Below are 288,358 nucleotides of genomic sequence, written 5' to 3' on the forward strand. Positions count from 1 at the left end.
TTTAACTGAAGTATGTATGAAAGCAACTTTGATGCAAGGGCAAAGTGTGCCAGAACCGTTCCATAATATTGAAATTAAAATCAGGCATAAACAATAATTTTATACAAGATTACAATTAATTTGTCTTGAGATCAGGACTAGTTATCCTAAAAAGAGAGGGCTATGTTTATGGCCAAGTCACACAGTGCAGCAAGTCAAGGCCAAGAATGCACCTTATTTAAAAGAGCTATGCATGGCTTCAAAAATCTGGAGTAACTCTACGCAGCACAAAGTGCTGCATTGCATTGTATTAATCTGCCCTGGGAAGGTGTTCCATGGGCGTTGCATGGGTATTCCAATATGTTGTCAGTGAGGACATGAATTGTTTGTTTAGTATTTTCATAATAGATGTATATATAGATATATATATACATATATATATATATATAAATAAAGCCCCAAAAGTCCTATGCAAATCGATCTGGAAAATAATGACAAACACTCATATAAGTCCCTCCATCATAAATACATCTATTATGAAAATGCTAAACAAACAATTCATGTCCTCACAGACAACATATTGGTCACAAACAAACTGTTATAAGGCCTGTACTGTATATCTGCCACAAAATTTCAAAGTCCTTAAATTATTGGGCGTGTCACAATCATTCATGGAACCAAACTGCAGTGCACTATGTAAATGCCTATCATAAATGGCATGCAATTATCAAATATTAAAAGAGCGACATCCCAAAGGATGTTACTGCCTACCTAATCTTATCATATCTGCATATTAATAAGTATATCACAAACGTGGTAGAACAATTCATATTGTTCTGAATCTAATATATATATATATATATATATATATATACATATTATACCATTTGTCCTCAACAAGATAAGTGAGCACTAAATAATTAATCATATATCTTGGGAGTACCCTAAGATACAGACTGAGATTTCTAGTGTTCCTTTATTTGTTATAGATGAGGAACACCTAGATACTAATGCCTGAAAGGGCAAGATATATAATATTTTGGTGTAGGTGAACTATGGATGGTTACCTTGATCTTGTGTTCTCTCCTTTGTGTATGGGGAAACATTGGCCACTTATCTTTACTTTTGGCTGTTACATGCATGAGTTACTTACAAATATAATTTTCTCTATCTAGTCACTGGTCTTCTCAAAGTGGTTTTTCTTTTCTCACTGAGTTTCGGTTATCTTGAGTTGGAATACTATATTTGGACTCAATTTCACATGCAATGGTTTTCTTGCAGATGGTTTGAATTCTTCATATTTTTTGATTGCATCCTAATATATAATTTTTTACTTTATAGTCCTGATGAAGTCTGAAGTTTTAATGTCCATGCAGTCGAAACATGTGTTGGCTATGGATGCAGTTTTATGATTCTTCTACAGTGCAAGGATGTGGAAGTTGGCGTACAGCAGCTAAAACTGTAGCAGCACTGGGGAGAGAAAAACAGCACAAAATCTTTGTAGATGGGCCACTGTTTTGTCTTCCCCATTGACTCAATGCAGTGCAGCAAACTTGATTGCTGGGCTGCATTGCACTGTATTTAGTAGACCTGCCCCTATGTCCCAAAACACTGGCTAAAAAATTAACCTTAATTTATAACTATGGATTGTTCTAACTCTTTCTATCAAATGAGCCCCTCCTTACCCTCCTATCTCTGCTTGCCTTTTCTGAGTACAGCCCACTTTAAGTTGCGCACCTCTCTGACATAATCTCTTTTTTTGTATTTCTGCGAAGTTGCCCACACCTCATTTCATAGATAACATCCTGTTCTTCTTTGAAGGTATATCCCTGTAACCTAACAATACCTGATCCCCTCTATCTATTCACTCCACCACCCATAGGCATGAGCTCACTGAATTTCCACTAAGGATCACACCTAACTCTTATTAATTTAATGTACAACACAGGAACTTGTTTAGAGGCATAGATTGGATCACTGGACTAAGCACTAATCTGTTCCATAGTAGTGTACCATCCAATATAGGGCTCTTCTATGCCTCATCAGGGTTAGTGAACACTATATAAATACAACGCAGTACAATCCTAGCATTTGATGAGTCAGGAGGATGGGCTGAACAGTTCACTTTAACTAATTTAGAGCTTCAAATATGTACTGAGTGAAGCGAGTACACAAACATACATACATGTATGCAATACATGAGAAAGAGTATTGCTCAGCCAAACTATTTTTGCTGGTAATATTAAAAACATGGATAATCACATTTCAATGGTCAGACTAAGGGCCTGATTAAGAGTATGGTGATCCATAGGACCAGCGTACATACTGTGGCGGTGCGAGCGCCGCATCCTTGGCGGTCTGACCAACAGATTAGGATTCTGGTAGTTGGACCGCCACAACACCGCCACAACACCGCCAATGCACCAGGACCATAGATCCTGTGGTGCCGGTGCTGCAGAAAGATGTGTTCAAGCGCCGAGGTGCTGCTGTCAGCACGGCTGTGCTGATCTCAACTTTGCTTTAGCCAGCCTTTTCATGGCGATGACGGCTGGCGGAAAGGTAGAGTTGGGGTCCCAGGGAGGCACCTGCACTGCCCATGGCTATGTCATATGCAGTGCAGGGCCCCCCTATCAGAACAATCGCATGCACATTGTCTACCATGGCAGGCAGTGTGCATTCCACATGTGCTCTGTGCGGCGGCATTGGCCTCGGCTCTCTCTGAGAGCTGAAGCCAATGTTGTTGCACTGATTCCACTGGCCAGCCTGGCGGAAACATCATATATGGTGGTGGGGAGGTCTTCCGCTTGGCAGCGGCCTCCCGACCGCCATATTGGAGGACTTGCGGTCCGACCACTAGACTCCTAATCAGGCCCTTATAATTTTCTTACTCAAGTTAAATACTTAAAGAGTCCAGAAGGCATATCATGCTGAAGGTAGCGGCACATCACTTCTGAATTACATTAGACTGTCTCTGTGCACATGATATAAGTTGATAATGATAAATTTGTTTATAAGCTGAAGATTGCACAGCTTGGAAACATGGGGCTGTGATGGCGACTCTTGGACCTTAATAAACCAAACTTGAGGCTGTACTTTATACACATTTGTAGCATTTCATTGCACTTCATTGGGTAAACAGTAAAAATCATTCAGATCAATATTTTTTAGGAGTCTAATGCCAATTACGCCATTAGATGTAGTGTTTCTAGGCAGCTCTAAGCACTGCACAATAAAAGTAAGGCAAGCTGATGGTGTCTTGTGTGAGATTAATATTTGATTAATTTCTCCAGTTCATATTTCAACACAAGGTAAGCTGTGTAAAAGGCATATAGCAAGGTGGTATGATGTTACAATTAATGCCTTCAGCATGCATCCTTTTACCACGCATGGAATTTCCAGAGATATGAATTCCTTAGATTTTTGCTCACTCATAACTTTGTGCCTGTTTCAAAAATCACCACAACAACTTTCCAGGCCTATTGGTTTTTCTACATTGCCAGGAGATGCAAAGTTTCATGGAGATTCATAAAAGGGCTGAAAAGAAAAAAGGGTTGGGGGAGCCCAATAACGTGTTCTGGCGCCAATGCATTTTCCAGAGACTATGTATTGCAACCACATGCCCAGTCAGATTTGCATTACATTTGGCTGGGTTGTAGATTATGGTGTGCAGATGAAACTTTTTGGTATTACGGCTAAGGAGGCTAAGTATTTGTACCATTATTAGGCATTTAAACATAGTGTAAAGACAGGATTTTTGGCAATTCACAAATTAATTATACAAGTAGTAGAACTCCTCCCCGGTCTAACAGACTCTATCACTCTATGCCACGCCACTGTACAACACTGTTTTTCAGTCTCTTTCACTGTACAACAATTTAGTACAGTTTATGACACTATAGCACTCACCAACACCCCACCCCCTATGCCACACTTCTCCACTCAATACCACTCCTCTTACCACACTGTACCACACTCTTGTATACTCTGTCACTCTACTCTACAACAGTGTACTCCAGTGTATGCCACTCCACTTTAAAACAGTTTCTGACACGCTATGACATGCCACATTATTCAATTTTACAAAAAGCCACTCCACTCTGTGACACTTTACTACACTCTAAGCTACTACACTCCACTCTATGACTCTTTACTCCAATACAGTTTTAATAAGAATAACATCTCCCTAACCATTTGGCGTTATCATTATACATATATATCTAATCTAATCTATCTATCTATCTATCTATCTATCTATCTATCTATCTATCTATCTATCTAATCTATCTATCTCTCTATCTAATCTATATATCTAACATATCGAATCTAATCTAATCTAATCTAATCTAATCTAATCTAATCTAATCTAATCTAATCTATCTATTTTATCTATCTATGTATCTATCTATCTATCTATCTATCTATCTATCTATCTATCTAATTTATCTAATCTATCTAGTCTATCTATCTATCTATCTATCTATCTATCTATCTATCTATCTATCTATCTATCTACCTAACCTATCTAATCTAATCTAATCTATCTAATCTGTCTATTTTATCTATCTATCTATCTATCTATCTATCTATCTATCTATCTATCTATCTATCTATCTATCTATCTATCTATCTATCTATCTATCTATCTATCTAACTGTCTAATCTATCTATCTATCTATCTATCTATCTATCTATCTATCTATCTATCTATCTATCTATCTATCTATCTATCTATCTATATATCTATCTATCTGTCTGTCTATCTATCTAATCTAATCAATCTAATCTAATCTATCTATCTATCTATCTATCTATTTATCTATCTAATCTATCTAGCTAATCTAGCTAATCTATCTATCTAGCTAGCTAATCTATCTAGCTAATCTAGCTAATCTAGCTAATCTATCTATCAATCTAGCTAATCTACTATCTAATTTTGTCTCAACCTTCCTATACCACTACTGACCCCTAAACCCTAAAATTACCCTTACTACCCTTTATCACTACCCATTAACTGTAGAATGACCCTTACCACACCCCTACACATTACTATTATCCTTACCATCTTTTATCACTACCTACCCCAATACCTAAAAGTACCCTTAGCAGCTTTTAGCACTACCCATCCCAAACCCCAAAATGTACCCTTACCAACCTTTACCACTGTATATCTAGATAGATAGATAGATAGATAGATAGATAGATAGATAGATAGATAGATAGATAGATAGATAATGCGTGCTGAAGGCATGTGTGGTAAAGGCACACAATTTTACCTGCATGGTAAAGGCATGCACAGTGAAGGCTTTTCAGTAACAGTGTAAAGGCATATTCCAATCTAGCCATTATCTAAAAGAACATATTATATAATGCATTTTAATATGTAAACAAAAGCAAAGCAAAATAAAGACTCTGATTTCCTAGTACAAGCATTAAAATCTAATAATAAACATTGATGCCTCCAAGTTATTTGACAAAAATGATGAAACCAGTTCAATTAGCGTTATGTAAATAAAGTTTTATTTTAATAACTTTTATAAAAAGAGAAAAAGTTAATTTGCATAAAAATATATGTCTACAAGCGCCAGGTTATGCAGTTTTTTTCTTTGAAATGTCTGTCCTTTCTGCTGCCAGTGTGGGTTTCTGGTGAGCAAAGTGTGTTTAAATGCAAAGTGTGTTTAGGACCGCAGTACCGTCTCCTTCCTACAGGGGCAGAGCTGAGTAAAAATATAAACACACTTGATGAAACACAGGGCCCCACAAGGCAATTTTTTAAAAAATTGTGAAAATTAACAAAGATGTTTCTGAAGTCTTTTATTATTATTTAGAAGACATTACCTTGTGGGGACCTGAGTTCAGGTCCCACAGTGTAATCAAGTCCCCACAGCATGAGTGTGTTATCGCACCCAAGTCCCCACAAGAATAGTAACACAAACCCACACATACACACGCACACACCCACCCACACACACACTCACACACATACACACACACACTACATTTAAAGGGTTTTGCAAGTCCCTCAGGAGTTCCATGACCATATAGAGGAATGAGACTGAAGGCTGAGTCCTTTATAAGGTTATGGAACACCAAGGTGACTTCCAGTTTCGTTATCATGTATGGCAGGAGCTACTTTATTTTTTGGAATACATGGTCACATCATCAACTTTCCCACAAACCTCTTTAATCCTTGCAACATAGCTCTTTCTTATGAAAGAGTGAGCATGTTTACAGACATGGAAAATGAAAACAGAATCTTGTGTTTCAAATTAAACATATCTAAAATTCTGTTTTTTATTTGTTGCAAAAGGATTTTAGAATCAGCTCAATTTGAGCATTTAAAAAAAAGACACAGTAGCTTGTAATGTGTAGAAAAATGCAGAAAGATTCTAACCTTTCTATAACTACCTTAGGAGTGCAAAAAACAAACATGTCAATTAAATATCCTGTTTCCCCTTGTCACTGTGCAGCTAGAAAAACAGAGCAGATGAAAGAAAAGCCATGTTTTGTTGTGTTTTTTTCTACAGCTGCTTTAAGTATGCTTCAGGACCTGGTCTGTTGTTCCCCTCAGTTGCTGGTTATGGCAGCAAATGCAAAAACAACAGATGATGAACGGAATGCAGAGCAAATCAAATAATCACCCCCAGTCACAGATCTGGGTTTAATCCATCAGCTTTTGTGTGTGCCATGCCATTCCAGTTTGGACACAGCCATATGTAAATCAGTCTTAACCCTGTTCCACATGGGAACAGTCCAGTCCGAACTGCCAGACCAGGTCTTCCCATGAACAGAAGTAAGCACCCTCGGACCGGTTTCAGGATATCACCCTTCATCAGCCAGGCCATCTTGAATCTGAGGGCATAGCAAGCACAGGACTCACGTCAGGGCAAACCCTTCCCACTTAGGGCAACAAATGCAAAAACAACAGATGATGGACAGAATGCAGAGCAAATCACACATTCACCCCCAGTCACAGATCTGGGTTTAATCCATCAGTTTTTTTTGCTTGGCATGCCATTTCAGTTTGGACCTAGCCAAATGCAAATCAGGCTTGACCCTGTTCCTAGTGGGAACAGTACAGCCCAAATTGCCAGGCCAGGTCTTCCCTGGACCTGAGCAAGCATCTTGGGCCCAGTTTCAGGGTATCACCCTTCATCAGCCAGGCTTGCTTGAATCTGGTGGCATACCAAGCGCGGGACCCACATGTGGGCATACCCTTCCCTCTTGGGGTGACAAATGCAAAAACAACAGATGATGGACAGAATGCAGAGCAAATCAAACAATCACCCCCAGTCACAGATCTGGGTTTAATCCATCAGTTTTTTTGCTTGCCATGCCATTCTATTTTGGACCCAGCCATATGCAAATCAGTTTTGACCCTGTTCCCCATGGTACTCCTCCTGGTGGACTTCCACAAGGCTTTTGACACCCTGGCTTGGAACTTCCTTAAGGAGTTCTGGTGCGTAAGGGCTTCGGTCCAACATTTAGGAGGATGATCCACCTTCATTACCATGACCCTTTGGCACAGGTGCAAGTCAATGGTATTATGTCAGATCCTTTCCTGATTAGATGTGGAAAACGTCAGGGTTGGCACCTCTCCCCCCTGCTTTTTGCCCAGGCCATTGAGCCACCGGCATGCCTCCTACACTGTGACCCGCTCATCAGTGGCTGGAGATGGGGGGCTCGGGCACGAGGACTGAGTGTTTCTATATGCAGATGAAATCCTGGTGTTTCTGGGGAGGCCCCAGAGCTCCTGACCCCATTGTCTTGAGCTCTTGACGTTTTATGGTAAGGCCTCGGAGCTGCACTTGAACCCTTGGAAGTCACTACTGGTGGAAGTGCATGGAGGTGCAGAGGGAAATGTGTGGTGCCAAGATATCATGGTGAAGCAAAACGCCTTTAAATAGTTGTGAGTCCATCTCTCCCTGCTTCCAGACCTGGCTTGGCAATTACATTTTCAGCCCCTGTCCCACACCCTCGTTGAAAACCTGACCCACTGACGTTGATTGCCGCTGAATCCATTCGGCCACAACGCCCTCTTCAAAATGATCTGTCTCCCTCGCTATGTGTATGTCTTGAAAAACTTTCCCTACTTAGTACCCCGCGCCTGGTTCTGATCCCTTACTTCCACACTCACCTCATTTTTATGGGCGGGTGGATGGTATAGAGTGGCCTTCAGCTCCGCATGGAAATCTCCTTACGAGGGTGGGCAGGAGATACCAGACATTTACATATATTACCTGGCGGCCCAGTTGGTACTGGTCAACAAGAGGTTCACTGGGGGTGGGATGACCCAGCCTATCGCCTGGAGCTCTGCCACCTGGGAATTGATGGCCTGTTGGGTTTGCTATACAGTGATCCGGTTCCTCGTGCGACCCCTGAATGCACGTGGGTAGTGGTGCAGTGTTGGAGGGCGGCCCTGAGGCTGACAGGCTTGTATCGGCTCTCCACTAAGCTGAATTCCTGTGGCAAGGCACATGGTTGCAGCAGGTGTCCCGGAAGAGGGCTTCAGGCAATGGGACAACATTGAGATTACCCACCTAGGGGGCGTGTGCATTGGCGACTGTCTGATGTCCTTCCAGCAGCTGAGGGAACGCTATGCCCTGGCCAAAACCCAATTCTTTCACTTCCTCCAGCTGCGCTACACCCTGAAGGCCCATCTGCTGCCTGATCTGCCCCTCCTGGATCATAGTCCTCTAAAGTCAAAACTTCTCATGGGACACCTGGGGAAGAGAGCCGTTACCCAAATGTATTGCTCGCTGCTTATTTGTACGCCGGAAGGCTTCGCCAGGCTGCAGGACAAGTGGACATCCTGGGTGAGAGGGCTGGAAGTGGATGATTGAAGGGAGGCATACCTCGCTTCTAGAGAATTGGCTATATTCGCAAGTTTGAGAATGGTGCAGTTTAAATTACTTCCACATGACATGTCTATCTCCATTAAGCCTACGAGGCATATGTCCGATGACCCATCCTAGTTGCTTGAGATGTGGTCATCTAGAGGCACATCTACTGCATGTGGCCTGGGAGTGCTCATGGGTGTGTCCCTTCTGGGAGAATGTGGGGAGGGAGATTTCTGAGGTTCTGGGGAGTTCAATTGAATTGACTGTCAGGGTGGCGCTGTTGGGTCTTCTGGAGGAGTTGGAGGAGCGAAGCTCTGATCAAACATTTGTGGAGGTTGCATGCCTGGTGGCCAAAAGAGACGTTGTACAATTATGGAGAAGCCTGGAGGCGCCATTGATATTGAAGTGGCGAGCAGGGGTCAACTGGTGCTCTTAGCTAGAAAAGCCGATCTATGAGGCACGTGGCTCCCCTCAGAAATATGAGAAAATCTGGTGGAAATGACGGGGCCACCGTGGGTTGAATTTTTGAGGAAAGTGATTATGTTTTGGTTTGGGAAGAGGGGAGTAATGACCTGCTTCAACTGATACTGCTGTCATACATTTACTGTCATGTTCTACTTTTAAACACAATAACATTGTATATAAAACAAAATGTTTAAATGAAAATTGGAAAATAACATATATATATATATATATATATATATATATATATATATATATATATATATATATATATATATATTTTAGAAATGTATGTTTAATAAAAAACAAGCATATATATAACAGAAAATATCAAAATGAGTTAAAAAAATAACATGGGTACAAAATCAACACAATTAAAATCGAAATAGACTAATACAAAGTAGTTGATTTTATAGTTAATCAAAACATATTTAATAAATTATAGGAAGTAAAATGCATACAATCCTAACTAAACCATTGGACCTTGGGAAAGGGAAAGTAGTGGACTACTGTACTTTGATGGAGTCGCATTTACCATTCACACTCCAGTGTAATCAACAGTAGGGAAGGTTTTGCACTTAGGAGTGGGAGGATTTACTATTGTCACTCCAACATAAGCAAAAGCAAGGAAAGTGTTGGATATTGGACCTATTAGATTCACTATTCCCACTCCAACATAGCAAAAGAAGGAAAAGTGTTGCACTGTAGAGAGATTAGACTTACTATTCCTACTTCAATCAAAGCAACAATAGGGAAGGTGTACGTTGGAGATGTCAAATTTACGACTCCCACTGCAATGTAATCAAAAGCAGTGAAAGTGCTGAACTTTGAAGAGGTTGCATTACTATTCCCACTACAATGTAGGGAAAAGTTTGGGCTTTGGAAGGGTTAGATTTACTGTTCCCACTCAAAACTGAGACACAGAAAGTTGGACTTTGGAGGGGTGGGATTTACTAATGCCACTCCAACGTAAGCAAATCCAGGGAAAGTGTTGGGCTTTGGACTAGTTAGATTTACTATTTCCACTCCAATCTGAATAACAGTAATAAAATATTGGACTTTGGAGGGGTCAAATGTATAATTCTAACTTCAACGTAGCAAAAGCAGGGAAAATATTGCAGTTTTTTTTAGATTGAGGCCCATATATATAATTTTTGACGCAAACTAGCACCAGCGCTGGTTTGCGTAAAACAATTTCCTGCCGGCTAACGCCATTGCTACGTGGCAGGCGGGTGCCTTATTTAAGGATTGACGTTAGCCAGCACTGCGGGCTGGTCAGAGTAAAAAAAAATGACTCAAACCAGTCAGCGCCGGCGTAGGGAAAAATGGGGGTTGTGCGTCAAACAATGGTGCAATTCAGGTTTGTGTCAAAAATCATGGCTCTAACCGGACTTGCGCCATTTTTTGAAGCACAACTCCAATTGAAATGACTCTTGTCTTAGCAAAGACAGGAGTTATGCCCCCTTGCCCAATGGCCATGCCCAGGGAACTTCTGTCCCCTGGGCATGGCCATTGGTCACAGTGGCATGTAGGGGGGCCCAAGTTAGGGCCCCCTATTCCACTTTAAAAAAATAAAAAAATTATACTACTTACCTGTACCTACCTGGGATGGGTCCCCCATCCATGGGTGTCCTCCAGGGGTGGGCGAGGGTGGCATGGGGTGTCCCTTGGGGCAGGGGAAGGCACCATGGAAGTGAGCCCACATGTCCCTTAACACCTGCCCTCACACAGGCATTAAAAAACGGCACACATCAGGCTGTGCGCCATTTTTTAAGGCCCGCCCCTTCCTGTGCGTCAAAATGACGGGGGAGTATAAATAAGGCGCACATGCCTTAAAGTCATTTTTTTGGAACGGGAACGCCTACCTTGCATGTCATTAGCGCAAGGCAGTTTCCCGCATCCACGGAGGGATTTTGATGTTCATGGGGTCAGGTGTCATTGTATAAATATGGGGCAAGGTTTGCGCTGAATGTGCGTCAAAATTTTTGACGCACATTCGGTGCAGACAGAGTATAAATATGCCCCTAAGGCCCATATTTCTACTTTTTTAGCGCAGCATTTGCGTCATTTTTTATGTGAAAGCAGCGCAAACTTACAAAATACAATTGTATTTTGTAAGTTTGCACTGCTCTTGTGTCAAAAAGCGATGCAAATGCGGCGCTAAAAAAGTATAAATATGGGCCCAAATGTACTGTTCCCGCTCTAATCTAAGCAACAGTGGGGAAGGTGTTGTACTCTGGAGAGTTTACTTTTTTTGCTCCAGGGTAAGCAAAATTTGTGAAAGTGTTGAACTTTTAAGAGGTTACAATACTATTTCCATGTCAATGTACACTACAGTAGGGAAAGTGTTGGACTTTGAAAGGGTTAGATTTACTGTTCCCACTCAAAACTGAGCACAGAATGGAAAGTGTTGAACTTTGGAGGGGTCACATTTACTATTCCACTCCAATCTAAGCAACTGTAGAGAAACTGTAGGACTTTTTATAGGTAAGATTTACTATTCCCACTCCAAATAAAAAACAGTAGATAAAGTGTTGGACTTAGGAGGGGAGGTTAACTATTGCCACTCCAGTCTGAACAGCAGTAGGGAAAGTGTTGGACTTTGGAGTGGATAGATTTACTATTCACAATCCAATCTGAGCACCGAAGGGAGAAATGTTGTACTCTGGAGGGGTTAGTTTTACTATTCCTATTACAAATTGAGCAACAGTAGGGAGAGTGTTGGACTTTGGAGGGGTTAAACTTACTATTCTCACCTCAATGTGAGCAAGAGAAGGAAAAGTGTTGGCATTTAGAGAGTTTAGATTTATTATTTGCACTCCAACATATGCAAAGGTGGGGAAAGGGGTGAGCTTTGAAGGGGCCATATTTACTGTTACAATTGCTACCTCTCTTTTAAGAATACACATTAAAGTATAGAGCAGAGTAGAAAAACATATACATATGTAATATAAAAAATATATCCATTGAATATAAATTCAAATACAGTAAAAGAGAATAGAGGAAACTGTATTAATATTTTAAATAAATATACTTACCTCCCTACTACCCAAAACAGACAATGTTAATTAATACCAACATATAAAAAAATGAAAGATTATTTGTTTAGATTAATTAGGCAAACCAGTTAAAACTGAAAGAAGTAATACTGTAAAATGCATTGACAAAATTGCATAATTTAGTTAACACATCCACCAGTTAATAATCAACAAAAACAGCAAATAATGAAAGCAACAATTAATTAATTAATTTACCTATTTATCAAACAATATATTAAAGTACATACAAAGTAATTATAAACCAAGAAAAATAGTGTACATTTCAAATAACTTCATACACTTATACTCTGCAAACCCAACGACCTGCTACTAGAATAAAAAATCTAATTACATTTGTAAAAGTTACATTTCACATTGAAAAATTGCAAATTATACTACAAATATAATACAAAAATTATAATATTAATACTGACACAATAACTAATATTAATCATACTTTTTGATAAAACAATATTTTATACAACTATATTACATTAGACAATATTTTACATATCGAATATTAAAACGATTTCTTATACCTGCATAAATGATATTTTTACATTTTATATCCTTCCCATTATATTTTTGGGTTGGCAATAGATATTTGTGTATCACAATATTTTTCCATGATATTTTGGTAATTCACAGCATGAGCACTAGCAGAGTGCTCTTATTGTTACAGGGAATAAATAGTGTTACATTTACTTGCAGTCTATAGCGAACGGTAGTACTAATGCAAGTCATTCTTATACTAAAATGATGATGCCTGGTTGGTAGAGGGCAGGCTTATAGTGTGATTTCTAGGGGAGAATTGATGTGTTTCACTTAATGACCAATCCTATTGTCTTGTTGTGTTGCAGCAACTTTGTGGCTGCACTTAAGCATGGATTGGGAGGAAGAGAAGTGAGAGGTAAGGGTCCCTTACACTCGTAAATAACACCCTTGTGTTTTGTTCATAGAGTGTGAGTTTATGGTGCTGCCTATCTGGGAGTCACTTGGGATGCTGTGTGTGATGACTAGAAGTGTTTTCTTATTGGTGTCACCAAATGTATTGCCTGGAATTCAGAAGAGTGAAATAAAACTTCACATATCATCAAATCTACTGGGTGAGTGATTCAGCCACGACTGGTGGTTAAGGTCTGACACTGCTATGCAGTTAGGGAAAAAGACAAAGGCCCGTATTTATACTTTTTGACGCTAAACTGCGCTAACGCAGTTTAGCGTCAAAAAATTTTGCGCCGGCTAACGTCATTCTGAAGCGCCATGCGGGCGCCGTATTTATTGAATGGCGTTAGCCGGCGCAAGCAGACCGGCGCTGCCTGGTGTGCGTGGAAAAAAACCACGTACACCAGGCAGCGCCGGCGTTGGGAAAAGTGGCGCTAGGGCGTCTTAAAAATGGTGCAAGTCAGGTTGACGCAAAAAATCGCCTCCACCCGATTTGCGCCATTTTTAACGACGCCCAGACGCCATTTACATGACTCCTGTCTTAGTAAAGACAGGAGTCATGCCCCCTTGCCCAATGGCCATGCCCAGGGGACTTATGTCCCCTGGGCATGGTCATTGGGCATAGTGGCATGTAGGGGGGCACAAATAAGGCCCCCCTATGCCACCCAAAAAAAAAAAAAACAATTATACTTACCTGAACTTACCTGAATGTCCCTGGGATGGGTCCCTCCATCCTTGGGTGTCCTCCTGGGGTGGGCAAGGGTGGCAGGGGGGGTCCCTGGGGGCAGGGGAGGGCACCTGTGGGCTCATTTTGAGCCCACAGGCCCCTTAACGCCTACCCTGACCCAGGCGTTAAAAAGTGGCGCAAATGCAGGGTTTTTTGACCCGACCACTCCCGGGCGTGATTTTTGCCCGGGAGTATAAATACGACGCATTTGCGTCGCCGTCATTTTTTTAGACGGGAACGCCTTCCTTGCATCTCATTAACGCAAGGAAGGCGTTCACGCAAAAAAATTACGCTATTTGCCCATACTTTGGCGCTAGACGCGTCTAACGCCAAAGTATAAATATGGCGTTAGTTTTGCGCCGAATTTGCGTCGAAAAAAACGACGCTAATTCGGCGCAAACGGAGTATAAATATGCCCCAAAGTGTCTGTGAATGCATTTCTTCTACAGGACTGTAATTGGATGCTTTTTGTTACTTGTGGCCCTCCCCAGCACAAAATGTGCACTCTGTGGCAATTTCAGGCGTGACAATATTATACTTTCCACGTTCCTTACTCCCAAAAGGGGTGAAGTGCGATGTCCAATTAGCATGCAGCTAACTACCTTGAGCAACTCCAGCTTGGCATAGGAAAATACTTAATACTGAAATGACACAGCGATGCCCACTGTAATTAGTCCCAACCTCTTCACTGCCGAACACACATGAATTGTGTAATTAAGGGTAATGTCAATTTTGTTTCTTCTAAGGGTGACGATGCAGTCGTGGAAGAATGGTGACACCAGCCTGCTATCACTATCTCCACTAGGACTCATAGGACCACATGAATATCATGGCCTCATGTAGATGCCTGCTGCCTTAATTTGTACAAAAGGCTAGCTTGAATAGATGAGCATATCACATGGTGTCACATCTTATCACTTCCTACCCAAGTGGTCTAGTTGTGAATGGGGACCATGGGATCAGAAAGTGCGCTGGGAATTTGCAAAATTATGCAGGACAATCTGTCGCTATTGCATAGCAACAACCCAAAATACGTATGGTCTCATTTATAGGTGGTTGATAACAATATATTCAGTCCTATTGTTGATTAGGCCCATCTGGCTCACCTTTCCATTCTGCTGCCTCATTTATGGCCTGATTAAGGAAAAGTGGTGCTGCAAACGCTGCAGTGCCACTTTTATTGTGCCCCTTAGTGACCCCCTAACGCTTCCAAGAGTGCACTATATTTAATATATGGCACACCATGTGGGTAGTTAGGGAACCAGCATCAAAGATTTTGCTGCTAGTATGGTGCTTTGCAGGATTAGCATCAACAATTGTGACTCTAATCCTGCAAAGCACATTGAGGCCTATTCTAAATAATGGTTTTCCCTACTTTTAATGTCTGCTCTGTGCAGGCATAAAAATTGCCACAAAAATGGTGCAGAGAAATCTCTTAGACTTCTGTGCGCCATTTTTTCGAACACCCCCTTGCATACATTATGCGTGGCGCAGGATGGCACAAAGTGGTGCAATGCATGCATCATGCCACTTTGAAAATCTGGTGCAGCAATTTTGGCCTTGTTGGGCCACATCAGCGTAAAACAAAATTATGCTAATCTGGCACAAGGAGTCACTAGGCCCTCTTAAATCTGGGCCTTAGTATGCAGTGAACCACAGGGTTTCTGGCAGGGGAGTTTCAGCAAGTCCCAATGTTAGAAAGCCCTCCTTCAGAGCAGATGGGATTTCATTTCAATTCTAGTCCCTTCTCTCTTTCATTCAACTGTTATTTTTGAATATGAGGTGTTCCTTAACCACTCTGGTAGTGCTATATAGAAACCATAAACAAAAATAAAATGTACGTTTAGCTTGTATCAAGCACTGTTAGAACTCCATTAGCCCGGACAAGCATTCATTTCGTTGTCTCTGTCACGGATTCCTTGCTGAGAATATAGTTAGGATAAAAAGATGATTTCCCTCCTATCTTAACCTGTGTTCTTTTTTATAATTGTGGCATCAGCTTCATCGACTCCAATCCTTTGTTTCTAAGCCCTCTTTTCCCCTTTTGTATTTTGTCAGCTTCTTTGGTGAATCTGGAAATTACACATTTGTATTCTAATTTTTGAAAAGAAGGCTTCTGTCTGAATTAGTTTACAAGAGAACGCTATAAATGTTCTGGTATAAACATTTCGAGTTGGGATTTGGAAAAATATACGGTTTCCATATCTCTGACGCGTTTCTATTGTTATTCCTTGCACAAATGTAATACTTTCACAAGGATGAAGGTAAAGGAGCTGTTTTGCTGTTGTATCTTGGAGCCATTGCAGACATCAGAAAAGGAAGGACAGGCTCCTAGATAGGAACTATTGGTGTACATTAGATCAGGTATGACAAGTGTGATTGTGGCCTGCAGGTTTGTGAGAACCTGCAAGAGACCAGATACATTAAAGAGTTTGCATTTGGTAGAAATTACTTCTTACCCCTTGGTTCAATTGAAGGAAGAAGGAAGGCTGGAGTAAATAATTACTGTGATATTTCATAGTGAAATAGGTTATATTATATACATATGATGAACGTAAAATTACATTTCTTCATCTTGAGGTATATCAACATGTTGAAGCCTTCCGAGAGTAGTAGAGCTCTTCAGTTCTTCCACTTCTGTTCTTTGGCTAGGGTTCAAATTATGGTAAAAAGAGAGTTAAGGTCTGAGATATGGAAATTGATCCACTATATGTAGGTTTGTTGGTCACTGTTGCTGTAGTTATTGATTCCAAGAGGAAGCTTGCAATAAAGCAGATAAAGTGGAATCCACTCTGGGTTTTGCATGTTTCAGTTTTGGAATGAGTAACAGCAGAGCGTGTCCAAAATATTTCCAGATAATTGTGCTGGTCAAGAGACAAGTTATGACTGAAATGAAGCAGCAAGAGATAGGCAGAGGAAAGGCAAAAAGTAAGGAAGATTAAGATAGTCACTTCCATTTGTCAGTTTGTGGAAGGAGGTGTGATGTGTGTGTTACAGTGGAGGAATGTGAGAGTTTGATATGATCTGTGATGATCTGTGAGCACAAATTGAAGCAATAGTTTTCAAGAGCCAGAAGTGTGCTGAGAGATCACAGCACACTTCTAGCTCCAGCTGTTTACGAGGGATACAGAGAAATTTGGTGGAAGTTGGAGGTTATGGGACAATGCTGTTTGAGGTGTGAACAAGGAAGGAGTAGCTGATGAAATGGGAGAAGTCACAGTATGGTAGGTTAGAATAAGGTGATGGAGTATGATGAGAGGCATTGGTAGATGGGATTGGTAGGCATGGGACAGGTTAGAGGAGTGAGAAAGCTTACTTAAGAGGTAGGTGTTGATGGGAGGCATAGAAGCTGGGGTGGTCAGGGTAAGACATTTGGCTTAGGGCTTACAAAATGTTAGAAAATATGGAACTGTTTAGAGAGGCATATGGACTAGACAAGATTGAAGTAAGTGGGAACATTAAAGAGATCAGGGCTGTTGGCGGATAAAGTTACTATTGACATGAAGCATGTAGTTTACATATATATTTTGTTCTTGCAATGTGCCCAAGAGCCATTGTCGACCCAAATGTACCCTACCATTGGATGCACCACACCCTAGCACACTGCATCCTAGCTCATCACTCATTTAATTTATAACCTATTGAATGCTTGGTTTATTATGGAGTAAAGTGATAACAGTGAAAATGTTGTTTTGATATGATTATATGTTATGCCTGTTAGTTTCTTAGCATCAAATGATAACTTTAAATAAGTTAGTATTCAATTGATTCCCCTATATTTTAAAAATTTAGCACTTTATGTTTTTGTGTCCCTTCTTCATGTAATTGTGGATGATGTTGAAACATGCAGTCAAACAATTTTTTGGTTTAAATCATTGTTTTCAAATTAGAACACATTTTGGTTAACTCAGTTATATATGCAAAGATTTAGGTACAAATAATGCTTAAAAGCACAAAGCGCCAAGTGTAGTTATCTGTTTGTGCCAGATCAGGACAAAGTTCAGGATGACCGTTATGGCAGGATACTGGTATCAAGGTCAGCCTGCTGGACAAAGAACCTTAAACATTGATGTGAAGCATTGCAAGGTTCTCTGTTGACGATGCACATGCAGTAGCAGTTCCAATGAGCTGTTGAAGCGATGCAAAGTCTTGCATCAATAATGAATCATTCAGCATTTGTTCAGATGAGTTGCAGGGCTGCGATGTGAGGTCCTATAACAAGGAATGGCAGTTCCTAGGACGCGTGGGGTTGTGATGTCAGGTCCTACTTTGAGAATGCATCATGCAGCAGCGGTTCTGTGTCGGGATGTGTCACACAGCATTGGTTGTGATGCAGAGCTGAGGCAATGCATTGAGTTGCATTGGTTCTGCTAGGACCACAGCTGGCATTGCAGAGCACATTCACTCCACTTCCAAGAGTTGAAGACTGGGGTTGCACCACTTTGGGGGCAGGACTCACAGCAGGCAGAGTCCAAGCTACTTCAAGCCATTTCTGTCCTTGAGGCTCTGACCAGGAGGCCAGCAAACCAGCCCTTTGAATAATTCTGGTGGCCCTGGGTTGAAGGTGAAGGCCCTGTCCTTCTCATTCAGACACCAGGGTGCTGGAGGGCCCACCAAGGTTTTCTTCCCACCTCAGGTTCAGAGACCGCATGCGCTCTGGCGCAACATGACAACTTATCCCACCTACTAGAAATCGACTAGATCTTTGGACTCAGTGAAGAGTGTGATAATTGGATTCATTTAACACAAATCAATAACAAGAGAAACATAAACAAATGTAAACAGCATACATAATTTGACCACTGAATCAAAACTCCAAACTAAATAAAGTTTCAAAGCTTTATTACAACCACAGAGTTAGTCTAACATGAATGGTGCACACAACTAAGTAATGAACATACATGAAAACCATAGGCCGACCAAAACGTCTAAAGAGATTGATCCTACTAGACACCAATGCCATTAAGCACTCCAAGAGGATAACACAAATTAACAAAATTATAATATGCACATTATAGTCAGATTTCAAAGCAGATGATGGTGACAGCAGTAAATCATCAAACTTCAGTTAATAGTAATCAGTGTTAAGAGCTGGGCCATCCTTATCTCTAGTACGAATATGGACTAGGGTAACTAACGATAAACATAAACTGGTTTAATCATCTAAGCTAAAAAGGAAAAAGAAACCACATTTAGATTATACCTCTCCTCATGGAACAGCAGACAGGAAAGTTTTCGTCAAGACAGAGCATTCAGCGTCTCTCAGCATCCGTAGACAACAGCATCAGGACAGTGCAGAACACAAGCTGCACATAGGGCAGGTCAGCAGTTCAGAATTTATGGGCATTTTAGTACTGAACAACATAAATAACGGGACATATAAGACTAAAGGGAAACTCATAACATAAGGACTTAGGGACATATTTATACTCTGTTTGCGCCGGAATTGCGTTGTTTTTTTTTACCCAAATCCGACGCAAAACTAACTCCATATTTATACTTTGGCGTTAGACCCGTCTAGCGCCAAAGATCTTGGAGTTTGCGTCATTTTTTAGCGTGGACACCTACCTTGCGTTAATGATATGCAAGGTAGGCGTTCCCGTCTAAAAAATGACCTTGAGGCATGTGCGCCGTATTTACACTCCCGGGCAAAAATGACACCCGGGAGTGGGTGGGTAAAAAAAAATGACGTCCAGCCGTTTTTGGACATAAGTCCCCTGGGCATGGCCATTGGGCAAGGGGGCATGACTCCTGTCTTTGCTAAGAGAGGAGTCATTTCAATGGGGGTTGGGAGTAAAAAAAAATGGCGCTAATCGGGTTGAGGCGAAAATTTTGCCTCAGCCTGACTTGCCCCATTTTTGGGCGCCCAAGCTCCATTTTCCCCTACGCCGGCGCTGCCTGGTGTAAGTCATTTTTTTTGACGCACACCAGGCAGCTCCGCCGGCTAACGTCATTCCATAAATACGGCGCCCGCATGGTGCTTTGGAATGGCGTTAGCCGGCGTAAAATTTTTGGACGCACAACTGCGTTGGCGCAGTTGTGCGCCAAAAAGTATAAATACGGCCCTAAATATGGCAGAAGACTTGGAGAGGAACAGGAGGTGACAGCACAAGTACCACAGGAGGACTCTGACAGACTAACTAAGGGGCAGATTTATGGAAAGTGGTGCAGCACTGAGTGAGCCACTTTCCCTGTGACCCTTAGCACCCATCTACCGCCACCATGTGTGCGCTTTGTTTAAAATACGGCACACCATAGCGCAGTTTAGGGGGCAAAAGCATCATTTTTCATGACGCTATTGATGTACTCTGTCGGAGTAGCGCCAAAATATTGGCGCTACTCCAGCAGATTACACGGGGCCAATTTAAGATAATGAAAATCCCCTTTTAACTCCTGCTCTGAGCAGGCATTAACAGATTTCCTTGCACCATTTTTTCGGGCCCTCTAATGAGGGAACGCCCCCTTTGCATACATTATGCATGGCGCAGGCATAATATAGCGCAAAAGGTTACAGAGTGGCATAATGCATGTATTGCACTACTTTGTAAATACGTTGCAGGAATTTCGGCCTTGTTGGGCCACCTGAACATAAAAAATAGATGCTAATGTGGCACTAGGTGGTGCTAGGAAATTATAAATATGCCCCTAATTGTTTCAAAAGTCTACCCTTAACTAGAAATGTCCATCAAGTTCTGATTGGTTAACTGTGTGGGCCCATCTTGTGCAAATTAATTGATGTCCAATGGTAACCGCTGACACCATAAAGTTTGCAACTATTCCGGATTTTCTCAGGGAAGATGCAAAGTCTTCTCAGTGAACTCATATCATTCTGCCAAAATATAACACTTATTTGTCGATTGCAACTTATTAAGTCTTTCCCACAGCTCACAGGATGGTTCTAACGGTTCTCAAGTGAAATGATTAAAGCTTCCTGTCTTGTTCAACAGGTAGAATAAATACAGTTACATTTGTTATTTATCAAGACGTTCCCTGTCTTTAATGCAATAGGACATTCACCAACACATCAGCAACCTAGAAATTAATTCAGGTTAAAGGAAACAGAATGAATCAATACTTTTCCTCTACTGCTGCAAAACGAATCTTCAGGCCTGGTCTATTTAAGGAAACCTAAATACATATTAGCCGTTAACGCAAATAAAACCTACTGTGCACCTTACAAATTGAATCATATATGCTAAGCAAATTATTAATTGCAAACATTATTCATGACATATAAGTACTTTAAACATGCATTTATTTCTCTGCATACATGTAACTCAATAATAAATTCATTTAAATCAATATAAGTATGTTTAATTCATGTTCGTTTAATACTCATAATATACTTTCATCTTTACTGTTTCTCTAAAAGTAATACGTTTGATATTAATTCATGTCATTATTTCACTTGAATATAAGTGCACAACATCTTTCATGATAAAACACGATGTCGAATATGAATGGAGGTCACATTGTCCAACACAATTCAACCATGTTAGTTTTTACACTTTTCATGTTAATTTCTCTGTTACACTTTTAAATAAAGGTTTGTAGGTTGACATTTGCTAACTTTCTATGCCACTAATGTATTAGTAAAATGTGATCCCTATCAAGGGCAGTAGAGTAGCAGGGCAGCAGAGTAGCAGTCCTTCTTGCAGCAGAGTAGCACAGCAATCCTTCTGAGTCCTCCACAGGTCCAGCCAGGTACTGAAGAGTTGGGTCTGAGGGTCCACTATTTATCTTTCGTGTCAGCTTTGAAGTAGGACAGGTTTCTATAGGGCTCGACCCCCAGAGGTGTTTCAAATGCCCTTCCTTCCTTCCTTGGCTCTAGCTTATCAGGGAGGCACAAAAGACTAGTGTGAATTATCTTTTAATGTGCTGAGACAGAGCCTTTGTGATGGGCAAGTGTGGTAGGTGACAGCTCCTAGCCCCATCACATCAGAGGTCACCCATCCTACCAACAACTATTCCGTCTTTTTCTTACTGTGTGGGAGTAATATACAAATACCAGCTGACAGCTGCACCTAGTAATCTGACCCAGGAAACAGACTGCAGGTACCAAATGATTGGAAGAAGAAAATGCCAACGTTCTAAAAGTGGCATTTTCAGAAACGGTACCATTTTAGGGGGTTTTAAATTACAATTCTTTACAGACCAAACTCAACATTCCTAACTACTCCCGATTAAAATGTATCACTTATTAAGTGTAATAAGGTAACCCAATGTTATCCTATGGGAGAGGCAGACTTTGCAGTAGTGAAAACAAATTTAAGAGTCCTTCACTACCAGGACATGTAAACGGTAAAAGTACATGTCCAAACTTTTAAATATATATCCCATATTGCCCTATGGGCTGTTTAGAGTCCACCCAAGGTGTGACTTGTAGTAAGGTTTAGACCTGCTAAAAGGTTTATTTTGCTAGATTAAGCCTGGTAAAAGGTTTGTTTTGCTAGGTCAAATGGCAGTTAAAAACTGCATGAACAGACTGCAGTGGCACATGAAGTGCCAAATGTCTCAGGCCTGAGACATGTTAAAAGGTTTCATAAGTGGTTGGCATAATTAGTGCTGCAGGTCCACTAGTAGCATTTAATTTACAGACCTTGGGTCCTGGCAGAACAACTTTATTAGGGACATGGAAGTAAATTAAACATGCCAATTGGGTGGAACCCAATGTTCTCATGTTTAAAGGAGAGAGCACAAGCACTTTAGCACTGGTTAGCAGTGATAATGTACAAAGAGTCCTAAGGCCAGCAAAAATGAAGTCCACAGCGAAGTCACAATATGCGCTTCCACTATTTTTTTATAACATTACATTTCACAATTCCATAAGAGTGGGACCTCACCTTTATGTATTTCCAATATTTCCTTGATAATTCCTTTATTTTATGTACACAAACCTCAAAACATAGAAGACTCTCAAGAAGCATCTAAAATAAGGAAAAAAAAAAAAAGGAAATTGGAAAGTGTACTTCTTTTGTTTCTATAAATTGTTATCACATTATTCAAGGTACCATGGAAATGTGTGATTACATAGAAAACGCAATATGAGCTATGATCATTCTGTCTGGTTTTCTTATAAAACACCACTTGTTTGGAACCACCACAACGTTTTGGAAGCTATCTTTATATGCAAAATTGGGCAACCTTAAAAGATAAATCAGGAAACACTTTTCTTTTGTCCTTAAAATGTATATGTAATTTACAATGATCTGACCCCATATTGATGTCTTGTCATGCGATTTGATATTATAGATAGATACACAAATCCAACGGAATTTGGCCCATATTTATACTTTTTTACTGCCGCATGTGTGTCATTTTCTGATGCAAAAGCTGAGCAAACTTACAAAATACAATTATGTTTTGAAAGTTTGCGCCTCTTTTGCATCAAAACATTACGCAACTGCGACGCTAAAAAAGTATGAATATGGGCCTTTGAACCTCTAAGCTTAAGGTTAAGTCAGCCCTTGTAAAAAGATCCTTATTTATCAAACTGTAGTAGAGACAGCTATAATGCACTTGACATATAATTACAATGGGTTAAATGAATGTATGATGCTATTGTAAGAGAACTCTTCACATATTTTTTTTTTTTAGTTTAAGTTATGTGATCAGCAAATTATGGTATAGCCAATTTTCACATCAAATGACTGGAACTATTCTTGTGACAAATCATGTTTTTTTTTTCAAATATGAATAGCAAAGGCAGAATTATAAGGCCTAGAAAGTTACAATTAACCTCAGTGACATATAACACATGGCACTCAATAGTAGTCATATGTTTTGGAAACACATATAGTTCCCTCACTGTATTACAAACGTGGTTAACACTATTTATTGTTTCATTTTTTGACTTTCACAGGCACTCAAATTGTAATCCAATCTCCCCCTCGTCAATGTTATGATGTTATAGAGTATCTACAGTAGACATTGACATCTAAAGTGGTTCACCATTAATCAGTGATACTTATTATGTGGGAATTACAATTTGTTTTTAAATGAATAATAATGAAACAATGAGAATCCCATACAAACATCTTTAAAACAGGACTAATGTGTATATTTTATGCATTTTCTGCTAAATTGTTTTTTTTTAACATGCATTAAGTCCTTTGGCTTACCAAACTTCTTAAAATAAAACTGGCATTACAAGAGTAACATTTTCTGATTTGTTTTGGAAGACAGAATTACCCTAATAAATATTCTATATGCAATTAGAAAAGATCTGCAAACCCTCAGGAAGGTGATTGCCATTTTAAAGTTCAAGAGAGAGCAAGCAGCAGTTTGGAGTACAAGAGGAAACAGGCTGAGGTGACAGAACCTTCCAGTTAGTGCTCAATTTGTAAATAAAAACATGCTGGTGGCTCTTCTTTGAAACATGCGGGTGCCGCAATTAAATGTGCAAGCACAGAATACCAAGGTAGTGTAATCCTAAAGCCATCTCGGCTTCTTCCATCCATTTCAGCCACTCCCTGCCCCATCAGCTCACTCTTGCAGCTTTCTGATTTCTCCCTTTGTGACACTTTTCTGTCTTTCTCTTCCTCATCCTTACCACATATGTCTTTTGCTCTGCAGTAGATGCCTGATGCAGATAAATAACTTCAGATGCAGAAAAATAAGTGCTGGTGCCCCCCACTGGCAACCACTGGTTCAAATAAAGCACTGTTTCAAGCCCACAGCTGCAGGCTTCGTACAGCATTTTCTGACCCCCAGGAACTGCAGCATCCTGCAAAGTTCTTGGGCACCTAGGTGGTCAGCAAGTCGCAGATGCAACACACTGTGTGCCTGAATCCTGACTGTGATGGAAGGCAGATCCAGAGTGCTGATACTTTGATATGTAGGGACCTGTCACTGTACTTTCCATATCACCTACAGTGGGTAGTCAGTAGGCAGAGGTTGGCTGATCATAAAGCACCAAAGTGGCTGGACCAGCTTTGATAGGATGCCACTCGTGGCCCATACAATGCCTTAAAAATGATGTTAAGCCATTTTTAATAAAAATAATTAATGCAATTAAATAACATGTATACCTCACATAAAAAGCTGTATTTTAAATGCAAGTGAGAGAAGTATGCTCTCATAGCTATCAGTGTGAAGTTTAAAAGGCTAATAAATGTATTTACCTACTCTTTTTATAAAACCTTGACCTAGGTCAAGAATGTGAGATGTTAAACATTTAATGAGGTAAATATGAGAACTTCCAATAAGCACAGTTTTCATAAAATACAAAAATGTATTATAATATTTATTTAATTTCTGTTGAATATTTTGGAGGAACAATACATTTGTTATTTTAGAAGCGTGAGAATCCCATTATCTCATATTGTAATGTAGAGGCTTAACAGGGAACTGTTTTTGTTTTGTAGTAAGTGTATGATGGGAATTTCATCTCGATTTGCTAAATGTTTCATAAAATGTTTCTTTCTAAAAGTTTAATATATATATATATATACTACTTTCCTTAGACTGCTTGGATGATGGAAGCTTTCCTGGTCCCATGATAACACTGAGCACTGACTAGATGAGCTGATAGAAGATGGAATCAACTTGTTGTTGTGAAATAATATATCTGTGTGTTCCTAGATGTAGTGTCATGCAAGTTTTAGGATGGAACCCTTTTAGTTCTGAACAGACTCCATAGCAGTCTGACATAATCACTAGAATACAATGTAATGAAAGCTTGGTTTAGAATGTTGGAGTTCACAGGTACGCACAGAGAAATAATGATGTGATTTACAGCTCCGTGTGTGGTGTAATCACTGACAGGTACCGAGGCTGGGGAGGACGTTACAACTGGTGACAAAGTACGGGATAAGTAACCCAAAGAAGGACAGTGCTCTCCCACAGAATTTGCCCTGGTCCAAGCAAATTGCTTGTGCATGCCACGTGTGCCTTTGTTGTATTGCTGAGTCGACGGTTGTTATATGTGGAGTCAAAGAGCAACTCCAGTCAATGGGAAACATTTGAAGATGAAGAAAGCTTCACTGAGAAGTCTACACATCGTTGGTCAAGAAATTACAACCAAGGCCATACTAAAAGTTACCACCATGCTATGCAAAGTAAAGTCATACATAGTACAGAGTGTTAGTGTAACCAGGTTTAAAAAGCCAATTAAAGATAACTGTAGCTTTTCGGTGAATATGGGGCTTGCACAACGGCAGGTCGCTACAGCACAAGGTGCCTGGGGAACCCGACTGAGGAAATATGTCAATTAACCGTGTGCAGCCCGGTGAGGTGTAGGGATTGGACGTACGGGGCTATAGTGTGATTTCGTGCTGCCCTAGTGCTTCGGAAGAGCCGCAGAGCAGTTACATGCATCCCCCTTCAGAGGAGTGGGGGCAGCGTCAGCACAGTTGGCACTATGGCAGTGGCTGCTTCTGAGGCAGAAGGGGAAGGCAGGCTGGAGGTGAAAGGAGGATCAGCCAGCAAGCAAGTGGAGACACAGCAGTATACATGGGAAGCAGGAAAGACTCTGCAGGTACTGCAGGCACCGCCTGGAAAAGGAAGGGGTTGGCAAAGAAAGGTAGGCCCTTTGCAGAATTGTAAAGAGAAATGTTCTTCCACGGAGGTCTGTGTGGCAAAGGGTGAGAGCCGGGCATTGTCAGGACTGGTGGGAGTAATGGAAAAAAAATTGACATCAAACACTACGGAGGGACTTTCCACAGCAAAGAATCAATCAAAAGGGCAATTGGTGCAGTCAAACCCAAGGATGAGCGAAGGTAATCATCCATTGTTCAAAAATACATTTGGTAATATAAATAGAAAGTTTTCTCCTACTGGTAAGCCAAGAATAACTCCTTTGCTAAGGTCTTATTTTAGGTTCCTTCCATCTGTAGGACCCCAAAATATAGCTCAGGAAGAAGTGAATAAGGAGGTTTCCCCCTCATTTATGATGGAATACAGCAATGAGATGGCAGAGAATGGAGGCATAAGGAGTAAGGTTGAGGCTGAGAAAAATGTGAAGACTGATTTTGATTTTGAGAACATGGTAACTATTGGTAGAAAGCCCAATTGCCCCAATGTAATTACCCCCATAGGGGCTACTCTTAGCCATGTTGTGCGGCAGGAGACCACACAGGATTTTCTGGTGCCTATAGCCGGTCTTGCTCACCCCAACCCCTCCCTAAAGTCTATGATCCTAGCATTGTCGGACGAAATAAGAAAAGGCTTTACACTATCCGAAGCAAATCAAGGGGATATTACGGAGGCTTGTGAAGTGCTTGAAAAAAGTTTAATCTGTTGGCTACAAGAACTACGGCCCTTGAAGAAACTGTGGGAGTCATAAGAGAGGATCTAAGGTAGTACAAGGAGGAAATACTGCTGTTGAAGGACAGTGAACAGGAGACTCAGGATGTTGGAGCAGTTGGAAAATTTCTCAAGAAGGAGCAATTTGAGAATTTTAAAAATAACCGAGGAGGTAAAGGGAGCTGATTTAAAGACTTATGTGGTCTCTCTTATTCCAAAATCCAGAAGATTCATAGAAATCCTTTCAGGAGAGATCTAAGTAAAAAGAAGCCACAAAAATATATTGCTGAATTTCCAGACTTATGCCTTAAAAGAGAAAATTCTCTTAAAGGCACAAAAAATAAAATCTCTGAAAGGGAAGGAATTCTCTTTTGAGATTAGGTCAGATCCGTCCAGAACAACCATAAATATGCAGTGGGAGTTGGGGAGGCATCTGAGGAGTTAACAGATCTGGGGCCAGATGTAGCAACCCTTTTGCGAGTCGCAAACGGCGAAAATCGCCGTTTGCGACTCGCAAACGTGGGTTTGCAATGCACAAATGCATATTGCGAGTCGTTACCGACTCGCAATATGCATTTGCGACTCGCAAATAGGAAGGGGTGTTCCCTTCCTATTTGCGAGTCGGAGTGGTATGCAACTCCATTTGCGACCGCGTACGCGGTTGCAAATGGAGTCGCAGTTACCATCCACTTGAAGTGGATGGTAACCCACTCGCAAACGGGAAGGGGTCCCCATGGGACCCCTTCCCCTTTGTGACTGGACCCCATATTAATTTTTCAGGGCAGGGAGTGGTCCAGGGGACCACTCCCTGCCCTGAAAAATCCGAAACTAAAGGTTTCGGATTGTTTTGAAATGCAGCTCGTTTTCCTGTGAGGAAAACGGGCTGCACATAAAAAAAAAAAAAATGCTTTATTTAAAAGGCAGGTCGCTAACATGGAGGCCTGCTGACGTCAGCAGGCCTCCATGTTAGCAAGTGCCTATACGCGCAATGGGGCCGTAATTTGCGACCCACCTCATGAATATTCATGAGGTGGGTCATTGCGACCCCATTGCGAGTTGCAGTCGGTGTCTCAGACACCGTACTGCATAGCAATTTGCGACTTGCAAATTGTGAGTCGCAGGGACTCGCAATTTGCAAGTCGCAAATTGCTTTTTTTGTACATCTGGCCCCTAGTCGTTTCAGCTCATCTCAAATTTCCAGCCTCCCTCTGAGTGATGTATAATAATAACATTAACAATTTGAGAGATCAAAAGGCAGCAAATGAGTTGTTAGGAGTTATCAGGGGTAGGAATCTTGAAGGCTGAAGGTCTGCTCTCTTTTATCAGGCTGGGTTCCCTAGTGGTGCTCTAAAATTGGGCTAACATCTAGTCCATGCAGATGTAGGAATGGGTTCTCCAAAGGTGGTGGGGGGTGGTTCACGAGAGGCAGGGGGTGGGGAGCACAGGGTGGGGAGCATATGGGAGAAAAATATAAAAATCCTCATTCACCTCATATATCATAGTTGGTCTAATTGTGGGTGGGTAAATGGATAGAGCTGACAAAGAACAGGTGGGATAATAGTTTGATCCAGATTATGTAATGGAATGTCAGTGGGTTGCACACTAGTGGAAGAAGAGGGAGGATCTTGCAGTATTTAAAGGATGTTCCAGCTCATTTAATAATCTTGCAAAAACTCATCTGTTTAGAACAGAATTTATGGAATTATTTAAGTCTCACAAATGGGACCAATTTTGTGTATGTACGGATCACAATTTTTATATTAAGGGGGTTGCTATCTTGGTTAAACAGCAGATCAGAGTGGTATTGTTGGGGGCAATGTTTGATAAATTAGGGAGGTGGGCTATAGCTAAACTCCAAATGTTCAACACTGTGTTAACACCGGTTGGTTTTTATCACCCAAACTGTGATGATATTGATCCTTGGAGTACCTTTTTTTCTCGCTTACTTGATTTTCCAGATCCAGTAATAATGGTGGGGGAGTTCAATGTGATTTTGGGTAATAAATGGGACAGATCAGTGAGATGTAGTTCAGTAGGTATGACAAAATCACAGGCCTATCTCAAAAAGATGATGAAAGAATTGGGTTTGTGTGATATTTGGAGACAGAGAACGGGGGGCAGCAGGTTTAATAATACATTTAATAATAAATACATTTAATAATAACAAGTATGGCCATGCTTCTTGGATACAATATTTTCTCATAGATCAGGTATTGTTAGAGGCAATTGATGATATAGTCAATTCTGCAACTAATCTATCAGATCATGTGGCGGTGCTATTAACAATTAAGCTGCCCTCAAAAGATGAAGTGAGGAGGTGGACTTTAGATCGTTCACTGCTGCTGGATAGCGATGTGGTATCACAACTTCATATGGAGACAGAAGAATTCTTTAGAGCAAATCTAGGATGAGCCTCCATAAATGTTGTTTAGGATTCTTTCAAAGCGTTTATAAGAGGTAAAATAATCAGCCTTAAAAGATTTAAGAATAAGAGATACAGGGCAAATGTATGTTCTTTATAGGCAGAAATGCTTGAATGTGAGAACCAATTAAAAGGTGGGGTAGAGATGGCAGGCAAGCTTGAGGAAAGATTGAGCCAACTGAGGTTTCAGCTTGAGGAAGTACTGCAAGCTAGACTGAGAAGGAGATGGGAAACAAGTAAGCTGGCTTATTTTGATATGGGGAAAGCACAGGGAAATTGTTGGCATGGAAATCCAAGACACTTACTTGTGGGCAATCTGGAGAGAAGTATACAAATAGTGGCGATTTAAAAATGGCATTCCAAAGGTTTTTTTTTTCAGAGCTCTATATGTAAGAGAAGATAATAGCTAAGGGAGAGGTGAGGGATTGGTTGGGTGTAGACACTTTACATAGTTTATTGCCAATAGAGCAGGCCCATTTGAACAAAAAAATCTCACAGGGACAAATAAGGTCAGTATTGAAAGCAAGTAAGGGGGGGCAAAGTTGCAGGCCCGGATGGCATCCTGGTAGAATTGTATAAAATATTGGGTGAGTCTATAGTACCAGAGATTTTGATGATGGGGTCCCACTGCCAGCATCTTGGAATGATGCAATTATTACTCTGATCTTGAAGCCAGAAAAGAATCAATCATGTTGTGAGTCATATAGACCGATGTCTCTCTTGAATAGTGATTGTAAAATCTTTGCAAAGGTACTGGCAGACAGGTTAAGTGGGGTGGTGACATGTCTCTTGCATCAGGACCAGAAGGGGTTTATTAAGAATAGATATCTTCATGAATTAACTTTTAATTTAGTTGGGGCTATTGATCTGTCAACAAAGTATGACTCACCTCTAGTGGTTATTACGTTGGATGTTATGAAGGCTTTTGATAGAGTCAATAGTGCTTATTTGGGCAAAATCCTAAAAAATTATAATCCTTGTGAAAATTGTTGTAGGATGATTGGGCAGATTTATCAGGCTCAATTAGCAAGGGTATTGGTCAATGGGAGCCTAACCTTTCCCTTTAAAATACCCAGAGGTTCAAGGCAAGGATGTCTTCTGTCAACAATATTGTTCAATCTTTATATTGAACCTTTTGCTAGGAGAATTAGGCAGAACCATTGACTTCCCCCTTCAGTTATTGTGGGTGGGAGAAAAAAGTTTCCCTCTATGCTGATGACCTCATGGTTTATTCATCGGATTTACAAACAGCCCTCCTAGCAGTGTTGGACATTGCAAAAGCTTTTAGTAAAGTGTTGTGATATCATGTTCATGCTGGGAAAATGGATGTCACGGTTATAAACCAGAGGAGAGATAGTCCGCAAATTAAAAGCGAAATGAGATATTTGAGTCTCAAGATTGTACAGGATATAGAGAAGATCCCTGTGGTGAATCTGAAAAAAGTTTTGGCAGATTGTAAAAAACAGATGCGTGATGGGTACACCTCCCATTGATGATACTGGGGGGAGTAAATTTGGTAAAGATGGTGATCTTGCTCAAAGTTAGCTTTCTGTTAAATTTGATTCAATCAATCAATCAATCAATCATTTATAGAGCGTGCTACTCACCTGCGAGGGTCTCATGGTGCTGAGGGGGGGGGGAGTTCCTACTGCTCGAACAGCCAGGTCTTGAGGCTTCTCCTGAAGGTCAGCAGGTCTGCCGTAGGTGGATGAGGAGGGTGTTCTAGGTCTTCGTTTGAGGAGGGAGAATGATCTGCCGCTGGCTGTAGTCCTGTGGATGCTTGGAAAGGTGGCGAGGGCGTGGTTGGCAGAGCGGAGTTGTCGGTTAGGGGTGTAGAAGGTGAGTCGTTCGTTGAGGTAAGCTGGACTGGCATTGTGGAGTGCTTTGTGGGCATGGGTGAGGAGCTTGAAGGTGATTCTCTTGTTGATAGGGAGCCAGTGTAGGTCTCGCAGGTAGGCTGAGATGTGGCTATGGTGTGGGATGTCGGGGATGAGGCGTGAAGAGGCGTTCTGTATACGTTGCAGTCTTTTCTGGAGTTTGGCCGTGGTTCCCGTGTAGAGAGCCTGCTGCTGATGAGGACCTGGGTGACCATCCTTCTGGTTTCGGTGGGGATCCACCTGAAGATCTTACGAAGGGTGTTGAAGCAGGATGATGAGACGGCGTTGACTTGCTGGGTCATGGAGAGTGATGAGTCCAGGATAAATCCCAGGTTGCGTGCATGGTTGGTGGGCATCGGTGCAGTTCCTAGAGTGGCCGGCCACCAGCAGTCGTCCAAGGCGGAGGGGGGGAGCTCAGGATGAGGATCTCTTTCTTGTCCGAGTTCAATTTCAGGCGGCTGCTTTCCATCCAGTCGGCGATGGCCTTCGTTCAGTCATGGAGGTCAGTTTTGGCAGTGGCGGGGTCCATGGTAAGTGAGGTGATCAGCTGGGTGTCATCAGCGTATGAGACGATGTTGACGATTTCACTACAAATAACTAAAATGTATGTAGGGAAGATTCAACAAGCTATCAACTCTTTTATAAAGGGCCCAGAATTTCATGGAAGAACTTGCGTGGAAGGAGAGAGAAGGGGGGCCTCGCCGGACTTACAATACTATGGATGGGCCTTAGAATGCAAGGATGCTTTTTATCTGCCCTGACTCTTCAGAGGTTGGGCTTATGTTCAAGGCTATGGTAGGAGGTGTAAAGGGGGCAGCAAATCACTTTTTACTTAAATTTGGAGACCCAAAATTCTTCAAACAAGTGAAGCTGAAAGTGTTGCAAAACATGGCAAAGGTCTGGTATAACATAAGGTGGAAAATTAAGGCAGAATATTACAGTCATTGTGCCCCTATGTGGGACTCTCCAGGCACTCCATGGTGTTTCAATGACAAGCTGGCTATTCTAATCAGGAAGGCAGGTATGGAATACTGGGGGGATCTCTTTAGAGATGGTAGTTTAGTTTCTCTGGATTAATTATATGAAGCGACTGGGGGGAAGCTGTCAAGACTAAATTATATCCAGTTGAGAGGTTGGTCACAGAGAAGTCGAGCAAACCCAGGGCTGATGAATCATCTGGAACAGAAGGTTATGTGGGGACCCCCGGCCACAAAGGAAGTGACTACTTGGTATTGGGAAATCGTGGATTCAGTGGATGGGGATTTTGAGCTGGCAGAAGATATCTGGGAAGGTTGTCTGCTTAGGGAGATCCTTCAGGATTTGTGGCAAGCCTCAATGCATACTTTGGTTGCTGTGGTTAAACCTGCCCCCTTAAGAAGAAACCACTTATTTTCTATTCACAGAGCGTACATACCTGGCCCCACATAAACTTTCAAAAATGAGGAAAGGGGGAGTTGTTAAATGTAGTAAGTGTGGCCTAGAAAACACAACAGATATCCACATGTTCATGGAGTGTCCAGCAATATACCCATTCTGGGAAAAAGTGGGAAAGACTCTTTCGAGTGTTGTGGGGGCTCAAATCAAGATAAGTCTCACTCTAATTATTTATTCTCTAATTATTTTTATTTTGTAATACTTATTATGTTGGAATTGGATATGAGAAACACCCCCTACATATGCAGAATGGTTAAGAGTGCTTTGCTATCTTTTGAAGATGGACACGTCTGAAAACGTTTCTAGAGCAAAAAGAATTTGGTTACCTTTGGTGGAGTGGATGAGAAAATACTCTAGTAATTAAGGAATAGAGATAAGAGGATGTTTTTCCTGTCCAATTATTACAACTTTTCCCTGCTCTCTTAGCTGGAATGGTATTGCGGCTCCCCCTTCGGGGTTTGGTGAGAGAGGTTTGGTCTCCCTGATTAGAGTGTATCTCTGCAAGGGAGTAGCTGTAAACCAAGATGGCTCAAAGAAGACCTGAAGCCGGAGGTGAATGAGGACAAAAAAAAAAAAGATAACCATAGCTTGTCAAAGAACCCTGCAAACAGAATCGCTGCAAGGCAGAGATCAACCAGGTGTGAAAACAGAGACTGAAAATACGATCCCTCAAGTACATGAAAGGCTCATCTGCTTACCTGAACTGATTAAGCAAAATTATGTCACAGCTGCTGTGGTTGGCTTCACGAGAAGTTGTGGCTACAGTGCTGTCCATACGTGAAGAGAAGTCCGTCAGAAAAAAAGTTCTGCCAATGGAGCCCATCAAAGATGACCCAGAGGCTAGCCCATCGCAGAGCCTGGGCAGGGGCATGACAGTAACAGATCCTGATTTCTGGCAAGGAGAGTCAGAGAGAACTCAGCCAATGCTGTGAACAGTTAGAAGGCTGCTGCCTTCTAAAACCACCTTTCAATACTGTCAAAAAACGAAATATTGTCAATAGATGGACTGCTTGAATTGAGACATTTGAGGACTTATTTGATGCACTTGAATAGACTGATAACAGAAATATTATCAAGAATCTTCCTGGTGATGGTGTAAAAGAAGTCAGAAAGAAAATGCGAAGAACTGACAAAAAAGTCATGTACAATCAGATTAAAAATGGATTGAATATCACATTCAATCTAGCACCAAACGTTGATTATAAATTATCAATTTTTAGTAAAAAATGTCAGAGTTGGTGAAGCCATTAAAGAGTTTCTGGAAAGAGTAGATGCACTCATCAAACACTGTAAGTTCAGTGAATTTAATGACGAGGAAGCTATGCATCTTGGAGTTACTGATGGATGCTTACCAGATACATTCAGATGACGAATTCTTAGTCTGGAGTGAGTGTTGATGGCTGCCAGAGCTGAGGAGAATGCTGAAAGACAAGGACATGGAGTTGCCCAGAGAAAATCAGTCATGAGTGTGAAAAGTAAGCCGAAGCAAACTACTGAAGGACACAAAGTGATGTCCACACGTAAAAAGTGTACAGCGAAGGAAAAAGTGAGTGCTTCACAGCACGAAGACTAAATGGCCACCAGAACATTCCAGAAGCAGCGTTTAATGTGTGCCCACAAGGCCAAGCGGCAACATCAGTTGACTACAATTGACAGTAAAGTCGATTGTCATCTACATCATCATCAAACAGTTCTTCCATTTTAATATCAAGTTAAAGCAAAGAAAGTGACTGTGACATGACGATGCTTACCTCAGAGAAGAATGCACATGTGGGACAGGTTGCATGTGAAGAAAAATGTCATTCAAAGAAAAGTCAACCTGACAAAGCAGTAAAATCATACAAACACTGTCCAAAGATTACATTGAAAATAAATGGCTGTTCAATCCCTTTCATTATCAACAGTGGTGTATCTATAAACTTAATGTCTGAAGAGAAATTCAAATGAACTGTCTCCATTACTGCAATTTACTCCATCAAAGACCAAAGTGTATACATGGGCTGCATTAATGTCCATAAAAAGTCAAGATTTATTTATAGCAACAGTGAAACATAAGAAAATGAAGGTACAAGCATGGATCCATGTGGTTCAAGGTACAGTATCAAGTACCTATTTACTCAGCTTTAAAATGGCTGCTGATATAGGATTGATTTCTGTGAATTACAACATGAAAGCTCATCACAAAATAGTTATTCTATTCCCTATGGTTTAGGAAAGCTTACGACTATGAAAAAAGCTGCATATTGATGAAGGTATCCGTCCTGTTGTTCAGAGACATAGATGAGTTGCTTTTCATTTTCAAGAAGCTGTTGAAAATGAACTTGAATCACTACTTAAACAGGACATTATTAACCCCTTCGCTGCCAGACCTTTTCCCCCTCCTGTGCCAGGCCTTTTTTTGGCTATTTGGGGCAGTTCGCGCTTAGGCCCTCATAACTTTTTGTCCACATAAACTAGCCAACCCAAATTTGCGTCCTTTTTTCCCAACATCCTAGGGATTCTAGAGGTACACAGACTTTGTGGCTTCCCCTGGAGGAGGCTAAGAAATTAGCCAAAATACAGTGACAATTTAGTTTTTTTTAAAGAAAAAGGAAAAAGGGGCTGCAGAAGAAGGCTTGTGGTTTTTCCCCTGAAAATGTAATCAACAAAGGGTTTGCAATGCTAAAATCACCAGCTTCCCAGCTTTCAGGAACAGGCAGATTTGAATCAGAACACCTAATTTGTCAACACAATTTTGGCATTTTACTGGGACATACCACATTTTTACAATTGTTTGTGCTTTCAGCCTCCTTCCAGTCAGTGACAGAAATGGGCATGAAACCAATGCTGGATCCCAGAAACCTAACCATTTCTGAAAAGTAGACAAAATTTTGAATTCAGCAAGGGGTAATTTGTGTAGCTCCTACAAGGGTTTCCTGCCGAAAATAACAACTGAAAAAAAATATATTGAAATTGAGGTGAAAAAAACAGCAATTTATCTCTCCGTTTCACTTTGTAACTTTTTCCTGCAATGTCAATTTTTTTAAAGCAAAATACTGTTACGTCTGCTGGACTCTTCTGGTTGCGGAGATATATAGGGCTTGTAGGTTCATCAAGAACCCTAGGTACCCAGAGCCAATAAATGAGCTGCACCCTGCAGTGGGTTTTCATTCTATAACGGGTATAGAGCAATTCATTTGCTGAAATATAAAGAGTGAAAAATAGCTATCAAGAAAACCTTTGTATTTCCAAAATGGGCACAAGATAAGGTGTTGAGGAGCAGTGGTTATTTGCACGTCTCTGAATACCGGGGTGCCCATACGAGCATGTGAATTACAGGGCATTTCTCAAATAGATGTCTTTTTTACACACTCTCTTATATTTGGAAGGAAAAAATGTAGAGAAAGACAAGGGGCAATAACACTTGTTTTGCTATTCTATGTTCCCTCAAGTCTCCCGATAAAAATGATACCTCACTTGTGTGGGTAGGCCTAGCACCCGCAACAGGAAATGCCCCAAAACAAAACGTGGACACATCACATTTTTTGACTGAAAACAGAGGTGTTTTTTGCAAAGTGCCTACCTGTAGATTTTGGCCTCTAGCTCAGCCGGCACCTAGGGAAATCTACCAAACCTGTGCATTTTTGAAAACTAGAGACCTAGGGGAATCCAGGATGGGGTGACTTGTGGGGCTCTGACCAGGTTCTGTTACCCAGAATCCTTTGCAAACCTCAAAATTTGGCTAAATAAAACACATTTTCCTCACATTTCGGTGACAGAAAGTTCTGGAATCTGAGAGGAGCCACAAATTACCTTCCACCCAGCGTTCCCCCAGGTCTCCCGATAAAAATGTTACCTCACTTGTGTGGGTAGGCCTAGCGCCCACGACAGGAAATGCCCCAAAACACAAGGTGGACACATCACATTTTTTGACAGAAAACAAAGGTTTTTTTAGCAAAGTGCCTACTTGTAGATTTTGGCCTCTAGCTCAGCCGGCACCTAGGGAAACCTACCAAACCTGTGCATTTTTGAAAACTAGAGACCTAGGGGGATCCAAGATGGGGTGACTTGTGGGGCTCTGACCAGGGTCTGTTACCCAGATTCCTTTGCAAACCTCACAATTTGGCTACAAAAACACGTTTTCCTCACATCTCGGTGACAGAAAGTTCTGGAATCTGAGAGGAGCCACAAATTTCCTTCCACCCAGCGTTCCCCCACGTCTCCCAATAGAAATGATACCTCACTTGTGTGGGTGGGCCTAGCGCCCGTGACAGGAAATGCCCCAAAACACAACGTGGACACATCACATTTTTTGACAGAAAACAGAGGTGTTTTATGCAAAGTGCCTACCTGTAGATTTTGGTCTCCAGCTCAGCCGGCACCTATGGAAAAACCTACCAAACCTGTGCATTTTTGAAAACTAGAGACCTAGGGGAATCCAAGATGGGGTGACTTGTGGGGCTCTGACCAGGTACTGTCACCCAGAATCCTTTACAAACCTCAGAATTTGGCTAAAACACACATTTTCGTCACATTTCGGTGACAGAAAGTTCTGGAATCTGAGAGGAGCCACAAATTACCTTCCACCAAGCGTTCCCCCAGGTCTCCCGATAAAAATGTTACCTCACTTGTGTGGGTAGGCCTAGCGCCCGCAACAGGAAATGCCCCAAAACACAACGTGGACACATCACATTTTTTGACAGACAACAAAGGTTTTTTTAGCAAAGTGCCTACTTGTAGATTTTGGCCTCTAGCTCAGCCGGCACCTAGGGAAACCTACCAAACCTGTGGATTTTTTAAAACTAGAGACCTAGGGGGATCCAAGATGGGGTGACTTGTGGGGCTCTGACCAGGTTCTGTTACCCAGATTCCTTTGCAAACCTCACAATTTGGCTACAAAAACACGTTTTCCTCACATCTCGGTGACAGAAAGTTCTGGAATCTGAGAGAAGCCACAAATTTCCTTCCACCCAGCGTTCCCCCACGTCTCCCAATAGAAATGATACCTCACTTGTGTGGGTGGGCCTAGCGCCCGTGACAGGAAATGCCCCAAAACACAACGTGGACACTTCACATTTTTTGACAGAAAACAGAGGTGTTTTATGCAAAGTGTCTACCTGTAAATTTTGGTCTCCAGCTCAGCCGGCACCTATGGAAAAACCTACCAAACCTGTGCATTTTTGAAAAATAGAGACATAGGGGAATCCAAGATGGGTTGACTTGTGGGGCTCTGACCAGGTACTGTCACCCAGAATCCTTTACAAACCTCAGAATTTGGCTAAAACACACATTTTCGTCACATTTCGGTGACAGAAAGTTCTGGAATCTGAGAGGAGCCACAAATTACCTTCCACCCAGCGTTCCCCCAGGTCTCCCGATAAAAATGTTACCTCACTTGTGTGGGTAGGCCTAGTGCCCGCGACAGGAAATGCCCCAAAACACAACGTGAACACATCACATTTTTTGACAGAAAACAAAGGTTTTTTTAGCAAAGTGCCTACTTGTAGATTTTGGCCTCTAGCTCAGCCGGCACCTAGGGAAACCTACCAAACCTGTGCATTTTTGAAAACTAGAGACCTAGGGGGATCCAAGATGGGGTGACTTGTGGGGCTCTGACCAGGTTCTGTTACCCAGATACCTTTGCAAACCTCACAATTTGGCTACAAAAACACGTTTTCCTCACATCTCGGTGACAGAAAGTTCTGGAATCTGAGAGGAGCCACAAATTTCCTTCCACCCAGCGTTCCCCCACGTCTCCCAATAGAAATGATACCTCACTTGTGTGGGTGGGCCTAGCGCCCGTGACAGGAAATGCCCCAAAACACAACGTGGACACATCAAATTTTTTGACAGAAAACAGAGGTGTTTTATGCAAAGTGCCTTCCTGTAGATTTTGGTCTCCAGCTCAGCCGGCACCTATGGAAAAACCTACCAAACCTGTGCATTTTTGAAAACTAGAGACCTAGGGGAATGCAAGATGGGGTGACTTGTGGGGCTCTGACCAGGTACTGTCACCCAGAATCCTTTACAAACCTCAGAATTTGGCTAAAACACACATTTTCGTCACATTTCGGTGACAGAAAGTTCTGGAATCTGAGAGGAGCCACAAATTACCTTCCACCCAGCGTTCCCCCAGGTCTCCCGATAAAAATGTTACCTCACTTGTGTGGGTAGGCCTAGCGCCCGCGACAGGAAATGCCCCAAAAACACAACGTGGACACATCACATTTTTTGACAGACAACAAAGGTTTTTTTAGCAAAGTGCCTACTTGTAGATTTTGGCCTCTAGCTCAGCCGGCACCTAGGGAAACCTACCAAACCTGTGGATTTTTGAAAACTAGAGACCTAGGGGGATCCAAGATGGGGTGACTTGTGGGGCTCTGACCAGGTTCTGTTACCCAGATTCCTTTGCAAACCTCACAATTTGGCTACAAAAACACGTTTTCCTCACATCTCGGTGACAGAAAGTTCTGGAATCTGAGAGGAGCCACAAATTTCCTTCCACCCAGCGTTCCCCAACGTCTCCCAATAGAAATGATACCTCACTTGTGTGGGTGGGCCTAGCGCCCGTGACAGGAAATGCCCCAAAACACAACGTGGACACATCACATTTTTTGACAGAAAACAGAGGTGTTTTATGCAAAGTGCCTACCTGTAGATTTTGGTCTCCAGCTCAGCCGGCACCTATGGAAAAACCTACCAAACCTGTGCATTTTTGAAAACTAGAGACCTAGGGGAATTCAAGATGGGGTGACTTGTGGGGCTCTGACCAGGTACTGTCACCCAGAATCCTTTACAAACCTCAGAATTTGGCTAAAACACACATTTTCGTCACATTTCGGTGACAGAAAGTTCTGGAATCTGAGAGGAGCCACAAATTACCTTCCACCCAGCGTACCCCCAGGTCTCCCGATAAAAATGTTACCTCACTTGTGTGGGTAGGCCTAGCGCCCGCAACAGGAAATGCCCCAAAACACAACGTGGACACATCACATTTTTTGACAGAAAACAAAGGTTTTTTTAGCAAAGTGCCTACTTGTAGATTTTGGCCTCTAGCTCAGCCGGCACCTAGGGAAACCTACCAAACCTGTGCATTTTTGAAAACTAGAGACCTAGGGGGATCCAAGATGGGGTGACTTGTGGGGCTCTGACCAGGTTCTGTTACCCAGATACCTTTGCAAACCTCACAATTTGGCTACAAAAACACGTTTTCCTCACATCTCGGTGACAGAAAGTTCTGGAATCTGAGAGGAGCCACAAATTTCCTTCCACCCAGCGTTCCCCCACGTCTCCCAATAGAAATGATACCTCACTTGTGTGGGTGGGCCTAGCGCCCGTGACAGGAAATGCCCCAAAACACAACGTGGACACATCACATTTTTTGACAGAAAACAGAGGTGTTTTATGCAAAGTGCCTACCTGTAGATTTTGGTCTCCAGCTCAGCCGGCACCTATGGAAAAACCTACCAAACCTGTGCATTTTTGAAAACTAGAGACCTAGGGGAATCCAATATGGGGTGACTTGTGGGGCTCTGACCAGGTACTGTCACCCAGAATCCTTTACAAACCTCAGAATTTGGCTAAAACACACATTTTCGTCACATTTCGGTGACAGAAAGTTCTGGAATCTGAGAGGAGCCACAAATTACCTTCCACCCAGCGTTCCCCCAGGTTTCCCGATAAAAATGTTACCTCACTTGTGTGGGTAGGCCTAGCGCCCGCGACAGGAAATGCCCCAAAACACAACATGGACACATCACATTTTTTGACAGAAAACAAAGGTTTTTTTTTGCAAAGTGCCTACTTGTAGATTTTGGCCTCTAGCTCAGCCGGCACCTGAGGAAACCTACCAAACCTGTGCATTTTTGAAAACTAGAGACCTAGGGGGATCCAAGATGGGGTGACTTGTGGGGCTCTGACCAGGTTCTGTTACCCAGAATCCTTTGCAAACCTCACAATTTGGCTACAAAAACACGTTTTCCTTACATCTCGGTGACAGAAAGTTCTGGAATCTGAGAGGAGCCACAAATTTCCTTCCACCCAGCGTTCCCCCACGTCTCCCAATAGAAATGATACCTCACTTGTGTGGGTGGGCCTAGCGCCCGTGACAGGAAATGCCCCAAAACACAACTTGGACACATCACATTTTTTGACAGAAAACAGAGGTGTTTTATGCAAAGTGCCTACCTGTAGATTTTGGTCTCCAGCTCAGCCGGCACCTAGGGAAACCTACCAAACCTGTGCATTTTTTAAAACTATAGACCTAGGGGAATCCAAGATGGGGTGACTTGTGGGGCTCTGACCAGGTACTGTTACCCAGAATCCTTTGCAAACCTCAGAATTTGGCTAAAAACACATTTTCCTCACATTTCGGTGACAGAAAGTTCTGGAATCTGAGAGGAGCCACAAATTTCCATCGATCCAGCGTTCCCCCAAGTCTCCCAATAAAAATTATACCTCACTTGTTTGGGTAGGCCTAGCGCCTGCAACAGGAAATGCCCCAAAACACAACGTGGACACATCCCATTTTTTGACAGAAAACAGAGGTGTTTTTTGCAAAGTGCCTACCTGTAGATTTTGGCCTCTAACTCAGCCGGCACCTAGGGAAACCTACCAAACCTGTGCATTTTTCAAAACTAGAGACCTAGGGGAATCCAAGATGGGGTAACTAGCAGGTTCTGTTACCCAGAATCCTTTGCAAACCTCAAAATTTGGCTAAAAAAACATATTTTCCTCATATTTCGGTGATAGAAAGTTCTGGAATCTGAGAGGAGCCACAAATGTCCTTCCACCCAGCGTTCCCCCAAGTCTCCTGATAAAAATGATACCTCACTTGTGTGGGTACGCCTAGCGCCCACGTAAGGAAATGGCCCAAAACACAACGTGGACACATCACATTTTTTCACAGAAAACAGAGGTGTTTTTTACAAAGTGCCTACATGTGGATTTTGGCCTCTAGCTCTGCCGGCCCCAGGGGGGGCAGAAATGGCCTAAAATAAATATGCCCCCCCAGCCCCCTGGGGAGCGACCCTTGCCTACGGGGTCGCTCCCCCTGCGTGACATTGGCACAAAAAAAAAGATCCCCGGTACCTAGTTGTTTCTGCCCCACTTGGGGGCAGATTGACCTAAAATTGTCCGATTTGCCCGCAAGGGGAGCGACCCTTGTCCAATGGGTCACTCCCCATCTCTAAAAAAACAAACAAAAAAAAAAACACAATTTTTTTTGTAGCCCTGGCGCCTAGAGGGTGATCGGGTGATCGCCTCACAGATGCAGGAAAGAAAATCTGCTGCTCCACATGATGCTTAACCATTCCAAATGGTGTCTACTAAAAGACACATGTTGAATTCCCAGCACCCTGAAAAGTCTGTTACCAGAGACTCTTCTCATTTCAGGCCTGTGCTTCATCGGCCATCAACTAAAAAGGGTGAAAGAAAGACTGACCCTGAAAACTCAGTGACTGCTGCTGCTTCTTCACCATCCTTAGGAATCTTTGACACTGAAGTTGACAGCTTACCCCACCCAGTAACCAGATCATATGATCAAAGGACCAAGAAGGTTGATCAAAGAGATAAAGTTGTACGTTTCTTCATATTACCTAGTGGCGATTGCCGCTAGGCAGTTATAGTTGGGACCTAGTTTCTACAGAAAAAGTGGTTTATGTTTTGTTAATAACTTGTCCACTGTTTGAGGAATCTTTACAAAATTTCCCAAAAGAAAACAGTGGTCACTTCACCTTCTGTATGGACATTTTTGGGATTATTTATGACGCAGGGGCTGAGAAACAGGCAGGGTCCCAAAAAGCTTTTTCACCCATTCATTTTTCCATAGTGATTTTGAACAGCAAAAGCGCCCGAACCACTGGACGGAATGACACTGACTTTGGCATAAAGGTAGCTCTTGGCCCAAAAAGAGGCCTTTTTCTTATTTGGTGTCAATCCATTCGGTAGTTTTAGAGAAATTAAAAAAAATCTAAATTTGCATACAGGGACTTGAAGGCGCCGCGAACACTCACGATCTTGTGCTGAGATCTGATTGGCTGTCAACACTTCAACAAGGAAGTGTTGGCAGTCATGTAGGGACTAAGTTTCAGCCAAGTCCCAGAAAAAAGTGTAAGGAAAAACAAAAGGGGCTAGGGTAGAGTCACCCTGACCCCTTAGCTCTGGTCCTGACCTCCCAAAAGCTAAAAAACAAAATTGTGCCATAATTCACAGCGAATCCACAGATCCAGTGATTTTTTTTTTAAACAAGCGTGAGCTCCATTGCTTGTTTAACTGTAGCCTCTGGGAGTCCCAGAGACATTAATATTGTAATGCAGGGGTGCCCCGTTCCCCTGCTGCCCCCGGCAGGTGTCGGTCCCCAGGGCAATAATGCAATTCAATGCCCCAGGGACTGCCATCTTCCTGGGGCTATATTTAAATAGAGTGCAGGGGGTGTGCCCCCCAGCAGCCCCTAGGACCAACACCTCCCCAGGGCTATGTTTGAATAGATTGTCGGGCCGTGCAGCCCTCCTCCGCAGCCCTGGGGTCAACCACTTCCCCGGGTCTATATTTCATAAGAGTACATGGGGGTGCACAACACCATGGCAGCCCTGGGCACCACCTCCTCCTGGGGTTATAATAAAAGGAATGGTAGGAGGGGTCTGTTTTGGACCCCCACAGCTCCAGGGACCACCACCTCCCCGGGGGCTATGCTTGTTAGAGGGGAGCCACGTGGCCCCCCCTTGTGGAGCCACTGAAAGACCTGGGGACTGCCACTCCACAGGGCCGGCTCCTGCTACGTCCTGGGGTGCCCACCCCAGGGACATAGCTATTTACTTTTGCTTGGTGGGCTCTTTCCCAGCTCTTTCAGAGGGACTGCCTGGATGCCCAAAGGACTCATCTGGACTGTTTTGCTGGAAGGACTGGTGCCCTGCTTGTTGCCCTGCTGCCTGCTTGCCCGTGACTCTGCTGGAAGGACTCTGCCTTCACCACAAGTGCTCTGCAAGAGCTTTGATTGAGCTTGCCTCCGGTTCTGAAGTCTCAGGGCCGCAAAGACTTCACCAAATATTAGAAAATCCCATTGAGTCAGAAAATCGATGCAATGCCTGCAGAAATTGACATAGCGCATGCCTTGTGGCTCTAAAATTCCCACATCACCTTCTGGATCTACGCAGCGCATAGTCCTTCTTACCTGCGCATCAAAGATTTTCAAAGTATCGTCCCGGGGCATCAAAATATCTCTGCATTGCAGTGAGAAACCAAGGCTGCGCTCCTGGAAATCACAGGATCATCTTGCAGCGTGGAAAAAAATGACGTGCTGTCTGTGCCATGCTGGAAAATCCGACGGAGCGCCTTATTTTTCAAAGCATCTCTTCCTCTGCAGCCACTCTGTGTATTTATTTTGGACATATCTTAGGTTCTGTGTTACAAGGATACAACCTCTGATTCATAAGTATTGAAACTCATTTGAACCTGTAAAAATATTATCTTGACTTGTGCATATTGGAACTGACGTTTTGGTCTTATTTTATTCAGATAAATATTATCTATTTCTCTAAACTGGTGTGGGGTTCTTTCTGTGGTGTGTTCACTGTGTTGCTCTATGAGTTACTGCACAAATACTTCACACATTGCCTTCTACGTTAAGCCTGCCTGTTCTGTTCCAAGCTACCAGAGAGTGAGCAAAGCACAATTTAGGTTGTGTAGAACTTACCCTTACTAGGATTATTGTCACACCCACTCAGATCCTCATGCACCCACTCAAAGATCCAATGAAACCCTCATGCATCCATGCACAGACCTACACAAAAACTGACGCACCCACTCTCACAACCAGATCGACACTCTCACAACCACCCTCATGCTCAGAAACACCCTCTCACACCTGTACTCACACCCAGAGAGGCCAGGCTCTGCGGCCACCCACTTGAGGGCGGCCAAATGCAGTGCACAGCACGGTGTTTGGTTGTTATAGGGGTTGGTGGTGCAGCCCGCCATGCCAAAGGTCGTGCACAGTGGTGGTTGGAATAGCGTATAGTAATGAAAATTACTTAACGTTAAAAAAAGCTAAGAAATTCACTGAAAAACACAAAGGTTACAGAGACATTATAGTTAGGAAACAGAATAAAATATCCCATAGAGATTCACTTAAAAAACCAAAGGTTACAGGGGCGTTATAGTTAGGCTTCACATTTTGAACGCACCAAACCATAAAATGTACCTGTTAAAGGTATTTACAGCAACTATCACTCACACCCTTGCCATGCACTGCTAATTATCCCAGATATTACAGCAATCATGACATCTTTTATAACACCATTGATAATATCACTGTAACATTTGTTGTCAAATTAAAAATAAAACTGTGCATGGCATGGGTGCTGGTTATAGTTACTGTAGGGCATGAGTTATAGTCACTTTAGATAACTATAACTATGACTATAACAGGTGATTTTCTATGTCCCTGTAACCTTTGGCTTGTTTGCTCTGCTCTGAGTCTCTACTGAGTTTCTTGAACCTCACTTAATGGGAAGTTCTGCTTTATAATTTGAGAAATAATGTTAAAAGCTTCATGCTGTCACCTCTCAAATTTATAGCTCTTTTTGATGTTCTGACTAATGCTTTTCTTTCATTCTCCATAGCTTAGAATAGGGACTTTTCCTTTATGGAATGTTCTTTCTGCATTTGCTCTGATATTAATGATTTTTGATTACTTTAATGATGATCAATAAAGATTTAGGGCCACATGTACAATTTGCAGAATCGGGCCGTTTGCGATGAGAAAAAAGCATTTTCGATGTACAGACCCTTTTTGCAATTCAGTAATCATTCACCAAATCGCAAAAATGGTCGCAGTTAGGAAGGGGCGTTCCTTTCCTAATTGCGAGTCGCGGTGCGATGTAGGATTGTTTTGTGACCGTGAATTCGGTCACAAAACAATCGCAGTTAGCACCAATTTCAAATTGGTGCTAATCCATTCGCAAATGGGAAGGGGTTCCCTTGGGACCTCTTCCCTTTTGTTAATAGTAGCCAAAGTACTTTTCAGATCAGGCAGTGGTCCCACGGACCACTGCCTGCTCATAAAAAATGAAAAGAAAACTTTTTATTTTTGTTTTTGAAATGCATCCTGTTTTCCTTTAACCCCTTTCCCGCCAAGGACGTAATGGTTACCTCCGTGGCTGCGGCACTCAGGCGGCACGGATGTAACCATTACATCCTGGGACCGGCCCTCTTACCCTTCCACCCCGATCCCACCAGCCCCCCAGTGACATCTGATGACGTCAGCACACCAATGCGCGCTGACCTCATCAGTTGTCAACTCCTGTCGCGTGACCGATGAAAAGCTGATTAGTTTCTCCTCGGTACAAGGGGCAGGGGAGGCAGAGAGGTATGAAAAGGGAAGGAAAGGCTTTTCCTTCCCTTTTCATGTTTCTCTGTGCAAGCCACTAGGCACCAGGGATGTAATTTTTTTTTGTGAAGTTGTCATAAGGGGAGCGGCCACCCGGGCAAGCGCTGTTCCCCAAGTGGGCCATTTCATTTAAGACCAGTTCTTCCCCTCCTGGGGGCAGATCGGCCTATATTAATTAGGCCGATCTGCCCCCATTAGGCACCAGGGATGGGTTTTTTTTTCTTTTTTTTAAAATATTGGTAAGGGGAGCGACCCCTTAGGCAAGCGTCGCTCCCACGGGGCACATTTTTTTATTAAGCCTTTTCTGCCCCTCAGGGCAGATCAGTCTATATTAAATAGGCCGATCTACCCCCTGGGGGTGGGCATAAGCCACTAGACACCAAGGATTTTTTATTTATTTATATTGATGAGGAAATCGATCCCATAGGCAAGGGTTGCTCCACGGGGGCAACATGTTTTAGGCCATTTCTGTCCCCCCTTGGGGTCAGATTGGCCTATTTCTATCCGGCCAATCTGCCCCTGGGGGGAAGAAATCTCTTAGGCACCAGGGATTGGTGTGTGTGTTTGTGTGTGTTTTGTTTGGCGGGGCAGCCCCTTGGGCAAGGGTCGGTCCCCATGGGAGAACATTACTGTTGGCCATATCTGCCCCTCTTGACAGCAAATCAGCCTATTTTGGAAGGCCCATCTAGCCCCGGGGTGGGGGGGGGGGGCAGAAAGCCCAACAGAGACCAGGGAAGATTTTTTTTTCCAAAATAAGAGGGTGGGGGTATGGCCATACCCCCACCCCAAATAAATGGGGCCAAGACTGTTCTGCCCACCAGTAGGCAGATGCGGCAATTATCCCCGATCCACACCCCGTGGGTGCAGAATTTCCACTGGATGCAAGGAAATAAAAATAAAAATTAAATAGTGGGGTGGTGGCTACCAACCAGTATGGGCCTGGTTATGCCCCCACCCCAACTGAAGGGGGTAACCGTCTTTTAACTCTCCCCCCTCACACTAAAACATCTTATCCCATGGCAAGCAAGAGGGCATTTGATTATTTTCGGTTTTGATTTCACATTTGGCTAACTCTCAAAATCGTCCCACTTGGAATGGTGAGGGCTGCACTTTTTGGGCTTTGGGATGCTGCCATCTAGAAAAATCCACAAGACCTAGACACATCTGAAAACTAAACATCTGGGTGATTCCAGGGTGGTGTGCTTCACATGCGCCCCACACCATTTTCTTACCCACAATGCCCTGCAAACCTCTAACTTTGCGGAAATCACACATTTTTCCCCATTTTTGTGATGGAACTTTCCGGAATCTGCAGGAATCCACAAAATTCCAACCACCCAGCATTGTCTCATCTATAGCGATACAATTCTGCCCCACTTGTCAGCCTAAAAATGTTTTTTTTTCCAACTACCCTCTTGGACCCGCTTTGGTTTCCCCTCAATTTCAACATGTTTTTCACTCTTCCCCGTCACAGGCACTTGGCCCACCTACACAAGTGAGATATCATTTCTACCAGGAGACTGAGGGGAACGTTGGTTGGTAAAACCTTTGTCCCGGTGCAGTGATTCCACTCAGAAATGTGGGAAAAAATGGATTTGTTAGTTAACTTTGAGGTTTGTTGAGGATTCTGGGTAAGAAAACACTGGGGGATCCACGCAAGTCTCACCTCCCTGGACTACATCTGGTGTCTAGTTTTCAGAAATAACTGGGTTTGGTAGGTTTCCCTGTATGGATCCTGAGCCCAGGACCATAACCATAGGTGCCCCCCACAAAAACAAGTAGTTTTGTATTTCATAATTTTGATGTGTCCAGATAGTGTTCTGGGGCATTTCCTTTCGTGGGCACTAGGCCTACCCACACAAGCCAGGCACCATTTTTATCTGGACACTTGGGGAAACACTGGGTGGAAGGACATTTGGCTCCTCTCATATTCCAAAACTTTCTGTCAACAAAATGTGAGGAAAAAGTGTGTTTTTGGCCACATTTAGAGGTTTGCAAAGGATTCTGGGTAACCGAACCGGGTGAGAGCCCCGCAAGTCATCCCATCTTGGATTTCCTTAGGTGTCTAGTTTTCAAAATTGCATAGGTTTGGTAGTTTTCCTTAGCTGCCGGCTTAGCTACAGTCCAAAATCCACAGCTAGGCACTTTCCAAAAAACAGCTCTGTTTTCTTTGGGAAAATGTGATGTGTCCATGTTGTGTTTTGGGGCATTTCCGGTCATGGGCGCTAGGCCTACCTACACAAGTGAGGTACCATTTTTATCGGGAGACTTGGGGGAACTCTGGGTAGAAGGAAATTTGTTTTCTTTGGGAAAATGGGATGTGTCCATGTTGTGTTTCCTGTCAGAAGCATTAGGCCTACCCATGCAAGTGAGGTACCATTTTTATTGGGAGACTTGGGGAACACAGAATAGCAAAACAAGTGTTATTGTGCCTTGCCTTTCTCTACATTTTTTCCTTCCAAATGTAAGACAGTGTGTAAAGAAGATGTCTATTTGAGAAATGCACTGTAATTCACATGCTAGTATGGGCACCCCAGAATTCAGGGATGTGCAAATAACCTCTGCTTCTCAACACCTTATCTTGTACCCATTTTGGAAATACAAAGGTTTTCTTGATACCTATTTTTCACTTTTTATATTTCAGCAAATGAATTGCTGTATACCCGGTATAGAATGAAAACCCATTGCAAGGTGCAGCTCATTTATTGGCTCTTGGTACATAGGGTTCTTGATGAACCTACAGCCCGTATATATCCCCGAAACCAGAAGAGTCCAGCAGACGTAATGGTATATTGCTTTCAATAATCTGACATCGCAGGAAAAAGTTACAGAGTAAAACATGGAGAAAAATGGCTGTTTTTAACCTCAATTTCAATATTTTTTTATTTCAGCTGTTATTTTTTGTAGGAAAACCTTGTAGGATCTACTCAAATTACCCCTTTCTGAATTCAGAATTTTGTCTACATTTTCAGAAATGTTTAGCTTTCTGGGATCCAGCATTGGTTTCACACCTATTTCTGTCACTAACTGGAAAGAGGCTGAACGCACAAAAAATACAAAAAATGGGGTATGTCCCAGTAAAATGCCAAAATTGTGTTGAAAAATTGGGTTTTCTGATTCAAGTCTGCTTGTTCCTGAAAGCTGCGACGATGGTGATTTTAACACCACAAACCATTTGTTGATGCCATTTTCAGGGAAAAAAACACAAGCCTTCTTCTGCAGCCCTAAAGGACGCAAATTTGGCGTGGGTAGCTTACGTGGACAAAACGTTATGATGCCTAATTGTGAACTGTCCCAAATAGCCCAAAAAAGGCTTGGCAACTGAGGTGGAAAAGGCCTGGCAGCGAAGGGGTTAAGGAAAACAGGCTGCATATCAAAAGAAAAAAAAAACTGCTTTATTTAAAAGCAGTCATAGACATGGGGGTCTGCTGTCTCCAGCAGGCCACTATCCCTCTAAGTGCAGCAATTCCCAATAGGGTCGCAAATTGCTACCTACCTCATGAATATTAATGAGATAGGTCATTTGCGACCCCGTTGGGAATCGCAAACAGTGTAAAGTACACTGTTGTTCATATGATTTTGTGGCTCGCAATTTGCAACTCCCAAATGAGTCACAAATTGTGAGTCGCAAAACTCGGGGTCGTACATCTGGCCCTTACTTACTAAGAGATTTTAAATAAAGGTTTGAAACCACACCAGCCCCCGTCATTGACTCCCAATATTGAAATTGTGATGGAAAGGTTGATTTGTTATACAGTTCCTGATTAATTACCACATAGGACAATGGTCGACATTGGGCCCAAGAAGAGCAATGACTTTGTCACAACAAGTTGGTAAGATTAACCAAATATTTATGTGAATTCCCTGCTCCACCAATTACATACAAGGACATATCACCTCTGTTTTAACAGATGTCAGCCTCTACTATAGATGATGCTGCCTTGTCATCTATGGCTCAAAATAAGTAGGAAGAATGTTTATGGATTATGCGGAGCTTCTAGATATGGTTTTCGGCAGTGTTTTTAATTTATGCCAATGTAAATCAAACAACTGTGCTAATAACTTTCTGTAAGAAATTGATTGATGCATTGTCCATGTTGTCTTAAGTCGCGTTCTTGAACGCAAAAGGGATTTAAAGTTTAAAGAACTGTGACGGGCAGGGTCGGCACAAGTACAGCAATGGCCCCCGAACCATTTAGTAATCCTGCTATCATTGATTTAGCACTTCAGGTGCCAGGTTCTCTCAAGCACCCCTCTGGTCGCCATACATGATATTGTCAAGCACATTAAAATCAGCTCACAGTGCTCGTTAGTGTTAGTCGTCCGGCACGTGTCGGTTTATTATGTCTTTTCAAGGGTGTACGCCTGTCTCACACAGAACCTGACCTGCTCTTTAAGGTTCATCTTGATAACAACCACCTCGGGGTTTTAGGCATCACTGAACAATCTTGTCCATAGAAGCCACATATCCCTTCCATTCCCACCAGCCGCTGCCAATCAATACAAACAACTGGGACCTGTATATAAATAACAACAGCTGTTCTACTTAACCCACGAATGTCTCTTTAGTAAATAAACGAAGTCCACGAGTCATATAGTGTACAATCTGTACAGCTAACACCAATAATATATTAAATTATTTTAGCCGGCGCTGGTTTGCCTCAAAAAGTATAAATATGGGCCATAGCCTCTTCTGGCCCTGAGTGGGATGAAATAGTTTAGTTTTCTGTGTTCCTTAACTATTGCCAATAGAGTGTTCTGTAGAGTACTGCTGCAAAAGGTGTGGCTGTGTCCTTTACTGTCTGTCTAAAGCAAGATCTGCAGATCCTAGCTGTGGAAATCATTTTCAGCTGAACATATGGCATGAATACATGTCATTCTATAATTGTGTTCCAGGCACGCATTCCTCACTTAAAATAGCTTTGATGTCCTATCACCAATGTGTCAGGTTGGAAGTTGAGATTTAATTCTTCTATTTTTGTACAAGATTCTATTGCGAATAATTACCTCGCATTGGAGGGATACCAACTAATTGCACAAAATGTTCAATTAGACAGTAGGCTGTACAAATAATAGGTTTGCCTATCTACTTACTCAAAGTTTTCCACCTGACTAGATTGAGGACAGATGTAAACATGACTTTATCAGCATTTTCTCACCTTTAGGGCCTGATTTACTAAAACTTGGTGAAGCGCAGTGCTGGCAAAAATTGCAGCGCCGCTCTGTACCACTATAGAAATGAAGGAATGCACTGTTTTTACTGGAATTCGGTGCACCCCTGTGTTTCACCATTCGCTGGTACTCAATGTGGCTGCCAACGCAGGCATCCTTTCACCATAGTGCAAGGGTGTCTGCGTTGTGGAAATTTATTGTTTATGTGCGGGAAGGTGTCCGTTCCTGCACATAAACAATTTACTATGGTGATTTGGCGCTTCTATGAGTGCTGCAGCACCCATAGAAGTACCAAATAGTAATTTTTGAATGATGGTTTATGTGCAGGAAGAGATACCATCCTGCACATAAACCAGCATTCATGGCTTTTTGCTCGCAGCACACATAGCAAACACAATGAGGAATAAAAGTATTCCTCCTCGGTTGTGCCATGCTAACGCCACTCCTGGGGCGCACTTAATAGTGCCACTGGAGCATCACAAGTGACACTCTGGTGGAGCTAGGGCCTTGTAAATCTGGTCCTTAGTGTCTTTGGAAACTGAGGCCATTAGCCATCTGAAAAACATGAGAATGGTATACAACTTTGGCTTTTTAGGCACTTGAAAAATGAAAGAAACCTTCACAAAAATGAATCTGAGATTGGTCAGATCAAGACTGCCTGGATAGCCGGGCTGGATTCAGGCATTTTGTCAACGCAAGCGACATGCATAAATTAGCCACTCTCAAGTCAAATCAACTATTTCACTGTTCAGAAGCTGGCACACTGAAACCATTTTTTGATACCTACCTTTGATTTGATCCCGGGCAGATGCAGGACTTCTGCCAAGGACTCTAGCCTATCCACATCACTAGAGGAGTTTCTAATAACTAAAGAGGTAGTCGTGTGTCGATAAGATGAAGGATGTACAGTGAAGATAGTGATACCACCATGCTTACATCTTCTACAAACTGGCTCTCTGAACCACTAAGAGGAAAGTGGGCAGGCAGCCCACAACAACAAGGCCAACCACACAGCAGGGTTTGAGAAATATCCGGAATCCCCTTCTACAGTGTCATGCGTGCACAGTAGAGTATAAAGAATTATTTGGATTCTTCAGTTATTTGTGGGAGGCCTTTTATGGCAGTTTGGTGGCTGAGAAGGCAGGCATGAGTCTGTAGTTCTCAAGAATGCAAGAATTAAAGAGAAGACAGATGATTAATGGTCAAGTTGACAAATAGGTTGATCATTAGTGAAATCATATTTTTTTAAGGAACATTGGCAAAGCCAAAGGGCATGGACTGTTTTAGGTGAAAGTAATCTTTGCTGAAAGGAATGAACACAGGACAGAACAGATGACGCTGTATCTTCTGGCTGAAGATTAAAGGAGCCACTAAACCCTTGCTGCTGCACGGGAGAACCAGCAAAGAAACGGAAATCCCAAAAAACCTTTTGTTGCGAAGCTATAGGAGATGGGAAAGAGACAGAGAAATATTAAACATGATGTAAGAGTGTTTGGATCCTGCAGAGGGTGGGTACATAGCAAAATATACAGACTTTCTTGTCTACCACGTCAATCTATAAATCTGGACAAAATGGTGACTCATACAGTGCTGACATGTAAACCTTCGTAGGTTGTTGTGGTTGCTTCACTGTTCACAATCACATTCACAATGAAATCACAGATTTAAAGTCCCGCTAATTAAACCATAGCGGATGAAAACAATTTGTTCATATACATCTTCGATGTGTTTGACACATGATGAAGAGGATATAAATGTCCAAAGAGACAGCCTTGATAGAGCAAAATATAGGTCACATGTAGTGCAGTAATAATTCATATAGAGAAGAAACTCTACATCTCTAGACAATGTATATATTCTCCCCCTGAATTAGAAACAGTAGTTGGAAATTTACCCTTTCTGCAGGATCACCAGATTTCTTTTGCCTTCTTTTTGCTGAACTCTACTTTTGCTCACTTTACTGTGCACTTTACCACTGTTAACTGGTGGTGTGCTCCTCATTTCACAAATACTGCATTGGTATACCCATGGATGACATATTTAACATACCTATAAGTCCTTAATATATGGTGCCCAAAGTGTACTCAGGGCCGGTAAATTAAAAGCCAGCAGCACTCATTGCGCCACCCACTGCAGTGACAGTGCAAACATGACTGCAAGCCTCCCACTAGCAGCCTGGTTGTGCAGGTTTTAACTGCTAATTTGACCTAGCAAAATACCTGATTTTGACATGCTTAAACCCTCCTTTAGAACATGAATAACTCAGCCTTAGGTAAGCCTCACTGCCCACTAAGGGTATGGTATTTAAAAGAAGGACATGTACAAGTTTAAAGTTAAACGTCCTTACAGTGAAAAAAAGCCTAAAAACCAAGGCCCAGATTTACCAGCAAATTTTGGAACGTGATTCTGCATCAAATTTGACAACAATACGGCGCACTCCTGTGTTTCCCCCTGCGCCAGTGTTAATTTGCTGCCGAGTGCCAACACAGCAACCCTTGCACCATTGTGCAAGGATGGCTGCACTGCGGGGGTGATTGTTTTTGTGCAGGAAGAGAGACACCTTTCTGCACAAAAACCATCTTCAATGACCTTTTGCTCTTTCTATGTGTGCTACAGAAGGCAGTACATATAGAAAGAGTGAAAAACAAGGAGAAATTAAAGCATTTCTCCTCTTTGTGCCATGCTAATCCCACCCCTGGGTTGGCGTTAGATTTTTTCGCTGCATCAGGTTAACGAAAGCTCGCACATCTGGGCCAACTTTAAAATGCATGGGTGTTGTTGTGACATGCCCATAGCAACACCCATTGCATGCCCCTTCCAGGCAAAGTGCTGTGTGTGAAGGTGTCATATTTACAAGGCGGCGTTAAGCCACAAAAAGTGACATAACGCCACCTTTTAAATACGGCGCAGTGCATACCACCACTGGAGCGTCACTAAAAGTGACGTTCCGGTGGGGATAAGGCCTTGTAAATCTGGCCCCAAGCTCATTATAGCAGAGTTAGCTGTTACATGGAAAAGCACTGAGGTACAATATTGAGTTGAATAAATGTTATCTCCACTTAGGAAACAGCTACAAATATAATTTCCAGACTTTTTATAATATGTATTGTGTTAGAAATGGAGTCTTTGGTTGACAGTCAGGTTACCACCTGTTAAAGCAAGGACCCTCACTCTAGTCAGGGTAAAAGAGAATCACCTTCAGCTAACCCCTGCTTACCCCCTTGGTACCTTGGCAGAGCAGTAGGCTTAACTTCAGAGTGCTAGGTGTAAAGAATTTGTACCACCACACACAGTAACTTAAGGAAAACACTACAAAATGACACAACGTCAGTTTAGAGAAATAGCAAATATTTATCTACACAAAACAAGACCAAAACGCCAAAAATCCGACATTCACAAGTTAAGTTATGATTTTTTTAAGATTAACCTCAAAAATAGCGCTTAGATACACAAAAAGCTTCACTGAGGTGTTAACACGGCATCGTGACAGAGTCGTTCCCAACAAGCCGACACCAGCGGCGCCGGACACGGAGTCGCGTAGACCCCCAAGTACAGTACCTTTGGTGAAGAGTGAAAACAAGCCGATGCGCGAAGTCGGGGATTGCAGTATCTGTGCGAAATGTTGAATCCGCGCACTACGAGCGGCGTCGGTCATGACGTAGTGCTGCGACTTCCAAGGAGTCGCAGAGTTAAGCGGGGCTGTAGCAGCGTCGGGCCTTCGAAGGTCGTCGCGTTCCAGCGAAGATCACGGAGTCGGTTGCAGGCGGCGGCACCGGATTCGGCAGCGGGGTCGGTCCAAAGTCATCCGAAGTTGATTTCCTTGGATTTCCACCAGCGTTCCTTTCAAGGGCCCAGGGACTGGATAGGGCACCATTTGTCAGAGCAGGAGTCTCTCTAGAGACTCCAGGTGCTGGCAGAGAGAAGTCTTTGCTGTCTCTGAGACTTCAAACAACAGGAGGCAAGCTCTAAATCAAGCCCTTGGAGATTTCTTCACAAGATGGAAGGCACACAAAGTCCAGTCTTTGCCCTCTTACTCTGGCAGAAGCAGCAACTGCAGGATAGCTCCACAAAGCACAGTCACAGGCAGGGCAACACTTCTCCTCAGCTCTTCAGCTCTTCTCCAGGATGAGGATCCTCTTGTTTCCAGAAGTGTTCTAAAGTCTGTGGTTATGTGTGCCCTTCTTATACCCAATTTCTCCTTTGAAGTAGGCCTACTTCAAAGTAAAGTCTCTTTTGAATGTGAAATTCTACCCTTGCCCAGGCCAGGCCCCAGACACTCACCAGGGGGTCGGAGACTGCATTGTGTGAGGATAGGCACAGATCTTTCAGGTCTGAGTGACCACTCCTCCGCTCCCTCCTAGCACAGATGGCTCATCAGGAAATGCAGACTACACCCCAGCTCCCTTTGTGTCACTGTCTAGTGTGAGGTGTAACCAGCCCAACTGTCAAACTGACCCAGACAGGGAATCCACAAACAGGCAGAGTCACAGAAACGGTATAAGCAAAAAAATGCTCACTTTCTAAAAGTGCCATTTTTAAACATATAGGGGGTCATTCTGACCCCGGCGGTAATTACCGCCATGGCGGAGGTTGGCGGTAGCACCGCCAACAGGCCGGCGGTGCTCCGCCGGGCATTCTGACCGCGGCGGTACAGCCGCGGCCAGAAGCGGAAAGCCGGCGGTGTACCGCCGACTTTCCGCTGCCCGTCAGAATCCTCCATGGCGGCGGAGCGCGCTCCGCCGCCATGGGGATTCTGACACCCCTTACCGCCATCCTGTTCCTGGCGGTTCTCCCGCCAGGAACAGGATGGCGGTAGGGGGTGCCGCGGGGCCCCTGGGGGCCCCTGCCGTGCCCATGCCACTGGCATGGGCACGGCAGGGGCCCCCGTAAGAGGGCCCCACAACGTATTTCAGTGTCTGCTTAGCAGACACTGAAATACGCGACGGGTGCAACTGCACCCGTCGCACCTTCCCACTCCGCCGGCTCAATTCTGAGCCGGCATCCTAGTGGGAAGGTTGATTTGCCCTGGGCTGGCGGGCGGTCTTTTGGCGGCCGCCCGCCAGCCCTGGGCAAATCTCAGAATCACGGCCGAGGTCTTTTGACCGCGGTGCGGTGTTCTGACGGCGGTACCTTGGCGGACGGCCTCCGCCGTCCGCCAAGGTCAGAATGACCGCCATAATCTTAAAATCAACTTTACTAAAAGATGTATTTTTCAATTGTGAGCTCAGAGACCCCAAACTCCACATGTCCATCCACTCCCAAAGGAAATCTATACTTTACTCAGATTTAAAGGTAGTCCCCATGTTAAGCAATGAGAGGGTCAGGCCTTGCAACAGTGAAAAACGAATTTAGCAATATTTCACTGTCAGGACATATAAAATACATTACTACCCATACACTGCACCCTGCCCTTGGGACTTCCTAGGGCCTACCTTAGGGGTGCCTTACATGTAAGAAAAGGGAAGGTTTAGGCCTAGCATGTGGGTACACTTGCCAGGTCGAATTTACAGTTAAAACTGCACACACAGACACTGTAGTGGCAGGTCTGAGACATGATTACACAGTCACTTATGTGGGTGGCACAACCAGTGCTGCAGGCCCACTTGTAGCATTTGATTTACAGGCCCAAGCTCCTCTAGTGCACTTTACTAGGGACTTACTAGTAAATCAAATATGCCAGTCATGGATAAACAAATCACATATAATTTACACAGAAAGCATATGCATTTTAACACTAGTTAGCAGTGGTAAAGTGCCCAGAGTTCAAAAGCCAACAGCAACAGGTCAGAAAAAATTAGGAGGCAGGAGGCAAAAAGATTGGGGATGACCCTGTATAAGCAAAAAAGTCCAACATATTGCAAGCCCAATTCACTGTTGAAGTTGGATTTTTAATAAATATTTTAGAAAGATTACTTTAAACTTACTAAAAGTAACCTTTGCCCTGCTTGAAGTCCCTGGAAGTAAAATCTGCATTCTTCTCTCTCACTTCTGCAGCCAGTAATTAGCAAGACAGGGTCAAAAGCCCTTAGGTGTGGAAGTGTTGTTGTGCCCTTAACAGTTTGGCCTCTGGGTAGGGCCCAAGGCCTTGATTAACTTCAAAGAGGTCACCTGTGTCACAAGCAGATGCAGTTAACACCCAGGTCTGCACCGTTTTATTGTCCCCCCAGCTTTCAAAGGGGGGGGCTATTGTTGGCATCACACTGTCAAATCCTCGGAGTGTGGAGACCTGCTTGGCAGTTCTTCTGGGGTTTTTCATATGACATTTTGGGTGCATTTCAACGGAGGGAAAGAGAACAACAAAATAATTAGTGTGGTTGCTGAAAACACAGCTTTGTACTATCAGACTTGTTGATGAGGTGATTGTTGGTACAGGAACTGCCTAAAACTGGATTTTATTGTTAGTTATGGGAGGACACTTGGACTACTGAAGTGCACCATCCATGCACACCCCCAACTAAGTAAACCAAAGTTTATTTTGGAAAATAATTAGTCCACCTTTAAAATGCCCAAAGTGGGCAGGGGTGGCCCCAAGAACCTTTACCCCATGGGTTTTGGCGTTTCCACCGAGGGGTCATTCCTACTCACTGGCTTGTGCAAGGCATAAATGTGGCGTTTCAGGAAACCACTTCAGAAGACTCCTGGTCTTGTGTAATATCAGAAGTGGATTGAACCTTATGTCAGCTATCTAAGAAAAGCCTGGAAGACTTGACCTGCTCACCTTCTTGTGCCCAGTGCAAAGCAATGGACTCCAAGGGTCATAATACTGACCTCCTATTAAAGCTGTGGGGACACAACAAGCTACAAGAGATCTTTTTCTGCAACTGCCCAGCTTACCAGTGACAACAGAACCTCGACTAGACACTCTGCCTGCTACCTTGTGGGTCTGTAATCAATATAATCCCCAAATATTAATGCAAGGACGCATCTCCTGCTAAGATATATGCCCTCATTATGAGTCTGGCCATCTTGAGACATGCTGAGTCATGCTACATACAAGCTGTGCCAATTAATGGGGATGCATAAGTCAATTAAATGTGGCAAATAGGTATATACTAATTTTTTCAGGTTTAAGGGAGAGAGCACAAAAACATTGCTTAGCAGAGGTAAAGTGTGTTGAGCCTAATACCAGCAAAATAGGGTTCAGTAAAAATAGGAAAGCAAATTGAAAATGTCTGGTGCACTACCATGCCAAGGATATCAGGTCTTTATTGTGCGGGTCTTGGGGGGCTCCTTAGCTGGTTAAGGCAATCTGTCAGTATTGTGACATCAGATTAAATATACTCAGAAACTTGGCAGCTACCAAACTGTTTGTGAGCTCATCAGCTCAGGGGAAGGAATGAATGTCAGTCTTGGTGACTTGGTTGGGCCATCTGTAATCCACACAGAGCTGAGTTCTGGGGTTTTGCCCAGAGGGACAGCTTTGGGCACCAGAACCACCGAACCAGACCATGGACTGTTTGATTACTCAATGACCCCAACTTTAGCATCCTGGACACCTCCTCTTTGATGCTAACCCTCACTTTATCAGATAGCCTGTAGATTGTGTTCTTGACAGGCACACTCTTCATTGTGTCAATAACATGGGTACACCATGTGCTAAGCCCAGGCTCAAATCAGAACAAGGAGGAGAATTGCTCTAGCAAGTGGCAGCATTCTCTCTTCTGGCTTGGAGTCAGGGAGGATAAGAGGTCCACAACATTTAGTGAACCATCTTGCTCTTTAAAGGAGAGATGATGTCAGAGAGGTTTGGTCTCCTCCTCCTTACTTCCATCTGTCACCAACACCATGGTGATTTTGGGCCTCTTGAGTTGGGGCATGAGGTTGTTGACATACAGGTCTCTCAAAGAGTTCCTGGGGCCTAGAAATCCACCAGGTAGGTGACCTCCCTCTTTGACTCCTTGATCCCATGGGGCCCAGTCCACTAATCCTGTAAGGCCCAGGACTCCACGGCTCCTTCATCCAACATTTTTGGCTTGGTTGAAACTCTATCAGAGTTGTCTTCTGGTCATGCCAGAACTTCATTAGTTCTTGGTTGGCCTTAAGGATCTCAGTGACCTTTTTCCAAAAGCACTTCTTCTGAGTCTAGAGAGCCAATATGTAGCTTATTACATCTTTGGGAGGTATCTTGGGAGCTTGATCCCACCCTCCATTCACAAATCTGTGAGGCCCTCTAACAGGGTAACTGAACAGAAGTTCAAAGCGATTGAACCCTATCTTCTTCTGAGGCACTCCCCTGTAGGCAAACAATAATGGCGTAAAAAAAATGGTGTTAGGCAGGTTATAGTAAAAAACAGTGACTCTAACCAGCCTAGCGTCATTTTCTGATGCAAAACCACCCATACCACATGACACCTGTCTTAGAAAAGACAGGAGTCATGCCCACCACCCCAATGGCCAGCACAGGGGACCAGGGTCCCCTTGGCATGGCCACTGCACCCAATGCCATGTAGGGAGTCCCATTTCAGGGCCCCAATGGCACTTAAAAAAATATATACATTTACATGTACTTACCTGTACTTACTTGAGGTGGGGTCCCCCATCCTCCACAGTCCCTCTGGTGTGTGTCGGGGTGTCCCTGGGGCCTGGGGAGGGCACCTGTGGGCTTATTCCATGGTGTTCCACCATGGAAATAAGCCCACAGGACTCCTAACGCCTGTCCTGACCCAGGCGTTAAATAATGGTGCAAAGCTGACCCCTCCTCCCCTCCCCGTTGCGTGATTTTAGCCCTGGGGGATAAATATGGCATTAAGGCCATAGAGTCAGTTTTTGAACAAGAAGGCCTACAGTGCACCTCATTGACGCAAGGTAGGATTCCACGTCCAAAAAATGACTTTAACTCCATAACTTTGGCGCTAGACAGGTCTGTCACCAAAGTATAAATATGGAGCTAGTTTTGCACAGAATTTGCATCAAAATGTGGAATCTGTTGTGAGGGATGTTTTTTGAATTTTTTTCAACAATTGTATGGAAACAGTGAAAAACAAATCCCTGAACCTGGCTTTCTGGCCTGAGTAAATCTCTTTTTTACTGTGATAATTAATGCTAGTACTAAATCCATTTATTTTCTCAGGGCTTTTGTTTCTAGTTTTTTTGTTACATTCAAAACTGAATTATAAGGAACTGTGGGGGTTATTCTAACTTTGGAGGAGGTGTTAATCCGTCCCAAAAGTGACGGAAAAGTGACGGATTTACCACCAGCCGTATTACGAGTCCATTATATCCTATGGAACTCGTAATACGGCTGGTGGTATATCCGTCACTTTACCGTCACTTTTGGGACGGATTAACACTCCTCCAAAGTTAGAATAACCCACTGTGTGCCTATCCGGTAGCAAAGTATATGTTAAGGCTATTTGCACTTCACAAACCAGTAGCAAACTGGTTTGCAAAATCTGCTAGCATTGATTTGCAAAATTGGCACAGTGTTACAAACATATGATTCCTAAACATGCTAATATAAACAGCAATTTCAAAAATGTGAATATCCATTACAGGATCCCAAAACCTATTTACTAATCAGTTGCAAATTCTAATTAGATGCAAAAGTAGCAAATTACACTTGCAGACTTGCACAATAGCAACACTGTATGCAATGTCAAGCAGTATGTGGATGCTGGAAGCTTAGCAGATGTGGAAGAGAAAGAATAGTATATTCAGGCACTGTGACAATACTAGAACAAACTGAGGTTGAGTTGCATGCTGAGCCCAGGTTGAGAAGGTGACGGTTCCTAGAACTATGAGCTGCAGCCGTTCCTAGGCGAAACAGCTAAGCCATACCTACCCATGTGTCGGTCGTGTGTACTTCACACCTTCTAGTGATAGCAAGCTACTAGAGGACAAACGTCATCACAGGTGGCATCATAAAGAGTGTTTCATTAAGAGTATTGAGAAACGTGATGGGTGCTTGCTGTCATGGATTCACTCACATTTCACATCCTGAGCACCTGTAGTGAATTGCAGGATATGAAGGGATTGATTTACCATTATATTAGGATAGTGTCACATTTTCTTAAATATGGTGCTGCTGCTTTCTTCTCTCATGCTGGTGCACAATCAGACTGCCTAGCGCCATACACACACATGTGCACCATATTGCAATGGTGTCTGCATGAAGTCCAGCACAGGTTTTATACTCAAATGGCACTCTTCTGTTACAAAATACGATGCAAAAATAAATGTTAAAACATTTCTCTTTTTGGTTGTATACTGTACAGTGCAGTGCTCACACAACATCAGAAAGGTTTGGAAAAAAAAGTAGAATTTGTCACTTTTAATGTATACCTTGAACAGGTGATATATTTTGGTGCAAGGCCCTGTCTACCATTTCAGTAGACAGGATTTTGCATCAAAACCCTTAGGTAGTAGCATGGGAATGTCCATATACTGTCCAGGGGATACACCCTTGGGACATAGTAGTGCTAGAGCTAATTTGTGTTACTTTATGGCTAATTCCAGCACAAATCAAATTTTGCACTGGAAAGTAAATCACGATCAACACCACTTTTGTGAAGTAAACCCAGCACAAATTGTTCTTAAATCTGAACTGAAGTTTAATTTCTATAGCACAGTTATGGCACAATGCCATTATATGTAAATTCTACATGCATTATCACTAACCTAGTTGCACATTATGATATGATATGATAATCGTTATTGTTCGATTAATAAAAACCATTGCAATATAAGACATGCTAAAACGCCTGCTCAGGGACGATAAAACCAACCACATAATTCATAAGACAAAAGACTTTGAGATACAATAAAACAGCAAAGTTATATCAAGAGAAATTGGAGACCCAAGAACGATACAGATGATGATATAGTATGAATGGATTACAAGGACAAAAACACCTTCAAAGTCAGACCTAGTGCAAAACAATCATTTACAGTACTAAGAGTGGTTTTAAAAGTCTAATTTTACAATGAATATCTTTAAAAGTCTGATTTCATCAAAGAAGACATTAAATACTTAAAACCTTTACTGGCTCAAACCTGACAAATGTCTCGGCATGTTAATCTCAAGGTGCATAAAGAAGAAGAGACTGAGATCAATGTCCAGCCAAGGCCCTCTACTTCCTGGTTACTTCTACTCAAACAATTGCCCAGAGTCAACCTTGGCCAACTTCTTGTGAAACAGCTGTAAATACTTCACTTCCCTGCAGCAAGATGGAATCTACTCACCCTTTAGCCTACTAATTACAGCCGATTTACAGGAACAAACATTTTGATGTAGAAAATGCTGTCTTAACAGGGTTCTTCTTTCAAGACCCAGGACCAGACAGGTACAAAGGGTATGCAATAGAGTTTCTTGGTTATGGCCACATAATCAGCAACTTTGATCGGGAAACTGTTTTGTTCAGGAAGGGTGTGCGTCTTTGGTGTTGAAGAACCCCATTCGATGTAACAAGAACTGCTGTGTTACATGGGTAAAAAAGTGTTCAGATAGATATCCTTGGGGGGCAGTGTCAAATAAGATACCAGGACAGCCCAGGCATGCGATCTTTTAGCCAAAGAGTCCTTGTCTGTTAAGAGCGATACAGTGCGGACAGAGATGTTTACGGATTTGTTAAATGCAGCCTTCCCCATACTGCACTTCCAGGCTTCTTCTATGCCCAAAACCTGGATGGCCTGATTTAAGTAGTGACCTCAGGTTCCATTTCTGTTGCTATTTTGTTGAGCCTTCACTTCTTGCCAGCAGCAGTGGTTTATGGAGGTATTCTCTGTAGCATATAGCCTCCAAGATGCTTTAAGGAAGTCCCCCTTGTGCTGAAGAACCTGTTTTTTTAGGCCAAACTCCAGCTTGACCTGGGCTGGGGAGGCACTTTTTGGAATGTTGAAAATGGCCTTGCATACTTTAATTTGCCTTTTATTTAATAAAGGGATCGCCCAGCCCCGCAAAACTTCAGTGCCATAAGAGATGGCTGGGAGCAACTGAGCTGACAAGACTTCAAGAAGGTGAGATAAGTCTAGTTTCTTCTTGAGCAGTTTGAAGCTGTATGTTAATGAATGGTCTTTTGCCTGGATTGCAAGCAACTGACGCTTCAATTTCAATCGAGGTTCAAGATGAACTCCTAGATAGTTGTATGACTCGACCACCTCCACTCCGCCCCACAAGAACCAAGCAAAGGATTTATAGTTTCTACTGAGGAGCCACATCCATTTTGTTTTATCCAGATTTATTTTTAGGCCTTGATGATCCAAAAAGATTTATAGGGCTGTCATGCTCTGTTGCAGGCTCAAAGGAGTATGACTCAATAAAAAGATATTGTCGGCATATTGTAAGCACTCAACTTTCCCTAGGGACCCGGTCGAAGACAGACCAAGTCTATAAAGCAAGCATAGAGGCTTGATTCCCTGTAGATGGCCTTTTACACGATAAGGGAAAGGGATATTAGGTTTGTTGATATTCCCATCGCTGCCCTAAACCCTGTTAGATTTTTTTCATCTGCCCAATTTTGGAGGTGCTGTAACAGACAGGATGCGTACAATTTTGCTCCCACGTCGATTAAGGCAACTAGCCTGTAGTTTGACAGCAGCCCTGGGTTTCTAGTCTTATAAATTGTGCACACCATACTGCCTTTCCAAGATTCTGGGATCTGTTTGGCCCAGGAGTGTAGGAGGCTGGCCTGGTGTGTGGTGGATACCTATGGTACTTACACCTTATACCAGGTCCAGATATACCTTATTAGTGTAGTGTAGTCAATGTCTAGAAGCCAGGCTCTCTAGAGGTAGCTGTGTATGAGCAGCCAAGGCTTATCTAGGAGACATGCAAAGCTCATGCAATACCACTGTAGTCACACTTAGGCCTTGATTTATACTTTTTTGTGCTGCATTTGCATCATTTTTTGAGGCAAAAGTGGCACAAACTTACAAAATACAATTGTATTTTATAAGTTTGCACCAATTTTGTGCCAAAAAATGTGAACACAGTCAAACACACTGACATCAGGCAGAAAAAGAGGGTAACCATACCAAGAAAAAGGCTACTTTCCTAAAGATGATGGTATTAAACAGTAGCGTAAAGTAATACGCCCAGTATTCTGGATCACCATTAAAAATTGCATTTAGGAGCCCATTTGGACCAGCAGCCCCTTCAGGCTTCATTTTCTTAATCTGTCTGGCTATTTGTTCCGACGCCCAGACTTGGTCGTCGTCTGCTCTCGCCGCAATTGTCGTAAGCTTCCCCACTACTTCATATCTTGGGGTTGTCTTAATTCCTGGGTGCGGCAGTACCCTGAGCAACTGGGTCATGGATTGATCTATCATTTTTCCACTATCTGCAGGGCCATACAGATTCTGAATGTGGCTCTCCCAGGAGCTTGAGTCAATTCTAATATTTTGGCTTCTACCTTTACCAAGCTCCATCTCATTCACCAGTTCCGAGAAGGTCTTCCTTTTTGGCATTTTGCTTTCCCAGAGTAACTTGGACCATGAATCTTTTTTTTCACTCCAGCAATTATTATTCAGATACTTTTTTTTCATGGCCTTTAAGGTAAGTTTATCCGGGGCCTGCCCCCCGGATAGCTTCTTTTACCAGTTTCCTGGACTGTCCAGCTATTTGTGCTTTCTGAATGCGCTGGGCCTTATTAAACCAGGGCTGTCATTCTCAACCCCTCTTTTTGTTGTGTACATCAGGCTGATTTGTTGAGTTTGTAGTAACAGGGAAAAAAATAGGACTGGTAAAAAAGAGGATTAACTCTGCCCATTCCTCATTCCAATCACTTTTGAAGGGAGGCTCCATTTCTTGCATGGCCACTAAGCTTGTTCTCACCTCCAAGGACCATGCCCTACAATACAGCTCGGTCATCACATCCGCTATGCATTGCTGACGCCATTTTATTCTTTTGTAATTAAACATGGAGGGTGGTGCTATTAGGCACCTGCTCAAATTTACATGTTAATTCCAATGTTTGAAGGAAGTGGTCACTCTCAATTCTGCATTTCATTTGGAAGTTATGCGCTAGAGGTATCGCAGAATTGTCTATCAGCGTATAATCGACGATTGAACAGATTCTACCACTCTCAAATGTTATAGTGGGTGGATTATCATTCTTGCTATTCCCATTTACAATTGTTAGGCCTACATTTTCCAGGTATTTCTTACATTGTATTTCCTCCTCTTGCAGTCATCAGGTTAACTCACAGTTTGTGCAGCGGGTGCCAGTTGTGGCTATACAGTGTCTCATGTGTCTGGTTCTTCAGACGCAGCACCACTATTTCCTCCTGACAAGCTCTCTCCATTACCTAGAAGGTATTCCTCAGTCTCTAGCTGGGTTCTGTGGCTTATTTGATCGATTTGTGGATGATCTATAAGGTAAGTGCTGATAGGTGCTGAGTGTTTATTGTTTTACTTAGCAATTGAATTCTTTCTCCATTTTCATTTTTTCATATTTTTGTGCAGACGTCATCATCACCTAACTTTGACCTTATGTTTACAATAGCATTTCTGGTTTATTGTGTAGAATTCTAAATTGAAAACCATTGTTCCTTGTATGGTGTAATTATAGTGAATAAGGAACAACTACCCAAAGTATTTGTAAGTTATTGTTTGTTGCTAATTACAGCTGGGACTTGTTTGGCCGTATGCCTGAACACTGTTTTATTCATAAAAAACATCTTTTTTACAGATTAGTTTGTACATCATATTCTGATCACTCCAATTCCAGCCTTTGGATGGTTTTTCTACCTTGTACTTAAAAAGGTGATTTGTTATCAACTATTCTGTTTTTCTGATCCCTTACGAATTAAGACCTGTTTTCTTTTTTGTGCATGGGAAAGACTACCTTTAACTGATACTTTTCCTTTGGAGTAGAAGCTGATTCACAAACTTACCATATCTTGAATATATCTGCTGCTATGGCTTTTTACTGGTGTCTCTTGGTTTGGTTATAAGTGACTTTGGATATCTGCTCTTTTTCATTTTATGCACAATGTACTTTCCCTACTTAGGTCATTATGATACCTATGACTTAGGGTGGTGTTGATAATGGGGTGTATTCTCCATTTTTCTTCTCTTTTTGTCTTTTAATCCATTAGAAATTTTTAATACTAATGATTGTTTGCTGGCATTTTTAATTTGTGTTTTTGCAGCCCCGAGAAAGTCCAGTGGATGAAACCCATGTTGGCTGTGCATTCTGCTCGGACGTGAAATAGAAAAAAAAACATGTTTTTTTTGCTCAGCATCTAATGTCTGATCTTTGAATTCATTACATACAGATTGCCAACTTGTATATGTTCTGTTTATTGCTGTTTTTTAGGGTTGGATCTAATAGATCAACAAATTACAATGCCTTTTATTAACTACATTCAAGAAAAAAATCCTCTTTTTGCATTTTAAAATGTGGTTTTGTATGTATAAATAATGATGAATCAATGTATGATACATCGTAATAAAGTGGAATACTTTTTGAAAATTCATTTTTTTTATTTTTTTTATTAAAGTTTTTATTAAGGAAGATCATAAGATGATACAGAATTTACATAAGCATATTTTCAACATTCCACTTCACATCAAATAATTGCACTATGGATATATGGATGCGTACAATCTGCTGAATATACTGATTAATAGGTGAGAGGGTGATGACTAAAAGAGGGGGGAGTGGATGAGGAGGAAGTGTGGGGGAAAAGGGGAAGAAAAACCATGGGGAAGGGGGATAGGGGAGAGTGGGGTAGGGTAGGAAAGAAGGTGGGGGGAAAGGGAGAAGTAGATGGGGGAGCCCAGGAGTCAGTATTTCGAGGTAATTAAGTAAATGTTCTGGTTATTTCCTGTCTGTTATAAGTTATTGGATATTGTTGTATGAAATGGTGTGCATGTTTAGATAATTTTAATATGGGGTATTGATTCATATGTGTGAGGGGAGAAAAGGCAGAAGGAAAATAAGCAGGGGAATGTCTGTGTAGATATAGATTTGGGTGTGTCAGGGGTCGAAATCTTTCTAAGTGCATTAAGTGTTCAAAAACTGACAAGGTAGGATGGAAGGGAGCAAGTCATCTGGTGTGTAGATGAACGGACCGGGGAGGTGGGCATTTCCCAAAACGGGTGATCTGGAGGATAGATGAAAATGATAGGGGATAGGGGGGGCAGAAAGAAGGAGGGGGGTCCTGGAGTGTCGGCTGCTGTCCACCGACCTTCCCCCAGCTGCCTCATGGTCCTGTCAGGAAGGGTCTCCAAACTTCCGTGAATAGAGCCGCTTGGTCCTGTAAATTGTAGATTACACGCTCATGAGTGGTGGTTTGGAACATGGCTGTCATCCATTCTGCTGGCGTTCTGTGATTATACTAACTTGAAGTGCTTCAGACAAATATGAGGTCTTCTCCCACCTTTGACATCCAGGATGTCTTCCACTCTCTTGTCCGAATTCACTGCTTTTTCTCTTTTCTCCCTCTCAGTTAGTTGGAATATTCTCTCATTAATTATCCTTCCTCTATCTGCTTTACAATGTTTTTTTATTATGATAATATTCTCTCTCTCTCTATGTGTGGTCTTGTCTTTACTAAACTACTATTTCTTTCTTTTTTTCTTTTGTAGCTCTCTTACTTCCATTATCTTTAGTATGGGTTTAGCCCAAACTATCTGTTCACCCCCACACACTTTCCCCTATTATTTGCCTTGTGTGGCCCATTCACTGGGCTACCACTGAACTGAATACTTTTGTGATTCTCAGACCATGTTGTAATTTCCTCTTTTCTCCAGTTTTCCATTTCTACCTAACCTCCTGGCCTGCTGGAGCCTTTCTGTTCCTCCACGCTGAATATCTTTTTAGGGCGAGTGTAGCGTTCAACGTGTTGTATACTCTTAAGTATACTTATACTGTGGTAACAGCTATTTCATTTGTTGGTTCCAGTGTCCTTCAAAACTCCTTGCTTGCTATTGGTCAGTTCTGCCTATTTGTCCTGCTTTTTTCACTTTAGAAGCAGCACAAAGTACTGTCTAATTGCGCTATGCCCTGTTTATCTTTACAGTAGGGGACTTTTTTTTACCATTTGCTTGTTCGTCTTACACAGTGGGTGCGTGTTCAGTCATTCTTCCCCACCAGCTCCCTCTCCAAACATGAAATCAACAGCAGTGGGGGGCCTTTCCAGGGCCAGCTCACCCTCGTTATTGATTTCCCTATACGCTGCATATGTGTAGAGAAAATCGCTACCGATAGAAAATTTAAACTATATTTCTCCAATTGAAGGTGGCGGCTCACATCATGCGCGATGACGTGATGACATGGCCGTCTGTTTTCCTTCGCCGTGGCTTGTTTATATTGATGTCACTGGGGGCTTCCTGCTGCTGGTGCCGGGGTCTGGGGTCTGTGGGCAAGGCTGCAACCGGGACAACAAGCTGCAGCCTGGGCCTCTGCCTGCTACTGCTACTAGTCTGGCCCGAAAATAGTAATTGGAACCGGGCTGCTGCCTTCCACAGTAACTGGTAAGTGCACGACACCCTGACCTCTACGGGACCTTGGCAGGCCCAGTTTGCAGCACCCCTTATTGCACTATTGTTTACTTGCTTTTGGTCTGTTTTGGGGCGTTTTCTGCTTGTTAGGTCGAGCACAGCAGCGCATAGCGCTTTGAATCGGCTTGCTTCGGTGAAACTGTAGTGCTTTTCATTTACAATTTATGTGGGAAGAAAAGTCCGGTCAAGTGTTTACAAAGCTAATACCTCTAACTCGTTCATACAGTTAACAATTTAAAGGCTGCACTTAGTTTTTTTTTCTCCATAGTCTGCTTTTAATAAACAATTCTAACTTTTTGTTCTATTCAAATAGCATTGTGCATTCTCGTATTACATTTTCAGACACCGCATCATTTACACAACTTTCTACTATGCTAGTACGGGCATCCAGAAATGCTGGCCAGTTGCTCAGGTAAATTAGTATTCCCTGTGCAGCCTGACCATGCGACCTCACACTGTTGAAGGAATATTTCCGAATATCAGATCGTGACCATTTTAATTAATAATAATTTTTAAAAAATGCAACCAGGTTACATTTTATGTTGTTAAATTAATTGTCCTGATAATTGCTTTCACTGAATGCAAATTCACTGAAATGCTATCATCCTGCAAAATGGACGCCTAGTGTTCGAAGTCTAACCCAATATGTTTTTGTGGTTCTCAATCACATTAGTTCATGGATACTGTTTCATACTGGACTTACTTCGTTGATAATATTGCACTATGACAAAGGATTTCCTCTTTGCACGGTGTCACGTTAAACAATTTACATCTCTTACTGGCAGCTTTTTATTAACAGGGAGAAAGTTCATTATTTGTCAGCACTTTATTAATTTTGTACTTGCTAAGTGTCCCTTTATTCTGTACTTGCCAAGTGCCCCATGTCATGCGTGCTATCTTTGCTTACAATCATTATTACTTTTGTAAATACCCTTCATAACAGAGTTTTGTTCTGTCCAGGAAATGTATGAAACATGTTACAATGTCCAATTCGGTAGCACTCAGTTTGAAAATGTAGGTACGATATAGAGGCAAATCAGTTCTGCCAAGATAAAAAATTATAAACTGCATATCGCACCACTTGTCAGTAGTAAGCACTTAACTCACCTTTAACCAATTCTAGTTCTAGGCAAACATTTGTCATTGTGGAAATTCTTGTTTTACATTTGAACCTAACAGCTTTGCCAGTGACTTTAGAGATACTGTACAATATCTCCAATTCTGTGATGCATGGCTAAAGTGAATAAAAAATGCTCTGTGACATGGCTGCATAATGTTGTGGGCGAACACACCTATCAACTGACACTAGTAGATTTTCTTTTTTATTTACCATTCCAAAATGGATTGTAAAAAAAAGTAGCACAAAGGTGTTTTTGTTAGCAAAAAGGAAGATCGGGGAAAAGCAACATGGAGTGCGTGGGTACGGAGAACTTGATTGTCTGCAGGAGTAAAAGCAGAAAGGCGGTAACTTAAATTTCATTTTCCGTTTCACAAGCGTACCTTGTGATGGCCTCTATGGGCTGTTTGAAGCAATACAGTCAAGATACTACAATTTTCGCAGAACTCGTAAGCAAACCGTTTTGCTTTCTACTCTAGTGGTCCTAGGGTAATAGGACCACCTTGAAATTGAAAATAATAATATAAATATAAATAATGGCAATATTTTCATTTTTTGCAGCAGGTAGAGGAAGAAGATAGTGGAAGTGCTTTAGTTATGTGCAGGGCATTAGGGAATTATGAGGCAGAGGACCAAATGATGTTCCAGGGTTGACCAACTTAAGTGGCGGAAAAAGTTCAGCGATGCATTTACAGTGCCAATAGCTCTAACTTGAGAAAATGCAAGACCTATTGTATTGCAAATGCTTGTTTCTTGTTTCTTTTGACATCCTTTCCCTGCTCCTTTTATGCTAGCTCTTTTTCTTTCAACTTCGACGTTGCACGTCCTATTCTCTCACCTCTTGCTCCATGCAATTCCTTCTCCATGTCTTTTTTCTCTTTCTGTTTCTTGAATGATAGTCTCTATTCTAGGTTGCCCCGGAGTGTTTCTGTGCCAGATGCTGGTAAATATTCCTATGGCTCTCTGTTGAGTCCAACGCTGGGTTTCTTTATTTGATAGCAGCACAGTACAGCAGGACTGCACACAAACAGGTCCTCTGGAAACTGTCTTCCGGAAATATTCTAGAATATTTCTCTAGAGACAGTAGAACAGGAACTGCACATAAAAGTAAACAGTATTACATTCAAAGGCTAAGTAAATGTAACACGCATCTTTCACGTTAAAACAACAAACTTGAACCTGAAAAAAACAACTTAGAATAATCATCATACTTTACTGGCGGACAACTGGTTGTGAATCTTTTTTTACCTGTGATGCCACTGATTTATCCTCAAAAGATTGTCCAACCATTTGTTCCCAACACAGCTTTTCGGTTATCTCTTTCTACAGGAACATTTTCATTCACGCTCCTCAACATGATCCTGACTTTCCCAGTCTAATCACACCAGGATTTCCTTTCTCAGATTCTTTTACACCTCTGCATTTGAACACCCTTCTCATATTCAACACCCTGCCATCTTGAGTGACCAGTCTGTCCTGGTTAACTTTCACTACCTTCAAAGCTGGACCAAATTGGGAACGTTCCTTCATATTAAACTCCAGTCTGAGTATCCTCACCCAGTCTCCCACTACAAAAGCATTCTTTATCACTTTCCATTTGTCATCATACCTCTGTTTCATTTTCTCTTGTTTCTCCTTCACCCTTGAGGCTACTTTACCATGATCCATACTGTTCACTCCTGTAATTTTCTTTTTCCTCCAACATGTACATAACTTCTATACAGGATATTTTCCTTTTGTTAGCACGTTGTCCAAAGCGGCGTAAGAAACACAATCTTATCAAAGCTATAATTACGACACATTCCAAAGTTATAGTGCAAATCAATGGCAGAGTCAGCTGCAACAAAGTTTTAACATACATGAAATTCAAAAAAGTAATTTGTCAAACATTTAGGGGGTCATTCTGACTTTGGCCAAAGTAACCCAGTCGAAAGACCGCTCCGCGGTCAAAAGACCGCAGGGGACATTTCGAATTTCCCGCTGGGCCGGCGGGCGACCGCCAAAAGGGCGCCCGCCGGCCCAGCGGGAAAGACCCTGTAACAATGAAGCCGGCTCTGAATGGAGCCGGCGGAGTTGCAGGGGTGCGACGGGTGCAGTTGCACCCGTCGCGATTTTCACTGTCTGCAAAGCAGACAGTGAAAATCTTTATGGGGCCCTGTTAGTGGCATGGGCAGTGCAGGGGCTCCCAGGGGCCCCACGACACCCGTTCCCGCCATCCTGTTTCTGGTGGTGTAAACCGCCAGAAACAGGCTGGCGGGAAGGGGGTCGGAATCCCCATGGCGGCGCAGGATTCTACGGGCCAGGGGAAATCCGGCGGGAAACCGCCGGATCCCCTTTTCTGACCGCGGCGGAATGGCCCTGGAAGAACCGCCAGCCTGTTGGCGGTGCTTCCGTGTCCCTCCACCCTGGCGGTCCATGACCGCCGGGGTTGGAATGAGGGCCTTAGTCTGTATGATCGTCAGTCATTTATGAGGGCCCTTAACTAACATCAGATTAGCAGCAACATGTTGGGCTTCATGCAAAACATTTTAGTAACACAAATTTGAAAAAAGATCTAACTATGATTCTATCAAAACAGCGCAGTTGGTACCTAGAATGAATAAAGCAAAAATATGCATAGCAACCACATTTCAATTTATACCTATCCTCAATATGGGTCAGCAAGGAAGAATCAGTCTTTGTTCTCAGGTCATCAGTTGATCAGCAAAACATCAGGCTCTCAGTCAGAGAATATGAGCTCAATGTCGGTATGAATGTCTCTCTACTCCAATCTGTCTGTCAATCTGCTAAGGTCTCCCTAAAATCTCTGTGTAAGCCTGTTCTCTGTCACGTTGTTATGTCAAAGTAACCTAAACTATCCCCTAATTCCCTATTGGTCAGTTAATCGTATGTTCATACTTTGTCCAATAATATTTCTATGTCAAATCTATGAATTCTAATCTTTCACCATTCACATACAGTTGATTGGTCTGCTTTACGATTTTCTCATCATCCGGCTCATCAAGTAACAATATTGTTGAAGCTTCCACTCCAGTCAGTATCTTCATTGTTCTTGTCCTGGGAAAGTCCATCTCACACATATTACACCAAAGATTTTACACTAGCAGGAACATCATCTCCTTGCAGTCGGTTCTCACGAAAAGGCTTCCGTTAAGCACATTTAGCAAGACAATGGACATTTCACAGTTTAATTTACTTGGTCAGCATTTTTATCAATCGGTAAGAAATACAGTTTCTGCATGAGGCCTGGCAAAATAGGCCAAGGTGCTCGCTAAGTTAAGGCCTACAATTAATGAAGCTAAAGCATATTTCATAACCCTTAATATGACATATTACTGCATTAGTCTAATACATATTCGAATACTTCATAAATATTAATCATTAATTAGTACATTTGATTAACATTGGTGGCTATTCTTTAAGGTCACATTTTCAAATGAGTGCATTATTTTTCAAAGTTATTTCATTTTCTACGTAAGCTCATTATTCAGAATACATAAACACTCATTAATAATTTCTAATTAAAACACCTGCGTTAGCAATCCCTTTTCTGAAGACTAAATATGTCATCACACTAATTAACTCCCACAAACTTTTACAATTCAATTTCTTCATAATTTTGTCTTCCCATTGCATTTTCCCTGTGAAATGTTTCCCTTTTCTTTTCTTCCCTCCTCTGATTATTCTTTGACTTTTTCAATTAAATTCTGTTACATAATTTGCATAATCCCCATATCCCAATTAGACAAACCACAACAATTAATATTCCCTGTAATATTTTCAATAGGATCCCATTTCAAATGTTGCTGAGCCAAATTCCCACTAAAGCAAACCCTCTGCGAACCTTTTCTCAAACACCTGATATTTTCAATTCTTTCAAATCAGCACTTGCATTAGTCAGATTAATAAGTATGTTTATTATCTCTTTACTATTGTCATGGATATATGAACAACAATGCCTAGAATTAATCACTCTACAGACTATGCCATCCTTCGCTAAAATATTTTCTAAAGCAAGACGATTTTGAAGAGTCATAGCTCTATCAGCAGCTAATTCAGTATCTATCAGGAGTATGGCCCCTGATAAATTTGTCAACATGTTATCCAAAATAGTAGACAACTTTAGAATCATAATTGAATTCAGAATCACACCCACTGAAGGAATCACCGCTCCACTATCGCAGAAGAGGACTCTCTCCTCTGTCTCTTGTGATGTAATTCAGTCACTTTCGGAAACTTTAAAAAAATCCTCCATTTGATAAATCTTTGGGAAAACAATCCCCAAATAACTTGTCCCATACCATCCCCTTGGAAGATGGTAATAAGCATTAAGTCCACAAAAAAAATATATCCCTGGAATTGCAGGGTCCTGCCCATTCAAAATAAAAGTCCATTTACTCTGAAACAAAAACACATAGCTACATGCACTCGTACCCACAAATAAAGTGTCATTGCGCGATTTAGACCTATGTATACAAAGCTTCCCTATGTTTTGCGCATCTAAAGCTAATTTCCCTTGTGTTTTAATTGCACTATAAGCATAATCATTCTTGTAAGTCTTTTTCCCTAAGCCTTTTTCTAATTTCTCCTTTAACGCTTTTCTCTTATCATGTGTGTGATCTAAAAAGCTCTTTTCTAAAGGTGAAAGCAAGCATGTCAGGGTGTTGCAATGTACATAAGCTGTGCCAAACGTTAATGTAGGTTCAAAGAATCCTCTAACTAATACTATGTCATTATCCTTACCTATTTTATTCAAATACCTAATTATAGGAACAAACGAAAACACAAGATCATGATTCGAATAGAAGTATTGGATGTACTCTTGGTTATTAAATCTTGTTTGTAACAGACTACAACTTATCCCCTACGTTAGGGGTAAACTATGATATGTGACTCCTTCCTCAACTGATAAAGGAATCTACGTACACACAAAACAATTCTTTGCATCCACTGTCTCAACATACTCACTCATTAAGCGATAGAAAACGTTAGAAGAAAGCTCTCCTTCAGCATTAGTATCCTCATGCAAATAATTCTCATATAACTTAAACCTTTCTAATACAGTTAGTGTAGTAGTTGTCTCAAAAGCAGAAGTATGACTGGCTCCTCTCATATCAAAAACAGACATACCCACAATCAATACCACAAACGATATCTCACACATAACTGCCAAACCATTGCTCATAAATTTACAGCACCTACCACCTCTGCCTTGTTTATTAAAGTCAGCCAAGAACGCAGAATTTAGAAAAACTTGCAGCAAAAATCAAAAATAGAAATTCTTCTTTCAGCAGTTCAATTTCACTTCCAGGAACCCTTTTCCTTGTCAAAATCGGTTAGCAGCTTTGTCAAAATCAGGTTTCAAAAGTCAAATCAAGTTATCAATGTCTCTTCCGGTTACTTTCAACAGTCTCTTTCTCAAAAATGTTCTCTGAGATTGTTTCAACAGTTCAGTTCTTTAGTTTCCTTCAGGTCACTTCAAAATACTGACCCAGAACTTCTGTATCAATACAAAAAGACAAAAACTCTTGCTGCCATTTGTTTGTAGTTGCATATGCCCATTCAGGACCTGCGTATATTCCACTTGGTATTCTCTTTCTCTTCAGTTTTCGATCACCATTCAGCTCTCCTTCACTTAGATCCTCTTTCCTTGTGGTGTCTACTTCTTCCTCTATTGTTGGTTCGACAACCACCTCTTTCCCTTTTTTCATTTGCAATTCCGGACACTTATCTCCTTTCAGTAGACCCTTTGTCAGTATTCTCTTCAAGATTGAACTTGAACCTTTTCCCTGTTCTGTGGTGTTTTCTCTTGATGGACCTGCAACCGGTTCAGGAGGAGTCAGATCACTTTGACTTTGATCCACCTCAACTTCTTCCCCTTCTGGGTCTGGCAATTACTCTGTTTGTCTCTCAAGATCATCTACTTCTGGGAAAGCCCTCCTCTGACTAGGCTCTCCTACTGCTTCAGTTGAGATAGGTTCTTTGACACTCTCCTGGAGGTCTCTTCCCTCGTCTCTCACAGGAGTGAGTGAACCGTCCTCAACAAGCTCAGATCTGGACTCAGTTCCTCTTTGGCCTTCTTCCGGACGTGGGATTTGTCTCACTGTTGTTGGTACTCTCAACAAAGCTTATTCATGATCCAGTGGACATGCCACTTTCTTAGTATGACTGGCGTGAATCCAGTTCAGGATCCCAGCACACTTCACAGCTGTAGTAGTTATCAGGACCACTTGGTAAGGTCCCTTCCAACGAGGCTCCAAACACGTCTTTCTCTCGTGCTTGCAGACGACAACCCAGTCCCCAGCTCTCAGGTTGTGCCCTGGGTCGTGGATCAGTAGCAGTGTGGTGGCCTCCACCTGCTGAGAAAAAGAGCTGACTACATCAGCAGTAATCCAACACCATATCATCTGTAATGTTGACAAGTGCATTTGCTGGCACCGCTGGTAACCTCATTGCTCTGCCCATAAGGATCTCATGGGGCGACAATCATGTCTTCCTGTCAGTTGTGTTTCTCATTGACATTAACACTAAAGGCAATGCATCGGGCCGTTTCAAATTCGTAGCTGCACACATCTTTGCAACTCTTGACTTCAAGGTACCATTCATCTGTTCCACTAGTCCTGATACTTCAGGGCCGTAACTATAATGCAGCTTCTGCTCAATGTTCAATGCTGCACACAAGAATGTAATTACTTCATTATTGAAGCGACTTCACCTTTCTGATTCTAAAGAGATCGGAAACCTGAAACGCTGTATCAGTTCCTTAAGCAGTAGTTTCACTACTGTGAGACTATCATTTCTTCGTGTAGGGTATGCTTCAATCCAGTGACTAAAGATGCAAACAATCACCACCACATATCTCAAACATCCACATACAGGCATCTCAGTAAAATCCATTTGCATTCTGGTGAATGGACCTCCTGCTCTTCCAATGTGGCTCAAATTAACCACTGTCCCTTTCCCCTCATTTAACTGGTGGCAAATGACACAACAATGGCAAACTGCTTCAACAACTTGTCTAAACTTTGGATTGAACCAATCATGTTTGAACAGACTAACCATGGCATCCCTCCCAATATGTGCTTGACCATGATAGTACTTTGCCATCCCCACAATGGGATCAGTGACTTCCTTATGAGTCAGCTTCTGCAATGATTTGAAATGACTGAAAAATTTGGGATCCATTGGCGACAATAAACCACAATTCCCAGAAACATCCTTACATCTCTCTGGGTGGTTGGGGGACTTATCAGCAATCTCGTTGTAATCCTTTCTCAGGATATCTTCCTCAACCCTTTCTCAATCTGATGACCCAAATACTTCACTACTTTCTGACAGTACTGCAATTTCAGTGGAGACACTTTATGGCCATTCTTTCCCAAATGGTTCAACAGGGCAATCGTATTATACTTGCATCGTCCCTTGTCTTGGACGCAATCAGCAAGTCATCAATGTACTGCACCAAAGACGATCGGAAAGGTAATTCCAACAACTCCAAATTCTTTTTCAAGATCCGATTGAATAGGGAAGGTGACTCTGAATACCCTTGAGGAATCCTGCCCCAGTCATAGACTTGATCCAGGAATTTGAAACAAAAGAGAAATTTGCTATCCTCATGAAGGGGCACAGACAAGAAAGCTTGTGACAAGTCAATGACTGTGAAGCACTCTGCATCACATGGAATCTGAAATAGTATCACAGCTTGATTTGGCACTACGGGACAACAATTGACCACAATCTCATTTATTTTTCTCAAATCCTGAACAATCCGAACCTTCCCACAGGGCTTCTTCAAACTCATTGTCGGTGAGTTACATGGACTGCTCAGCACTTCCTTCAGAACTCCCTGCTTCACAAAATCTGCATTTATCTGAGCCACTTTCATCAGAACATCTTGTGGCATGTGGTACTGTGTAAGTTGGAGAGAAACTGCATTCGGTTTTATGGTAACTTTGGCTCCAATCCTTTAATCAGACCCACTTCTTTTCCTGTCATATCCCACACCTTCTCTTGCACTGTTCCCTGCAAATCAGGATGGAGCTGTTACACAGTGAACATCAAGAAAAACTCAATCAAAGGATACTCCTCATTTGTAGTTTCACACTCTGTTTCTGGGGCTTGGTCTTCTTCATCATCACTATTCCTCTGAATCTCAATTCCATCATTTGCGCAAGTAATCAAACATTTTGTTTTACACAGCAAGTCTCTTCCCAAAAGGGATACCGGACTTGAATCGCAGACTACAAACTTATGCAATCCCTGAAAATTGCCAATCTCGACTTGAACTGGACCTGTAATTGGGTTTGTCAAATACTGATTTGCGCCTTCCACAACCTGAACTGTCCTTCCGGAAATGGGCAAATTCAGAACCTCTGCACTTCTCACTGTAGAGCGTGTATTTCCTGTGTCCACCAAGAATGAAACTCTGTGACCCATAACCTTTCCCCTCACATAGGGTCCTCTCTGATCTACTTCTTAAGAAGTCGCAAGCACACATGGCTCCTCATCTGAACTGTCCATTCACCATTTATTCCATCCTCACTATGTAACAGGAATTGATGCACTGTGTTACTACGTCTGTCTTCCCTTTAACCTGTAACCTGTTGAGAGAGCATCATCTGTTGCTACTCCATCAGGGCTTATGGTATTTGCATTTGCTGTCTAGGTGTCAGAGTCACCAGATCCTCGGGGTCTGCGCACGTTCCCAACACGTCCACCACTGAACAGCTCCAAGACTCTGATAGATAAAATCACAGAGGCTAATAGAGTTCAAGAGGGGCAGAGGGGATTAGGAAGGGAACAGCTGGGAAGGAGACCTGTAGGAAGAAAAAAGGTTAAAACACTCAACATCAAAAATTACATCTCATGAAATCAATACTAGACTATGGGGGTCATTCTGACCCTGGCGGTCATGGACCGCCAGGGCCAACGACCGTGGAAGCACTGCCAACAGGCTGGCGGTGCTTCCATGGGCATTCTGACCGCGGCAGTACAGCCGCGGTCAGAAACGGGAAACCGGCAGTGTCCCGCCGGTTTCACGCTGCCCCAGGGAATCCTCCACGGCGGCGCTGCAAGCAGCACCGCCATGGGGATTCCGACCCCCTTCCCGCCAGCCTGGTTCTGGCGGTTTTCACCGCCAGAACCTGGCTGGCGGGAACGGGTGTCGTGGGGCCCCTGGGGTCCCCTCAGTGCCCATGCCATTGGCATGGGCACTGCAGGGGCCCCCTAACAGGGCCCCACATAGATTTTCAGTGTCTGCGTGGCAGACACTGAAAATCACGACGGGTGCAACTGCACCCGTCGCACCCCTTCCACTCCGCCGGCTCCATTCGGAGCCGGCATCCTTGTGGAAGGGGGTTTCCCGCTGGGCTGGCGGGCGGCCTTCTGGCGGTCGCCCGCCAGCCCAGCGGGAAACTCAGAATGACCGCGGTGCGGTCATTCGGCGGCTCCCGCCGGGCGTGCGGTTACCGCCGCTGGCGGGAGTCAAAATGACCCCCTATGACTCTAAGCATTGTCATTCTGAAAACATGAACAACCTAAGAATTAGACTTAAAATGATAAGGCTTTAAGATGGCCTGATACCTGTAAGGGAATCAAGATAGGTTAAATTAAACTTTCAAATTCAAGTACTTTCCTTTGCATGAGAATCATGAAAACATTCTGAATAAGTTCTAAACCAGTCATAAGAATCCTTTTTGAGAATACATACTAGGACCATACAATATTGCATCTAAAAGCTCTGGCCTTTTGTGTTCTCTTGAAATGTTGGAACATGAATTGCACACATTGCAGATTTTCACATAGATAGTAAACCCCATGGAAGGATTGTGCACCATGAATAACACAATATGGATTCAAGAAATACATCACACAACTTGTCAAATCGAATACTACCAAGTAAATGTCTTAGAAGGGTGGCGTACAATGAACAACATGAATTAAGCATGGGGAAAGAATCGCCCGTCTTGCCGATTCAAATACCACCATGAAAATGCCAAGAAATGGCAGCGTGGAATGAATAACATGAATTAAACACGAGGAGAGAATTGCGCGTCTTGCCAATTCGAGTGCCACCATGTAAATGCCAAGAAATGATAGCGTGCAATGAATACCAGGGTTAAATAACCATTAAATGAATCGAGCGACTTGCCGATTCGTAAGCCACCATGTAAATGTCAAGAAATGATAGCGCGCAATGAATAACATGAATTAAAAATGAGGAGAGAATTGTGTGTCTTGCCGATTCGAGCGCCACCATGTAAATGCCAAGAAATGGTAGAGTGCAATGAATACCAAGCCATTAAACGAATTGCGCGACTTGACGATTCGTAGGCCACCATGTAAATGTCAAGAAATGGTAGCGCGCAATGAATAGCATGAATTAAACACGAGGAGAGAATCGCGCATCTTGCTGATTCTAGTAACAGCATGCAAATGCCACAAACGCTCAAGCACACATTTCACACGCGCAAAGTAATCTGTTAATCATGAAAGAATTAGGCCCATGAATTCAACTGTCCTCGATAACGGAGTCGGGGGCCCAGCCCAACCTCCGTCTTACCGACCCGAACAAGGATCACCAGTGAAGAATGAAGGGCAGAGGCCTGGAAGATCAAAATAGGCCACCGGGACAGGCGCTCAGGAAGTTGCTGCTGCTCTGCACAGGGACCTCTGAATAGTGAGCACGTGGAGCTGGGCTGGCTCCCTTTTATAGAGTCTTGGCCCAGCCCACAACCACACCCAGGAGTGCTGTAGGGGAAGCTTCTAGAAGGTCCTGGAAAGGGACCACACCCTGACACTCTCTGAAAACCTGCAGCAATACATTGCAAATGAACAGTATTTGTAAACACATTAAAAATAAGTCTTCAGGATTGAACTCTGCAATGAAAAAGGTGAAACAAAAACATATCAGCACAATGCATGAATTACGTTGTTTTGAGAGTGCTGGGTTTTTGAATTCTAGTCGCCCATAGAGCGCGCACTGCTCTAGTGTTGACACTAGGTACCATGGGAACCTGCTTCTGCAACTGTGACACCTGTGCACGGGGCATTTGCACCTGTTGCATGGGCTGAAAATCTTTCATTTGATTCACATTATTCTGACAATTTGGATTAGGACCCCTTATTCTTGGTCCTCTCACATTCTGAAATGAATTGATGTCATTATTTTGCTGAACAACACCTTCCTGCACCATCATCGGGCACTCCCGTTTCCAATGTCCCACGGCTCCGCAAATGTGACACAGCAATAGCTTCTTCATTCCCTGCACATCATTCTGAACCATTACAGTATTCAAATCCAGACCACGATTCATATTGCCTCCATGACCTCTACCTCTCATCTGGCGCTGAGACATGACATTCTCCTGCTGGTGTGGCATCTGCTGCACAAAATTTCCTTGCACACCTGTTTCAGCTGCTTTAATCTGCATCACCAAAGCCTTCTCTTTCAACTTCTGCTTCAACTCAATCTTATCACTGCAGTATTTTGCATACTGCAACACCTACTCAATTGGCTTCGATTGCCAGCAAGTCAAATGATTCCTAATCATCTGGCTAATTTCAGGTCTCAATCCTTTCACAAATCTGAACACAAAATGTAGCATGTTTTTCGCCTCAATTGTTTCTGTACCACTGTAATGCTTGAATGACTGCAACGATCTCTCATAGTACGCATATATCGAATCTTTTGCCTCCTGCGCTGTCCTTTCAATTCTCTGCCAATCAATATTCTTGGGTGAAATCCTTGATTTCAGAAACTCAGTCACCTTATAGTAATATTTCATTACCTCAGGAGATGGTACACCTATATTCACATCTCTCTCTGGTTCACTCATTGGCCAGTCTAATCAATCAATCAAACAATCAGGAATTTGTAAAGCTCACTACTCACCTGTGAGGATCTCAAGGCGCTGAGGTGGGGGGGAGAAGACGGGAGGTGCTGCTACTGCTTGAACTTCAAGAAGTTCCCTGAAGGTAAGGTGAGGTGTGAGAATGATCTGCCGCCGGTTGTAGTTCTACGGACACATGGGGCGGTTGCAAGGGTGAGGTCAGCTGATCGGAGATGCAGGTCAGGGTGTAGAAGGAGAGCCGTCTGTTGAGGTATTCTGGTCCGGTCTTGTGCAGTGCTTTGTGAGTGTGTGTGAGGAGTTTGAAGGTGATTCTCTTGTTGACTGGGAGCCAGTGCAGGACTCTCAGATGGCCTGTGATGTGTCAGTGGCGGGGGATGTCCAGGATGAGGCGTGTGGAGGCATTCTGGATGTGTTGCAGCCTCCTCTGGAGTTTGGCCATGGTTCCTGCGTAGAGGGCATTGCTGTAGTCCAGTTTGCTCCTTACAAGGGCTTGAATGACTGTTCTGGTTTCAGTGGGGATCCATTTGTAGATCTTTTGGAGCCTTCAGAGGGTGTTGAAGCAGGAGGAGGCGATGGCGTTGACTTGTTGGTTCATGGATAATGAGCAATCCAAGATGAATCCTAGGCTGCTTTCGTGGTCGGAGTGTCTCCGAGAGTGGCAGGGCACCAGGAGTCATCCCATGCGAAGGGGGTGGAGCCGAAGATGAGGACTTCCATCTTGTCGGGATTGAGTTTGAGGCAGCTGTTCTTCATCCAATTGGCAATAGCCTTCATGCCTTTGTGAAGGTTGGTGTTGGCAGAGTCCTCGGTGATGGAGAGGATCAGCTGGGTGTTGTCGGCGTATGAGATGATACTAAGGTTGTGGGATCGGGCGGTGTTAGCGCGCAGGGCCAGGTAGACGTTGAAGAGGTTCCGGCTGAGGGACGAACCCTGGGGTACACTGCAGAAGACTTTGGTGGCCTCCGAGTGGAATGGGGGAAGGCAGAGTCTCTGGATTCTTTCGGTGAGAAAGGAGGTGACCCAGTCCAGGGCTGTGTCATGGATTCCTGCATGGCTGAGTCGTACTGCGTGGTGAAAGACAGTGTCGATTGCAGCCGAGAGGTCCAGGAGGATTAGGGCAGCGATTTCGCCGTTGTCCAGTATGGTTCTGATGTTGTCAGTGGTGGTGATGAAGGCAGTGTCAGTACTGTGGTTGCTGCGGAATCTGGATTGCGAAGGGACCAGGGTGCAGCTCTCCTTGAGGAAGAGGGTTAGTTGTCTGTTGACAGCCTTCTCGTTGACTTTTGCCGGGAAGGGGAGCAGGGAGATAGGCCTGAAGTTCCTGAGGTCTACTCTCTTCTTACACTCGACCCACAAGTTAGTTGGAACCACTATCTCCAGTAATTTGTTCAAGTTTTCCCACAAAGACTTTGCAAGTTTCACAAACCTGTGTGACTGCTGATTCCACTCTACTGGTTTTTCTCTCAATTTTGGATAACCATTTGTAAATGATAGAATGTCACTTCTGCTCCAAGGGACATGAACAAAATTTCCCCCTGGAATCTCCCTCATTGGTAAAGTCTTTACTGGATCCTTATCCGGCTGCACATTCTCAGTCAGCTCCAAAGAATCCCTTGTTCTCTTGTCTCTTTTCTTTAACCATCTGCCTTCCCATTTGTCTAATGCTCCCCAGGTCTGAGCACTCTGCAGTAATTCTTTAAGGTGTGCCTTCATTCCGGCAGATCTCATGTGTCCTAAATCTTTTGCATCGAAGTCTAGTCTGTAGCTCCTTTTCAAATGTTTGTCTTCTCAATCTCTATGCCGTATTTCTCTGCTAAATCTGCTAATCTCTGATGCACCCTGCTCACTTCTCTTGTAATCTTTGGGCACAAATATCTGAATTCTGCCTCTGTGTAGGATTCTAACCTACTCACCCCCATTGTTCCCTCAATGAGTTCACCCTTCTCCATGCTTAGTCTAGCACAATTCAAATATTCCTCTCCTTTAGGGACATTCTCTGGGGTATTCAGCTTGTCTAACCATTCAGTCAATTGCTGAGCTGTTAGTCCCTGTAACAAAATGTTACTCACTTGGACAGGGGGCACCTGCTGCGCAACTGCGAATTCTGCAATGTAAATAATTCCAGGCTCTGGATTACATTTGATCCTGTCACCGCATCTGGAAGTGCAACAAGTGGACTAAAATCTAACAATGATCTGGATCCACAGGAGAGACTACCTGAGCTTGTTCAGTATGTCCTCCCATCATTAGACTCTGAGCCAATGCTCCCTGTTCTCTCACAGTCAGTTTCTTTTGTGCAAATAATGGTACAGCTGGACCAACAGTAATCGGTAGCGATATTGCATCTGGGGCTGCTCTAGCACCTCCACTCTGTGGGAAAGTAACTCCCATATTCTGATTCATCATCGGAGTCAAGTCTGTGTCCCTGGTGTAAATCTCAGCATTACCTGTGGCTGCACTTGAGGCAACAAAACCGCAGTCAGCGCAGTCTGGACCAGTATTGGTCTCGGAGCCACCTGCTCCGTGGGCATCACTAAATTTGCAGTTGTTTCTAAAATGGGCACATCAGGATATATTCTCTGTACCTGTAGTGGCTGCATCTGAGTCTGCACTACAGGAGTAGTTGGCACATTAGGACCACTTTGCGCTGCATTCTGTGTCTGGTTAGCATTAACCTGCACCAGACTCGCTGTCCCATTAACCTGTGTCGGGGCTGTCGGATCAGCACTAGTACCCGGACCACTCTTGCGTCCTCTACATGGTGGTGGTCAATATCTCAATAACTGAGTAAGGAACTCACCATCGTCCGATTCTTCCTCTACTCTTGAAGACTTTCTAGCTCCCTTACTTTCGGACGGACTTCTATTAGTCTTCCTAGTCGCTTTCTTTCTTTCCTTCTTATCCTCCTGCGTAATTCCTGGAAACAACTAATCCCTTGCAAAGTCTCTGTTCTTCATATCTTCTGATCCCAATCTCATTTAGCCTCCGCTAAAGTCTTTTCTGCATTTCTCATTCTTCTCTCAAATTTCAATTGCTGAAGCATTCAACCTGGCCATTTTCCTGTGGCTCATGTTATGCTGTGGTGACATTCTTGATGCCACGTTTGATCAAAATCTCCCATCCCACGTGTCTTAAGCTGCACTCCATTATCAGTAACCAACACTTCTAGGCAGCCTTCCTGAGCCAAAACTTCTCTAAAGAACTCAGTTACCACCAGAGAGGTGGCATATCCAATTAATTTGACTGTTGGCCACTTTGCGTGATAGTCAAGTAAAAGAAAGGCATATCTGGACTCCTGGGGCAAAATGTTAGATGGACCTGAGATATCAAAAGTCACCTTCTCCCAAGGTGACTTCGGACATGATATGGATTTAAGAATGGCAGGGAACACCTTGAACATTTTTGCACTGTTCACACACACAGTACACTCCTCACCATGCTGTCCACCATTTTATCCATGAGGGGCCACCAAAATTAGCCCTGATGAGCCTTTTCATGTAAGATATCCCCTGGTGCCCGTCCTGTGCCAGTTTCAAATTCTCACTTTTCCATGGTGCCTGGAGGAACACATTTTCCTCCCTTTGAAAATTAAATTCCCCTCCAATTCCCAATTCTCAGACACTTTAAAGAAAGGTCTTACTTCAGGAGACACACATTTCTCCTTAGGCCACCCTTCCATCATTGTAATTTCATTTTGCTCCTCAGTACTTCTGCCACCCGGGCATGGTAATCTGGACAGACAATCTTATGTGAAATTATATTTCCCTGGCACATACTCAACACTAAAGTTATATTACTGTAACCTGGACCTGAGTATAGCTTTGAGTGCAGTGGCATTCCACCCCCCACGAGGTGACAACATCCCCACCAATAGCTTATGGTCAGTCATCAGGATGAACCTACTTCCCCACACATAGTTGTGGAAGTGCTCAACTGCCCACACACATGACAATAGCTCCTTTTCAATTACTTCATATCTCCTCTCTGTCTCACTAAGCATACTGGATGCAAATGCTACACACCATTCATCTCTTCCACAATTTTGACACAATACTCCTCCAGCACCATTCAAACTGTCATCTACAGTTATAAAGCAAACTTTGTTCAAGCAAAATGGTTTGAGTGTAGGTGCTCGTGCAATCTCCTCTTTGATTTGTTGAAATGCTGCTTGTTGTTTCCCAATCCATATGAACTCAGTTTTTTTTCACGTTAGTTCCCTGAGAGGTTCCATTTTGTTATTAAAATCATGTAGAAATTTGCTGTAATATTAGTGTAGACTTGCAAATGATAACAACTTCCTTATTATCAAGAGCAGGAGCCCTAATGATAGCATCCACCAATTACTTTTTTGGTACCACACCATTCCCAGACAATGTGTGCCCTATGTACTCCACTTAGTCACAGAAAAACTTGCACTTCTCCTCCTCACGTGTCAGACCATGAAACTCTAAGCATCTACACACCTCTACAACATGGTCCATGTATTCTTTCTCTTTTCTGGAGAATACAAGGATGTCATCCTGGAAACATTTCACAAATTTGACCAAGTATTTAAAAATATGAAAAACGGTTGCTGCTGAGGCTTAGCCAAAGGGCATCGTTATGAACTAAAATGAACCTTGAGGTGTAAAGAACGTAGTAAAGTGCTTCGATTCCTCAGTTAACTAAATTTAATGGTATGCTGAACAGAGATTCAATGTAGTGAACACCTTGACTCCCTCCAGCATACACACCACTGCATTATTATTTGGCGGTGGATGACAATGTACCACCAAATTAGCAGTAAGGCTCTCAAGTCTACATATAATCCCAGACTTTTGTCAGCATTGTGAGCCAACTCAATGGGGGAAATCCACTCTGATGACTCCACTTCTTCTATTATTCCCTTGTTAACCATACCCTCCAATATCTTCAAACTCCTCTCTCACATTCACCAGCACACCACAGTGCTTATGTTTCACTGGAATGGAACTCTCCTTCACCGTGATTTTATGTCTAAATCCAGTCAATTTTCCTAACCTCTCAGAAAATACTCTGGGGAACTGCTGAATCACACTATCTCTACTCAGAACAGGTTCCTTACATTTATGATTAAGAATAATTCCCAATTTCCATTGATCTCTCTAACCCAGTATGTTGACGCCCTTAGCAGCCACATATGGCTTTATCTGAGACACCACACCTTTGAATTAAATTTCTATTTCTTTGCACCTGTCAATGTCTATCCTGGAACCATCTAAAATTCCTGCAGTAATATGTGACTCTTTCAGGCTGTCCAAAAACACTTTGACCCTCATTATGACATTGGCTGTAAGTTCTGCTTACCGCCATGCTGACTGTGCCAACATACCACCGGTGCGGCGGATTACAGCTACCCATATTATGACACACACGTAGCAATCCGTTACTACACAGCCACACACAAGTCCTCCAGCCCAAAGGTCAGTGATAAACTGGCAGTACCAAAACCCACACGGTTACGCCAACAGAACTACGCCCACAGCATTATGACCCACGAATCACCGCGGCAGACATTCAACCACAGTAAACCATTGGTGGTACATACCGCCGCGCTCGAAATACACACACACATACAAAACAACACTACAGTGGACAATTCAAATTGCACACACCTGACATACATACACACACCACACCCACACCCCTATAAAACACACACACACTACCCACAACCATTTATGATTAAGCAAAATTGCCAACTGAGAGAGATAGACCAAGAGCACCCACAGAACCAGGACCACATAACACCATCACCCATACACCATCTACGCACCTTACAGCACACACCCCAACACATCACCCCACACACCCTCACACACACCATTCACACTACACCCATGGCACAACAAAGACACCCCAGGTTCTCAGAGGAGGAGCTAAGGGCCATGGTGGCGGAAATCATCTAGCCACAGCTATTCGGATCACAGGTGCAGCAGACATCCATCACTAGGAAGATTGAGCTTCCTCGTTGTGGACAGGGTCAACGCCATTGGACAGCACCCCAGAACAAGGGATGATAGCAGGAAAAGGTGAAACGACCTACGGGGGATGGTGTGTTCCGTGGTAGCAAGATACCAAATAGCAGTACAGAGGACCCCCACCTACTCCCCCACAACTAACAACATGGGAGGAGCAAGTCTTGGCAATCATGCATCGTGAGGGCATGGCAGGAGTAGCAGGAGCACTGGACTCTGGTATGTCAAATCGCTACTACTATCACCCCCCCTACCTGCATGCCACCACAAACCCATACCCTCACCCCATCACTCCACCATCTCACATACACCCCACCATCACAACCCACCAATCCCAATACCGAGCCCTGAATGTAACACCAATGCACGGCCCCCCATTACAGACCTGCATGGACACCCATCACTAGAGCATGCACAATAGAGACAATCACCTAGCCCATCAAAAGACTACTCACACAAGTCAAAGCTGCCAGGGCAATCACAACCATGGAGGGCAACACACCCATGCACAAGATGTCACACGCAGAAACAATAACACTGCATTTACATCCTCACAAGTCCCCCACCCAACGTCACCAGAGAGGAGGTGCCAGCAACATCTAGTCCCCCCACAGAAGAAGACCACAGTGATGACAGCAGCTCTGGACACCTGGATCTGGATGATCAACCTGGCCAATCAGGGACCTCCGGACAGTTGGTTACCCAGGCACATTCTCATACCACCACAGGACCTCCCTCTTCAGGAAACACCCGCACAGCACCCACCCAGCGGGCCCATACCTCTGTCCCAAGGGCATGACAATCAGCAGTGTGTCCATCACTACAGGGTCCCCAGGACACCCCACAAACACAGGACAATTAGGGACCTGGGGTCAGTGGCAGTGAGCACACGGTTCAGGGGACAGATCCACAGGACAACAGGGAAGCTGGGAGGACTGCAGTGTGACAGGGGGAGGACAGGCCCAGGGAACCGACTCTCCAGGAGGCACTTGCAGGGATCCTGGGAGCATACCACCGTTCCCAGGAGACAATGGGACAGATAATGGACAAGTTGCAGGAGACCCAGCAGCTGCAGGAGGGACAGTGCCTGGGGATCAGGGAGGACCTGAAGGACATCAAAACCACCCTGGTCACCATTGCAGGGGTGCCTGCAGTCATGGCTAACACCATGAGGGAGGCAGTGGCACACCACTGGGCCTCTGACACCAGCCACACCGATGAACAGCCCTCCAACTCCGCTGCTGCTAGTGGACAGGAGGTCCTGCCACAGGACCAACAGGCCACCAGCACCCCTCCCACTGCAGAAGGAGAACCACCCCACAAACGGTCCCTGTGATCCAGGAAGAAGCCAGAGAATATTGCCAAGACCCCTGCCAGGAAATAAGACTCTCCTGATTGTCACTCTTGTATCCCACACTGTCACCCTGTCCACCTTGAACTCCCTTTGCTCCCCTTCCTAAGCTGCCTTGGACAATGCACCTGTGATACAAATAGACTGCACTCTATCATGGACTTTCCTCCACCATCACCCCAGCCCATTGCACATACCCCTCTACTTATTGGCACTTCAGTCGAATAGCCAAGTCTTGAGGCATTTTCTGAAGGCCAGGAGGTCATGGGTCTGGCATAGTTGGAGCGGTAGGGAGTTCCAGGTCTTGGCGGTGAGGTAAGAGAAGGATCTTCCTCCGTTGGTGGTGCGGTGAATGGAGGGGACGGAGGCGAGGGCGAGGCTGGCTGAGCGGAGCTGGCGGGTGGGGGTGTGGAAGGTGAGTCTGTTGTTGAGGTAGGCCGGATCTGTGTTGTGGAGGACTTTGTGTGCGTGGGTGAGTAGCTTGAAGTTAATCCTCTTCGATACGGGTAGCCAGTGTAGCTCTCTGAGGTGGGCAGAGGCGTGGGACGTCAAGGATGAGTCGGGCTGAGGCGTTTTGGATACATTGCATTTTCTTTTGTAGTTTAGCCATGGTTCCTGCAGAAAGCGCGTTGCTGAAGTCCAGTCGGCTGCTGACTAGGGCGTGGTTGACTGTTTTTCTGGTTTCAACAGGAATCCACTTGAAGATTTCGCGGAGCATGCGAAGGGTGTTGTAGCAGGAAGAGGAGACTGGGTTGACCTGCTGAGTCATGCTGAGTGCTGAGTAAAGGATGATGCCCAGGTTCCGTACTTGGGTGGTGGGGGCTGCTCCGAGGGAGGTAGGCCACCAGGAGTCGTTCCAGACAGAGAGGTTGCTGCCGAGGATGAGGACCTCTGTTTTGTCTGTGTTTAGCTTGAGGCGGCTTGAATCCATCCAGTCGGCAATAGTGTGAAGTCCCTTGTGGAGGTTGTTTCTTGCTGTTGTTTGGCCTTTCGTGAGGGAGATGATCAGCTGGGTGTCATCTGCATAGGATACTATGTTGATGTGGTGGGATCGTGCGATGTTGGTGGGGGGAGCGATGTAAACGTTGAAAAGTGTTGGGCTGGGGGAGGATCCTTGAGGGACGCCGCAGACGGTTTTGGAGGATTCAGACAGGTAGGGCGCAAGGCGGACTCTCTGGGTTCTGCCGGAGAGGAAGGAGGAGATCCAATTGAGGGCCTTGTCGTGGATTCCGGTGTTGTGGAGACGTATTCCAAAGGTGTGGTGGCAGACGGTGTCTAAAGCTGAGGAAAGGTCCAAGAGGATGAGTGCTACGGTTTCACCTTTGTCGAGCATGGTCCTGATGTAATCTGTGGCAGCAATGAGTGTGGTCTCCGTGCTGTGGTTCTTGCGAAATCCAGATTGGGAGGTATTGAGCGCTTTGCTGTCTTCCAGGTAGCGGGAAAGTTGGCTGTTCACAATTTTTTCAATGACCTTCACTGGGAAGGGGAGGAGGGAGATAGGTCGGTAGTTAATGGGGTCATCTGGATATGCTTTGGGTTTCTTCAACAGGGCGTTGATGTCAGTGTGTTTCCATTTCTCCGGGAAGGTGGCTGTCTCAAAGGAGCTGTTGATGATTGCGCAGAGGTGGGGTGCGATGGACTCGCAGCTGCGTCCCCACGTCCCTGCCCCCCTCCCTCCACCTCAACTCTCTGTTTACCTCTTTGCGCCTTAGAGCCTTGTTGCCTCGCCCCCCTGCACTCCCATTGGACGTTCCCTCCCTCCTCCCAGCTGCCACTCCCTCCCACCTCCCCTCTTATGCCAGCCGCAGTGACCGTCCGTGCCAAGACCACGCCCAGCGCCAGACCCCCTGGCCATCACGGCCCCCGTACCACCAATCACCACTACACTGCCGACGACCTCCACGCCATCAATCCAGGACGCTCCTCTATCTGCTTTCAGTCCACACCGACGCGCACCAGGAGCCTTCTCCTGCAAAGCCTACAATTTCACCTGCAACCTAACCTCCAATCTCCAATTCAAAGCCTCAGACAACCGCCTAAGATGCATCCTGCTTAACACTCGCTCCGTCCACAAACACGCAATCAAACTCTGGGACCTACTGACCACATCCTCGCCAGACGTCGCATTCCTCACCGAAACTTGAATGAATTCGGCCTCGGAACCAGACATAGCCATAGCCATACCAGAAAACAACAAGATCACCAGAAGAGACGCAGCAACAAACCAGGAGGAGGAATCACCATAGTCCACAAAAACACCATAAGAGTCTCCACCAGCTACCACGACACCATCAAATCCGCCGAGCATCTCCAATTCAAAATCCACATCAACGCCAACAACACCCTCAGAGAAACTCTGATCTATAGACCCCCAGGCCCAAGACCACAGTTCTGCAACGACATCACGGACACCATCAGCTCCCAAGCCCTCACCACAATGAACTACATCCTCCTCGGCGACCTGAACTTCCCCCTAGAAAACAACAACGATATCAACACCACCAACCTAATCAACAACCTCACCAACCTCGGCCTCAAGCAACTAGTCACGTCACCCACCCACACTGCAGGACACACACTCGACCCCATCTTCTCAGCCAGCAACCACGTCTCCTTCAGCCACACCACCGAACTCCTATGGACCGACCATTGCTGCATCCATTTTTCCTTTCAGAAGCCGGTCACTCACCACCTCACCACTAACTCCTCCCGCCGTTACTGAAAAGAATCTCAACAGAACAGTTGATCTCCACGTAAATAAACACCATTTAAAAAACGTATGGAGTCTGGCAAATGATTGAACTATGTATTTGTTTAACAAGCTTTAAACACTTCAATACAACTGTACAGGAATCTATACATAGTAATGACCTGTAGTAGGCTGCAGTCAACACACCAGGAGCCAGAGTGGGGCAAAGGTATCTGAAAATAGAGATGCCAAAGGGTACAGTAAGTGGCCATAGAATTGGGAGAATCTGCCTGCCATGTACAATGTCAAACACAAAACTGTCAATGTAAAGTGAAGATACAGTGTCTTACCTGTGTGTCACTGGAAGTATTGTCGTATTATTGCTGTTCTGTTGTCCTCATCCTCATCCTCTGCCTCCTCATCTTCCCTGTCCACAGGGTCCACTGCTGCCACACGGCCATCTCCAGCCTCATCCTCCTGCAGAAAAGGCACATGGCATCTCAAGGCAAGGTTATGCAACATGCAGCATGCCACGATGATGTTGTAGACCTTCTTGAGTGTGTAGTACAGGGATCCACCAGTTAGATTGAGGCAACGAAACCTGGCTTTCAGGAGGCCAAAGGTCCTCTCAATAATCCTTCTTGTCTGCCCATGTGCCTCATTGTGACGTTCCTCTGCCCTTGTCTTGGAATTCCTCACTGGGGTCAGTAGTCATGAGAGGTTGGGGTAACCAGCGTCACCTGCAAATATCAAGGGACAACTGTTAGCCACACACTCACCCTTAGGGCCCACACCATACTCATACACCAACATCCACTGGGTGGGAACCAGGGCTCACTTATTAGCCGCACCCTGTGCCTCTGGAGTTGAGCCATCACATATGGGATGCTTCTATTCCGCAGGATAAAGGCATCATGTACAGACCCAGGATACTTTGCATTGACATGGGAGATGTACTGGTCCACCAGGCACACTATCTGCACATTCATCGAGTGAAAGCTCTTTCTATTCCTGAACGCCTGTTCATTTCTGCGGGGGGGGCACAAATGCAATATGTGTACCATCAATAGCCCCAATAATGTTGGGGATATGTCCCATTGCATGGAAGTGAGCTTTCACTGTGGCCAAACCCTCCACCTGGGGGAATACGATGTAGCTGCGCATGTGCTTCATTAGGGCAGACAACACTCTGGTCAGCACTATTGAGAACACTGGCTGTGACATTCCTGCTGCCAAGCCCACTGTCACTTGGAAGGAGCCAGTTGCCAAGAAATGGAGCACAGATAGGACTTTCACAAGAGGGGGGATCCCGGTAGGGTGACAGATGGAAGATATCAAGTCAGGCTCCAATTGGGCACACAGCTCTGTGAATGTGGCCCTGTGAAGTCTATAGGTGAGTATGATGTGCCTGTCCTCCATAGTTGTCAAGTCCACCAGGGGCCCGTACACTGGGGGATGTCTCCATCTGCTACTCATCCGCAGCGGTTGTAATCTAGGGGGCAAAATGGTGAGCAGCTGGTCAGTATTCCACATTTCCAAACACTACACTACATTACATGTTGTGACTCTAACATTATATTGTTGTATCGGCCCAAATGGTGCATATGTGTACTGTGACGCAGTTAGGTGCCATGGGCTGCCCCCCCCTGAAATGGCATCCACCTGTCCTGTGTGGATGAACGTGTGGAAATGAGGTGATTCCACTGACATTGTGCGCCGTTGCTGGAGGCGGTCGAGTACCGCTGTGCAACTCCTCATTGGTTTTCATTGGGCCCTATGGGTTACAGTGGCAAATGATGATGTACGCCGGTGGTGACGGTATGCACCACCACGGACGTGACCACCATTTTCTATCTGTTTACTCACTTGCTACCTGACCTTCAACAGGAGAGGACCTACACTGCAAGTGCTACTGTGATCTGTGTCTGGAACCGACCACAGCTCGTGTCACTGGGGAAAGGGCCCCTGCCTTCACCTCTGCGCAGTTGGAGAGACTGGTGGATGGGGTACTACCTCAATACCGAATGCTGTATGGACCTCCAGACCAACAGGTGAGTACACTGTGAGCACAATGCATGAATGGATGGAGTGCTATGTGTGAGGGCCTCGTGTAGGGGGGGGTTGGTGGAAGGGTCCTGGGCAGCATGCTTCATGTATGGTGGGTAATGTCTGTGTGTAAGAAGATGTGAGGGCTATGGTGGGACATGAGTCTAACAGGCCAGACAGTCTGACTGATACCTTTTTACATGTGTATTTTTGGCCATCGCCAAGGAGGTGCAGACCCTGGGGGTCTGAGGCATGTCAAGTTCCCACTGTTGCAAACGGTTGGAGTACCTGAGACGCTGGGCAAGAAATATGTCAGAGTCCCAGCTGGGGATGGCCTCCCAGCGTGGAAGGGGTGCTCGTCTTACCCTGACCCTCCTGATGGCCTGCATACTGGCTGTGGCCTATCCGGAGCTGGATAGGCGCTTGAGGGCATCACAGCTGCCACAAGGGGGTGAGTACAGTTTCCCAATATACTATTTGCACATGGTGGGGTGGTCTATGCGTGGGGGATATGGGCCTGTGGGTGCTCCAGGCCAGGCTGGACATTGCATGGTAGGTCCCATGTTGGGCAGGGTATGATGTGAACCACTTCCAACCAAGCTAGTAGGCATCCACTACTGGGCAGGGGTCTGTGGGTCTCAGGTATGCTGCTATTGGCGATAGGTATTCCTGTCCATGGTCTGGTGACTAGCATTGTGACTGTTAGTGCATTGCCTACTGCATAGGGCTGTTCCCTGTGTGTGTGTGTGTGTGTGTGTGTGTGCGTGTGTGTGTGTGTGTCATGTACTCCAACGGTGGTGTTGGAGCAGCCATTGACCAAGTGTATCCTTTGTCTCTTCCCCCCCTTTTGTTTTGTCACCCTGCCCTTCTGTGCATTAGCATCTTCTGGCGGAGGAGCAGAGGCACTAGCGACGGAGGGAGCTGCATCCCTCATGGCCATGGAAGCTGAATCCACCGACGGTGAGGGCTCCAGTGTGACGGAGGGCGAGGGAAACTCCACAGCGGAGACAGGAGCGGACAGTTCTGACAGTGATATATCCTCAGATGGAAGCTCCCTGATGGTGGCAGACACCTCTGTGGACACCCCAGCTACAAGTGAAGCCACCACCCCATAGCAGTACCACCCTCCCAGAAGCCCCTCAGCATGTTTCCCATGCCCGCTCACCCAGGAGGGTGGGCATCTCCTTTGCCCCAGGCACCTCAGACCCTGCCCCAGTTAGCCCTGCTGCCCTGAGTGAGGAGGCTGTTGACCTCTTGCGATCCATCTTTGTTGGGAAGTCACCCATTGTGAATGACATCCAGAGGCTGGCAGGCCATTTGCAACAAACAAATGCATTCCTGGAAGACATTCACTCTGGCATAGCGGCCCAACAGAGATCAATTCAGGCTCTGGCCTCCTCTCTGATGGCAGCCATTGTCCCTGTTTCTAGCCTCCCCCTCCAACTTACTCTACCCAGTCCCATTCCCCTCAGCCCCAACCTATCCCAAGCACACAGGCAGACCAGCATGCAGCCATGACAACACACAGGAGTGGCTCAGGCAAACATAATCACCACACATCATCCCACAAGCACTCACACAAAAACCATCCAGATGCAGACACACTAACATCCACTGCCTCCACTGTGGTCCCGTCCTCCTCATCCTCCACCTCCCTCCCAGTAACATATCCACTCACACCTGCATGCACTACATCCTCATCCACTACCTCCATCACCAGCACGCCTATCACTACACACCCCTCACTGGCAGTCACCACCCCCACATCCATGCATATGTCCCCTGTGTCCTCTCCCACTGAGTCTGTGACTCCTCCTCCAAAAGTACACCAACGTAAGCACTCAGGCAACTAACAGCCATCTACCTCACAACAGCATCCAGCCCATGCACCTACACGCAAACACAGCAGACACACACCTCCTACAACCACTTCCTCTTCCTCCACTCCCAAACCTTCACCCTCTTCCTGTCCCAATGTCCCTAAGAAGCTTTTCCTCTCCCCCGTTGACCTCTTCCCTACCCCTCCCCCCTGTCCTTTACGTCGGGCCAGGGTGGTCAGAACGCAGGTGAGCACTTTAGCCACCCAGTCCACAGCCATAGTAGTGCCAACAGCTACTGCAGGTGGGAGAGGATCCCGGATGCTGCGAAAGGGAAGGGCAAGGGGCCTGCACCTGCAGGCAGGAAGGACACAAGGCCTGGTGCTGGGACTCATTCAGAGCCCCCACCACCAACCATGGCGGTTCAGTCATCCGAGGCCGCAGGGGATGGGCTGGAGCCTCCCCCCACCACTGCCAGCACCCCCACCAGCACAACTGCCAGCAGCAGCAGCCCCAGTGAGCAGCAGTCTGAGGTTGCAGGAGAAGGGCTGGAGCCTACCCCCACCACTACCAGCCCCGACACAACACCGCCACCAGCAGCCCCAGTGGGTAGCAGTCTGAGGCTGCAGTAGAAGGGCTGTAGCCTACCCCCACCACTGCCAGCCCCGACACCAGCACTGCCACCAGCACTGCCAACAGCACTGCCACCAGCACCACCACCAGCACCGCTGCCAGCAGCAGCAGCCCCAGTGGGCGGCCGTCTGAGGCTGCAGGGGATGGGTTGGAGCCTCCCCCTACCACTGCCAGCACCACCACCAGTACCACTGCCAGCAGCAGCAGCCCCAGTGGGCAGCCGTCTGAGGCTGCAGGGTATGGGCTGGAGCCTCCCCCACCACTGCCAGTACCGCCACCAGCACCACTGCCAGAAGCAGCAGCCCCAGTGGGCAGCCATCCGAGGCTGCAAGGGAAGGGCTGGAGCCTACCCCCACCACTGCTTGCCTCGACACCAGCCCCGCCACTGCCACCACAGAGCAACCTTCACCACCTGCTGGCAGTTTGTAGTCCTGCCTCCATGGGCTGTAGTGCGACCTGGACCCTGCAAATCCTGTAGGTGTGACACCCAGGTGAGAGACTGTGACCTTGCACTCTCCAAGATCTGCATCGCAGGGCACAATGCCCCCTCCAGAACCAGTGGAACAAGCCATCCACTCACCCCATCCGTCCCAGGATGAAGCACACTAGGCACAAGGCCCACTCCAGAACCAGTGGAAGAAGTCGTCCTCTCACCCCATCCTTCCCAGGATGAAGCACACTGGGCTCGAGGTCCCCTCCAGAACCAATGGAAGAAACCATCCGCCCACCCCATCCTTCCCAGGATGAAGCACACTGGGCACAAGGTCCCCTCCAGAACCAGTGGAGAAGCCATCCACTAGAAAGACTGTGGCGTTGCACTCCCCAGGACCAAGCAGTGGGCAAACCACCCACTTGAGAGACTGTAGCCTTGCACTCTCCAGGACCAAGCAGTGGGCAAACCATCCACTTGAGAGACTGTGGCCTTGCACTCCCAGGACCAAGCAGTGGGCAAACCACCCACTTGAGAGACTGTGGCCTTGCACTCCCCAGGACCAAGCAGTGAGCAAACCACCCACTAGAGAGACTGTGGCCTTACACTCCCCAGGACCAAGCAGTGGGCAAACCACCCACTTGAGAGACTGTGGCCTTGCACTCCCAAGGACCAAGCAGTGGGCAAACCACCCACTTGAGAGACTGTTGCCTTGCACTCCCCAGGACCAAGCACAGGGCATGTAGCCCCCTCCAGGACCAGTGGTGTTGTACCATCTTCTGGCTGAGGTGCCCCCCCATTCCCCGTCCCCCTGAGGTGCCTGTGTATTTTTGACATGATGCCCCCGCAGTGTTCTCTCTCTGTTGTTGCAGGAGTGACGTGGGGCCTTTGCCTATGTGTTGTGGTCCTGTGGCCCACGGACATTGAGGACTGGGCAGTGTCCCTCCATTTGTAAATATGTATATACGTTTGTAAATTGATGCACTTATTCATGTTCTTTAATCGTATTACACTCACTTTCTTCCAATGATTTTGTCCTTGCATTATTCCTGAGGGGAACGGGGTCAATATGTTGTGTTACTTCATCTGCTTGTGTGTATGGCGTTGGGGGTGGGGGTGTTGGGTGTGTGTGTCACTCTCTTTCTCCTCCCACCTCCCTTGTGTGCCAGGCAGCAGTACTCACTGTGGTCGCCTCCACCAGCATTGATGTTCGTAATGCAGGAAAAGGCAGACAAGCATGGGAAAAATGTGCAACTCGGGCTCCATGGCGTCGTGGTTGTTCCCTGAGTCTCCAGAGGTGAGTCCTTTGACTTCTGTGTTCTGTTTCCGCCGTGCTTTTGATGTTGTTCTTACCGCCCCGTAAAAGCTGGCGGACAGGTGTGTCATAATAGTGTGGGCAGTACATTGTCGTCCGGCTGGCTGTTGGCGGTCACCGTCATGGTGCTTGTTGCTACTGCCGTGGCGGTCGGTGTGTTAAAGTGGCTGTCTGTCTGAGTGGTTTCTGCATGGTCATAATTCCATTTTGGTTACCGCCGGCCTGTTAGCAGTATTACTGCCAATTTATCACTGACCGCCGGGCTTGTAATAAGGGCCTTTGTCTCCAAACTGTTGTACAGAATACGATAATAATAATAGTCCATGGTGAACCAGAATTTGCCATTCATTCCATCTCTACATCCAATATCCGAACAACAAATTTGGGTGGCCCCATTGCCCCCTCCTTCTCCAAACATCCTCCAAATCCTTAATAGATAACACTATGCCCATGTTGCCTCTACCTTCCCCATTGTGATCAAACTCATCACTCACGCACAACACCTTTCCCTTAACAGTGGTACTATTACTCCCTTTCTGGAAATCTCTACACACTTGTGCAAAAAATCTAAATGTTCCACATTTGTTGCACTCCTTACACACTGCTGGGTACTGTGACAATGATGCAATATGGTTAGTGCTTCCACACCTAAATCATTGAATATTCTTGCCATTTCTCTTGTGGGACTGACCACCTCAACATGAATTACCACCACTCACACTGCATACATCCTCAGGAGAATTTTTACTCTCCTTGCTCAAAGACTTCATCCACTTCTCTGGCTGCTCTAAGGCTTTGTCATTACTGATAACATCATGTAAATTTGTATCACCCACTACCCACAACTATTCTTGAACTTTTTAGTTTTTAACATGTACAATGGTTTGGTCTGTAATCATTTTGTCAGTAATGGGTCCAAAATTACAGTTTGTGGATAGAGCTCTGTACCAGGGCTCCCAATATCGGGGCACCTCATACACAACAGGGGACGAAGGAGAAGTACCCTGGGGGCACTTCCAAAAGCGTTGCATTATTACGATGTGACGCTCTTCAAACTCAGAAGCAGGAAGTGTGGGGAAGGATTGAGGAGGAAGACGACAGAGGAGATGAGAGGAGAGAGCCGGAGAATGGAAGCGAGAAGATGAGGAGGACCATGTCTATTTCGAAGCGGCCGCCAGAGATAATACACCGGGGACGAAAGTCCAGGACACCGCAGACAGCACCTCGACTGAAAAAAGGAAGGAAAATGGCAACAGACTCTCGACGTGGAACCCGATACCCAGCCAGACTAGATCAGGTACATGCCCGGATACGGGGCTCGTTCACTTTCTGTAGAGGAAAGAACACTAGGAAAAGGGTGACGGTCAGGAAATATAGCAGAAACCTAGGTGAAACATATAAATAAATACTCGTTACTTGCACTCATTCACAGGGAATAAAAGGGTAGAAAAGACATTAGAAAAATAATCCACAATCAGTCACTCAACCTCACTTACCCTAACCCAATAAGAATGAGTAAAGAAATATATTGAAAACTTACCTCCTGTTCCTATATTCTCTTTTTTTGTTGTCTTCTCATGCTCTGGAGCGAGAGTCACTGAATCCTGAGCTGTACCTAAAAAAGGAAAATCCAACAAGAGAACATTATAGGAGGAAAAAGGGGAAGATAAGAGAGACCATTACAGAAAGAAGAATAAACATTGACTGGGAAAAAGAAGAAGAAAAGGAGAGAAAGAAATGGGAAAAGACTACTGAAGAGAAGAGAAAAGAGGTTATCTGGAACAAATTGAAAATATACCTTCAGGAGAGTAAAGAATAAGATGGAATAAAGAAACGTGGCAATAAATATATACAGACTGATAGTCATTTATTATTTCCATACCTTGGAGGGCAGGGAGACATTGAAGGGTTCCTTAGTATAGCCCACCTCAAGCTCATAATCCCATGAGGACCTCATCAGAGATTTCACCATTCTCTTGTTCTCAAGTGTAGAATGTAAACCTGTTGAGCACAACACTAGGTGAGGGCTGAAAACGATTCACCATCCTCACCATAGCTTATTTATAAACATTGCTGTCACCCTGGCCCTCCATTTTTGGTAATGTTCTGAAGACTATCTGTTCTGCTGAACCCAAACAGTGTAAAATAATGTTATTTTTCCTTTCTGCTGCCATACTTTCCCCATCTAAGGCTTTGAGAAAGGTTATAAATTATTTTCCCCACTAATCCATGTACTTAGGGTCTACAACATTGTTTATGTTGCAGTACCGAATTGTGGATGACAACTGTGGGGAGGAGGCTGACGTTCCTGGTGTAAGGAACTTCAGCTGAATGGTAATGAACACTCAAGGGACTACACTTGCCATGAGCCCCCACGAATTGTAGCATCCTGACAATGCAGCCCGTGTGTGCCCATTCTACACGTTGCCAGCATGCATGTGGACACTTATAGAGGAGTACACTCCCCTCCGTACTCTCAGGCAAGTGGCTGGGAGTAGGCCAAAGTAGGTGCAAAAACATGATGTATCCTATGACGAAGTAAGTGCAGAGGGCACAGGGGACAATCACAAGACAGGATCTCCTGTTTATGCAGACTTTATTATTTTTTAACAGTAGGCAGATTGTTACCAGTAACGATATCTATACATAGGTCCCTGGGGCAGTGCGCTTTGCAGTCCTCTGCCGTGCCTGCAGAGTTTATTTGGATTACCTCATTATTGAGTCTACACAAACAGAGCACGAGTTGTGATGATCTTGTTAGATTGTTATTGGTAACAATATCTATACATGGGTTTATGTGAGCAGTATGCATTGTAGTTCTCTGCCCTGCCTGCAGAGATTATTTGGTTTACCTCATTATTGAGTCTACACAAACAGTGCATGAGATGTGATGATCTTCTTCCTGCCTGCAGAGACCATTTGTAATATTCCTGAAAGTTGAGTACATTCCCAGTGGCAAGGTAAGTTGAAGGGGCGGTGGGTGGCAGCGCCTGCATAATTCTCTCTCTCCCTCCCCGAGGTGTTAATCCTTGACATACTGCAGTTAAAATAGCAGACAATATATGCAGGAAAATCTCCCTGAAACATCCTCCAGTCACATACAATGTCCTCTAGGGTGATACAAACATGCAATATGGAGCAAGGCGCACATTCCTTTAAATGATTGGACATGACGTGAATTAGACATAGCATGAACCGAGGCCCATTTTCTGAGCATTTTATTCCTTCTGTAGTGTGTAACTACAAGGGGCATCATTCTTGCCCCAGACCAGAGGCCCAATTCCCTATAGTTTAGGGTAAGAATGGATGTAGTGATTATTAAAGTATGGCACTATATTTATAGTAATAAGGACTTTCATGTTGTGTTCAATTAGCATGTACCTTGGCACCTGTGTTTGCAGTGGTTTGCAGTGTTCTACCACAAGGAATGTTCACCAATTTGGTTTGCATTGCTTACTAGTAACAGAGCATTTTCCTGTGAAGCATTTTTTTTCATTTTTTTGTTCCGTTCCTTAAATAGGTATCCATAATCTATTACTGCCACTCAAGTAGGTCTTGAGTATTTGGATGTAAAGTATTCATTTCTGGTAGTGGGATAGAACAGTAATCAGTTCACTGAAGCATAATTAGGGATCCTTGGCCCTGAAGAAGGCCCCAGACCAGGTTAGGCTTGTTATGAGGCCAGAAACATGTTGGCTTTGTCTTAAGATGAGGTGAGTCATTATACTCACATATACCGTTGATTTATTTCTTAACCTTACCAACGGACACCACTATCAAAGGTGGATTAACAGTGGTTGTCCGCTAGGTATTTTTAACTTAACTGGATCCCAATATTATCCTGAAAACTTTATCTAAGAACTCCCTCTAGGTGTATTTCATCGTGAGGTTGAGCCCATCCTGGAGGCACTGTCCTACAGGGGTAGGTGGTCTATGATGAAGCATGACACTATTAAGTGTGTGAGACCACCTATTCTATAAGTAAGGAATTTCCCACCTAGGTTCAAACACAACAGTCTTAAATAGAACCCTAGTAAATTATTGACAGGATCACAACCAAAGGGGTTGTGACTCAGAGTGATCTCATTTTCTCCATAACTTTTGTGTATACTATAAATTCTTCCTTCCATCCCACCCAAGCAACAGGTGGTTCTCCCTTACCTTACAGAAACTTTGAAGAAGGATCAAACTGCATGTTGGGAAATACATTTATTTTTGCCAAGAAAAACAAATTAAGAACTCCAAAACATAGCTGTTTATGAAATGTCCCACCAAACTTATGTATGTGATGTGGTATCAAAGTTAGCAATATGTTGTACATGTTATACTGTTAAGTGACTGCAATTGACACCGAATGAAGCCCCAAGCATGCCGCTTACCACACACTCTGGGAAAGTCTGCCGTGAAGTCAGTGCACAAAGCAGTGCTAAGTTCCCAGCGAGCGTCTTGGAGGTAAGAGACAACCAGACGCAGTGCGGCCAGAATGCAAAAGTGCGTAACCATGCTTGATGATGTAGGGACTTATGCATGATACACTGTATTAAGACAGGTAGATCACCTTGGAAATGCCCCTCAAGCTTTTCCCAATACAACAGAAGGGCTTTTGCATTTCCATAGTTACATCTGCATGTGCATGTGCCTTTTCGTTCTGAGGAGGCTCGTGCACACTCAGCCGTTCATCCTTGCTATAAATGTTGAAAATCTTAAAAAAATCACAGTAACACCATGCGGGGTCCGAAATCTTTGTTTGAAAAGTGGTAAAAACCCTCTTAAAAAGTCCATCATGCTGAATGCACTTATAGATTGAAATTGTAGAATTCTTCCTTGGGTCCAACAAAGACGGTATCACTCCTGTGCTGCATGAAGTGGACCAGTTACATCTTGGTACCTCACTGCCATTTGCTAAATTCAATGCTCCATTCAATTTTTAGAAAAATACTCCTTTATTTGATAGCAGCACGGGACAATAGGACTGCACACAAACAAGTCCTCTGAAACTGCCTTCCAGCAAGATTCTAGAATATCTCTCTGGAGATGGTAGAACAAAAACTGCACTTAAAACTAAACACTATAACATTCAAAAACCTAGTAAATTTAACACTCTCCATGTCTGTTGACAGAGTCTAGTGGTTCTTAAAAGGGTAGTGGCAGCTCCCAAAGGAATGCTTCTTCATCATTTTCTCGAGCCCCCTCCTCTTAAAATCCATGGTGAGAATAGACACATACAAACATTGTAAAACATAGTGTTGGAAACATATGGGATAACATGGGATTCCCTAATCTTCTTTATACCACAAGCACATTAAGAAAATCACTTATAAATTTGTGCTGGCTGAACGTCTTCTACACTTGGTATCACAGAAGGGTAGGAAAGGGTTGGAAAGTAGTTTTGAATACTCACATACTGGTGTGCCTTTGAGTGTTGACGAAACAACCAAATTATCCACCTCTTGTAATTCCAACTATCCACCCCATGCATGCAAATTAGTCCTGAGTAATTGTATACAGTTATGGCGTACAATTCAGTGGAATTCAATGGATTTACTAGTGCAAGGTATGCTTTTGTGAATACTTAGGTGGTGTAAATCCAGAACTAATTGGCCATAAATGATTTATGACCAAAACCTCTTTGTGGATGGGTCACTCGGTGGCTTGGCAAATTCAAGCACATAGTAATATAGGGGCATTTTATGTGTCTTCAGTTCCCTTCAATCAATTGATATTTCCCACTGGGATGACCACAGTTCTGCTAAATCTGTGGTCTTAAACACAGCAACAAGCAACACTATCCCGTGCATCAGCCCACAATCATTTTGTTGGCAGGATATTTGTCTCTTGCCTTTTTTTGAGGATTGTTAATTGCACGATGTTTTCATGATCCTGGTGGGCTATTGGTGGTGTCATTTAGAACCCTTTTGTGTAGGTGCTCCAAGAAAAACAACGAGTCATAGGAGAGGTAGATGAGTTCTGGGAGCTGACGTGTATAGTTAGTGAATTGTGGTGTAAAAGAGGGTTTTGCAGGGAAAACAGAAAACTAACCCTTGATGAACTAATATTTCAAGTAATCAAGCAACACGTTCTTAAATGATGTTTTGTTCCACTCTGGAGACCAGTAAACTCACTAATATAATTTCAGACAGGTTACTTTACCATACACATGTTTTAAGAGAAAGATGTGAATGGAAATAAAGGAACTCTTTATTAAATGCGCTTTGCCCAATACCGTAAACCACACCCCTGCAAAAATAAATTAACACTTCCTTGGCTAGCTTCTTATAAAACATAGTTATGCACTGACATATTACCCAGGAGCTTGGGATCCCCGGCTGCTGCTGATTGAACCCAGGAATATGTTTGCTGTTTAAGGCTGAAATCCTGAAGAAAAGGCAGTTGACATAATCAAGTTTTAAATACTGCTGAACAGCGGAGGCAAATCCTATTCAGTCTGAAAGCAATCAGATTGCAAACCATGTGGTAGGACGCCTTCCCTCCCCACTGCTTATATGTTTCAGGAGGAGGATTTAGGAGAACGCGATCAGAGATTCTACAATTAATCCAGCAGCTGAAGATTGAATTCAGAGCTTCAATTAACAACCTTGAATTAGAAGATTTGATGAAGTAATGCGATTTGTTTCCTGATTAATTTATTTCAAAGACCAGGCATGGGCTTCGTTTTCTGCCACTTAGATTGCTAAATAATTTAAATCGTTCGCGTGCAGAGAAAATCCACAGCTGATACTTTGTTCTTTGAAAACAATTATGCCCTTCAGCAACAGACATATTAAATAGAATAAGCCTTTTCAATGCTCTGTTGGCTAATACCATCATGGTCTCAGAAATGATCGTCTCAAAAATCAATGCTTCAAAATATGCCAGCACAAAACATTTTAAACAAATGTGAACCAAGAAAGATCTTCTTCTATCCAGCTATTTGCCTGTAGATGCAATGAAATGTGCCAATGACTTACTCGGCCTGATTTAAGAAAAGTGGCGCTGCATTGGATGCAGTGGCACTTTTCTTACGTCCCTTAGCGCCCCCTACCGCCACCATGTGTGCACCGTATTTAATGTAAGCACACCATGGCACAGAGTAGGGGCAATAGCACTGAAATATTTGACGCTATTGATGACCTGTGTAGGATTAGCACACAAATGTTGGTGCTAATCCTGCACAGTACATAGGGTCCCATTGAAACAATGGTGCACCCCCTTTTAACGCCTGCTCTGTGCAGGCATTAACAGTAGCTGCATGAAATGGTGCAGTGGAATCTCTTAGATTCCACTGCACCATTTTTGCGGTTCCCGTAATGGGTGAATGACTCCCTTGCGTAAATTACGCTTGGCTCACACATAATGTGGAGCAAGGGGTTACAAAGTGGCACAATGTATGTATTGCGCCACTTTGTAAATATGGCCAGGCGATTTTGGCCTTGTTGCGCCACATTAACATAAAAACATGACGATGATGTGGCACAAGGAGGCGCTAGGCCCTCTTAAAGCTGGGCCAATGTTTTTCTTCCATTAGTGCCCATTCGTTGAGGGTCACAAATCGAGCTGTCAGATTATTATTAATTAGGAAGGTCACTTTTTGCCATCCCCTCTGGTTATGAATGCAGGGATCGTGGCCTATAAACAACATCACACTACTGTTGCTGTGTTTGCATTCCCAAACTGAAAATAAAAAAAAATAATAAAAAAAAAAACATAGGAACAGCCTGCATCTCTTAAAGGAGCAGTGGTGCTTAAAAAAATTGATTTGGGGAGGCATCAGAGGAGCACGCATTGGTTCACTGCATCAGTGTCTGCTCCCCAGTGGCCACCTAGCAAAATTTAGGCACATTGAGAAAGAAATCATAATAAACAGATTAGCGAAATTAAAATAAGTCAAGAACTTACACTTGATAGGGAAATTTGAGAAGGTGACAGAAAATCTAACAATTTCAAAACTAATTAATTGCCACTCTTTTCAGTTTTACAGGCGATTGGTGTGAATCTTACCACACTGCAAATGGAGAGAAGTATGGTGCACTTATCGGTTTTGGATGCAAGGTTATTATTGCCTTGTGTGATTTGCGGAGATCTAGAGATAGTGGTGGAGGAGGTCTTTGGAAGTCAGCCTATTAGGTTGACTACACTTACACGACCATCTACAAGTACACCAATATCTACACGCTCCACCTACAGCATTACCTATGACCACACCAATCAAACAATACCCTAGAAAAACACACAAGCATCTGCACAACACATTCTAACCTACCGCCTGCAGACCCACATTATCCATAAACCATCTATATTCTTCACCACAGTGTACTCACTGTATCACAAACTGTACTCTAAACCATAAGAATCACTTTATACCCTACAAACCTACAGCTTTCACCATACACCACAACCTGCACTCCGTATCAACGGTGATCAAAGATGTGTTAGTTAATTTATGCCAACTTTCTGAATTATTTTTTCAACTTTGAAAAAAGATTTGCAGTTTATAATCATGCATAGGTTATAGGTTGAAGGAGATTTTTCCGCAACAAAATGTTTTCATGTGTAAATTTCAAAATAAAATTCTGGTTGTGAAGATAAACTTTGCACTCCGGCAAATGTGGATATAGTGCAAATTTGTGAAGTGTAAGTTTTGTGCATTTGGCCTAATTCCAATCATCTTTCTCCACCTCTAACTGCATCATCTACACTCTATACCAGTACCTTCTCACTGCACTCTCTATGCAAACACTCTGTACTACCGTCACAGCATACACTACTAGCTTTAACAAGAAACTAAACAGTACCACATCTGCAGCTGTATCATCTGTACTTACTGTATTATCACCTACACCTCATATTCTATCTACACTGTATACTGTATACAGTTCCTACGGTCTTTGAGTGATAGCCTTGAACCCTGCATGACAGCCTTCAACCCCAAACTGTGCACTATTGCCTTTGGCTAGGTTTGAGCTATTCAAATACCCCATACATACATACCTATATACATACATACATACAGCTTTCAAAGTTTTACCTCTGCATTTTTTTAAATGCATTGTATAAAATGTCTCACAAAATATTACAAAGTGTGTGAAAGTGAAGATCGAGAGCTTAGATGATTTCATTTACTTATTTTAGTGGTAGTATTGTGAAAGAGTAACTGGACAAAAATATATGGCATAGCCAGATAGAATATCTTACTTACAAGACTGTTTTTTTACCAGAAATCGTTGTATTCTCAGAAAAACAGTGTTCATGAGTGCAAAACACCTTTTTAAAATATATCAAATCCCGTTCACTAGTCAAAAGGTTAGGGTTTTGAGACCTATTATGAATCCAAATGGAGGCGGCTTGGAAATGGTGACCCTCCTCCTATTTGATAAACTGTATCAATTTTGCAGCTGCACGCCATCTATCAATTATTGACCAGCAAGCTCAGGTTGTAACTGATCCTCAAAGGAGAACCTGTCTTCATAGAGAGTGGCCTAGAGGACCACAGAGACTCATTTTGAATCCCAATTAAACTGTAGCATAAAATGGGTGTAAAATAGGGGTTCCCTCCCATCGCAGTCACATATATCTGCGGCTTGGTGCTGCTATTGTGGTCACAAACCATTGATCACATACCAACACCGCAGTAAGTTAGTTAGTTTCGGGCATTTATAGAGTCAACCTTACACCCTAATTAGAATACCTTGGATCCAAAAACCTTAAACCTTTTAAGGAGCAGAAAACACAGGATAGAGCAAAGTGCATGAAATGGCTACAGATTTAGGGGGTCATTCTGACCTCGGCGGTAAAAGGCGCTCACCACCGGTCAGAAGACCACCATAACACCGCCGCGGTCACGGTAAACCGCCACGGTCATTCTGACCCGCAACTGGCAAACCGCCAAAAACCCGACATCAACAAAAGTCCGCCATACCAACAGCCAGCGAAAAACTGGCGATGACCAAACCTCCACCGTCACGCCAACAGAAATACGCCCATGCCATTCCGACCCACAAATCCCCGCAGCGGTCTTTCAACCGCGGTATTCCATTGGCGGTACACACCGCCGCGCTCAAAATACACACACCTTTACAAAACACAGCCACATTGGACAATTGAAAATACACACAACTCAGACACATACACACAACACTCCCACACACCCAATACAATATAAAAAACACACCCACATCACCCACAAACCCTTACGACCACAATTGCGACTGAAGGCCAGAGAGAGACAGCACAGAATAGAGTAAACCATCACACAGAGGCAAATCACAACATCACCCACACAATATCCACGCACAAAACACCACACACCACCACACTCACCACACTCTACAACACATACACCACCCCACACCTCATCCACACCACCCCATGGCACCCCAAAGACACCCCAGGTTTTCTGACGCAGAACTCAGGGTCATGGTGGAGGAAATAGTTCGGGTAGAGCCCCAGCTCTTCGGGACACAGGTGCAGCACACCACCATTGCCAGGAAGATGGAGCTATGGCAAAGAATAGTGGACAGGGTCAACGCTGTGGGACAGCATCCACGAAATCGGGACGATATCAGGAAGCGGTGGAACGACCTATGGGGGAAGGTGCGTTCCATGGTATCAAGGCACAACATCGCGGTGCAGAAGACTGGCGGCGGACCCCGACCTACTCCCCCAGAATTTACAGCATGGGAGGAGCAAGTCTTGCACATCCTGCATCTTGAGGGCCTCGCAGGAGTAGCTGGAGGAATGGACTCTGGTAAGTCAAATATTCACTACTTCATTCCCCCCACCCCACCTGCATGCCAAATCATACCCCCACCCTCACCCCCACCCCATCACACCAACTCCTTGCAAATGGCTCACCATCACAACCCACCCATCCCAAAACCTAGCCCTGCATGCGTCCACAAAGCATGGACACCAATCACCAAAGCATGCCCACTGCACATACCCATCTCCCCCACAAGCCACCATCACAACAGCCCCCACAAGGGAATGCCAGCACTGGGGTACACGGCCACCCACCCATTGCACACTATGGCACACACAGAAGCAATAACCAAACTCTTATACCCAAGCAGGACCCGAACGCCACCACACCGCCCAGGAGGGTCCAGAAATGTCCATCCCACCCCTAGAAGAGGCCCCCAGTGATGACAGCAGCTCTGTCTCCCTGGACCCAGATGACCAGCCCGGCCCATCGGGGACCTCGGGACAGTCGGTTCCCCTCACACAGCCACAGGCCACAGCAGACCTACTCCCCTCTGGAAACACCAGCACAGCTCCCACCCAGCGGGCCCATGCCTCTGTCTCCAGGACACGTGAATCAGCGGTGTGGCCACCACTACAGGGCACCCAGGTTGACCCACCACCCCAACAACAACAGGGACCTGGGGGCAGTGGTAGTGGGCACACGGTCCAGGGTACAGAGGCCCAGGGAAACAGGGGAACTGGGAGGGCTGCTGTGCGACGGGGGGGACAGGCCCAGGGAACCCACTCTCCACAAGGCCCTCTCCTCCATCATGGGAGCATACCACCACTCCCAGGAGACGATGGCTACGGTACTGGCCAGGTTCCAGGAGATCCAGGTACTGCAGGAGGAACAGTACATGGGGTTCAGGGAAGAACTCCGAACCATTAGTTCCGCAATGGGGACCATCGTCGTGGCTCTTAACCAGATTGTCACCACATTGCGGGACCATGTGGCACCACAAAGGGCCCCTGTCACTAGCATGGACCAAGAACAGGCTACCACCTCCGCCGGCGCTAGTGGACAGGAGGCCCCCACACAACAACAGGCCACCAGAACCCCACCTCCTGCAGAAGAAGAACCACCCCGCAAGCGGGGCCTGAGATCTCGGAAGAAGACAGAGTAGGATGACAAGACCCCCGCCAGCAAAGGATACCCCCTGATGTCATCCCACTGTCCCACATTGTCACCCTGTCCAACCTTAAACTGCCCCTGCTCCATCCTTCCACAGGCATATGGACAATGCACCTGTGAGACTGAAAATCTGGACTCTGCCATGGACATTACTCCACCATCACCCATCACCGATTTTCAACCATGTCCCTAAATTTAGCACTTAAATAAAATCACTTATTACACTAAAATTATCTGGAGTCTGCTTGTATTTTGAACAAATGTATTAGACATAACGGTGCCAAAATGTTCAGTTATATTGTGATGACAACATACCACTGTCACACAGCTGTAGTCCATGGGCAAACAAAGCAGAGGTCACGCAGTGGGGCCCACATCTCTGAAAACGGAAGGGAAAGTCACAACTCAGTTAACATAAACTGGGGGGAAACTCAGACAGTAGAGAGGCAGGAGACTGTAAGTACATGTAAAATGGCGGTGTTGATTCGTACCTGTGTGTTATTGAAAATACTGTTGTATCACTGTGTCCCTGTTGTCTGTGTCGTCCCCGTCGTCTTCCTCCTCTCCACTCTCCACAGGCTCCACAGCTGCCACAACACCACCCTCTGGACCATCCTCCTGCAGGAAAGGCACCTGGCGTCGCAAAGCCAGGTTGTGAAGCATACAGCAGGCCACGATGATCTGGCACACCTTCTTCGGTGAGTACATTAGGGATCCACCTGTCATATGCATGCACCTAAACCTGGCCTTCAGGAGGCCGAAGGTCCGCTCGATCACCCTCCTAGTCCGCCCATGGGCCTCATTGTACCGTTCCTCTGCCCTGGTCCGGGGATTCCTCACTGGGGTCAGTAGCCACGACAGGTTGGGGTAACCAGAGTCACCAATTAGCCACACACGGTGTCTCTGTAGCTGTTCCATCACATAAGGGATGCTGCTATTTCGCATGATGTATGCGTCATGCACTGACCCAGGGAACTTGGCATTTACATGTGAGATGTACTGGTCAGCCAAACAGACCACCTGGACATTCATCGAATGATAACTTTTTCTGTTCCTGTACACCTGTTCACTTTCACTGGGGGGAACCAAAGCCACATGAGTCCCATCAATGGCACCAATGATGTTGGGAATATGTCCAAGGGCATAGAAATCACCCTTCACTGTAGCCAAATCGCCCACCTCAGGGAAAACAATGTAGCTCCGCATGTATTTCATCAGGGCAGGCAACACTCTGGACAAAACCTTAGAAAACATAGGCTGAGACATCCCTGATGAAATGGCCACTGTTGTTTGGAATGATCCACTTGCCAAAAAATGGAGTACTGACAGAACCTGCACCAGAGGGGGAATCCCTGTGGGTTGGCGAATGGGTGACATCAGGTCTGGCTCCATCTGGGCACACAGTTCCTGTATAGTGGCTCAGTCAAGTCTGTATGTCAGTATGACATGTCTTTCTTCCATTGTCGACAGGTCCACCAGCGGTCTGTACACGGAAACATTCCTCCATCTCCTCGCAAGTCCCAGCGGACGGTGCCTAGGAAGGACAACATGGAGCACAGAGTCAAGCAAACCACAGGTACGTTCCCACAGCTTGCACAGTACACGATTCGCTATGCATTGAATGGCTTGTATGAGTGGCAATGCAAGGCCTAGGCCTGTGTGACGCAGTAGAAATTAAGCCATGTGGGCCCTTGAAATGGCGGCTGCCTGACCTGTGAAGTGTGACAATGGGATGTGAGGTCAATGCGCTGGCGTGGCACACCGTGGCAGTAGGCGGTCGAAGACCGCGGTGCAAATCTGCATTGGTTAACATAGAACCCTATGGGTTTCAGGAGCCAATGATGAAGTGCGCCGGCGGTCGCGGTACGCACCGCCGCGGTACGCACCGCCACGGGCGTGACCGCCATTTTCTATCAGCTTAATCACTCGAGACCTGAGCATCCACAGAAGAGGACCTATACTGCAAGTGCTGCTGTGACCTCGGTCTGGAAGAGACAATGGCTGCTGCGACTGGGGAAAGGGCCCCTGCCTTCACTTCTGAAGAATTGGAGAAACTCGTGGATGGGGTCCTCCCCCAGTATGCGCTACTCTACGGTCCTACAGACCAACAGGTTAGTACACTGGGGCCATGCTTTGTGGGCAATGCCTGGGTTGAGTGGGGTGAATGAACGATGGTGCGAAGGGGAGCGTATGAGGCATGCATCAAACGACAGATGAGAGCATGTGCCACATGGCAAGGGTGGGGATGGGGGGACACTCACATCGGGCATGCAGAAAATGATGATATTTTATTTTCTCTCCCTGTACGTGTCACATAGGTCAGCGCCCATCAGAAAGTCGACATTTGGCATGCCATCGCCAAGGACGTCCGGACCCTGGGGGTCCACAACAGACGGGGCACCCACTGCTGCAAGAGGTGGGAGGACATCCGCCGCGGGAGCAGAAAGACCGCGGAGGCTCTGCTGGGAATGGCCTCCCAACGTAGGAGGGGTGCCACTCGTCAATTGACCCCCCTGATGTCTCGGATCCTGGCGGTGGCCTAACGAGATTTGGATGGGCGCGTGAGGACATCACAGCAGACACAAGGGGGTGAGTACAAGCACATTCTGCTATCTTAGCGCGCAGTGGAGGTGTCTGGGTGGGGGAGGAGGGATGTGGGTATCCCTAGGCCAGGGCGATTTCTGTAGGCTAGTCCCCTACGTAAGGCATGGCCCTGTGCCCCCGCCCTCCACCTCTGTAGGGTGCCAAGTACAGCTATCCATGGCCTTGTGTCACCTATGTGTGCAGATGTCGTCCATTGGCTTGTAGGCCAAGTCTCACTGATTGAGTAGTGTACCCCAAGTGCGCGGCGTAGTGCAGGGGGCTTCTGTGTCTGTCCTCTCCGCCAACTGTGTTGCCAATGCATGCACTCAACATGTCTTTATTTCCCCCCCCCCCTTTTTTTGGTCTGCTCTTCCTGTTCATGTGTGCATTAGCATCATCTGGTGGAGGAGAAGTGGCATTGGAGTACGAGGGAGCTGCATCTCACATGGCCCCGGAGGGCCCTGCAACGGACTCTGATTTCACCAGTGAGACGGAGGGCGAGGGGGGCTCCACAACGGGGACACATGGAGACATCAGCGACACCAACACGTCCTCGGAAGGGAGCTCCCTTGTGGTGGCGGCAACATCCGTGCCCACCGCAACAACAGGTACAGCCGCCACCCAGCGCACCAGCTCCGCCCTCCAAGCAGCCCCTCAGCGTTTGCCCCGTGCCTGCTCCCACACCAAGGCGGGCATCTCCTTCGCCCCAGGCACCTCAGGCCCTGCCCCAGTTACCCCTGCTGCCCTCAGTGAGGAGGTCATTGACCTCCTCCGGACGCTCATTGTTGGGCAGTCTACCCTTTTGAATGCCATCCAGGGGGTGGAAAGGGAGGTGATTCGGAGCAATGCATACCTGGAGGGCATTCATTCGGGTCAGGCTGCCCATCAGCGATCGTTCAACGCTCTGGCCTCAGCACTGACGGCAGCCATTGTCCCTGTCTCCTGCCTCCCTCCTCCAATTCCCTCCACCCAGTCCCACTCCCCTGTTCCTCTGCCTATCCCAGACACACCTACAGACCAGCCTGCACACACCTCAACACCCAAGGTCAGCTCATCCAAACATAAGCACCACACATCCCACAAGCATTCCCACAAGCAACATCCACATGCAGACATGCCAACAGCCACTGCCTCCTCTGTGTCCCCCTCCTCCTCATCTCCCTCCTCCCTCCCTGTGACGTCTCCACTCACACTTGCATGCACCACTTCATCAGCCACTACGTCCATCACCAGCACACCCACCAGAACCCTCCGCACACGTGCAGTCACCACCCCCACTGCCATTTACACGTCCCCTGTGTCCTCTCCCAGTGTGTCTGTCACCTCCTCTTCCAAACCACACAAACGCAGGCAGCCACCCACCCAACAGCCATCCACCTCACGACAGCCTCCGTCACAAGCAACTGCACCCAAAGACAGCACAATTGACTCTCCTACAACCACATCCTCTTCCTCCACTCCCATACCCACTGCACCTACCATTCCCATTGCTCCTAAAAAGTTTTTCCTCTCCAAAATTAGCCTCTTTCCATCACCTGACCCACCCCCTCCATCTCGTAAAAGTCCAATCTGCACCTCAGCCACCACAACCCCTGGACCTACAAGGACCATAGTCCAGGGATATTGGAGTCCACCACCTTCGAGAGCAGCTGCATCGGCCAGCAGCAAAGGGACAGCCAGCCCACCCCCTGGGAAAAAATCCAAAAAAGGCAAGGGCCGGCGCGAGAGGACAGAGACGGCAGCCTCCACAGGCACCACCCTGGCACCGTCAGGAAGTGGGGTGCCACCTGGCACATCTCCAAAGGGAGGCAAGGGCCACAGAGGATCAGGCAAGGATGGCAAGGGCAGCACGGCCGACAAGTCCGGCAGCAGGCGAGCTGCCCAGGAGGGCCCCACCAGCCCCATTCCGGGGTGAAGGAGTACACCCACGGGCACGGGACACCAGCACAGGAGGGCCCCGCAAGCGAGAAGTCGGATGGCGAGTGAACACCATATATTGGCCGGATCTGGTGCCATGGAGACACATGTGAAGAACCGCTGAACAGGGCCCTTCAAGACAAGCACCGCTGAACAGGGCACCGCCGTCTCAAGCACCGCTATACAGGGCCCTTCAAGACAAGCACCGCTGAACAGGGCCCTTCAAGACAAGCATCACTGAACATGGCCCTTCAAAACAAGCACCGCTGAACAGGGCACCGCCGTCTCAAGAACCGCTGAACAGGGCCCGTCAAGACAAGCACCGCTGAACAGGGCACCGCCGTCTCAAGAACAGCTGAACAGGGCCCTTCAAGACAAGCACCGCTGAACAGGGCACGCCGTCTCAAAAACCGCTGAACAGGGCCCTTCAAGACAAGCACCGCTGAACAGGGCCCTTCAAGACAAGCACCGCTCCGCTGGGCCCTTCCTCTCAAAGACCGCTCCGCTGGGCACTTCCTCTCAAGCACTGCTCCGCTGGGCCCTTCAACTCAAGCACCGCTCCGCTGGGCCCTTCCTCTCAAGCACCGCTCCGCTGGGCCCTTCAACTCAAGCACCGCTCCGCTGGGCACCGCCGTCTCTGCACCGCTCCGCTGGGCCCTTCAACTCTTGCACCGCTCCGCTGGGCCCTTCCTCTCAAGCACCGCTCCTCTGGGCCCTTCAACTCAAGCACCGCTCCGCTGGGCCCTTCCTCTCAAGCACCGCTCTGCTGGGCCCTTCAACTCAAGCACCGCTCCGCTGGGCACTTCCTCTCAAGCACTGCTCCGCTGGGCCCTTCCTCTCTAACACCGCTCCGCTGGGCCCTTCCTCTCAAGCACCGCTCCGCTGGGCACTGCCGTCTCTGCACGGCTCCGCTGGGCCCTTCAACTCAAGCACCGCTCCGCTGGGCCCTTCCTCTCAAGCACCGCTCCGCTGGGCCCTTCAACTCAAGCACCGCTCCGCTGGGCCCTTCCTCTCAAGCACCGCTCCGCTGGGCCCTTCAACTCAAGCACCACTCCGCTGGGCACCGCCGTCTCTGCATCGCTCCGCTGTGCCCTTCAACTCTAGCACCACTCCGTTGGGCCCTTACTCTCAAGCACCGCTCCGCTGGGCCCTTCAACTCAAGCACCGCTCCGCTGGGCCCTTCCTCTCAAGCACCGCTCCGCTGGGCCCTTCAACTCAAGCACCGCTCCGCTGGGCACTTCCTCTCAAGCACCGCTCCGCTGGGCCCTTCAACTCAAGCACCGCTCCGCTGGGCACCGCCGTCTCTACACCGCTCCGCTGGGCCCTTCAACTCTAGCACTGCTCCGCTGGGCCCTTCCTCTCAAGCACCGCTCCGCTGGGCCCTTCAACTCAAGCACCGCTCCGCTGGGCCCTTCCTCTCAAGCACCGCTCCGCTGGGCCCTTCATCTCAAGCACCGCTCCGCTGGGCACTTCCTCTCAAGCACCACTCCGCTGGGCCCTTCAACTCTAGCACCGCTCTGCTGGGCCCTTCCTCTCAAGCACCGCTCCACTGGGCACCGCCGTCTCTGCACCGCTCCGCTGGGCCCTTCAACTCTAGCACCGCTTCGCTGGGCCCTTCCTCTCAAGCACCGCTCCGCTGGGCACCACCGTCTCGGCACCGCTCCGCTGGGCCCTTCAACTTTAGCACCGCTCCGCTGGCCCCTTCCTCTCAAGCACCGCTCCACTGGGCCCTTCCTCTCAAGCACCGCTCCGCTGGGCCCTTCAACTCAAGCACCGCTGACACATTGGCAGAAGGGGCAGGCCCGGATCAGTGTCAGAAAGGGCTGCACGATACACTCTGGGCACCAAGACTCCTCCAGTACCGCTGGAGTCTGTCATCCACTTGAGAGACTGTGGCTTTGCACTCCCCAGGATGGCACAGTGGGCAAGCCACCCACTGTAGAGACTTGAGAGACTGTGGCTTTGCACTCCCCAGGATGGCACAGTGGGCAAGCCACCCACTGTAGAGACTTGAGAGACTGTGGCTTTGCACTCCCCAGGATGGCACAGTGGGCAAGCCACCCACTGTAGAGACTTGAGAGACTGTGGCTTTGCACTCCCCAGGATGGCACAGTGGGCAAGCCACCCACTGTAGGTACTTGTGAGACTGTGTCTTTGCACTCCCCAGGATGGCACAGTGGGCAAGCCACCCACTGTAGGGACTTGTGAGACTGTGGCTTTGCACTCCCCAGGATTGCACAGTGGGCAAGCCACCCACTGTAGGGACTTGTGAGACTGTGGCTTTGCACTTCCCAGGATTGAATAGTGGGCAAGCCACCCACTGTCTGGACTTGAGAGACTGTGGCTTTGCACTTCCCAGGATTGAACAGTGGCCATGGAGGCCCCTCGTGGATCTGGCGTCGTGGACTCATGTGGCTGAGGTGCCCCCCCTTCCCTTCCCCCTGAGGTGCCTGTAGTTTTCCTATCTGATGCCCCTGCAGTGTTCTCTCCAATGGATTCGGGTCTCATGTGTGGGCTTTGCCCATGTGTTGAGGACCATTGGCCCACGTACAATGACAGAAAGTCAATTTTGACGGGACAATTTACATATGTGTATATAGTTATGGGATGTTCGACTTACTTATTTACTTAGCCTTGCAATATATTTGAATTCCAATAACATATTATTTTGTCTTTGCATTCTTCCGGGGGGTTTGGGGGGTGTCACTCTGAGTTGTTGCTCTGCATTGGTGTGTAGGTAGTTGGGGGGGGGGGGGTCGCGCATGTGTTTGCCCGTATTCTTTTCTCCTCTCCCCTCCCCTGTGTCGTAGGTGCAGTACTCACCGTTGTCTTCTGCGCCGGCGTTCGTGCTCCTGGTAGAGGAGCAGGTAGACAATTGCTGGTAGGATGTGTAGTTCTGGTTCCATGCTGTCCAGATTCCTCATGGAGTGTGTAGGGTGAGCGTTTTCCCGTTCGTAGTCTGTTTCCGCTGTGTTTTTATCGGCGGGGCTCCCGCCCCGGAAAAGGTGGCGGATTGGTGAGTTGTGATAGGGTGGGCGGTACATTGTCTGCCGCCTGTCTGTTGGCGGTGAACGCCGCGCTGTTTGTTTGTCCCGCCGTGGCGGTCGGAGTGTTAAAGTGGCGGTCTGTGTTGGCGGTTCCCGCCAGGGTCAGAATTCAATTTTTTTGGCCTCCTGCCTATTTGCGGGTTGGCCGCCGCTTTAACACCGACCGCCAGGGTTGGAATGACCCCCTAAGTCTTCATGAGAAGCAACCATGGGGGTCATTCCGACCCTGGCGGTCCAAGACCGCCAGGGCCGGGGACCACAGAAGCACCACCAACAGGCTGGCGGTGCTTCCCAGCCCATTCTGACCGCGGCGGTAAAGCCGCGGTCAGAAAAGGGAATCCGCCAATTTCCCGCCGGATTTCCCCTGCATGGGCTGAATCTCCATGGCGGCGATTCCGACCCCCTTCCCGCCACCCTGTTTCTGGCGGTTTTTACCGCCAGGAACAGGATGGCGGGAACGGGTGTCATGGAGCCCCTGGGGGCCCCTGGGGCCCCTGCACTGCCCATGCCACTGGCATGGGCAGTGCAGGGGCCCCCTAACAGGGCCCCATAAAGATTTTCACTGTCTGCATTGCAGACAGTGAAAATCGTGACGGGTGCAACTGCACCCGTCGCACCCGTGCAACTCCGCCGGCTCCATTCGGAGCCGGCTTCATTGTTGCAGGGCCTTTCCCGCCGGCCCAGCGGGAAAGCCAGAATGGCCGCCGTGGTCTTTCGGCGGCCTGATTTTGGCGGGCAGCGACCGCCGCCCGCCAAAGTCAGAACGAGGGCCCATGTCTTTAGTAACCTCGTAAGTTTGCATTACAACTGGGCATCCTGAAACAGAGCCAAAACCGGCTATAGGGGTGGGGGTGGTACGATTCAAAGAATCCTTATGGGAAAAAAAGGAATATGTGGTCGACCCTCATGGACAGTACCTCCACCATTAGAGAAAGTGACCATCTAAACTCTACATGTACAGGTTAACTTAATGTCTGCATAGCTCAGGTGTCTATGGGACAGAGTTCAAGGATTTTCGAATCAGCTACAAATATTGGGTTTACTTACACGCTTTTGTCATCTCCATTCTGATACTAGTCTTACTCTGCAACAGACGGTCATATGCCCATCCCATTCAATACCCCATTAATATTTCAAAAAATTCTGTCGTCTCTTCTAAAAGAACCGCTTTCGCCCTTAAACCAGATATTAATCAGAATTAGGATTGTGGTGCACTAACTTTCATGAGCCATCTGTAAGGAGTAGCAACAGCATTTACGTCAGTGGATTATGTATTTTTATGACTCATCTGCCCAAAATTTAACTATCTACCATACTGCCTAAATATGGATGACCAATTGACATGGCAATAGATTGAGTGCCGAAAGCTGCACTTCCTTCCACACCTCTGTACTATTTGCTAGTACAGCATCCATTTTAGGACATCCTCATTCCTCACTCCTCATCCCTACTTCTCATCCCTGCCTCTCATCCATCATCCTTACTTCTCATCCATCATCCCTACTACTCATCCATCAAATATCATCCCTACTTGTCATCCATCATCCCTACTTCTTATCCATCATCCCTACTTCTCATCCCTGTGTCTCATCCATGCTTCTCATCCGTCATAAATCATCCCTACGTCTCATCCATCATCCCTGCTTCTTTTCCATGATCCCTACTTCTCATCCATCATCCCTACTTCTCATCCATCATACATCATTCCTACTTCTCATCCATCATCCCTACTTCTTATCCATTATCCCTGCTTCTCTTCCATCATCCCTGCTTCCAAATCCACCATCCCTGCTTCTCATCCATCATACATCATCCCTACTTCTCATCCATCATCCCTACTTCTCTTCCATCATCCCTGCTTCTCATCCATCATCCCTGCTTCTCTTCCATCATCCCTACTCCTCATCCCTGCTTCTCATCCCTACTTCTCTTCCATCATCCCTACATCTCTTCCATCATCCCTACTTCTCATCCATCATCCCTACTTCTCTTCCAGCATCCCTACTTCTCATCCATGCATCTCATCCCTGCTTCTCATCCATCATCCCTACTTCTCATCCATCATACATCATCCCTACTTCTCGTCCATCATCCCTGCTTCTCATCTATCATATATCATCCCTAATTCTCATCCATCATCCCTGCTTCTCTTTCATCATCCCTACTTCTCATCCATCATCCCTACTTCTTATCCATCATCCCTGCTTTTCTTTCATCATCCCTAATTCTCATCCATTGTCCCTACTTCTCATCCATCATCCATCATCCCTGCTTCTCTTCCATCATCCCCTTCTATCATCATCCCTACTTCTCATCCCTGCTTCTCATCCCTACGTCTCATCCATCGTCCATCATTCGTACTTCTCATGCCTCAGCCATCATCCCTACTCCTTATCCATCATCCCTACTTCTTAGTCATACCAACACATTTTCAGTTTTGTGAAATACACCTTCACACTGATTGGTTGGGAGCAGCCAATCAGAGTTATGAGAGAGAGCTGCTTCTATTTCACTGAAAAGCAGCCTGGTGGGCTAAGAGGGAGGAGAGGAAATGCAACTGTGTGTTTGTTTCCAGTGAATTCAAGGCTGCACAATATTTCATTTTATTTAACTAAGTGTTTTTCTGTTTACACAGGCCTCTGCAGAAAGCTCTCCTATTTTGGGAAATACAAGGAGCACACAGCTTGGGCCATCAATCAGCTCTTGGAGAAAGGGTTATAGAGGTATTCTAAAGTTCAACTGAAAACCTTTCTGGTTTCAGTTTCATATGTAGAAAGAATGTTTAAAATCAACTAAGGTGACAGTGCAATCCAATTCATCCAAATCTTTTCTGGTTTCATTTTTATTTGTAACAAACAAAATGTTTACATCTGAATGAAGAGTTGGGATGATGGCTGAGCATGAGAAGTAGGAATTATGAAAGATGGATGAGAATTTGGGATGAGAAGCAGGGATGAGAGATGAGAAGTAGGAATGATGGTAGAGAAGTAGGGATGATGGAAGAGAAGTAGGGATGAGAAGAAGGAATGAGGGATGAGAAGCAGGGATGATGGGTGAGAAGAAGGGATGATTTATGATGGATGAGAAGTAAGGATGATGGAGGAGAAGTAGGGATCATGGAAGAGAAACAGGGATGAAGGATGAGAAGTAGGGATGGTGTATGATGGATTAGAAGCAGGGATGATTTATGAGAAGTAGGGATGATGTATGATGGATGAGAAGTAGGGGTGATGGATGAGAACAGGGATGAGAAGTAGGGATGACGGATGAGAAGGAGGGATGAGATGCAGGGATGAGAAATAGGGATGATGGAAAAGAAGTAGGGGTGATGGATGAGAAGTAGGGATGATGCATGATGGATGAGAAGTAGGGATGATGGAAGAGAAGTAAGGATGATGGATGAGAAGTAGGGATCATGGATTAGAAGCAGGGATGAGAAGTAGGGATGAGGAGTGAGGAATGAGGATGTCCTAAACTGGATGCTGTATGCTAGATTGGTTCTCTTTCTATTCTGCATGACAAAAAAGAAACATTCTCTTGTCTCTTTTTGAAGGGGCAGTAAGCAAAAAGAGCAGGGGGTTGTGGGGGTGCAGAAAACCAAAGCAACTGAATGCACTATGCATACAAATGCCTAATGTTAGCAGTTGTGATAGAAAAAAACATGAACACAGGAAAATATTGGGAAGGGGTTATAAGTAAGTGTCAACCAATTTTGTCTCCATTGTCAAAAAAAGTGAAAAATGAACAGTTTATTTTGATCATGTGCAGCAGGACATAAACGGCAGCACTTTTCTCCTTCAAACCATCAGTGCGAGTCCCCATCCTCCACCATTCAGCACATCTTCATCATACACACAAACAATACTTCGTCCAGTTACTCATCCCCTCCCTCAACTCCTCGTTTTACTCTCTTTCCACAAATCGAATGGTCTCTTACGAACACAGGGAGCCAAATCCGACTATTGATGTCCTTGCTGCTCATTTGTGTATATGTTTGGGACACAATAGCCAGACGTCGTTCACTGCTAATAATAAGACATGGTTGTCTTATGCCATGATGTGGCAATATGGGATGCTGATGCAGTATATTTGTCCTTACACTTCCCCTAAATGAGCCAATTGATTGACTTCATTGTACCTCACACAAGGGCCAGTCATGACGTACATGTACATATTTTCATAGAAAGAACAATGACACTATCCTCTAGCAAAGGTTTATTCACGTTTTTTAAAAGAACTAAAACAATGCACAGCTAGTATCCTCAAATCAATAATACCCCGAGAACTCTTATATGGTACTGTCAACTTCACAAACCTGATCCTAAGAGGGACGGCAAATGAGAAAGGACACCTTTTAGGGAATGTTGCTTCTATTTACTGGGAAGCCTCACAGGCATCCAGTTATAACGAGGGATCTCTGACTCGCCCTGATAGAAACATTGGTCTGCTCAAAAAGTCAAAATGTCAAAATTCACGCAGGTATTTTTCCTGTTTACCTGCAGCCAATGAGTTTATATCTATCAAGGAAAGACAAATGCAGAAAGCCATTATTTCTGCTCGAATTCTGAAGCTGGTCATAGACGCTGTGCAGGTTTTCTGTATGCAGGGATCATAAATCTATGTGTATGCCTCATTCGTCCCTCACCTATAGATAACTTAGATAGCTACAAGTCTGTAAAACGTGATAAAATGTAGTGTTGCTGTGTTCCACATGGTCCAAATGTTGCTGTCTTTAGTGTTAGGAATCGGTTGCTTACATTGGTTTCGTATTAGCATCTGTGGTATAAATACATATACAAGCCCAGTAAGATGAATATGCTTTTCCTAAGGACGCTATGCAGTAAGAGAGAGTTAAGGGCCTGATGTACGTTTTCCATTCTACGTCTATGGGAAAATGCATTAGTATATAATGGGTGTAATGGGAGACAAGCATTGGCAAATCCTATAGGTCTCGCCTATGCAAGAGCTATTGGCTTTGCCAGTAGCTTTTAACCATGTTGAACACTAGAGTGCCTGCTGTTCTGCATGGTTAAAAGTTAGTGAGTTAAAGGAGAGTGGCGTGGAGTACAGTGTCATTAAGTGAAGTAGAGTGGAGCCTTACGGAGTGGTGAAGAGAGTTGTGGAATGGTGTAGAGTTACACAGAGTAGAGCTGAGTGGCTTGGAGTGAAGTGAAGTATCAAAGACTGACATAGAGTGGAGTTGGGTAGAGTGTTGTTGAGTGTTGTGGAAGGAGTAAGATTTCATAGAGTGGAAGGGTGTAGAGTGAAGTAGAGTTGACTGGTGTAGAGTGGAGTAGAGTGCCAGAATGGAGTAGAGTGGAGTGTCATAGAGTGTCCTGGAGTAGTGTACAACATAGTTGAGTGGCGATTGGTGTGTACCTTAGAGTGGAGTAGAGTGCTGAAGAGTAAAGTGGCAAAGAGCAGAGTAGATTTTCGTAGAGTGGAGTGGCATAGAGTGGAGTAGTGTAGGAGAGCAGGATGGCATGGAGTGAAATAGAGTGCTGCAGAGTTGAATGGTGTACAGTGGAGTGGCACTGAGTGTCACAGAGTGGGGTGGCATAGAAAGGAGTAGTGAAGTGGTAGACAGTGGAATAATGTAATAAAAATAGAGTGGAGTAAAATGACAAGGAGTGGCATAGAGGGAGTTGTACAGAGCTTAGTGTTGTAGAGTGGCATTAAGTAGAAAAGAGTGTTGTAGAGTGGAGTGGCATAGAGTGAAGTACAGTGGAGTTGAGTTTAATAGAATAGAGCATCAGAGTGTAGTGTGTTAGAGTGGAGTGTCACAGAGTGGAGTGGAGTGGCCTAGAGTGAAGAAGCATAAACTACAGTGGTGCAGAGTAGATTGGCATAGTGTGCAGAGGCAAGCATAGAGTGAATTGGTTTTGAGTAAAGCGATGTAGACTGCATTGGTGTAGAGTGCAGTGACATAGAGTAGAGTGGCATGGAGGGCAGTGGTATAGAGTAGAGTGATGCAGATTAGATTGCAGTGGTGTAGATTGCAGTGACATTGCAGTGGCAATGCTATAGAGTGGTGCAGATTGGGGTGGTGTCTATCACAGTGGTGTAGAGTGCATTGGTGTAGATTGTTTCAGATTAGAGTGAAGTGGTGTAGAGTGGTGTGGTGCAGGTTGGAGTAGAGTGGTGTAGAGTATTGTACCATAAAGTGCAGTGGAAAAGAGTAGAGTGGTGTAGAGTGCAGTGGCCTGGAGTGCAGTGGTGCAGAATCGATTAGAGTGGCATAGAGTGAAGTGCTGTAAAGTGTAGTGGCATAGAGTGTAGGGATGCAGAGAAAAGAGGTGTTGAGTTCACTGGTGGAGAGTGCAGTCTTGCAGAGTAGAGGTGAGGGCCAGCATTACTGCTCCCTGAGTGCATCCTTCCTTGTGTTCTTGATTTTTCGCCGCTGGATGGCGGTTGCAGCTCTGAAGGAGGCGGGGTCTTCGCCGGTTTGGCTGTTCCTCCAGTTTTTCTCTAAATGTCTGTAGGTGTGCTTTGATTCTTGGAGTTCTGTGGTGAACCAGCTGGCTTTCTTAGGTACGTGTTTGGCTGATGTCAGCCGGAGGTGATCCATGCATTGAGATTGCCCGATGCTGTGTTAGCTTCATCTGAGGGAGAGATTTGGCGAGAGATGAGGTAAGTTGCTCATTGGTGATTTCATTCCATTTCCTATGGGGGGCCTTGGGGATGCCAGTTCTGCTGCTGGGTAAAATGATTGTGAAGTGTATGCAGCAGTGGTCGGTCAAGTCTGGGGTCAAGATGGTCTTGATGGTGACCCGTTTGCTTGAGTTGGAGATGGGGTCCACTGTGTGTCCTGCGATGTGTGTGGGTGCGGAGACCATCTGTCTGAGGCCGAGGGTGGCAAGGTATTCGAGTAGAGCGGTGGTGTTTGGATCGGCGTGGTCTTTGAGGTGGAAATTCAGGTCGCCGAGGAGGAGGTAGTCATCTGATGCCTGGGCCTTGTGGGTAGCGATGTCTACAAAGTTGTCTATGAAAGCTGAGCGGGCCGGGTGGCTTGTACACCAGGGTGCCGTGCATGGAGGAGTTGGAGTGGACCAGGAAGTGAAGATGTTCCATAGAGGTGCATTGTTCTTCTGGGACGAGTTTGGCACATAGTGAGGACTTGTATAGGCTGGCGAGTCCTCTGCCCAGGTGGGAGGGCCGGACTCTCCTTAAGATGCTATCTTCGCTGGGAATGGTGATGGCGATGTCTTGTCCAGAGGTGGGGTTGGTCTAGATCTCAGTAAGGAAGGAGATGTCTGGTTGGGCGGTGTTGATCAAATCCCAGAGTTTTGTGGCATGTTTGTGGAGGAAGAGGACGTTTCAGGAGCATGCCTTTGATGGGGCAGTGGAGGTTGTTGGTATCCTCACCTTCTTGAGGGTGGAGGATGGGAAAGGTGCTTCACAGGGGGCCAGAGAAAAGGAGGGGAGAAGGTAAAGTAAAGGAAAAACAAGTGAAAAAAGGCAGAAAAGCAAGAGTGAAAGAGGGCAGAGGAAAGAAGGAGAGATGGAAAAGAAAAGGAAAAATGAGTGAGAAAAGGCAGAAAAAGCAAAAGTGAAAGAGCGACAGAGAGAAAATACTTACTTGTGATTGCCACTGGACCACCAGGAATGAGACACAGGAACATGCCTGCGGGTGGAGGAGGGCCTCAAACTGAGATTCAGGAGGCTCTCAGTTCATCACAGGGAAAGGCAGAGGCAGGAGCAGCAGCAGCCAGAGGAGCTGGGGAAGGCAGCAAATGCTGACCAGGAAGTCAGTCAGTGCAGTTGAGCCAATTTGCATGTAAGTCCCTGAGTGGTATACCATAAACCCAGGGCCTGTAAATTAAATGCTATCATTCGGCTTGTAGCACATATTGTGCCAGCCACTGAAGTAGCACCTTAAAACCTGTCCCAGGCCTGCCATTTCAGCCTGAAGGCAGTGTACCACTGTTATGTTGACTTGGCATTTAAAATCTCCTGCCAAACCTTAAACTTCCCTTTTGTTACAAATAAGTCACCACTATGGTAGGGCTGAGGTAGCCCATGGGGCAGAGTGCTGTGAAATTAAAAGGTAGGACATGTACCTTTTAGTTTTACATGTCCTAGTAGTAAACAATTCCTAAATTTGTTTTCTCACTACCGAGAGTCCTACCCCTCCCATAGGATAACATTGGGGTTTGCAAATTAAAATGAATAGGTTGTAATTCCTAAACCAGGGGTGGTAGATATATCATGTTTAGTACCTATGAACTTGTAATAATACTTTTTTTAATGGAAATATCAGATTAATATTACAAGTTTGAAATTGCCACTTTTAAAATGTTGGCATTTTCCTGCCCTTTGTGCTGTAACCTGCCATTGGTCACAAGAATGGGTATAACTGACAGTTAGGGAGATGTCAATTCACCCCAAACAGTGACACAATATGGGTTAGAAGAGCCTGAGTGGTCCATTAACTAACGTGATGGGGGTGGAGCTAAGCACAGCCCCACTTTCAAATTAATAGGCTGGGCTCTGACACCACACAATAGGCTTAACAACCCTGTATTGTCAGTGCAGCCAGCTAGGAGCCAGGGAATGGGAGGCAGGGAATTCTTCTGGAAACTTCTGGAAACTTCTCCCAACTTCTAGGAGTAGGACTCCAGGGTATAAAAGAGGGCTCCCAGACCTGCTTCTAAGTCCACTACTGGACCTGCAGAAGGAATCTCAGAGGTCTGCCTGCTGCTGTGACCCACTGTGCACTTTGCCAGACTGCTGCTGTACTTGGAAGGCCAGCTTTGCTGCCTAGAGTTTGCTTGGGACTTTCAGAGACTAGCCCTGCTGTCGAGCCCTGCCGCACCACCTACACCTAGGACTCCAGAAGTGACTCCAAAGGCTAGTTCAGCTGGTCTCCGGTTTTGAGCCACATGGACATAACAGACCTCCACCATCTTAAACCTGTACCTGGACCCACCCTGAGTGAGACTTGCACTGCCCATAGGTCTCCTTCTCCTTCTGGACCCTTGGTTGTGGTGCTAAAGGTGACCAGGTGGCCATTTTCTAAAACTGAGGACTTGCTATTTTGAACCTTAAACTTAAAAAAAAAAACATAACTCTGGTTCTACTAATTGGATTTTGAAGGCATTGGTGTTGAATAATGTATTAAAATGTTGTCTATATTTCTAAATTGGTTTAGTATTTTTATTGTGTTGTGTTTTCCCTGTGTTGCTGTTTGCGCACTGCATAAATGCTTAACACATTACCTTTAAGCTTAGCTTGACTGCTTTTTGTGCCTAGCTACCCAGGGTTAAGCACAGGTCAATTTAGTGAGTTTCTGTGGTTCACCCTGCAAGGGACTGTGGCTGTTACTTGACCAGGGTTCTTATAGAGTGGCATAGAGTAGAGTGGGGCAGAGTAGAGTGCAGTTGCACAGAGTACAGTGGCAGAGAGTGCAGTAGTAGAGAGTGCAGTGTTACAGAGAAGAGTGCTGTAGAGAGCAGTAGTGTATAGTAGAGTGGCATTGAGTGCACTGGTATGGAGAGCAGTGGCATACAGTGGTGCAGAACAGAGTGGGATAGATAGAAGTGGTGTAGAGCACAATGGCATACAGAGCAGTTGGCATAGAGTGGAGTGATGCAGAGTAGAGTGGCCTAAAATGCAGTGCCATAGAATGCATTGGAGTAGAGTGGCTTAGAGAGAGTGGGGCAGAGTATGTGCGGTTGCATAGAGTGCAGTGGAATACAGTTCAGTGCTGCAGATCAGACTGTCGTAGAGTGCAGTGGTGCATAGTAGAGTGGTGCAGAGTGGATAGTCATAGAGTGCGATGTTGTAGAGTAGAGGGGTGCAGAACAGAGTGGCATAGACAGCAGTGACATATAGTACACTGGTGTTGAGTGTAGTTGGCTTAGAACGTAGTGGCATAGAGTGCATTAGTTTTGAGTAGAGTGGTGTAGAGTGCATAAAGTAGAGTGGTGCAGAGTAAAGTTCAATGCAGACAGCACAGTGTTGCAGAGTAGTGTAGAGTGAAAGGGCACAGAGTGGAGTGGTGCAGAGTGGAGTAGAGTGATGCAGGGTAGAGTGAAGTGGCACAGAGTGGAGTGATGCAGAGTAGAGTGGGGGTGCATAGAGTGCATTGGCAAAGAGTAGAGTGGGGCAGAGTAGAGTGCAGTGGCAGAGAGTTCAGGGTTGAAGAGTGCAGTATAGTGGCATAGAGTGCATTGGCATGGGGTGATGGCAAGCAGATCAGTGTAGAGAGTAGTGGGGTAGAGTAAAACGATGTAGAACGAAGTTGTCCTAGAGTGGAGTGGTGCACAGTGTTGTGTAGTGTAGTTGCATAGAGTGCATTGGCATAGAGTGATGTAGAACAGAGTGGTGTAGAATAGAGTGGGATAGAGTACAGTGGCATTCAGTTCAGTGGAAGAAAGTGCAGTACGGCAGAGCAGACTGTTTTAGAGTGCAGTGGTGTATAGTAGAGTGGTGCAGATTGCATATGCATGGGCGTGAGGGCAGTTGACTTAAAGTGCAGTGTCATAGAGTGGTTCAGAGTAGACTATAATGGCATAGAGTGCATTGGTTTTCAGTAAAATGGTGTAGAGCGCATTGGCATAGAGCACAGTGTTTAAAGTAGAGAGCAGTGGCATATAGTATTGTGGCACTGCGTGCAGTGGTGCCAAGTGCAGTGGCAGAGATTAGATTGTTTCACAATAGAGTGGAATGGTGCAGAGCAGATTAGATTACAAAAAAGAGGGGTGCTCACCCAATTAAGTGGAATGAAGGTTGGGGTACTCAATATGCCAACAATAAACAATACCCAAGGGCTATTTGTTTTGAAAAAAAACATTTTGGCTAGGTATTACTTACTCCACAGTAAACTCTGCTGAATCATTGAAAAATATGTTTTAATGACTTTGTTCAATGGTTGAATTTCAATATATTGTGAATTGTATTAATTAGGCACTATTTTGAAAAGTATGGTTGAACAAGTACCTATATCTTTGAAGGTGTGTTTGCATCTAAGTAAATTAAGCATACACATTATGAAAAATGCTTTTCAAAGATGGTGAATGATGATATTGTATATTATTGCCACATTGAGATGATTAGAGTGGCATGTGATGCAGTGGTGCAGAGTAGGTTAGAGTGGCGCAGAGTAGAGTACACTGGCATACAATGGAATGGTACAGAGTAGAGTGCACTGGTGTAGAGTGCAGTGGCACTGAGTGCAATGTTCCAGAGTAGAGTGGCACAGAGTGGAGTGGTGTACATTGCAGTGACGAAGAGGCAGCGGTGCTTAGTAGAGTGGGACAGAGTGCATTGGTATAGGGTAGAGCCGTGTAGAGTAGGGAGGCATACAGTGGAGTGGTGCAGAGTAGAGTGCAGTGATGCAGTGTGAAGTTTCATGAAGTGGTACAGAGTAGAGTACAGTGGTGAGGAGTGGTGCAGATTAGAGTGGAGTAGGATAAAGTGAAGTATGCATGGTGTGGTAGTATACTACAGTTACAGACAACAAATCTGCAATTGAAATGACCATTACATTGGCACAGACATACAGTTTTACTGATAAAAGTTACATTGCCCAAACGATAATATGTAGAAATTCCATCACCTATTGTATTGATTTGTTTTGATCGTATTAAAATATTTGTTTGCATCATAGTTCAGAATTACCAAAAAATTTGTTTAACTTGTCCTGTCCTAATTCAAACATATTCTGAAATATCTACACACTTCATTTACAGACATTCACATTATGTTGTGTGCTAGGAAAAAAATAACATTGTACATTCTTCTCTCCAGCACACCCCCAGTTGCCAGCATGATTGCCACATAAGTAGACTCACTTAAAAGTCAAGGAAAAAAAGTAAAGACCAAGTTTCATGGAAGACAGAGCCTGACATTTGACCTCTGTCTTTGACTGCACAGCAAGTGTGACAACAAGAACACAGTTTAAAGGCCTGTTTACAGAAGTCCGGTACTGGTGGTAGAATACAGAAAAGGGAAGAGACAAACTCAAACTGGACTGCCTAAAACAAATAAAGCAAGCAAATGTGAGTTACAAACCACAAAACCAATGGTAAGAAATGGGAGGAATACATTTCCAGGGAAACTTTCTGAATGTCCCCAAGATGTTGTTAGTAAACCAGACAGCTGTACTGTTTATTAGGCTTCAACCTAACAACACGTTTTTTCATGAAAAATAAGTAAAGGTATCCATTTTCCACAAGTAGCATTGACAATCCAATCAGTGGAAGGATAGTCTGCTTCTGATCATTAAATCACACGTGGTGCTCATAACTAGAATGTACATGTTTTTTTCTACACTTAACTTGGTGACCTTAGCAGACATACAGCACAGAAAAGATTCCTCAATAGTTTACTGTTATGCATAAATATTAACTGCCCAAACCACAACAATGGTAAGGGTAGAGTCATGTTAAGGACAATCAAGTCAACATTTCCCTCTTTAATCATTCATATGTTGTGTGTCTGAAACCGAGTGCTTAAAATGAACCGGTGTTTGCAGGTGGGGCACACCAGCACTCATTTTCAAGAAGCAGCACTCACTTTTACCCACCACACTTTGACCCAGAGGAAGAGAGAGAAAACTTGGAAGGAGAAAAGGGAGTGAAGAGAAAGATGGAAAACAGTTACAAAGGGATAAAAAGGAATCTGAAAGAGTGAAATAAATGGACAGGGAGTGTATGGTGCCAGGGAAAATAAGCATCAGGTGGAATGATGACTAGCAGCCCTGGTATTCAGTAATCTCCTGAAAATGTTAGCACCAGCTCATGGTTTCTGATAAAAACTTTGGGTACAAGAGCTTATTATTTTACAAATTAAGCACAGCTGTGGTTGGAGGGTCTCAGTCACATCAACAATTTTCAGTGGGCACTGTAAAAACACAAACACTCCCCTGAGCCAAGCACTGGTTCCATACTACTTCCCACCATATCATTCCCATTGCAAAACTGACTGTCAAGGACTACGAAGTGGCCAAAACAATCATGTACAGCATTGTTTTGAGAGAGTGCATGGCTCTAAGGGTACTGACGTTCTGCAGTACTGATAAGCAGGGATCTAGTTAGGCATCAATCACTTCCTTGCAGGACCTGCTTATGCACAAATAGAGGAGTAAAGAAAAAAAGAGAACCAATGGCTCTGAGACCACTTTCCTCTACATGGTCAGAAAAGTCTTGGTTACTTGTCACATCCACAAATCAAAGAGAAAGAGTAAGGGGAACTTTACTCAATGTATATAATGCAATATGACACAATGGCCCACTAGATTATTGAATACTTTTATCCACACGAAGCCCATGCTGGCAAACTGGAATGCTTTGTGAAGGTAAAACCCAAATGGCACGGTATTAAGAGGACAGTGCAAGTAAAAAATGGTTTTAAATACCCACCAAATTAAGCGAAGTTGACACTTTAATTTAGAATTCTTAGCAAATCCATCAATAATTAGTAACTACTTTTGCATTTTCAAAACACTAAAAGGTTGAAAATGCCTTTCTCTGAGGGGTCAGCTCCCATTGTTTGAAGGACAACTCCGATTATCTGGGGGATGAAGGTTTCCGTGTCATTCCTAATGACCGTTATCTGTTCCTCTAAAATTTCTATTTTTTAAAGTGTCATTTCATAACACATTAGGCTAGGTCACACCAGGGAACCTTGGAGCATTCATATATTTGCACTGGTGTTAATGTTAGTTCATATAGGTACTGATATTACATATAGTCATCCAATTCTGCTTTTGCTGCTGGTTGTAGGGTTTGCTGAATAAATTTGTGAACCCCTGCATCCACCACTTTTATGTCAGAATATCATGCACAGAATTATAGCGTGTCTTAAGTACTGAGTCCTAAATATTGTGTACAAAATATTTTTCCATTGGGTTAAGAATTTCTCTTATTAACTCTAGTGGGCTGATAGTTTTGTAAACTATATGTAGGATGCAATATTGATGTCAGTCAATATCTTGACTTTTATTACATTCATTTAAGTGTTACAAAATATTCTGGTACCACACACTGTGGGGACTATTCACCAGGGAAAATCTACACACAACTAAATCTACTTGTCTACGTTTATTTTTACACTTTTGAGTAACTTTACAACTTTTGGCTATTTGCTGTTTACGAGAGTAAATTATTCAAAAGTGTAGACATACATATCCCCTTCACCCTGCAACAATGGGTGGAGTCATTAAAAAAAGTCATAAACAACCATAAGGTTACTACTAGTAGTGACTTTATGACCATATCTGATGTTCTGGACACTTGGCAGAGACCTCTGCAGGAGGGGCAGAGATCCCCCTAGGATAAAGTGCAGGTACATTTTCAAAAGTCAAACTTAAAAAAAAGTATTGAAATATTTATGTTAAAAGATAATGTACATTAATTTTATATCAGTATTTTTGATCTAGAATTCATTTTGAAATATGGCACATCACTATTAACTACATTTTAAATTAAAAATGTAATTAAGTCAACATTGCCGTGGTTATCATTCCTGAATTTCTGCTTTATATTTGAGAAGCAGTGCTTAATTTGAGCCAGCGGTTGCAGGTGGAGCCCACCAGCACTCATTTTTGGGGAGCAGCACCTACCTTTCCTCATCAGACTTTGACCTAGAACAAGACAGGGAAAACACACAAAATGATGAAAGAAGGAGATAGACAAATGTGGAAAACAGTGATGTAAAAGACTATTCAAGAGTAAAACAAAGAGACAGCGAGTGTATGATTCCAGAGAAAAGAAGCATCAGGTGGGATGAAGACTAGCAACATTGGTATTCGGCAATCTCTGGACAGTGTTAGGGTTGGCTGAGTTTTTTTTGAGAAAAACTTTGGAGATGATTTATGAAAAGTGGTGCTGCACCCACTTTTCCTGTATCCATAGGACATTACAAAGGACTTAATGATGTTGGTCCTCATATAAAGCCCCAGAAGGAACTGACTGCATTTAGAAGTCGCTACAGTGCAACAGTGTATGAGCCAGAACAACAGCGTCATCAGTGTTTAATACAGCTGGTATAAGATGCTTTCCAATCTGAGCCATGTCCCCACACCTTAACACTAACTCCCTCTCCAGAGGTTATTATAATGGGAGAAGTAGAAAGGTGTAAGGATACACCCTTGCTAGCTACCCCTGCTTACCCGAAACATCTCAGAGCACTCTCCCCTCTGCCCAAATCTCACTACCACTTTTGAATCGCTGTACATTTCTCTAATGGTGTTAACAAGGGGTCTGTCAATGCCCAGTTCTTTAATTATGCCCCACAGTTTGATAAAGGATACAAAGTCAAAGGCACTGCACTCTTTCTCTGTGCCCCTACTCATCCTTTTTCCACTCTTTCACTGTTCCCATTTGACTCTCTTCTACTCATTTTCCATTCTTGTTCTCTGTCCATCTCGCTTTTTTGTTCTCTTTTTCTTTTTCATTATGCTCTTTCTCTTCACTCACCTCTCTCCCTTTTCCACTTTCTCTGTGCCATTTCACTCCTTTTCCACTCATTTTATTTTCTCATTGTGCTATTTTTCCACTTTTTCTCTCCACTCATCTCACTCTCTCTTTTCCACTTTTCTGTGTGCCCATTTTGTTCCTTTTCCACTGGTTTTCTTTGTTTTTTTGCTCTCTTCTCCTTGTGTGCCTTCCGCTGCACTCCTTAGCTTTTCCCACCTTGCCCTGCTCTCCTGCTCTCTTGCCTCTCTGCCCCACCTACTGGCACTTAAAAGGCAAGTCCGTCTGCCCCTTCCAGTGCCCGTTGCCAGGACCTCTGGTCCCCCTCCTTCTATCCCAATGCAGACCTCCACTGCTAAACCCCAGATGTTGCTAACAGCAGTGGAGCCACACCACATCCTGCAAAACTGAAGGAGTGCTCTCATGTACCTTCTTAATAAAACATATGCACCCTCCCTTCCCCATTTCACACTATACTTGCACCAAAGTACTCAGGGCCTTATTTACAAGAACTGACGCATCGCTATATTGGGGAAGTGATGCATCAGAAATGTTTGTCCTCCAGCAAGAAAGTATACAACGTCTAGTATGCATAATTGTTTCAATACGACACACCATGGCATGGTGTCCCAGGATGTGTCAGAAATACTGAAGCATCTGAAGGATGGATGCTGTAATGCATCCAGTCAAAAACTGACACATTGTTGAAGTTGGTGTAAGAAGTGATGCAACTACAACAATGCGTCAAAATTCTGAGGCAATGCGTCAGTACAGATTGAAGCCAGGAGCCTAATGTGTGAAGACAAAAGGAAAAGACGGTAAAGTGGTGAAATATTATGTTCTACATTTTTACATTGGTCCTGGATGGAAGATGTCATGCATGCAGTATGGCTATGTGTCACATTACAGTTGGCATACTCTACGTATCTGTATGGTGTGACCCATGTATGTGTGACATAGTGAGTGACAGTGTAATGTAAGTGACAACAAATATATGTTGGAATGTGATGTGGCAAGGCATGTTTTACCTACCTTATGTGTGTGCTTACCTGTTATCCTTTGGAGTACATAGGCCTGGACTTGGGGACCCCTTCGGCCATGGAGAAGTGACAATCCTGGCCAGTGCCTCACAAAAAAGTGCACAACGTCACATAGCCTTGCTGAATTGGATGATGGAATCATGGGTGCCATTGTCCCAGGTTGGGCAAGAGGTTTTACAACATGATTGGCACCTGTGTAGACCTACTACAACTAATGGGGGCATGTAAAACAGACATATTCCAGGGTGTGAAGTGACTTCAAATGGGCAGTTTACTAATTTTAAAGGCACTGCATCAGTCCATACGCCACAAGTTTTAGAGACTTATGAATTCTGAGTCATTGCAGGCTTTGTGTGGCGCATTGACAGAACTGTCAAATGATGAAAATCTTACAAATACCACTGCGTCAGTTGTAAGTGGCTTTTTCTAATGTAACATCCACTCTGGATACAATAAAATCTGTGTTACCCAGCTGAACCACACACAGGTTTTTTTGACACATACCCCAAAAAACTGATGCAATTGGCCAAATGCATCGCATTTTAAATATGGAGCTATCAGAGTGCCACTGCTGCATCAAATAAAAGACCAATGGCAGTGCAAGCTCCTTGTAAATTTGCCCCTCGGCTCTTATCACACTTTCTACCACACACCTGACACTCACTGCAATGCACGCCGCCCTATCTGGCATTATATTTAACACATGTTCTCTAAAAAACACACAATAAGATTTGAGCCCTGCTTCCCAACTGTATTTCAGACCTGCAGTTTCTGAGCAAGAACTGGATGACTCCTGTGTATGCTTCTGACATTGCCACAGCAATACCCAATGGTTACACAATTGCCAGAGAGGACTGAAGACACAAACCCAAAAGTGGATTTGCCATTATCTTCAAAAAAGCCACCCGCTGCACCATCTCTAAAGTTACTGCCACCAGCAACAAATACCACCCAACCCTCAAACTTCACATCAACATCAACTAGGCCCGGAGTGGCACCCCATCTACTCCCTCATGGACCATGCACCAATTTTGCCAACACCATCTGATGACTCATCACACCCTTGGTCCTTGACTGGAACACCTTCATCCTCCTCAATGTCGTAAATTTGCACTTGGAAGATCTCACCCATCCCTCCACAATTTTCTCCTCGAAAGCCTGTCCAACCATGACCTCACCCAGTGAATAGAACGGGCATCCATGCGCCAAATATCTACTGGACCCCATATTCGCCTTTACATCACAAGCACACACTGGTTACCTGGTCTGAACACCTTTCCTAGCTTCAGCATTCCCCTCCCGCTCAAAAACAAAAATACAACCACCAAATCCCTATGTTGAGATTGGAGCAAGGTCTCAGAAGCATCCAGATTTTCCAAACACATTGAGCATGAGTCACAACACAGGAACAGCTTCCCTGACTTCATTTTCAACTTCAACGCATGGATCACCACATACGCAGATGCCTTTGCCCCCTTCAAATCCAACAAATCAGTGAAACCCAGATCGCAAGTCAGCTGGTACATGGAATAGCTCTAGGTGGCAAAAACCACTGCAAATAACTCAAGCCTGTATGGAGACTAAGCGAGGACGACACAGACAGAGTACCTACAAGTAAGCACTGCATGCTACCTCCACACAGATCCATGCTGTTTTCACACACAGTCCCCGTAGAAGGCAGCACCCACAGCACAACAGAAGTGTTTGTCATTGTGAAAGATTAGACCTCCACAGCTTCTAGTGCCACCAACATCACCCCTCCATGTTCCTCTGCACCAAAGTATCCATTTTCTTCAGCATCAAGATCACCATCAACCATGACAACTTCAAACCGGAAGTGAACCCCACTGCCTTTTTGCCTGTCTCAACTAGCACCCCAGAAACCACCCTGACTGTTTTGCTAGTCATCACCACAGATGTAACAATGCCACCATGCAGTTCATCCATTCTGGAGCTCTCTTGGACGCATGCCCTCACTATATCTTCCTCAAAGGACTGGACCCCATCAGCACAACACTTAACCTGATCCTAAAGACCTCCAACACCACAGCCACCTGCCCAGGCAAAAGTAAACCCTACAATTTTAGGCACCTACAGATGTATATTCTTGTTACCTTACCCAGTGAAAGTCATGGAGAAGGTGATCTACAAACACCCACCTCAATGAAAACTGTCTCCGTGACACCACTCTAACCAGATTTAGGCCCAACCACTGTCAGGTAATAGTCATCCTCACCACAACATGTGACATCTGTATGTTTATGGACAGAGAAAATATCACAGCACTCATCCTACTGGACCAAACCACGACGTTCAACACCATCTCCGACCCCATTCTCATCCAATGACTATGCAAAGGTGGCATCTAAGGACCCACGTTTCACTGGCTGGAAATGCTCCTTCCTGCCAGGCTTCAATCAGTTTGTCCGCTTAGTCCCCTTCTGGTCAGAGGCCCTCAATCTCATCTCTGCAGTCCCTGACAAGCTTCACTCAGCCATTACCTTTTCAACACCTACACTACCTTTCTTACTAGTATACTCTGTGCCTACTAAATTAACATCTTACTATATGCCAACAATATGAAGCTCATTCACTTCCTCTCTGACAAACCCCAGACCATTTATTTGCCAGCATGACCAATGTAACAGAATCATGCTAAACAAGGACAAAGTGGAAGTTGTGACAGAAACACCTAACTGTGGGACTCCACTTGGTGGCTGGCAGAACTTGGCCCAACCCCTCCCTTACACACCACGTACAGAAACGTGGGATAAACATCAATAACCAATTCACCATGACTGGCCAAGTCAAAACAGTCACCGCCTCCTGCTTCCACATACAAAAGGTGCTACAGAAGAAGTTTGAATGGCTCCCCACAAGAACCCGCAGAACCATTCTCTAGCTCAACTTCACCAGCAAACAACAATACAGAAACACCATGTACACTGAAATTAACAATTAAATGACTAGATGACTCCAGGACAAACAGAATTTCCCTAACCTTAACTAACCCCACTGATTCCTTATCCATAAATTAGCACTATTCAAACTCCTCATGCAGAAATTCAAAGCCATCCATAATATGGTCTCTGGATTCCTCAACAACTGCATCAGTTTCCACAGACCTACCAGGTAACTTTGCTCAGCTGAACTCCTTCTCACACACATTCCCTGCATATGCCACACCAAACTGCTCCTAAAGCCTGGAATGACATGCCCGTGCACATTACAAGTGCCTCGTTAGTTCTTGCATTCTGAAAAATCTGAAAAAATAGTTTTTCTGCTAAACCGGGCCACAGTTTGGTCCAGACTGATCCTGCTTTCATAACCAGGTTACACTCCTGGGTGATAGTGTGCTCTACAAACACACATAACATTACACAACATAACATTCTGACATGTCCCTTCTTAAGAAATAACCGTTGTACTAAAAAAATACACAACCCTATAGGGGTTGATTGGCAAGTTTTCCAAATTCTCTGACATAGTTACTGGCCCCATCAATATTCAAAAGGTCTGCAGTAAGTCCACCTAACGGTACATTTAACCCTCGGATGCAGCTTCTGAAGGCAGGTGAATCATCAAGTTAGAAATCTCATGATTGTTTCTTTAAATTAAAAAAGAAAAAGATCTGACTTACGGGTAGATTCCTCCCAGTACATAAAAGTCGTTTGTTTTGTTTCCTGTATGTGTTTGTCTAAATGAGGCTGGTGAACTAAGTTTGGTTAACGACTGAACTCTAGCCAACCTAACTTTAAAGGAAGGATCTAATCTTCTCATGAGACTCTTCAATGTAATGAAGTTGACATGTTTCCTGACTGGAAAACTCAGGAAAGTGATAGATCTCATTAGAAATACATTAATCGTAAAAATAATGCAGTAAACGTTCCCGACACATTTAAATTCGACTTCATTTTACTGTAGTATTTGTTTCCCTTTTTACTAATCATTCTTGTTCCTCTTTGTTAGATTGCCTCTGGGGAACTTTTTAATGCCAGATACAAGTGTTGTGCAGCCCCCAATTGAGATTGTGTGGGACCTTGATGAGAAAATCAATGACTACGAGAAACATGTTCATGTGTCCCCCTAGGTGCAAATCTGCACGTGCATATTTTCACCTAGAGGTCAGGAATACGTAACATGCAGCTTACTTCTTCCTGGCAATTTCTAAATGTACTCAGCATACTGAATTATTAACAATTGTTAGCAATGATTGAGAGCTATTCATCTAAAATGTGCCCTTAAGCAGACACTTCTGATGAGCTACCAGCTGAGGCTCAATCATCAATGTTGTCTTATTTCTTTGCCATAATAAGCACATACCTAAGGATTCCATGCAACATTAATATGATACTATGTGACTGATGGATAGATATTGCATTTACAGCCCGTACAACTGAGCAAAGGTGACTGGTGAGCATCGGAAGAGGTTGGGCAGACAATACCATGGTAAATTTTCACGACTGATCAAAGCATGAGAGTCCACCTTCAATTAGAGGGTCCTGGGTTGCTTTATTTCCAGCTCTCTGAGGACCTGGCTTGGCAGAACGGGCTGGACCAGTAGTATTGAAGCAGGGTCAGGCCTGATTTACATATGTCTGGGTCCACACTGAGGTGGCATGATGGGTGAAAAATGATGGATTGGGAAGCTGCCAGAGCAGTTTCCAGTGGCTGAGATTAATTCAAGCATTCCATTCATCACCTTGTTATTGTGTTAGATACATTTTTTAGGCAATACATATTTGGTTCCCAAACATTAGTATACTATTTTTACCACAAACTCACAAAGAATACTGTAACACATATGCAGAGTCTGCCCTTCATGCCAATTTATCATTACCAAAACATTTGGATGTCCACCACGCAGTAGAGACTTTCACTGCCTTTCTCTCACAGCCAGCAAGAATTATAACAAGAATGGCCACAATTACTCAAAGGTAGTCACTCACCATTATGTGAGGGCTATGTTTATTGAATGGGCCGCAACAAGTCAAACATGGGCCTGTATTATCCCTGATATAGCAGAATTTCACTATTATTGCCCATAGTGTGGCATGGATGGGCTACTGTGATGACTGTATTATTTCTGTGATAGCCAGGAGTTCACCACTATTTAACAAAGAAGGTCATAGAAGGCACTCTATTTTGCCTTTCATAGTCAGATTTTTTTTGCCACAAATGCCGACACTAGGTTGTGGACTTACCTGTATTATTAGGGTTGTATGTCACAATATTGTTGCCTAAATATTGTCTGAAAAAAACACTGAGGTCTAAATATTGTTTACAAAAGTGCACCATTACATGCAGCTTTTCTGTTAATAAATCAAATGGTGCGATGTTTTAAAATGATTAGCACACACTAGTTTTGTCAGATCATCTTTAGATGATGATATTCTAGTGCCATACTACTAGTGATCAAAGTCAGAAACTTACTATTAATAATTGCAATGTGTCCTGGATGGGCATTTTCTTTGATAGTGACAGTGTATCCTGAATACCCTCAGTATGCCATTAATCGGCCCTCAAATATTGCTGTTAGTCAGACAATCATTCATAAGGATATTGCTTCTTCTCCACATTGAACAATGTCATATCGAAAGTGGTCAAGAATGTAGCTGCTGCCTTGATACTTCTGGTGTTCTTGAGAGCCTTTGATAGAGGTTATAAAACAAAAAAGGGCAGCCCAATATTCCCCTGTGTGCTTGGGAAATAATAATAGAGTAGGTAAAGGTGCCAACAAGAAATTCACTTGAAAACAATGTTACTGCAAAACACGTTTTATTGTTACTTTGTGATGGCCATGAATAAAAACTCACAAGGCATTGGACTGGATGTTCTCCTTCCTTATAAACAAATGTAACTCTGTATTTACTCCCTTAGTAGATATTTATATATTTAGCATCAGGACTATAAGAAACATTTTGAATAAAAGCTTTGTACAAATACAACACTGAACTACGCTGCATAGCTATTTGAGCAATGGGTTAGGTTACAACATTAGTGTTGTTTTTCATGTTGATGCTAGGCCAATTGGCATTGAGGACAGATAACCCAATTACATATCTAGAGCTTGACAGGCGGGTGGACAATAATGTCCACAGTTATAATGTTTGTGTGCTGAATGTTGTGAAAATCACTTGAAATTCAAAGAACAGGAAGTGACATTTTAATGGAATTTTGAACTTCTGGTGTGGAAGGCTTCCCTAATGGCAAGTGGTAATAGCTTCCAATGGAGAAGTTCAAGAGTTCGAAGGACCTCGGTGTCACAAAGATGGTTTGGATCATATTAACAGGTTTAGATTTAATGACCTTAGGTTCCAACTTCTCCTGACCTGCTTCACATGCTCTCCCAAAATTTAAACATTGCAGCAAAACGTCTTCTGCTTCTGCAACTAAATAATCGCTGCAGCACTATGCACCTTGCAAGACAAATCTTCACAAAGGCCCTCTGCATCATCCATCATGTTCTCTATATTGGGTAAAGTGTCTTACCTACAAGAAAACATTATACATATTGCTCCAGGTAAAGCTTCCATCCAACATGCACTTTTGAATCAAAATGTCAATGTGTAATACTGAACAAGTTGGAATTGGATGCTCTACCTTTTCATATCTGCTAAACTCTGGAGTTTGTTTACTGTTCAGAAAGGACCAACATCTGGTCTTTTATAAGCACCGAGCCACGTGCATTCAGATGATTGTACACAGTGCTACTGGTGATGCCATATCTCTCGTTATGTATTCCAATCACTGGTCTAACAGATTTTAGAACACATGGCTAAGGACGACTAACAGTCAAAGTGCCCAACTTGCATCTACGCTTCATGCCAATATTATTCAAATAAAGAAATAAACATATTGTGAAAACACTGGTATTCAAGACCTACTTCCTAAGCTGTATCTACCACTCGTTATGCCACATTCACAGCACATCTCTAATCTTAACACACACCATTCAAACTCTTGTATAGCTACCCATCTGTAAAAGATTGGGGGATTATTTGGGGAGTCAGAACCCACCTCAAATGCTAATAGCAATTTTTGTCAGGGTGAACAACTCAGTTCGCTAATTAAACCTGTGCTTAATGTGTAGAGCATTTATACAGCATTTAAAGGGACACAAGAAAAATCCCAAACCAATTTAGAAGAACAGAGTAAATTATACTAAATGAAATTACACAGATCCAAATGAGTAGAACCAAAGTTATGATTTTTTTAAACGTTATGGTTCAAAATAGCACAAAAAAGGCATTAAGTCCCAACCTGGTCGCATTTGACCAGGGCAAAGTCAAAAGTAAAGGCCAACTGCAATGGAGCATATAACAGATACAGGTACCAGTTTTACTTTTTTACTTGGGGCCTGAATTAGAGTTTGGCAGATGGGTTACTCCATCATAAATATGATGGATATCCCATTCCACCCTATTATGATTCCCATAGAATATAGAGGGATTGTAATAGGCGGACCGGATATCCGTCACAATTGTGAAGAAGTAACCCGATTCGCCAAACTCTAAATCGGGCCCTTAGTCTCTGGAATGGAAGTCAAAAATCCTCAACAGGTAAGCCAGCAGGCATTGGCCGAAGAGTCACCACATCTCTGGATACCCACTGAAAGAGATCTTTGTGAAGCTGTTGCCTTTTTGACTTTTGGCGGGTAAGATCAAGTCCCTCACTAGTCAAATGCTTTTCAAGCTTTTGCTGGCTGAAGATTTCTACCTTCAAACTTCGGTCCCGGTTTATAAGGTGACAGAAAGTGTACTTAGTTGCAACAGTGATGGAGTAACCTTTCTGCCAATATATTGGTCTGCCCGCTGGATTTAAATGCAGGCGGACCGTGGTATAAACAAAGCACAGACTACTCTGTCAGGGTGCCGTCAGAGGTTGATCTATATGTCCGCCCACCTAATTTACATGGGCAGACATATAGGTCAGTTTTCACTGTCCATCAGTGCTAGGAAAAAGCCTGGCAGTAAGGGGCAGTGAAAACAGCAAAATGCCCCCCCCCCCACCATAGGAGATAACTTACAAGACAATGAGGATATTGTTTTTTTTTTATTTACAAAAACAAAATTCTACTTTGAGGTTTTGTTGTTAAAAATAAAAAATATTTGTAACTTTGCCGTACGGTTCCATCATGGAGCCATTCGCCAAAGTTACAATACATTTGCAGATACCACACTGGCCGCAGTTCCTGACAATGGTTTGAAATGTCTTCCAGCCCAATGAACATTTCAAAATTTGACAATTGGGGCCTATCACATTTTTGCCACTTGCATTCTTCCAGCAGGGTCAGGCGGCATGATGTAGCGAAAGACGGCTCCACGTGGCCAGTCACCTTCTCCACAAGCTGTTACTGAACTGGATTTACTGCTGCAGAGAAGACCGTGGTGGGAACAACCTGCAACTTGGCTGATTGGATCATTGTTTCCCAGAGCAAAAATTTGCCAAAAAGTTTCGCAGTCCCAGGTTTCAGGAAACTTCAAGAGGAGTGCACTTTAGCATCAAGGGTCCAGGCCCGTTGGGGGCAGTACTTGGGGGGTCAAGACTCATTCAATCACTGCTTCCAACAGAGGCTAGCAGCAGGGCCCTGGAAAAGTCCAGTTGGAACTTGTCATCTGGGAATGATGGAGAAGGCCTTTTGGAGCTTTTTGCATCCCCTTAACCCACACAGGAGGTCAGCCTTATGATGTTCGAGTGCACTTCTTTGTCCGTGGTACACAAGGGAGAGAAGGTTCTGTGATAAATGTTTTTCTCAGATCACATACAGGAGATCCATTCCTCTACTGTTCTTCCAAAAGTCCTAAAGTGATCTGAGGAGAGTACTGGGGGTGCCATATTGATACCTAGTGCAAGCCTGTGGGTGGGGGGAATTCATGGCAGCTCCTCAACCAATGGGGCTAAGGTTCACAGGGGTGACCCTGCCCACTGTTGCAGCACTCCCTGTGTGTTTCGCTGCAAACGATCCCACAGTACCCCCTCCATCTAAATCCAGCAAGACAGAACCTTTCTACCCCTGGGCAGTGCTCCCTGGGCCCAGAAGTGTGGTTATGATAATGGGCAAGCCTTGTCTTGTGGGCACTCCAGCCTATTGCAGGGCTGCTTCCCACCCCTAAACCCTACTGGGCTTAGAACCAAGCTTACTAGGAAGGCAAAGAAAGGCAGACCTATGTGTGAGATAAATTTGCCAGTGACAGGAAAACACTCTTTGGAGCTCTGGAAGGGGATGGCACTATCTCCCAGACCATCCTGCTCCAGGAAGAAAAACTCCTAGCTATACTCACTGTCTGGGAACAATACACATAACACCACAGAAAAGCCATTAAAAGTCAGGTTACCCCCTGATACTAGTAGAAAGGCACATTTGGCTTAGGCATGAAAAAGACAACTTTCTAAAAGTGTCATTTTCAAAACAGTAATATATAATCAGACTTTATCATTAAGTTGGTTTTAAAATGACTATTTTCAATGATTCCTTGAATCATCTAGCTACTCCCAAAAAGAAATGAAGCACTATAATTTAATATAATGTAACCCAGTCTTTCACTATGAAAGACCTAGGTGGTCATTACAACCCTGGCGGTCGGTGTTAAAGCTGCGGTAAGACCGCCAACAGGCCGGCGAACAAAAAAAAGGGAATTATGACCCTGGCGGAAACCGCTAACTAAGACAGCCACTATAACACACCGCCCGCCACGGCGGTACAGACAAGCAGCGCGGCGGTTACCGCCAACAGACAGGCGGGAGACAATGTACCGCCCACAGTATTACAACCCGCCAATCCGCCACCTTTTCCGGGGCAGATTCACCGTGGATAAAAACACGGCGGAAACAGCTTTTGCTATGGGAAAACACTCACCTGAACACATCCCACGAGGAACGAGGACACCATGGAGCCGGAATTGCAAATCCTACCTGCCCTTGTCTTTCTGCTCTTCTACGACCAACAGCTACATAGGCACAGAAGATACCGGTGAGTACTGCACCTACGACACGGGGAGGGAGGAGGCAAAAGTTAGGGGGACACCCACCAAACACCCCCACCCTCGCATATTACAACATACACACCAATGCAGTCACAAAAATCACAGTAACAACCCACAATCCCCCCAGAAGAATGCAAAGACAATGCGAAATTCGGTCAAACATTGTAATGTGCCAATATACATGTCATGCAAAAATATACAGATATATATTTCAAAATCACTCATAATTATATATACAATCCGAGAAGTAGTGCAGATATGTACACAACAATGTCCGTGCACCAACAGTCCAAAAATGCATGGGCGAGGCCCACAAACGATACCTGAGCACAATCGGAGAGAACACTGCCGGGGCATCAGATAGAAATACTACAGGCACCTCAGGGGGAAGCGAAGGGGGGGCACCTCAGCCAGATGAATGCGAAGCCAGATCCACGACGGGGCTCCATGCCCATTGATGTATCCTGGGGAGTGTAAAGCCACAGTCTCTCAAGTCTCTACAGTGGGTGGTTTGCCCACTGTGCCATCCTGGGGAGTGCAAAGCCACAGTCTCTCAAGTCTATACATTGGGTGGTTTGCCCACTGTGCCATCCTGGGGAGTGCAAAGCCACAGTCTCTCAAGTCTATACAGTGGGTGGTTTGCCCACTGTGCCATCCTGGGGAGTGGAAAGCCACAGTCTCTCAAGTAGATGCAGTTCTCTACTGGTACTGGGTGGGACTGGTGCCCAGACTGGATGAGTCTCCCCGTGAAAGTTCATGTCCTGTCACTGTCCCAGCTGCACATGGGCTAAGGATGCCTGATGTGGCGGCCTTTTCATTCCTACACGGTCTTTGCCCTGTTCAGCGGTGCTTTGCCATGGCGGTCTTTGCCCTGTTCAGCGGTGCTTTGTCATGGCGGTCTCTGGACTGTTCAGCGGTGCTTTGCCATGGCGGTCTTTGCCCTGTTCAGCGGTGCTTTGCCATGGCGGTCTTTGCCCTGTTCAGCGGTGCTTTGCCATGGCGGTCTCTGGACTGTTCAGCGGTGCTTTGCCATGGCGGTCTTTGCCCTGTTCAGCGGTGCTTTGCCATGGCGGTCTTTGCCCTGTTCAGCAGTGCTTTGTCATGGCAGTCTCTGGACTGTTCAGCGGTGCTTTGCCATGGCGGTCTATGCCCTGTTCAGCGGTGCTTTGCCATGGCGGTCTTTGCCCTGTTCAGCGGTGCTTTGACATGGCAGTACTGGACTGTTCAGAGGTGCTTTGCCATGGCGGTCTTTGCCCTGTTCAGCGGTGATTTGCCATGGCGGTTCTGATACGGACATTGGTGTGTGGCATGACGATCTCTACACTGGGCATTGGTGTGTGGCATGACATTCTCTACACTGGGCTTTGGTGTGTGGCATGACGTTCCATCATTGCCCAGCAGGGCTGTGGCAGCCGGGGCCCTCCTGGGCTGTGACTCCGGCGGTGATCTCTGGACCAGTGACGATACTTTGGCCCTCCTGGGCTGTGACTCCGGCGGTGGTCTCTGGACCAGTGACAATACTTGTGCCCTCCTGGGCTATGACTCCGGCGGTGGTCTCCGGACCAGTGACGATACTTGTGCCCTCCTGGGCTGTGACTCCGGCGGTGGTCTCCGGACCAGTGACGATACTTGTGCCCTCCTGGGCTGTGACTCCGGCGGTGGTCTCCGGACCAGTGACGATACTTGTGCCCTCCTGGGCTGTGACTCCGGCGGTGGTCTCCAGACCAGTGACGATACTTGTGCCCTCCTGGGCTGTGACTCTGGTGGTGGTCTCCGGACCAGTGACGATACTTGTGCCCTCCTGGGCTATGACTCCGGCGGTGGTCTCTGGACCAGTGACGATACTTGGGCCCTCCTGGGCTATGACTCCAGCGGTGGTCTCTGGACCAGTGACGATACTTGTGCCCACCTGGGCTATGACTCCAGCGGTGGTCTCCTGACCAGTGACGATACTTGGGCCCTCCTGGGCTGTGACTCTGGCGGTGGTCTCCTGACCAGTGACAATACTTGGGCCCTCCTGGGCTGTGACCCTGGCGGTGGTCTCTGGACCAGTGACGACGGTGCTGGTGGTTGTGTCTGGACCGCCGGAAATGATCGCGCACTTCTCCGCCGTGACACTCACAACAGGCTGGGCAGACTTCCTCTGGACCTTCCCCACCTTTGTTGGAGTTACAGCTGACTCACCAATCCCATTCGAACCCATGTCAGTTGTTTTCCCACCAGGAGTCTTAACACGGTCCCGTCGTCCACTCTCCAATTTTAGAGCCTTTACAGGGGGTGGGCTGCCAGTGCCTTGGCTCCGGGTCCTACTGCCTTCCCTAGTGGCCGGTGCACTCCACAACCCTTGAACACGCACCACTGGTATTGGAGGCTTTTTGGCTGAGGCGCTACGACGGGAATGATGAATTGGAGGGGGGGGCAAAAAGGTACATTTTAGAGAAGGACAGTTTCTGACGAACACTGGGATGGGTAGCTGGAGGGGTCTGGGAGTGGAGGAAGAGGAGGTGGTTGTCGGAGGTGTCACTTTAGCTGTTTTGGGTGCAGGTGCAGGTACTGGAGGCTGTTGTGAGGTGGATGGATGTTGGGTGAGTGATTGCAGGCGTTTGTGTACTTTGGGAGGGGGCGTCACAGACACACTGGGAGAGGACACAGGGGACGTGTAAATGGCAGTGGAGGTGGTGAGTGCAGGTGAGCGGCATGGGGTGTTGGGTCTCCTTGTGCGACTCGTGGTGCTCCCCTCGCCCTCCGTCCCACTGGTGCATTCAGAGTCCGTGGTGTGGCCCTCCATGGCCATGTGGGATGCAGCTCCCTCGTGCTCCGGTGCCACTGTACCTCTGCCTGATGATGCTGATGTACAAAAGGACAGGGAGAGCAGGAAGAAGGGGGGAGACAGAAGAAAGAGAGTTTTGGTGCATGGCATTCAGCTACAGTTGGCGGACAAGACAGACACAGCAGCCCCCTACATAACGCTGTGCTCCTGCACTCTGCACATGCAATTTCTGGCTTATGGCCTACATGGCAATGGTGGACATCTGTGCACATGGATGCCACAGGGGGAACTATACCTCGACTTGGCACTCTGCTGAGGTGAAGTTGAGTGCCACATGGCCTACATTACGGAGGGGCCTTGCCTACCTAACTCGCCCTGGCCTAGGCACACCCACAGCCCACCTCCCCCACCCAGACACCTTCACTGCACGCAAAGCCTGCAGAATGAGGTTGTACTCACCCCCTTGTGTCTGCTGTGATGTCCTCAAGCGCCTATCCAACTCCGGGCAGGCCACCGCCAGGATCAGGAACATCAGGGGGGTCATGGTGCAACAGGCACCCCTACCACGTTGGGAAGCCATCCCCAGCTGAGCCTCTGCCGTCTTCTTACTGCAGCGGCGAATGTCCTCCCATCTCTTCCGGCAGTGGGTGCCCCGTCTCTGGTGGGCCCCCAGGGTCCGGACCTCCTTGGCGATGGCACGCCAAATGTCCCTCTTCTGGTGGGCGCTGACCTACATGACATGCACAAGGGAAGAGGAACAGTCAATACCAACTGCACCGTCAATGTGAGTGGCCCCCTCCCTACTCTGTCCATGTGGCCCATTCATTCCCATGCATTAATGTTCTATGAACTCTGCCCCCTTCCATCTTCCAACCAGCCCTCTCCACCCAGTCCTAGCCCATACAACATGCTCCCTGTGTACTAACCTGTTGGTCTGGAGGACTGTAGAGTAGAGTGTACTGGGGGAAGACCCCATCCACAAGTTTCTCTAACTCCTGTGCAGTGAAGGCAGGGGCCCTTTCCCCAGATGCAGCAGCCATCGTCGCTTCCAGACAGAGGTCACAGCAGCACTAGCAGTGAAGGTCCTCTACTGTCGAAGGTCAGGTATCTAGTGATTGAACAGATAGAAAATGACGGTGACGTCCGCGGCAGTGACGTCCGCGGCGGTGCGCATCATCACCACCGGCACACCTGTTCATTGGCTCCTGGGACCCATAGGGTCCAATGTGAACCAATGCAGCATTGCGCCGCGGTCTACGACCGCCTACCGCGACGGTGTGCAACGCCAGCGCAGTTACCCCACAAACCCATTGTCCCAGTTTAGAGGTCAGGCAGCCGCCATTTCAGGGGCCCACATGGCTTCATTTACTACTGCGTCACACATAGCTAGGCCTACACTCAACACACATATAGGAAGGGTTTTGTGTCTAGTGTAGTCTTGTGTGTAACTGTGGGTACATACCTGGAGGAATAGTGACTGATTCTTCGCTGTTATCCTTCGTAGGCACCGTCATCTGGGACATATGAGAAGATGGTGGAATCCTCCGGTGTACCAACCGCTGGTGGACCTGTTGACAATGGAAGAAAGACATGTCATCGTCACTTACCGGATTGACCGTGCCACTATCCAGGAACTATGTACCCAGTAGGAGCCAGACCTGATGTCACCGATCCACCATCCGACTGGAATCCCCAAAGACGTGCAGGTGCTGTCAGTGCTCCATTTCCTTGCAAGTGGGTCATTTCAAACAACAGTGGCCATGGCATCAGGGATGTCCCAGCCTATGTTGTTTTCCAACGTGTTGTCCAGAGTGTTGTCTGCCCTGCTGAAACACGTAAGGAGATACATCATTTTCCCTCAGGTGGAGGAATTGCCTACAGTCAAAGGTGACTTCTACGCGCTGGGACATATCCCCAACGTCATAGGTGCCATTGATGGGACCCATGTAGCTCTGGTCCACCCCACAGGAGTGAACAGGTGTACAGGAACAGGAAGAGTTATCATTCCATGAATGTCCGGATGCTCTGTTTGGCAGACCAGTACATCTCCCAGGTAAATGCTATGTTCCCTGGCTCTGTGCATGACGTCTACATCCTGCGGAATAGCAGCATCCCTGATATGATGGGTCAACTCCAGAGGCACCGTGTATGGCTATTGGGGGACTCTGGTTACCCCATCCTGTCATGGCTACTGACCCCAGTGAGGAATCCCAGGATCGGGGCAGAGGAACGCTACAATGAGGCCCATGGGCGGACTAGGAGGGTGATCGAATGCACCTTCGGCCTCCTGAAGGCCAGGTTCAGGTGCCTCCATATGACAGGTGGATCTCTATTCTATTCACCGAAGAAGGTGTGCAACGTCATCGTCGCTCCAAGCTCCATAATTTGGCATTGCGACGCCAGGTGCCTTTTCTGCAGGAGGATGATCCAGATGACGGTGTTGTAGCAGCTGTGGAGACTGTGGAGCCTATGGACAGTGATGAGGATGAAGCTGAGGAAGAAGGAAACGAGAACAGGGAGTCAGTCATACAGCAATATTTCCAGTGACACACAGGTGAGAACATTTTCTGGTTTAACATTACATTAACTTTCACACGTCTACCTCTATCCTGTTCCTCCATTTCAATCACTATTTGTTAATTGAGTTGTACCCTTCTATTTCAGTTTCACAAGTGTGGTAACCTACGTGTCAACTGCTTGCATCCTTCAAGGGCTTGTGATGTGTGGCATAGGTATGTTAGCCTTATAATGGATAACCCATTATGACACTGTAATAGGTTATACAAAGTACCAAATCATAGACTGACTCCAGATTTGTTTGTGTTTCAAGGGTGTTTATTTAAGTGCTCATAAAATGAAGGGGGGTTGTAAAATGGTGATGGGGGATGGAGGAGGAATGTCCATGGCAGAGTCCAGTCTATTAGTCTCACAGGTACACTGCCCATCTGGGCATGGGAAGTGGAGCTGGGGCAGTTCGAATATGGATAGGGTAACAAAGTGGGACAGTGGAAGGACAATCAGGGTGGTCTTATTTCCTGGCGGGGGTCTTGTCATCTTGCTCTGTCCTGTTCCTGGATCTCAGGGACCGCTTGCATGGTGCTTGTCCGTATGCAGGGGGTGGGGTGCTGGTGTTGTGGTCCTGTGGTGGGGCGTCCTGTCCACTAGCGCCGGCGGAGGTGGTGGGCATTTCATTGTCCTGGCTAGTGTCAGGGGCCCCTTGGAGTGCCATGGTGTCCCTCAAGGTCTGCTGTATGTCCTTCAGCACCCCTATGATGGTGCCCAGGGCGGAGCCGATGGTCCTGAGCTCCTCCCTGAACCCCAAATACTGCTCCTCCTGCAGACGCAGGGTCTCCTGCAACTTGTCCAGGACCATCGCCACCGTCTCCTGGGAGTGGTGGTATGCTCCCATGATGGAGGAGAGGGCCTTGTGGAGAGTTGGTTCCCTTGGCCTGTCCTCCCTCTGTCGCACAGCAGTCCTCCCAGTTCCCCTATGTTCCTGGGCCTCCGTCGCCTGGACCATGTGCCCACTACCACTGCCCCCAGGTCCCTGTTGTTGTTGGGGTGGTGGGTTACCCTGGGTGCCCTGTAGTGGTGGACACACAGCTGATTGACCTGTCCTGGATAGGGAGGTTTGGGCCTGCTGGGTGGGTGCTGTGCTGGTGTTACCAGAAGGTGGAAGGTCGGTGTTGGGCTGTGCCTGTGCAAGGGGAACCGACTGTCCTGAGGCCCACGATGGTCCGGGCTGGTCATCAAGATCCAGCAGGGCAGAGCTGCTCTCGTCACTGTGGGCCTCTTCTGGGGGTGGAGAGGTGTTGTCTGGACCCTCTGGTGTGGCGACGGTCCTTCGGGTTCCTGCAGGGGCATAAGAACATGTTTATTACATGTGTGTGTGTAATGGTGTGCAATGGGTGGGTGTGCGTGAACCCCAGTGCAAGCATTCCTGTGTGGGGGCTTGTGTGATGATGGTTGGGGGGGTGTTCTGGGTATGTGCAGTGAGCATGCTTTAGTGAGGGGTGACCATGCTTAGTTGTGTCATGCAGGGCTTGGTGTTGGGATGGGTGGTTTGTGTTATGGGTACATTAGTGAGGATTTGGAGGACTAGGAGATGGTGTGAGGGTGGGGGTGTGTGATAGCATGCAGGTAGGGTGGGGGATATGATAGTTAAGATTTGACTTACCAGTGTCCCATCCTCCACCGACTCCTCCGAGGCCCTCTGGATGCAAGATGGTCAAGACTTGCTCCTCCCATGTTGTTAGTTGTGGGGGAGGAGGTGGGGGTCCGCCGCCAGTCCGCTGCACCGCGATGTTGTGCCTGGAGACCGTGGAACGCACCTTCCCCCGTGGGTCGTTCCACCACTTCCTGATATCCTCCCTATTTCTTGGGTGCTGTCCCACGGCGTTCACCCTGTCCACTATTCTGCACCATAACTCCATCTTCCTGGCTATTGATGTGTGCTGTACCTGTGAGCCAAATACCTGTGGCTCTACCCGGACGATTTCCTCCACCATGACCCTGAGCTCCTCCTCGGAGAAGTGGGGGTGTCTTTGGCATGACATGGGGTGGTGTGAGTGAGGTGTGGGGTGGTTTATGTGGTGATGAGTGTGGTGAGTGTAGTGGTGTGTGGTGTTTTGTGCGTGGATGTTGTGTGGGTGATGGTGTTGTGTGGCTCTGTGTGATGAGGATGTCAATTGCTGTGCTGTCTCTCTGGCCTTCTCTCAGAATTTCTGGTCTTAGGGGTTTGTGGGTGATGTGGGTGTGTATTTTATATTGTGTTGTGTGTGTGGGAGTGGTGTGTGTATGTGTATCAGGTGTGTGTATTTGGAATTGTCCAATGTGGCAGTGTTTTGTATGTGTGTGTGTATTTTGAGTGCGGCGGTGTGTACCGCCAATGGAATACCGCGGTTGAAAGACCGCCGCATGGATTCGTGGGTCGTAATAGCATGGGCGTGTTTCTGTTGGCGTGGAGGTGGAGGATTTGTTTCCGCATGTTTATCGCTGACCTTTGGTGTGGCGGAGTTGTGTGGGTGTCTGAATTTCGGCAGATTCCGTGATGTGTGTCATAATAGCTGTGGCGGTCTACCGCGGCGGTGTATTGGCGGTCTTCTGCACGGCGGTAAGCGCCTTATACCGCCAATGTTGTAATGACCCCCCTAGTCTTGCCACAGTGAAAAATGGCGGGTTGGAGGGTTTTTATTGCCAGGTCATGCAAAGCATTAAATATACATGTGCTACATTTTAAATTCCATGCACCCTGCCCTATGAGCATTTAGGGCCTATCTTACTGGTGACTTATAAATATTAAAAAAGAAGGCTTAGGCCTGTCAAAATGTTTATTTCAACAGGTCGGAATAGCAATTTAGAACTGCATACACAGGCTGCAGGAGCAAGCCTGGGAACCGGAATTGCAGTGTTACTTTTGTGTGTGACTTAATGAGTGCTGTAGCCCACCTGAAAATAGGTTCTGCAAAAGGAGGCAAATATCTAGAGGAACACCACACAAAATACGGTCATCTCTAACACCTTCTTTCTTGCACCCTTTCATTGTGAACCTCCTGGAGGCTATCCCATAGCATTGCAGTGGCAACTTTCTGCAGGCTCTCCATGTAGCGAGACAATCTATCTCTGTGTTATGTTTATTAAATCATTCAAAATATAAGTGGAACTACTCACAACTTAGCCTGAGCAAAATTCATTCATTATACGCCACACCATACAACACCAATCTTATCCACACATCAATGCTCCTACATGGATTTGAGGACAGTTTAGCAGCACAAGTGGATCCAACTCACTTAAATACAATGGGGACTGATATTTAGAATAACATTTGTCAAAAGGAGTTTCCTAAAGTATATTAAAAGCCTTACATCATACATCTAAATGAGCCTATCATAGAATTCTGATGGAGTATAGGAACAACTTTTTGTTTTTTGACCCCTGGAGGGGTCTTTCTGGGCCTGCTCTCTCCCTACTCATGATTGGCATGATGTCTGTATGTACCTACCTTCCCTCTTACATGTTTCTTTTTTAACTTGTTCAGGGCACATGGGCAGGGTGCCTGTGTCCTAGAATGGCACCTTCAATATTTTTGATCAAGTTGCAGCTAGCTAGTCATATATATCGGTCCCATGGGATCAGTCCAAAAAAGGCCAGAGAGAGAAAAAGCTCTCTCGGCCAATCTGAAACTTTTATTTTTTAAGATTATGGTAAGCAGAAGTTCTTGAGTACTCCTGTGGGATCCACCTTCACAGATATAACAGGTTTTGAGCCCTTTCAAGCCCAGCCTGAGCACCTCTTTCAATGCAAATTTCTTGAAAATGGCTGAATAGATTTTAACTGAATCATGAACAGCACACTTTCTGAGTAAAATTCTAACTTTCTGCCAAATTTGTCCTTCTTTCAAATTACTTTGTCATTTTTCTAGCTCAGCGTGGATGGCATTAAGCTAATCATATGCTTAAAAACTGTCCTTGAAAGGCAGACATTTGAGCTGAGCAATTTGGGAGTGTCTGTGGGGTTGTAGAATGTTTCACATGAAGGAGCTGCTCTCCACCTCAAACATGCAAACTACCCAGAGTTCCCTGCTCTTTCTTGCATAATTTATGAGACACTCTAAGGCCTGATTTAGATCTTGATGGTGTTACCACCACTCCACCGCTGTGATGGTCCAAAGCACTCCGTCACGTTCACAGTGTTTCACCAATCATATTTGGATCCACGGCTGTGCAGCTGTCAACAGCTTCAATGGAGTTCAGTCTGTTGCGCCAGGTGTATTCCACAGTCAACGAGGTGGACTCTTATGATGCTGATTGGCACTCCATCACCATCATGTCCAGGGGATTCCCCTGACCATATTTAGATAACCCAGTCATCCTGGAGGTGTATCAGTGGTGGGCCCATGACGGCAAGAGTAAGTCGCAGAAACCGTTTAGCATTGTATCATGGCTGTGGCTATTGGTTGAATGCTAGTAGTGCACACTTAAGGGCCAGATGCAGCAAAGGGTTTGCGCCTCGCAAACAGCGAAAAATGCCGTTTGCGAGGCGCAAAAGCCTCTTTGCTATGCAGAAATGCATTTTGCGAGTCGGATCCGACTCGCAAAATGCATTTCCGAGTCGCAAATAGGAAAGGGTATTCCCTTCCTATTTGCGAGTCGCAATGCGATGTAATTCGTGGTCGCAAATGGACTTGCAGTTACCATCCACTTGAAGTGGATGGTAACCCAGTCACAAACGGGAAGGGGTCCCCATGAATGTGAATGGAAAAAAATATAATTTTTCAGAGCAGACAGTGGTCCAATGGACCTGCCCTGAAAAATACCGAAACAAAAGGTTTCGGTTTATTTTTCAAAGTGCAGCTCGTTTTCCTTTAAGGAAAACGGGTTGCACTTTAAAAAAAAAAACGGCTTTATTTAAAAGCAGTCACGGACATGGAGGTCTGCTGTTCCCAGCAGGCCTCCATCCCCGTGAGTGCCCTGAATCGCTATGGGGTCGCTAATTGCGACCCACCTCATTAATATTAATGAGGTGGGTCTTTACGACCCCATAGCGACTCGCAGACGGTGTCTGAGACACCGTTCTGCATAGCAAATTGCAACTCGCAATTTGCCTTCTTGCTACATCTGGCCCTTAAAGTATATTGGAAAATTGTGAACACCTGCAAAACACACTATAAAACACATTCCATTTCAGACCATGATCCTATGCCATTCCACTACAGCAGAGCATTTCTATATAGATTCTACCACCCAGAAGCTACATTTTTGTTCTGTTTTCATCTTCCTCTGTGCTTTATGCAACTATTACATTTTTTGATTTTCACAGAGAGAGAATTGTCAGCCATGGACAATGAAATTATTAGAGTAGAGCCACAATTGCTTGAAGCACAGGTACAAAAGACTACTATTTCTTTAAAAAGGCAAATGTGGGACAGAGTGGTCAACAGAGTGAATGCTGTAGTTAACAATTTGCACACACAGGAGAACATTAGGAAGCGGTGGAACAACCTACATGGGAGAGTGCATTCTCTGGCCTCTACGCATCTCCTGTGGTCCAGAGGACTGGTGGTGGTTCTCCAAAACCCCCCACTACAACTCTTTCCCTGGGAGGATGAGGTCTTTCAGATCCTTCATCCTGAAGGCTTGACAGGAATTCCTAGTGGAGTGGAGACTCGTAAGGTATACCTATGTATGTCTCACTAATCACAAATGGAGTCCTTGCCCTTAACTTAGATGTTCAGAATGTGTCAGATTGTGTGTTGTCCTTCCTCCATGGATCACCCCTTGCATAAGCCTTGTCCTTTGCTGTATCTAAATTTACGTTGTTTTACTTTATAAAATAGGTTCCTACCTCCATCTGTATGCACATGAAAGTATAGTACTTTTGAGTGTTATCTTAACCTAATCGTTATATACACATATGTGTGCAAATGTGTGTTTAATTTTAACTGCATTAATTCATATAGGTATGTGTTACCTACTTTTTTCACAAGTATTTGCAATAGTGTTTACAAATGACTACAACCAAGATGCCTTGTTTTTGTCTCTGCAAAACAATAGTGCAATGTGATGTAGCGCAACCTCCCTTTCCTTCCACCTATAGCCAAAAGTCAAAGATTTATCTAGTTGACATTCACCATTTCATGGTATGTATTAAAATATCACCTGCTGTGTCAATCCGGTATGCTGGCACCTTCCTATCACTACACTGAATTTATCTACTTGCTTGCATATTCCATGGTGTGGGGATTAAAGGTTTTCAAACCATGTTCTGTGGCATTCTGATTATAATTAGTATTGATGTTCAAATTACTTTGCAGTGTTCATATGATGAGCAATGCCATTAAATACAATAATTTGTACAGTAGTTTGCTTGTTGAGCCTGCTAGGCCCTGCAGTGACACATCTCTCAATTCGCCTCTCTACCGTGTTGAGTTGCATGTCTGGTACATGGAATGTACACTGTCCTTTTTTACATTTTACATTTCAGGACATCTCTCCATCATTACTGAAGCGTGCCTCTGTGTATATTAACCTGCATGCGTTAAACGTGAAAAATCACACGAAGATCTCAATATCCCATTAATCGGCATTTTTGTTTTCATTAGGTTGCGTCATCCAGAGCTGAGGACAGATTTGAGTAACAATATCGACCTCTAATGTCTTTTTATTTTGTCATTTATATTAGGACTAACACCCAGATCTAGTGGACCACCATATGTAAATGAAGACACCTCTAATCCAGGCCAGGATCAAGCCTTCAGTGAGGACACCACTCCTGCAAGTCCAGATGATGAGGGGATGTCTGGTCCATCTGGTCTGCTGGGCAGACAGCCCTGGTGAGTCTCACTCGGCCCACACCTATACTTCCCACCCCAGCTGCTATATAACCTAGGTATATGGATACCTTTACTTCCCATGTCCAGAGGATCATAACTCCCATCTTAGGTCCCTAGTGCTGGCTACTGTAGAGCAACCACCACCTCCAGTTGTGCCAGGACCCAGTGGGATGGGGCACCCTGTCTCAAGTGCACAGGTTGGTGGGGGTAGTTGTAGAAGTGGGAATCAGTGGGCCTGACAATGAGACCACTGTCATCATTGTAACCTTGACCACTGATGATTGAGTCTTGGGAGCCATGCAACAGTCCAAAGGAATGATGGGCCAGGTCCTAACAAAAATCGGGGACCTTAAGAAAGTGCAGAGGGTGCACATTCAAGAGCTACAAATTCACAACTTAGATTTGTGCTCCCTGACTGGGGTGATGTTTGACATTTTTCATCACATGTGCAGGGCTTTTCCTGTACCATCTACCCCTATCTTTGGTCCTTCGGCATCCGGACACTGTACACCTTCTGCAGACACAGACAGGGAGGCCCTGCCACAGGAGGAAAGCGATCCATCCACCCCAGTCCCGGCACCTGCCCCCCCCAGGCGGGGATGCCCATCCAGACCACCAGGAGAGGATGCCAAGGATGTGGACTATTAGATGGACACATTTACCTTTTCTGAGGAGATATGTCTTTTGGATATTGGACTACAAACACTTTGTGCTCAACAAATATAGTTTCATCCACCATAACGGAATGTTTTACATTCTGGTTGCACATCTATTTCAAACATATTTTTGTTCGAAATAAATGCACATAAAACAAAGTGAAAGACTGGTGTTGTATTTATTGTGGTAATTCCTTGTCTATGGCTTTAGTACACCATCATTTTTTAAATCTGTCAAACAATTTGATACTGAAACAAATAAGAGATATCAACTTGGTAATGTGTTCCATATGTCAATAACAATATGGAAAAAGAAACAATAAAATGTGAATGGTGTCATACGTTTCTAGGCAATAACTTTGTGACACAATTAAATATGCTAATCAAAAATCATACAGAAGCCAAACATTCTGTGCCTTTTAGAAGCTGACATTCTAGAACCGTGACACCATGGGAGAAAGGGAACATTACATGAGATCAAATTAAAAAGGCAAACTATTATTGATGCATTGCCTCAGCTGGAGCCAGCCATCTTGCCCTCACAATAGGAATCCTAAATCAATAACACCAATAGTCTACAGTATGGCAGTAGGAAACTGTGAAGCCACATAACCATTACAGAACAATGTGGCAGTATCTGGTGCAATTACACAACCACCAATCAGTGGTGTGCTAAATAAAAAGCCCTTTCAACTATGAGGAGACACATCAACAGCTTTCTTCACTGAACACAAATTGAAGATTTAGCCAGTGTGAAAGAAGACCAGTATGCTATGGCTTGACATACACATGTGGTTAGAGCAAGTTATACAGCACATATTGCATCGATGACAACATCCCACAGTAACCAGGTCTGATACAATCCAAAGAACTTCCATTCAATCACAGTGCAAGCTGTCTCTTTACAAGATCCGTCCATCCCAGGATCAACTCATGTTCACTTTGTACTTTCCAACAACACCATATCACTGCAAATGTCACAACTGTGAAATGTCCAAATGAAGATGACATGGTGAAGGACCCTGGAACAGAATAACAAGGGAAAATTAATGATTTCACATTTACATTTTGGCTCAAATGATAAGTTAGGACACATATACGTAGCACAAGTACAATTTATCTATGTCAAGAAACACAATAGTCAATGTAGGGAAACTCTGATCCACAATATCTTTGTCTTGGACTTTCCTGATGTGACCAATCCTACCACATTACCATTATTGACTGATATGTTCCTGTGTCACAGGTTGTTCTGACTTTGGATGTTACAATATGTAAGTGTACACTTACACTCAGGTGAAGAAGTGGTCAATGACATCTTGATGTAGGTCAATGCCTTGCACTTCACCACTGTCATCTTCACTGGGAATTTCAACATCCTCACCCAGTGGCTCCTCACGGTCTCCATCCTCTGCAATGATGGTGATGTTCCGTTGCAATGTTGTGCAGCATGCACCAGGAAGACACGATTTGGCACACCTTGTTGGATAAGTAAAGGAGGGCTCCACCGGTCTTGCCCAGACACCTGAATCTGTTCTTTAGGACCCCAAAAGCCTGCTGCACTGGCCTCCGTGTTCTTTCATGGGACTCATTGAAGTGGACTTCCCCTGGTGTTGTTGGATTCCTCAGCGATGCCAACAACCATGGGCGGTTAGGATACACTGAGTCTCTAACATGGAAGCAAATAATTAACAGATTAAAATCATATCAGGCCATTGTACTATTCTAAATTGGGATTAACGCAAATGATCCTCAAATCGTATTGTATTTACCAACAAGCCAGGCCCTCTCAGGTCCAAGTTGTGACATTTGCTGTTCTGTTGTACAAAGGGATCATATGATGATCTAGGAAAGCGGGGACACACACTTGAGATGTATAAATGTATGAATCTGGTAAGCAGACAGTTTACACATTGATAGAATGGAAGTTCTTCTGATTGCAGTAGACCTGTTACCTTGTGTGTGGTGGCACCAAGGCAATAAGCGTATCATCATTTGCTCCAACTACGTTTGGTAGGCAACCCAAGTCATAAAATTCTCTCTTCACATTTTCAAATCCTGAGCTCTTGGAAACTTGATGAAGCTGCTGATGTGTTTCTAATCGTGAGCTGCTTGGATCCTCCTGCATTTTCTGTGACTTCTGGACTTGGTCCCCTTTTTCCACAGGTCTTCCTCTTCAGGAATCCACCGCTGGTTTCTTGCAATCTTGTATAGGTGTTGCATTTTTTTCTTTTCCCTCCTTGTGGGTGGTTTTGGGAAAATCCGGTAATTTACTCCTTTCTTACTTGTCGCTGGGGTCATTGTGGTACTTACCTTTGGGTTTTCCTCGTACCCCGAACTCCCCTCTACACATTCCATTTGCCTAGGTGGGGGACCTGTGTTCGCATTCCATTTTTTTTTGCATATGGTTTGTGCTCCCCCTGAGGTTACTATTGTCTAACTGCATTTGCATTAATTTCTATCACTTTCAATGCCTATTTCTGGTAATAAGTGTACATACTTAGGGCCAATATTGATGAACAATTACCAAAACTGCACTAACTCAGTTTTTGCATCATTTTTTTTAACACCGGCTAACACCATTCCTAAGGGCCATCGTTGTGCCATATTAATTAAATGGTGGAAAATGGCACTAAGGAATGGCTAGCATCTAAAAAAATGGCGCTAGCTGGTCAGGGATGGCGGTAGGGAAAATGGCGCCAGTGGGTCTGAAATATGCCACTAAATAGCCTACTGTCATTTTTTGATGCCCAAGCAGCCAAAAAATGACTCCTGTCTACGTGTAGACAGGAGTCATTACCACCACCCCAATGCCCACCACAGGGGACTAGTGTCCCCTGGACAAGCACAACATACCCAGTGCCAGGCAGGGGAACCCATTTAAAGGTACATACAAAAAATATATACTTACTTAAACTTACCTGGGTTGGGGTCCCCCTACTGTAGTGCCCCTGTGGTGTGGGTGGTGGTGTTCCTGGGGCTTTGGGTAGGCATCTTTGTGCCCATTCCATGGTGTTCCACAGGAGTTAGGTAATGGTGCTAAGCAGGCTTAGCACCAGTAGTAAGGTCGGTCTCCTCCATACGCGTCATTTCTGCACCTGGATATAAATATGGCGCTAGGGGGTTAGCGTTGTGTTTAGGACGGGAACGGCTACCTTGCATCTCATTGACGCAGGGTGGCTTTGCGCATCCTAAACATGGTGCTAACTCCAGTGTTTTGATGCTAGACGACTCTAGCGTCAAAATATAAATATGGAGTTGTTACCGCCGTTTTAGCAAAATTACTGGTGCTAAAGCAACCCTAACCATCAATAAATGTGGGCTTAGTGTGTTACACACCTCCTGTTGGAGGGTTGCCTCTCTAGTACTTTTTTTGTAACACTGAGTGTTTTCTTTCCTGTGTGTAAGTGCTGTGTGGCTACAGTGGTATCGCATGAGCTTTGCATGTCTCCTAGATAAGCCATGACTGCTCATCCACAGCTACCTCCAGAGAGCCTGGCTTGTAGACACTGCCTACACTACACTAATAGGGGATACCTGGACCTGGTATAAGGTGTAAGTACCTTAGGTACCCACCACAAACCAGGCCAGTTTCCTACACTGTTGTGAGGCATCAGATCGGGCTCCAGCTGCTGACAGAAATCCTGTATAGTTTGACTATTTAATCTAAACCATTTGATTATATCCCTTTCCTCCATTGTGGCAAGGTCTGGAAACAGTCTGAAGATTAAGGACCCCTTCTTCTACCCATCCCTGGGGCCTGCATGTAAGGAAAACAAACTATCAATAACAAATTTCACACAACACATTCACAATCAATACACATCTCATGTCTAGGTTAGATTAGTGATCTTATTTAGTCATATAATTACCATACATTTTAAGCAACTTTGATACTGAAAATCAATATTTTGTCACGTCTGACATTTTATACAAATAATGTGTGACTAAAACATTTGAAATTTATTATTTTCACATTATTTTTTTATTGATTTTTTAAAATTACAGTCACCGGGAGTATTACATACTCCGCGGCACTATCAATGTAAAACGTAGTAATGGTTCATTGTTTTTTGTGTCATATCTTGCAAAAAAATGTGCATATCTCAGATATGTATACAAAGTAGCCACACCAGCATTTTGAGTGCTGGGGACACACAAACAATTAAAAAATACACACCTACAGGTCCTAAAATAGAGGCTTCCTGACCTTGTAGTCAGGACACTGGCCGTCTGACGGCCATCTGCGGAAGTTGACTGCATAGTGGTAGAATACTCCCTGAGGGACACTGCAATAGACTAACATGTGTGACAGGTATGCATGAAAGCCAATAGCTGCGTCTGTCTCAGTAGCAGACCATGTAAAAGCTCACTTGCATCCTAACAGTGCAGCCAACAAGGCCTCCTTGTTTATTTGCTGCTGTTACCGACCTCTGGGAACCAAGATGCCGGGCAAAGCAGGTGATAGGGCCTCTGCCTTCTCCCCTGAGGAGTTGGAGCTTCTCACCAGGGAGGTCCTGTCCCTGTACATCCAGCTATATGGGACCCCAGAGGAGGAACAAGTTTGAATGGAAAATGTTTACCAAAGTAACTTGTTCCCTCTTTGTCCACAGGCTATTTGGTCAATTTTTGTTCATGAGTGAATTGTTGTTATTGGAGTATAGGAAACCGAATGATTTAGCTGTGTTCAAGGTGTTGTTTGAGAATGGTAGAATGTTTTGGATTAGGAGTATCATCATATTTTAAACATGTCATAGTGCCATATATATGGAAAGGTATTTCTTGTGCTGTCAGTTTAAATGGCCCAGACTCTCAATCAGTACTACAAATGTGTCCCAGTACAACACACAATTGTTCATACAACACCCAAAACCATACTCTCACTGACCCACGGCAGCCCTCCTATGCTGCCCTTAGTTACTGTATGTGGTGCAAACTATAGTATCTGGCTCTTAGAAGATTAGGCATGAAGAAAATGTAGCTGTGGGTGTGGTTATGTGCAAATAACGTACAAGTTGTTTAGCCCTTAGTAGCTCACAATGAGTTAGACTAATCTGGAGTGGGTCTCACCACATGAAAAGTTTCCTATCCGTGGCTTAGATGATGTTTGTGTCTTGAATTGGTAACATAGGAGAAAGAAAGTGTTGAGGTTACTCCACAGAACACTGCAAATCAGTGTGTTTTATGAACTTTGAAATGTTTGTAAATGATCTGTACTGACTGTTCTGGGAATACAAGTGAGAGATGCAAAAAACTGCATCACTGCACTACAGACAACTGAAGGCACTCAAAACATTATTTGTTCCCATCCATACAGGTCAATGTCCATCAGAAGCAGGTACTGTGGAAGGCCTTCTCGAATAAGGAGCAGACCATGGGGGTCTTTAAGTGGTGTAGCCTGCACTGCAGGAAGGAACTACGATGCTTGACAGGAAGTTAGTTAAGTCCAGCTCGGCCAGGCCTCTGAATGAGGGAAGAGCATGTGCTGCAGCCTAACCCTCACAATGGCCTGCATCCTTGCGGTGATGTACCTGGAGCTTAATGGTCAGTTGAGGGCCCAACAGCAGCATCAAGGGAGTGAGTTATTGTATGTTGCTAATCTTGCTATTTAACCTTTTTTATTTACAGCAATGTTGTTTGTCATCAACATGATGGCTGACACACATCCAACACAGACAAGGATTTCTGGAGGTGTAAGATGTTCAAATATTGTCTGATGCTGTGTTTGGTGTATTGTTTTGTGCTAAAGCGTGTCACTAGATTCCTCACCACAAGCCAAGTACTATTTTGAACAGACACATGGCTGCATGCCAAAAAAGGGGTACCTGTATTTTCTCCATTTTATGAGGTTCATTTGTACTAAGCATGTCCCATTTGAGGATTGGGTAAGGTGTGATGCTCCATCACAAATGTGAGTTGATAATGTAGGCCCTATTCCTGCTGACATGGCATAGTAAGAACTTATGAGACAGTTCATGTTTCAGACGTTACATTGGTAAGTTGATACAATAAAAATATGATCATGAGCAACTGCACCAAAAGAACTGGAAACGTGTAGAATGGCATTATGGTGGTCATTCCAACCTCGGCGGTAAAAGGCGCTTACCACCAGACAGAAGACCGCCATAACACCGCCGCGGTCGGGGTAAACCGCCACGGTCATTCTGACCCACACTAGGCAAACCGCGAAAATACCGCCATCCACAAAGGTCCGCCACACCAAAGGTCAGCGATAAACTGGCGATGACCAAACCTCCACCATCACGCCAACAGAAATACACCCATGCCATTACGACCCACGAATCCACGCGGCGGTCTTTCAACCGCAGTATTCTATTGACGGTACACACCGCCGCGGTCGAAATACACATACACCTACAAAACACTACCACATTGGACAATTCGAAATACACACACCTGATACACATACACACACCACTCCCACACACCCGATACATTATAAAACACACACCCACATCACCCACAAACCCTTACGACCAAAAATTTCGAACGAAGACCAGAGAGAGACACCACAATCTACAAACAAGCATCCACAGGCACACAATACCAATACCCACAGAACTTCCACGCACCTCACACAACACACCACTAAATAGCACCCCACCTATCACTATACACTCCACCCCACACATCATCCACACCACCCCATGGCACCTCAAAGACACCCCAGGTTCTCAGATGCTGAACTCAGGGTCATGGTGGAGGAAATCCTACGAGTAGAGCCCCAGCTGTTCGGGACACAGGTGCAGCACACCACCATTGCCAGGAAGATGGAGCTATGGAGCAGAATAGTGGACAGGGTCAACGCTGTGGGACAGCACCCAAGAAATCGGGATGACATCAGGAAGAGGTGGAACGACCTACGGGGGAAGGTGCGTTCCATGGTATCAAGGCACAACATCGCGGTACAGCAGACTGGCGGCGGACCCCCACCTCCTCCCCCCGAATTTACAACATGGGAGGAGCAAGTCTTGAACATCCTGCATCCTGAGGGCCTCGCTGGAGTAGGCGGAGGAATGGACTCTGGTAAGTCTCATCTTCACTACTTCATCCCCCCCACCCCACCTGCATGCCAACTCATACCCCCACCCTCACCCCTTCACAACTACCCCTTGCAAATGTCTCACCATCACAACCCACCCATCCCAAAACTTAGCCCTGCATGCGGCCCCAAAGCATGGACACCCATCACCAAAGCATGCCCAATGCACGTACCCATCACCCCCCCCCCCAAAACACCGTCACAACAGCCCCCATAAAGGAATGCCAGCACTGGGGTACACGGGCACCCACCCATTGCACGCCATTGGCACACACAGAAGCAATAACCATACTTTTATACCCCTGCAGGACCCGAACGCCAGGTCACTGCGCAGGAGGGTCCACAAATGTCCCCTCCACCCCCAGAAGAGGCCCACAGTGATGATAGTAGCTCTGTCTCCCTGGATCTAGATGACCAGCCCGGTCCATCGGGGACCTCTGGACAGTCGGTTCCCCTCAGACAGGCACAGGCCACAGCAGACCTTCCCCCCTCTGGGAACACCAGCACAGCACCCACCCAGCGGGCCCATACCTCTGTCCCCAGGACACGTCAATCAGCGGTGTGTCCACCACTACAGGGAACCCAGGCAAACCCACCACCCCAACAACAACAGGGACCTGGGGGCAGTGGTAGTGGGCACACTGTCCAGGGGACGGAGGCCCAGGGAAACAGGGGAACTGGGAGGGCAGCTGTGCGACAGGGGAGGGACAGGCCTAGGGAACCCACTCTCCCCAAGGCCCTATCCTCCATCATGGGAGCATACCACCACTCCCAGGAGACGATGGCGACGGTCCTGGACAGGTTTCAGGAAATCCAGCTTCTGCAGGAACAACAGTATATGGGGTTCAGGGAGTAACTGAGAAACATCAGTACTGCCATGGGTACCATCGTAGTGGCCCTGAATGAGTTAATCTCCACATTGCGGACCACTGTGGCACCTCAAAGGGCCCCTGACACTAGCATGGACCAAGAACTGGCTACCACCTCCGCCGGGGCGCTAGTGGACAGGAGGCCCCGACAGAAGACCAACAGGCCACCAGAACCCCACCCCCTGCAGAAGGAGAACCACCCCGCAAGCGGGCCCTGAGATACAGGAAGAAGACAGAGTAACATGTCAAGACCCCCGCCAGCAAAGGATACCGCCCTGATTGTCATCCCACTGTCCCACATTGTCACCCTGTCCAACCTTAAACTGCCCCTGCTCCACCTCCCACAGGCATTTGGACAATGCACCTGTGAACCTGATAGTCTGGACTCTGCCATGGACAATCCTCCACCATCACCCCTCACCGATTTCCAACCACCCATCCAAATTAGAGCACTTGAATAAACACACTTATTGCACATAAACAATCTGGAGTCTGTCTGTGATTTTAACAAATGTATTAGACATGACAGTGCCAAAATTGTTATTCACATTGTGATGCCAAAAAAACACTGTCACACAGCTGTAGTCCATGGGGAAACTAAGCAGATGTCACGCAGTGGGGTACACAGGTCTGAAAATGGAAGGGAAAGTCACAACACAGTTACCATACACTGGGGGGAAAAGTCAGACAGTAGAGAGGTAGGAGTCTTTAAGTAAATGTAATATGCCGGTGTGTACTCTTACCTGTGTGTCACTGAAAGTATTGCTCTATTACTGTGTTCCTGTTGTCTATGTCGTCCTCTTCGGCTTCCTCTTCTTCACTCTCCACAGGCTCCACAGCTGCTACAACACCACCATTTGGACCATCCTCCGGCAGAAAAGGCACCTGGCGGCGCAAAGCCATGTTGTGAAGCATACAGCAGGCCACGATGATCTGGCACACCTTCTTTGGTGAGTACATTAGGGATCCACCTGTCATATGGAGGCACCTGAACCTGGCCTTCAGGAGGCCAAAGGTGCGTTCGATCACCCTCCTAGTCCGCCCATGGGCCTCATTGTAGCATTCCTCTGCCCTGGTCCTGGGATTCCTCACTGGGGTCAATAGCCAGGAAAGGTTGGGGTAACCAGAGTCCCCTAATAGCCACACACGGTGCCTCTGGAGTTGCCCCATCACATACGGGATGCTGCTATTGCGCAGGATGTAGGTGTCATGCACAGAGCCAGGGAACTTGGCATTAACATGTGAGATGTACTGGTCTGCCAAACAGACCATCTGTACATTCATCAAATGATAACTTTTCCTGTTCCTGTACACCTGTTCACTTTCTCTGGGGGGTACCAAAGCCACATGGGTCCCATCAATGGCACCTATGATGTTTGGAATATGTCCAAGGGCATATAAGTCACCCTTCACTGTAGGCAAATCCCCCACCTCAGGGAAAACAATGTAGCTCTGCATGTGTTTGAGCAGGGCAGACAACACTCTGGACAACACCTTGGAAAACATAGGTTGAGACATCCTTGATGATATGTACACTGTTGTTTGAAATGACCCACTTGCTAAGAAATGGAGTACTGACAGCACCTGCACTAGAGGGGGGATCCCTGTGGGTTGGCGGATGGGTGACATCAGGTCTGCCTCCACCTGGGCACACAGTTCATGTATAGTGGCTCGGTCAAGCCTGTATGTCAGAATGACATGTCGTTCCTCCATTGTCGACAGGTCCACCAGCGGTCTGTACACGGGAAGATTCCTCCATCTCCTTGCATTGCCAAGCGGACGGTGCCTAGGAAGGACAAAAGCGAGCACAGAGTCAATCAACCCACAGGTACGTTCCCACAGCTTGCACACAACACGATTCACTATGTATTGAATGGTGAGTATGAGTGTTGAGGAAATGCCTAGGTATGTGTGACGCAGTAGAAATTAAACCATGTGGGCCCTTGAAATGGCAGCTGCCTGACCTGCGAAGTGTGACAATGGGATGTGAGGTCAATGCGCTGGCGTGGCACACCGTGGCGGTAGGCGGTCGAAGACCGCGGCGCAAAGCCGCATTGGTTCGCATTGAATCCTATGGGTTTCAGGAGCCAATGACGATGTGTGCCAGCGGTCGCGGTACGCACCGCCGCGGTACGTACCGCCACGGGCGTGAACGCCATTTTCTATCAGCTTAATCACTCAATACCTGATCTTCCACAGGAGAGGACCTACACTGCAAGTGCTGCTGCGACCTCGGTCTGGAAGAGACAATGGCTGCTGCGACTGGGGAAAGGGCCCCTGCCTTCACTTCTGAAGAATTGGAGAAACTCGTGGATGGGGTCCTCCCCCAGTATGCGCTACTCTACGGTCCTCCAGACCAACAGGTAAGTACACTGGGACTATGCTTTGTGGGCAATGCCTGGGTTGAGTCGGGTGGATGAAAGATGGTGGGGAGGGGAGCGATTGAGGCATGCATCAAACGACAGATGAGAGCATGTGCCACATGGCAAGGGTGGGGATGGGGGGCCACTCACATTGAGCATGCAGAAGGTGATGACAATGTTTCTCTCCCTGTACATGTCACATAGGTCAGCGCCCACCAGAAAATCGCGATTTGGCGTGCCATCGCCAAGGACGTCCGGACCCTGGGGGTCCACAACAGACGGGGCACCCACTGCCGGAAGAGGTGGGAGGACATCCGCCACTGGAGCAGGAAGACGGCAGAGGCTCTGCTGGGGATGGCCTTCCAATGTAGGAGGGGTGCCAGTCGTCAATTGACCCCACTGATGTCCCGGATCCTGGCGGTGGCCTACCCCGATTTGAATGGGCGCGTGAGGACATCACAGCAGACACAAGGGGGTGAGTACAGTCTCATTCTGGTGACTTTGCGCGCAGTGGAGGTGTCTGGGTGGGGGAGGAGGGCTGTGGGTCTCCCTAGGCCAGGGCGAATTCTGTAGGCTAGGCCCCTCCGTAAGGCATGGCCCTGTGCCCCCGGCCCCCACCTCTGTAGGGTGCCAAGTTCAGGTATCCATGGCCCTGTGTCATCTATGTGTGCAGTTGTCGTCGATAGGCTTGTAGGCCATGTCCCACGGATTGCGTAGTGGACCCCAAGTGCGCGGCATAGTGCAGGGGCTTCTGTGTCTGTCTTGTCCGCCAACGGTAGCGGTAATCCATGCACTCAACATGTCTTTATTTCTCCCCCCCCCCTTTTTTGTGGTCTTCCTGTTCATGTGTGCATCAGCATCATCAGGCGGAGGAGAAGTGGCATCGGAGCACGAGGGAGCTGCATCTCACATGGCCATGGTGGGCCATGCAACTGAGTCGGATTTCACCAGTGAGACGGAGGGCGAGGGGAGCTCCACAGCGGGGACTCGTGCTGTTGTCAGTGGCAGCGACTCGTCCTCTGAAGGGAGCTCCCTTGTGGTGGCGGCAACATCCGTGCCCCTCGCAACAACAGGTACAGCCGCCACCCAGCGCACCAGCACCGCCCTCACAGCAGCCCCTCAGCCTTCGCCCCGTGCCCGCTCACCCAGGAAGGTGGGCATCTCCTTTGCCCCAGGCACCTCAGGCCCTGCCCCAGTCACCACTGCTGCCCTCAGTGAGGAGGTCATTGACCTCCTGAGGACCATCATTGTTGGGCAGTCTACCCTTTTGAATGCCATCCAGGGTGTAGAAAGGGAGGTGCACCGGAGTAATGCATACCTGGAGGGCATTCATTCGGGTCAGGCTGCCCATCAGCGATCGTTCAACGCTCTGGCCTCAGCACTGACGGCAGCAATTGTCTCTGTCTCTAGCCTCCCCCTCCAACTTCCTCCACCCAGACCCAATCCCCAGTACCTGCGCCTATCCCAGACACACCATCAGACCAGCCTGCACACACCTCAACACCCAAGGGAAGCTCATCCAGACATAAGCACCACACATCACACAAGCATTCATACAAGCAACATACACATGCAGACATACCAACAGCCACTGCCTCCACTGTGTCCCCCTCCTCCTCGTCTCCCTCCTCCCTCCCTGTGACGTCTCCACTCACACTTGCATGCACAACATCTTCAGCCACTACGTCCATCACCAGCACACCCACCAGAACACTCCGCACACGTGCAGTCACCACCCCCACTACCATGTACACGTCCCCTGTGTCCTCTCCCAGTGTGTCTGTCACCCCCTCTTCCAAACCACACAAACGCAAGCAGCCACCCACCCAACAGCCATCCACCTCACGACAGCCTCCAGCCCAAGCACCTGCACCCAAAGACACCAGACTTCACACTCCTACAACCACATCCTCTTCCTCCACTCCCATACCCACTACACCTACCCACTACACCTACCCGTCACTCTCTTTGCAAATTGCTTTTCCTTGCCAACCTTAACCTCTTTCCAACAACTCCCCCACCCCGTCCTACTCATAAGACTGCAATCAGAACCTCAGCCACCACCAAACCAAGCCCTTTCAAACAAGCACCGCTGAACTGAGCACCGCCATCTCAAGAACCGCTCCGCTGGGCACCGCCGTCTCAAGCACCGCTCCACTGGGCCCTTCATCTCAAGCACCGCTGAACTGGGCACCACCGTCTCAAGCACCGCTGAACTGGGCCCTTCATCTCAAGCACCGCTGAACTGGGCCCTTCATCTCAAGCACCGCTGAACTGGGCACCACCGTCTCAAGCACCGCTGAACTGGGCACCGCCGTCTCAAGCACCGCTGAACAGGGCACCGCCATCTCAAGCACCGCTCCGCTGGGCCCTTCATCTCAAGCACCGCTGAACTGGGCCCTTTCAAACAAGCACCACTGAACTGGGCACCGCCATCTCAAGCACCGCTGAACTGGGCACCGCCGTCTCAAGCACCGCTGAACAGGGCACTGCGTCTCAAGCACCTCTGAACTGGGCACCGCCGTCTCAAGCACCGCTGAACTGGGCACCGTCATCTCAAGCACCGCTGAACTGGGCACCGCCATCTCAAGAACCGCTCCGCTGGGCACCGCCGTCTCAAGAACCGCTGAACTGGGCCCTTCATCTCAAGCACCGCTGAACTGGGCACCGCCATCTCAAGAACCGCTCCGCTGGGCACCGCCGTCTCAAGCACCTCTCCGCTTGGCCCTTCATCTCAAGCACCGTTGAACTGGGCCCTTTCAAACAAGCACCACTGAACTGGGCACTGCCGTCTCAAGCACCGCTGAACTGGGCACCGCCGTCTCAAGCACCGCTGAACAGGGCACCGCCGTCTCAAGCACCGCTGAACTCGGCACCGCAGTCTCAAGCACCGCTGAACTGGGCACCGTCGCCTCAAGCACCGCTGAACTGGGCACCGCCATCTCAAGAACCGCTCCGCTGGGCACCGCCGTCTCAAGAACCGCTGAACTGGGCCCTTCATCTCAAGCACCGCTGAACTGTGCACCGCCATCTCAAGAACCGCTCCGCTGGGCACCGCCGTCTCAAGCACCGCTCCGCTGGGCCCTTCATCTCAAGCACCGCTGAACTGGGCCCTTTCAAACAAGCACCGCTGAACTGGGCACCGCCGTCTCAAGCACCGCTGAACTGGGCCCTTCATCTCAAGCACCGCTGAACCGGGCCGTTCATCTCAAGCACCGCTGAACTGGGCACCACCGTCTGAAGCACCGCTGAACTGGGCACCGCCATCTCAAACACCACTGAACAGGGCACCGCCATCTCAAGCACCGCTCCGCTGGGCCCTTCATCTCAAGCACCGCTGAACTGGGCCCTTTCAAACAAGCACCACTGAACTGGGCACTGCCATCTCAAGCACCGCTGAACTGGGCACCGCCGTCTCAAGCACCGCTGAACAGGGCACCGCGTCTCAAGCACCGCTGAACTGGGCACCGCCGTCTCAAGCACCGCTGAACTGGGCACCGCCATCTCAAGAACCGCTCCGCTGGGCACCGCCGTCTCAAGAACCGCTGAACTGGGCCCTTCATCTCAAGCACCGCTGAACTGGGCACCGCCATCTCAAGAACCGCTCCGCTGGGCACCGCCGTCTCAAGCACCGCTCCGCTTGGCCCTTCATCTCAAGCACGCTGAACTGGGCCCTTTCAAACAAGCACCGCTGAACTGGGCACTGCCGTCTCAAGCACCGCTGAACTGGGCACCGCCGTCTCAAGCACCGCTGAACAGGGCACCGCCGTCTCAAGCACCGCTGAACTGGGCACCGCCGTCTCAAGCACCGCTGAACTGGGCGCCGTCGCCTCAAGCATCGCTGAACTGGGCACCGCCATCTCAAGAACCGCTCCGCTGGGCACCGCCGTCTCAAGAACCGCTGAACTGGGCCCTTCATCTCAAGCACCGCTGAACTGGGCACCGCCATCTCAAGAACCGCTCCGCTGGGCACCGCCGTCTCAAGCACCGCTCCGCTGGGCCCTTCATCTCAAGCACCGCTGAACTGGGCCCTTTCAAACAAGCACCGCTGAACTGGGCACCGCCGTCTCAAGCACCGCTGAACTGGGCACCGCCGTCTCAAGCACCGCTGAACAGGGCACCGCCGTCTCAAGCACCGCTGAACTGGGCACCGCCGTCTCAAGCACCGCTGAACTGGGCACCGTCGCCTCAAGCACCGCTGAACTGGGCACCCCCATCTCAAGAACCGCTCCGCTGGGCACCGCCGTCTCAAGAACCGCTGAACTGGGCCCTTCATCTCAAGCACCGCTGAACTGTGCACCGCCATCTCAAGAACCGCTTCACTGGGCACCGCCGTCTCAAGCACCGCTCCGCTGGGCCCTTCATCTCAAGCACCGCTGAACTGGGCCCTTTCAAACAAGCACCGCTGAACTGGGCACCGCAGTCTCAAGCACCGCTGAACAGGCACCGCCATCTCAAGCACCGCTCCGCTGGGCCCTTCATCTCAAGCACTGCTGAACTGGGCCCTTTCAAACAAGCACCACTGAACTGGGCACCGCCATCTCAAGCACCGCTGAACTGGGCACCGCCGTCTCAAGCACCGCTGAACAGGGCACCGCGTCTCAAGCACCGTTGAACTGGGCACTGCCGTCTCAAGCACCGCTGAACTGGGCACCGTCGTCTCAAGCACCGCTGAACTGGGCACCGCAATCTCAAGAACCGCTCCGCTGGACACTGCCGTCTCAAGAACTGCTGAACTGGGCCCTTCATCTCAAGCACCGCTGAACTGGGCACCGCCATCTCAAGAACCGCTCCGCTGGGCACCGCCGTCTCAAGCACCGCTCCGCTTGGCCCTTCATCTCAAGCACCGCTGAACTGGGCCCTTTCAAACAAGCACCGCTGAACTGGGCACTGCCGTCTCAAGCACCGCTGAACTGGGCACCGCCGTCTCAAGCACCGCTGAACAAGGCACCGGCGTCTCAAGCACCGCTGAACTGGGCACCGCCGTCTCAAGCACCGCTCCGCTGGGCACCGCCGTCTCAAGAACCGCTGAACTGGGCCCTTCATCTCAAGCACCGCTGAACTGGGCCCTTTCAAACAAGCACCGCTGAACTGGGCACCGCCGTCTCAAGCACCGCTGAACTGGGCACCGCCGTCTCAAGCACCGCTGAACTGGGCACCGCCGTCTCAAGCACCGCTGAACAGGGCACCGCTGAACAGGGCACCGCCGTCTCAAGCACCGCTGAACTGGGCACCGCCATCTCAAGAACCGCTCCGCTGGACACTGCCGTCTCAAGAACTGCTGAACTGGGCCCTTCATCTCAAGCACCGCTGAACTGGGCCCTTTCAAACAAGCACCGCTGAACTGGGCACCGCCGTCTCAAGCACCGCTGAACTGGGCACCGCCGTCTCAAGCACCGCTGAACAGGGCACCGCCGTCTCAAGCACCGTTGAACTGGGCACCGCCGTCTCAAGCACCGCTCCGCTGGGCCCTTCATCTCAAGCACCGCTGAACTGGGCCCTTTCAAACAAGCACCGCTGAACTGGGCACCGCCGTCTCAAGCACCGCTGAACTGGGCACCGCTGTCTCAAGCACCGCTGAACAGGGCACCGCCGTCTCAAGCACCGCTGAACTGGGCACCGCCGTCTCAAGCACCGCTGAACTGGGCACCGTCGCCTCAAGCACCGCTGAACTGGGCACCCCCATCTCAAGAACCGCTCCGCTGGGCACCGCCGTCTCAAGAACCGCTGAACTGGGCCCTTCATCTCAAGCACCGCTGAACTGTGCACCGCCAACTCAAGAACCGATTCGCTGGGCACCGCCGTCTCAAGCACCGCTCCGCTGGGCCCTTCATCTCAAGCACCGCTGAACTGGGCCCTTTCAAACAAGCACCGCTGAACTGGGCACCGCAGTCTCAAGCACCGCTGAACAGGGCACCGCCATCTCAAGCACCGCTCCGCTGGGCCCTTCATCTCAAGCACTGCTGAACTGGGCCCTTTCAAACAAGCACCACTGAACTGGGCACCGCCATCTCAAGCACCGCTGAACTGGGCACCGCCGTCTCAAGCACCGCTGAACAGGGCACCGCGTCTCAAGCACCGTTGAACTGGGCACTGCCGTCTCAAGCACCGCTGAACTGGGCACCGTCGTCTCAAGCACCGCTGAACTGGGCACCGCCATCTCAAGAACCGCTCCGCTGGACACTGCCGTCTCAAGAACTGCTGAACTGGGCCCTTCATCTCAAGCACCGCTGAACTGGGCACCGCCATCTCAAGAACCGCTCCGCTGGGCACCGCCGTCTCAAGCACCGCTCCGCTTGGCCCTTCATCTCAAGCACCGCTGAACTGGGCCCTTTCAAACAAGCACCGCTGAACTGGGCACTGCCGTCTCAAGCACCGCTGAACTGGGCACCGCCGTCTCAAGCACCGCTGAACAAGGCACCGGCGTCTCAAGCACCGCTGAACTGGGCACGCCCGTCTCAAGCACCGCTCCGCTGGGCACCGCCGTCTCAAGAACCGCTGAACTGGGCCCTTCATCTCAAGCACCGCTGAACTGGGCCCTTTCAAACAAGCACCGCTGAACTGGGCACCGCCGTCTCAAGCACCACTGAACTGGGCACCGCCGTCTCAAGCACCGCTGAACAGGGCACCGCTGAACAGGGCACCGCCGTCTCAAGCACCGCTGAACTGGGCACCGCCGTCTCAAGCACCGCTGAACTGGGCTCCGTCGTCTCAAGCACCGCTGAACTGGGCACCGCCATCTCAAGAACCGCTCCACTGGGCACCGCCGTCTCAAGAACCGCTGAACTGGGCCCTTCATCTCAAGCACCGCTGAACTGGGCACCGCCATCTCAAGAACCGCTCCGCTGGGCACCGCCATCTCAAGCACCGCTCCGCTGGGCCCTTCATCTCAAACACCGCTGAACTGGGCCCTTTCAAACAAGCACCGTTGAACTGGGCACCGCCATCTCAAGAACCGCTCCGCTGGGTCCTTCATCTCAAGCACCGCTCTGCTGGGTCCTTCATCTCAAGCACCGCTCCGCTGGGCCCTTCATCTCAAGCACCGCTCCGCTGGGCACCGCCGCCTCAAGCACCGCTCCGCTGGGCCCTTCATCGCAAGCACCGCTGAAGTGGGCCCTTTCAAACAAGCTCCGCTGAACTGGGTACCGCCGTCTCAAGCACTGCTGAAATGGGCACCGGCGTCTCAAGCACCGCTGAACAGGGCACCGCCGTCTCAAGCACCGCTGAACTGGGCACCGCCGTCTCAAGCACCGCTGAACTGGGCACCGTCACCTCAAGCACCGCTGAACTGAGCACCGCCATCTCAAGAACCGCTCCGCTGGGCACCGCAGTCTCAAGAACCGCTGAACTGGGCCCTTCATCTCAAGCACCGCTGAACTGGGCACCGCCATCTCAAGAACCGCTCCGCTGGGCACCGACGTCTCAAGCACCGCTCCGCTGGGCCCTTCATCTCAAGCACCGCTGAACTGGGCCCTTTCAAACAAGCACCGCTGAACTGGGCACCGCCGTCTCAAGCACCGCTGAACTGGGCACCGCCGTCTCAAGCACCGCTGAACAGGGCACCGCCGTCTCAAGCACCGCTGAACTGGGCACCGCCGTCTCAAGCACCGCTGAACTGGGCACCGTCGTCTCAAGCACCGCTGAACTGGGCACCGCAATCTCAAGAACCACTCCGCTGGGCACCGCCGTCTCAAGAACCGCTGAACTGGGCCCTTCATCTCAAGCACTGCTGAACTGGGCACTGCCATCTCAAGAACCGCTCCGCTGGGCACCGCCATCTCAAGCACCGCTCCGCTGGGCCCTTCATCTCAAGCACGGCTGAACTGGGCCCTTTCAAACAAGCACCGCTGAACTGGGCACCGCCGTCTCAAGCACCGCTGAACTGGGCCCTTCATCTCAAGCACCGCTGAACCGGGCCGTTCATCTCAAGCACCGCTGAACTGGGCACCGCCGTCTCAATCACCGCTGAACTGGGCATCGCCGTCTCAAGCACCTATGAACAGGGCACCGCCGTCTCAAGCACCGCTGAACTGGGCACCGCCGTCTCAAGCACCGCTGAAGTGGGCACCGTCGTCTCAAGCACCGCTGAACTGGGCATCGCCATCTCAAGAACCTCTCCGCTGGGCACCGCCGTCTCAAGAACCGCTGAACTGGGCCCTTCATCTCAAGTACCGCTGAACTGGGCACCGCAATCTCAAGAACCGCTCCGCTGGGCACCGCCGTCTCAAGCACCGCTCCGCTGGGCCCTTGATCTCAAGCACCACTGAACTGGGCTCTTTCAAACAAGCACCGCTGAACTGGGCACCGCCATCTCAAGAACCGCTCTGCTGGGCCCTTCATCTCAAGCACCGCTCTGCTGGGCCCTTCATCTCAAGCACTGCTCCGCTGGGCCCTTCATCTCAAGCACCGCTCCGCTGGGCACCGCCGCCTCAAGCACCGCTCCGCTGGGCCCTTCATCTCAAGCACCACTGAACTGGGCCCTTCATCTCAAGCACTGCTCCGCTGGGCACCTCCGTCTTAAGCACCGCTGAACTGGGCCCTTCATCTCAAGCACCGCTGGCCCATTGGCGGAAGGGGCAGGCCCGCATCTGTGTCGGGCAGGGCTGCACAAGGCACTCTGGGCACTAGTCCCCCTCCAGTACCAGTGGAGACTGTTATCCACTTGAGAGACTGTGGCTTTGCACTCCCCAGGATGGTACAGTGGGTAAGCCACCCACTGTAGAGACTTGAGAGACTGTGGCTTTGCACTCCCCAGGATGGCACAGTGGGCAACCCACCCACTGTAGAGACTTGTGAGACTGTGGCTTTGCACTCCCCAGGATGTCACAGTGGGCAACCCACCCACTGTAGGGACTTGTGAGACTGTGGCTTTGCACTCCCCAGGATGGTACAGTGGGCAAGCCACCCACTGTAGAGAATTGTGAGACTGTGGCTTTGCACTCCCCAGGATGGCACAGTGGGCAACCCACCCACAGTAGAGACTTGAGAGACTGTGGCTTTGCACTCCCCAGGATGGCACAGAGGGCAACCCACCCACTGTAGAGACTTGAGAGACTGTGGCTTTGCACTCCCCAGGATATGGCAGTGGGCAACCCACCCACTGTAGAGACTTGTGAGACTGTGGCTTTGCACTCCCCAGGATGGGACAGTGGCCATGGAGGCCCCTCGTGGATCTGGCATCGTGTACTCATGTGGCTAAGGTGCCCCCCCTTCCCTTCCCCCTGAGGTGCCTGTAGTTTTTCTATCTGATGCCCCTGCAGTGTTCTCTCCGTTGGTGTCAGGTATCTTGTGTGGGCCTTGCCCATGTGATTTGGGCCCAGTGGTCCACGGACAATGACAGCTAGAATTATCGGACTTTAACTATTTATGTATATATTAGTTTTAAATGTGTGATATTTTTATAAGGCAATAATACAATATATTTGACTGTTTATGATCTATTCCTTTTGTCTTTGCATTCTTTCGGTGGGGTTGGGGGTTGAAACAGTGATGTATTGCTATGCATTGATGTGTGTGTTGTAGTGGGTGGGGGTGGGGGTGTCGCGTATGTGTGTCCCCGTAATATTTTCTCCTCCCCCCTCCCCTGTGTCGTAGGTGCAGTACTCACTGTTGTCTTCTGCGCCGGCGTTCGTGCTCCTGGTAGAGGAGCAGGAATACAATAGCTGGTAGGATGTGTAATTCGGGTTCCATGCTGTCCAGATTCCTCGTGGGGTGTATGGAGGTGAGCGTTTTCCGTTTGAAATGTCTGTTTCCGCCGTGTTTTTATCGGCGGGGCTACCGCCCCGGAAAAGGTGGCGGATTGGCGGGTTGTGATAGGGTGGGCGGTACATTGTCTCCCACCTGTCTGTTGGCGGTGACCGCCGCGCTGTTTGTTTGTCCCGCCGTGGCGGTCGGAGTGTTAAAGTGGCGGTCTCTGTTGGCGGTTTCCGCCAGGGTCAGAATTCCATTTTTTTAACCGCCAGCCTGCTGGCGGGTTAGCCGCCGCTTTAACACCGACCGCCAGGGTTGGAATGACCACCTATATGTTTGAAACATGTTTCAATGGTGAAATTCAGTTCATTTAATATAGAGAGAAGCAGGGTGTCATAAAGCCTCAGGGGCATATTTAAGAAAACTGGCACTGCACACAGTGCAGTGCCAATTTTCCTGTGCCCCTTAGTACCCCCTCCCCCCCCAATGTTACCATGTGCAGGCTGTATTTGAAATACAGTGCACTATGGCAGTAGTTGGGGGACTAGCATCAGAATTTTATATGCTAGTCTGGCACTTTGCAGGATTAGCGTCATATATTCTGATGTTAATCCTGCAAAGCACGCAGAGTCCCATTGTAAACAATGGAAGCCTCCTTTTAACACCTGCTCTGTACAGGCATTAAAAGTGCAGAAAAAATAGCGCAAGGATATCTTTTAGATTTCCTTGTGCCATTTTTTTGTTCCCCCTGACGGGGGACGCACCCTTGGCCTACATTATACCTGCCGCAGGCAGAATGCTGAGCAAAGGGTTACACAGTGGCGCAATGCATGCATTGCACCACTTTGTAAATATGGTGCTACGTTTTTGGCCTTCTAACGCCACATTAGCGTAAAAATAAATGACTCTATTGTGGAATGGCGCTAGAGGCTGTTAAATAGGTCTCCCAGTCTTTCCCAAATGTGCATGTAAGCCAGTCTATGTCAACCAACATGAATTTTCATGACAGAATATATTGATTGAAATAGACAGGCCACAAGGGGGACAGAGTTACATGTAGCCCAAATGACATGTAAGTGTTCTTAGTTATGTCCAGATAAGAAAACAATAATGGTGACCAAAGTGATCCTTGAAATGACAATTGCAGATGGAAGGTGCCATCATATAGATGATGGAGTATCCCACCTTGATGAGTTAATATCATGCCCAAAACATGTCTCTTTTAGATATGTGGAAAAGTTTTTGTTTTTTACTAAAGTGGTTTAGGAATGTATCCAGACCTATGTAATTACTAATGCTATCAAAGCTGTTTTCATGCAGAGAAATAAAAGTGGATAAGGGACTGAAGTCATACATGGTATCGGAGCTAGCATGGGGATTTTCTAGACTTTTAGAACATGGTTTGTAGAATTGTTCCCTACAGGCAGCTACTGATGATTAAGAGGCAGAGTTTGAGTACCTTGAAGCTAGTTTAATATGTAGACTTGGCAAATGTTTTTTGGGCAAAGTTCATGTTAAAATGATTTACCCAGATAGCCTCATACTGTTTTATCTATCGTTACAGTATCATCTGGGAAAAGGTAAGGCAAAGGTGACGTGACTATGTCGGCGGGTAAGAATCTGGGCACTGTGGTCCTGGTGTAGACACTACTGACACCAAGTGCCACAGAGGGTAAGGGGACTGGTGTGGAGGCCACAAGTGAACCAATAAATCAATATCATCTTCAGAGGCCACTTCAGATGATCAGCTCCTAGTGGTGGTGGATTCTACTGCTACAAATCCACCTGCATCAATGTCTGACACCCATGTTGCCTTCATCATTCTTCCTATAGCTCCCCCCAAGTTGACCATAGCTGTTCCCCTAAAAGGGGTGGTGTCACCTTTGTGGAAGGCACCTCCCCCTCTGCCTCTGTCTCCCAGGCCAGACTGCACTACTGAATACCATCCAGGGGCTTAGCAGTCAGACGACACATGCTAGCTTACCTGGATGGCATTCACAGTGTCATGTCTGGCCTACAGAGGTCATTCCAGATCTGGCCACCTCAGTGACCGCAGCCTCCCACCCATCCCAAAATCCTGCTCAAACTCCCACCCCTACCCAATCCCAAATCCTTCTTCCCTGTCCTATCCAAAGCACACTCACTCCTTTTCACACACCCACTCAAACACACACAAGCAGCACATCCATACAGAAACACAGACACAGCAAGAAACACAGACACACACACTTACAGATATCACTCCTCCTACCACCACCACCACAAGCATACCCACAGGCACCACACCCACCATGACACAAACATCAACACCCACCTCCACCACACCTGTATACATCACACCCACCACAACACAAACATCCAAACCTACCACTACCATGCCTGCAGACACCACACCCACCATGACACAAACATCCACACCCACCACCACCACTCCTGTAGACACCACACCCACCATGACACAAACATCCACACCCATCACCACACATATGCAGCACCATATCCACAGGTACCAGAACCACACATAGCACACCTATCCACACACACACATACATTACACACTACACATACTGTATACAAATGCCAACATTCACCCACACAACCGATGCCTAGTAAAAAACACAAACCATAACATACACCACATACACCAGACCCCCAGGCACCCACACTGTCAACAGACACATGTACATCAGACGCTGCTACTTCCTCTACCTCCCAACGCCAACTCTCTCCCGTACACACCCTACCTATTTGCCTAAAGAAGACCTTAAGTTTGGCGTGGCCCCGATTCCCTCCTCAACCCAAACCACATCTCCGAAACATAAACTCACCCCTCTCAAAAGTCTTGCTACCCCTTCCACATCCCAACCCTCTCCTCCCACATCCCAACCCACCCCTCTCAAACATAAAACCACCCCTCCCATATATCTTGTCACAACTTTCACAGGCCAACCCACCCCTCCCACATCCCAACTCACCATTCCCAAACCCACTGCTCCCAAATCCAAAGCCACCCCTCCCAAACCTAAACCACACCTCCCAAACCCAAGGACCCCCCGCAAAAGTAAGATCATTGAAGTGACTGCCCTCTGTTCATTTTGACAGTTCAAATAGGAAGCAGATTTTGAGCATGCAAATCAGGTTTGGGACATTTGGGCTTTGACCCTTTGTTACCGTTATTCTGCATTTTTAATTTTGAGAGACATCTCATTTTCATAAAAAAAGTCTTTGACAATATCTTTTTCTTGGCCTTATTTTTTGATTGTCACTAATAGTTTGCTGATGATGTTATCTCTGCTAACGTGTGTGCCATGCACTTACTCTCATTTGTGACAGTGATAAGAACAGGTTTTATTTTTTAGATATGTTGATAATGCATACATTAGTATTCTAAATTTGAGATAGACATGTTCATTTTGGTGCAAGCATTCATTATGTTACTGGACACTTACACCAAAAGTATATGTGCTTCTGTTTTTATGACTGAAGAATGCATGTGTGTTTATTTTAAATAATATACACATATGCATTACACAGGAAATCTTACACTTCAATGTTAAATGATATCTAATGTGTCATACATTGCACAAACCAAAAGGACACATGACCTTTATTCCTCTCTGGCATTTTGCATTTTAGAGGTAAGATTGGTTGTACATTCTGTGTATACCCACCTGTAGCATTTTGTAGTACTATTACCACATTATCATGGATCTGAGTAGTTCCTACTGGATTTACTGGTTATGTATATGATATGGTGGTTTAGAGAACATTTTTGCACACACATGTATGGACACATTTCTATTTGGATTGCTGTGATTTATTGTGTAGATGTCCATTGCCAGGAAGGCAGTTAGAACCAGAATAGTGGGTGTTACTAATATCTCAAGGGTTTTTTAAATGTTTTTCAGACTATGACATTACACACATATGCATTGCACACCAGTGTACTATTGCTTTGTAGTATTTTTTTAAAAAACATGCACGAGTCCAGTGCTAACGTACCCTGACAATTCAGAGGATGACAGGTAATTTAGTAACCTGCCTTCTGTTCTGGTGACAGTGTGTGTATCAGTGTGTATATAAAATCTAAACCTAACTATAACATCTCTGTAACTCCTGACTTTTTAGTGAACTTCTTATTTTAAAAAAAAATCTATTTCCTAACTATAATGTCACTGTAACCTTAGTTTTTTTTTCGGTGAATTGCTAGGGTTTTTTAACGTAAAGTAATATCTAATTACCATACGCTAATCCAACTGCTGTCGCCCAAGGCCTCAGGTGTGTCAGGCAGGGGGTTGGTCACAGGGCCTGGACTGCAGCCAAGCTCTGTTGCCATTCCCTGCATGCAGTTAACCTCAGGCTGTGGGTCTGTGAGCGGGTGTATGGGTGTATGGGTGTGTGACTGGATGTGGGCAGCTGTGTGGGTGTGTAGGTGGGTGTGTCAGTATGAATGATTGTGTGTGTATGTCTGTGAGTGGCTGTGTGGGTCTGTAAGTGGGTATGTAAGTGGTTTTGTGGGTCTGTGAGTGGCTGCATGGGTGGGTGTGAGTAGTTGAGTGGGTGTGTGAGAGAGTGTGTGTGTGAGTTTATGTGTTTTTTTGTGGTCTGAATCCACAGATCTTGCGCGGATTAACAAAGGGGTCTGCGCTGAGCACTGCAATGTATCTGTGGATCCTTCTAAACCCCCCAAAAAAATTGGGGCCAATATCTTGCCCATGAGCAGTCCCTCAGAGGCCACTACATCAGTCCCAGGGGGCCAGGTTACCTCCATCAAACTTGACCCATTCTATAATTTTTACGTTCTATTTCTCCTCATGACCAAGTCCCGAAACACAAAATGGCAGCTGCAACTTTCCTGTCAGGTTGCAGCCAGCCAATAACAGCATTGCTGTTGGCACTTGGATTTATAGATATGCCATAGTGGATCTGCAGTGGATCAAGGTCTCTAAATATACATAAATGTTTTTTTATTGAATAACTTCAACACTACTGAACAGATGTATACCAAATTAAAAAAGAGATCTTTTTAGACCAAGATCTAGCTTTCTCTACTTGTGTCAATTTCTTAAGGGAAATTGCATGGAGAAAATGTGCTTTTGTATTTTCCTTTTTCTCAGCCCCAGCTTGACGAATCACCTCAACATTTCTTGATGATCTGTCAAATGGCACTAAAGTTATTAGCAAAACAAAAAACGCTTTTCCTATGGAAACTAGGTCCTAACTAGAAGTACCAACGGGCGACTGCCAGTAGGGTAAGTGTGTGTGTTTGTGTATGTGTTTGAGATAGATAGATAGATAGATAGATAGATAGATAGATAGATAGATAGATAGATAGATAGATAGATAGATAGATAATTTGTCTGGTAATTGGGGCCTTCTCATATGTCAGGAATGGCTGTAATAAGGAAGTGAAATTTTAAATTATAGTTGAATAAATGTTGAGAGGTAGTAACAAGTTAATTCCAAGTTAACGCATTGTCTACTATTCTACCTCATGGATTCCAAATCAAACTCCAGTGGCCGATTCCTGGTCAGAAGTCTTGAGCACTCACATGAAAGGCAGAACTAGCATTAATATCCTGTTTTAAATTGGAAGACCTAAGTACGCAGTAACACAAAAGGTGATATTTCCCGCTATTTAACCTGATGCCTACAAAGGAGAACAAAAATGGAAAATTGAAAAGGGCTTTTGATTCATAAATTACGTCCACTGTTTGCTGGCATTGACCGTGATCCCCCGCCACACATGATCTCTCTCCAGTGAAGATATACTTGCCTTGAAGTTATGTTAAGTGATGAGGGCTGGTCCCTAGACACAGAGTCCGTCTCCATCGTTCATTCTGATGGGTGAATAATTTATTTGACGTTCTCAGGTGCGACATATCAGACAGAAAGGCAACACGAAATTGGGAACGGGGCGCAGACTATCGAGTGTTATCCTGGGTGGACCTGGACGACTTTAAACCGCCCTCTTCTCCTGATTCCTGGAGAAACGATTGCACAGTCCGAAGATGGATCTCCCGTCCGCATGAGAATATTGGATGGTCATTGCTCACCCATCATTCCCGACGTATGTGTCTGGGTGCTGTAATGCGCTCTGTGTATGCATTGCTCTTTTCAGCTTTTCTAAGTACGTAGCAGTGCACGTCAGCCATTACTGGAGGCATATCTTGGCTTCGGCGCACTTTAAGAGCTAATGGATCAATGGCGACAGAATAAACAATCGCCTTCCACGTTCTTTGTTGTTCATTTTTTCTGATCTACTTGCATGTTGATAATTTCCCATTCTGAGCGTTGCACATTATGGATTGTACCAAGCCAGGCTAATGAGAGGGTCTGAACCGTGCTTCCCAAAACACCCTTTTTCATTCTTGCTTCACAAGAAACAACAATGTAAATGTATTCTTGGGGCTCTTATTCTGGTAAAATAAAGTGTTTAAAACGTTCAGACAAATGTGTTTTCTCTCTAAGAGGAATCATTTTCCAATATTCTACTGCGCTAAAAGGAAGAAACGCAGGTGTGGAGACCAGGGACTACTTTACACATTTCCACTTGCCATAAATTATATTTAACTATATATGGATATGTTTCGGTAATATACTGCTAATTTCTCCTAGTAACTTAAACACATGAACCCGCTAACCTGTTTTTTAAAATTTGTTTATTGGGTTTATCTTATGAAGAGTTAGGCCTTGATTTATACTTTTTGGTGCAAAATTGCACTAACACAGTTTTGCACCAAAAGGTTTAGCACCGGCTTGCACCATTTCTGAGCACCAGCCAGGCACCATATTTATGTAATGGTGGAAGCCGGTGCAAAGGGTAAGCTAGCGTAAAAAAAAATGACTTTAGCAGGGTGGGGCTGGCGGTATGGAAGAAGGGGGTTTTGTACCAAAAAATGTCGTTAGGCAGGTTGTAGTAAAAAAAACTGACTCTAACCAGCCTACCATCAGTTTCTGATGCAAAACCATCCAAACCACATGACTCCTGTCTTACAAAAGACAGGAGACATGCCCACCACCCCACTGGCCAGCAGAGGGGACCAGGTTTTCCTAGGCATGGCCATTGCACCCAGTGCCATGTAGAGGGGCCCATTTCAGGGCCCCCAATGGCACTTAAAAAGAAATACTTACCTGTACTTACTATACTTACCTGGGATGGGGTCCCTCACCCTCCGCTGTCCCTCTGGGGTGGGTGGGGGTGTCCCTGATGCCTGGGGAGGGCACCTGTGGGCTTATTCCATGATGTTTCACCATGGAAATAGGCCCACAGGTCCCCTAATGCCTGCCCTGACCCAGGCGTTAAATAATGGTGCAAAGCAAGCTTTCCACCATTATTTGACCCATCCTCCCCCGTGCGTGATTTTAGCATGGGAAGATAAATATGGCGCTAAGGCCATAGAGTAATTTTTTGCACTGGAACGCCTACTTTGCATCTCATTGACGCAAAGTAGGTTTCCACGTACAAAAAAATGACATGAACTCCATAAATTTGGTGCTAGACGGGTCTGGAGCCAAAGTATACATATGGTGTTAGTTTTGCACTGAATTTGCATAAAAAAGTGGCACAAATTCAGTGCTAAACAAGTTTAAATATGCCCCATAGACTCTTTGTCCTGACAGTTTGCATTCAGTAGTGTACGCAGCAATTAAATTTCAAGTAGTGTATCAACATATAGACGCATATATGCTGTCTTGTCACTTACACCCAAATATGTTCCAACTTGAAAAGCACACAGATTCAATATATGGGAGTAACTCTCAGAGGAGAAAAAGGGATGGAAGGGGAAGGAAGGGGCACACGTTCATTCAAGCTAAAAAGACAATTACCGAATTTATTATCTATGTCTCACACCTGCAGCCACAGCTGCTGCACTCTCTGTTGTGGGTACCTCAGCCCCTTGCGCCTGTAACCAATTCAACATGGGGGCCCAGCTATCTGGGGGTTGCGAGCCAGCAGGCATCATATCTCAATACAATTGGAGTTGTTCCAGGCAATGCGCAGCAGCCTTCAGGCAGTCAGACTTCTGGGGAGAACATCTGCAACCCCATCTCATTGCTATTGTGTGTTTAGTCAATTGAAGGAGCGTACCCACTAGTTTACGCACCCCACTTTGGACGCTCTTCACATATCTCATGAGGGCGATCAGCAGGATATGCAGGGTTATGCTTTCCACCACAACGTCTAGCACATCAAATACCTCTTGCCAATTGCACTGTACCTATGGGCCTCCCCAAGCAGTGTGCAGAAAATATGCTTCTTCAGAGGAGCATAGCTGACAGCGCAAATCAGTTCAGATCCCCATATGGTCTAAGCATGCTGGTGTATAGTGAACCTGATGAAAAAACGTGAAATGAATTAGGCGTAAGCTATAATTTGGGGAGAGTGCACAAATATGTGCAGAACAATAATGCCAACTAGTATCTGATAGAGGCGAGTCCAAATTGCGCAAGTATGCAGGCGCAAGGGGAGGCAGTAGGGGCTGTCACCTGCATAGCAGGGTATAATCTAATCAGTTAGCATGGTGTCTGGCAGGAGTGGAGTATCTCCAGGGCAAGAAGGACCGGCGGCAGGGCTGGTAAGTCCTCATTCTGAGCTTGAAGCGTAGCACAAGGCTGGAAATGAGTAAGTCTATATAAGGCGGTGTTGAAAGGCTCCTGCAGCCCCATATCTAGGTTAATGAATTGACCATCTGGGTACAGGGATCCCATGGTAGTCAGATGCACCCTCTAAAGCCTTGTGCGTGTACCTCTATCACTCGTCATAGGTAGCATCGGTTTGTCTAGAAGAGGTATAAATGGTGCATAAAGAGTACTCAGGTTTGTCCTTCAACGAAGTTCATGCCATGCTCACACCATGCATGCCACAGTAGTTAATCTAGTTTGTGGTCATTGCCGAGCAGAATATAGAGCCCTTGACAGCTGGCAAGGCCATAGCAAATTGTGCTCCAGAGTTTTGTGATGCAAGTATTGTATTGGCTGTACCCAGAAGTGCACGAGCTGAGCCTGGGCACAGCTGTCACATAGATACCTATCCGGCGCCACTAGCCCGCCCTGCTGAAAGAGCAGTGTGAGCAATTCCCATGATACTCGCAACTGCCCTCCTGCCCAGACTAGAGAAATCAGAAGTGAGCACAACTGCTTCAGAAGGTTGATAAACAGATAAGAAAAAAACTTAAACAGGACCACTCTCTGGCCAGTGAGTAATAGCGGCAAGGACCACCAACAGTCTACTTTGTCCTCCAACCAGGAAATCGCGCTTCTGAAATTATCTGCCAATAGTTCATCTAACTCCCTACTTAGCCAGATCCCCATGTAGCGGATGGGTTCCGCTGCCTCCCACAGGTGGAATTCAGAGGTGTGCGGTGTGGTCACATCTGTCAATGTAAACTCTATGGATTTAGCCCAATTAATTTTGATACCTCAGAGTTCGCCAAAGCGTATGAACTTGCATATGAGAGAATCCAAATTAGTCTGTGGGTCCTGAATATATAGTGTAACATCGTCTGCATACATCGATAATAAGATCAGTCATGGTCTGAAGGCTGGTCCTCGATGGAGGTGGTGATGTCTTAGACCCACAGCTAATGGCTCCATCGCCCCTGACAAAAGAAGTGACGATAGGGGGCAACCCTGCAGGGTGCCTCTAGAAACAGGAAAAGGTTTAGGGGCAGACCCATTAATACGTAGCCTGGCTGAAGGCTCAGTATATTTACAATTTGAGGAGCTGGATGAATCTGGGGCCTTTCTAAAGAATAAAATGTCAAGGTTGCATCTAAGAATATCACTGCTGCACAAATTTCGGGGCCCATCGATTGTGCCACCGCAAAGTACGTCTGCAGATTATATAAAGTTGATCTGCTTGGGACAAACCCAGACTGGTCCAGCAGGGCTATAGTTGACAGCAAAGTTAGCAGTCTAGAAGCTATCAGTTTTGCTGGAACTATGTTGTCTGTAATTATTAATGACAGTAGTTGGTAGGAGTTGCATTGAACCGGGTTCTTGCCAGTCTTGAGCACAGTTACAATCAGCCTTCGCGTAGTGAGGATGGCAATATGCCACTCTCAATTGACTTGGCATATATCTTGAGAAGATGTGGTGACCATAAGTCTGCATACTCCAGGCCCCTCGCATTATCACCTGGGAGCCCCCAGATGACCTGGATAATATCTTCCTCCGAGAAGAGGGAATCTAAGAATTGTCTGTGGCCTTCTTCCAGCCATAGAAGTGCGTTAGTATATGCGTCTTCACTGTGTGAGTGAGCAGAGGAGTATAAAATGCCATAGAATGTCTTCATTGTTTGTTGCACAGCCACTGTCCCCACCCACAGGTCTGGTTGTTCGTCCACCAACTTCACTATGTACTCACTTGCCGTGGTCTTCACAGTAGATTAGCAAGTGTTTTTCCAGCCCTGTCTCCCTTCCCATATTGTCTGGTCCATGTAGCCCCCCCCAAGTAACATATCTCTTGGTGCGCTGCTTCATCAAACTGATTACATTTAACCCGGGTGTCAGCCAGCAATGTAGTATCTCCTGTGGCATAACAATTCCTTTCAAGATCCCCAAGTTGGTGCTCCAGCCGTGTTAAGTCTTGGTGCAGTACATGTAGGATGCTGAGCTGTTTAGCCAAGCATACCAACTAATAATCACCTTAAATGCTTTCCAAACTGTCCCAGAGGACTACACAGAGCCTTTATTACAGGTAAAATAATCTGCACTTGCCTCCCGCACCTTAATTCTGAAAACCTGATCATGCAAGACCCTTGCCGGCAGTCGCCATGTAAATGCACGCTGCACTCGCCGAGGATTCTCATCTCCAAGAGCACAGGGGAGTGATCAAAGTCTGCATCTTTAGCGGCAACCCACCTATCTATACGGGACCTGCTGTCATTTGAAGTGTTAGTACCCATACCTTCCATTTTATTCCTGTGCCTTATGTGCCATATGCCTACCAGCTCATTCCCTGTAATAATTGAGCTCAGCGCACGCACTGAGTCTGGATGTGGGGGTCGCGTGTCACTGCTGCGGTTCATAGCAGGGTCTAGCACTACATTGAAATCACAACCCCATAGAAGGGTGCCAGGCCCCAACGTTACAACTAGGTGCCAAAGCTCTGTGGTGAATTCCAGGCCGTCCACATGTTGACCATTGACAGACAGTAGCCCCAAGGGTTGAGCAAATAGCACACCAGACATCATAACATATTGACCGATGGGTCACAAAGTACCTCTCTTGTACTCCCTAGGAGTACTTTGCGGATAACTATTATGACTCCTTGTGCATAATATGAGTATTTTGCGATATGCGATTCTCCAATCTACCCTGATGGCAGTCGCGACTTGGTGTCAGTTGTGAGGTACATTTCCTACATCATAAACATGTCAACTGATGCACATTACTTGTATTATTTGGCCTGCGGATATTCCATAAAAGGCATTTCAATGTATTGGTGGTGGTATGAGGCAGTGCAGAATCTCCCATGAAGGATATCTGAATGGGGCTGTAGCAATGTGTGCAGGAAGAACATGAAAATACCACGGAATGTTCGGAAAAGAATCAGCAGCCGGGGCCACAATGACATCAAACAACAAACAAAAACTCAAGAAGCCACCCGCCACGTATGCCGACTCCCCAATTGGGTCAAACCTCAAGGACCCACCCACATAACATCCCAAAACTTCTCCCACAAAGATGGAGTATTTAAACAACCATGGACTCATCGCAGAGGGCAGCGAAGAAGTCATTGTCCCTCAGTCCCAGCGAAGAGATGCCAGAAGAGTCTGCTGGCAGTCACAATAGAGATAGTATCCCTTCCGAAGTTCAGTCATTGTCACTGAAGTTCCCGAACAGGGAAGGATTCAAGCAGACTTTTGAGGGACATTTTGCAGCCGCCTTGGGACACATTAGGAAGTGCAGTTTTCCGCCATAGTTTATTCTCAATTTAGCCGGGTATATCAAGGAGTACATGGCTGTCATTTGAAGTAAGGACCTTTTCACCGGCAAAAGTCTCTATGCGCGGCCTGGACCGTAGGAGTATAATCAGGGAATATGGTAAGTGTATTGTTTTGGTAAATGATAGGAAGCAACTCTCTGGCCAAAACAAGGATGGTGTCACTGTCCCTATAATTGAGGAGTTTAGCGAAGATAGGCTGGCCCGGAACCCTGGGGGAGCCTCTGTTCCAGTGATCAGTTTAAGGGCTCCACCACCAGAACCACAGATAAGGCCTCAGTGATCGCAACATGGCCTCCACATGGTCCTCCATTCAACCCATGGAGGAGGATTCAGGAACTCCTATGATGCAGGGATTATTCCTCTGAGAACAGGTTTCTAGGTCCTCATTTTTATTTCAAATTACTTCAAGTACTTTTTCCATTTGCAGGAGCTGCTCATGGGAGGTATTTTAGCCATCATCAAGATCCAAGGTACAGAGCTCCAATCAGTCAAGTCTGGAGTCATGGTCATCCACCCAGTCTTTGAGGCAATCCATCCAGTCCGTGAGCTGGTCAAGTTTGGAATCATTGCACGCGAGGCCGTGCTTTAAGTCTAGAAATTTGGCTTTGATCAACACAGTTTGAGCCGCATCTGCAGGAGGCAGCTCTACAGGATCTTTATCATCAAACCACTTACTTGAGGTCCCAGACTTCTTGTGAGCATCAAACAACAGCTTTGTCTGTATATGGTCAGCCTTCCCCATGTTTACGTGTGACTGAGGGTGTGTGTTTGTGCAACGGGTGCCAGTGATCGAGGGGACAGATCAGGAGGCACAGCAAGAGACAGTCAATTATTGTATTGTTTTCTTGCAAGATCACCTGGTACAGTAGCCCTCGCTCATTTTTTCACAGTACAGGCATGGTCTTGTGATGATGTGTTGTCTCCCAAGCCCCATCCATACCATTCAGGGGGGAGGCCAACAAAGAGGATTCCCACACATGACTCACCAAGTTCCACTGCACCCAAGTATGCCCACAGGGGGCACAAGAGGAACACTGTTACCTTTGATTCAGGAATTCAGGTGTCTCAGGGTTATTCTCCCCAAGGCATAACCAGTGCTGATATGAAGTGCACCACCTTTGGCCTACTCAGCGACATGCAAGGGAAACCAGGAATACTGCTGTCTTCAAATCCAGCCAAACAGCACAGGCCTTCCCTGGCAGTGTCGCTGACATCACCATTCGCTTTGAGTCCGGGGTGGGTGGAGCATTCCAGTTCACAGAGGAAAGGGGGATGGTTCCCCTTCATACTTAGCCCAGGTGCCCCTACGCTTGCCAATCCTGCAGTGTCTCTAAACAGGGAGGAGCGTCCCAATTGGTCAGCTCACCTCCTTGTTGTTGCTGCACCGCCATAAATCAGGGGCCCGCTTCCCCGCAGGCCGCAGCCCCTGGTAGCAGTTGATGCACCTCACCCCCCCCTGTACCCAGTGGACTTGTCCTCTGCGCAGCCAAGATCTATTCGGGGTTGTTTTCTCCTAGCAGGATTTTCAGGTACAGAGGAAGGATGTGTTCTGTCTGTTGTGTAGCTATTTTAGCCATAATGTAGACACATTATTTTAGTGAACTAGGCCTGCCGTTATGCACTTTAGCCCAGATACATTTCATTCAGCATTGGTTTATTTTTCTAGCATTAGCCACATTTGCGGTGTTGTTTTATTTTCTCTATCTAATTTTTATTTTGCCTAGGAAAGCATTACGTTCTTAGTAGAGCATTCATTTCACTTTGTGATTTCCTCAAGGCTGCAGTCCGATAGGTTTGCCGGCAAAAGTGGTATGCTGTGTCTCCAACATTCACAGAAACATACACACTCCTACATGGGGGAAGCTTCTAAGAATGTCAACTGTTTTATTATAAAAATACTCTTTGTCCCATACATGTTGGAGGGAGATTCCAGCCAGATGACCACAACTGCACACTAATTGCTGATTGCTTCGATACAGCTGTTTTCTTAGACTGATGAGCCACTGGCATACATGAGGACGGTGTTTCTCTGGACTACAGGCTTCCTTACTCAGGTAGGAGGGATGATGTCTTCCCAGGGGGAAACCTGAAGGGCGGATTAGGCTTATTATTCTGTGCTCTAACATAGCTTAGGTAGGAGAACTATATATATCACTCCTAGTAACAGTATGGTGGGACTGTTTTTGTGTTCCACTCTTTACTCAAATAGTGTAGGAAAATTATGCCTGCAGTGGTTGAAAAGTTCCTCACTAGATACTGTTAAAGAGTACTTCAGTCTCCTGTCTAATGAAACAGATCTTCATGATTTCCTGTTAGGCCCCAGAAGACAACACAGAAAACGCTTCTTGTTGGACTTTTGCTTATGCAGGGTCATCCCCAGACTTTTTTGCCTCCTGCCTCCTATATTTTTCTGACATGTTGCTGTTGGCTTTTCGACTCTGAGCACTTTACCACTGCTAACCAGTGCTAAAGTGCATATGCTCTCCTGTCTAAATTGTATGTAAGTGGTTCATCCATGATTGGCATATTTGAATTACTAGTAAGTCCCTAGTAATGTGCACTAGAGGTGCCAGGGCCTGTAAATCAAATGCTACTAGTGGGCCTGCAGCACTGGTTGTGCCACCCACATAAGTAGCTCTGTAATCATGTCTCAGACCTGCCCCTGCAGTGTCTGTATGTGTATTTTTACACTGTAAATTCGACTTGGCAAGTGTACCCACTTGCCAGGCCTAAACCTTCCCTTTCCTTACATGTAAGGCACCCCTAAGGTAGGCCCTAGGTAGCCCCAAGGGCAGGGTGCAGTGTATGGATAAGGTAGGACATATAGTAATGTGGTTTATATGTCCTAACAGTGAAATACTACCAATTTCGTTTTCACTGTTGCAAGGTCTGTCTCTCTCATAGGATCGTATGGGGGCTACCTTTAAATATGATTAAAGTGTAGATTCCCCTAGAGAGTAGATGGACATGTGGAGTTTGGGATCCCTGAACTCACAATTTAAAAATACATCTTTTAGTAAAGTTGATTTTAAGATTGTGAGTTTGGAAATGCCACTTTTAGAAAGTGAGCATTTTCTTGCTTAAACCATTCTGTGACTCTGCCTTGTTTGTGGATTCCCTGTCTGGGTCAGTTTGACAGTTGGGTTGTTTTTCACCTCACACCAGACAGTGACACAAAGGGAGCTGGGGTGTGATCTGCATTTCCTGATTAGCTATCTCTGCTAGGAGGGAGGGGTGGAGTGGTCACTCTCATCTGAAAGGACTGTGCCTGCCTCTGACAATGCTGTCTCCAACCCCCTGGTGTGTGTCTGAGGCCTTGCCTGGGCAAGGCAGGATTTCACAAGAAGGTGTGAGTCCCCTTTGAAGGAAGGTGACTTCAAAGACTAAAATGGGTATAAGAAGGGCACCCAAACTTACAAACTTTAGAAACACTTCTGGAATCAAGAGGAACCTCTGCCTGGAGAAGAGCTGATCGCTGAGGAACAAGTGCTGCCCTGCCTGTGACTGTGCTTTGTGGAGCTTTCCTGCAGTGCTGCTTCTGCCAGAGTAAGAGGGCAAAGACTGGACTTTGTGTGCCTTCCATCTTGAAGAAGAAATCTCCAAGGGCTTGATGTAGAGCTTGCCTCCTGTTATTGAAGTCTCAGGGATAGCAAAGACTTCTTCCTGCCAGCACCTGGAGTCTCTGGAGAGACCCCTACTCTGCTCTGTGGTGCCCTTCCAGTTCCTGGGACCCTGAAAGGAGAGGCTGGCAGCCTAAGGACAAAAATACACGCACCGAGCACCGTGCGGAGAAAAGATCGACGCGAATCCGATCGCGGCTGAGAAAACGACGCGACGCCGGCTCCGCAGCTGAGAAACGACGCCGCAGGAAACGCGACCGGAGAATCGACGCCCGGAGCAGGAGAAACGACGCGCAGCATCGCTGACGAAGGCTGAGAGATCGCAACCTGCGCCGCGGGACTTTCGGACCGTCGCGTGGCTGGCTTTTTCGACGCGCATCGCCGTGCCGAGTTGTTTTCGACGCATATAACCGTGCAGGGTTATTTTCGACGCGCACCGCCCGTGCGGGGTTATTTTTGACGCAAACCAGGTACATTTACACGCTAGCAGCGCTAGTGTGTTGTTACAACTACCTAAAGACTCTTTTTATTTTAAACCTTTAAAAAATCATAACTTGACTTGTGTATGTTGGATTTTTGTCGTTTTGGTCTTGTTTTGTCTAGATAAATATTTCCTATTTTTCTAAACTGGTGTTGTGTCATTTTGTAGTGTTTTCATTAAGTTACTGTGTGTGTTGGTACAAATACTTTACGCCCAGCACTCTGAGGTTAAGCCTACTGCTCTGCCAAGCTACCAAGGGGGTAAGCAGGGGTTAGCTGAGGGTGATTCTCTTTTATCCTAACTAGAGTGAGGGTCCTTGCTTGAACAGGGGGTAACCTGACTGTCAACCAAAGACCCCATTTCTAACATTGGTGACCAGCGGTCGGGATTGGACTTGTATTTGTACTTGACATACAGTAATTAAGTGTACACTACTGTTTTGAGTTCAGACCACTACGTGACCACATACTACTTGTCTTGTGATTCTGCTTTTTGTTCTCTGATGTCCTCCTGGAAGTATTGCTAATATTGTTGGACTTTGTTTTTTGGTTGTGAAGCCTTTGCAGAATGGAAGTCAATTTCTGGCACCTATTTATGTATAAAAAGTGGCAGCTTAAAGCATTCTGCATGGAAAGGGGACTGGCTGTGAACAAGAAATCCAGAAGGGAGGATCTTGAGTCAGCCCTGTTTCAGTATGAATTGAAACGTTGTCAGGCAACACCACCAAATGACTCTGAGGAGGAGGACTACTCCGAAGAGGAGGGCAGTGGCCCTGAGGAGGGAACAGAAAGAGATGAGTGGCTCCTAGCTCGAATCCGGAGTCTGGAAGAGCTAGATGCAGAGCTTGAGAGGGCTGAGGCAAAAAGACTTTTAGCCCTGGAAGAAGAAAAGATTGCAGCTCAAGAGCTGAGCGGTAAAGAGCTGAAACTGGAGGCCATGAGGGCTGAGTCCAGTTCAGATGGTGGCAGCAAAAATCTTGTATCCATTACTGCTGAAGAAGTGCACATGCCCAGAGATGTGGTGCCCTACTTGAAGGAGGGAGTTAACACACGCCAGGAGGTTCAGGGGTATGAGGTAGCTCCAGTGATGCACAGGGTCCCTGAGGTGGATTGGGGAACTGGCATGGGGAGTCATATTCCTACTGGTGGGAGGGACACTCTACTGACTCTAGTTGAGAGTGACAGGGAGAGGGGTTCCCCCCAGGTAGAAGTCCTGGTTATGGAGTGTGAAGACATCCCAGAAGAGTGTGGGTTGAGTGTCAGGGACAGTCAGGTACTGTCTCACCAGTCTCAGGAGGGTGATGTGGGGTGCTTTTTCAAAGCAGAGTCACTGGATGGTTGGGTGAAGGGTACTTTGGTTAATTCATGTGAGGGGCTGAGTGATGTAATTGCTGGAGAGCATATGTCTAGTCCTTATTTTCCAGAGCTATGCCAACACCAGGTGGAGTGTGAGTTCTCTGACCCCAGGGAGCTTACAATGGAGGCAGACTTCTGGGTGAGTACCAGAGAGTCTGAAGAGGCATTTGGGGGTGCTCCTGAGAGGAGTGGTCTAGGTAGTTCCCAACCAGGTGAGGTAGGGAAGGATTGTAGTGTCCCAGGTAGGTCCCAGTGTAGTGGGATGGGTGAGGGACCCCATGTCCAGTCTCAGAGGAGAGGGAATGGGGATGGGTTGAGGCCCAAGGTGCCCGAGATCCGGTCCCAGGTCCTGGAGGGTTCCCTGCGGGAACACCAGGAGGGGAGCCTAGCCTGTACCATAGGGCCATCTGTTGAGGGAGACCCCACAGTGTCAGGAGAACTTGGGGGGGCGGCTGTAGCCAGCGTCCCACCAGTTCTGGTGTCTGGCAGTACCACTCCTAGTGAGGGGGTGCAGAAGTCCAGACAGAGGGTTGAGAGGGGGTTGCGGACCCCAGTGGAGAACCTGGAGGGTCAGGGGTCAGCTCTGAGAGCAGAGCCCCCCATGAATGACCTTGGTGAGACCATTTCTGGGCTGGGGGGAATCCAGACTCTGTCACATGGGCAGAGGTCAGGAGACCTGCGCCAGCCAGACTCTTGTGTGGCCCTTCGGGACAGTGTGTCCCTTGAGGGGGGTAAATGTGCCCCCCTGGAAGTCCTGGTGTGCCAGGCAGTGGTTCAACCGCCGGGTGGTGACCCTGGGTTGGATGACCCGGTTCAGAGGGTAAACTCTGACCTGGTAGGGGGTAGGTATGCCCCCCAGGAAGTCCTGGTTTGCCAGGCAGTGATCCAGTCTGTGGGTACAGACCCTGGATTGGGAGGCCAGGTTAAGGGTGTCCCCCCTGACCTGGAGGACGGGGCTACTGCTAACAGTGCCCCTACCATGTTGTCTTCTGGGGGGGCCACTCCTAGTTGGGTGGTTCAGGACCCCAGAAGGGAGGGCAGGGGGAGGGAAGCCTCACCCCTGGCCCTGGTCCAACCTGAAGGTACAGACCCCAGGTTGGAGGATCAGTTGCAGGTTAACATCCCTGCACTGATGGAAGAATTGTGCAGGACTGCTTCTACAAGCACCCTGACAGTTTTTGACTCTGGGGGTGCCGCTTCTGCAGGGAGGGTACAGAGCCCCAGAGGGGAGGACCAGGGTCAGGTTAACATCCCTGACCTGGTGGAAGAGAGAGTGGTCAAAGGGTGCCAGGCACCTGGGGCTACCACCCCCCACTCTCCACAGTCACAGTGGTTAGAGAGGCCTGAGGTCGGGCTCTCATCCCTGACAGTTGTCTGGGGCCACTGTGGCTTGCTGTCCTGGTGGACAGAGTTGCCCCTGGGGGGGGGAGGACGAGAGTCACACCCCGGGGGTGGAGTGGGCAACACCACCGTGTTGGCCCTGGTGGTACTATCTGCCCATTGCAATACATCTGTGAGCAAGGTAAAGTTAGGTGTTGCACAGATGGTGTCTGTAGATGTGGAGAAGGGTTCCCCATGGGTTAGCTTAGTGGGCCCTGAGAGTATGGACAGAGGGATCCAACTGGAGTCAGGAAGGCGTAGAACTGGAACATGCCCCTGCTGTTGTGGGCCTGGGTCCTTGTTCTATCGCCCCAATCAGGGAAGTACATCAAGGTATTGATTGTTCTCCCCTGGCTTTAGGCTGGTAGGGGGTCGTGTTGGACTTTTGCTTATGCAGGGTCATCCCCAGACTTTTTTGCCTCCTGCCTCCTATATTTTTCTGACATGTTGCTGTTGGCTTTTCGACTCTGAGCACTTTACCACTGCTAACCAGTGCTAAAGTGCATATGCTCTCCTGTCTAAATTGTATGTAAGTGGTTCATCCATGATTGGCATATTTGAATTACTAGTAAGTCCCTAGTAATGTGCACTAGAGGTGCCAGGGCCTGTAAATCAAATGCTACTAGTGGGCCTGCAGCACTGGTTGTGCCACCCACATAAGTAGCTCTGTAATCATGTCTCAGACCTGCCCCTGCAGTGTCTGTATGTGTATTTTTACACTGTAAATTCGACTTGGCAAGTGTACCCACTTGCCAGGCCTAAACCTTCCCTTTCCTTACATGTAAGGCACCCCTAAGGTAGGCCCTAGGTAGCCCCAAGGGCAGGGTGCAGTGTATGGATAAGGTAGGACATATAGTAATGTGGTTTATATGTCCTAACAGTGAAATACTACCAATTTCGTTTTCACTGTTGCAAGGTCTGTCTCTCTCATAGGATCGTATGGGGGCTACCTTTAAATATGATTAAAGTGTAGATTCCCCTAGAGAGTAGATGGACATGTGGAGTTTGGGATCCCTGAACTCACAATTTAAAAATACATCTTTTAGTAAAGTTGATTTTAAGATTGTGAGTTTGGAAATGCCACTTTTAGAAAGTGAGCATTTTCTTGCTTAAACCATTCTGTGACTCTGCCTTGTTTGTGGATTGCCTGTCTGGGTCAGTTTGACAGTTGGGTTGTTTTTCACCTCACACCAGACAGTGACACAAAGGGAGCTGGGGTGTGATCTGCATTTCCTGATTAGCTATCTCTGCTAGGAGGGAGGGGTGGAGTGGTCACTCTCATCTGAAAGGACTGTGCCTGCCTCTGACAATGCTGTCTCCAACCCCCTGGTGTGTGTCTGAGGCCTTGCCTGGGCAAGGCAGGATTTCACAAGAAGGTGTGAGTCCCCTTTGAAGGAAGGTGACTTCAAAGACTAAAATGGGTATAAGAAGGGCACCCAAACTTACAAACTTTAGAAACACTTCTGGAATCAAGAGGAACCTCTGCCTGGAGAAGAGCTGATCGCTGAGGAACAAGTGCTGCCCTGCCTGTGACTGTGCTTTGTGGAGCTTTCCTGCAGTGCTGCTTCTGCCAGAGTAAGAGGGCAAAGACTGGACTTTGTGTGCCTTCCATCTTGAAGAAGAAATCTCCAAGGGCTTGATGTAGAGCTTGCCTCCTGTTATTGAAGTCTCAGGGATAGCAAAGACTTCTTCCTGCCAGCACCTGGAGTCTCTGGAGAGACCCCTACTCTGCTCTGTGGTGCCCTTCCAGTTCCTGGGACCCTGAAAGGAGAGGCTGGCAGCCTAAGGACAAAAATACACGCACCGAGCACCGTGCGGAGAAAAGATCGACGCGAATCCGATCGCGGCTGAGAAAACGACGCGACGCCGGCTCCGCAGCTGAGAAACGACGCCGCAGGAAACGCGACCGGAGAATCGACGCCCGGAGCAGGAGAAACGACGCGCAGCATCGCTGACGAAGGCTGAGAGATCGCAACCTGCGCCGCGGGACTTTCGGACCGTCGCGTGGCTGGCTTTTTCGACGCGCATCGCCGTGCCGAGTTGTTTTCGACGCATATAACCGTGCAGGGTTATTTTCGACGCGCACCGCCCGTGCGGGGTTATTTTTGACGCAAACCAGGTACATTTACACGCTAGCAGCGCTAGTGTGTTGTTACAACTACCTAAAGACTCTTTTTATTTTAAACCTTTAAAAAATCATAACTTGACTTGTGTATGTTGGATTTTTGTCGTTTTGGTCTTGTTTTGTCTAGATAAATATTTCCTATTTTTCTAAACTGGTGTTGTGTCATTTTGTAGTGTTTTCATTAAGTTACTGTGTGTGTTGGTACAAATACTTTACGCCCAGCACTCTGAGGTTAAGCCTACTGCTCTGCCAAGCTACCAAGGGGGTAAGCAGGGGTTAGCTGAGGGTGATTCTCTTTTATCCTAACTAGAGTGAGGGTCCTTGCTTGAACAGGGGGTAACCTGACTGTCAACCAAAGACCCCATTTCTAACACTTCTTATATGCAGTATGTAATGAAATTTAGAAACTTTCCCAACAAAAAACCCCTGCCTAGTTGAAGCACATTAATCAGGAAAATTTACAAAAAGCATTAGCCATTGTAGATAATGGGATTAAAATCTTGTCCGACCGGATACACACTTTAAATAACATTGTATCCTCTGCAATAGATAGTACGGAGTGACTTGTCATCTTTACACCATGGTCAGAGTGAGCTAAGGTTCATTATGCAGCTAGTTTGGACACTACAAACACGGAAAGCGGGTTGCGTTCTCTGGCAACACATTAGCGCAAGGGACATATTTTCAACATTTAATTTAACACAACAACAACAAATAATGGCTAAGAAGGAAGTGACTTAAGTCATGCTAAACATTGAGAAATTAGAAAAGTTGCCTTTTACTGTGGCTGAAATACCATTGGCTGAATGGCTAATACACAGGGTTATAAATCTGCTTAATTCACATTCTGTTTTAAACACATTCCAGTAGGCAGATATAAAAGGCTGAGAGATAGTTACATACACCAGGGGAGGGAGCTTCCCTTTTTGTACAAATGTTTCAATGGCATGAAAAAGGTCTTTCTTAGTGGTAGTGAATGAGAGACTTCTGTGAGCCACTCGATGGTTTGTAAACAGCTGCCCTTGCACGGGGCACGTAATGCCTCAGCAGCAAACTTGGCTTGTTATCTGAAGGGAGTTCCAGTCCCCTTGATTAGACCTGCATTCCAAGTGCTCTCAAATGGCAGCTATGTGCTCCTTAACAGTGAGAGCTGTTGTCAAATGTAAGCTGGAATTGCTTATGTCGGTATGGTCTCCCACATTGTCACATGTTGCGTGAATGTCCTCTTTTCACCTATACAATGAGGAGGAGTAGCAGACATTTGACCTCATATTGCTGCTTCCGATGTGAATTTTGACAAGTTAAGCTGACTCAAAGTTTTAATGTTTCAAAAACATGTGGTGCTGACATCTGCACGCAAGACCTATGCTCTTCAAGTTGCAAGGTCATCGGCAGAGATTCCGTCCCTTTTAAGCACAGATTTTCGGAGACACTTTGGTGAACTTGTGGGACGACTATTCAACACGGCTAATTCTACTGGAATCATGCATTTCTTTAAGGCTGTTGGTTCTGGTTTTGTTCACACCTTCTCCTCTATATGTAGCTTTACACCTCCAGCCATACACTCGATATTTTCAAGTGTTTTGGGGGGGATTTCTGATTATTTGGGCTATATTAGGTGGCATCTTGCTGTTGCTACTTTTTCTTTGCAATGGTTGTCCCGTCACACAAAGGAGGACTGAAAGCGCTTCCACCAGCACAACTGTGTTGTGAATGCATGATGCAGTATTTCAGAGTGCCACTCCTGGAACAACTGGAGTGCAACTGGTCTCTGTCATGCCAACCAGTTTTGGATTGTGTGCAGCCCGTGTTTCAATGGCTTTGGTGCGTTTTCAAATGTGCACTGAAAGTCTGTCTTTCAATGCAGCGCTTACTTTAATTGGACACTGATCTGTTGTTGTTCTCGATGAGGACTCATTACAGACATGCGAGTTGATGGTGCGTTGGCTGCAGGGAGCCGTTTCTGAGTTGCCCTTTGTGGACACTGTGACTCTTGACTCAACATTGGGCACAACACGGAATACTGTTGCCTCAGCTGCAGCTCAGGCTTTGGATTACGAGTTCTCTATGGATTTCCTTGGAAACAATTTTGATATTTTACCACCTGCCGAAGTGGAATATTTCCCGGCTTCAATTGTCCCTGATATAATTGGCAATTTTCAAAATTACACTATTGAAGTTTTAAACTGTCCTTTTTAAAAAGAAAATATATTTATATTCATGCTCAGGTGTCTTTTAACTTGTCACCATTGACATTTATGTTTATATGCTTTTATAAATGGATTTTATTAGGCTTATTTTAATATAGGCTTTACACCACCTTTGAACTGGCAAGGGGAGAGTGTTGTATAGCTATTTTAGCCACAATTTAGACACATTATTTTAGAGAACTAGGCCTGCCGTTATGCATTTTAGCCCGGATACATTTTATTCAGTCTCTCTTTATTTTTCTAGCATTAGCCATGTGAGAAAACAGGACTGATTGCAGAGGCCCACTAACTTTTTGCCCCCATTTTCCACTTTTTGCTGGTGTTTTCCTGAATCTGATGGTGCCCCAATCAATATGCAAATTAGGCTAATTATAATTGGCTAAGTCAAACTATCTATAAGTCCCTAGTATATGGTAGGGCATGTAGGTTTAGGGACCCCAGCATAGGTAGTGCACCCATAGGTGCTCTCCTGAGGAGCCACTGTCATTTTAAAGGCAGGCCTGCCTTACTGGCTGCTATTAAATTAAAGTTAAATGCAAATTCGACTTTGCAATTAAAAGTAGTTCCAAAGTCACATATAAGTCACCCTTAAGGTGTGCCCTATGTGCCCCTAGGGCAGGGTGCCATGTAACTATAAGCAGGGACTTTATAAAAGTAGTTTTGTAAGCCCTGGTGAGTTTTAAACTTTACCTGAAAAGTTGCCAATTTCAGCCCTGCATTGTGTTTGCTGCTGTGCCCGGATTGGCCAGCCTCTGGCAGCCTGGCCAGGCTGCCTTGGTGAGGTGTGAAGTGGCCTGGCTTCACACAAAGCGATGTGCCTGTGGGAGGGAATTTCCCCTCAGCAGATGGTGAGGCAGGAAGGGGGAGGGCTGCCAATCTGGTCTTCAAAGGCAGAGAAGGACATTTGGAGCACCCCAGCAACACCCCCACATCCTGCAACCCCAGACAACTAGGTGCCCTCTTGATTAGATTAGGAGAGGGCAAGAGAGGGGTGTGTTTATGATTTTTAGCCACACCAGTTGGTGGGCTCAGCCAGATGTAACCTCCAAAAATCAGATTCAGCCATGATGGATTTTTGAAGAATGTTGCCTCGTGGGATTGATTTTTGCCACACTTCCCAGGAAGTGGTCATCAAAGGGGGAAGTACCCTGAACCTGATTGGAGAATCAGGACCCCCCTGTTTTTCACGCAGGAGCAAGGATAAAACTGGCAGACCTGCACCCACACCTCAGTTCCCTACCACATCCCTACCAGGAAGAACTACAGGAGAAGAAGGACTGCCCTGCTGGACCCCTGGCCTGCACCAGGAACCTGCACTCAGAAGGACTGCACCAGCTGCACACTTGGGCTTAACCACAAGAAGGACTTTGCCTGGCTTCAACTGGTTCAAGGAGGGACTCCCTGTTTGCTACAGGTGAAAAATTGCTAACCAGAGTCCCCTGCACCAACTCCTGAAGAAATCAACCAGCTGACCACTGCCCAGTGGCCAAAAAGAAGTTTGGGCCAGGTGCATTCTGGGAGTTGTAGTACGCACTGCCAAGGATCATCTCAGATCTTCTGGACCCTTGGGGTGAGCTGTGGACCCCAAAAGAACCTTAAAAGATCATCTGGGAGAAGCCCCAGAAGTTTAGAGAAGTTTGGAGAACTTTTGGAAAAAAGCTCCATAGAGGGACCGACCCACCGCGGCAACTGTAGCTGGCTTGCCTGAACCGCAACCCGGCCTGATTTGCAGGTTCCTCCCGGTGAAGAAAATCCCCAAAAAAGAGACTAAGTCCGAAGGTAAAAAGTTGACCCGGACCTCCCAGCCAGCGTATCCGAAAAGGGCTCCAAGGACGTCGGATCAAGATCCAGGTTTACCCCGGTCGAAGGATTTTTTACCTCGAAAAAACGACTAAGTCCAAAGGTAAAAATCTCCACTGAGGATTCCCGTGATGCGTATCCGAAGAAGGGTTCCAGGAGGTCGGATTGGACTGGCAGGTTCATCCCTCTGAAGAAAATCTTCAGAAAAGAGACTAAGTCCGAAGGTAAACGTTTGACCGAGGCCTCCTGCGAGCTGTAGCCGAGTAGGGCTCCATCGCGGTCGCCCTTAAACTTTGACTTTGCCCCGGTCGAGGTGCAACCAGATGACCCGATTGGCTCTTTTTGTTTCTAGGTGCTAAGAAAACAATAATTCTTTAAAAATTCATATCTCCGGTTCCCCTTATCTGATTTTATTCGTTTTTCTGTCATTTTAAAGATAAGAATATAATCTATTTTTATAAATTAGATTTTTAAACTGTTTCCTGTGTTTTATTTAATTACTGTTTTGTGATATTTGAATGCTTTACACTCTGTCTCCTAAATTAAGCCTTGTCGCTCGTTGCCAAGCCACCAAGGGTTGAGCTGAGTTTAATTTACTGAGACCTAACTGGACCTAAGTGGAGGTTAGTGGCCTATTGCTAAGTGTAGGTACCTACATGCCCTTACCAATAACCCATTTTCCAACAAGCCACATTTGCGGTGTTGTTTTATTTTCTCTATCTAATTGTTCTTTCGCCTAGGAAACCATTACGTTTTTAGTTTGACATTCATTTCACTTTGTGCTTTCCACAACTCTGTAGTCAGATAGGGTTGTCGGCAAAAGTGGTACGCTGTTTCTCCAACATTCATAAAAACATACACACTCCTACGTGGGGGCCACTTTTCAGAATGTCAAGTATTTTATTCTGAAAACACTCTTTATCCCATACAAATCAGAGGAAGATTCCAGCCAGATGACCAAGACTACACGCTGATTGCTGACTGCCTCGCTACAGCTGCTTGCTTCGAATGCCGAACCCCTGGCCTTCATGGGGATGGTGTGTCTCTAGACTACAGGCTTCCTTACTCAGGTATGAGGGATGATATCTTCCCAGGGGGGAAACCTGAAGGGAGGATTAGGCTTATTATGCTGTTCTCTAACATACCTTAGGTAGGAGGACTGTATATATCACTTCGAGTGACAGTATGGTGAGACTGTTTTTGTGTTTCACTCTCCTTGTCGCAATCTTGCTTTTATTGTTATTTATCATCCTATTTATTGTAATACATGCCATTTTATCTAAGATGAAGTTACTTCAATAAATCCTTCTTGAACCCTATTCTGCCTCTGCTTGTCTTTGTCTGTGTGAGACTAATTTGACTGAGAGAAAGGGATGATATCTGATTGACCACGATTCCCATGAGGAGTCTGTCTTGTCATGCACCTGATTTCCACCTTCATCCCTGCTGTTGGGCAGAGATGCTGCTAGTTAGCCAGAAAACACAGATTAGCCCGACAGGCATCACATGGTGTAGAATTGTACTTAGTACCCCACAATCTATGCAATTCTGCTGCCCAAATCCAGTAGCATCGTTAGGATAATGAGAACCTACAAGACATGTCAGTGCTGCTTTCTCGCAGGCTGTGCCGAGTCTTCTATGTGGCCTGCCTGGCTGTCCGCGGCGGCTCTGGTTCTGCCTCAAGCTCTGAGGTGCCAAACCTCTTATCCTGCCCCAGGCCGCACGGGGCCACCTGGGCAGGCACCAATGGCTCCAGAAAGAGCAGTAAATATAGGATTAATTTCCCCGTCCGGCAGAGCTTCACCCAAGGGTAGCCATCTTGCCGTCGGGCCAAGCCACACACCCCCACCCACTAACATGTTTGATAAAATACAATTAGATGTGGACAGCGCAGGGATTATCATAATTTCATAGATCTCTAACTGACAAGTTAAAAAAAATGAACATGAGCAAAGAAGATCTACTCACCATTCGGTCAAAAAGGTAACTAGGGTACCTGCGAAATTCCAATACCTAAACCCCTCTTTAGCACAGTTTTTGCAGGCAAGATTCAATAGTAAAATATAATGCAGAAGTAATTTTACTGTTACTCTTGTACACACCTCGTGATGGCTATTCAGAACAGACACACGCATAGATTCTGGCGTACCGTAGTGCAGACGTTATTGCAGAAACCAGAAGTTGAGCTAATTTAACAGAGTATGAAAATTTCATGGACTCCTGAGGGCTTTGTAATTTCTTAATGAGCAGTAATCGCACCACAGAGACACCACCAAACTCAAGACCTCACGTTTTCTCTAAGGGCAGCAGGAAAACATGATTCTAATTGTTGCAAAGAAAAGGTACCATTGGCCTTGAAATACTGTATTCTGCATACATATCTTAACACACAAGGATGACAAAAAATTACGAATGCAAAAGGATGAAGAGTGAAGGTAAAAAACATTGGAAAAATAAACTTTTAGTCAATTAGCACTAGCACTGCAAGCACTTACATTTTACTTAGATATGTATATGTGGTCAAGACAAAAATGCTGTCACTAGCAGTTCAAGAAAGATGATGTAGAAAGCGGGCAGACTTACTACCTTATATTGTATTTTCTGGTTGGCAGAAGCAAAATGTGAATAATAGTTTAACAAATCAATGGATAATGAGCACTGTTCCAAAGCTCTTCTGTGTATGTATATATGTATGTGTTTTTTCCTTAAGAATGTTTTTTCATTACAGGAGGCTGGAGCAGCAGCTAAAGTTATCTGTAGGCCCAAAAAAGACAGAAATCCTGTTACTGCTAGTTATAGATATTCACAAAGAACTCTATATTCAGTATTGTGTGTTTGGGTCACAATAGCAACTAAGCACTACCCCTGCATGTATCATGAGAGTCCAAATGAGCCCTTTCAGCTGAAGAGGGACTGCACTTGTACTTTCCTCCTGCTTGCACCTGGAACGGGCATTCCCTGATGGCCCGTGTGTGACTGCGCTTTCAGGAAGATGGGCGCCACACTTGTACTTTTCTCCTGCCTGCACCTGGAAGGATCATTAGCTGATGGCCCATATGTAACTGCAAGCCCCACAAAGAACCGTGGCAGGGTAGCTGCATGACTGATCATCTGCACTTGGGAGTATTAAACAGAACTTGCATTTCTGCTGTGCAGGATGCACCTGGGTATGTGCCCGGGCAAAGCCCAGGCCAAGAGCGGGCCTGTCTGCACCCGTCTATGGCTGGACAAGGCTGGGCCATCCCTCTTGGCCCTGAAGCTGAACTTTGAGGCAAGTAAGGTAGGACTGTTTTTGACTTAATTTCTTGGTAGACTCCTATTCATAGGATATTGTATACAGGCCGGGGAAGACAAAATCTATACCGCAACCCAAAGCGGCACCTACAGGGGCCACATCATCCCGCCTTATCACTTCCTACCTGTCCTCTGCTATGGGGGCTATTTCCATAGAACTTGAACTTGTGGAAACTCATTTTGACGCTGTACAAAAACTGATGAACATCCCTCATGCGTCTCTGCCAAAAGCTTTGCTGGAAGAGGGACTTGCTGTTAGAGGTCCCCAAATTTGTATCCCCACATTGTACATAACTTTAATGATGATATCTCCATTGTTAGTTTTACCAGTCCACTGCCAATTGTATCCAAACCTTGCCTCTCAAGCGCAACCGAAATTAGGGTAAAATTCAGAGGATAGAGGTTAAAGCCAACAAGTCGAGATTGAAACCTGCCGCTATATTTGATGTTTCATCTCCCCCATGTGGTTGTAGTGCTGACCTCAATTCAGCTTTGGTGAATATTTGTAGACTCCTTTTTGACAACTTGAGCATGACGATGAAAAGTTGCCATCAAGCAGTAATTGCACAACACAGCCTCTTAAATGAAAAGGTAAAATATCGGAATGACTGCCATGTTAATTCGCAGAGGAATCTCCAGCGACAACCACCCTAACTAAGCCCCAGATTTGTGTAAATGGCAAATGTACTAAGCTCTGTTGTGCCCATTAGCGATTACAGCCAACCCATGCTAGAATGTCCAAGGCAATCCTCTTATTATTCTGGTGTCATAGTCTCCCATTATGGTAACAAAACTGCTGGACTTTTGGCAGCAGCACCACTGAGCATGAAGGACTGAGTCTGATCCCACACTGTGACAGCTGTCGGCCTAACCCTTTCCTGGTAGCTAGCTGCACCGCTGTGTTGCTTGACACTTCAGAATAACAGAACTATGCACTTCAGAACAATTTAGGGCACAACATGAAACAATCACTCTCAAACACCTTAATAAGTAGAATAATCAAGTTTATTTATGGGACAAGTTCTCATATAGCAAAACTGACCACACTAAAATATCATGAGAATAACTGCAAGAATATGAGCACTCTGTGATATCATGAAAAATAACCTGAAAGTAGCTGCAAGAACAAATGCATACTACACATACACACACAATATGCTCAAATGACTATAAAATGAAAGGCTTCATCGAAAAGAGATTCTGCTTCCCTCCGCTGTACACCAAGCCGGGAAACCGAAATCGTCCTGCGCAGGGAGTCTCATTCTGGATAATCAGTCCTCCTGGCGTTGCGTCCAACCCAGAAGAGAGTTCCTGAGCTAGTTCATAAGGGCTCCTGACCTTTATAGTATTTACTAACGCCCAGGAGTCTTTCCGAGAAAAAGAGCCCCTCCTTTGTAAATTGTGCAATCGGCAGTACCTTGTTCACTCTTTGAGACGTCTCCTCGGAACAGGCCAGGTCCCCAGAAGAGGGCTCCAAGGTGAAGCTTGCATTCCTCCTTGAGTACAGGCGCATCCCCGTGGCCTAACTGATAGCTCGTGGAATGTAAATAGCACCCTCCATACCAGGCAGATGGAGCGAAGTTGAGAAGAAAAACACCCCACTCTGCAGCTTGCAGAAGCTTGTGGAAAAGCACAGAACAGTGCTTCACGCGCAGAACCAAAGTCGACAAAATGGAGTCGTGAGCCAATGTAAAATTGACGCAGAGGCCAATGGTTAATCGTATATTTCATTGTCCTTACACTGCACCACTGTTCACCTTGCACATAGTGCATGTAGCAATACAACCTCACAAGTACCAGAGGTAGAAGTGATTTGTGGCAGCCTATAGCATGACACTCAGAGTCCTCAGGGAAGTCGTCGTGGAAGAGATGTTACCCCTTTGTCTCAGTTATACAAGTCACAGACATGCAAGGACAGAACAGAAGCAGGATCTTAGTTCAATAGGTTTTATTGAAGCCACTGTGTTTTATGTAGAAAGGCATGAATTGTGAATATGAGGATAATGAAACACAGCGTTATTACAGAGGTGACTATAAGAGTGACAAACAAGAAGGGTTCCACCATATTGTCATAACAGTGTGCCCAACATTCCTACCTACACTACTAAGTTTCTAGTTGTGAGCATGAAGCAGTGACAGCCCTAATCCACCCTTCTGGTCCTGGGAAGGAAGCCCAACCCCCATACTTGTGTAGAGGTAAAGAAGAGGTCTATTAGTCTTCTAAGAGCCCTCCCACATAGAGACAAATAGTAACCAAACGGTTTCGGCAGAACCTGCAGCGACAATGTAGCTTGAGATGGCAAACTGGGTATAATGTCTCCTCTAAAATGGTGTGGGCTGTGTGATGTATTATAATAACATATCTGTTGTTCTAAGAACTGCCCTGATGTGACAACACATATTTTTCTGTGTGGAAGACAATGTATCCTTTGGACCGTAAGTAAAGCTATCTAACCCACCAGTACGAGCCTTCTCTGACCCTCTTACAGGCCAGGAAAAACCCTCTACTCTATTTTGAGTGATAGAAATTCCCTTGCTCAATCCATCAAAGTTAGTGACGTAGAACTGGCTATCTAAAAGAGCATTCCAGGAAAAGCTTGTAGTCCAGATGAGGTCCCTATTGATACATTAAGATAAAAAACAACTTTTTTTGCCACTCCACTAAACAAATTTTTCTGAGCAGCAATAACTACCAAAATACCATGCTCTTGAAGGAAATCTACATTAGTTCCTATCTTTAAGAAGGTCGATAGAGGGAATCTATTCCACTGTCACCCGATTTCGCTCTTAGACTCTTCTATTAAAATTCTAGACAGGGTTATCCTACAGAAACTGGAAGACAGCACTATAGACAAGGGTTTCCATACTGAGGCTCAATTTGGTTTTCATTCATGGATGGACACTGTAGAGAAATCTCTTAATCTGCTCTTGATTACTGGGAAATACGTTAAAGCTAGAGAGTGTTCACTACATCTAGCCTTTATGGACCTATCTAGCGAGTTTGACCGGGTTGGTAGGGGTAGATGGTGGGCAGCGGTTGACACTTCCATCATATCTTTGATCTCCTCTACCACTTGCACTGGGATACTCTGGCCCAAGTATGTTATAGTTCAGGTGGGGATTGCACCCCCTTTTTTAAGGTCCAAAAGAGGGTCAGACAAAGGTGTTTTTTAGCCCCTTTTTTATTTCTCTTTTATATTAACTTGCCTGACCAAGCATTACAGGCAAAAGGGAAGGACATGGCAAAAATAGGAGACTGGCCAGTGCTCCTTCTCCTTTATGCCAAAGATGCTGTGCTTGTTTTTAGCACACATGACAAATGGGCCCCAGCTATTTCTTGACTCATTCAATGAGTTCATGGTGGATCTGAGTTTAAAGATAAACAACACTAAATCATTCATCATGACTTTTGGCTCTAGATCTGGACAGGGTTTGACACTTCAAGCACTGAGCTCCTCTAACTACACAAAATCATACATCATGACTTTTGTCCCTGGATACGCTTGTACACATACGTTTTTCATTGACAGGACTCCTATCAGCAAGGTCTTAATTTTTCTTTTACCTTGGGATCATGTTGGATGCAAATTTGAAATGGGACATGCTCTTGGAGCAAAGACGACGTAAAGTGGATAATGCCGCAGATGCTTCATGTTTTCAAAGCGCCTCAAACATAAATTGATGAAGGAGCTGATTTCTCTTTCTATTGTTAAATGCTCCTCTGTGGGCTCATATGGTGCTGGGGTGTGGGACTATGTGGACTGTGACTGTCTGCAAACTAGTGAAAATACATTTTTAGGCAGGCTGCTAGTGGCACCCAGAAGCACGGCCAGTATTATCACCCACAATGAGGTTGGTCTACCTTACATTGCCGCCTCGATTAAGGTTGCTTCAGTCCTATTGTGGGTAAAAATCTGGAGTTCTCCTCACACTAAATTCTCACAGCAGGTACTTGCAGATTGCATTAATCTGGGCCATGGAGTTAAAATTGCTTGGTTAGTTTACATCAGAAAGTCCTTGGAAGATCAAGACATCATGCATTTATTTTCCCCACCATCTGACATTGATAGCAGCACAAGGCATTGTGTACGTTCCCTATAACAAAGTTAAAGGGATTTGTTATAAATACCCACGGCCCAGTCTAGGAATACCATCCAGTACCATATGGAGATTACATCCAATGAACGGATTCAACCATATCTGTATTGGATCCCCAATTTGGAGCATAGGTTTTATTTATTCCATTTCAGGTTGTGCACGCCCATGGGGCAGTGACATCATTACACTGAAAGTGAAATGAGCTGATTGCCTCATTACACTTTCATTGCTCTGGCACTCAGAGGGCTATCTCAGCCACCCCGAGCACCGAAGCACACGGAAAAATATCCCTAGAAAGGGGAAAATCTACAGTTTCCAAGGGTACCTTCCCCAGTGGACACCTGCTTGGGATCGCCTAAGGAGGGCTATCCTCAAGCATGAATCGACTCCACTAGATACTAGGGATTTCCTTTTGGTCAGGGAGCAAACCCTTAGGCAAAAGACACTCCAGAAATGGGGAGAGTGCTTGGATGATTTTCTGCCCGTGGTAGATTGGCCTTATTTTTAGGCCTATCTGCCCCCCATGGGGGGAGAGAAAGGGGAGCTGAATACAACTAGACACCAGAGATGGTATAAAAAGTATATGTTGGGGAGTGGCCCCTTGGGCAAGGGTTGCTCCCCATTATAGGGGCATTATTTTGGCCAAATGGGCAGATTGTCCCTTTTTTTAGGCTGATTTGTGCCCGGGGAGTTAGAAAACCAATAGACACCAGGGATTACTCTCTTTTTATAATTTGTAGGGGGTGGGGGCTACCCAGCATGGGCATGGCCATGCCTCACCCCAGAAAGGAAAACAGTCTTTCTGCCACCCCAGGGGGAGCTGATGTGGCAATTACCACCCAACTGTCCCTCTGGGGGTCCAAAAGCCCACTAGACATCAGGGATTACTTTTATTTATTAGTTGTATCAGCAGGGGCTGGCCAGGATGGCTTTGTGGCTCCTCACAGATTCCACAACTTTCCATCCCAGAAATATGAGGAAAGTGTGTTTTTTATTCAAAGTTTGAGGTTTGCAAGGGATTCTGGGTAAAACAGCCTGGGGAGAGCCATGCAAGTCACCCCATCCTCTATTTCACTGGGTGGCTAATTTTCAAAAGTGTACAGGTTTGCAAAGTTTCTCTAGGTGCCGGCTGAGCTAGTGCCAAAAAGCCACAGCTATCCACTTTGCAAACAACGGGTGAGTTTTGTGTGGACACATTTGATGTATCTATGTTGCGTTTTGGACCATTTCCTGTCATGGCTACTAAGACTACCCACACAAGTGAGGTACCATTTTTGTTGGGAGACTTAGGGGAACACATAATAGTGTAACAAGTGTTATTACAAATTGTATTTCTCGGCGTTTGCACCAAATTTAAGATAATGTGTAAGAAAGACTTTGAGAAATACCCTCTAATTCACAACCTAGTATGGGAACCCACAAATTCAGAGATGTGAAAATAACCCCTGCTTCCAAAATTATAGTCTTGTGCCCATTTTGGAAATACATAGGTTTCCTTCATACCTACTTTTCACTAATTATATTTTACCCTATGATTTGCTCTGTAGCCGGTACACAATGAAGAACCATTGCAAGGTGTAGCCCAGCTATTGGCTATGGGTACCTTGAGTTCTTGGAAAACCCACAAACCCTATATATTATCATAACCAGAATTGTATGGTAGATGTAATGCTATATAGCTTTTGTGAACTGACCATCGTGATGAGGAGTTACAAATGAAAATGTTGTCACAAATGCCTGTTTTTTTCTTCTAAGTTTCAATATTTCTTTATTTGAACATTTGATGATCTTGAGAAAACCTTGAAGGATCGACACAAATGACCACTTGCTGAATTTAGAATTGTGTGTAGTGTTCAGAAATGCATAGCTCCCTGGGATTCACTGTGGGTTTCATACTTTTCCACCACAAACTAGAATGAGGTTGAAAGCACAAAAAGTAGGGAGATTGGGCTTTCTACTAGTAAAATGACAGAACTGTGTTAGAAAATGTGTTTTTCTTAATCAAATCTGCCTGTTTCTGAAGCTGGGAAGATGGTGATTTTAGCACTCCAAAACGTTCATTGATGATATGTGCAGAAAAAAACATTTCAAAATGTGTGTTTAAACATTACTGACATTTGTTTATAAAAAATATTGGATTTTTGTTTTTAACTGTAATTGTAACGATCCTAATGTTGTATTGCTGTTATAGTTGTATTGATGTATTAGGGTTTTCTACCCAATAGCGTAAAATAGAATTTAAACTTTCTAAGCATGTTCCTCTATATTACTAAGTACTTCTGTTTATCCTTGCAATGTCATATATTACTCTGCCTTGCAAAGTTCTCTTATGCCTTGAGTGGCCCTTTTCACACCATAGATTAACTGAATAAATAAATAATGAAATAACATATTAATTTTTAGGATGAACAGTTTCTGTAGACTGATTTAAAAAGCTTGAAAAAAGGCCCTACTTAAATCAAGAAAGGTAAAATTTTTAGGTTATGTTACATTCTGTTCTGTTCTGTTGTGTTAGGTGCACTTGTTGAGCGCACAATCGTAGGCTTCAGAGCTTGTGAGGGTCTCTGAAAAACTGCCACCATGTTGATGAATACATATGGTTTTGACAGATAAAATTCAATAAAATTTGCAAATCAATTATAATATGCCAGCCTGCTGGGATAATTATAATATACGTGACAAAGAGACATTGAATTGAAAACTCTAGGGAAGGGTTTCAAAATTTGTATATACCATCTATTGGCACAAGATACAGTAGAAAGTATGAATTTAGGTGGAGCTGCATGCATTCTTAAATTTCCATACTGCCTGTTCTACTGGGACTTTGGTGGTGCAAAAATTAATTCCCTGCTTCGTCTTGGAGAATATTGAAAAATATATGAAAATCAAAGAAACCCTGAAACTAGCTCCTAGTCTGAGTTTTTGTGCACATTACTTGTACAATTTCCACAGAACTGAATGATCTCATAATTTTCCTCTGGGTGATGTACATTTCACCCCGTATGTCCTACTTGGAGATCCTACCCCTGTTAAACACTGTGTGCGCAAACACATTACTGCAAACATCAAGCCCGTTTAGTGGTGGAAATTGCACTTTCCCTTTGTTACAGAATTAGGCCTGAAAGGTTCTTTCTGCTCATGCTGGTGGCTACAGAATATTAAAACTGTTTGAAATCAGAAGATGATACTGGAATCTCTGAAATATCTAATGGGACATGCAATAGATATAACTCAAGAAACACATACAGAGAATAAAGGCATATTTAAAATAAACATCTTTTGAATTTTCCTACGAACAAAAATCAGAAGCACGCAACGATTCTTCCAGGAGATCCCTTTCAGATGTGCTAAATACTTGTTTGGCTCATCTCACAAGACACAAAGGGCCTCATTACAAGGCCCTAGTGCCACCGGAGCATCACTTTTAGTGACACTCCGGTGGTGCTGAGCAGTGCACCATATTTTCAAGATAACGTTAAGTCCCTTTCTGTGGCTTATTGCCGCCTTGTAAATATGGCCCCTTCACACACATCACTTAGCATTGAAGGGGCATGCAATAGGTGTTGCTGTGGCTGTTTCACTGCAACACCCATTGCATGTTGACGCTGCCCCAGAATTATGAGGAATTGTACACCTGAGGCAGCATGAAACACTAACGCCACTCCAAGGGTGGAATTAGCATGGCACAAAGAGGATAAATTGTTTTATTTCCCCTTGTTTTTTGCTTTTTTAATGTGTGCTGCATTCTGCAGCACACATAGAAGGAGCAAAACAACAGGAATGATTGTTTATGTGCTGGAAGATGTCCTTTCCTGCATGTCGCATACTGATGTTGCCAGCTGCAATAATGTACTGAGCCACACAAGAAGAAGTGGTATCAGTTCTTTATTCTTGCTTCACACAAAAGGGGTACATGTCAAGCCATGGGGCTGCCTCCTCTCCGATCCCTGTCCAAGAGTGTCTACATCCTGCTCCAACCCCTTTTGATTGGAAGCGGTGTCCGCTTCCACCAGCAGTGATCAAGTGTGTGCAGAATCCTAGTGCCCTGTCTCACTCCGGCACTGCAACATCTCCCCCTTTGTCAAGAAATAACCCTGTTCTCCTGGAGGACACCTGGGGGGGGACAACACAAACAAAATGGAAGGAGGGAGAGAAGCAAACAAATTAGAGAAGGATAGAGAGATAGAGAGGGAGAGAGAAAGAAAGTAAGAAAATGAAAACTCAGCATATGTCATATTTCTTCAATTAGTCTGTTGGGCCTCCTGATCAACCACAACAGACGGGAGGTCTCTCTCACAGGATGTCACCAGTCTTCCACCTTTTCATCACACTGTGGTCCATCACCACAGGTTGGAGACGATTCATCTGCTTCATCTGTGGTGCTGTTTCGAGTCTGCGTGTGGGTGATCTTTCACCCTTCTACTTAATCATCAACTGACACCAGAACATTTTTGAAATGTGACTTGTTCCTAGGGATGGAATAGGGCCCTGCCACAGCTGTGATCATCACCCCTTTTAGATTAGTAATCGTCAGTGGCTGGCTCGAGAATTGATTGTCCGACTTTTGTGTTTGATGCTGATGCACAAGGGCCAGGTCTCCAGGCTTGAGTCCGGAGGGAGTTGTGTGATCTTGTGTGTCTACCTGCCTTTTCATCTTCTCCTTGGCCTCTTGATCACTTGGAACTATGGCGTTATGTTCCAGCGGTGCTGTGTTTTCCAGTTGAGGCAAAAGAGTTCTTCTTTTCCTCCTGATGACCAGTTCCCACGGGCAGCTCCCTCCAGAGCTTTGTGGGATGTTTTGGTAGTCCCGGAGTACGTGGCACAGGACTTGGCCAGCTGCAATTTGCATCACTTTGGCTCTGGGCACTGCTTTCTTTATGTTGCCCATGAAAAGCTTCACCATGCCATTTGCTTGGGGCCACAGCAGCGTTATTTCCCAATAATGTATCCCAAGGTAGGTCATGTATCTGTAAAGTTCTTCTCCCTAGAAAGGTGGCCCATTTTCTGTTTTAAGCATTTGTGGAGTGCCCCGGGTTGCAAATGTCTCATCTATTACAGGTTGGTTGGCTGCTGCTGAGGTGGACGACACTTGTGGGCATATTTATACTTTTTGATGCAAAACTGCACTAACGCAGATTTGCATCAAAAAGTTTAGCACCGGCTTGCGCCATACCTGAGAGCCAGCCGGGTGCCATATTTATGGAATGGCACAAGCCGGCTCTATGCTTAGGCTACACTCAACAAAAATGGTGCCAGCCGGGTGGGGGTGGCATACAGGTGAAGGGGGTTTTGCCTCAAAAAATGACGCTAAGCTGGTTAGAGGCAAAAAAAAATGCCTCTAACGAGCCTAATGTAATTTCCTGATGCAAAATCATCCATATCACATGACTCCTGTCTTACAAAAGACAGGAGTCATACCCACCACCCCAATGGCCAGCACAAGGGGACCAGGGTCCCCTGGGCATGGCCATTGCACCCAGTGCCATGCAGAGGGGCCCATGTCAGGGCCCCCAGTGGAACTTAACTTAAAAAAAAAAAATACCTATAATTACCCTACTTACCTGGGTTGGTGTACTCCATCCTCTGGTGTCCATCTGGTGTGGGTCGGGGGTCTTCCTGGGGCTTGGGGTGGGCACCTGTGAGCCCATTCTATAGTGTTTAACCATGGAAATGGGTCCACAGGTCCCCTAACGCCTGGTCTGACCCAGGTGTTAAATAATGGTGTGAAGCAAGCTTTGCACTATTATTTAGCCCCTCCTCTCATCAGTGTGTCATTTTAACACGGGGATAAATGCGGGGCTAAGGGGTTAGCACCATTTTTTAGATGGGAACACCTACTTTGCATCTCGTTGACACAAGGTAGGTTCACGCATCCAAAAAGTGGTGCTAACTCCAATATTTTGACGCTAGACGTGTCTAGCATCAAAATATAAATATGGTGTTAGGCTTGCGCTGTATTTGCATAAAAGAAAATTATGCAAACTTGGTGCAATTGAAGTATAAATATGGGCTTGGGTGCACTAGAGAGAAAGGAGAATATTCATCGATAATGACCTATAGGTATCCACAAGTGTGCAATGGCCCATGGAAGTCCATGGCTAGTGTCGACAATACCGTATCAGGGAGTTCCAACATGCACAGCTGCTCTGGCTTGGATTGCTGTCCCATGGTCTGACAAAGATTACATGTCAGAATCATCTCCTCCACCAGGTGGTCAAGGCCAGAGAACCACACTTTCTCCCTTTTTTGTTGCTACCACTCTTCTGTGGCTCCCATGTGCTAGGCTAACTGTCTTTGAAGGGCCTGTGAAATTACTATTCTGGGGACTCGAAGCAGTATCCCTCTCTCTTTTCAGACAGTTCCTCTTGCACATGTTTGAATGCAAGCACTCTCTGTTGACCCCTTCACTGATCTGGGAGTTGCTGTTCATGTGTTTCCACCTCCGTTGCTTCATAAGTTGTTTTACCGCTGCCAGTGTGACATCCTGCATTGTTTCATGTAGCAGATCCTCCACTGTGATCTGCGCTGGAGTATTTTGTTGCAGTACAAAGTTGATGTACTCTTCAGCTATGGACTGTGGCTGTTTTGTGTTTGTCAGGGGGTGTCTCGAATTGCAGTCAGCTGGACTGTGGTCTTTCCAAGGTTTGTGAAGAATTTTTAAATAGTAATCCATCAAAAGTATTCCCCATCTCTCAATGTGAGGTGGTAATTTCACATTTGGGTTGCCGTACATTGTAATCAGTGCCTGGTGGTCTGTTACAATTGTGAATGGCTTCACATAGATGAACATCTGATAAGGTTCACATGCCCACACCACAGCCAGGCTCTCTTTCTCTGGTTGTGAGTATGCCTTTCTACTTCTGTGAGATGTCTGTGATGTGCCAGAATGATTCGCGACCAGGCTTGTGTTGGGCCAGGATGGCTCCCAAACCCATTGGGATGGCATCATCCGTGAGATCAGTGCACAGGGACACATAAAAATTTGCAAGGTGATTCACCACCGGGACAGCATGCCGAATGTCCACAAATGCATGTTCACACCCTGGGTTCCAGAGGAACTGATGCCCTTGTTTGGTGAGTTCCCAGAGTTGGGTACTTACCGTTGCTAAGTCTTTGATGTAGTGAGTGCAGTATCTTGTCAACACTAGAAATGAACTCATTTCTGCCACATTCACTGGGGCACATGCCTTATGCAGTGTTTCCACTTTGTTCGGATCTCACTACATTCCTTTGCAGGAAAAAATATGCTCAAAGAAAATTAGTTCCTCCTTTTCTAGCTTACATTTGTCTTTGTTTAGTGTCAGTCCAGCTTTCACCAGCTGACTGCACATTTCTCTCAGTGCAGTTGTGCTCCTGTTTTGTGTGGCCGAACACCAGTATGTCATCCTTGTAATTTCATGGACCTTATTACTCCTGTCACCACCTGCTGGAAGATTTCAGCTGCTCAGGACACACCAAAACTGAGGCATTAGTACCGGAATAGTCCTAGGTGTGTAGAGAACGTGGTGATGTAGCGTGACTGAGGGTCGAGTTCCAAGTGGTGGTAGCCACAAAACAGTATTCATCTAACTAAAACAAGATCAAATGTGATAAAAAAACACAATACACAAACATATGACTTGATAAATTAATAACACAAAAATAGTGGTTAGTAGCACAAATGCTGCAATCTGATGTTAAAGCTGCATCATGACTAAGTCATTTCCTACAATGCGACACCCCTGGTGCCATTTACCTAGTCACACAGACCCCCAGGTACAGTACCTTAGGAAAACATGTGGAGAACAGGCCGGTGCACGGAGTCGAGGAGCGAGACGTCGCTGGATCTGATGCAGCGTTGGTTCTAGTGCTGCAGGGTGAAGGAGTGGAGTTGTCACAAACAGGAGTCAGGTCCTTGCTGCGGAGCAGTGGAGGTGAGGCGGTTGATGGGAGTTGGACTGTGCCACTTCTCCCACCTTGCACCCTTTGTCTGCGAGTCAGAAAGGTCGAAAGGCAGAGGGTGTTGAAATATGGAGCTGGGGATGCTTTCTGCAGATCTTTCCTCAGGCATGGCTTTGTAATCACTTTTTCCTTTGCTTTTTCTTTTTTTTTTTTGCCTTTTATGTATTTTCTGCTTTTGTGCCTTTATTGGCTGTTATGTGCTTTAATTTGGTGTTGAAAGTAATTGCCTCACCTTGAAATGGCGGTGGCTATTGATTTCAATGGACTGTTCAGCTTTGTCTGACTTTAAAATGGCCATCCTCACTATGTTTTACGCAGTCTCTGGATGGCCTGACTTCAAAATGGCTGCTCCCATTTACTTCAATGTAGCCTTCCCTGACGAAAAGATGGCCACCACAGTCTTGTGAGATCTTACATGTGCCTCACAGCTTACTTTCTGGGGCACTTCATGCCCTGTTTTTGCAGTTAGATCGGCAAACGCTCTGCACACTGGCTTTGGGGCACTTGAGGGCCCTCTTTGAATTTAGTTTCACAGGCATGCTGGCAGATAGCTTCGAGGTGTATCAGGTGTGCACCTTCACATCTTGGGGGTGCATGCAGATTGTCGTGCTGTCTACAATGTCTTGCAGTATCCTATCTTTGTCGCCAGATGACACGTCCTTATTTCACTAGCCACAATAATGTAACGGGCCACACTGGTAGGAGTGGTATCAGTTCTTTATTCTTACATAACACAGAAGGGGTACATGGCAAGCCACAGAGCTGAGGTGTCCCCTGCCTTCTCATCAATCCCTGTCTCAGAGTGTCCATATTCTGCTCTGCTCCTTCATGACCGGAAACAGTGTCTGCTTTCACCAGCAGTGACAAAGTGTGTGCAGGGTCCTAGTGCCCTGCCTTACTCTGGCAGCGCGATACTGCACATAATTAATTGTTAAATAATATACGTGTGTTCAGAATGCAGCACACATAGAACTAGCAAATCGCCATTATTGATTGTTTAGGTGCAGGAAGGGACACCTTCCTGCACATAAACAATCATTCTTTGCAAAGCAGGCACCCTTGCACTATGGTGCAAGGGTGCTTGTGTTGGCGCTAGGCAGCTAAATTTAGCGCAAGGCCCTAGGGTCCCTAGAGGAAACAGAGGGTTGTGCCGTATTTTTGTAAAAGTGATACGTCCCTGCATTTCTGAAGTGACGCAGGCTGGTGCTGCCAATTTTGGTGTGGTGCTGCACCACTTCCTCGTAAATGAGGCCCAAAGTATAATTTTGTCTTTAAAGAACATCTCCTAACCTGTGTAAAGTTGAAAGGCTCAATTTTAGTTTGTGATATATTTTGAAGGAAGAAATTCCTAGAGTCTTTTGACTGCGTCATACACACTTCTTTTTTGTTTTCTGGGATACATGGCTTCAAATAGCAATTCAAAGTTTATCCTGAGCATCTTACATCAAATGTCACAGCTTGGCTAACCACCACTTAATACAGGGATACTGAGAGGCTAATGAACATCCACACTTATCCCTGCCACATCTCTCATGAAGGATGCCATTATTAGCTGAATTCAAAGAATTCAAAGAGTTAAACAACATGGGGCCAGATGTAGCAAGCAGTTTTGCCCATTCTGTGTCTATGGGAAAATGTGTTCGTACATATGGCCCATGATGCTTAAAGAATGGTGGAGCACTGAGAGGCATAGCCTTGTTACTGCTATTAAATGGGATATTTCTTTCAGAGTAAACCTTGCAAAAAAAAACTCACAGCCACTGCAGCACAACCATAGGGAGAGCATGAGGAAATACATCGGTGCTAGCCCCATGGTCCTATGAAATCGTTCCGCAATAGTTTGACAAAGTGAGAAAAAAAATTCTTCTTATAGTTCATATTGATATTTTTCAACATGCCAAGCAAAATTGCGTTGCTGAAAACATATACAACTAAAAACATTACATGAAAAAAACATAAGCAATGCCCTACAAATGTTTCAATGTAATGGATAAAAAAATGGGATACAGCAAAAAGTAGTGAAAACACAACCCATTTCCTCGATAACATGTCCATCCCACTCAATAAAGAAATCAGTTTTATTGTAACGTACAATAATCTTGAAATCCACAATTTTACAGAATGTCTTATTACTGCTGAATCTTTGAGATAAAGACTAGAAAATGTCTGTGAAATAGCTGAAAAATTAGGTCTATTTAAGAAAGTTCCTGAGTTAGGGAAGCAAGGATCCCTAAATTCCAATTTGCAATGGTGTAGCTCAGTCAGTGAGTTTCGAACAGTGTGTATCTCAAATTTTCCCACTCAAAAGTAATGAGCCACATGGTGAATGGGTGGGATGACTGAGATTCAGGATAGACTGTTCCCAAAAGAAGTGGTGTAAGTACTCATGTGCATTAAGTGGGCCATTGAAGCCTAATTTAGGCCCATATTTATAATTTTTTTGCGCCGCATATGCGCCACTTTTTGACGCAAAAACTGCACAAACTTACAAAATACAATTGTATTTTGCAAGTTAGCGCCGCTTTTGCATAAAAAAATGATGCAAATTAGGTGCTAAAGAAGTATAAATATGGGCCTTAGAGTTTTGTGGGCAGGTACTCAAGAATTTGTGTCAGGTGCACTGCAAGATTTATGCTGATGGAGTAAAATTTCCTAACCATAAGAGCAACAGAGAGATTATATGGTCCAGGGTACAGCCTCCCTACTAGTAATGCAAATCAAAAAGGTCCACTGTTCCACAAGAAAAGGCAAGGGTCCACTAGGCACTTCTAAAAATAGAAGCAAGAACCCTCACACATCCATTGGATGTCAGGCTTCATCATAGGGCTTGCTCCTCGTCAGACTGGAGCTGCAATAGCTGATGGGCCCCACAAGAGAGCTCTTTGCCGGAGATCTTAATTTGTAATACGTGCCGTGGTGAAATAATGTAGGAGTAAATTTGAACCTACAGTCAGAGAGGAGCAGGAGAAAGATAAATTAAAATTGGCTTCAGAACCTCAAAACCCAGTCAGCTGATTAGGGGCCATCAGCAGAAAGACATCTGACTGACAGCCCTATTTAGAGTGGACGGTCAGATATTTTTTTTTTTTACTGTCCATATCCTGGTGGTGAGGGACAGTAAAAAAAAAAGAAAAATTACCCCTCCCCCACCATGAAAGGAATGTCCCATGCTGTCGGGCTCATTCGTTTATTTGTTTTTTTTAATCATTTTCCGCTTTGGGAGCTTGTTTTTGAAACAGAAAAGATTTGGAAATGTTTGACTGATGTCTGTCAAATTATTCCTACTTTGACAGGAACCTGGTCATGTGAAGGGATGTGTGTGTGGCCAGCGGACATCTCTAAATTTAGTGGGAAAGGTAAAGGCAGAGAGGAAGATGTGAAGTCTGCTGCCACCATGTTTGCATTTACTCAGTCTGCCAAATCCTAAATATCTAGAACGGCACAGTGGGCAAACAATTATGGTTTGGTATGCTACTTGAGTGATTACCAGTGGTTAGACTATTTGCCAGCATTTGTCCCATCACCTTATGGGGTTTGATTGCAGAGTGGTGCGAACAACAAAACATAGCAAAATTGCATCCATTCAAGAAGTACTTCCATGGGTGTATGTTTACTACTTTTTGGGTAAATCATTCACTATAAATAATTCAGTTCCTGATCCAAAAAAGAACAAGTTAGAACATCTTAGTGAAATAAGGACAATGAAAAAAATACAAAATAAACACAGCAGACTCAACTCAGGGACCCCAAACCCAACTGTCAAGCCAATAAATAACTTATTTGAGGCTTGTCACACCCCAAACACTGCCTCCCCCGAAGCTATACTCCTGCTCATTATTTGCAATTGGTCCCTTATCTAATTAATGCTCTGTAGCATGCGATTAACACAATCAAGCGTGGCAGAGGGAGACTTCAAAGTAGTTACCACATTGACTGTGACTTTTGCATTATGTTTCATCACATAAACGCCCATCTACTATTACTACATAACTTCTTTTGTCTCAGGTACATGTGTCTTCTTCATCAGCACGTTACTTTATTAGACAGATAGCTTTCTCCTGCTAGGATACAAGCTCCCAGACAGTTCTTACATTGGGGTTTTGTGGCTGAGTGAGACATTTCCCACTCTGGGGGCAAAGCGTCCATTCTTGGTTATTTAGCTGTAAGTGACTGTTCTTTGCTAGGTAGAATCTTCAGTTTACAGATTTCAGAGACAATGTTCTTAGCACCGTGTTTTTATCTCATTGTTTTGGGCTTCTCCGATTAGTTGAAGAGGTTACAGAGATTATTTTATTGCAGTGCAGTCCTGTCAGTATCTAATAATACTCAAGATAACATGAGAGTGATAAAACAAAGATTTCCCTAAGGAACTCTGTACAGCAACTCTACTTGGGTGGGATGTATATAAAGAAGTGCCTCTTTTTGCATGTTCACCCTCACACTTTTGTACTGATGCTGCTTGTTTTTTTACTCTGGCAGTGCACTGAGGTCTGCTAGCCAGATCTCAGTGCCATTGTTCTGACCTTATACATGTTACATGTTAAATTGGATGCACCCAATTGGCAAGGACTAACTTACTTATACATCTCTAGTATATGGTACCCAATGTACTCAGGGCATGTAGAGCAGAGTGTCCACTAAGGGCTGCAGCACTGTTTGTACCACCCTGTGTGTGACAAAGTACACATGGCCCCGGCCTGTCATTGCAGACTGGAAGGAGAGTGTTTTCACTGCTAGTTAGACTTTGCCATTCACAACAATAGTAAAGCAACCCTATCCCTTAAGACTAGATGTAGATCTCCCCTAAAGAAGGCCCATAGAGCCCTATAGCAGAGATCTGTTTTTTGTTGAGTAAGACATATATTTTTGATATTTTCTAACAGCAACAAATCCAAATTATCATTTTGAGGTCAATATATTTAGTGGCCCCATTGGCTAACACAGGGTTACTGGCTGGTATCCCAACCCTGCAAACACCTGAATGAGACTACCTAACTGGTGCATGTAAGGTATCAAATTAATTGTGGCATTAAACCCAACCTCACGCCCAGGTCAAATCTAGTACCAATATTACAGGTAATCAACTTTTAGAAAGTTGCCACTCTGCTCCAGCTAGCCCTGAGGCCTCAAAATGGCCTTGGAACACAGACAACTTTCTGACCACCTGAGGAGATGTGTGAATGACTCCCCAGCACAGGCACAACAGCAGTTGTCTCAGAGAGAGGTGTCTCGTGCTCTCCCAGTATGGCCACTAAGGGTGTTAGCCTAAAAGGCAAGCTTCAAATGTGAAGTCACCTTTTTGAGGGAAGAAGCTCCAACACCCCTGAGCAGGATGCCTTTTGTTCCTGCAGACAAAGTGGAGACAGAGTCAAGGAGGGGACCAGTTCTACTGTGGGTGGGTGGCTCTCTGGTAGCCACACCCCTAGAGTGGGCTACCAAGCTCCTACCAAATTAGGAAGGGTCATGCCATCTTGAAAAAGGCAAGAATGTGGCCACACATCACAGGAACTTCATCGCTGAGTAGGAAGGGACTCAGTAGCTCATTGGCTAGTGACCATGTGGTCCCTCAGGGAACTTTCCTGGGATAAATATGGCACCCTTGGCACCCTAACCCTCAGATCGTACTGAAATCAGAGAGAGGACAGAATAAGGGCCTCCCAGCTGCCCTTGAACCGGCACAAAGAGAGTCTGACCATCAGAGGGACTTCACCTGCTGCACTTTGGCCTAGCAAAGATTGGGCTGTAGACCTGCGGCTCCGGGCTCAGACAAAAGTTGACTCCCAGACCCAACCTACAAAAGTGACTCCAAGGATCAGTCGGCTATTCTCCTGGAGCCACTCCAGGAGCACAAGAGCTGATGTAGCCCAAGACGATAAGTTGGTAGTCTACCAGTTGCCAGACACCCAAGAGGACAAATCCGAATTAGCCAAAAGTTGCACCCAAATCTGCCTGACCCTGGAGTTCTATCCTAGTCCGGATTCATTGAAACCAAGTAACACCAATCCCCCCTAAGGAGTTCACCCAAGTACAGACTCACCAGTAACCCAGCTTCGGACTACGAGGGATCCAGATTGCTGTGGCCAAGTTCACCCCACTTCACCAGTGGACTGAGGAGCACCCAAAAAGAAACCCTCATCGACTGCACCAAAAGTGGACCATCCTTTCATTATCTTTAGGCTGCATCCCTCAGCATTAGGACCACTCCATTACTATCTATTGTGGTTGTCTTGTAAAGTTTGTATTTTGCTTCAAAGAAACTCTGGTGGCCAGGTAACTGTCCAAAGTGTCCGCTCTGGCCCCTACAGTCCCGTCCATCTGGAATTGGTTGCCTAACCCGGGCCGGAGTAGTTGAACTAACTGTTTCAAGCATTTCAAACGTTTCCAAAACTTTTTGTTGATCAAGGCTCATTTGTGAATTTATTTAAAAGTGATAATATCTTCCAAAATCTGTTTCTCCAGAGCCATCCTGTGGATTCTGTTCATCAAGGCCTCTAAACAATCATAAAAATGGAATCTGTTTTTATAAATTGGTGTCCTTTTTCATTTGTGTGCCATTGCTAAGCCTTGCTGCTCACAGCCACAGCGACCCAGGGTTGAACATGAGGTTAAGTAAACAAGCCCGGCTGGACCCAAGATGGTATTAGTGAGTGTTCCACACAATAAAGCCACAGATGCACCTCATATAGTACACCCAAATCCTCACAGTGCACAAATGGGAAGCACGTAGAGGGTGCTCTATGTAGCCGCTTTACTCTGCACTTTACCAAAGTATTAAAAAAGATGTATATTTTTGTGACGGGACTGATCCGGGCAAAGGTTCTCCTGTGTCTCTTCAAGTCTTTTTCCAGAGCCGGAGTCCCTCCAAACACCAGTCCAGTAGAAGACTAGTGTGGTTGCCTTCAATCCTAAAAGTTTTGGCTTCACAGCTTTTGACTGCCACAATAATTACACCCTACCATCGAGTCTCAGGAAGCGGAACAGCCGTCTTCTTTTTCTGTCTCAGTTCTCCAGTCATTCTTTCATTCATCCATCTTAATACTAATAGTTTTACAGCTAAATCCCCCTATCCGTAAAAATAATCTGGAAAGGATGGTAAGATAGGATGACAGGAGCAGAAGCAACAGGAAGAAAAGATGCAGATGGAGGGGCTGCAACGATGGCCCCATTTCCTATCTTTTTACACAATAGCAAGCAAACAATGCTTTAATTCCAGGCAGTAGAACAAAGACAGTGTATTGTATAAATGAGTAAGGCGGTTTCCAGGAATTGAGCTAAATATTTAAACAAATTAAAGCAAGGTACTTGAGCCGCTGGAATCATTGTTGTCACTCAGACATGGTGCCCCTGTAGGATTTATCCAGAAGGTGTTGTTACCTACAGAGACATCACGCCTGAAGAAAATCACATGACGTCCGACAGATGTGTGTTCCATGCAAGCTCCGTGAATGAGAAGTGCTTGCCCCCTATGAAGAAAACACTGCTGCAGGCATCATCCAAATCAAAGGAACTGGACACCTTACCGAGACACTGTTCCCCGAGCCCTGAGGCACAAAAAACAAATAATACTTTACTGGCATGCTGAGCTAATAACAAACTCTCTCATGCATACTTTATTTGTAAAGATGTATCTACACCCTCATACAATATTAGTAGAAAGCGTATGTTTCTAAATAGATGCTCAAAGTCCTATATTATTAATCACGCTGCCCGTGCTCCTTAGGGTCGGGTCCCCCTGCAAATCAGATTTACTATGTATTTTAATCGTGGCTACTTCTATTCCAACAGTCTATTACTGGTAGAAATGTAGGTGTGTTTTATTTGATTTTTTTTTTTTAAATTACTAATTCTGACTTTACGTCTGTCCTTTTCTACAAGGCACACGCGTCAGGGTTATATTGCGAAGAAAAGTACTCCAAAGCACCTAAAGCAAAGTGTCTCTAAATTACCGATCTCAAACTTCCGCAAAGTATTGTTTGGTTGGTATGAAGCGGTTGATTGTGGGAAAACTCCTAGCAAACGTAGCCTCTTAAAGCTTGTAGTGTCAGTAACATTGCATTGGTCAAGACTTGATAAATCATTACTTCAGTTTCCCGGTGTTCAACTTCAGGTCTGTGAATCTCCTTCTTGTTCTCGGGGTCCTAAACCCACTGCTCATAAATCTGTTACTTACTCTTTGCTGAGATCTCTGAAACTCTTGCTGGACATAAGCCGCTGAAGCTCTTGCTAGTCTTTCAGGGTTCTCAATTCCCTTAGCCCATGAAGTGCCAGAGGGTCATGCACACCCTCTGATTGAGGGTTTCTGTGTATGGTCAGAAGCCCTGTTGACTCTGCTTATTAGTAGCATTGAAGCTGTTGCTCACTATAAGTTAATGCCCAAATTATTCACTTGCCCTTAGGGCCCTTGTGTTCACTATCATTTGTCTCTGGAATCCTAATGTCCATTAGCTGCCCTTGTTATTCTACCCACCCTCAGGTTTCGTGTCATCCATATTCATCCTTACACCCTGTAAATCTTGATTATTCTTTTTTAGAAAGTTATTTTATTTTCAATATCATCATGAGTCAAAGCATCCAGTAATCTGTGCAAGATGCTAGGCAAGGCAGTAGAACAATGTCAGGTACATAACCGGTCTTGAACTCATTTACTTCATGCAACAAACATCTGAATATTTATCAAGGATTTATATGGCTTCCATTTTGTTAAATCCTGTTTTATTGTGACTAAGGGGACTGACAGTGGGGCAAATAAAGCAAAACAAGGGCCATGGGGAACAAGGTGTTACAGTAGTTCCAGATAACAAGGTGTTGCGGCTGCTGACATACATTTTTTGGGGGGGCATTGTACAACGGAGCTCTGAGGTAATGGGGTAGTACAGACCAAAGGTACCGAAAAGGGGGATAGGGATGGAGTTGGACATGTGGAAGAGGAGTGGGTTGTGCCAGTTGATCAGGCATAGACAGAAAGTGGTAAGTTCCCAGTGCTTTTGGGAGTGTAAGAGAAAAGAGGAGTAAACACAGCTACAGACTGATAGCAACGCATGTCGCCAGTTATCCTTATAGACTATGGGTAGTGTGGGAACATAGATTGTAGGGTGTCTCTTCGTGAATGCAAGGGACATGTTGTCATGCTTCCGTTGAGCAAACGAGTTTGTGGTCCACAGAAGCATGTGCGACTTGACACGGTTTTGTTTCTAACTGTGTAATGTAAAGGGGATGGATGCTGACAGCAATACCTCCTAGGGAGGTGGGGGTACACAGAGTGAACCACCTAGTGACATATGCATATTGTCATACAAAAACTATTCCAATGGTAAGTATTCTATCGAGCATGTGACAAGGTATTATTGGTCAGAAAATATTGACAGATCTAGGAGAAAATGTCTATCCAGTCTTGGAGGTTACATATGGCTTGCTCATAGGCAGCTATCCTTGCGATTTTCTTAAACCATTCAGTTATCCTAGGTATTGTCTGTGATCTCCAATGGTGAAATGTACACATCATAGCTTGCGACTATTGACATTGCTATCCATCTTCACCTATCCTCCGTCCTGCCTATCAGATCGTCCACATTGTTGAGGCCTAAATATGCTGATAAAGGCACAAGTGAACAAAAGGCATTTGAAAGTTCCTACCCTCTCCTTGTCCAGAATTGTGCCGGTCTGGGGCAGTGCCACAAATCATGGAGTAGATTACAGCTAGAGTACTCACAGTGCCAGCAATTGTAATGAAGTAGTAAGTGTGCTCGACAGATTTTACTGGGGTTCAATACCAATCATGAAGGACTTTAAAACTAGAGAATTTTAGCCTCCCTGGCATGTCTGCCATGTAGTTCTTGCAGTGAAGATCTGTCTTCTGTGTAATTCCTGTTCAGAGCAGATTGTCAAAACTGTCCAGTACTAGATATACCCTATTTAGATAAAAGATGGTCCTTGTGTACATTGTATAAAACTGATATCCCTAAAAAAAGGATCCCATTGTCTTGATAAAGCATGAAATGAGTGATTCAGGTAGTTCTTTAGGTGGTTCACAAACTATTATTAAAGCAGTGTGTCAATTAATGATATTGCCAGCCTTTGGTATGGAACATTCTTACTGTAATGCCTCAAAATATTTGAGTACATCAGTGTTGGGACTGAAATGTCTGCTGCATGATGTACAGTCTATAGTTTCTTGTGAGTTAGCGATGAAGGGTTCTTTTTGGTACCTGATGGACACTGTAGAAATGTGACGTAAGTGGTAAGGTGTGTGAATAGATTTCATGTTTAGAACGTTGAGTTTGGGCTTGCGTGAAGAGGAATAAAGATGTGTAAGACCAAGTTCCGTGTGTGGCATGTTTATTTACAAGTACCCAGGCTGGGGAGTAAGATACAGAATTGTATCCCCTTCCTCTGTGTGCCAAAATTGCATGTACCTGCGATCCTGTTTTTTTATTTTTTGGTCATGCCACACACTAAGGACTTCATTTACAAGGCCTTAGCGGGACACAGTGCCACCAGAGAGTAATTTATTTATGCTCCGATGGCACAGTGTGCCAGCCCATATTTACAAGGCCATACAAAGCCACCTTGCGTGGCTTTTCACGGTCTTGTAAATATGGATCCCTTTCTCCCTGTTGGATGATGATTTTCCAGTTGGGTGGTGGGTGTCACTGTCAGCGTATGTGGTAGGGGGCTTTGAGAATGTTGAAGGAGGAGGAAGTGGTCCATGAAGGTGAACATAGGGGTGTGGCTGATCTTGGCTGTGTTGCTGGCAGAGAAGATGGGGTCCAGTATGTGGCCTGCTGTGTGCGTGGGTTATGTCACAAGTTGCATAAGACTGACATTAAGGAGGTTGTTTAGAAGGTTATGTACTGGGGTCGGTGGTGTTTTCCAGATGGAAATTGATGTCGCTGAGGAGGGGAAAGTTCTTGGAGCTGAGGGCAGCAGGTGTGATGAGGTTGCTGAAATTCCATCAGGGACCCAGTGGTCGGAAGACAAGAATTCCCTTAGTGGTGGACTTGATATCTGCCTGGGTCTTGAAAATGAGGAGCTCTATGATGGTGCTCTATAAAGGTAGTATTCAGGTCGTAGTAATGGTACAGTTTGTATTGTCTTTGTGAAATATTGTGACGCCTCCTGAGGGCTTTTCAGCTCAGACCTGGTGCAGGATCTTGTCTGGTGAGTGTGTGTGGATGAGGTCCCAGACCTTGGTGATATGTTTGTAGACGGAGCGGGTGTTGAGTCGCATGCATGGGAGTGGTTGGTGGTGGATGGTAGGTGCACGGGTGTGGTGACTGGGTGCGCTGCTGGGTATTCAGGGTTAGCTGGGGTGTAGCTGAGATGAGAAGTGTCAGTGTGAGCATGAGACGGATGTGACTATATTGTAGGGTGCAGCACAGAAGCAGAGTTCTTCCCTGCATCCAGGGTTCAGGTGATGGAGTTCCATGGAGGAGTAGCTGTGGATGGTGGGAGGACTAGGGTTTCTGGTGCAGGGCATGGTCCAGGCATGGACGGGCGCAAACAGGCCTGCCTTATGCATGCCGTTGGCATACCATCGGTGCATCCGCTGTGCAGTCACACTGCGGCCACCTTTAAGTAGGTAAAGGGGGAGGTGGAATTCAGGAGATGGGGTTGAAAAATGGCAGGAAAGCCACTCTGTTGTGTGAGCGTGAAGGGGAAAACAAGCCAAATAATAAAAACAAATGAAAAAGGAAGCTGAGTGAGTGGAGGTGGGCTGGAGAGTGGACTTCAGGCGGCTGAGGCACCAGGCACCTACTCCTAATTTACAGAGGTAGGCCTTTTTACTTGTGAGACATGAATCTATGTTTACAGGCCCATTCATCTAAAAGTTCAACTGTTCACAATGAGCCAGGAATCCTGAACGCTGACATTCCATATGTTGTACATGTGCATATGTGCTAGGATTAATAGTGTGCTGTGTGCGAGTGACACATGCCTGTAGAGTCAGAAATTGACAAGAGCCCAGAAAAATCTGCATTGGAGACATGGTAAGCTATCCACAAAACTGTTTTTAAAGGCAATCCTCTGCACGTTTGCTACACGCTCCGATTTCAAGATCCTCAACATGGGCAGATGTTCCCAGAAGGTTAACGGTCTAGTTCCTACACGCGGGCAGCATTTCCAACTCAACACTCAATTGCTCAATGAGGAAGACATTGAACTTCAGCTGGATTTCTGAGGCTCTGGTAGCATCTCTCATTTGTGCATACTTTTCCTCTCAGAAGAATTTCTAGTCAGGATGAACTTAACTCAGTTAAGTCACCAACAACAGCTCATGTATTCCAGAGTAGTGTCTCGTCCTCGTTTGTACAATAAGTATTTCAGTTTCCTCAGCACTTATTTGTTTGACGGTTGTTATAGTGCTGAGTTTAGTATTTTGCTTTCACATGAAGGTCAGATAAGAGATACCTTTTTGAAAGTTAATGTGGATAAAAATGAAAACAAAAAATCTATACAACTCATCTATGCAAATATCTACAAATATAATTATTCAAGTACAATTAAATAAGTGTTTGAAATCTTCACAATAGAACCAAATCCACTCACTCAATCAAATTCTTCAACCGCCATATAAGGGACAGTATTGCAGTATTAATCTTATATTATTCAAAGCTCCTTTCTAGTTACACGACAAAGTATTTATTAAGAGAGGAGCATAAGTCTTTCTCATTGGAGGCATGACGTAACGATGTACATGTAACAAGAAGTAAATGATTTAGTGATATTTAGAATATGAATTAGAAATGAGATTTGCATGTGTGTGCTTGTCTTCCCCTACAGGTAGCTGTCATCCATATCATTGGGCAAATATAAAGAATAAAGCAGAGATTCCGCTGCAAGACAGCCTCTCTTGTTTCTCTATCCACTTCTCCTTCCCTCCATTGATACATCACACTAGAAATTAATCAGAGGGTCAGTGTGGATTTTGGAGGAGGGGTGTAGGGACCAGCTTCTGCTCCTGAGGAATCTAGCAGTCTAGAACTTGACACTGCTGACAATGTGTATTGCTGGCATCTACAGGAAGAGAGCACACCAGGCACTGTAGAGAGGAAAAAGGATCAAAAACCAAAGAGAGGGCTTGAAAATGCAGGAGAGTTTGGAAAAAGAAGAAACATTGGTCCTGTGTATGGTACTCTCATCCAAATCACAACACAAAGAATACACAGTTCCACATTGGGAAAGAAGATTCAGTCCCAACAACAAAAAAGTGGGGATCAAAGGAGGGGGAAAACAAAAGGAAGAAAAGAACAAGTGGTCCCAGAGAGTCTGATCAAGTCAGAGCAAAATCCCTCACTCACTAGATGGTGACATGCTTCATCATAGGGGTTTGCTCCTCGTCAGGCCGGCACTGCAATGCCTGACGGGACAGTTGTGAAGGGGTTTGACCCCCAGAGGTGTTTGGAATTTCCTTCCTTCTTGCCCTGGCCCCAGCTTATCTGGGGGCACAAAAGACTATTGTGAAACTCTTTGTTAGTGTGCTTAGGCACAGCCTTTGTGATGTGTAAGTGTGGTAGGTAACAGGTCCTCCCCTGTATCAAGTCAGAGACGGCCTCACTGGGAGTAAAACACAAAGACCAACTGACAGCTACATCTAGTCATGCGGGCACCAAATAGTTGGTCTATGGAAGGACTACAGGTTACTGGATTTGAAGTAAAAATACAGGACCAAAAAGCTGCTTAGATATAGAACTGGGGCCCGTATTTATACTTTTTGACGCTAAACTGCGCTAACGCAGTTTAGCGTCAAAAATGTTTGCGCCGGCTAACGCCATTCTGAAGCGCCATGCGGGCGCCGTATTTATTGAATGGCGTTAGCCGGCGCAAGCAGACCGGCGCTGCCTGGTGTGCGTGGAAAAAAACCACGTACACCAGGCAGCGCCAGCGTTGGGAAAAATGGTGCTGGGGCGTCTTAAAAATGGTGCAAGTCAGGTTGACGCAAAAAATCGCCTCCACCCGATTTGCGCCATTTTAACGACGCCCAGACGCCATTTACATGACTCCTGTCCCTTAACGCCTGCCCTGATCCAGGCGTTAAAAAGAGGCGCAAATGCGGGGGTTTTTGACCCGACCACTCCCGGGCGTGATTTTTGCCCGGGAGTATAAATACGACGCATTTGCGTCGCAGTCATTTTTTTGGACGGGAACGCATACCTTGCATCTCATTAACGCAAGGAAGGCGTTCACGCAAAAAAATGACGCTCTTTACTCATACTTTGGCGCTAGACGCGTCTACCGCCAAAGTATAAATATGGCGTTAGTTTTGCACCGAATTTGCGTCGAAAAAAACGACGCATATTTGGCGCAAACGGAGTATAACTTATGTCCCCTGGGCATGGTCATTGGGCATTGTGGCATGTAGGGGGGCACAAATCAGGCCCCCCTATGCCAAAAAAAATAAATAAAAAAAAAAATTATACTTACCTGAACTTACCTGAATGTCCCTGGGGTGGGTCCCTCCAGCCTTGGGTGTCCTCCTGGGGTGGGCAAGGGTGGCAGGGGGGGTCCCTGGGGGCATGGGAGGGCAGCTGTGGGCTCATTTTGAGCCCACAGGTCCCTTAACGCCTGCCCTGACCCAGGCGTTAAAAAGACGCGCAAATGCGGGTTTTTTTGACCCGACCACTCCCGGGCGTGATTTTTGCCCGGGAGTATAAATACGACGCATTTGCGTCGCAGTCATTTTTTTGGACGGGAACGCCTACCTTGCATCTCATTAACGCAAGGAAGGCGTTCACGCAAAAAAATGACGCTCTTTACTCATACTTTGGCGCTAGACGCGTCTACCGCCAAAGTATAAATATGGCGTTAGTTTTGCGCCGAATTTGCGTCGAAAAAAACGACGCATATTTGGCGCAAACGGAGTATAAATATGCCCCTGGGTATCTTGAAAATTCCTGACTTGCATATTTTTAACGTTCATGTGTTTGGGACTGCTGTAAGCCAATATCTTTTGATTGTACTAAATCACTAGGTGTAATATAATTACTTATAGGGACTTTTAGCCAGTCCTCTGCATCCACTGGTCTGCTGTTGTGTCTTTCACACATTTTGTCTGCTGACTACAGCGTACAGCATGGGCAAGGGGTCAGCCCACTTGGGCCACTGGCTGGCTTTGCTGTGTGTGACAGCATTCTGCTAATTTATTATGTTTCCACATTCATAGGCGGCAAATTCAGACATGCAAAATAGTCCGTTTCTGCGGTCACAACCATGCATCACAGACCAGCCCTCCAGAGACCGCCTGTTTGGAAGTCAGTGGGGTATGAAATAGAACTGCAGCTTCCCCCAGCACAGAGCATAATTGTATTTCTTTTTTTTTTTTTATGGTGCTCGGCATCAGTGGCTTCTGAGGTGTTACCCCTAGACTTCCACATTCCTTCCCATTTACCTCCAGTAAGGCTTAAGCTTTTTATTTTATACTTACTTTAAATTTCCACATCATTTTTGTCCGTATTCTGCTGACAAATGTGTAGCTCAAGGCAGGAGACAGGAGAGCAACTACTCTCTCTCTATTAGCTTTGTTTATCATGCTTGACACATGGGGAGTAGGTGAAGCATGCTCACTTGATGAGTGCTATCCGATCTGCACTATGTCATTGGATACAATTACAAGTTCTGCATACTCCTGCAGATTTAGTTTTTTTTCTACAGCAGAAATTTAGCCAAAAAGCATAAAAGATCTTTATATGAGAATCAGTTATATTGCATTAGGTCACAATCATTTTTTAGGCGCTGGGAGATTAAGGCCCTCATTACAACTCCGATCGGTGATAAAGCAGCGGTAATACCACCAACAGGCCGGCGGTAAAAAAAATGGAATAACGACAACACACACAGCCATTTTAACACTTCGACCGCCACGGCGGTAGAAACAAACACCACAGCGGTAACCGCCAACAGACAGGGAGAAGACAATGTACCGACCACACTATTACAAGGCACCAATTCTCCAGCTTTTCCGGGGCGATACCAACGCCATCAAAAGCACGGCGGAACCAGTATACAGAAGGGAAACCACTCACCTCTCGACACCCAACGAGGAACTAGGACACAATGGAGCCCAAGTTACAGGTCCTGCCCATGTTGGTTTACCTCCTCATCTACCAGGAACATCAAAGACGGAGGCAACAACGACGGTGAGTACTGCACCTAGTACACAGGGGAGGGGGAGAAAAAAGAGAGTGACACAGACACGCAACACCCCTACCCCCCACCCACAACAACATTCACACACACACATCCAATAACATCACAGATACCCACTGTCACCGCATGGAAGAACACAAAGACCAAATGAAATGAGTTTAACGAGTGTAATAATTGAACAATCAGATAGCCCAAGATAACTTTAAATCATAAGTATCTACAAATATTTACAGCAAGTACACAAATCTGTACACTGTCCCATTAAATGTCCGTGGACCAGTGGTCCCAAAAAGCATGGGCGAAGCCCACAGACACCTGCCTCAAAATGGAAAGAACACTGCAGGGGCATCAGGTCGAAAAAAAACAGGCACCTCAGGGGGAAGGGGAAAGGGGCACCTCAGCCGGATGATGGGACGACACCACTGCTCCTCGAGGGGGCTCCATGCCCACTGCCTGGTCCATGGGGAGTGCAAAGCCACAGTCAGTCAAGTCACTCAAGTGGGTTCACTGGCCACTGCTCGGTCCTAGGGAGTGAAAAGCCACGGTCTCTCAAGTGGGTGGATTGCCCACTGCTTGGTCCTGGGGAGTGCAAAGCCACAGTCTCTTAAGTGGGTGGGTTGCCCACTGCTTGGTCCTGGGGAGTGCAAAGCCACAGTCTCACAAGTGGATGCTGTTCTCCACTGGTTCTGGAGGGGTCCTGGTGCCCAGAGTGCTTCATCCTGCCAAGGACTGGGTGAGTGGATGCTGTTCTCCACTGGTTCTGGAGGGGGCCTCATGCCCAGAGAGCTTCATTCTGCCAAGGACTGGGTGAGTGGATGCTGTTCTCCACTGGTTCTGGAGGGGGCTGGGTGCCCAGAGTGCTTCATCCTGCCAAGGACTGGGTGAGTGGATGCTGTTCTCCATTGGTTCTGGAGGGGGCTTGGTGCCCAGTGATACTGCAACAGGGGTGTGGCAGTTCCCATTCCCTCACATGGGTGTCTGAGCCACGAGATTTACCGGTAACAGGTAGCATGATACTCCATGGAGACAGAGCCACACTCCTCCTTGCGACGACTGAGGCTGCAAACTGCTGGTAGTGCAGTGCTGGTGGTGGTGCCTCATGTAGTGTGGGCAGGGTCCAGGACGTCTCCTGCAGCCTCGGACAACTGCCCACTGGGGATGCTGCTGTGCACATCGCGGTGCAGGTGTCTGCACTTGTGGAGGGAGACACCAGGCCATCTCCTGCAGCCTCAGAAGGCTGCCCACTGGGGATGATGCTGGTGACTGTAGTTGAGGCAGCTGCCGTGCAGGTGGCGGTGTGGATGGCGGTGTAGGTGGTGGTTGTTGCGGCGGTGCTCACCGCGGTACAGGTTGCTGGGCTGTCTTGCAAAAGGGAGGACACCAGTCCCTCACCCTGAGGCTCTGTGCCATGAAGTGACTTCCCTTTGCTCTTGTGTCCCTTCCCCACCTTGGAAGTCACTGCTGGGACCTTGGCACTGTCCTCTTTGGTTCTGGATGAGGCCTTGCTGGGTGGGTGGTGCGGCTTTTCTCTTCTGCATGCTGGCCCCTTCCTTACCTTGGCAGATGGCGGAATAGGGTGGTCCTTGGCTTCACTAGTTGGCACACTGGCAGCCCTGATGGGTGCCCCCTTCTATGTTCCAGGGCTTGCAGGGACCACACTGGACGAGGATTTTATGGCTGAGGTGCTGGTCAGGGCTCTAGACAACCTTGCCCTAGGGCGTGGAGCGGGGGGAGGTGTAGGGAAGAGGTCAATGATAGCCAGGAAAAGTTTCTTAGACACACTGGGATGGGAAGATGGAGGGTGTTTGGGAGTGGAGGAAGAGGTAGTGGTTGTAGGAGGTGTACGTCTACTGAGTTTGGGTGAAGGTGCATGGGTTGTGAGGTGGATGGCTGTTGAGTGGGTGTGTGCCGGCGTTTGTGTATTTTGGCAGGAGGGCTTACAGACACACTGGGAGAGGACACAGGGGACATGTGACTGGTAGTGGGGTGGTGATTGCACGTGAGTGGTGTGTGGTGATGGGCGTGCTGGTGATGGAGGTAGTGGCTGAGGATGTAGTGCATGCAGGTGTGAGTTGAGACAAGACTGGGAGGGAGGTGGAGGACGTGCAGGAGGGGGACACAGTGGAGGCAGTGGATGTTGGTGTGTCTGCATGGGTATGGTGCTTGTGTGAATGCCTGTGGGATGTGTGGTGCTTCTGTTTGCCTAAACCACTTTTGTGTGTTGATGTGTGTGCATGCTGGTCTGATGGTGTGCTTGGGATAGGCTGAGGTTGAGGGGCTTGGGTTGGAGTTGTGGAGGTTGGAGGGGGGAGGTTGGACACAGGGACAATGGCTGCCATCAGTGCTGAGGCCAGAGCCTGAAATGCTCTATGTTGGGCCGCCACACCACAATGAATGCCCTCCAGGTATGCATTTGTTAGCTGCAAATGCCTCTCGATACCCTGGATGGCATACAAAATGGTTGACTGCCCAACAGTGAGGGATCTCAGGAGGTCAATAGCCTCCTCACTGAGGGCAGCAGGTCTGACTGGGGCAGCGCCTGAGGTGCCTGGGGCGAAGGAGATGCCCACCCTCCTGGGTGAGCGGGCACGGGAAACACAGGGCTGCTGGGAGGGCGATGCTGGTAGGGGGTGGTTGCTCTACCTGTTTTTGCAGTGGGCACAGAGGTGCCCGCCACCGCAAGGGAGTTCCCATCAGAGGAGGAGTCACTGGTGTCCTCTCCTGTCCCCGTCGTGGAGCTCTCCTCACCCTCCGTCCCACTGGTGCCTTCAGACTCCATACATTCACCCTCCTGGGCCATGTGGGTTGCAGCTCACTCCTGCTCCGGTGCCACTGCTCGTCCGCCAGATGATGCTAATGCACACAAGAACAGGGAGACAAAACAAAAAGGGGGGAAAGACAGAGGAGACACATTGTCAATGTCAGCAACACCACTACCGTTAGTGGACACAACACACAGGGAGCAGCCCTATGCACTAGCCCATGCACTAACAGTTCTTAGGAAAATCACCTGCCCATGGGGGACTATTGCGAACCCCACTTGCTGCACAACTGGAACCCCCAGGAGGCTGACTAGTTGTAGATGGCCACTACCACTATTGGGGTTGGAGTGCCACAGAGCCTGCCTAACAAGGGACCTACCCTACCAGGTTCACCCTGCCCTAGGGGAACCCACAGCCCACATCCCCCACCCAGACACCTCGTAAAGCATGCAGAGTCAGCTGAATGAGACTGTACTCACCCGCTTGTGCCCTCAAACACCCATCCAACTCTGGATATGCCACCGCCAGGATCCGGAACATAAGGGGGGGTCATGGTACGTGGGGATGGCCTTACATGTTGGGAGGCCATCCCCAGCTGGGCCTCCGCCGTCTTCTTGCTCCAGCGGCATAGGTCCTCCTATCTCTTGCGGCAGTGGGTGCTCCGTCTATGATAGACCCCCAGGGTCCGCACTTCCTTGGCGATGGCACGCCAAATACCCTTCTTCTGGTGGGTGCTGACCTAGAGGAAAGGTAATGCAAGAATGGAACTTACTCCCCCATCCGGTTCTTCATACTCATTGGCCACCAGTTCCCACCCATGCCCTGAAACACATACACTGACCATCCTCACATGCAGGCCTCAGCCACCCCCAAAACATGTATCTTCCATCCAGACCACTCCATACATTCATGTCCCATGCATCATGCTCACAGTTTACTCACCTGTTTGTCTGGAGTACCATAAAGTAGCGTGTACTGGGAGAGGACCCCATCCACTAGTCTCTCCAAATCCTCAGAAGTGAAGGCAGGTTCCCTTTTTCCAGACACTCGAGCCATTGTCGCTTCCAGACTGAGGTCACAGCAGCACTTGCAGCGTAGGTCCTGTCCTGTTGAAGGTCAAGTATCAAGTGAGTGAACAGCTAGAAAATGGTGGTCACATCCATGGCGGTGCATACCGTCACCACCGGCGTACATCGTCATTGGCTCCTGGAACCCATAGGGCCCAATGATAACCAATGCTGAATTGCGCAGCGGTCTTCGACCACCTACCTCGACGCAGCACAGCGCCAGCGCAGTTACCTCATTTCCCCTTGTCCCTCCTTACAGGTCAGGCAGCCGCCATTTCAGGTGGACACATGGCAGGGCATCTAACTGTGTCACAGCACATTTGGGCAGGAGTACGGACAGACAGCGCCACACATCGATTAAATCATATTAGTGCAAAACACCCTTGTCAAACCTATGTGGTACATGACCCTCTGCTCATCCTTCTCCTCCAAAGGGCACATCCGCTGGGGCAGATGATGAGATGGCTTCATCCTCCATTGTACAGAACCCTGGTGGACCTGTCGACAATGGAAGACAGACACATCATTATCACCTACAGACTTGATCGTGCCACAATCCAAGAACTGTGTGCCCAATTGGAGCCAGACCTGATGTCAGCTATCCGCCATCCCACAGGTATCCCCCCTCTAGTGCAGGTCCTGTCAGTGCTCCATTTCCTGGCCAGTGGTTCCTTTCAAACAACAGTGGCCATGGCATCAGGGATGTCACAGCCAATGTTCTCTAACGTGTTGTCCAGAATGTTATCTGCCATGGTGAAACACATGCGCAGCTACATCGTTTTCCCCCAGGTGGAGGATTTGCCCACAGTGAAAGCTGACTTCTTTGCCCTGGGACATATCCCCAACATCATTGGTGCCATTGATGGTACCCATGTGACATTTGCCCCCCGCAAGAATGAACAGGTGTACAGAAATCATAAAAGCTATCATTCAATGAATGTGCAGATGGTGTGTTTGGCAGACCAGTACATTACTCATGTGAATGCCAAGTATCCTGGCTCTGTTCATGACGCTTACATCTTGAGGAATATCAGCATCGCTTATGTGAAGGGGCAACCCCAGAGGCACTGTGTGTGGCTAATAGGTGAGCCAAAGGTCCCCACATAGTATGAATGGGTGTCTGGGTATGGGAAAGTCCCTAAGGGTTGGTGTATGTCAGAGACATTTGCAGGTGACTCTGGTTAGCCCAACCTGTCATGCAACTGACCGACCCCAGTGAGGAATGCCAGGACAAGGGCAGAGGAAAGGTACAATGAGGCACATGGGTGAACTAGGAGGATTATAGAGTGGACTTTCGGCCTCCTGAAGGCAAGATTCCGGTGCCTCCATCTAACAGGTGGTTCCCTATACTACTCACCGAAGAAGGTGTGCCAGATCATCGTGGCATGCTGTATGTTGCACAATCTGGCTTTGCGATGCCAGGTGCCTTTTCTGCAGGATGATGGGCCTGATGTTGTCTTGTGGCAGCTGTGGAGCCTGTGGACAGTGAGGAAGAGGAGGCAAAGAAGAAGATATTGACAACTGAAACAACATCATCATGCAGTACTTCCAGTGACACACAGGTAAGAGACTGGCACTGCTCATCTCATATCAGACTACTGTGGGACATTGTATAAGTCTGCCTTATTACCTCTGTGCATGGACTCTGACAGTTCACTTTGGCTTTCCTTTTCACATATCTGGGTACCACATTCTTCATTCTGCTATGTTCACTGCTGCTCAACAACTGTCATTCTTTGGTATGTGCAAATGAACATTTACTATTTTATTTGTCAAAGAGGTTGTAATAACACATTTGTGAAAGTACAGACCGACTCCAGATTGTTTTGTGATTCAAGGGTGTTTATTTAAGTGCTAATAAGTGGAGGGGGATGTGCAATGGGCTGGGGTGATGGTGGAGGAATGTCCATGGTAGAGTCCAGTCTCTTTGGATCACAGGTGCATTGTCCAATGGAGCATAGGAAGTGGAGCAATGGCAGTTCAAGGTGGACAGGGTGACATAGTGGGACAGAAGGGTGATAATCAGCAGAGTCTTATTTCCTGGCGGGGATCTTGACAATGTTCTCTGTCTTGTGCCTGGATCGCAGGGACCATTTGCGGGGTGGTTCTCCTTCTGCAGGGGTTGGGGTGATTATGGCCTTTTGGTTCTGTGGTGGGACCTCCTGTCCACTAGCGCCGGTGGACGTGAAGGGCTGTTCATCGATCGGGCTGGTGTCAGTGGCCCGGTGGTATGCCACTGTCTTCCTCATGGTGTTGGCCATGTCTGCCAGCACCCCTGCAATGGTGACCAGGGTGGTGTTAATGGACTTCAAGTCCTCCCTGATCTCCAGGTACTGTTCCTTCTATAGCCGCTGGGTCTCCTGAAACTTGGCCAGTACCGTGCCATGGTCTCCTGGGAATGGTGGTATGAGCCCATGATGTTGCAGAGTGCCTCGTGAAGAGTGGGTTCCGTGGGCCTGTCCTCCCCCTGTCGCACAGCAGTCCTCCCAGCTTCCCTGTTGTCCTGTGCCCCTGTCCCCTAAACCGTGTGCCCACTGCCACTGATCCCAGGTCCCTGATCGTCCTGGGTTAGTGGGTTTGCCTGGTGTCCCTGTAGTGGTGGACACACTGCTGATTTACGTGTCCTGGGGACAGTGGCATGGGCCCGCTGGGTGGGTGCTGTGGTGGTGTTTCCTGAGGGGGGAGGTTCAGTGGTGGTTTGGGAGTGTGTCAGGGCAACCGAATGTCCAGAGGTCCCTGATGGGCCGGGCTTGTTCCTCTTGACCCAGGCGTGCAGAACTGCTGTCGTCACTGTGGGCCTCTTCTGTGGGGGTACTGGATATGGCTGGCACCTCCTGTACAGTGACGTTGGGTAGGTGTCCTGTTGGGGTGTAAATGCATAGTTATTGTATCTGTGTGTGCCATCTTGAGCAATGGGTGAGTGTCCCTCTACTCCTGTGCTTGCATTATCGCCTTGGCCCTTATGTGAGTGGTGATTGTGTGCCCTTGCTGAGTCTCTCTACTGGACATGCTTTGGTGATCGGGGTCCATGCAGGTCTGTGATGGGTGTCCATGCATTGTTGTCACATGCAGCTTGGTATTGGGTTGTATGGGTTGTGATAGTGGGGTATCTATGAAGTGTTGGGGTGATGGGTGTGAGGGTAGGGGTAGAAGTTTGTGATGGCATGCAGGTAGGGTGGGTGGGTGGGATATAATAGTAAAGATATGACTTACCAGAGTCCAGTCCTCCTGCTACTCCTGCGAGACCCTCAGGATGCATGATTGTCAAGACGTGCTCCTCCCATGTTGTTAGTTGTGGGGGAGGAGGTGTGGGTCCACCGCCGGTCCTCTGTACGGCTACCTCGTGTCTGGATACCACGGAACATACTTTCTCCCGTAGGTCGTTCCACCTCTTCCTAGCAATGGACGTCTGCTGCACCTGTGATCCGAATAGCTGTGGCTCTACTCGGATGATTTCCTCCACCATGACCCTGAGCTCCTCCTCAGAAAACCTGGTAAAAGTGAACTCAATTTAAAAACGTTAAAAAGTCCATGATAAAAAGTGAGCAGATTACTTAAATACATACAATAAAGTAGTCAGAATGACAATCTGACAGAAACACCTGACAGTTATACAGACTCCTTTCTAATTTTCAGTAATTGCCAATTAAAATCTGTCACTAAGTAGCACGCAAAGGGAGACTATAACTGCTGGATAAATAACAGCACTGGTTTGTACTGATTAAAGTTCAATTGTTTGAGAAGTGAAAGCCGTAACTTTTCCCCCAGAGCTATATAAAAAAAAGCAAAAGAACATGATGTGCATAATTTACTCTGTGGATTTACCATCACAAGGACAGAGGGCAAGCTCCAAAAGGGAATTGCACTTCGCTGGATAGCCCAACATTAATGGAATATAGTTGAAACAAAGTCTGTAAGGACAAAGTGGTGCTGATGATTCTGAACCATAGACAAATACGTTTGGATTCACTCCTGAGGGAAAACCTGTCTATACTTATGTACTGTCAATTTGTTAGAGTTAGAGGCTTCTCAAGCAATCATAATTTTCCCCTATGTATTTATCTTTCAGACTTTATTTCGTACAGCTACTACATGAACTAGGGCATAAATTAGCTTTGGTAACATAGGCCCTCATTATGACCCTGGCGGTGAGAGAACTGACTCACCATCGGAGACACAGGGAAGAAGAACACCGCCATGGAACCCGAAGTTTTCCTGATGATCGTCTATGTTATGCTCCACCCGGAACACCAACACCGACGAAGATGATGATGGTGAGTACAGCCGCCTAGCAGACAAGGGAGGGAGGGAGGAAACAAGAGTGACACACACACGCACGACACACACCCAACACACACACCGTACACACATCCAGCTGCACACGAAAAACTATTTGCACCTGATACAGGGCAGAATAATGCAAGGACAACATGAAGGCACCAAAGTGAATGTATTGATATCAACAGCTAATAAATTATCGAATTGTCCATGAAACAGATATGTATACATGTACACAAAGGGACACTGCACAGTCCACTGTTCAAAGGGCCCACACGGCCATAGGGCACAGTCTAAGGCCCAACTCGAATCTGAACTTAATCCGGATAGAACTCTGCGGGGGCATCAGTTTGCAAGTAGGCAGGCACCTCAGGGGGAGGAGGGCACCTCAGCTGGAATCGGGAACAAGCCCACAGGTTCTGGATGGGGCAACATGTCCATTGCTCTGTCCTGGGGAGTGCAAGGCCACAACCTCTGGAGTGGGTGACTTTCCCACTGGTTCTGGAAGAGGCAACATGCCCATTGCTCTGTCCTGGGGAGTGCAAGGACACAGTCTCTGGAGTGGGTGATTTTCCCACGGGTTCTGGATGGAGCAACATGCCTATTGCTCTGTCCTGGGGAGTGCAAAGCCACAGTCTCTGGATTGGGTGACTTTCCCAATGGTTATGGATGGGAAAACATGCTCCTTGCTCTGTCCTAGGTAGTGCAAGGCCACAGTCTCTGGAGTGGGTGACTTTCCATCTGGTTCTGGGTGGGGCAACATGCCCATTGCTCTGTCTTGGGGAGTGCAAGGCCACCATCTCTGGAGTGGGTGACTTTCCCACTGGTTCTCTATGGGCAACATGCCCATTGCTCTGTCCTGGGGAGTGCAAGGCCACTCCCAGGTGGCGACTTGCCCACTGGTTCTGGAGGGGGCCCCATGTCCAGCAGCCCCTGGAGGGTGGCCTACATGGCGTCCGCTGGTGGTGATGGCTGCAGTGTGGTGGCAGATGGAAGTGCCTCTTTGGCAACCTCTGGAGGTGGTGATGGCTGCAGTGTGGTGTCAGATGAAGGTGCCTCCTGGGAAGCCTCTGGAGGTGGTGATGGCTGCATTGTGGTGGCAGTCGGAGGTGCCTCCTGGGCAGCCTCTGGAGGTGGTGATGGCTATACTTCCTCAACTGGCAGTGGGGGCTCTGTGACCACTGGTGGTGGTGGAGGTGTCACCCTGACAGCCTCCACTGAAGTAGAGGGATTCATCCCCTCCATGACATGGTGTGTGGATTCCTTACCCTTCCTGGCAGGGGTTGATGGCTTTTTCCCCTTCTTGCCTGGAGGTGCAGGCTCCTTCCCCTTCTTGGATGGAGGTGCTGGCACCTTCCCCTTCTTCTTCTTGCCTGCAGGTGCAAGCTTCTTCCCCTTTGGAGGTGCAGGCTCCTTCCCCTTCTTGCCTGTAGGTGTCGTATCATTCCCACCACGAGTAGGGGGTGCCACCACTGTCCCCATGGAATGTTTGGCTGGGGTGCTGTGCTGGGTCTTTGGGACCCTGCTCTTATGGGCAGGACTTGGGGGGAACGGAAGAGGTCAAGTTGGGCCAGGAAAAGCTTCTTAGGGACGGTGGGGTGGGAGGAGGGAGGAGTGATGGGAATGAAGGTTAAGGGAGTGGTTGTAGGAGGGGTATGTCTGCTGGATTTGGGTGCAGGTGCATGGGCAGTGTGCTGATGTGAGATGGATGGCTGTTGGGTGTGTGAGGACGGGGACAGACAGGGTGGGAGAGGACAGTGGGGATGGGTGCATGGATGTTGTGGAGGTGTCTGCTAGTGAGGTGTGTGTGCTGCTTGGTGTGTTGACCCTAGTGGTGGATGTTGATGTAGTGCATGCTGGTGTGAGTGTGGATGTGACTGGGAGGGAGGTGCAGGAGGAGGGAGAGACAGTGCAGGCAGTGTATGTTGTAGTGTCTGCCACTGTATGGTGTTTGTGTGAGTGCTTGTGTATTGAAGTATGGTGCTTGTGTTTGCCTGTGCCACTCTTGGGTGTTGTCTTGTGTGCATGCCCGTCTGTATGTGTGTCTGGGATGGGTTGGGGTTGAGGAGATTGGGACTGGGAAGTAGTAGTTGGATGGGGGATGGTAGAAACAGGGACAATGGCTGCCATCAGAGAGTAGGCCAGAGCCTGAATCGATCTCTGTTAGGCCGCCAATCCACTGTGAATTCCCTCCAGGAATGCATTGCATTGCTGCATTTGGGATGCCAGCCACCCTGGAGGGCATTACCAATGGTGGATTGCCCTACAGAGATGGATCTCAGGAGGTCAATAGCCTCCTTACTCAGGGCAGCAGGGCTCACTGGGGCAGGGCATGTGGTGCCTGGGGTGAAGGAAATGCCCACCATCCTGGGTGAGTGGGCACGGACAACTCGCTGAGGGGCTACTGGGAGGACCATGCTCGTACGGGGTGGCGGCTGTACCTGCAGCTGGGGTGGTCACAGAGGTGTCCTCCACCACCAGGGAGCTTCCATCAGAGGAGGTATCTGAGTCTGTGTTGTCACTTCCTATCTCCGCCGTGGTGCTCCCTTCCCCCTCCGTCCCACTGGTTCCCTCGGCGTCTGTGGACTCTGCCTCCTGGGTCCTGTGGGATGCAGCCCCCTCTGTCGCCAGTGCCCCTATTCCTCCGCCAGATGATGCTAATGCACAAACGGACAGGATGACAGAACAAAAAAGGGGGGGAGAGAAACACAGGAAACACTGGGTCAATGACTGCAGCAACACCACAGTTGGCATACACAGCACCGCACACACAGGGAACAGGCTTAAGCACTATGCATTTCACTGCCAGTGACATGGCTAGATGCTAAGGCAAGATGAGGGCCGCACATTGCCAACTGCACCCCTCTTGGGACCCACGATGCCTAGCTTCTCAGGTCCTCCCACCTTTTCCGACAGTGGGTGCTTCGCTTGCCATAGACCCCCAAGGTCCGCACGTCCTTGGTGATGGCACGCCATATTCCCTTCTTTTGATGGGCGCTGACCTGCAGAGGCAATACAGACAGGAGAACACCATTAAACAAACAGTCCAGCCTGTCACACAAATGGCCTACCATACCTGTTTTACTCACCATTGGCACATCACCCAGTGCACACCATGTACACCACCACAGGACATTCAGACCCCCCTTACATGATGCTTGCACACACATGTCCATGCATCCTTCCCACAAGCATTGTGCCCAAAGTGTACTTACCTGTTGTTCTGGAGGCCCATAAAGCAATCCGTACTGGGGTAGGACCCCATCCACCAGTCGCTGCAACTCCTCTGAAGTGAAGGTTAGGACCCTTTCCCCGGTTAAACGTGCCATGGTAGGTTGCAGACACAGGTCACAGCAGCACATGCAGTGAAGGTGTTCTCCTGTTTAAGGTTAGGAAACAATTGAGGAATCAGATAGAAAATGTCAGTCACGTCCTTGGCGCAGATCCCCATTGGCAACTGTACTCCATAGAGCTCCATATTATCCAATGAGGAATTTGCACGGCGGTGCAAGACCGCCTTCTGCCAAGATGCCCAACGTAGGCGGAATTACCTCACTTCCACCTGTCCTTACATACAGGACGGGCGATCGCCATTTCAGGGGGGGACAGGCATATCAACATTAACTGCGTCACAGATTAGATTGGCACATACCTCGCCATTTACACTCTCCCATTACATAAGTCTACCCAGTATACTGCAGTTGTGGTTCCATTGTTCCAATTGTGACAGCCTACTCACTCTTGTGTCCCTTAGATACCTACCGCTGTGGATGAATAGGAGGTGGAGACATACCCACGTGTACAGACCCCTGGTGGACTTAGCTACACTGGAGGACAGGCACATTATCCTCACCTATAGGCTAAACAGGGCCACAATCATAGAGCTGTGTGCTCAGTTGGAGCCAGACCTGATCTAATCTATCCGTCGTCCAACTGGGATCCCCCCTCTTGTGCAAGTGCTATCAGTGCTCCATTTCTTGGCAACTGGTTACTTCCAAGTGACAGTGGGCTTGGCAGCAAGAATGTCATGGCCAATGTTCTCAATCGTGCAGGCAAGAGTGTTGTCTGCCCTGGTAAAACATGTGCAGGTACATTTCTTTCCCCCAGATGGAAGAATTGGCCACAGCGAAGGTCGGATTCTATGCAGTGGGACATATCCCCAATATTATTGGGATGATTGACGGTACACATTGCGTTTGTCCCCCCCCCCCCGGCCAGAATGAACAGGTATTCAGGAATCGTAGGAGTTTCCACTCAGTGAATGTGCAGATGATGTGCCTGGTGGACCAGTACATCTCCCATGTCAGTGCTAAGTATCCTGGGTGAGTGCATGATCCCTTTGTTCTGAGGCATAGCAACATCCCAAATGTGATGGCCCAACTACAGAGACACAGGGTGTGGCTGATAGGTGAGCCTTGGTCCCCATCAACTGTATGTTAGCCCTTCTGGTGCTAACCCCTAGGATTGTGTGAGGCTAAATGTGATCCCTCAATACTTGCAGGTGACTCTGGCTACCCAAACCTATTGTGGCTGCTAACCCCTAAGAGGAACGGGGCTGAGGAATGTTATAATGAGGCACATGGGAGAACCAGACTAATCATCAAGAGGACTTTCGGCCTCCTGAAGGCCAGGTGCCTCCATCTGACAGGTGGATCCCTGTGCTACGTACCAGAGAAGGTCTGCCAGATAATAGGGGCATGCTGCATGTTGCACAAGCTGGTCCTCAGACACCATGTACCTTTTCTGCAGGAGGAGGAGACTGGAGATGCCCCTGTGGCATCAGTAGACCCTGATGACAGTGAGGATGAAGAGGACAACAGAACATCAGTTATCCATCAGTACTTCCAATGACACAAAGGTGAGACAGTGCAACTGCACATTTATATGACTAGTGGTGTATTCTGTGTGGCTGTAGCATGATGGCATTAACTTCATTTTTATGTCAACTTACTGTTGCCTATGGTTTGTCATTTTACAGATGTTGGAGACATAGCAACTGTGTACTGATGTGCTGACTACAGCCAGCTACAGGTCATTATTTCTATGCGCACACAATGTCCAGTTCATTTGCACTAGATGTGACTGTTTCCATAAATACACATTTTCAATACATAAAATACTAGTAGTCGAGTTGTGTTCAAGGGTGTTTATTGTAGTGTTAATAAATAGAGGTGAAAGTGCAATGGAATGGGGTGATGATGGAGGAAAGTCCAGGCTATTGTTCCAGTTTGTTTGTAGCACAGGTGCAGTGTCCAAAGGGGCCATAGGAAGGGGAGCAACAGCAGTTCAAAGTAGACAAGGTGACAGTGTGGGACACAAGGGGGACAATCAGGAGAGTCTCATTTCCTGGCAGGGACCTTGACAAGTGTCTCTGGCTTCTGTCCGGGTCACAGGGAACATTTGCGCGGTTTGCGCGGTGGTTCGCCTTCTGCAGGGGGAGGGGTGCTGGTGGCCTGGGGTCCTGTGGTGGGGCCTCCTGCCCACTAGCTGCAATAGAAGTGAAGGGCTGGTCAATGGACAAGCTAGTAGTAGGGGCCCGCTGCTGTGCTGTTGCCTCCCCCATGATACTGGCCATGTCTGCCAGCACCCCTGCTATGGAGATCACGGTGGTGTCAATGTCTGCAAGTCCTCCCTGGTCCCCCGATACTGTCCCTCTTGCAGCTGCCTTTTCTCCTGCAAGTTGTCAGGGATCTGGCCCATCGTGTCCTGGGCATGATGGTAGGCTCCCAGGATCTCGGAGAATGCCTCCTGGAGAGTCAGTTTCCTGGTCCTTTCCTCCCCCTGGCTCACAGCAGTCCTCCCAGTGTCCCTGTTGGCATGTGTTTCTGTCCCCTGAAAGGTGTGCGCACTGCCACTGACCCCAGTTCCCTGATTGTCTTAGGTATGAAGTGTGGCCTGGGGTCCCTGTACAGGTGGGCACACTGCTGATAGATGTGTCCTGGGGACAGAGTTGTGGATACGCTGGGTGGGTGCTGTGGTGTAGGATACTGAAGGGGAAGGCTCTCTAGTGGACTGTGAGTGGGCTTGGGTGACCGGCTGCCCAGTGGTCCCTGATGGGCCAGGTAGGTCTTCCAGATCCAGAAGTCCAGAGTTACTGTCATTATTGGGGGCATCTTCTGTTGGGGGACTGGATAGTTGTGGCACCTCCTCTCCGCTGACATTGCTGGGGTACCTGTGGGGATGTAATTGATGTATTATGCTTCATGTGTGTGACATAGTGTACATCCCTGGCTTTCCCTTCTATTATTGGTGTTACCCTGCCACCTTTTCCTCATCAGTGAAACAGGGGTGCCTATGTGGGGACATGGGTGCTGTGTGGTGTGTGTTGGTGAGAGTTTGTTGCATAATGTTGTGGGGTGTGTGATGTGGGGTGTGTGAGGGATGTATGGATGTAAGTGGTGTGTGTCTAGTTGTCGCAGTGATCTTGGTGTCAGTCTTGATCCAATAATTTGTATTTAGAAGGGAATGTGTTTTTTTTTTTTTTCAGTGCTGTGGGTTTGTGGGTGTGGTGTGTGGGTGTCAGGTGTGTGTTTTTCGTATTGGCCAATGTGGTGTTGTTTTGTATGTGGGTGTCAATTCTGAGCGCGGCGGTATGTACCGCCATTGAATGTCCACCGTCGTGATTCGTGGGTCATAATGTGATGGGTGTTGTTTTGTTGGCGTAACAGTATGGGTGTTGGGACTGCTACTTTTCCACTGACCTTTTGGCTGGTGGATTTGTGTATGTGGCTGTATTGTGTCGGATTGCTGTGTGTCATAATATGGTGAACGGATATTCATGACCTCGGCGGTATGTTGGAGGCTTTCACTGTGGCAGTAAGCGGCATTTATCGCCAATGTCATAACAAGGGCCATAATCTCTTAAAGTGTTGCTTTAATGTACACAAACCAAGGAATCTCCCAGGATCGTGACAGGTTTAGGCAGACTTTAATGACCAAACCATTTGATGGTGCAGACTCCCTTGTCCAAATGGCCCACCATAATAGAAGCGGAGCTAATTTCAGGGCATGCCAAGCTAAATTGGTAATACATCCCCACGGGACAGCTAACACATTTTTTAAAGAAGGCAGTTTCCACCCTCTGCACCCTGTCATTGTCCACCATTCCCCATTTACCTGCCCCATGTGTAGCAATCGATACTGATTTGGATGCATAGACAGACACGACCTCTTTCACAGGTTTTGTGCCCAGATTTTTACCACTCTTTCTTACACCTGGCTTCCAAGGGAGTTTATGATCAAAAAGAACTCGCAAATAGGATAAAGTCACTGTCTTCACGACTTTGGCACTGTTGATTTAAAAGAGAGGTGCATCCCAAACCTGATGATAAATGTTTTTTTTAAGGTTCACCTGTAGGTCAATGTCCTTCATAAAACTAATATAATGATCAATGAGGCCCTGTAATGCTTGTCCAGTTCTTGTAATTAAAACTGGATTGTACACATAAAGTAGGATCGGAAGAAGGCAGGTACCCACTTCGGGGTCTAGAATTAAGGCTGCCTCTATTTTATTAGTATAAAGTGAGAAAAGAAAGGGGGCGATGACACATCCTTGCCTCACACCTTGCTTAATGTCAAATGGGTCCGTACATTCTCTGTCCCTTATGTAGTGGACTGATGCTTTCGCCTCCGAGTATAGTTGTCTAATAAAAATGAGGATATCTTCCCCCGTACCCATCTTGGATATTAGTGCTAAAAGCTTAGAGTGTGTGACACAACCAAAAGTTCCCGGTAAGTCTGTTAAAGCCATAAACAGGGTAACTTTTTATGATAGCATATTTATACATAATTAAACTCAGGTTCAAACTCTGATCTATTGTACCCATTCCCTTCATGAATCCATATTGCATAACTACAAGGATGTTATTGGTGTTTGCCCACTCCTCTAACCCTTGAAGAAAAATGCATCCCATTATTTTGGCTGTACAGTCCAGTAGAGATAAGGGTCCTATCTCCTTTTTTATAAATAGGAACAATTACAGACTCTTTCTATGAGAGGGATAGGGAGACCTTTGTGATTGCATTAAAGACATTGGTTAGTAGTGGGTGCCACAAATCCTGACAGTCCAGAAAAAGGTCCACAAGGACCCCATATGGAACTGGAGTCTTCCCTCTGGAGCCTACTCTAATTCAAATGCCAGAGGTGTTGGCGCAACCAGGTTGGTCACATCAGCACTGCTCTCTGCAGCCCCATGCTTGCATGAGTATATTTTAGAGAAATGCTCAATCCATTGCATTTCCTGCACTTACACCTCCATGGAGTAGTTAGACCAATCTTTAAAATAGGAGGAATTCAGCACCCTCCAAAAAGCGGCACTATCTTTGGTTTGACTCGCCACCCTAAGATCTTTTCATGCCTTTTCCCTGATCTCTCTAACCCACTCTTCCCTTACTTTCCGGTGTTCGTCCCTGGCCTTCTTAATCAGGTCATTGTCCATTGGCTCGACTCGTAAAGCAGTATGAATTTTAGCAAGGGCTTTGGAGCATGGCGAGTTAAAGTATCCTTTAGGGTGCAACTTCATTGGATCAGTCACCCTTGTGAGCGCTATGCCAATTGAATCTGCAATGTCCCAAAAAGCCATCTTGATCAACTGGGACCTGCTTCCAAGTCAAGACATGGGGAGAAAGCCTGCTGTTTGTCTCAAAGTAGTAAGGGCATGAAGTTGACCTTATCCACTTCAGCCCATTAAATCGTGAATCCATTATTCCTATCCAATATGGGGCAATACCCTACTTTAGTCCAAGGCTTCTTCAATTCCTCCCCCTTTAACCTGCAGCACAGACATGCATGATCACTGAAACTAGTGAATTTAACCTGAAATTCCCCAAAAAAGTCACTACCAACAATGAGTTGAAAATATAATCAATAGTGGAAGGGCAGATCCTACCTAAAAAGGTGAGTGCCAGGCTGCCTTCCTCCCTTCCTTCATTCAGCATTTTGAGATTATATTTTTCAACAAAATGGTTGAGGGCATTACTGTACTCATCATGCCTAAAATACACGAGTATCTCTTCACCACTGTCTGAGAGGCCATAGCTTGACTTGGAAAGTAATAGGCAGTGATGAGCATTAAAACTGACAAACCAGAGGAATTCCACTGGTTTCTTGTGGTCCTGATTGAACTGTTGAATCACCACCGCTAAAGCATCTATGACATGTGGGGCAGATCCAGCAAAATAATTATTATATTAATTGATTAAAAATAGATCCTAGTCTCGATCTAAATCCAATAAAATGCACTGAAAAAGGTATACTCTCTAAAATGCATAGTAACTCTTCTTAAAGGACTATGGGGGTCATTCTGACCTCAACGGTAAAAGGCTCTTACCGCCGGTCAGAAGTCCGCCATTCTTCCACAGCGGCCGCGGTAAACCGCCACGGTCATTCTGATCCACAACTGCCAAGCCGCCAAAAACCCGACATCCACGGAAGGCCGCCTCATCAGCGGGCAGCGATAAACTGGAGATGACCAAACCTCCACCGCCACGCCAACACAAACACGCCCATGCCATTACGACCCACGAATCCACGCGGCGGTCATTCAACCGCGGTATTCCATTGGCGGTACACACAGCCGCGGTCAAAATACACACCCAGCTCCAAAACACAGCCACATTGGACAATTTGAAATACACACACCTGATACACATACAAACACCACCCCCACACATCCAAGCAACTATAAAACACACACCCACATCACCCACAAACCCCCACTAGTTGGAAATCGGAGAGAAGGCGATAGAGAGAGAGAGAGCGAGCACAGCAAAAGAAAACCCCAACACACACAGGAACCCAACATCATCAGCCACACCACATCTACGCACACATCACCACACACCACCACTCACATCACCACAAACACCACCCCCACCTCATCCACACCACCCCATGGCACCCCAAAGACACCCCAGGTTTTCGGACCAAGAACTCAGGGTCATGGTGGAGGAAATTATAAGGGTAGAGCCCCAGCTCTTCGGCACACAGGTGCAACACACCACAATAGCCAGGAAGGCGGAGCTATGGCAGAGGATCGTCGACAGGGTCAACGCTGTGGGACAGCATCCCAGAAACCGGGAAGACATCCGAAAGCGCTGGAACGACCTACGGGGGAAGGTACGGTCGATGGTCTCACGACACAACATCGCTGTGCAGAAGACTGGCGGCGGACCACCACCCACTCCTCCCGAATTCACAGCATGGGAGCAAGAGGTCTTGAACATCCTGCATCCTGCGGGCCTCGCTGGAGTAGGCGGAGGAATGGACTCTGGTAAGTCTAGTCTCAACTACTCCCCCCCCGAACCACTAGCATGCCAACCCACACCCCCACCCTCATCCCCAACCCCCCAGCACACATCCTCCCTGCCAATGTCTCACCAGCACAACCCACCCAACCCAAAACCAAACCCTGAATGCCAACACAAACCATGGACACCCATCACCTATGCATGACCACTGCACATACCCATCCCCCCCACAAACCACCCTCACAACTCCTGCCACAAGGGAATGCCAGCACTGGGGGACAAGGGCACCCACAAATCGCATGCCCTGGAACACACAGAAGCAATAACCATACTCTTTCACCCCTGCAGGGCCCGAACGCCAACACACCGGCCAGGAGGGTCCAGATATGTCCATCCCACCCCCAGAACAGGCCCCCAGTGAGGACAGCAGCTCTGTCGACCTAGAACCTGATGACCAGCCCGGACCATCGGGGACCCCTGGACAGTCGGTTCCCCACACACAGACACAGGCCACAGCAGACCTAACCCCCTCTGGGAATATCAGCACAGCTCCCACCCAGCGGGCCCATGCCTCTGTCTCCAGGACAGGTCAATCAGCGGTGTGTCCGCCACTACAGGGCACCCAGGCTGACCCAACACCCCAACAACAACAGGGACCTGGGGGCAGTGGTAGTGGGCACACCGTCCAGGGGACAGAGGCCCGGGGAAACAGGGCAACTGGGAGGGCTGCAGTGCGACAGGGGGGAGGACAGGCTCAGGGAACCGACTCTCCAAGAGGCCCTCCCCACCATCATGGGAGCATACCACCGCTCCCAGGAGACGATGGCGACGGTACTGGCCAGGTTCCAGGAGATCCAGGCACAGCAGGAGGAATGGTACATGGGGTACAGAGAGGAGCTCAGGAACATCGTCCTGGCCCTGAACCTAATAGTCACCACATTGCGGGACCATGTGGCACCCCAAAGGGCCCCTGTCACCAGCCCGGACCAGGAACAGCCTACCACCTCCGCCGGCGCTAGTGGACAGGAGGCCCCCACACAACGACGGGCCACCAGAACCCCACCTCCTGCTGAAGATCAACCACCCCGCAAGAGGAGCCTGAAATCACAAAGGAAGACAGAGTAGGATGCCAAGACCCCCACCAGCATAAGATCCCCCCGGATGTCATTCCACTGTCCCACATTGTCACCCTGTCCAACCTTGAACTGCCCCTGCTCCATCCTTCCACAGGCATATGGACAATGCACCTGTGCGACCGAGAACTGGACTCTGCCATGGACATCACTCCACCCCCACCCATCACCGTTTTACTATCATTGACCTATATGTAGCACTTTAAATAAATCACTAATTGCACTTAAAACACTCAGGAGTCTGCTTGTATTCTTAACAAATGTATTACACATAACGGTTCAAAAATGTTCAGTTACATTGTGATGACAACATACCAATGTCAATGTGCTTTACTCCATGGGCGAACAAACCAGAAGTCACGCAGTGGGTCATACAGCTCTGAAAAGGGAAGGGAAAGTCACAATTCAGTTGAAAGGAACTGGGGGAAACACAGAAAGTAGAGATGCAGGAGGCCAGAGGTAAATGTAAAATGGCGTGGGGGATTCTTACCTGGGTGCTACTGAAAATACTGTTGTATGACTGTGTCCCTGTTGTCCGTGTCGTCCCCGTCGTCTTCCTCTTCTTCACTCTCCACAGGCTCCACAGCTGCAACAACACCACCATCCGGACCATCCTCCTGCAGAAAAGGCACCTGGCGTCGCAATGCAAGATTGTGAAGCATACAGCAGGCCACGATGATCTGGCACACCTTCTTGGGTGAGTACATTAGGGATTCCCCTGTCATATGCAGGCACCTAAACCTGGCCTTCAGGAGGCCGAAGGTCCTTTCTATGATCCTCCTAGATCGCCCATGGGCCTCATTGTACCGTTCCTCTGCCCTGGTCCGGGGATTCCTCACTGGGGTCAGTAGCCACGGCAGGTTGGGGTAACCAGAGTCACCAATTAGCCACACACGGTGTCTCTGTAGCTGTTCCATCACATAAGGGATGCTGCTATTTCGCATAACATATGCGTCATGCACTGACCCAGGGAACTTGGCATTTACATGGGAGATGTACTGGTCAGCCAAACAGAAAACCTGGACATTCATCGAATGGTAACTTTTCCTGTTTCTGTACACCTGCTCATCGTCTTTTGGGGGTACTAAGGCCACATGGGTCCCATCAATGGCACCAATGATGTTGGGGATATGTCCAAGGGAATAGAAGTCACCCTTCACAGTGGCCAAATCACCCTCCTCAGGGAAAATAATGTAGCTCCGCATGTATTTCGTCAGGGCAGACAACACTCTGGACAAAATCTTGGAAAACATAGGCTGAGACATCCCTGATGACATGGCCACTGTTGTCTGAAAAGACCCACTTGCCAAAAAATGGAGGACTGACAGAACCTGCACCAGAGGGGGAATTCCTGTGGGTTGGCGGATGGGGGACATCAGTGCTGGCTCCAGCTGGGCACACAGTTCATGTATAGTGGCTCGGTCAAGTCGGTATCGAAGTATTATATGACGTTCCTCCATTGTCGACAGGTCCACCAGCGGTCGGTACACAGGAGGATTCATCCTTCTCCTCGCAAGTCCCAGCGGACGGTGCCTAGGAAGGACAACATGGAGTACAGAGTCAAGCAACCCACAGGTACGTAACTACAGCTTGCACAGTACACGATTCTCAATGCATTGAATGGCTTGTATGAGTGGGAATGCAAGGCCTAGGCCTGTGTGACGCAGTAGAAATTAAGCCATGTGGGCCCTTGAAATGGCGGCTGCCTGACCTGAGAAGTGTGACAGTGTGATGTGAGGTCAATGCGCTGGTGTGACACACCGTGGCGGTAGGCGGTCGAAGACCGCAGCGCCAAGCCGCATTGGTTAACATCGAACCCTATGGGTTTCACAAGCCAATGACTAGGTGCGCCGGCGGCCGCGGAACGCACCGCGGCGGTACGCACCGCCGCGGGCGTGACCGCCATTTTCTATCTGGTTAATCACTCGAGACCTGATCATCCACAGGAGAGGACCTATACTGCAAGTGCTGCTGTGACCTCGGTCTGGGAGATACAATGGCTGCTGCGACTGGGGAAAGGGCCCCTGCCTTCACTACAGAAGAGTTGGAGAAACTTGTCGATGGGGTCCTGTCCCAGTATGCGCGACTCTACGGTCCTCCAGACCAACAGGTAAGTACACTGTGTGCACGTTGAATGGGCTATGCCTGGGTTGCGTATGTTGGATGTAAGATGGTGGGGTGGGGAGACAATGACGAGTGCAAGGCACGACAGATGAGAGCATGCGCCACATGGCAAGGTTGGGGAGGGGGGGCCAATCGCATCTATCATGCGGAAAATTGATGATATTTCAATTTTCACCCTGTACATGTCAAATAGGTCAGCGCCCATCAGAAAGTCGACATTTGGCATGCCATCGCCAAGGAAGTCCGGAACCTGGGGGTCCACAACAGACGGGGCACCCACTGCCGCAAGAGGTGGGAGGACATCCGCCGCTGGACCAGGAAGACCGCCGAGTCACTGCTGGGGATGGCCTCCCAACCTAGGAGGGGTGCCAGTCGTACCCTGACCCCCCTGATGTCCCGGATCCTGGCGGTGGCCTACCCCGATTTGGATGGGCGCGTGAGCACATCACAGCAGACACAAGGGGGTGAGTAGCAGCACATTCAGCTATCATTACGCGCAGTGGAGGTGCCTGGGTGGGGGAAGAGGGCTGTGGGTGACATTAGGCCAGGGCGCTTTCCGTAGTGTAGTCCTCTCCTTTAGCCATGTCCCTGTGCCCCCGCCCCCAACCTCTGTAGGGTGACAAGTACAGCTATCCATGGTCCTGCATCACCCATGTGCGCATTTGTTGTCCCTAGACCTGTTGGCCTAGTCACAAGTACTGAGTAGTGTACCCCGATTGCGCGGCTTAGTGCATGAGGCTCCTGTGTCTGTCCTCTCCGCCAACGGTGTTGACAATGCATGCACTCAACCTGTTTTTATGTCTCCCCCCACCCTTTTTCTTTATCTTCTTGTGCATGTGTGCATTAGCATCATCAGGTGGAGGAGAATTGGCACCGGAGCACGAGGGAGCTGCAACTCACAAGGCCCCGGTGGGCCATGGCACAGACACCGAGGCCACCAGTGATACGGAGGGAGAGGGGAGCTTCACAACGGGGAGCCGTGGTGACACCAGCGACACCGACACATCCTCAGATGGGAGCTCCCTAGCGGTGGCGGCAACATCCGTGCCCCCCGCCTCTACAGGTACAGCCGCCACCCAGCGCACCAGCTCCGCCCTCCCAGCAGCCCCTCCGCCTTCGCTCCGTGCCCGCTCGCCCAAGAAGGCGGGCGTCTCCTTCGCCCCAGGCACCTCAGGCCCTGCCCCTGTTACCCCTGCTGCCCTCAGTGAGGAGGTCATTGACCTCCTACAGACCATCATTGTTGGGCAGTCTACCCTTTTGAATGCCATCCAGGGGGTAGAGAGGGAGGTGCATCGTAGCAATGCATACCTGGAGGGCATTCATTCGGGTCAGGCTGCCCATCAACGATCGTTCAATGCTCTAGCCTCAGCACTGACGGCAGCCATTGTCCCTGTTTACAGCCTCCCTCTTCTAACTGCCTCCAGCCTGTCTCTGTCTCCTGTTCCTCTGCCTATCCCACCCACACCATCAGACCAGCCTGCACACACCTCAACACCCAAGGGCAGCTCATCCAGACATAAGCACCACAGATCACACAAACATTCACCCAAGCAACACCCAGATGCAGACATGCCAACAGTCACTACCACCTCTGTGTCCCCCACCTCCTCGTCTCCCTCCTCCCTCCCTGTGATGTCTCTACTCACACCTGCATGCACACCACCAACAGCCAGTACTTCCATCACCAGCACACCCTCCAGTCCAGTCCGCACACGTGCAGTCACCACCCCCACTGCCATTTACAGTCCAGAAAGGCACCGCTGAACAGGGCCCCGCCGTCCAGAAAGGCGCCGCTGAACAGGGCCCCGCTATCCAGAAAGGCACCGCTGAACAGGGCCCCGCCGTCCAGAAAGGCACCGCTGAACAGGGCCCCGCCGTGCAGAAAGGCACTGCTGAACAGGGCCCCGCCGTCCAGAAAGGCACCGCTGAACAGGGCCCTGCCGTCCAGAAAGGCACCGCTGAACAGGGGCCCTTCATCTCAAGCACCGCTCCACTGGGCCCTTCATCTCAAGCACCGCTCCGCTGGGCCCCGCCGTCTCAAGCACCGCTCCGCTGGGCCCTTCATCTCAAGCACCGCTCCGCTGGGCCCTTCCTGTCAGGCACCGCTCCACTGGGCCCCGCCGTCTCAAGCACCGCTCCGCTGGGCCCTTCATCTCAAGCACCGCTCCGCTGGGCTCCGCCGTCTCAAGCACTGCTCCGCTGGGCCCTTCATCTCAAGCACCGCTCCGCTGGGCCCTTCCTGTCAGGCACCGCTCCACTGGGCCCCACCGTCTTAAGCACCACTCCGCTGGGCCCTTCATCTCAAGCACCGCTCCGCTGGGCCCCGCCGTCTCAAGCACCGCTCCGCTGGGCCCTTCCTGTCAGGCACCGCTCCGCTGGGCCCCGCCGTCTCAAGCACCTCTCCGCTGGGCCCTTCATCTCAAGCACCGCTCCGCTGGGCCCTTCATCTCAAGCACCGCTGGCCCAATGACAGTGCCGTTTCTGTGTCATGCTACTGTTCACGCTGCACTCGGCCCACCCTGCCTCCTCCATTGCCTGTGGAGACTGTTATCCACTTGATAGACTGTGGCTTTGCACTCCCCAGGATATGACAGTGGGCAATCCACCCACTGTAGAGACTTGAGAGACTGTGGCTTTGCACTCCCCAGGATTGAACAGTGGGCATGGTGGGCCCTTCTTGGATCTGGCGTCGTGGACTCATGTGGCTGGCCTGGCTTATAGTGGGTACCTGATGGTACTTACACCTTGTGCCAGGTCCAGTTATCTCTTATTAGTAGATTGGTAGTGTTCTAGCAGCTTAGGCTGGTGGAGGTAACTATGGCAGAGCAGCTTAGGCTGAACTAGGAGACATGCAAAGCTCCTGCTATACCACTTATATCATAAAGTACTATATCACAAGAAACACAATACTCAGAGTTACTAAAATAAAGGTACTTTATTTTAGTGACAATGTGTCAGAACTATCTCAGAGGGTATACTCCCTTAGGAGGTAAGTAAAATACACAAAATATACACACAAACCAAAATCAGGTAAGTAAACAGTTAGAAAAGTAGTGCAATCACTGTAGAATACAATAGGATGCAATAGGCCTAGGGGCAACACAAACCATATACTAAGAAAGTGGAATGCGAACCACTGAGGGACCCCAGGCCTAGTGCAGTGTGTAGAGTGTCAATGGGAGTGCAAGAAAACACAAAGGGTGTCCAACATACCCCACCACAAGACCCTGAACAGTAGGAGTAAAGTTACCCTACTTCCCCAGAAACACACTAAAGTCATGATAGGAGATTCTGCAAAGACAACAATTGACTGCAAAGCACTGAATACAGATGCCTGGACCTGAGGACCTGCAAAGGAAGGAGTCCAAGAGTCACAAAAGTGTCCAGGGGGGCAGGAGCCCACTAAACCCCGAATAGAGGTGCAAAATGGTGGATGAAGCTGAAGATGTTTTTCCACGCAGAAAGACCGCAAACAAGCCTTGCTAGCTGCAAAGGTCTCAGTTGAAGAAAATGGATGCAGGAAGGACCAGGAGGTTACCCCTTGGGGGAGGAGACAGAGGAGGTGCTCAACAACACAGAGGGCACACGCAGAAGCAGGCAGCACCCAGAGAAGCACTTGAACAGGCATTCAAGAATTCTGAGCACAGCAGTCATCTCAACACTACAAAGGAGGGTCTCACAAAGCCGGTGGTCAACTCAGCGAGTTGAGCAATGCAGGACGGAGTGCTGGGGACCTGGGCTATGCTGTACATGGAGGATTCCTTGCAAAAGTGCACAGAAGACCTAGCAGCTGCAGTTCACGCAAAACACAGGATTTCTGTCTGGCGTGGGGAAGCAAGGCACCAAATTTGGACAGAAGGACCACTGGACTGTCAGGGTCACTTGGATCCAGCTCCTGTGTTCCAGGGACCACGCTCATCGAGATGGGAGGGGACCCAGAGGACCGGTGAAGCAGAAGTTTGGTGCCTGCGTTAGCAGGGGTAAGATTCCATCGACCCACGGGAGATTTCTTCTTGGCTTTCAGTGCAGGGTGAAGGCAGACAGCCCTCAGAGCATGCACCATCAGGAAACAGTTGAGAAAGCCGGCAGGATTAGGTGCTACAATGTTGCTGGTAGTCGTCTTGCTCCTTTGTTGCAGTTTTGCAGGTGTCCTGGAGCAGTCAGCGGTCGATCCTTGGCAGAAGTCGAAGAGAGAGATGCAGAGGAACTCTGGTGAGCTCTTGCATTCGTTATCTGAAGAGAAACCCACAGGAGAGACCCTAAATAGCCCTCAGAGGAGGATTGCCCACCTAACCAGGTAAGCACCTATCTGCAGGGGTCTCTGACGTCACCTGCTGGCACTGACCACTCAGAGGCCTCCATTGTGCCCTCACACCTCTGCATTCAAGATGGCAGAGGTCTGGGACACACTGGAGGAGCTCTGGCACCACCCCTAGGGTGGTGATGGACAGGGGAGTGGTCACTTCCTTTTCCTTTCTCCAGTTTCGTGCCAGAGCAGGGGATGGGGGATCCCGGAACCGGTGTAGACTGGCTTATGCAAGGAGGGCACCATCTGTGCCCTTCAAAGCATTTCCAGAAGCTGGGGGAGGCTACTCCTCCCACATCCCTTAACACCTATTTCCAAAGGGAGAGGGTGTAACACCCTCTCTCAGAGGAAATTCTTTGTTCTGCCAGGGACTGGGCTGCCCAGACCCCAGGATGGCAGAAACCTGTCTGAGGGTTGGCAGCAGCGGTAGCTGCAGTGAAAACCCCAGAGAGCTAGCTTGGTAGAACTCGGGGTCCATGCTGGGGCCACTGGAATTCATGGGATTGGCACCCCAATACTAGATTTGGCATGGGGGGACAATGTCATGATCTTAGACATGTTACATGGCCATATTCAGAGTTACCATTGTGAAGCTACATATAGGTATTGACCTGTATGTAGAGCACACGTGTAATGTGTCCCCGCACTCACAACGTCCGGGGAAATTGCCCTGAACAATGTGGGGGTACCTTGACTAGTGCAATGGTGCTCTCACACTTAGTAACTTTGCACCTAACCTTCACTAGGTGAGGGTTAGATATATATAGGTGACTTATAAGTTACTTAAGTACAGTGTAAAATGACTGTGCAATAACGTGGACATCCTTTCACCCAGGCTGCAGTGGCAGTCCTGTGTAAGAATTGTCTGAACTCCCTATAGGTGGCAAAAGAAATGCTGCAGCCCATAGGGATCTCCTGGAACCCCAATACCCTGGGTACCTAGGTACAATATACTAGGGAATTATAAGGGTGTTGCAGTGTGCCAATTAGAATTGGTGCAAATGGTCACTAGCCTGCAGTGACAATTTTAAAAGCAGAGAGAGCATAAGCACTGAGGTTCTGGTTAGCAGAGCCTCAGTGACACAGTTAGGCACCACACAGTGAACACATTTAGGCCACAAACTATGAGCAATGGGGTCCTGGCTAGCAGGATCCCAGTGAGACAGGCAAAAACAAACTGACACACAAGTAAAAATGGGGGTAACATGCCTGGCAAGATGGTACTTTCCTACAGGGGTATGTAGTGAAGTACAGTGCAGGGCATACACCTCGGTGCCCTTACATCAGTATGTAAGGGCACTGAGGGATATCCACTCCACTGCATACCCTTGGGTGCCCTTAAACAAGTATCTGAAGGCACCGAGAGTTATGACAGAGTAAATTAACTCGTGTATTCCAAATGCACTGCTAATAAATACCCTTTGCAAATGTTTTTATTTTTTAATTTTTTTAATAGAGGATAACAAAAAATAAAGCAGTGAAACACATTATTGACCGAAGTATTGTAACTATAATAGGAATAGAAACCAGAGAGGGGCGCATCAAAGTATGGAATATTGAAAAATAACGCTAACGTATGTAAAAAGGTTGAATTTGTGAGTTCTCAATAGTTTCTTCTCCATTGTAGTGAGCTGCTGAAATCCAAAGGGGTTTGAATTGTGGGTACGTTTAAAGGATTTTTTTTTACGATGCCTTTTTCGCCTGCCTGTGACACAGCGCATGTTTTCTCATGTTTACATTTCAGAGGGAACTTGTGGCGCTGGGCTGAGAAATCCTTGCTCTTAGGACATTCGTCTCCTGGAATTTAAAAGGTAGTTGCTCTGGGACGTGGAGTCTTTGGCCTGGAACAGATTGCATTGGAAATCACTCAATCTGAACGCTTTGTTGAACTGATTGAGGCTGTTTGTGTGAGCAGATTGGCTGCACTGACTCGTGTTCGCTTGCATCTATTATTTAACGCGCTCACATAGTTTCCAGTGTGTTTCTTACATTTGTGGCATTTGTGAAGTATTACCAGTATTGATTCTACAAAGGTGACTACATTCGTTCATTTATTCGCACTTATTCCACATTTCGTTTTGGAGTGAAAATAAACTTTACAAGTGGCTAATTATCCAGATTAGTCATGTACATTTGCAAAGCAAGGAAGGGAACAGATTATCACTAAATGCCCATTATGGATAGCAGACGGTGTGTGAGCCTTTCTACAATGCTTCGAATAGCACATTCACAGATCCTCTATGCTGCAGAGAGACTGGATTTCTGTGGTGGAGGTGTGGCGCCTCAAAATTCTTGGCAAACCACTTTATCTCCTGTACAGTTGCGGCCAGCTTGTAAATACGGAGGGGAGAGGGTACAATAATAATAATTACATAAAACAAGACCAAAACCACAACAATCCAAAATACAGAAGCAAAGATAAGAATTTTTAAAGTAAAAAATAGTCTTCATCCATAGAAATCAATGGATGTGTTTTTTTTGCACAAAGTACCAGGTATGCATCAAAAATAAAGCCACACGAGTGAACGTGCATCTGAAAAGCAAGCAAATCGTCAATTCCTTACTCACAAGTGCGGCCATGCATTGATTCTTTCTATGCCAGGTAAGCGATGCGTTATTTTCTTCCTCGCAGGGAAGGCATGTGTCAATTTCTGGACAAGCAACCTCTAGTCTGTGAAGTGATGTTGAAGATTTTGATGCCCAGGGTTGATGTGCGGACAATTCCAATGCATTGTGCGAAGGGTCCTCATTGAGAACAGGAGCTGCAACGATTCTCCAGCTCTGAGGTGGGCACTGTGTCGAATTCTCAGCCACAGGATAGGCGCTGAGTCGATTTTTTTGACATGGACACAGCAGTGGATGGATTTTCCCCCGCAGGTTACCAGCCACCACTTCTAATGGGCCCAGGGACTGGATTTGGCACCACTTAGCAAGTCAGGACTCTCAGCAGAAGAGACCAGGCACTGGCAGAAAAAGTCTTCGGTGTCCCTGAGACTTCAGAACAGGGAGGAAGCTCAGTCCAAGCCCTTGGAGAAACTTCACAAGCAGGTTTTCAGAAAGCAAAGTACAGTCCTTTCCCTCTTCAGGCAGAGGCGGCAGCAGCAGGCCAGAACAGCAAAGCCACAGGCAGAGTGGCAGGTCCTCCTCAAGCATCAAGCTCTTCTCCTTCCCAGAGGTCAGCAGTCCAATACTTATAGTCGTTTCTGCCTTTGAAATAGGCAAACTTCAAAGGAAAGTCTTTGTGGTTCACAAGACCCTGCCTCTTCCTTGCCCTGCCCCAGACACACTCTAGGGGGTTGGAGTCTGTATTATTTGACGGCAGGCACAGCCCTTTCAAATGCAGCTGACAGCCCCTCCCTCCCACTCTACCTCAGGAAGACTCATCAGGATATGCAATACACACCTCAGCTCCCTCTGTGTCACTGTCTAGAGTGAATTCACAAACAGCCCAATAGTCAGTCTGATCCAGACGTGTATTCAGCAGCCAGGCAGAGGCACAGAATGGTTTAGCAAGAAAATACCCACTTTCTAACAGTATACTTTTCAACAGACAATCTAAAAACCAACTTCACCAAAAGATGTATTTTAAAATTGTGAGTTCAGAGACCCCAAACTCCAGTTCTCTATCTTCTCCCGATGGGAAACTGAACTTAAAAGATATTTAAAGGCAATCCTCATATTAACCTATGGCAGAGATAGGCCTTGCAATAGTGAAAAACGACTTTGGCAGTATTTCACTAACAGAACATGTACAACCCAACAATACATGTTCTATCTTTTAAATGCACAGCACCCTGCCCATGTGGCTGCCTTTGGTCTAGCTAATGGGTGACGTACATGTAGTAAAAGGGAAGGTTTGGGCCTGGCAAATGGGTACCCTTGCCAGGTCGAATTGGCAGTGCAGAACTGCACACACAGACACTGAGGTGGCAGGTCTAAGACATGTGTACAGGACTACTCGTGTGGGTGGTACAATCAGTGCTGCAGGCCCACTAGTAGCATTTGATTTATACGCCCTGGGCAACCATAGTGCACTTTACTAGGGACGTACCAGTAAATCAAATGTGCCATCATAGAAAATCAGTTACCAATATATTTTAGACAGAGGGCACTTGTACTTTAGTACTGGTTAGCAGTGGTAAAGTGTCCAGAGTATCAAAACCAGCAAGAACAAATTACAGTACAGGATCCAAAAACAGGGGGTCAGAAGCAAGAAAGTACAGATAAACCACGCCAAGAGCTACCAGGTCTAACACTTGTCCCCTCCAGCTGAAAGTGGGAAGAATTGCCCAACACCTTGGGAGTTCTCATCACTAAGGTGGAAAAACTTGGAAAAACCGTCAGTGTTGGTGTGATCTGTTCCTGGGCTGTATTCTACCATAAAGTCCATTCCTTGTAGGGAGATGGACCACCGCAACAGTTGAAGATTTTCACCCCTCATCTGCATTAGCCATCTGAGCGGCCTGTAGCCTATCTGAACCTGGAAGTGAGTCCCAAACAAGGAGGGTCTTAGTTTCTTCAGTGCCCAGACCACAGTAAAAGCTTCCCTTTCTATTGCACTCCACTCCTGTTCCCTGGGAAGTATCCTTCTACTGATGAAGGCTACAGGTTGATCCAGGCCCTCTTCATTCAGCTCTGAAGCATCTGTCTGCACCACAAACTCTTTGGAAAAGTCAGGAGCCTTGAGCAGGGGTGCTGTGCACATGGCCTCCGTCAGGGTGTCCTAAACAGTCTGGCACATCTCGATCCAGATCACCTGATGTGGCTGCTTCTTGGAAGTCAGCTCTGTCAAGGAAGCAACAATGATGCCATACACTTTGACAAATCTCCTGTAATACCCGGTGAGTCCTAAAAAGGCCCTCACCTCAGTCTGGGTCTTGGGGGTGCCCAAGCCAGAATGATGTCAATTTATGGCAGTAGGGGCACCACCTAGCCGCTCCCTACCTGGTGTTCTATGTAAACCACAGACCTCTTCCCTATTTGGCACTTACTGGCCTTAATAGTGAGGCCTTCAACACTTCCTGGAGGTGGTGCAAGTTGTCCTACCAGCTGGAGCTGAAGACAGCAATGTGATCTAGGTATGTGGCACTGAAGTTCTCCAACCCAGCCAGGACCTGGTTGACCAGCCTCTAGAATTTGGCAGATGCATTCTTCAACCCAAAGGGCATAACACAAAACTGATAATGCCCCTCTAGTGTTGAGAACACAGACCTCTCTTTTGCCCCCACCCCCCCGGTTAAGGCAATCTGCCAGTACCAGACGTCAGATCAAATGTACTGACGAACTTGGCAGCTCCCAACCAGTTAATGAGCTCATCAGCTCTGGGGATGGGGTGTGGGTCAGTTCTGGTGACGGCATTGAGCCGCAGGTAGTCAACACAGAACCTAAGTTCAGGTGTTGCACCAGGTGGAGCAGCCTTGGGAATCAGAGCCACAGGATTGGACCAAGGCCTGTTGAAGTGTTCAATCACTCCTAACTCCAGCATCTTACAGACCTCTTCCTTGATGCTATCTCTCATTCTGTCAGTTCCCCTGTAAGACGTGTGCTTGACAGGCAGATTGTCCCAGTGTCCATATCATAGATGCACCAACGGGTGACCCCAGGGAGTGAGTGAGAACAGTGAGGCGAACTGACCCAGTAACTGGCAACAGTCCCTCTGCGGTTCTAGGGTCAGAGTAGGGGAGAGGTTCACACCCTCCACTGACCCATTCTGCTCTTTGGTACACAGGATGTCGAGGAGGGGTTTATTCTCTTCCACCCCATCATCTGTGACCAAGATCAGGATCAACTCATACCTCTCAAAGTGTGGTTTGACTAGGTTCATGTGTAACACTCTTAAAGGGTTGCTAGGAGTCTGCATGTCCACCAATTAGGGGACACTTCTTTTGTACTACCTCACCTCAAATGGCCCAAATCAAGGGTCTTGGGGAGCATGGGGCTCTAGGGGGCCATCACTCACACTTATTGGCCAGGCTGAAACTCAACCAGAGTGGTATTCTGGTGATACCAGTGTTTCATGTCTGCCTGGCTAGCTTTCAGATTCAGTGAGTGCCGGAAGCGGCCTGTCTGGTTCCTGAAGGCCAGCATATAACTGAATACATCCTGATCGCTTCCTGGGAGCTTGCTCCCAGCCCTCCTTCACCTAACTGAGAGGTCCCCTCACAGGATGCCCATACAGAAGCTCAAAGGGGCTGAAGCCAACCACCTCTGTGGTACCACCCTGTAAACAAACAACATGCATTGTAACAAGACATTCCACTGATGCCCCATGGGTTCAGAGAATCCCATAATCATGACCTTCAGGGTATGGTTGAATTTCTCAATCAGCCCATTGCTTTGGGGGAGGTAAGGCAAGGTGGCCTTGTTTGGGACACCATTTGCCTTCAACATGTGCTTTATGTACAGCAACATGAAATTGGTACCCCAGACAAATGCCTCCTCATTGGTGAAACCCAAATGGGTTCCCCATTAGTGCCCTGGCCACTGTGGGCACAGTCACTGTCCTCAGGGGGATAGCTCCCAGGTACCTGCTGGCATGGTCCTCCAAGACCAGGATAAACCTGTTGCCCATGGCTGTCTTGGGATCCAGAGGCCCCACAATGTCAATGTTCACCCGCTCAAAAGGGGTGCTCATGACAGGAAAAGGTTGAAGAGGAGCTTTGAACCTCTTCCCAGATTTGCCACTCACCTGGTAAACCAGGTACACCAGGTGAGATCCAGAGGTGTCACCAGCTTCCTGTGCCTCGGCCTGTTTCTGAAGTCCCTTCAGGGTGGGGTATGCTTTCTGTGCTGTGCAGAACTCTTCCCCATTGGGGCCTCCTTCTTGCTGCCAATAGGTCAGCTCAGGCATGTCCCCCATTTCAGCCACTTCTTCCCCTGTAGGTTCCGGGGTGCCCTCCTCAGGTTCAGCCTCCTCCCTGTCGTGGGAATCTCAGGAGTGGGTTTCCCACACCCCTTGCCCCTTCCTTTCCTGGAAGGCACCTTGGCCACTGTTTCAAACTCCAGGTCCTCCTGATTACCCTCTCTGGTGGCCATGGACCGTGTAGTCATGCGCACCTACTCTGGCAATCCCAACATTTGCAAATGGGACCTTAGCTCCACCTCCTTTCAGGCAGTATGTTCTAGATCATTCCCTAGCAGACAGTCAACAGGCATGGATGGACCCGCAGCTACATTTAAGGAACCCAAGACCCTCCCCCATTCAAAGGGAACCTGAGTTACCAAGCATTGGCGCTCACTTTTGTCTACTGCTACTACTTGGTGGACCACATCAGGGATTACCTACTCTTCAGACACCAGATGACAGCGGACTGTTGTCATACTGGCTCCTGTATCTTTGAGAGCCTCCATCTGCCTTCCATTAGGTGTCACCCACTGCCTGTACTTCTTTGTATTATCAGGCATGAGGGTTCTCTGTACCACCTCACTCACACCCAGGGAGACTAGGGATAACTCAGCTGGCTCTAAACCATTAACTCCTCCCCAAGTGCTGCCCTTGACATTCCAAGTGACAACCCACCGGTGTGGAGCTGTGCCCGCTTAGGACACTTAGGACTCTTCTTCTCAACAGGGGGCTGGGAATCTTTACCCAGGGAAACTAGTTTGGGGCTCTCTAGAGAACTTCTTACTTTTATGCTTGTCCCCTACTCCTTCTTCTGTTGGGGACCCTGACCACCATTGGAGGAGTCTCCCCCATATAAAGTCTTGTGGACCCTGGTACTCATCCAACGGTCCACCTCCTGAGCAAGCTTCCTGGGTTCAGTATGCCTTCTGTCAATCAAGTGCTGGTGTATCAACACACAATTTTTTTTTACAGCTTCTTGCAATCTGTTACCTCACTACCATTCACACAACCATCCAGTGCTCTGCAAAATGAATCCACACATTCAAGCCAGGTCTAGGAATCAAGTTTCCTACTTCCCTAAACGTCTGCCTGTACATTTCTGGTGTCCGGCCATACCTAGTGATGGGGGCATCCTTCATGTTAGAGTAGGTGAGCACACTAGCTGTCCCTAGAGCTAACAAGGTGTCCCTCCCCTCTGCTGTGAAGTAGTTCCACAGGCCCACCCCCTAATCTCTCTGAGGGATCCCATGCTTGTGGAGAGCTGCCTAATAGCCCTGAAACCACCTGTGGATGTCATCCTTCCAAGTGTACTCTTTCCCTACTGTCTTGGGAAGGTGCACTGTCCTCTCAGACTCCACTGAAGAAATGCTGCCACCAGCTGTGCTGGACCTGCTCCTTCAAGCTCAGCTCCTGAGCTAAATGCATTTTCTCCTTCTCCATTGCAATTCTCCCTTTTCCACATCAATTTAGTCTTTCTCCTCCTCTCTTCTCTTCCTACCCAGCTCCAGCTGAAGCTCTCTTTCATGCTGCAGCTTGAGATTTTCATTTCCAGTTGATGCCTCCTGGTTTCCCGCCTGTCCTCCAGTTCCTCCTGGGTCAGGCATTTGGAAGAAACACTGTTGCCTCCCCTCCCAGGCAGGCCTTGGTTATCAAACAAAACATCCTGGATGGTCAGCACCTCCTCATCCACAGCAACATTCTCCTCCTCTGTGGACCCATCAGTCTTCTCTGTTGCCAGCCAGGCCCTCAGCGCCTTTTGCAGCTCCTCCTTTTTAGTGAGGTTTTTAATAGGATATTTGACCAATCTGCTGAACGTTTTTTAGGTGAGGCGCCGTTCAGGTCTCCATGCTCTCCTGCTCAAACACTACTTCTGCAGCTCCAACTGATGGCTCACCACACTGGGGCATGATTGTGGGTAAGGGTCAACAAAGGTGCAGAGTTTCAGAATGCAAATGAAATCCAAGAAAGGAAAAAGAAAAAAAGCAGTATGTGGTTGTATGTGGTTGTGTAATGGTCTGCAATAAAACGGTAGTGTACACCAATCACTGTATGTCAAGTACAAACACAAGTCCTAACCTGAGCACTGATCACCAATATTAGAAATGGGGTCTCTAGTTGGCAGTCAGTTTACACCCAGTCCAAGTAGCGACCCTCGTTATAGTCAGGATAAGGGAGACACACAGCTCCAAAAACTCCTGCTTACTCCCTTGGTAGCTTGGCACAAGCAGTCAGGCTTATCTCAGAGGCAATGTGCAAAGTATTTGTACAAACGCACACAGTAACACAGTGAAAACATCACAAAAGGACCCAACACCAGTTACGAAACAAAAGACAATATTTACCTAACTCAAACAAGACCAAAATGACAAAAATCCAACATACACAAGCAAAGATATGAATTTTGAAAGGAAAAAGAGTCTTAATCCATAGAAATCAATGGATGCTTTCTTTTAGCACATAGTACAGGGTATGCATCAGAAATAAAGCACACAGATTCCCCCTTGTGAGAAGACAGTCACCCACTGAGAAATCTAAACCTAGATCTACTGTTTGGGAACTTATTACTGAGACAGACGGTGTCCAAGATGGCTCGGCCTGACTCTAAGAAGAAAGCTAATGGATACACCTTCTTTATCAGAGTGGTTTTCTGTTATATTGCAGTGTTAAGTAGATGGAAACTTCTACAGATGATTATCCCCTTTCAGGAGAAGGGATAACATGCATTTCTTTTAAATCCTGCTGGACTAAAAGTGGTCAAAGTTGAGAAAGCTACATTTTTCAATACAGAAATGAAGGCAAAAGTTTTTTGTGAAAAAGAGAATTATAGTAAGTGAGGAGCCAAGATCTTTTAAGGCTGATATGATATGTTTACAGGAGACACATATTCATCATACAAAGAGACATTTATTATACAGCTTGGAATAAGATGTGTAAGTCAATACTGCACAGAGTGGTGGTCATACTACCTAAGAGAAATATTTTTGAGACTAAAGTTAAATCTTCAGATGCAATAGGTTGGTAGGATATTACCAAATACATTCTGAAAATGTAAAATTCACAATTTTGTTCAATTTATGGCTCTGTTTAGATGATTGTCTGGTGTTTGCCTGTTTGGCTGGGGAATTGGCACGATGGCCTGCCCCTATTGTATTTTGTGGTGATTTAAAGATTGCAACATGTCTTTAGTTTACAATTCTCCTTATAAAATCCAGAATCTAATGCTTTCAGTGTAATTAGAGATCTGTATAAAAGATTGGGCCTTGTTGATGATTGGGTCGAATTAAGAAGCCCAGACCCAGGTTATACGTTTTACTCACACGCATATAAGAAACACACTAGGCTGAATTATTTCTTACTATATCAGTGCCTTTTAAGAGTGTGCAAATTATAAAATATCCCAGAGTGTTGTTAGATCATAGTCCTTTGCTGCTGGATATTGGTATAGAATATCTGCCCAATATAAAGAAACAATGGATGTTTGAGAGAGAGCTCCATTATTAGATCTGGAGTATATAGATCTTATGACACAATGGACTCCAGAATTTTTTAATTGGAACTGGGATAGTGCCTCATTTGGAAATGTATGGGATACGTTAAAGGCTGTTATTAGCTGGGAGACTATGAGTTATTTGATCAAAAGAGAAACATGTCAAGACTGCTCTCTCAGGAATCTGCAAACGGAGTTGGTCAAGTCAGAAAAGCTGCACTTGAATTTGGAAGGCAACGGTAGAAAGGGTGATAGCATTTTACATCATATTGCACTGGTTAAGGCACAGGCACACTTTTTTTGCAGTAATCACAGCTCACAGGTATAAGATACAGAGGGAATGGAATTATAAATATAGCAATAGTATTGGAAGAGTTTGAGTGTCGAAAGCCAAGCACCAGATGTGGCGTTAGAACTCAAATGTAATGAACAATTACAGTTGAGTTCTGATGTAATTTCTTTGTAGTTGGTGACTGGGTGCATTACGGTTGTCAATTATAAAGAAATTAAAGACACATTTGTATACAGGGATTGCAGAATTCAATGTATCATACAGAAATTGCAGACAGGCAATATGTGACGTATATCATGGTGCACCTACTTGTCTACCGGAAATGGCAAGTAAGTACCACTTCTGCATATCTCAGTGAAGGGTGTTCGTGTTTCACAATCATGCCAAAAAGCATATTAAAGGCCACAGGCAACACCAAATCAACCAAATTAATTATTTGAATAATGTATGAAAAATATTATGAACCTCGGATTAAACAGGTTCAACAAAATTCGTTTTTAAAAAAAAATTCAAAATTGAAGAATCAGTACGGTTGGCAGAAAGAAGTTAATTAGTTATACTGAAGTCAGCATCAAAATTGCATTCAAGTAGGTCCATTTGCAAGAGGGTCATAATTCAAGCAAATAACTAGAACCAAAATATAGTTCCGCAAAGGACTTGAATAAATCTGCTCAGTTTGTAAGTCAGGGAAAGTCATAATATAAATCAGCAAGAGTTCCAACATGAAGTCTGCTCTGAGGAAAGAGCCAAACAGTCTAAGTATACTTCAACAACCTGCCTTCAATAGTAAATGCAAAGAATTTGGCACACATCCCAGAAAGGACACATTTTATTGGTTTCAAACTGTGAAAAACCACACACTCAACATGACGTTTAGTGAGCTCATAGTGGTATACTAACAAAACCACATAACATGAACCCATCAACATTTTAGAAATTGTTTTAAATGAAATACAAACCTTTTATAAAACATCTACATTATGAATGATAATTGAGCACCATGTACACTAGAAACAAGGGGAATGGCATTGCGCCAATAAAGAAAACGAAATACAATAAGCAATTCAGGCAATGAATGACGAACAGTGCTACTTGCACAGTACATCTCCCAGTATATACGGCTTCCTGCCAGAGGAACAAAAACATTTTATTTGCAACTTTTACAGCACCATGAAAATTAACTCTGTTTTATTTATTTTCTGAAAAGGAAAAATAACAGTTAGACATGTGAACATGAACACTCATTCGTGGAAAATGAAAGCAGCACTTTTTTTAGCAGCTTTATGTCAACCCAAGAGGGCTGAGGCCCCATAATGTAAATTTTCAGCCTAGTTGTGCTAACCTACCTAAACATCATTTTCTAATTGTTAAAAGGCTTCTATAACTGGAACATTATAAAGCAGTATTAAGTTTCCATCTCTTTCCCTGAAGGTAAACTTAAACTTTTAGACAGGAAATTATTTTTGAAACGTGTGTTGAACAAATCTGACTGACTACACTGGAAGGAAAACATGTATTGATTAAATGTACCTTTCCCTTATGCGAGGGAGTGGGATTTAATTCCACACCCACCTTGAGTTAATGATACAGCGGGTCCCTGTAAAGCCATGAGTGTGGAATTAACATCCCCATGAGAGGCCCCCAAGAAATGAGAAATTACTAATGAAATCGGTAACTGAACATCTGGTTCCCTATCAAATTCCTAATTTTACCTTAGACCTTCTAATTCCTGATGAGGCTGACCTAATTTACAATTTCTGGTATAGCCCATATTTTATATATTATTTCTCATACTAAACTGACACAATGTCAGCTGATTTTAGTTGTTATACAATAATTAGGTTGCTGTTAAAAAATGCACTGTTTATTCATGCTTTCATAAGTATTGCAGCTAGAGCTAAAACTTACTAGACTAAGGCCCTCATTAGAACATTGGTGTTAAATTCCGCCTATCGCCATGGCGACGGCCTCCAAAAGACCGTCACTGTGGCTACCTACCATCCATCATATTATGACCGTGGACGGAATTCCGCCAGAAGGCTGGCGGAATCCCAGCTACGGTCATTGTGGCGGATGGCAGTAAGGTGGTGCTGCTGCCAGCAGCAGTGCCATGCCAGTAGAACACCACTGACCATATCATGACACATACCCCTATCAGTGCCAGGGAAGGAATTCCCTGGCATTGATAGTGCCTACCGCCATGGTTTTCGTGATGGTAAGATTGCCATTAAAACCATGGCGGTAGGCGGGGTCATAATCCCGAGGGTGGGATTGTGACGGCCGCCTGGCTGGAGACCGAAGTCTCCAGCCCAGTGGCTGTTACCGCCCTGGCGGACAGAGAGGTACATTGGCGGTTTGGCTTGAGCCAAACTGCAAATGTCATATTTTAGGGAAAGGTACCGCCAGCCTGTTGGCAGTACCTTTCTCCAAATAACACCATCCGCCAGGGTCATAATGAGGGCCTAAGTTTCTAGTAATGATAATGTGCAAGCCTCACATGATGTGTAAAGCCTGCTGACTCTTTCATGCATCTCACACTATTTCTTCAATAAAATATCAGGTTAAACTATATCAAAACACATACATGTAGCTACAAAAATATTGCAATCCAATACTTATAAGCAATAAAGTTATTGCTGTTGAGTATATCTAAAATATTTAAATAGCAAAACCAAAAGTAAAGACATGCACTGTATCATTGGCACATTAGGTATGTATAGCTTTTACTTAAGTGTCGAAAATTATTTATCAACTACTGAAAAATTGTCAACAATAATAAAAAATATAAAAAAATACACACCATTAACAATTCATAGAGCCATAAAATATGAAATACAATGTTGAACTATATAATTATATTTATTTGAAAGCTGAACACAAAATAAATGATGTAGAGATAGTAAATAAAACCAAAAAATATATTACTACATAACCAAAAAAATATATAGCATTAATACTAAAGTACAAAATGAAACCAACCAATACAACCACTATAAATACATCACTTACTTAAACATTACATATATGAAAATAAATGCTATGCAAATATACTTTCAAATATACTCTAGCTATAACTGGTGATTCTAAGGTGTTGTACATTTAAAATGGGAACCTAACTATAACATCCCCATAACCTTTTTTTCAGTGAATATAAATGTATATATATATATATATATATATATATATACATATTCAACAATGTACATAAATGTATAGCAAAAAAAAAAAACCTTCAAAGAAAATGACACTATGCCAGATTATGCCCAGAAGGATTGAAAATTCCACCTTCAAAAAATAAAATAATTCTAAAATGTATACATTAAATGACAAAACTGGATAAAGCTAACAGACACAACTTAACTATACCTAAATAATTAGTATAAAGTTTCTATTCATCATTCTTTAAATAAGAAAACAACAAAGCAACAAAATCTAAATTTAAATCAAGTGGAAAATGAGGACACCTGCATTTCAAAACCCAACTCAACAAACATAACTTCAGAAAAAATATATAACATTGTGAAACATCAAAAGATTACATAATTTGAAAAAATGTAACTAAAATATAATATTTATAAAACATTTACTGAACATTTTTTAGCATCATGCAAATGTATTTTTTTCAACCCAAAAATCAATCACCTTTACCATCATCATCCAACTTAAAGGGAATCCTCAACAAACATCTCTACAAAATATAAGTACATTACATTCTTAAGTAGAAATGTAAGACTTGTAAAACATTTTAAAAAAATCTTGACACATAAAAAGAATGTTATATGAATTATTTTTTTATATGTGGCTATTTATTATTCCCTCTAACACATTAATTTCACCCATATCAAAGTATTTGCACGCTACGTAACATTGGCAGGATCACCATGAGCCATCTATTTGTACAAGATAAATTAAGAACGTTAATATATCTGTGGAGATAAAACACAGCACCAATTCCTTAAACATACACAGTACAATGTACTATTAGCAGTCCATCACATGTTTCACTTTTTTTCACAGAGGTCTTATCAATCTAAAGTGTCGTTGTCTGACTCATCCATATCCATCTGCACCATCACTATTAATCTCAGAGCCCAGGTTCCATCATCAAAGTCAATCTAACATGTTCCTGGTATGGCGTAGTCATACAGATAACCAAATTATTCCCTACTAATATACCATGGCTCAATCGGGAGGTGGGGGCTTTTTTTGCCTTTTTGGGCTTGCAGAGCCAGTACAATTGCACCACATTCTGAAATGAAAGTGGTCATCCTTTTATGTCTAGGTATAGTGTTGGAATACTTATCCCAGCTGTAGTCAGTTTCAGCAATTCTCATGTCCATGTACAGACTTTAGGGTGCCCCAGCCACTTTCCAGTTCCTAGCTGTACTGCTTTTTCCAATCACTAGTGCCAAATATATAAATCAGATTTTGGCAATCTACTAAATATACACTGAAAGCAGACATCCATGGTGGCCTCCAGTCTTTTGCCAGTTAGATCATGCATAAAATGTATCAGTGAAGATTAATACAGCCTGGCAACAAGGCAGTCGGTTACCTTATTAAAGGAGTCTGTGGAGACTTCACTACATCTGTGGGAGGTTGCCAATTCCTCTGGGTATACCCGGCCAATCCTTCTGTAGAAAACAGTGTATAACTTTAAAAGGCAAATTTCTGTTCACATTCTTGGTGTAGTCCAAAAGGAGTGTCCTCCCCTTATCAGATAGCTCTTAAATATGCTTCTGTTCTCAGGTATGTTTATGAGCAGCTGTAGATAAGCGCGATGAGGGGCCAATGCACAATGAAATACCGTCACTGTCTTTTATTATGGTTTGTGCCTCAATAGAAGAGACAAGAGGGGTGATTCTAACCCTGGCGGTCGATGATAAAGCGGTGGCCAACCCGCCAACAGGCTGGCGGTCCAAAAAATGGAATTCTGACCCTGGCGGGAACCGCCAACACAGCCCGCCACATTAACACTCCGCCCGCCACGGCGGTACAGACAAACAGCGCGGCGGTCACCGCCAACAGACAGGCGGCAGACAATGTACCGCCCACAGTATCATAACTCACCAATCCGCCACCTTTTCCGGGGCGGGAGCCCCGCCAATAAAAACACGGCGGAAACAGACTACGAACGGGAAAACGCTCACCTCTACGCACTCCACGAGGAAGGAGGACAGCATGGAACCCGAATTAAACATCCTACCTGCTCTCGTCTACCTGCTCATCTACCACGAGTACCAACGCCGGCGCAGACGACAACGGTGAGTACTGCACCTACGACACACGGGAGGGGGGAGGAGGAAAGCTTACTGCACACACATATGCGACCCCCACCCCCCCAAACTATGTACACACCAATGCAGAGCAACAAGTCACAGTGACACCACCCAAACCCCCCTGAAAAATGCAAAGACATAATTAAATTGTGAATACAAATTTATGTACAAAATAGGCTCTGAAAAGTATTGGTCAACTAGCCAAAAAATCAATATCAAAATAATTCTATATACAGTGCAATGGATAACCGAGGCAATTAGTCCTGCACATCAAAAGAAAATCGAAGTGTCCGTGGGCCAAAGTGTAACAACACAAGGGCAAAGCCCACACAGGAGACCTGAGTCCTCTGGAGAGAACACTGCAGGGGCACCTGATGAAAAATCTAAGGGCACCTCAGGGGGAAGGGAAGGGGGGGGCACCACAGCCACATGAGTCCACGACGCCAGATCCACGAAGGGGCCACCATGCCTACTGTGCCATCCTGGGGAGTGCAAAGCCACAGTCTCTCAAGTCTCTACAGTAGGTGGGTTGCCCACTGTTCCATCCTGGGGAGTGCAAAGCCACAGTCCATCAGGTGGATTACAGTCTCCACTGGTCAAGGAGGAGGCATGGTGGGCACAGTGAACCGTTAACAGTGCATGCAGGAAGGGCCCAGCGGAGCGGTGCTTGACAGGAAGGGCCCAGCGGAGCGGTGCTTGACAGGAAGAGCCCAGCGGAGCGGTGCTTGACAGGAAGAGCCCAGCGGAGCGGTGCTTGACAGGAAGGGCCCAGCGGAGCGGTGCTTGACAGGAAGGGCCCAGCGGAGCGGTGCCTGAGACGGCGGGGCCCAGCGGAGCGGTGCTTGACAGGAAGGGCCCAGCGGAGCGGTGCTTGAGACGGCGGGGCCCAGCGGAGCGGTGCATGAGACGGCGGGGCCCAGCGGAGCGGTGCTTGACAGGAAGGGCCCAGCGGAGCGGTGCTTGACAGGAAGGGCCCAGCGGAGCGGTGCTTGAGACGGCGGTGCCCAGCGAAGCGGTGCTTGACAGGAAGGGCCCAGCGGAGCGGTGCTTGACAGGAAGGGCCCAGCGGAGCGGTGCTTGAGACAGCGGGGCCCAGCGGAGCGGTGCTTGACAGGAAGGGCCCAGCGGAGCGGTGCCTGAGACGGCGGGGCCCAGCGGCGCTTGACAGGAAGGGCCCAGCGGAGCGGTGCATGAGACGGCGGGGCCCAGCGGAGCGGTGCTTGACAGGAAGGGCCCAGTGGAGCGGTGCTTGACAGGAAGGGCCCAGCGGAGCGGTGCTTGAGACGGCGGGGACCAGCGGAGCGGTGCTTGAGACGGCGGTGCCCAGCGGAGCGGTGCTTGACAGGAAGGGCCCAGCGGAGCGGTGCTTGACAGGAAGGGCCCAGCGGAGCGGTGCTTGAGACGGCGGGGACCAGCGGAGCGGTGCTTGACAGGAAGGGCCCAGCGGAGCGGTGCCTGAGACGGCGGGCCCAGCGGAGCGGTGCTTGACAGGAAGGGCCCAGCGGAGCGGTGCTTGAGACGGCGGGGCCCAGCGGAGCGGTGCTTGACAGGAAGGGCCCAGCGGAGCGGTGCCTGAGACGGCGGGGCCCAGCGGAGCGGTGCTTGACAGGAAGGGCCCAGCGGAGCGGTGCATGAGACGGCGGGGCCCAGCGGAGCGGTGCTTGACAGGAAGGGCCCAGCGGAGTGGTGCTTGAGACGGCGGGGCCCAGCGGAGCGGTGCTTGACACGAAGGGCCCAGCGGAGCGGTGCCTGAGACGGCGCGGCCCAGCGGAGCAGTGCTTGAGACGGCGGGGCCCAGTGGAGCGGTGCTCTTCTGCATGGCGGGGCCCTGTTCAGCGGTGCTCTTCTGCACGGCGGGGCCCTGTTCAGCGGTGCTCTTCTGCACGCCGGGGCCCTGTTCAGCGGTGCTCTTCTGCACGGCGGGGCCCTCTTCAGCGGTGCTCTTCTGCACGGCGGGGCCCTGTTCAGCGGTGCTCTTCTGCACGGCGGGGCCCTGTTCAGCGGTGCTCTTCTGCACGGCGGGGCCCTCTTCAGCGGTGCTCGTCCAGTAAGTCAAGGGAGCCAGACCTGGCCTGGACTCCCTGCTCAGTCGCCCTCCGACCGTGCTGTTGCTGGACCCTTCGGTGACGGAGTCCTGGGCCCTTTGGTGTCCTCCCTAACACCCGGGATGGGGCTTGTGGGCCCCTCCTGCTCCGCGCTCCTGCTGGCTGACTTCTCCGCCCTGCTGCCCTTTCGCTCCTTAGATGGGGCTCTCGGGCCCTTGCCTCCCCTAGATGTTGTGGCTGGTGAAGTGGGCGAACTTTGCTCCTTGGGGGCAGCCGTGTCAGTCCTCTCACGGCGACCCTTTAGTTTCCTGGTCCTCTTGCCTGGGGGGGGCTGGCTGTCCCCTTGCTGCTGATTGAAGTGTCACTGCTGGCAAAGGGTGGACTCCAGAACCCATGCACCACAGTGACACTCGAAGCTGGGCTGGTGGTGGCTGAGGTGCTCTTGGGACTCTTTGCAGATGGAGGGGGTGGGTCAGTGGAGGGAAAGAGGTTAAGATTAGCGAGGAAAAGTTTTTTAGGACCAAGGTAAAGGGTAGGAGAAGTGGTGATGGGAGTGGAGGAAGAGGATGTGGTTGTAGGAGAGTCAGGTGTGCTGTCTTTGGGTGCAGGTGCTTGTGCTGGAGGCTGTCGTGAGGTGGATGGCTGTTGGGTGGGTGTCTGCCTGCGTTTGTGTGTCTTGGAAGAGGGGGTGACAGACACAGTGGGAGAGGACACAGGGGACGTGTAAATGGTAGTGGGGGTGGTGACTGCACGTGTGCGGACTGTACTGGAGGGTGTGCTGGTGATGGAAGCACTGGCTGATGGTGGTGTGCATGCAGGTGTGAGTGTAGACATCACAGGGAGGGAGGAGGGAGACGAGGAGGAGGGGGACACAGAGGTGGTAGTGACTGTTGGAATGTCTGCATCTGGGTGTTGCTTGCGTGAATGCTTGTGGGTTCTGTGGTGCTTGTGTCTGGATGAGCTGCCCTTGGGTGTTGAGGTGTGTGCAGGCTGGTCTGATGGTGTGGATGGGATAGGCTGAGGAACAGGAGACAGAGACAGGGTGGAGGCAGTCAGAAGAGGGAGGCTGGAAACAGGGACAATGGCTGCCGTCAGTGCTGAGGCCAGAGCATTGAACGATCGTTGATGGGCAGCCTGACCCGAATGAATGCCCTCCAGGTAGGCATTGCTCCGATGCACCTCCCTTTCTACCCCCTGGATGGCATTCAAAAGGGTAGTCTGCCCAACAATGATGGTCTGAAGGAGGTCAATGACCTCCTCACTGAGGGCAGCAGGGGTAACAGGGGCAGGGGCTGAGGTGCCTGGGGCGAAGGAGACGCCCGCCTTCCTGGGCGAGCGGGCACGGAGCGTAGGCTGAGGGGCTGCTGGGAGGGCGGGGCTGGTGCGCTGGGTGGCGGCTGTACCTGTAGAGGCGGGGGGCCCGGATGTTGCCGCCACCGCTAGGGAGCTCCCATCCGAGGACGTGTCGGTGTCGCTGGTGTCACCACCGGTCCCCGTTGTGGTGCTCCCCTCGCCCTCCGGATCACTGGTGCCCTCGGTGTCTGTTCCTGGGCCCACCGGGGCCTTGTGACTTGCAGCTCCCTCGTGCTCCGATGCCAATTCTCCTCCGCCTGATGATGCTAATGCACACATGCACAAGAAGATGAAGAAGAAGGGTGGGGGGAGAAAAACGAAGACCAGGTTGAGTGCATGCAATGTCAACACCGTTGGCGGAGAGGACAGACACAGAAGCCTCATGCACTAAGCCGCGCATTCTGGGTACACTACTCAGTACTTCTGACTAGGACAACAGGTGTAGAGACGACAAACGCGCACATGTGTGATGCTGGACCATCGATAGCTGTACTTGTCACCCTACAGAGGTGGGGGCCGGGAGCACAGGGCCATGCCTAAAGGAGAGGACTACACTACAGAAAGCGCCATGGCCTAATGTCACCCACAACCCTCCTCCCCCACCAAGACGCCTCCACTGGGCAGAGAGATAGCAGAATGTGCTGATACTCACCCCCTTGTGTCTGCTGTGATGTCCTCAAGCGCCCATCCAAATCAGGGTAGGCCACCGCCAGGATCCGGGACATCAGGGGGGGTCAGGGTACGACTGGCACCCCTCCTAGGTTGGGAGGCCATCCCCAGCAGTGACTCGGCGGTCTTCCTGGTCCCGCGGCGGATGTCCTCCCACCTCTTGCGGCAGTGGGTGCCCCGTCTGACGTGGACCCCCAGGGCCCGGACTTCCTTGGCGATGGCACGCCAAATGTCCACTTTCTGATGGGCGCTGACCTATTTGACATGTACAGGGTGGGAAGGAAAAATTCATCAATTTTCTGCATGTTAGATGCGATTGGCCCCCCCTCCCCAACCTTGCCATATGGCACATGCTCTCATCTGTCGTGCGTTGCACTCCTCATTCGCCCCCCACCCCACCAACTTACATCCACCCCACTCCACACAGGCATAGCCCATTCAATGTGCACCCAGTGTACTTACCTGTTGGTCTGGAGGACCGTAGAGTAACGCATACTGGGGGAGGACCCCATCCACAAGTTTCTCCAACTCCTCAGACGTGAAGGCAGGGGCCCTTTCCCCAGTCGCAGCAGCCATTGTCACTTCCAGACCGAGGTCACAGCAGCACTTGCAGTATAGGTCCTCTCCTGTGGATGATCAGGTCTCGAGTGATTAAGAAGATAGAAAATGGCGGTCACGCCCGCGGCGGTGCGTACCGCGGCGGTGCGTACCGCGACCGCCGGCGCACCTCGTCATTGGCTCCTGAAACCCATAGGCTTCAATGTTAGCCAATGCGGCTTCGTATATCGGTCTTCGACTGCCTACCGCCACGGTGTGCCACGCCAGCGCATTGACCTCACATCCCATTGTCCCACTTCACAGGTCAGGCAGCCGCCATTTCAAGGGCCCACATGGCATAATTTGTACTGTGTCACACAGGCCTAGGCCTTGCATTGCCACACATACACGCCTTTCAATACATAGATAATCGTGTGCTCGGCATGCTGTGGTGAACATACCTGTGATTTGCTTGACTCTGTGCTCCATGTTGTCCTTCCTAGGCACCGTCCGCTGGGACTTGCGAGGAGAAGGATGAATCCTCGCGTCTACCGACCGCTGGTGGACCTGTCGACAATGGAAGAACGCCATATCATACTACGATACCGACTTGACCGAGCCACTATACATGAACTGTGTGCCCAGCTGGAGCCAGCCCTGATGTCCCCCATCCGCCAACCCACAGGAATTCCCCCTCTAGTGCAGGTTCTGTCAGTCCTCCATTTTTTGGCAAGTGGCTCATTCCAGACAACAGTGGCCATGTCATCTGGAATGTCTCAGCCTATGTTTTCTAAAATTTTGTCTAGAGTGTTGTCTGCCCTGACGAAACACATGCGGAGCTACACTGTATTCCCTGAGGAGGTTGATTTGGCCACTGTGAAGGGTGATTTTTATGCCCTTGGACATATCCCCAACATAATTGGTGCCATTGATGGGACCCATGTGGCTTTAGTACCCCCAAAAGACGATGAGCAGGTGTACAGAAACAGGAAAAGTTACCATTCTATGAACGTCCAGGTGGTCTGTTTGGCTGACCAGTACATCTCCCATGTGAATGCCAAGTTCCCTGGGTCAGTGCATGACGCGTATGTGATGCGTAATAGCAGCATCCCTTATGTGATGGAACAGCTACAGAGACAACGTGTGTGGCTAATTGGTGACTCTGGTTACCCCAACCTGCCTTGGCTATTGATCCCAGTGAGGAATCCCCGGGCCAGGGCAGAGGAACGGTACAATGAGGCCCATGGGCGAACTAGGAGGATCATAGAAAGAACCTTTGGCCTCCTGAAGGCCAGGTTTAGGTGCCTGCATATGACAGGGGGATCCCTGATGTACTCACCAAAGAAGGTGTGCCAGATCATCGTGGCCTGCTGTATGCTTCACAATCTGGCATTGCGACGTCAGGTGCCTTTCCTGCAGGAGGATGGTCCAGATGGTGGTGTTGAAGCAGCTGTGGAGCCTGCGGAGAGTGAAGAGGAGGAAGACGAAGAGGACGACCCAGACAACAGGGACAGAGTTATCCAACAGTATTTTCAGTAGCACACAGGTAAGAATCACCCACGCCATTTAACATTTACTGAAAGCCCCCTGCATCTTTACTTTGTGTATTTCCCCACAGTTCTTTTAAACTGATGTTTGATTTTCCCTTCCCTTTTCAGTGCTGTATGACCCACTGCGTGACTTCTGCTTGGTTAGCCCATGGACTAATGCTTATTGACATCGGTATATTGTCATCACAAAAAAAACTGAACATTATTGATCAGTAATGTGTTATACATTTGTAAATAATACAGGCTGACTCCTGAATGATTTCAGTGCAACGAGTGATTTATTTTTAGTGCTAAATATTGGTACATGATATTAAAACGGTGATGGGTGAGGGTGGAGTTATGTCCATGGCAGAGCCCAGTTCTCAGTTTCACAGGTGCATTTTCCATATGCCTGTGGAAGGATGGAGCAGGGGCAGTTCAAGGTTGGACAGGGTGACACTGTGGGACAGTGGGATGACATCAGGGGGTATCTTATGCTGGCGGGGGTCTTGGCATCCTACTCTGTCTTCCTGTGAGATCTCAGGTTCCTCTTGCGGGGTGGTTGTTCTTCAGCAGGAGGTAGGGTTCTGGTGGGCCGTCGTTCTGTGGGGGCCTCCTGACCACTAGCGCCGGCGGAGGTGGTAAGCTGTTCCTGGCTAGTGACAGGGGCCCTTTGTGGTGCCACATGGTCCCGCAATGTGGTTTCTATCCGGTTGAGGGCCTGGACTATGGTCCCCATTGCGGTAGTGATGTTCCTGAGTTCATTGCTGAACCCCATGTACCGTTCCTCCTGCTGTGCCTGGATCTCGGTGAACCTGTCCAGTACCGTCGCCATCGTCTCCTGGGAGTGATGGTATGCTCCCATGATGGTGGTGAGGGCCTCTTGGAGAGTGGGTTCCCTGGGCCTGTCCTCCCCCCCCTGTCTCACAGCAGCCCTCCCAGTTGCCCTGTTTCCCCGGGCCTCTGTCCCCTGGACGGTGTACCCACTACCACTGCCCCAGGTCCCTGTTGTTGTTGGGGTGTTGGGTCAGCCTGGGTGCCCTGTAGTGGCGGACACACCGCTGATTGACGCGTCTGCGAGACAGAGGCATGGGCCCGCTGGGTGGGAGCTGTGCTGGTGTTCCCAGAGGGGGTTGGGTCTGCTGTGGCTTGTGTCTGTGTGTGGGGAACCGACTGTCCAGGGGTCCCCGATGGTCCGGGCTGGTCATCAGGTTCTAGGTCGACAGAGCTGCTGTCCTCGCTGGGGGCCTGTTCTGGGGGTGGGATGGACAAATCTGGACCCTCCGTGGCGGTGTGTTGGCGTTCGGGCCCTGCAGGGGTAAAGGAGTATGGTTATTGTTTCTGTGTGTGCCATGGAGTGCATTGTGAGTGCCCTTGTCCCCCAGTGCTGGCATTCCCTTGTGGGAGGTGTTGTGAGGGTGGTGGGGGGGGGGTGTATGGGTATGTGCAATGGTCATGCTTTGGTGGTGGCTGTCTATGGTTTGTGTTGGCATTCAGGGGTTGGTGTTGTTTAGGGTGGGTTGTGCTGGTGAGACATTGGCAGGGAGGTTGTGTGCTGGGGGGTTGAGATTGGGGGTGATGGGGGGGTTGGCATGCTGGTGGTTGGGGGGGGTGAAGTAGTTGAGATTCGACTTACCAAAGTCCATTCCTCCATGTACTCCAGCGAGGCCATCAGGATGCAGGATGTTTACTACCTCTTGCTCCCATGCTGTGAATTGGGGTGGAGTGGGTGGGGGTCCGCCGCCAGTCTTCTGCGCAGCGATGTTGTGTCGCGACACCAATAAGCGCACCTTCCCCCGTAGGTCGTTCCATCGCTTTCTGATATCTTCCCGATTTCTGGGATGCTGTCCCACAGCGTTGACCCTGTCTACGATCCTTTGCCATAGCTCAGCCTTCCTTGCTATAGTGGTGTGCTGCACCTGTGTGCCGAAGAGCTGGGGCTCAACCCTTATAATTTCCTCCACCATGACCCTGAGTTCTTGGTCCGAGAACCTGGGGTGTCTTTGGGGTGCCATGGGGTGGTGTGGATGAGGTGTGGGGTGGTGTTTGTGGTGATGTGCGTGGTGATATGTGGTGATGTGTGCGTAAATGTGGTGTGGGTGATGAAGTTGGGTTCCTGTGTGTGTTGGGGTTTTCGATTGCTGTGCTCGCTCTATCTATCTCTATCTCTATCGCCTTCTCTCCGATTTCCAACTAGTGGGGGTTTGTGGGTGATGTGGGTGTGTGTTTTATAGTTGATTGGATGTGTGGGAGTGTTGTTTGTATGTGTGTCAGGTGTGTGTATTTCAAATTGTCCAATGTGGCTGTGTTTTGGAGCTGAGTGTGTATTTTGAGCGCGGCGGTGTGTACCGCCAGTGGAATACCGCGGTTGAAAGACCGCCGCGTGGATTCGTGGGTGAGAATGGCATGGGCGTGTTTGTGTTGGCGTGATGGTGGAGGTTTGGTCATCTCCAGTTTTCCGCGGCCCGCTGATGAGGCGGCCTTCCTTGGATGTCGGATTTTTGGCGGTTTCACAGTTGGTGGTCAGAATGACCGTGGCAGTTTACCGCGGCCGCGTCGGTAGAATGGCGGACTTCTGACCGGCGGTAAGGGCCTTTTACCGCCGAGGTCAGAATGACCCATAATATCTTGGATTTAGGAAGTTCATTAATTTCATTCTTCCAGATCCTTTTAATTCTGTTTGTCAGTGCATTATATGTCCCATGTCACCTCAGAGACTGTCAAACATACACAATGTATTGTTGTTTTACAGATCTCCCATAGTTACCACCGTGGTTTGCATCCAAGGCTGAATATTATGAGATTTAGCCACATTTGCCATGTGTAATGGACAAAGGGGGAGATCTAAAGAATATAGACCCTCATTATGACTTTGACGGTCTCTGAGCAAGACCGCCAAAGCCATGGGCACCAGAAGACCACCAGTGCTGGTGGTCTTCGGCCCACCTTACTATGGGTACTTCCAAATTTCCACCACACTTTGGTTGAATATCCGGCAGTAGCCATGGTGGCAGGCGGTGGTGCTCTGGCGTTGCTACTACCTGCACCACCCCGCCAGTAGGATGCCGCCAGCCATTAAGATGGCCTGGCAATGTCATGCTGGCGAGGTGCTGCCGGCGGTGGCAGCGCCCCTTCCTGTTTCCTGCTGGACGACCTCCTCGCTGGACAAGGTAAGTCGGGCGCCAGACTGGAGGGGGGTCGGGAGGGTAGGGGGTGTTGTGTGTGAGTGTGTGGTGTCTGCGCATGTGTATGAATGTGTGTGTGTGTGTGCGAATGCAACTGTGAGTTTTGTGGTGTATGCGAGGTTGTATGCGTGTGAGTGGATGCGTGTATGAATGTTGAAGTGAGTGTGTGTCTGGATGTCAGTGTGTATATGTGTGAGTATGCATGTTTGGATGTTTCTGGGTATGCCTGTATGGAAGCATGTGAGTATGTGTGAGTGAATACGTGTATGGATGTGTGTGAGTATGTGTGAGTGAAAGCATGTAAGGATGTGTATGAGTGAATGCGTGTCTGGAAGTGTAGGTGAAGGGGTGTATGAGTGGTGCGAGTGGGTCTCTGTGTGCATGTATGCAGGGAGGGGGGTGGGGCGTCATGTAAGTAGGAGGCGCATGAAATAAGGGGGATGGGGTGCTATGTGAGAAGGGAGTGAGGGTGCTATGTGAGTAGGGGGTGATTGCCTTGTGACTGTAGAGGGGGTGGGGGTCCGGTGCTTGCTGGGGGGTTGGGTGAGCCGTCTGCCAGTGACAAGAAATTTCCTGTCACCGGTAGCCCTACCACCATGGTTTTCGTGGCAGTGCTACAGCCGCAGAAACCATTGCTGTAGGCTGGCTCCTAATACCGCTGGAAGTCCTCTGTGGACCTCCGGGTAGGAGATGAACATCTCTGGCCCGGCAGTTCATACCACCATGCTAGTATGAGTGGAGATGTGGCAGCCAACCCGCACAATAATAATGTGGTGGTCTTCACCGCCAGCCTGTTGGCAGTGATACCGCTACATTAACCCTGGCGGTCGGAAGACCACCAGGGTCATAATGACCACCATAGTGTGGTAGCCTCACCTTTTTCACATATTCTACCCAATAACTTCTAATTATACATACTGGCCTTGGATGGGTGTTGTTAAGCCTAATTGTGCTGAGTAGAATCTGTAAAATAGCTGCACCATCTATATAGACCTTGATCACCAGACATCTTGACGTCCAAGTCTCCTGTGCACCCAGGTAATGTATCACCACGTTGGTCGCTCCCATCCCTCCTTAATTCCTGCAGCCCCAAAGCCTTTTCAATCGAGATGCGTCTCCGATTTTCACCCCATATTAAATCTAATAGTATGGTTCACAGGCCTTGAAAATATGAGTGGGGAAGGAACAAGGGGAGAGTCATACAATAGTATAGGGCCGTGGGCAATATTAACATTTTGGCTATTGACACCTTCCCATTGGTGATAGCAGAGGACTAGTCCAGAAAGGCAAAATGTGTCTGATGTTATTAATGCTTCTGCCTAGATTGCCCCCCATAAGGCCTTTATCTGTATGGTAAACCTGTACTTCACAGATATTTAAAGGAGTTGGTTTCTCTTCTCTGCCTAGTGCCCTCTGGATCTGCCACCTGTCTGAAATTGCCTCGCCAGTATGGCCAATGGTTGTGTTTACAACAGCTTTGTCCATTTCAGGATATCCACAGATATTATCAGCTTCCTCAACACTACAACTAAGTAAGGATGTAGGAGGGTCTCAAAGACATTTTTGATATCTAATGAGGACACAGTAGAAAGGCCAGGCACTATGAGTGTGAAGTTAATGACATGGAATAAACAACAAATATTAATTAAGTTGTTCCTTGCTGCCACAAACCCACAATGGTCAGGATGCACTAAGTCTGCAATGCATTGAAGAAATCTATTTGCAATGATTTTATCTAAGATTGAGCATTTAGTATAAAGCAGGGACAAAGGACAATAGTACTTACTTTTCTTGCACCTGTTTGGGCAGAACAGTTCTTAAGGTTTCCCTGGTCGATTCTGGTAACACCCTTTTCTGGAATACCTCTATGTACATAGTATGTAGCTTATCACCGTGGTAGGTTCATGTGTGGTATAACATTTAGTAGACAGTCCAGCTAACCCTTGAGTTTTTCATGCCTCTAGTTCTAGTATCTAGGCTCTGTTAAGCATCAGCATAAACAGATTTCAAAAAGACAATTAAGTGTAATTATGTAGGGGAGGCTGGCGGTGCCTGAGGGGGTCAAGGAGCACCATATAATGCCTCGTAGTGCATAACAAACTTTGTATTGTTGTTGCCCTGAGTGTTAACCACGGGGTCAGCATGTGTTTTTATGAGGCATGTTGGAACTTAGGGAGCTCTGATCTAATCAACCATGCTACTATTCACCCTGTGACCCCCACTGTCACCCTCAGCTGCTGCTTGGTGTAATCCTTATACTTGAAACATCTATGTTTTGCTATTAGAGTTTTATGTTCCTTAACTGCTGTCAGTACTGTCATCTTGTCAGCAATCTCACTTTCTGTAGACAACTCTGAGGTGCAAAGTCAATACTCAGCTACAGTAATTTTCCACATTAGTGGAATTCTTACTCTATATGATGTCTTAATGCATGTGTTCCTTATAACGACCTAAATGTGTCCCAACATACATTAGAATGAGGGTCTGTGCCCTCATTCTCTTTAAAATAGAAGTCTTTGGCCTCTCCTGTGGTAGCCCTAAAGGGAGGCTCCAGTAGAGCTTTGGGATGTGGAGGGCATTCGTATGACCACTGAAACCACTCTTCCAAAGCATCAATATCTTGTATTCAGAGTCTGTACAACACAGGAATTCTGCATCCTTAGTCCTCTGTGCCATGTCTGTAGACCCCATATACATATCTAAACATGTATGTGTCCTGTATACTGCTAGGTAAAAATGAGTATTCTCTGGCTACAGGGTGCAGTCCCCTCCAAAATTCCGTCAATCCCCATTGATGGGACCATCAGTGGAATCCACAAGCTAATCGTTTACAGGGAGAAGCTGGCAATAATGGGAGTGAACAGTCTTTGCCGCAGTCTTAGAACAGGCTATAGTCTTCTCCCCATAAGCTGGGCCCCCCTAATGTTTGAGTCAAGTGTGGTGATAGGGTATCTAAAAGCTGCAGTTGACCCAAATTTGATACATAAAGGCTAGCTATGGCAAGTGGGTTACCATCAAGGGTCCCCTCCACTATTGTATATCTGTCTTCCTTCACCATACAATTTATTTTGTAAGGCACACCCAGGGCTATCCATATAATTGATGCCCAGGAGAAGGCTGAATAAGGGGTGCCCTTCAGTTGAACTCCCCACTGTTCCTGAAAAACTTGTTGAGCTCAGAGAGGACTAAGTGAGTTTCCTGCAAGCAAATGTTATGCACTTTTTTGTGTTTAAGAAATGCATGAAGTTGATAGAATTTAAGGAGTGTGCCATTCCACTGACATTCAAGCTATGGAAGGTATATTGATCACTCATGAGAAAAAAGTGTACAAGCAGGTCCCTCACCATACCCGTGTGCATCAGGAGCCATAATATAATCAACTGATTGTCATTAGGGAGTCCATTTTGAAAGGGGGGCAGAGGGACACCATCTGAGTGCTGGGAGGAAGTTCGGCATGTGGGGTCTTACCAGCAATAGTTGTGTGGCCCGTAAATTTATCTGAACTTAGTATAGTCTCTACTCTAGTCTTCCATATACCAAATGATTTAGTTATAATGGTGACACATTTTTCCATATGTTGTATGTGGATTTGATAATGTGTATACATGTTTCCATTGCTTCTCTGCTCCCTGGCTGTAGCTCAACATGCTGTGACCACCTCAACTACAACAAATAGCAAGAAAACAGAAAAAAACAACTGCATGAAAAACTATGGTTGTATGTTGAAATTGTTTTCCACCCATTTAGTATTCCCAGATGTTTTCCTTTTTCTCATCCAGATTTGGACTTTTTATTGTGGGTGTGTCTCACTATATGTGTTGTAGTAAATGGACCCTTGGTGTTTACCACAAGTGTATGCCTTTTAAGATAAGGTTGCTGCAATGCAGCAAGGTTAAGGGACATTTGGCTGCTTTCATGTGAACACGGGTGCACACACGCGAGGGCTGTGCTTATGAGACTGCTATCATGCGCCGACCAGTAACTGTGCACAGGTAGCTTGGAGAAGAGGGGTCTCT

This window comes from Pleurodeles waltl, chromosome 7 (genome assembly GCF_031143425.1).
Source record: "Pleurodeles waltl isolate 20211129_DDA chromosome 7, aPleWal1.hap1.20221129, whole genome shotgun sequence".
NCBI lineage: Eukaryota > Metazoa > Chordata > Amphibia > Caudata > Salamandridae > Pleurodeles > Pleurodeles waltl.